Source organism: Piliocolobus tephrosceles, chromosome 1, assembly GCF_002776525.5.
Source record: "Piliocolobus tephrosceles isolate RC106 chromosome 1, ASM277652v3, whole genome shotgun sequence".
Lineage (NCBI taxonomy): Eukaryota > Metazoa > Chordata > Mammalia > Primates > Cercopithecidae > Piliocolobus > Piliocolobus tephrosceles.
Genome location: NC_045434.1, coordinates 103,580,494 through 103,822,344, shown reverse-complemented (window position 1 = coordinate 103,822,344; position 241,851 = coordinate 103,580,494). Strand labels below are relative to the sequence as shown.

Genomic DNA, 241,851 nt, shown 5'->3' with positions numbered 1-241,851 from the left:
GCCATACTGTTTTCCATAATGGTTGAACTAGTTTACAATCCCACCAACAGTGTAAAAGTGTTCCTATTTCTCCACATCCTCTCCAACACCTGTTGTTTCCTGATTTTTTAATGATTGCCATTCTAACTGGTGTGAGATGGTATCTCATTGTGGTTTACACAGTGCAGTTTTATAGTAAATCTTGAAACCAGGTAGTTTAAGTCCTTTAACTTTGTTCTCTTCAGCCTTTCTGTAGGCATCCTAGGTTCTTTGCATATAAATGTGAGAGTCGGTTGACAATTTCTACAAAAAACCCTAGTGAATCTATAGATCAATGTGGGGAGAAGTGACATCTTAACAATATTAAGTCTTCAAATCCATAAACATGGCATATCTATCTACTTATGTAGGTCTTTAAAATTTTCTCTTAGCAATATTTTATACTTTCTGGTGTAGAGATCTTGCACATCTTTTGTTAGATTTATTCCTAGGTATTATATATTTTTGTTGTTACTGAAAATATAATTATAGGTTTTATTTTATTTTTTTATTTTTCAATTTTACTAACAGCAAATGTGAATTTACCTTGGAGTTAATACAGCTTAAGCTCCAGAGTTCTCCTTTGCAAAGGCCCTTTGCAAAACCTTCTGAGGTAGCCAAGCAGTTTTATAATCAAAATTTTATATTATTTTTATTATGTAGGGCTCTCCAAAATTGTACACCATCCAGACCACACAATACTTAGATTCATCCCCCGCCTGATAGTAATGTTCTTGTCTCTCTCAGAGCCTCAGTCTTCTTATCACTAAAATTGGAATAATCTTTATCTATCTCCCAGGCTTATTTTTTCTAATGTGGTAACACACACACACTATAAAATTCACCGTTTTAACCATTGTAAAGAGTACAGTTCAGTGACATTAAGCACAAAATGTTGTGCAACCATTACCTCTATCTAGAATTCTAAGTGCAAGTGCATCAGTCTTCTCTACCAGGGGACCTCTGATAGCAGGGTTTGATTATTCCATCGACAGTGAAAAAGTACAATGATTATCATTCTCAGGAACTTCTAAAATCCCCTCCTGACTACAGGCAAAAGGGTCCCAGGCATCTTAAGAGGCCAAAAGTTTTTAACCTTTTTAAATGGTTAAAATGGCTGACCTTTTCAAATGGTTTTAACCATTTTAAAGAGTACAATTCAGTGATATTAAGCTCACAATGTTTTGCAACCATTACCTCCATCTAGTTCCAGGACTCTTTCATTACCCTGAAAGGAAATCCTATAACTATTAAGCAGATACTACCCATTATCCCTTTCCATCCAACCCCTGGCAACAACAAATCTGCTCTATTCATGGATTTGCCTTTTCTAGATATTTCATATGAATGGAATCATACAATATGTAGCTTTTTGTGTCTGGCTTCTTTTATTAGCACAATATTTTCAAGATTCGTCTATGTTGTAGTATGTATAATCATTTCATTTCTTTTTATGACTGAGTAATATTCTGTTGCAATATACCACATTTTGTTTAACCATTCATCTGTTGATGTACATCTTGGCTGTTTCCACCTTTTGGTTATTGTGAATACTGTTGCTATGAACAGGGTGTGCAAGTTTTTGTTTGGGCACCTGTTTCCAATTCTTTTGGGTGTATACCCAGGAATGGAATTGCTGGGTCATATGGTAATTCTATGTTTAACTTATTGAGGAAACACCAAACTGTTTTTCCTCCTAGAGTTATTTTGAGGATCAAATGAGTCAACACATTTGTTAAGCTTTTAGTATAGTTCCTGGCACATAGCAGGAACTCAATAAATCATTACCCAAAGATATAATTCAAATTATACACAAGTTATCAGCAATAGAGTACATCTGCTGTAAAATGTGTCATATGTTGGAGGGAACAAATAGTTCCTGCTCCTGATTTTTTGTGTGAAGTGACCTCCATTATAGTAATATTCCAAACCTCTTGCTCCATCCCCTTTCTCATTCCTTTCAGAAAAAGAGGAGTGATTTACCATCTGGAAGGCCAAAGTAGGCCTGTTCTTGTCAGTCCGTTTTACTGTTCCCTTGGGATCTACATGCCTGTAGGGAGCATGTATTCTAATCTCCTCCACAATTCTGTGCCATAAAGTTTTAAGGGGCACACCCCTATATTGGAAGTCTGAGGCTGTTTCACTCAAAGATTGGCATGGCAGATGTAGTGGGCAAATTTAATCTCAGGGCACAGTACTAGCAAGTATACTCACTAATGGAGCCAAACCACCTTTTCTAAACACCTTCATGAGTAATAAAGATTATATTTTTGATTTACGGTTACCTTGTGTATCTTACACAACTGCTTCCGTCAATGAGAAGAAAGGGATATTGTATATTGCTTCCCTCCAAAAAACAAAACAAAACAAAACAAAACCCCTGATATACCCAGGTAAGTTAACAAAGCTGCTTCAATCCCCAAGTTCTTCTACTTCGAATCTAACTAGGTTAAAAAACAAACTTTAAAATTGAGGTCAAATATAATGAGTGACTATTTGTCTTTTTCAGAGAGTTTTTTATTCTTTGATCTTGGAAAAGTTAAAATTAAAATAGAAAGGCATTGGGCTACTGTGTGGTATTATTACAGTAAACTTTGATATAGAAAATGCTTTGCAAGCAATTCTCCATTGTGGAGAGCCTTTATTTCAATGTCCCTATATTCTTAAATTACCAACCTTGAGATGGCATTTGTTTTCATTTTTGCACTTAATAGAGCATAATATCACATTCACTCTTTTTTCTCCTGGGGTGAGTGCAGAATTGATAAGTAGTGAATGTCTTCTTTTTAATTCCAGTCAATAAACATTTATTGGGCACCTGCTATGTGCTAGACACTGTGCCAGGCATTCTGGGGGAGACCAAAATGTGTATCCTTCAGTTTCATAGGCAAACGACTTTTAGTCTAGTGGCAAATGAAAAAAATGATACTTACATAAGTATAAGGCAAATTTTAGCTGATTTGGCTTTAAATGGGTTTCAGCCATTTGGTTTGGATGATTAAAATCTAATACATCTCTACAAAGGAAATTGGATTCAGAATTTTTATTTCATTACTATTCCCATGCTAGTTATCCTCCCTTCTGTCAGACTAAATTTCTCTCTTCCTTTGGAAAATGACATGTTTTCTACAGTTGCAAACGTATTCCAACCCATTCAACTAGTTTATTAGCTTATTTTATCTTTATGAACCAACCCTTTAAGCAACTTAATTGACTATTTTTTTGCTGCTATTATATTTTTTAGACAGGTAATAGGCAGCATCAGGCTAGTGAATGAACAAATTAATGGATAAATATAATTCCAGACTGAAACTCAGAAAACTTGAATTTTAGTTTTATCCCAAATATATCCTTTAGAAATTCCTTTCCCCAAAGTTACTTCTCAGGGTTTGGGATCACACTGTCTAAATTTATGTGTTTGTTAGGAAGATTGAAAGGAGTGGAAAACAACACGATCTAGAGTATTTATGTCCAGGAAAACCTAAGTATGAACATATTTCCATAGATGGATACATTGATCCATTGAAGGCCCAAATGAAACGTGGCTGCAGCAAAATGATTTAAATGGGGCTATGAAGCCAGGCTGCTCAGCCTTGAATCCTGACTCTTTCCCCTGCAAGCTGTGTGACCTTGGACAAGTAAGGTGACTCAGTTTCCTCATCTGTAAAATGAGGATAAATCATATTGTCTGCCTCGCAGATTTGTTTTGGGGAATAAAAGTTAGTTAATATTTGCAAAGTACTTAGACCAGTCCCTGGCACATGGTAAAAACTCTGGAACATCAGTTGAAATGCAGTCATGAGTTTGGGATACAGAAAGAGGGCTAAGAAACGGTGCCCCCAAAGGACATAAGAAGGTAGCATGAGGTGGAATGAAATGAAACAAAAGAATGGGCCAAATGAAGAGAAAGTTGTAGATGAACACAAGGCAAGTGTTTGGCTCAGGGAAAGTAATAACTCCATTGCAGAGTATAGACAGAAAGGACCAAAACCTTTTTGTTTCCTTTTCTATATGACCTTGTACAACTCACTTGACCTCCCTGTCCTCTAATTCCTCCCCTGCAAAAAAGATAAGAGGCAGTAGAGAGTAGTGGTTAAATACCAGCATCGCCATTGACTAGCTGTATAACCTTGGGCAAGTTACTTAACCTCTCTCGGCCTTAATTTCAACTGTTTCATGAGAATATTAATAGTTCCTAATGTTGGGGCTCAGAAAATGATACCCCAAGCATGGTGCTTTGGCATGCTGAGTACTTTGAAGTAAAGGAGATTGGAAGCCTCAGAAGCAGCCTCAGAACCAAGGTTTCTCCAATCTTCTCCTGCCCTCCAGTCTCTTGTCCCTCTTTCTTCCCCAAAGCATCATAGAAACCAGAATTCCTCTTCCCCAAATCAAGTCATAGACACTAAAACCCTCTCCCCCCAAAGAAAACCATAAAACCTAGATATTTCTCTAACTTTCCCCTGCCTTTCTGTGTAGGAGCTGGTCATAAAGAAATTCTCTGACTTATTGTGTCTGGTTGTAGATTATAAGACCCTCATTCCAGAGTGGTCCTGCCCCATGTCTTGGAAGAAGGAACACCACACGGAAAGACCAAGAAGAATCCTAACAGACAGGCCTTCCTGGGTTTTCCCCTCAGTCTCCTACCATTAGATCAGACCTAAATGTGGTTTGGTCCGACCACATTTCTACATGGCTGTCCATTCTTCATCGAATCTAAGAATAAAAATGAATAGTTTTCCCTGGGTCTTTGAATCTTCGTTTCTGAAGGCTTCTATTTAAAGCTTTGATTAAATAAATCTGTTGTTTTTCTCTTGTTAACCTGTGTTTTGTTATAGAAGTGTCAGGCGTCACCCTTACGATGGGTGAGGAAAGGTATCAAACAAATACTCAAGAGGTCTCAGGATATCAGTTCGAATGTGAAAGCATTTTATACACTTCAGAGGCCTCCACCCTATAAATATTAGAGATTATGATGGCTTTGAAATTTATTTACTGTTTTCCATTTAGATAATGACATGGGCTAAACATTTTCCTTCTGTCTTCATCCACCTGATTTTTAAAACAAATTGAGAATCTCGGTCAGTAGTGAGATTTCATAGCTTCTATCTCTCCTCTCTGTGGGCTGACTTCCTAGCTAATTCTCTCCCTCTGGATAGCTGTAAAAGCAAGAACTACTGCCAGGACAGCTCTTATCAAAATATTTTAGCACTTCTGCATCTGGTCCTGGCCATAAAATAGAAGTGAAGAAACACTTATGTAAAGCTTTCAGAGCTGTGAAGGAAAAAGAAAGCTCTTATATTATTGGCTCTGGTTCATATATCTCCAGGACAGCAAGGAAAAAAATAACTCAGATTTAAACCAAAAAGGCATCCAGTGAAAGAAACTTAAAGATATGACATGAGCACCAGCAACTAAGATAAACAAGAGAGCAAAAAAGAGTCAATGTTGTTGAGTGAATTATCTTTCCCCTGAGCTCCGTTCAGCTCTGTGTACCAAGTAAACTAATGAGCTGGGCCAGTGGGAGAACTCAGTGATCCATATGCTAACAAATCAGCTTCTGAGCAATTGTTCCCACCCTTGTCCGATTGCTGTGCTGGCAGCTCACATCCATACCAGTGGGTCCCCGGGTCCCGAAACCTTTTCCTCCTCTGCAGTCAAGTTCTTTCTGTCCCAGCACTTCTCATGATCAAATAGGAAATGGATAACAAATACAGCATTCATTTAATATTTACTGGGCATCTACCATTCTCCAGGCACTGAGCTAGGATCTGGGGTATGCAGATAAACTAGACAAAAGCCTTGCATTCAAAGAGTTTTCTTGAGTGATGGGAAAGACAACAGCAGTTAAGATGTGGCAAGAACTAAGGAGGTGGGATGCCCTGAGCACACAGATAAGGGAGTCACTGTTCTCTCCGAAGGAGGCGGGAAAGACAAAAGCCTTAACGTAGCATTTCTTATATATCGACTGTCTCTCATAATCCTCATGACATCTCTTATGAAAGGGATTTGATTTGTATCACTTTATAGATTAGGAAACTGAGGCTCAATGTAATTAAGTCACTTATTCCACGTAACAAGACGCTGAATCTAATTCTTAATCCAAAGCTTCTGCTCTTTCCAGTAACCTTGTTTTGTTGACATGACAGGATGATAATGCTGGTGGGATTCAAAGGAAAGCGGAAAGGGTAGGTAGGAAGCACTAGCTGAAATTGTGAGTAATTTCATGGCAGAGAGGGAGGGTAACTGAAAGAAACAGGGAGGAGTGAAGAGAGAGATTATATGAAGAAAGAGAGACGGCAGCACTGGCGTACTGAAGCCTGCCCTAATCTACTCTCACATTCAGCAATTTTGCTATCTGGTTGTTATACCCTTGGCAGCTTAATCCACAATGGTGGGAGTATTTATAGGACAGAAATTGGCAAATCTTACAAATTAGTGTGTTTCTGTCTCCCAGAGACCCAGTTAACCAGCACACTACTGGTGAGAAGGCTGGGAGAGCACGTGGATAACTGTGGAAGCATTTACAAATAGTAAATTTCTTCTGGGGGAAAACTGAAGTCTTAAGTCATACACATCCCATCTGTTCACATACCTCTATTTCTAGTGATGAAAAAAGTGCGCTGAATGGAGACACTGGTGTGTAAACGCTAATTGATTTTCCTCTTTCACATGCTATAATAGTCAGGATCCTTTGGATTGCAAGTGACAGAAACCAGTGTAATTGGCTTGAACGAAAAAAGGGGTTTATTTGCTCAGACACCCTAATGAGCAGGTCCAGGCAAGGAGTTGACTTTAGGGATTCCTAAGAGTTAACAAATGCTGTTGGTTGTCAGCTCTAGGTTCTTTTTCTCCCTCTCCACTTTTCGCCCTTATTTCTGGATGTTTGCCTTGTTCTTTCCAAATGCATAGATGCTTTCTATGCAGAAGTAGTGCAGAGAAGGGGGTCCTGAGTAGGAAGGGATGAAATGGCCCCAGGCATTGCCAAGCTTGCATCACACCAGCTTGGTGACCCCAGAGAGAAGAGACAGCTTTTTCCTTCTAGCATCCAACTCTATCCCAGGGCACCATTGTGATAGTCCTGGCTTAAGTCATATACCATGTCTGGGTCAATCACTGTGTTCAGAAGAATGGGATACTTTGATTGGCTAGACCCGGGTAATGTGCATACCCCTGACTCCAGGGAAAGTAGGATTCTGTTTGGTAGACCTGCCTGGATTGGGGTAGGTCAAGAGGGTACAGTTACTAGAAGAAGTGAGGGAAAGGTGGACGAAACCAAAAGATTTCCTTTATATCTGCTCATATTATTTTTAGAAGCACTAACATTCCGGATCTTTAGGATACCTTGAATGAGGCACTTAGATGACACGGGGAAGAATACAATCATTTGACCTTATGGTTATCTCCCTGCAAAGTTGATTTCTTTTGAATAAAGTCCAAAATCCTTGTGAAGTCCCGATGAGATCTGGCCCCTGCCCACAACTGTATTTCTAGCCTCCTTCTCTATCACTCCCTAGCCACCCCAATTCTCCCTTCATTTATGCCACTTCAATCACACCGGCTTTCTTCCTGTTTCTAGAAGAGGCTGTTCATTCTATCCTCCAGCTTTTCAATGACCATTTACTCTGCTGGAAATGCTCATCTCCTAGACATTCCCATGGCTGGCTCCTTCTCATAATTCATCTCAAATATTACCTTTCAGAAAAGACTTTTTCTTAACCACCATGTACACACTCACTGTTGCCCCAACCATAAACAACTTCTATCTCATCATTCTGTTTTATTCCACTTGCATCTAGCACCGTGTCATGTTTTTTTTAAATTAATATGTTTCCTTGTTAATTGACTGTCTCCCTCTGTTAGAAAGTAAGCTTAATCAGAGAAAGAACCATGTCTGTGTCTTATTCTCCAATATGTCCCTCTGTCCTAGCACAGTGCTTCATTCATAATAGTGCTTAACAAATAACTGTGTGATGAGCAAATAAACAGAATCACATGTATAGTTGACCCTTGAACAACACAGGTTTGAACTGCATGGGGTCACTTATACACAGATTTCCTTCCACCTCTGCCACCCCTAAGATAGCAAGACCAACCTCTCCTCGTGCTCCTTCTCTTCAGCCTACTTAACTGAAGATGGTGAGGGTGAAGACCTTTATTATGATTGAGTTCCACTTAATGAATAGTAAATATATTTCTCTTCCTTACGATCTTTTCTCTAGTTTACTTAATTGTAAGAACACAGAATATAATACCTATAACATACAAAATACATGTTAATCGACTATTATGCTATCAGTAAGGCTTCCAGTCAACAGTAGACTATTAGTAAAGTTTTGGAATCAAAAGCCATACACAAATTTTCTACTGCACGGGTGGTTGGTTCCCCTAACCCTTGCATTGTTCACAGGTCAACTGTATTATTCTGCTGTTATCAGCAGAATGAGTTTGAGGCAAGAGAAGAGGTTCAGGATTTATGGGTTATTAACTCAATGTTCTTGAGGCATTTCCCCTGTCTTCTATCCTGCATTTCCTTCCACTTAAACTGCTCAAAAGTAAATGATAATCACTTTATGGCCAAAGCTAATGACATCTCTTTGATTCATCTTATCTTGATCTTTCTGTTGCCTTTGACACTATTGCCCAATTATTCACTTGATTTTTCTTTTTCTCAGTTCAACTTCCACAATTCTACAATATCTTCTCCTTCCTGCCTTTTCTGCCTTTCCTTATCTCTCCTTTCCTGGCTTCAGGTCTTCCCATTAATCCTGGGCATCTATCAAGTCTTAGTCTGTTTTATTTGCATATTTATCATCATGAGAACACAGATCAGCCCAAAAAAAACTTCTAGAAGCAAAAAGATTTACAGGATCAAGAGCTCTGTAAACCAACCAAAAATAGGACCCATAATTCTTAGTGCTATTGACATAAACTTATAATGATTTTTCCAGGAACTTTACTGTCTAAGTCATTTATATAGTAATGAGAATGGATTTAGGAGTATTACCAAGGAAGTTATCAATTTATTCACAAAATCTGGTGTCAGAAGATATTACTTTAATGCAAAGGGAAAAATTAGAGATGAAGATGAATATTCATGCCTAAAGTTCTTCCTCACAGTCTTATTCACGATTTTAAAAATAGTACCAGAAGAACCAATGTTCAATAAAAGAGGAATAAATAAGATACCTTTAGACATCATGATTGTTTAAAATATTTAATGTGTGGAAAAATAATCTTGCTATATTGCTGAGTGAAAAATGGAGAACACAAAATATGTAGGAAGAGAGAAGAACAAAGGGCAGACTCTTTTATGAGTGATTTTCAGTATGTCATTAGATATTTTTATATTTTTAAAATATTTTATAAACTGTCTACAGTAAGCAAGTATGATTTTATGAAACTATTAATTTTCAAAAAGAACATATTACTTTACAACAAATATCTTCAATAGGCTGGGTGCGGTGGCTCACACCTGTAATCTCAGCACTTTGGGAAGCCGAGGTATGTGGATCACCTGAGGTCAGGAGTTCAAGACCAGCCCAGCCAACATGGCAAAACCTCATCTCTACTAAAAATACAAAAATTAGCTGGGTGTGGGTGTGTGCCTGTAATCCCACTTACTCAGGAGGCTGAGGCAGGAGAATCGCTTGAAACTGGGAGGCGGAGATTGCAGTGAGCCACTGCACTCTGGCCTGGGTGAGAGAGCAAGACTCTGTCTCAAAAAATAAAAATAAATAAATTAACACCATTGATACATTTATTTGCATGTATAGTGTATTTCACAACGTAATTTTTAAAAACATGACTTTGGATCATATTATTTAAAAAGACAAAATATACACAAAGTTCTGAGAAGCTGTGCTCAATGCGGAGGTCAGGGGTATGTTGGTCCTCATATAGACAGGGTGGAACAACTACAACTACACTGAGGAGTTGTCCATCAACCGTCCATGTGGAAGGAGCAAGTGGCAGGGTAAAATCTGGAGTCAGCTTTTAAATTTCTGTCAGTGAAGCTTGGCCTTGTTTAACTAGTGGAGGAGATTGTTTGTAGATAGTGGCTTCCTGTATTTTACAGGCAAGCTTCATGATGAGAAAAGAATTGAAATTACAGATGATGAGATAGATATTTAGTAGACAGGAACAGCTGATATGTAGAAAATGGGATGCTGATTCAAAAGTTGAAATGCATAATTTAATTATTAGTGATAATAAGTAAATCTTTACATCCATGAACAGAATAAAATATAAATTACATAGTCAGCACAATTCAGGGCTTACAAGCTATGAGACTAATGTAAAATAATAAAGGACAGCAGCTAAGTTAATTGACCATTTCCATGTTATTAATTGGAGAATGATATGGCAATCATTTAAATGGAAAAGAACCATATTTTGTGGAAAATACATATTAACCATTCCAGATACTTTCTTCAGCAAAATATTTTCTTCCTATTATCAGAGTATTTTTATTATTGGTGCTCTTAATATTTAAAAAGTATGCAATATATCTGGGCCTTAATTTTCTCATCTGTAAAATAAGGGTGTTGTGGCACTGGTTTAGTACTTCATTCTATAATAGTGGTACTGCAACATTTTCATAAATGTTTTATTCCATTTCATGGAAGCTGATGTTGACCAAGACTGTGATCATTATCCATATTCCTGGATTTTAGTTTCTGTTTATCAAACAGCCTTATTGATCTTATTGGTAAGCTTTATAATTAATAAATAGTATACATTCAAGCTTATAAAATAATTATATTCTGATGTTTCAAAATGGTTTTACTTATTGAGTTCTTTGTAAGATTTTGTTGGGGGAAACATGGTTTTATTGCTTACACAACAACAACAAAGTTGAAAAGGACAGAGCTTTAAGGTTTGCCTGGCACTCAGACTCTGAGGGGGTATCACAAGCAGCATTCCCAAACTTGTAGATCCAATAAGTAGTAGATGCAGGCTTTGCCCTAACCTCCCTCATCACCTCGAAATAACACCCTTGAAGGACCAGGACCCATTCCCCCACACCACTTTCTACTTTAAAAAGTCACTCAAAGCATCTAATCATCTCTTTGCACTTTTAGAACTGTCCCACGAGGGAAGAAGTTCATGCTATATATTTAAGTGAAAAAAGCAAACTACAAGGAAATATGAATACTTCCATGTATTTTATAAAAAATACGTAGCTGAATCTAGACAGATAAGTGCTGGAAAGATATAGATTGTGTTACCTTTATAGATGCACTAGGCGTTATGTGAAGCACTCTTCTTTTAACTCATGTTTTGTCCTCAGTCTCTCAAATGAGGCAGATATTATTATCATCTTCATTTTACAGATGAGGAAACTGATGCATACCAATTATTTATAAAAGTTACCTTACAAATGCATGGAAAAAAATTCTGAAAGCATTTACTCTAAAAGTTGTAAGACTATGGGTGATGTTTGCTCTTTTGCCTGTGTATAATTTCTAAAAAGAGCTTGTATCACTTATGTAACAAAATGAACAGGGAGACCTTCAGTTCCCACCTTCATTTTCCCATTTTCTCACTTGGCGTCTGAGCAGTGGAGGGCTCGGGATCACAGACTCGGCCCTGCTTGGGAATGGGACAATGATCCATTAAGACTTGCAGATGGTTCTCTGCTCTATGTTACATGGGATGGTAGCAATTTTTATTCAGTTGGAAGGAAGGGATGGGTGGGATGGCTCACACCTGTAATTTCAACACTTTGGGAAGCTGAGGCAGGAGGATTGCTTGAGCTCGAGAGTTCAAGACCAGCCTGAGCAACAAAGTGAGATCCCATCTTTCCAAAAAAGTAAAAATTAGCTGGGTATAGTTGTGCCTGCCTGTGGTCCCAGCTACTTGGGAGGCTGAGGTGGGAGGATCACTTGAGTCTAGGAGGTCAAGGAAGTCAAGGCTGCAGTGAGCCAGGATCGTGCCAGTGCACTCCAACCTGGGCAACAGAGCAAGACCATGTCTTAAAAAAAAGAAATCCATTGGCAAGAAGTGGTTACAATAACTTGGAAAGAATCCTTGCTCTAGGATGCTTGCATTTTACTAAGGGTGAGCCTTAACCTGCCCTACCAGGCTAGGATCATTCTGTCAGAGCCAAACCCCAGATAAGTCAGGCCTGCAGAAATTGTGTATTCATCTACCTGGGTCTATGAGAACCAGGGAACTAATGTTAGCTCGTGCCACTATTCTGTTGAACTGCTTATTTTTTGTGTGTGTTGTTAATCTGCATTAAGTATCTGTTTTTAATATCTTTAATGAGATTATAAATTCCTGGGTGGAAGTGATGTTCTGGGAAATATCTCTTCATTAAACATAAATGCATTAAACATAAAAAGTGTTTGATAAATGATACCTGAATGAAATGGAATCAAATATATATATAAAATGGTAGATTTTGGCAATTTGGATTATTTATTTTCTGTAACAAATAAATCAGTAAACAAAAAAATGGAAGGATCTTCCCTTTCCCTTCCCTTCCTTTTCCTTTCCCTTCTCTTCCTCTTTCTCTCCCCTTCTCCTTTCTGAACAATTCCATCCTACATCCATTGTATGGGGCAGAGAAAGGTAGACATCCATTCAGATGGGTGGCCTGGTGTGGGATGTCAGAACCCAAAGGGGATGGGGGCTCTACTCAGGGACAGGAGCAGCAATGGTGATAAGAGATTGGCTATATACAGGGGAATTGATCTAATAAAAAATACATTAAAAATAATGGGAACCAAGCTTCTCATTGTTGTAGAAGAGAGTCAGAAATCAGGAAAGGGAAAAAACTAGAATGAACACTGTGGTGTTGAATTGGTATTGGAGATACCAGTGTGAAACTCATGGATTTCAGTAAATATATATGTAGATATGGAAACAAATTTAGATGTAAATGTGTTTATGCATATCTTTGTCAATAGGTGTGTGTTTGTGTGTATATTCCTTACCTAAACACTTTTCTTTGTTGTGTTTTCAATTCCACATTTAATTCATCTGGGATTTATTTTTATGTGCAGTATGAGATGGGTGCCACATTTTTTTTGACCAAATAGCCAGCCAATTTTCCCAACACTGTTTATTACATGATTCACCTATCTCCATTGATCTGAGATACTTCCATTCTGATATGCACATATTAGGTTGACTGCAAACATCTTAGAAAAGCAACATTGATCTTGTTAATGATGGAGCAATGAGACACATCTCCATTTCTCCTGCTCTGACATCTTGGGCATCAATGGCCTATTTCCAACTGAGTGTTCAAAAAACATCCTGAAGGTCAACACTTCCCAAACTAAACTGATCCCATTTGTCTTCATGAATTCTTGACCTCAAAAAACAACATCAGCAGCAGCCTAACTGCCCAATGATCTTTCAAATACTCTGACCCTGTCCTCCCCTCTCACTGTTAAATCCCTTCCTTCTTTCCCTATTGTCTGCAGTTCCTGAGTTTGGACTTTTCCCTTGAGCTATTATGATTATATTATATTTATTTCCAACATAATATTGAAAATCTTTCAAAAATTGAAAGAATTCATGAGAAAATAAAGCATTTGGTCTGTTTGACAGTCAGGGCTGATTTCATGAATCTGAGTGACCAGATCCCATCTAATCTACCTTTCTTTCTTTTTTTTTTTTTTTATTATACTTTAAGTTCTAGGGTACATGTGCATAACGTGCAGGTTTGTTACATATGTATACTTCTGCCATGTTGGTGTGCTGCACCCATCAACTCGTCAGCACCCATCAATTCATCATTTATATTAGGTATAACTCCCAATGCAATCCCTCCCCCCTCCCCCCTCCCCATGATAGGCCCCGGTGTGTGATGTTCCCTTTCCCGAGTCCAAGTGATCTCATTGTTTAGTTCCCACCTATGAGTGAGAACATGCGGTGTTTGGTTTTCTGTTCTTGTGATAGTTTGCTAAGAATGATGGTTTTTGCAATCTACTCATCTGACAAAGGGCTAATATCCAGAATCTACAAAGAACTCAAACAAATATACAAGGAAAAAACAAACAACCCCATCAAAAAGTGGGCAAAGGATATGAACAGACATTTCTCAAAAGAAGACATTCATACAGCCAACAGACACATGAAAAAATGCTCATCGTCACTCGCCATCAGAGAAATGCAAATCAAAACCACAATGAGATACCACCTCACACCAGTTAGAAAGGCAATCATTAAAAAGTCAGGAAACAACAGGTGTTGGAGAGGATGTGGAGAAATAGGATCACTTTTACACTGTTGGTGGGATTGTAAACTAGTTCAACCATTATGGAAAACAGTATGGCAATTCCTCAAGGATCTAGAACTAGATGTACCATATGACCCAGCCATCCCACTACTGGGTATATACCCAAAGGATTATAAATCATGCTGCTATAAAGACACATGCACACTTATGTTTATTGTGGCACTATTCACAATAGCAAAGACTTGGAATCAACCCAAATGTCCATCTGTGACAGACTGGATTAAGGAAATGTGGCACATATACACCATGGAATATTATGCAGCCATAAAAAAGGATGAGTTTGCGTCATTTGTAGGGACATGGATGCAGCTGGAAACCATCTAATCTACCTTTCACACTGATTTCTGAATAATAAATAGAAATAACAAGTAAATAAATATAATATAGCCATATGGGCCTGTGGTTGTGATTCTGCAACTCAAAAACCTTCAAGTCTGTGAGTTTTCATAAACACCATAGCTGAACATCCAAGGTCACTGGGATTGACCTTCCAGGTGTTCTTTCTTCTACCTGACTTGCACTTTCATCACTGTGTTAAATTCCGGTTCTGGAACATGCCAAATATTTCCCCAATTTTCTACTTTTTTGCCTTGCATGGAAAGCTGCCCCTTTCCCCTCTATCAATAATTATATTATCTTTTAAGGTCAGCTTAAACACAGCCCTCTTCCATAAAGTGTTTCCCTAATCCTCCAGTTGGAATTATTACTTACCACCTGTTTTCAAAGCACTTTGTTTGTGCTGTATTGTACTATGTGTTTCATTATGCTTAGAATGGAAGTACTATAATCTTAGTTTTCAGATCCAGATTTTAGCCCCTGAAGCCAGGACTGCATCTTTGTTACCTCTGACCACTGCCTACAGCTAGCAGTTTTAGTACACTCACTTTGGCACCTAGCTAAGTGCTCTTACCCCTCTCCTCCTCTTCCCTTCCCTTCTCTTACTTTCCCTTCCCTTCCCTTCCCTTCCCTTCCCTTCCCTTCCCTTCCCTTCCACATTGATTTAATGAATTGCAATGTATACCAGGCGCTATTCTAGTACTTAGGATACTGTGATGAACCAGACAAAGTTCTTGTCCTTATGAAGCTTATATTTCACGAGGAGTCTTAATCAACCCTTTCAAGAACCCCGTGACATAGGGGCCATTGTAAATTATTCAGGAGTGTAGTAACATATTTGGTAAGTAGCATTACTGGAATTCAAACTAGATCTATGTGATATCACTTGTCCCTAGCACCACAGCTTGTTGAAATATTTGTGGAACTGGGAATAAGTTTGGTGCTTCAAGAGGATTAAATAGGATACTTCTTTAGATGCTGAACTGAGAAGAAAACAATTATGTGTCACTATTGAAAAAGCCATGACCCCCTTTGCTCTCTCCATATGCTCAGGAAATAAATATAGAAACCAAGTCTTATAGCCAAGTTTGATCTTCAGTTCTAACTGAGGGCCCATGTTGCTTTATTACAGAAAGTTGAAAAGAAAGACAAACTCACATTTGTTTAAGGTAGATGCATCTACATATTTTATTTTTAAAAAATCTTCATAGAAACAATGCAAGGTAGATATTGCTGTCTCCATTTCTACAGGTAGAGAAACAGATCCAGAGGGGTTAAATAACTGTTAAAAATCATGGCTATTTCCTGGTATTATGTTTTAAACAGGAATTTTATAAGCCATATATAGAACTTATATCAATTGAATCATTTTAAATGTACATGGAGACCATTCTATTTAAAGGACTCCTATAAAAGGTAGATTAATTCAATAAATGGTAATGGGATTTACTGACTTGCCATTTTGGGGTAAAAAAAAAAAAAAGACAAGTAAAACTGGATCCTTATATCACCTCTTATACCAAAATAAATTCCAGATGGATCAAAGATTTACATGTAAAACACGAAATCACAGACGTCCTAGAAGAACACATGGATGCATATTTTTATAATTATAGAATGGGCAAGACTTTAAAACCCCGGCTGGGCACAGTGGCTCACGCCTGTAATCCTAGCACTTTGGGAGGCCAAGGCAGGCAGATCACCTGAGGTCTGGAGTTCAAGACCAGCCTGGCCAACATGGTGAAACCCCACCTCTACTGAAATACAAAAATTAGCTGGGCATGATGGCAGATGCCTGTAATCCCAGATACTCGGAAGGCGGAGACGGGAGAATTGCTTGAACCCGGGAGACAGTGGTTACAGTGAGCTGAGATTGCGCTGCTACACTCCAGCCTGGGTGGCTGAGCGAGACACCGTCAAAAAAAAAAAAAAAAAAAAAAAAAAATATATATATATATATATATATATATATATATATACACACACACACGTATATAACCCAAGCCCAGAAGTTATGAAAGAAAAGATTAGTAAATTTGATTATATAAAAGTTTGAATTTTGTATAGCAAACTTTAGTCTCTTTAAAAACATGGGCAAAGGCAAAAAGAAAAAGAGGAGAAATATTTTCTTTCACTTTTTTTTCTTCTATCCTTTCTTACCTGCAAGGAAAGAATAAATATTTTCTTTGGTTTCCAGACCTTAGGTAGATCTCACCAAAGGACTACTTGGGTATTTGAAGCCAAATCCCTGCTACTAATGCAGGACTGTATGACCTGGCCATGTCTCATGTGACAAAGTGATAGTTGCCAGCCAATCAGAAACAGAATTGGGAATCAGTATCTATCCTGGACTGTACGTTTCCTGCAAGTCTCAAATTACAACAGAATTCACAAATTACTACCTAGGGACTTGATGGAGGAAAATAATGTGATTCACTGCTTGAGGCTTCAAAAATGGAAAGAATGAATGTGGAAGTAAAGCATTTGGCCTGTTTGACAGTCAGGGCTGATGTGATGAATCTGAGTGACCAGATCCCCAGGGCTCCCTGTCATTCCTTCTTGAAGTTGGGTTTCAGTCATAGAAGAGGGAAGAAAAGCAAGAATGAAAGGGCACGTGAAATCTATTTGATTCTTGGTGGAACACTAGATTTTCTGTGCAAAGTGGTGCTTTACTATTTTTAAAGGATACCTAACTGACAGGAAACTATAACTGAGTTTATGTGACTTTTCTCAGCAAAATTATGGAACATCTCAGTTTAGTAAACATTGGGGACTGGGTTAGAGACTATAGGGGACTTGCCATGTATTTGTGTTACATTTATATTTGCCAAGTGCATATCCTCTCTTAAGCTCTTTCTGAGGCAAAACAAATGTGAGCTTATTTGGAATGAGCAATAGATATTTTATTTTGTATAGCTGTGCTTCTATTCTCCATAGTTCCACTAGTATTTAAGTTATTTTCTAATGAGACTTTCTGCATTATGCTGAAGCTTTGCAATAGGAAGACGGGAGTTTAGGAAGTCCATTGAGCAACCCCAGCCTGGTCACCTTTGCTTTGTAATGGAACCTCAGTGTTTGTCATTGACCCAACCCAGTCTAGTCACCTTTGCTCTGTGATAGAACCTCAGTGTTCGTGGGGTGTGTGTCAGAGTGAGAAAGAGGGATAGTTGAAAAAGGGGAGCACAATCAAAGAGCTCTAACACTTTGAGGCCCAGGTAACTCTGGTGTGCGATATCCTTAAAGGAATATGACTCTGGTAATCTTCTCCTTTGCATTTCAAAAAAGATTAGGCCGGGTGCAGTGGCTCACACTTGTAATCCCAGCACTTTGGGAGGCCAAGGCGGGCGGATCAGTTGTGATCAAGAGTTCGATACCAGCCTGGCCAACATGGCGAAATCCTGTTTCTACTAAAAATATAAAAATTAGCCAGGCGTGGTGGTGGGTGCCTGTAATCCTAGCTACGCGGGAGGCTGAGGCATGAGAATTGCTTGAACCTAGGAGGCAGATGTTGCAGTGAGTCAAGATTGCACCACTGGGGCAATACAGCAAGACTCAGTTTCCAAAACAAACAAACAAAAGATTAATGAGCTGTCATAGAACCCTGAGAATGAGACATGAGACATGGAGGAGACAGTGGAAACCAGGTAGATCTTCACACCTAAAAATTTGAATAAGAAGACAAGGGTGAGAAATTCCCAAGCACACCTTATCAAGTTGGGCAGTTTCTCAGTGCCAGCCTCATTAGCAAGCTGGAGTGGATGTGTACAAACACTCACATTACTTCATGGAAACAATTAAACAGTGGAACCCAGAAAAGTTTGGACTTAGGGCAAATCAGTAAGGGGACAGGGTGAGGGCAGGAAGAGTGCATTCAGAGATGTTGCAATTTGGGTATAAATGCCCATGAGACCTCCCAAGCAAGAGAAGTCTGAATATTGTTACATTTTAGGGTTCATCCAGGATTTTCCTGAATCCTAATGCTGTACACCTTTGTTGCAAGGACAAATTATTCCCTCTAAGAATTATAGTCAACTGGTATTTGGAAATGGTGATACTGTAGGAGGCCTAATGCATGGAAATGGGTGTGGAATCTGAGCTTGTCTGTGACTGCAAGTGAACAGTGAAGAGCCTGAAATGAAAAATACCTGACAGGTTGCTTTAACCCTGGAAAGGGATAAAATGCTTGACAAGATTTTTAGGAAGGGGGAGGAAGCAAATGTAGCCTTACTAGAGCTTAATAACTTGCACCCCTGGAGGGATGTTGGGAAAGTATCTGGAAACTAATCTTTCAACCCTGTGTTTTTTTTCTCTCTCTCTTTTGAGATGGCGTCTCGCTCTGTCACCCAGGCTGGAGCGCAATGGCATTTTGCTCCAGCCTGGGCTCGCTGCAACCTCCGCCTCCCAGGTTCAAACGATTCTCCTGCCTCAGCCTCCCGAGCAGCTGGGACTACAGGAGCATGCCACCATGCCCGGCTAATTTTTTGTATTTTTAATAGAGATGGAGGTTTTGCCATGTTGGCCAGGCTGGTCTTGAACTCCTGACCTCAGGTGATCTGCCCACCTCAGCCTCCCAAAGTGCTGAGATTGCAGGCGTGAGCCACTGCGCCCAGCCTGAATATTGAATTTCTGTACAGACTGAAGCTATTCCTAGATCAAGATAGACAAGGAATGTCAGACTTGACGCAAGTCCTTAAGTAATAGTTCACCCAGTGGATTTAAACCTAAGCAGGTCATGTGTCATATGCATACGAGCTCAGGTTCTGGGACAGACATGGTGGAAACCATGGAGGCCAGAGGCAAAAGCTAGGTGTGTTTCTCAAGAGTATCACCACAGCAGCCCTGGGAGGAGAGACATTTAAACTCTGGCTAAGGAAAACCCGTGACACTTCAAAAACTGCATGTATCAGAAGTGAAGTAATAACAGCCCCAAACACAATCCTAACAATAGCTTACATTTACTGATTGCTTACGAGGCTGCAGGCGTTGTGTGGAGCACTTTACAAGCATTATCTCATTTAGGAAGTTGAAGGGGGTTGATGGAGAACTTTAGAGGCTTGACATTTGAGGTCATATATATCCTAAGGGATGTGGTACTTCAATAAGAGTGGTAAAATGTTCAAGAACTCTTGAGCTGGTATGTGGAAGTCCTATAAACTGTAGAGCTGTACAGGTAAAATTGCTAAATTAGCAGCGAACAAATTTTTTAAAAGCTTACTTTTTAAAACTGGAAATCCTGTGATGGAAGGTGGTCAAGAAGAAAGCATGGATTAGACTCTCTGTGAACAAGCAATTATTAAGGCTGCCTTGAACAGAACACTTCAATCAAAGCTCCAGCTGCCAGTCCAAGGACAGGCTCCTACTTCCCTCTAGCTGCCAAAACTTGAGACAAGCAACATGAAATGCCTGTCCAAATCAGGGCGGAGTCACCCAGACCAATTGGGACAGAAGCCTTTACTTCACCCTAGGGCTTCTGAGAAGGCTGGTAAGTGGCCTCTTGCCAGCTTCAAGGTTCAGTTGGCCAAGAAAAAAAAAATGTGAAAGAGGGTGCTCATAAATAACAGCTAAACAAAACTGTGCTTTCATGGACAGTGTAGAGAACAAGGCTATATGCAAACAGAAAATGATCAGGATGAATACCCATCTTTACTATTCCCAAGGTAAACTAGCATTATAGTGAGTCAGACATGCTAATGTGGGCCAGGATATGAACTGGTCCTATCACAATAGCAGTCCTTGAAAGGGAACTTGAAACAAGCAGTCCTTGAAAGGGAACAGTGTTGAAAGGGAACATGGAGAGATTTGGGGTTCAAGTAGTGCAGGAAAGTGAATCCCAAGCAATTATTTCTTCTCAGTCTCCCCATGACCTATGCCTGACCTACCTCTCTTCACAAGAATCTGATGGATTAGGGTTTGTGGTTTTAGCATAAAGGTTACCCCAACCTGTATTTTTTGTGGGAGGACAGAGTCTTGCTCTGTTGCCCAGCCTGAAGTGCACAGTGGCACAATCACAGCTCAGTGGCACAATCACAGCTCACTGCAGCCTCAACCTCCTGTGCTTAAGCAATCCTCCTGCCTCAGTCTCCCAATTAGCTGGGACTACAGATGTGTGCCACCATGCCCAGCAAATTTTTTTTTCTTTTAAAAGGAGTCTCGCTCTGTGGCCCAGGCTGGAGTGCAGTGGCGGGATCTCGGCTCACTGCAAGCTCCGCCTCCCGGGTTCACGCCATTCTCCTGCCTCAGCCTCCCAAGTCGTTGGGACTACAGGCATCTGCCACATCACCAGGCTATTTTTTTTTTTTTTGCATTTTTTTTTAGTAGAGATGGGGTTTCACAGTGTTAGCCAGAATGGTCTTGATCTCCTGATCTCATGATCCACCCACCTCACCCACCTCGGCCTCCCAAAAAGTGCTGGAATTACAGGCGTGAGTCACCGCGCCTGGCCACTAATTTTTTTTAACTCATTTTGTTGCTCAGGCTGGTCTCAAACTCCCAACCTTAACCAATCCTCCTGCCTCAGCCTCCCAAAGTGCTAGGATTATAGGCATAAGCCATCACAAGCAACATCCTTAAGCACTTTGGAGCTGTGGGTAGGGTTCCAAAGGGTTGAATTTCCAGAAGGAAGGGAAGAACTGGATGTGGATGGCAGTTGCTGTGTGCTTGAAATGGAAAGATAGGACCCAGAGGTGAAGCCAGCTGGACTTCCTGGGTGGAGTGGGGACTTGGAGAACTTGTCTGTCTAGCTAGAGGATTGTCAATGCACCAATCAGTGCTCTGTGTCTAGCTAAAGGATTGTAAATGGACCAATCAGCCCTTTGTAAAATGGACCAATCAGTGCTCTGTAAAATGGACCAATCAGCAGGATGTGGGCGGGGCCAAATGGAATAAAAGTGGCCACTGAGCCAGCAGCAGCAACCCACTGGGGTCCCCTTCCATGCTGCGAAAGCTTCGTTCTTTCACTCTCCACAATAAATCTTGCTACTGCTCACTTTTTGGATCTGCACTACCTTTAAGAGCTGTAACACTCACCCTGAGGGTCTGCCGCTTCATTCCTGAAGTCAGCGAGACGACAAACCCACTGGAAGGAAGAAACTCTGGAAACATCTGAACGTCTGAAGGAACAAACTCCGGAAGGAACAAACTCCATCTTTAAGAGCTGTGGCACTCACCGCGAGGGTCCGTGGCTTCATTCTTGAAGTCAGTGAGACTGAGAACCCACCGGAAGGAATAAATTCCGGACATACAAGGAGAAGCTGCATGAATAAGAACCTACTCCAGTTTATTACAAGTACTTCCTCCACACTGTGGGCAGCACGTTGGTATCACAGAGATCTCGACATTATCTTAACCCACCCCTGCAGCCCAAAGCCTACAAGAGATAGGCTTGGGAAGGAGCCAAAGGCATCTACTGGGTCCCCAAGAGTAAACTTAGAAATATTAGAGCATTCCACTGCTAGGTAAAAAAAGAGATTAAGGGGAATATAATTCCCTAAAAACAAATGTCCTCTTTCTGTCAATGAGACTAAGTGGCCTTCAGGGACACAGCATAAAACAGAGTTGCATGGTCCTTTTCGCTCTAGGGGAAAAGTTTGCGAAGGTTGCATAACTTGGGTAAATGAGATCACCTGAACTAATGCCTAATTGATAAATGACAAAGTTTTGAAGTCTCATGGCCTGTATGCCTTCTCTTCATGGCAGTGGGGGGAAAAATGGGTGAAAAAAATGGTGTACATTTTAGCACTCTAAATAGATGAATTAAACCAGATCAGTGTACGTGATACTTGCCCCAGAATATTAACCTGATGGATAATCACTGATTATCAGTGTCAATTTCAGGAGACTGTGAAACCTTACGATGACTGAAGGGAATAAAAAGAGACCATGAAATAATCTGTGTATAATTTCTTTTTTTTTTTTTTTTTTTTTTGAGATGGAGTCTCACTCTGTCACCCAGGCTGGAGTGCTGTGGCCGGTTCTCAGCTCACTGCAAGCTCCGCCTCCCGAGTTCACGCCATTCTCCTGCCTCAGCCTCCCAGGTAGCTGGGTAGCTGGGACTACAGGCGCCGCCACCTCGCCCGGCTGGTTTTTTTTTTTTTTTTTTTGTAGTTTTTAGTAGAGACGGGGTTTCACTGTGTTAGCCAGGATGGTCTTGATCTCCTGACCTTGTGATCCGCCCATCTCGGCCTCCCAAAGTGCTGGGATTACAGGCTTGAGCCACCGCGCACGGCCTGTGTATAATTTCAACTGCAAAAATTTGGAAGTGGAATGAGTTGTCTCTAGGCCTAGATGTTATTACAAATATGCTTTAAAATAACATATAATGCTATAAAGCAATAGGAATATAACAAAAGTTGTTGGAAGGGGTGGGGCATGGTGTCTCACGCCTGTAGTTCCAGCACTTTGGAGGGCTGCTGTGGGTGGATTGCTTGAGGTCAGGAGTTCAAGACAAGCCCAGCCAACATGGCAAAACCCCATCTCTACTAATGCAAAAATTAGCCAGGCGTGGTGGTGCACACTTGTAATCCCAGCTACTTGGGAGGCTGAGGCATGAGAATGGCTTGAACCGAGGAGGCGGAGGTTGCAGTGAGCTAACATTGCACCATTGTATTCCAGCCTGGGTGAGAGAATGAAACACTGTCTCAAAAACATACAAACCAAAAACAAAGTTGATGGAGTGATTCTAGGTCGGTACTTCCCAAACTTCTGACATTCTAGTACTACCACCTTCAAGATTTTTGCCACATCCTTGTATTTAATGTTTTTCTTTAAATTGGTGAGTATTTTAAACTTACATATACTTTTTTAAGGAAGAAACTTCATATTATGACTCTAAAAGAAAACCAATATCATTTGCCATATAGGAGGTACAATAAAAACAAGTACTTATGTAATAAAAACCAAAACAGAGTTGTAAAACCCCAGCTAGATACCATTACAAGCCAAAGGTTCTCAGGCTGAGGCCTTTTCTGTCTTTTAAAAAGGGAGATTACCAAGTGATAGACCATACAAGGACCAAATGGAAACTTTCTCCTTAGAATAATGAGCAGGAGTGTGAGAGAACTGGAAAGGGAATAGCTCTCTTACTATGTGATTCAATGCCATTTAATGTTGTTGTCTGGGTACCACTGATAATCGTCTCCAGTGTCAGTTAGGCTCAAATAATGATTTGTGTTCTGTATACTGTGGGAAACACAGTTCTTGACCCTCTTAGAGTGATGTAAACCTCATCCACCTGGAAAGGAGTAAAGGTAAGATGGGAAATCAGAGAAAAAAAGGTATTTAAAAACTCTAAAAAATTAAGAAGCAGCAACACGGCAGGAGCAAAAGATACACAAACATAAGGCAAAACATAAAAGAACGTGAGAGGATAAACTCAGTGTCTGAAAGTAAGCAAAGATAGCTCATAAAAGGAAGAAGCAAAGCTAATTAAAGACTGAAAGTGGATATGAAGTGACATCACATCCAATCAAGATAAGCATGAACAGAAATGCAGAAAGCTATCCAAATAAGCACATGGGCTAAGTCTGTAGGCCACATCAGCTGTTACTCCCTGCCCTCTGTTCTTGAGGGAAAATGGGGGAGGTGTGAGAGAAATGGCTGACACTTCTGTGTGTGCATCATGAGATCATCACACAACTGAACCTTCTGGTGGCAGGAACAGGACCAACTGGAGAGTCAGGCATTTCAGCTACTTTGAAACAAACATCTTCATTTTCCCATGATTAAAAAAATGCACGTTTGTCCAGCTGAGTTTTGCTTCTCAGATAGCTGTTTTGCATGTAGAATTCGAATTGCCCAGTCCTTAATTTGTTTTTCTAGAAGGCAATAAAAGGTAATTTATAACTGGCAGGTTCGGTGGCCAGAGAGAGTGATAAAATTCTAAACCCAAGGCATTGGTATTCAGTGCTTTTAGCGATTCCTCTATATAATCTAGTTTACAGCAAAGTAAAGATGGGTCACTTGGGGCTCCTATAGTTGCCATTTAAGCCTCAGAAAATAATTGTTAATGATTGGGGCAAGGTAAATAAATAGAAGACCAATAAAGCTCAAGGTGAAAGCTGTGTTCAGATCACACCAGAAGCTACACATATGCTAATTAACATAAAACTGTTTCATTGCTGTAAACATTCCAGCATCTGAATTGTAACGGTCACATGGGCATAAAAAGCATCAACATGTAATAACATAATTAATATATCTAATATAAACATTTATAAATGTATTTTTAAGCTTCAAGACAGTGTTTCCCAAGTACTGTTACAAATGTGGTTTTCTGAATTTTGAAAGTTCCTTTCAATTTTCATTTGTTCTCACATTGACAGAATGAAGTGGGAACCATATTTATGATAAGACTTCCTAGATTTTAATGTAAAATAATTTTAGAATAATATTTTACATTTATATAGTATGTTACAGCCTATGGAGTATTCTCACATTCCCACTGACCTTCACCATGACTCTGTGAGGCAAGTGGACTTTACAGAGGAGTTAACAGGCTCAGCAAGATTAAATGACTTGCTCAAGCCCACACAGCCAGTAAGTGAGGTTGACATTTAAAGTGAGCATGTGTTGAAGCTGGTGTGTGTTGCCAGGGGAGAAGAGGCTGATTGTGTCCTCAGAAACCTCACAGGTGACCTTGCCTCATGAAGTCCCCAGGTTGTATGGTCTGTCCCTAGCTTGTCAATGTCCTAGAATGTTGCAATCCAAGTCAATTGACGTACTCTGATCAAACCCATAGGAGACTGAATTCTAAACCAGTGAGCTGGTTTGTTTATTGTCAGAAACATTACTGCCATGTGAACCGGAAAGAATGCAGTTGCTGGTACCACCAGTATACTCTCTTCCTGTAGGCAGAATAACATGGGATGACACACTGCGATCATGAGATTAAATGATGGGCATGAAGGGAGACTAGGAGACAGATGTTGAGGAGTGGGCAAGCAAAAAAAGTGACATGTATTGATACTCACAAGATGCCTGTCATTATCATGATCAATTTCATTATTACCTGTACTTGTTATCTTCATCTGTCCCATTCTAGAAAGGAAGAAATTGAGACAAAAAAAGATTAATTAACTTGCCCAAGCATTTGTTGGATTTCATTTTTAGGTAGTGCTTGTTGAGATGGATTTCTCACACTTAAGTCAGAAGCTACTTGCTCTAATTACAGCAGAAAAAAAGATAGAACCCACATAGTGGGTTGGGGCATACAAGCTTGCAAGGAGTAGATACATCTATGGGTAAAAACTCACATTAAGGGCCAAGATGATTCACTTTCAGTCTTGGCTCCTCAACTGGCATCATCAGTGAATTTATATTATGTATTTATTTAAATGATACCCTCAGAAATGTAGCCCTCTCTATCGGTGATCTTATATAATGGAGCCAGATGACAGGTGGTTCAGGGCTTGAATTTAAAGTTTTCAAAATTTTTTTTGCAAATTTTTTATTAAAAAGTGACATAAATACCCTATTACTCATATTTAATCTGATGAGCAGCCACAGGAGACCCTTATGCCTTCTCCTTTTGCAATTTTATAGCTTCCACATTATTTTTTAGAGGTTTAAATATATCATCTCTTCATGACTCTGTAGGTTTTAATTATCAAAGCAGCTACATCAATTTTTACCAAAAGCAGAGTGACCTTATTTTATAAATGAAACAAAGCCCAAAGCTTGGTCCCAGCAGCAGGCAGTTAATAGGTCATTCCATAAAGATTTATGTATACTTTGTGGATACGGAAGAATTTTAAATAGGGGAAGTCAAACTTATGGACTCACTTGTCTTTCATCACTTTAGGCAAGATAGGATTTACTTCAATTAAAAGCTGTATCCTGGCTAAATGGGGCTTATTTTTATGAAGACTCAAAAAAAATAAAAATAAAATAAAAAAAACACTGCCATTAAGCAATTTAGAGACTACTAAACTCAGCAACTAATCTTAACATCCCTTTGTGGGGGAGACAAACACAACAATCAAGTTTTCTTTTGTTTCAGCGTGAAGGTAGCTTCGCTGTGGGATGAGAGAAACAGGCAGTGTTTCATAATTATATTTATACACCTGACATAAGAAAAATATTCCTCCAAAGCGAAAGCAAAAAGTAGGGCAGAAATAGCTGGGTGTTGGAGGGAGGTGGGTATGTGTGTAGGAGAGGGTGAGGGACATGTTTCTATTACCTCTTGGATCTAGCAATATCAATAGCAGCCTGTCTTCTAGCTCATTTTGCCACTGCAAAATTCTTTAGGAAAAAATCTGTGATTAAAATCCTCAACCTCTGCTCCCCCATTCCCATACCCACTGTCCTCTTCCCTGAAAAAATCTGTTGCCAGTGCCTCTTCCGTGATCTTTTCTTGTGTGGGTTTTCTCTCTAGAATAACAGCAAAATCAGGGAAAGGTTTTGGGCACAGCTCACTGCTTCAGTGACTACCTTGAGACCAGCTGGGGACTGACAGTCTTAGACTCCGACCAGTTGCCACAGATGCAATTGCTTTGAAAAGCAGATTCTCTTCTCTGCTAACCTCATGCAGAAAAATAAAAATGAGCAATGCAGTGATATTTTATTTCATTTTCTCCTGCTCATTCTAGGAAATGGAACCAAGGGAATGTATGATTGGAATGAAACAGGGTTTTTCTTAGTAAATAAACATTCCACCTGCAGAATCAGTATCAAATGCGGGTTTGAAAGCATTCTAAACAACACTATCTGGCCATTCTTCATCTTCTTATCTGTGAGGGACTGGGGCAGTGGTGGAGGGAGTGTGTGGAGAATAAATGGTCAACACTTAGAAAGTAGACCTCATTATGCTCATTTTTAAAAATAGCATTCAAACGGGTGTAAACTTTATAATTTTGTCATTCCAGAGAGAAGTATCCTTTTAAACATGGTTGGATGTGGTATGAGGAAATGAGATTGTTATGATGTTCTAAGATCTCTTAATTAGGACTACTGGTATTTTCTGCAGTACAAGATATCCATCATTTGCAATTTAAAGCCCAGAGCACCTTTCCTCACGGGTGGGGAGATGGAGAGAGGCTGCACTTCAAAGGGAGAAAGATACAAGTGCAAGTGGAATGGAAGTGGCAGCTTGCTACCTAACAGAATCCACATCATTTAGCCCTAATGCAGGGAACACATGCCCCTAATAACCTGCCTTATTCCTGGCTCTCTTTCCCCGTTAAGCTCATACTGCCAGTTAGTAGTCTCTTGCATCTCCTGAGTGGCTGTGCTTCCTTAGTGAGGGAGCTTGCTGGGGCCTGGGTGCCTAAATAAGCAGAGATGGGGACACCCCGTGTGATCCTGCCATGTAGTCACTGCAATTGTCTTCACTGTGAGAAGGGCAAGAGCCTGGTTCCCTACAGTCCATATGTCTTGTGAACCAGCAGTAAATATCACCCGGATTAATCCGACTGAGAGAGATGCTGCTTAGCTCAGGGACTAGAGGAGCTCAGCCTCAGGAAACCAGACTTCAGAATGAAAGTCAGAATGATGGGAAGCTGAGGGGCAGAGAGGGGTTAGACCTGCCATGCCAGTGGGAGAGAAGGCTAGCATCTTGGGAGGTGAGTTCAGTGCAGTGGTTATGAGTTCAGGTTGTCTGGCCAGATAGGCTGGTTTTCTACTGACCAATTGATTGTGGGCATATTTCTAGAACTCTACAGTTTCTGTGACAGCCCCAAGTTTCCTTCTCTCTAGAATGGAAATAACTATGTTCTGAAAATCCAAAGAGACAATGTATATAAATTGCCTGGCATAAAATGATGTTAAATATTATCATCACAAGCAAGTAGAGGCCAGGTGCAGTTGCTCACACCTGTAAATCCAGCACTCTGGGAGGCCAACACAGGAGGATTGCTAGAGCCCAGGAGTTTGAGACCTGGATAATATAGTGAGACTCCATGCCAACCAAAAAAAAAATTTTTTTTTGTTTTAATTAGCCAGATGTGGTAGCATGAGCCTGTAGTCCCAGCTACTTGGGGGTGTGAGGTGGGAGGATCTTGAGCCTTGGAGGTCAAGGCTGCAGTGAGCCGTGATCATGCTACTGCACTCCAGTATGGGCAGCAGAGCAAGATCTTGTCTTAAAAAAAAATAGCAAATAGATGTGGATTTTTTAAATGGCATCTGGGATGAGACTGACAGTTATTTTGTCCTCATGCCTAAGTTCTTGCTTGGGCAAATAGATAGGCACGTGCAGCTGGACTTTAAATTATATCTTTTACTTTGGTCCTGCAAATATTGATTTTTGTGTTGGGTTAATTTCTGTGTGGAGGAGCTGGCGTGAAGGCAGGCTGAGCTATCGGTTGGGGATTTTCCCTTTATGCTCTGCCTGGTCTCTATAAGTTGTCTAATGAATATAAATCAGTATTAATAAATGCCTACCTGAGAGAATTGCAGAGCAGTATCCACTGACCTTTCATCCTGTCTCCCCTGTTTTCTGAGGTTTTGATAGCTACAATTATAGTTGTAACATCCGTTTTTACTAAATAAAAAAGGGGACATAATTAGGAAATTGAAAGGTTTGGTTGCACTTGGCTATGCTGCTTTATAAAACATGTACTGACTGTTAACGCTAACTCTGCCAGCTGCTTTCCTCATACTCTTTTAGTCGTTGCAAGAACCTACAAGAAAGTTATTTTAGCTCTACTTTACTGAGGATGAGAGAAGTTAAGTAGCCTGTTTTAAGTTAACAGCTTCAAGTGGCAGAGTCCTAATCCATCAACAGTTAGCGCTATCTACCTATTTGCTCCTCAAATATTTTTGGATTGCCTCTTGTTCACTGTACTAGGTGCTGAGGGGATAAAGGTCAGTGAGACCGACCCCATCCTGGACCTCACAGAGCTGCTAGCCTGTGGGGTTAGCAAGGCTGAGTGGAAGGCTGACAAGTATATAGGCAAATGCAACTCCATCTCACAATGTAGAGGGTGTGGAGTGGCATAGTCATCCCAGGCAGAAAGAACAGCCTCTGCAAAGGCCCAGGGGCAGAAAAGAGCAAGGCACTTTGGGGGAAGCACAGGGAGTTTGCTATAGTGCTAAGTGCTATGTGATAAATAAGGGCACAGGCAGAATACTGTGGGTTCTCAGGGCAGAAAGCCACTACGTCTGCCTGGGGATTGTTAGGTTGAATTTGAATTTATTTGAGGAATTGTGCTGTCAGACTCTCGAATATTTTGCAAAGCAGTAATAATAGGCTCTGGGGATGATGATGTTCATTTCTCCGATTAGAGTTTTCCAAAAAGGAATGGGACTCAAGGCTCCTCCAGGTTTGTTTCATGTTCCTGTGCTCTAACGTGAGCTGAGGGGCAGCTCTGATCGGGTCCCAACACATCAAGTAAGACATAGCCGAGGCCAGATTGGCCAATATGGTCTCTACTAAAAATACAAAAAATAGCCAGGCGTAGTGGCAGCTGCCTGTAGTCCCAGCTACTCGGGAGACTGAGGCAGAAGAATTGCTTGAACCTAGGAGGCAGAGGCTGCAGTGAGCCGAGATTGCATCACTGCACTCCAGCCTGGGTGACAAAGCAAGACTCCTTCTAAAAAACAATAAAAAATAAAAAAACCAGACATAGCATGTGTGTGTGTGTGTATGTGTAGATGCATATGGAGATCCACTGTAGGATCCTGGTGTCCCAGAGGGGATGAAACATCTCTCCTAATAACATCATTTGGCTCTGTACACCTAACACTTTTGTGCCAGACTATTTTCTTGAGCTGGTGAGGTACAGACTCAATATGTCTTCATAATAATCCTATCAGGTAGGAGCAATTATTCCTAATGCTTCAGATAAGGAAATTGAAACACAAAGAAGATATCTATGCTCACGCAGCAAGTAGGTACTAGAGTCAGCACTTAATCTCAGAGCAGTGTGGGCCTAGAGTCTGTGCTCTTATTCATAGTCCTCTACCCCAGACTCCCGTGCCTCCTCCTCCCATCATTGCTGAAAATTTAGAACTTTCAAAAGTTCATGAAATCATTTATGTAAATTATGAAAGATAAGCCACAGTTCTGTTCTCTGGTAACATATGAATCAAGACCATTTATGGGCAATCTCAGAAATAAACCTACCACATCCGCCCCCAGAGCTTTTGACTCATTAACTCTATGCCTTTGCCAAACAACCAGATGTTGTAAAGCTGGTTACCTTCAATGGAGCAGTAAGCAAAGGCACCCCACTCAAACCTTGTGATCTATCACGGCAGTGGAGTCACTGCCTGTAGGTGGATTTTTTTTGTTTGTTTTTCACCCAAGCCTGAATCCTGGCTCCCCTGTAGAGAGAGCTCCATAAAGGCTCAGCCAAAGGTGAATGGCAGTGACACTGAGGGTCTTTTGTTCCTAATGAAGCACCTTAAGGTTCATTATGTGACCAGGTTCTACCCCAGGAGATCCTAATTTAGTAGCTTAGGGAAGAAGCTGAGGCATACAGATTTAAAAGCAAAACAAAACAAAACAAACTCCATGGGTGATTATGACATACAGATAGAATTGAGAACCCCTGGAATGGGTTAATTGGGTGGAGATCTTTTACCTGCCTGTGAAAGGTAAAGAATGTCTGACATCAATAATGATAATGGCAACAAATTAAAATAGTAGAATGAATGAATGCTTCCATGAAGTCTTGGGATTTAAATGCTTCCTATTTGGTAATTTAATTAACCCCGTCTCTACTAAAATACAAAAAATTAGCCGGGCGTGTTGGCGGGCGCCTGTAGTCCCAGCTACTCGGGAGGCTGAGGCAGGAGAATGGCGTGAACCCGGGAGGCGGAGCTTGCAGTGAGCTGAGATCCGGCCACTGCACTCCAGCCTGGGCGACAGAGCGAGACTCTGTCTCAAAAAAAAAAAAAAAAAAAAAGAAATAAACATATTTGAGGGTCTATAGTTCCTAGCTTCAGGATCATCAAAGAGACCCATCTTTTATAGGAGGTTATGACCTAGCTTAAGTTAGTTCTCTCTGTGTCCTTCACCCATAATTCACTCTCAGCTCTGTGGCCCTTGGTTCATCTTCCCTACAGGTTGCATTTGGATTGCTCCCCAATACTCCTTTTTCTATCTTTATGCCTTGCATAGTTTGATTGGTTACCTTGGGGTCTCCAGCTCTGCTCTTATATATATAGTAGAATTAATTTCTTCTTCTACTATTACATTACCCTAAGTGAACCTGATGCCCAGGAGCCACTATGACTGACCCATTTCCCTGTTGCCTACAGATATTAGTAGATGGAGAAGTTAAGGCAGAAGAGAGGTTCAGTTTAGAGGCCGAAAACAACTTTGTATGAGAGAGCAAGACAGACATTTGAGAAGTCTTTATTTTACCCAAATTGATAGAAAAAAGATAGTCATCATCTTGTGGGGACATTGTGAATATCTTGCTGAAAAATAAGAGAAAGCACTAAAAGAGCTTTCCAAGTTACTTGCTATTATGTTATATGTTATGTTATTATGACTAACATTGCTTCTGAGAAAATGCAATTAATATTTTTTTCCTGTTGGATGCTGATTCTATCTTTGAATCTTGATGAATTTTTCTGAGTATCATCTGTAAATCTTGTGTATTATTCACATCTACCGGTGCATCACTCTCTTCCTTCCTTCTTTTCTTGCATATACATTTCCAGGAAACATGAAGATCAGAAGGAAAAATTACCATCAAATATAAAAAGAAAAACAACCCAACTGTAATACATTTCTGGCTCAACTGGAAATGTAAAGAACTATAATTTTATTCTCATGGCCTAATTTTGTCTATGCTGTTTAAAACCATTAAGTGATTATAATTTTGAAAAATATCAGAGAAGCATAGTGCATCTGTTCTTTCAGCTTACATTATAGAGAAGAAGAAGCCTACAACATCTTGATAGCAGGACCTCTGTGTTTTTAGCATGTCTCCATTAAGGGAGTGATGTCTATGTAGCAGATGAGAATGAAATGATGCTTTGGGTTGGGTGACAAAATATAATGATTGTCACTAAAGGAGAAGAGCCCACCTTGCTATTTTGCTTGCACTACCCTTCAGTGGAAAGGGCTGCAATTGAAGGAGCAATATGGTCTGGAGCAAAATTACATGATAATGGCTCATAATAAATAGCGGACTCTGTGTGTGAAATTTAATGCAATAGCAGTCCTCAACTAAGTGTTAACATTAAAAGTTAGACACAAAAAAGATTTTGTCATTTCAAAATGCATCTTTATCATCATTCAAGAGGCAATACTAGAGTCAAACATCTCATTAGGGCTCTATTACTACCAGGAAACTTCCAGTCTGCAGACTTCCAAACAATTCCCTGTAATGGGAATTAAACCAAACCAAAAGGTTTTGTGACTATTTGAGCAGTCCTGTTCTGCATTACAGGCTAACTTTACTCAACTGTTTAGCCTAATAGGCTGCAGTTGCACAGCATATTTGGAACTTTAAAATGTATATCTCATTTGCATTTTGGAATTGCTATAAAATAAATACAAAACCTTAAAATTAATAAATAGAAATCTGTAAGCCCTTTAAACCTTCTTCGTGCTGGAAGATAATAAGTAAAGTACCTTTGGAATAATAACTCCTTAATTTCCAGCATTTATAAGTAACCTCAGTTTGGTTGTATAATATGTACCCATCTCCCTAACTCCAGTCAATGCAAAATCATTTCTGAAGGATAAACACACATTGTAAACTCAAACATTAGTTTAAGGTAATTAATAGCAACTAGGAAAAAGAAGGGAATGTATGTGCTATGAAATCTGTGACTGTAAGAATTCACAGGTCAACAGATTGGATTTACTTGATGCTAACAGCAGCTGTACACAAAGGAAAGCAAAGTCATGATTGGTTTATTACCTCAGGAGTTAGGCATACAGGAGTGCTTGAAAATCCATTATGTATAGGAAAGTAAGAAAAGCTGGCCAGGTGCAGTGGCTCACGCCTGTAATCACAGCACTTTGGGAGACTGATGTAGGTGGATCACCTGAGGTCAGGAGTTTGAGACCAGCCTGGCCAACATGGTGAAACCCCGTCTCTACCAAAAATACAAAAATTAGCTGGGCGTAGTGGTGGGCGCCTTTAATCACAGCTACTCGGGAGACTGAGACAGGAGAATCGCTTGAACCCAAGAGGCAGATTTGCAATGAACTGAGATTGCACCACTGTCTAGCCTAGGCGGCAAAGAGAGACTCCATTAAAAAAAAAAAAAAAAAAAAAAAAAGCTGCAATAAAAATATAATTGTAAAGAACTATCATTGCTATTTGAAAAATTATTTAGAATATACACACATGTTTCTGACATTCTTAAGGTGTGATTTCCTCTAGATGATTGAAAAATCCCCTAAGCCTCAATAGTTTAAAATAGAATGCTTTTAGATAGATAATTTTAAAAATTGATTTACATTCTCCTTGTGTACTGAATATAATTTAACTTTTTAATGAACAAGTTTGAATGTCAGAATTGAGGGACTAGCAGTTAAGTGCTATAATCAAAAACAAGGGGAAGCAATATCTTCTTCTTTCCCCTACCCACCAGATGTGCTGGTGGCATTTTCCTCCACAATGCCATGTATCAAGTTGTCTAGGAGAGAACTATGTATGTTATCTTTGATCCCCTCCCCTGCCATCCAATCGACTATGTTATCTGAATGCTTCTTTAAATGCCTGCTCTTTCTTTGCCAATAATACTGCTATTGTGTTCAGGCCATTAATATTTCCATGCTAGATGACAGGAAGTTTTCTAACGGGTTTCTCTGCCTTTATGTAGTCCGAGCACCCTGAAGTCCTTTTCCATTTTATAGACAGAGAGATTCTTCTAAAAATGCATATCTGATCTAATCACTCCTCTGCTTAAAACCCTTTCATGGCTTCCTACTGCTCTCAAAATAAAACCCAACTACTTAATGTGGTCTCTTTCAGGCCCTGTATGATTCAATCTCTATTACTTGCTTTTTGTCTGCTTGATCTAGCTGTTTCTGATTGTTAAACTCTCTCATTCATATGGTGGGCTTGTCAATTTATCTTGGTAATTCTAGAGGTTTTGCTTTCTATAATAGAAAGCTGTGTTGTTAGGTACCTTAAACTTCTTGGTAGTGACCCTCTATTTCTATTAATATATTTGATTCTAAAGACTGTTTTTTTGTCTGATATTTGTAAGGTTTCATCAGTTTTCTTTGTGTGTGTGTTTTGATAATTCATCTCTTTTTATTCTCTCATATCAAGACTTTTTGTTTAGTTTTGAGGTCTTTTTTTTTTTTTTTTAAACAGGGTCTTGCTCTGTCTCCCAGGCTCGAGTGCAGCGGCAGCCTCAACCTCCTGGACTGAAGTGATTCTCTCATTAAGCCTCCCAAGTAGCTGGAACTACAGGCGAGTGCCACCACACTGGGCTAACTTTTGTATTGTTTGTGGAGATGGGTTTTTGCCATGTTGCCCAGGCTGGTCTTGAACTCCTGGGCTCAAGTGATCTACCTGTCTCAGCCTCCCAAAGTGCTAGGATTCCAGGTGTGAGCCACCACACTTGGCCTAATTTTGTGTTGCTTTAAGCCAAGCTGATAATCTCTGTCTTTTAAACGTAATTTAGATCTGTTTAGTTATTGTGCTTATTAATACAGATTTGAAATTAATTCTACTTTGTTTGTATATTTGTTTTCTTTGCTATAACTGGGAGTGATCTCGCTCTGTCGCCCAGGCTGGAGTGCAGTGGAGCGATCTCGGCTCACTGCAAGCTCTGCCTCCCAGGTTCACACCATTCTCCTGCCTCAGCCTCCTGAGTAGCTGGGACTACAGGTGCCTGCCACCATGCCTGGCTAATTTTTTTTGTGTGTGTTTTCAGTAGCGATGGGGTTTCACCGTGTTAGCCAGGATGGTCTCAATCTCCCGACCTCGTGATTCGCCCGCCTCAGCCTCCCAAAGTGCTGGGATTACAGGCATGAGCCACCTCGCCTGGCCTATAACTTTATTTTTTTAAACTTTTTCTATTTTCTGTTAAGTTACCAGTTTTCTATATTGCATCTCCCCAACACTTGGCCACTCTTTCCTCTCTGCTTATTTAGAAGCTCTAGGTGATATTTTTATTAATATAAACTATTTTAAGTACAAAGTATTCAGAGAAGCCAGGCACAGTGTAGCTTGTTCCTGTAATCCCAGCTACTTTGGAGGCTGAGGCAGAGGATCCTTGAGGCCAGGGGTTCAGAGCCAGCCTGGGCAACCTAGTGAGATCCTGTCTCTAAAAAAACAAAACAAAACAAAACAAAAGCCAAAGTATTCAGACAAAGTCATTATTTCTAGCCCTCTTCCAAACAGATATGACAAAGTCCTTAGCTTGCTTTACCCATTTTACACTTCCTTCCCTCTTTTTTTTTTTTTTAAACAAAAAGTGGTTATTTTTAATTCTACCACATATTTTAATTTCTTCCCTCACAAGTATCTCTTATATCATATGTTTTCCCTCTGGGCTTATTTTTCTTTAGTAGTTCTTTGGTGTCGGTCTGTTGGCAGTAAGCTCCCTTAGTCTTTTATGATTGAAAATGTCTGTTTTGTCCTTTCCCTTAAATGGTAGTTTATCTGGAAATCAATTTCTTGTTTGATAGTGTTTCATTCAGCACTTCTATCATTTAGTTGTCTTCTTGTTTCTATTGTTGTTTTGAGAAATCTAGTTAAGGTTCCTTCGTAGATAATCAGTATTTTTTCCCTTTGGTAACTTGTGATTTTATCTTTATCTTTATTGTTCTATGCTTTCACTATAATGTGACAAAAGTGTTAGCTTATCTTTATGTGCTCAGTACACATGATGCTCTGATGTTTTCATTAGAAAATCTCAGCCATTTCTCTCTTTCTTTTTTTTTTTTTTTAAGATGGAAATTCACTTTTGTCGCCCAGGCTGGAGTGCAATGGCATGATCTCGGCTCACTGCAACCTCCATCTCCTGGGTTCAAGCGACCATGCCGAGCTAATTTTGTGTATTTTTAGTAGAGCTGGGTTTTCACCATGTTGGTCAGGCTGGTCTCAAACTGGTGATCCACCCGCCTCAGCCTCCCAAAGTGCTGGGATTATAAGCCTGAGCCACTGAACCCTTCCGGCCATTTCTTTTTCTTCTCTACTCTTCCTTTCAGTATTTCCGTCCAGAACTTTATTACACATATGTTGGAGACACTCGATCTAACCCCAGGAATCTGAAATTTTCTCTCACATTTAAAAATCTCTTTATTTTTATTTATTTAATTTAATTAATTAATTAATTTTTTTTTTTTTGAGACCGAGTCTTGCTCTGTCGCCCAGGCTGGAGTGCTGTGGCACCATATCGGCCCATTGCAAGCTCCGCCTCCCAGGTTCACGCCATTCTCCTGCCTCAGCCTCCCAAGTAGATGGGACTACAGGCTCCCGCCACCACATTCGGCTAATTTTTTGTATTTTTAGTAGAGATGGGGTTTCACTGTGTTAGCCAGGATGGTCTCGATCTCCTGACCTCATGATCTGCCTGCCTCAGCCTCCCAAATTGATGGGATTACAGGTGTGAGCCACTGCGCCCAACCAAAAAAAAAAAAAAAAAAAAAAAACCCTTTATTTTTCTAAACTCTGTTCTGGGTGAATTCTTTAGTACATCCCTTTAATTCACTACTTTCATGTACTAAAGATTAGTACATCTTTAGTACATCCCTTTAATTCACTACTTTTTCTCTTTAACTTTGGTTAACTTTTGATTTCAATGACCATATGTTTATTTTTCAAATTTTTATTAGTTCTTTTTCATATTTACCTGAATTTTTAAATTCAGCCTGTATATGTTAATTTCTTATCCTTTCAAAATGGGTGCTATGCATCCACTTATAAAATATCAAATTCAAAAATATTTAATTTAAAAATATTTGCCAGATAGTTTCATAGAATTATTTTTATTTGGAGGGAATACATGTTCTGAGTGTTCATTTTGTTGGCTGTCTTTCATAGTATTAGACATTTTTATGTGTTGAAACTTGGTGGTCAGGCTCATTTTGAGGGGAAGTTTTTATTTGCTTTTTCCTGTTTTGTTTTAGCTTATTTATTTTTTTCTCACTCCCTCTGGGCTCACCTCTCCATGCTTAGTGATTTTGCCTCCACGTGTTTCCCCAGACCTCCATTCTAGAATTAGATCTAAAGCTGACATCTTGATGCTGCTATTCCTAGTGATGCCACAGGCCAAATCACATGGCCAGCTGCTTGACTTCATTCCTGATTCCAAGGCTGTGTCTTTGTTCTTCCATTTTCCCAGGTAGTGGATTGGCAGTGGTTTATTTTCAGCCACCTTTCACGAGTTCCTGGCTTCAAGCACTAAGCCTGGCTCCTGCCCTCAACTGAAGCATCTGTCATTCTTTTCAGCTTGCAGGAGACAATAATCTTGGCTTTTGAACCCGAGACCCTAGTGAGTTTGTAGCTTCAGCCTTGCTGAATGCTTTCTGTTTGGTTCCACTTTAGATCCATGAAAATGATCATTTTGTTCTTGAGCCTGGTTATGTCTTTTTGGTTTTCTCTATTTTTTAGCCATATTTCTCTTTGTGTGGAGGAAAAGGAGTAGATGAAACCACGGTGTTACTGCACCAAGTTGAGTAGATATATTTCTGTGTGTACTTCTCTATTTTTACCTCTCACCATCGCTACCTTACCGTTTATGTTCTAGCCGTAATGAACTACTTTCAGTTTCCAGAGGGTCAATAAATCGCATGCCTGTCTCCCAACCCCCAACTTTGGATGAAATAAGACAACAGACGAAAGTCAAATAGAGACTTAAAAAAATTGGTATCTATATTATATCTATCTCTATCTAACCTTATGCTTCATTAAAGATGAGCTAATAAAACTAGGTTCTAGATCTGTAACCCAAAAGGGCTTGCCAACATTCTCTGCTGACTCTCAATCCCCACAGAATCTAGCCTTGGAACAGCCCACTAAAGGGGAAGTTTGGGTCTGCAGCCTAACGTGTTTAACCAAGATCATTGCACTGATCTAGGGCAGAAAGCGAAAAAAAAAGAATGAATTTATTAGATTAGTTCCACCCAGTCAAGAACTATGAGCTAATTAATGTAACAGTACTCAACAATCAAGTAACTCACTCCTGAATGTGAAGAATAGCGGTATAAGAAGCCAGAACTAGTATTCCAGTAGAAATTCCCCTCTCCTCCCATGGAAACATGGTGCCAAGGGAGAGGAGGTTCCCCTAACACCTTAACACACAGGCCAGGCTCTTTCTCCTTCCTCTAAGTCTTGTCTTTTTTTTTTCTTTCTTCCCTCCCTCCCTCCCTCCTTTCTTCTTTACCTCTCCTTTGTTTTTTTCTTTTCTTTTCTTTTCTTTTTGAGACCGAGTTTTGCTTTTGTTGCCCAGGCTGGAGGGCAATGGTACACCATGGTACAATCTTGGCTCACTGTAATCTCCAGTTCCCGGGTTCAAGAGATTCTCCTGCCTCAGTCTCCTGAGTAGCTGGGATTACAGGAATGTGCCACCATGCCCGGCTAATTTTGTATTTTTAGTAGAGACAAGGTTTCTCCACCTTGGTCAGGCTGGTCTTGAACTCCCGTCTTCAGGTGATCCTCCCACCTCGGCCTCTCAAAGGGCTGGAATCACAGGCGCGAGCCACCGCGCCTGGCCCTTTTGTCTCTTTCTTTTGAGACAAGGTCTTGCCAGGTTGGAGTCCAGTGGTACGATCTTAGCTCACTGCAGCCTTGAATCCCTGGGCTCCAGCTATGGGAGAGGAGGTTCCCTTAACACATGCCATGCCCTTTCTCTTTCCTCTATTCCTTGTCTCCCCTCCCTTCTTCTTTCCCTTCCGTCCTTCTCTTCCTTTCTCTCCTTTCCTTCCCTTCCCTCCTCCCCTACCTTTCCTTTCTCTTCCCTCTCTTTTCTCTTTCTTTTGAGACAAAGACTTGCTCTATTACACCTTGAACTCCTGGGCTTGAGCTATCCTCCACCTCAGCTTCCTGAGTAGCTAGGACTGCAGGTGCACACAACCGTGCCTGACTAATTTTTAATTTATTTTTGTAGAGACACAGTCTCACCATGTTGCCCAGGCTTCCAAAGCTGGGATTATAGGTGCAAGTCACCTCACCTGGCCCCTCTAAGTATTTTCAAAGGCTCTTCCCTCCTCTCTTTATCTGCCAACTCTTACTTTTTCTAATGCCTATAATAAAAACAATAGTTAATACTTATTGAATCCCAACTATGGGGGGGCACTATCACATACATACATTATTGAGTTTAATCCTCATAACAACCCTATGAGGTATGTATTTTTAACCTGATTTTATGGATGAATAAATTAAGAACAAGTAAGATTTCCTTTGTTTCCAAGATTGTGCAAGTAAATGTTAGAGGCAAGATTAGGCCCAGGTTTCTTCAGCTCCAGAGTCCATGTTCTTTTCATCATATACAGTTGCCTCTCATGTTTTATTCATCTCTGGATGCCTAAAACACAGCCTAACACCAACAAAGAGTGAGTGCTCAATAACAATGAATGAACATATAAGTCAATGAAACATATTTTCAAACTAGCTGCCTAGAGTGGATTTAAAACTATTTTAATATAAGGATTTATAAAGAATTCCTAACCTCTTTTGGAGTCAAATTCCTTTTCATAAAGGTGGATATGAGGATCCAGCTTTGACGGTTACTGTAGGGTTTGCTAGGTTTGATGTATCTCTGCAGTCACATCTGTCCAGCCCTTCCAATTTTAGGTTTTCTTCCCCTGGCTAACCAAAGAGACATCTTCTCTGCTGGTTTCGTTCTGCTTTTGTCCCTGGCCCAAGCTTGTTGCCTACCTGAAAGAGTGGGTTCTTTCTAGTCCCTGATCACTTATACTTGTAAAATGACTGAAACTTCACATACTACTACCAGCCACAGTACCTCCACGTAAAGACACGCTGTGTATTAGCCAAGACTTGATTGTAAGCCACAGAAACTAATTCTGACTGACAAAGAAATGGATAGGCTTATACAACTGAGAAGTTCAAAAGATGAACTAGCCTTAGATATACTTGGATTCAGAGAAGCAGATTTACAATGAGCTCCCTGAAGTTTAAATTTCTGGGTTACTAATTGCTCGGTCCTGTCTTAGGCTCTGGGAGAGGTCCTAGCAACATGTTTACATAATCATGTTTTTCTAAATCTTGTAAAAATAAAATATTTCAATCATGATTGGTTAAGATTGTGGTTTCTCTTCTACTCTGATTTCCTGTCACACTGCTCCATTGGTTGCATGGGTTGGGTGGTGTTGGTGTGGTCTCAGCATTAAGACATACTCACTTGTAATGGAATTCAGTTTAGCAAAATCCACTTTCTTTTTTTTTTCTCCGTCGCCAGGCTGCAGTGCAGTGGTGCAATCTTGGCTTACTGTAATCTCTGCCTCCCGAGTTCAAACGATTCTTCTGCCTCAGCCTCCTGAGTAGCTGGGATTACAAGCGCATGCCACCATACCCAGCTACTTTTTGTATTTTTAGTAGAGACAGGTTTTCACCGTGGTGGCCAGGATGGTCTCAATCTCCTGACCTCATGATCCACCCGCCTTGGCCTCCCAAAGTGTTGCGATTACAGCATAAGCCACCACACCAGCCCTAAAATCCATTTTTATAATTCATTTTGTATTTGTAATTTTGTATTATTTTTCTTAAAGAGGACTCCTCAAATTATGTATGCTTCAGGCCCCACAAGACCCAGATCCACCCTTGCCAGGGGCTCGAGTGATACCATATGGATACTTTCTCTCTCAGTGTTTCAGCTCTTTTCTTCTCTGTTTGCTTCATTAGTAGCAAACGTCCTCACATGGTGGCAAGAAGGCCATCGGCAGCTCTAAGGTTACAGCATGCTCGGGGCTGGTAATTCTAAGGAAGAGATACCACTTTTGCTGATGACATTAGGAAATGACCTACGGAGGGTTTGCATTAGCTTGGTTTGAGTCACTTGCCCTTCTCCAAACCAATCATTATGGCCAGGGAAATGCGGAACACAGGTTAGCCAAATCTGGGTAGCATCCCTGGATCTAGCTGATGATGGGATCAAGTGCTATGGTGGGAGGTTGAGAGATCTTGCCAATATAGACCCATAGACTAAGACTGGGGAAAAGATAGTTTTCTAAAGGGATGCTAGACAAACTGGAATTTCATGTTTCCAAGTCACACAAACACTACAACTATCAGCAACCTATCATTTTGAATAGAACAAACAAGTCTTTAGAGCATTTTAGAAACAATAGCTCTTGGATCCTTAAACAGTCCTATAAAATAGGTAAGGACTATTATGTTTTATAAATAAGGAAACTCAGTAAGGAGTTGAGCTAGGTTTGAAATCCACGTCTTTTGACTCCTAGTGCAGTACCTCATATACATTTAAAGAGCTTCATTTTATTAACGGATTTAAAAAGGTAAAACATTGCCTGAAATAAGAGGGTACTGCCTGTGAAAGCACAAATACCATCTATCTCTTTTGATTACAGAAACATGTTGGCAATACCCATTCTGAACCCATTTTACTTGCAATGTAATAGCACTGCCCCACCATTTTCACTTTCCCAGCTCAAGAGTGTTGCGAGATTAGGGCCAAGCAAGCTATTTACTGGAAGAGTAGAGCAGGAATTTTCTGCGTAAATGGCAGGAAAAACCAGCCATGTGTGCCTGCGCATGCTCTGTTCCCTAGGCTGAAGCATGATCCTTCTCTTATGGTTCAAGGCTCAGCTCAGGTGACACTGGATTGGGTAACTTTCCCTGACACTTTCCCAATCCACCTCCTCTCACTCTGGTGGCCCCTTCAGTGTTCCCATAAAGCCCGTGACACTTTGCTCCAACAGCATTCTTCCCACGGTCCTGTAATCATCAGTGTTCATCTATTCCTCCACACCAGACTGCAAACTCACTGAGCATAAGGATTCTGACTTATTTCTCCAAATCTCTAGCACCTAGTACAGGATTTGTCAAATAGTAGTCCTCCAACAAATGAGTCTTTTATAAGCAAATGAACCTCAAGTACTTGGGCTCAGAGAGGCATCCAAGCTTTTTTGTCTTTGCTGACTTTCATGGATCTAACTTGAGGGCTTCATAGCACTGAATCTCAGTTTATCCCTGACCTCTGAGGAAAATGCTTCGTAGAGGAAAGCAAGAGTGGAAGGAGCATGGCTGAAGCCTGTTGTTTCCCTACACATTCAGTGGTCACGTCCAGTAATTTCTCCTCTACTATCTTCCTTGTACATTTTGGGCACCAGTTGGAACAGGTTACATAAGTAAATCAAAAGCCTCTTTTTGCATACCAGCTTTTTTTCCTGTGGCACTTCAGTTTCACTTAAAACAGAGCTACGTGTGTGTGTGTGCGTGCATGTGTGTGTTTGTGTGTATAACAGGTGTGAAAATGGTTGCAATAGAAAACTCAACATATCGTTGAACAAATACAAGTAACTTCCATATTGCAATACACGAGTGGATCTTAGGAGTGGTCCTCTAAATCTGTAGGAGTAAATTTTGTTAGTAATTTACTAATTCTGATTTCTAAAATATTAATTTATATGGATTTGTAAAAGGGAAATCATCACTTTGGAACCTCTGATTAAAGGTTAACTACTCTTTGAAAATGAAATACTCGTTTTAGACTCTCTGGAATGAAACCCTTCTCTATTGTACATGTACACACACATACACACATACATAGAACAGGCTGCATACTGTTTCTGCTGACTGCCTTCAGATGGGCCGGTCTGTGTGTTCATCTTGACACGACTCAGTCCACCTATTTGAAATCTGACCTTAACTTTTTCAGGCACCAGTTCCTTTGTAATTTTTATTCAATGATAAATATAATACAACAGAACACAAAGCAGAAAATCATATGTAATACCAGTATCTTAACAGAACAGGTGCAATCTTTTTCAAATATTCTCTGTCTTTTTATGCGTTTTTAAGTGCATATAATCATAATGAATACATTTGCAACCTGCTTTTTTTTTTTTTTTAAACAACACATTTCTTTAAAAACTCAGACTTGCCTTTAGAAGAGTGGATATGTGTAATACTACATATGCAATATTTTCATTGGTAGTGTAGGAGTATGATAACTGACGGTATCATCAATGACTTTAAAATTGCTGGCTGCATCATCAATGACTTTAAAATTGTTGGCTGCATTTGGACATCTGCAATAACCCCTAATTTAAATTGTTTTTACTCTCATGAAGGAAAAATGAATTTTGCAAAACAGACAAGCAAAGAAAAAGGGGTCTTCTCCATCAGCCGTGAGGTCTTACTTGCTCAAGCTACACTTGTCAACTACGTTATGTCAGGTTTCATGATTCAAATCTCTTGTGGTTAAGTCTGGTGTTAACCTAGGTAATATTTACTTTTCAAGACTTATATAACTTGCTATTTCATTCAGAGTTCAGTATTTACTTTCCCTGTGAACTTTTCATGGAAAATAATGATCTCAACAGCAGGAAAACAGTGTGTTCTTTTTTCCCCTCCTTTGGCTTATAGAGTCTCAACATTAGAGACTTATTCTTAAATTTGGCACATTTTATAGAGACACATTGGGAAGGCTGAAAGTTTTTTACATATACTCTTCACAACTGTCTACCATAAATCTCACTAGGGACTGGGCACTCCTTGCCTACCAGTCTCCCTGGGTGAACTGGTGAGAGGTGACCCTCAACATTTTTACTTTTTATTTGGTGAAGCAGGATCAATGACAATGACTTCTTTTGTCATGTGGTAGGCAGTTAGATATGCAGAGCTTCTAGAAATAGTGCAGACTGGGAGACTGGAATGTAGTTACCAAGTGTGCCAATGAACATGAGATTTTTTTGCTTGATTTTTAAGCTAAGGCTGACTTACTCTCCTGACATTTAAGGGCCTCCTCTCCAATTCCCAGTCATCAGTAAAGGATGTGTACACAGAATGACAATATTAGAGCAAAAACAACCTGCAAGTAAATCGGATGCAAGAGTCTATGCATCTTGCAAGGAAATCTTTTGCACTTAATCACAACATGGCTCTTCTCAATACTATGGAGAACAGAATTGATTCAGAATGTTTTCAAGCCTGAACGTAAACAATATTGTTGCCTTTTTGGGTTTCAGCACCTCCTTATTCATCCCTATTTTTTTCTTTTATGGGAAGAGTGGTGGTGAGGTGTGTGAAGATGATAGAACATGCCCCAGAAACTGAACCAAGAAGAGGCGCCTGTCATATCGCGGGTACCTAGATTCCTCTGAAAGGAAGCCCAGCTGAAGGAGCAGGGGCACCACTTTATTTTAAACACATAACATGGCACATGTTGGTGCTCTCTCTCTCTCCATTAATGGAGCCTCGTGAGCATGGGCTGCACGGAAGTTTGAGACCCTGTTGCTGAATCCTCGGGCCTGATGGTCTATTACTGAAGACAAGACTTCCACAGAACCACACTAAACATTAACCTAAGCCGTCAGAAGCCTTAAACTCCGGTGACACTAAATTTCAGCGAAACGTTAGCGACCCACCCCCTCACTCCCTCTCGCCTAAACGCTGGGTCAACCCCACGAACTGGCGGTGGCAAGGCCCTGGGCACCGGTGAAGTTCTCCGGGCAGCGCCGATCGGCGATCTTCTCTTCTTTCGCGCTCAGACGGCGGAGGCAGCATGACGCTTTCGGGCTGCTGGAGCCGGCAGCGGCGAGAGGCCGGAGCCCGGGCAGCCGGGCGGGGTGGGGGAGGGGCGGCGGCAGCGGGGCCGGGAGCGTGCGCGCGCACCTTACACTCCGCCGCCCGGGGACGCCCACTCGCGAGTCGGGGCCGGTAGGCCGGCCCGGGCCCCGTCGCCCCCGCCCTCCGGTTCCTCTCCGGCGTGAGCCCAACGGGTGTCGGCCCAGCAGCTGCTGCGGTCACCAGGCCTGGGGAAGGAGGGTACCGGGACCGGGCCGCAGCCCCGCGCGGCGTGGGTGCGCTGCCTCTTCGGCAGCCGCCGCCAGAGCGAGCAGCTGCGAGCCACCGGAGGCGGCGCGAAAGAGGCCCCCGCGGCCGGGCAGGAAGGAGACGCGGCCGACCTCTGCCTGCCACAGGCGCGGCTCCTCCCGCGCGCCCCGGGCCTCCCGCCGCTCCAGGGCTGAGTGAGGAATGAGCCAGCGCCTGCCCTGGGCTCTCGGAGCGTGGGCCGCGGCTCGGCTTCTTAGGCGCGGGGGCTCGGCCACTGCGGCCGGCGGCCTAGCTCGGGTAGCACGCGCCGAGGTTCACTGAACCGGCCGCGGAGAGGAGGAGGAGGAGGAGGAGGAGGAGGCGGTGGAGGAGGAGGAGCTCCGCGGGGGCGGCCGCCGCGCCCCCTCCCCCCGTATACGCAGGGGCTTCTCAGTGGCCGCCGGAGCAGGAAGTTCCGCTCCTTGACAGACCCGTGCGGTAGCAACAGCGGCGGCGGCCGGGGCGGCTGGCCGGGCTCAGGTATTTCGGACGCGATTGCCCTTCGCGCCACCCGTCGAGTGGGCAGCCTCAGAACTCAGCCGGGCGCCGGGAAGCGCGGGCAGCCGAGAACTCCTTCCTGCTACTTCGCCCAGCGCCCCTGCTTCGGCTTCCCAGCGAGGTGGGAGACCTTCCTCCCTGTTTGCAGACGTCCGTGGGAGACCCTTATTTTTTTCACCGCTAAGGTTAAGAGATTCTGGAATAGAAGCGTCAAAGGAGATCAAGTGAACCTTCTACAACTCCTCGGATGTCGCCAGGTTCCCTTTCGGGGCGGAAGACTACGTTTGAGCATCTCACCGAGGTGCAGAAATGGAAGAACCCACCTTGCAGCTTTTCTGCAGTGTGGCTTGCCTGATCTACCCCTGGGAATGAAGAGGAGGCTTGTAATAACCCAGTGCAGTACAGATGTTAAAGAGGATATCGCAGAACCTAAACTTGTGATCGTTTGGGGGAGGTCACACACGTTTCTGAGTGGAAATGGACGGGCGTGAACGACGTACCTTCTTAAAAAGCACAATCCTTTAAGAGGAGCGAAATTGAGTTTTCCCATTTCGGCCAAGATTTTGAAGACAGTTCAATGTATTGTACATTTGACATAAGATGAGAACTTTCTGAAGTATTCTCTCCGAGAGCGTTAAACGATGACTACCCCAGCCCTGCTGCCCCTCTCTGGACGTAGGATACCACCTCTGAACCTGGGGCCGCCCTCCTTCCCACATCACAGGGCTACCTTGAGACTTTCTGAGAAGTTTATTCTTCTCCTTATTCTTAGTGCCTTCATCACCCTGTGTTTTGGGGCATTCTTTTTCCTTCCAGACTCTTCAAAACACAAACGCTTTGATTTGGGTTTAGAAGATGTGTTAATTCCACATGTAGATGCCGGTAAAGGGGCTAAAAACCCTGGAGTCTTCCTGATCCATGGACCCGATGAACATAGACACAGGTTTGTTTATTTCAGAAGTTCTGGTACTAACATTTGGCAGAGCAAGGTACGGTGATTGGATCGAATCTGTCTTTTTTTTTTTTTTACCTTGCAGTAAAATGTAATTTTCTGAGTCGTAAGAATTTTATTACTTCAACATAGGCTGAATAAAACCATAGGACTCATAGAGTCCTAAGTCTTTCTTCTCTTTGGTTTTATATAAGAAAAACATTTGCGTTCAGAGTTGTTGTGTCTAATGTGGAGATCTGGGAAGGGAGGTACGAAAACTTAAAGAAATGGTGACATAAGCTGTGCCTGCATTTATTAAGAACGTGTTGCAGTCAGTCATTTGTGCCACCATGTGAAATCAAAGCATTGAACCTTGACAGCTTTTTTGTTTGCTCTCCCAGAGGGCTCTCATTTTCTGGCTTGTAGTTGAAGCTTAGTAGTGAATCTTAGCCTTTTAGGATGACAAACGTGGGCAGAATATACCTGTCATTTACGTGAAAATATCCTGGTTTTTCTTTTTTTTGGGGATGTGTGTTGGTGCTCTATATGAAATCAGTTAAAAGGTATTGAATCCTAAGTTATTGCACTTTGTGAGGCTTGTAGACAAGACTTACTTTTGTAAAATTTAATTTTGCTCTCTTTTAATGTAATAAATGGACTGTGTCAAGCAGCTGTTAGAATTTGGTTGATTAAGGGGTTCACATTCTTTCAGATCACTAAATCTAAAGTGAGCTCTGGAGAGAGCATAGCCAAACTAGGATAAAATGGGAGCTCTAGTTACAATTTTTATAATTTTTATATTTGTACTCAAAAGAAGAGTTTGGGAAAGTAGTAGACTTTTCTTAGACCTGCCATCTTTTCCCTGTTTCTTAAAATAATTCTTGAGTATGTGGGAAAAATCATATCCTTGAATTCAGTTCTCATCTGATGATAGTTTTAACTTTTTGTCAAGCACCGAAAAAGCTTAGGTTCACATGTGAGCCTACATTAAATATTTGGGAAAATGCACTGTTTTATGAGAACTGGTTTTTCTTTTTTTCTCAACCTAGTTAATTCATTACTTGTGTGATGGTTCTTTGACTTTTGGGTGAACTTTATGGAGTAGTTGTTGATTTGGAATTTTTGCCATTTTCAACTACTGTACTGGATTTGTTTCTTTAATTTTACCCTGTGTTTGTTGTGACTTTAAGAATAAACACTAACATGATCTGTGAAATATGTTACTGAAAAATTAACAGTGAAAATAGTTTTCCTTGAAAATCTTATTTCCCATGGTGTTTGTATGACCTATGAAATATATTGAGAAAATGTGTTAAGGCTGTTTTTAGAGCTGTTTCACAGCATTCACACATTAACATTACTTAGCTCTATTATTAATAGTGTCTGTCATGTACTAAGCAGTTTAGGAAACACATTTTGCATGGTCTAAAAGTTTAAAATAATATGACCACATTTTAGTTGAAAAACATTTACACAAAAATTCTCAGTAAATGGAGTTAAAATATGAAATTTGAATGAAAATACAGATATGTGCCTTTTATTCACATTTTTAACAGTCTGTATAAATAGTGTAAACAAGAATTCTTAAATTTATAAAGCCCTTGAATATACATGCATATGTATTTAGCTATCTAAAACTACTGGGTTCCTGAGTTTGGAATGAGAGATTGGTGGTTTTTCTGATAGCAAGGAGTGGTTTGTGAGCCATGCCCTGAGTTTTGGCTAGTAAGAGTCTGGATAGCAAGAGATACATGTGAGTCTGGATAGATTCTAATGCAGTTTTTGGAATCCGGTCGGTTCCTGAGTTTTGGAAAATGAGAATTCAAATAGAGTTCAGGTAGCAAAGGATCCTTGTATTACCTCTTTATATTTCTGTGGTTATATCAGTTTACATTTGCTTTAGCATATTATTTGCTGTTGTTTACTGTATCAGAAAAGAGTCTGTAGTAATAAACTTTCTTTTACTTTGAGCAAGGAAATACATTTTAAATTAAGTGTATGTTTCAAATGTGGAAACAGAAAATATCAAATGTATAAACATTAACTTATTTAAAAATAACTCAGAAAAATAACATTTTTACAGTTGGTACTAAGGTCATACGTATTTTGGGTATGGGTCAGAACTTACCTAATTTAGAAAAAACAAATTGTCAGTTTATCTTAATTTAGTGTGTGTGCGTTTAAGGGTACGGGATAGAGAGCTGAGGAATGTTACTTTAGCTGATAAATAATGGAAAATAAGTCATGGCCACCATTTCTTATTTGCAGTACTTAAGAAATACTTGTATAGTTAGTATTTCTTTATTAATAGATTAGTATAGTAATTTGGTGTTTAAGTTCTGGAGTCAGACAGTATAGATTCATACCCTAGCTTGCCACTGATTAGATTTATGATACTGAGAAATTTTGAAACTCTATGTTGTTTCCTTTGTATGCTAGTGGCATGTATCTACTGTACAGATTGTTTTATTGAAAGAGATAGTACATGCAAAGCACTTAACATAATTCCTGACATTTAGTAAATGATCAATAAATGTTTATTATTATCATCAGTGATTATAATTTTAATGGATTATTTTTATTTGGAATCTGCTTTCCTTTAAATACTGTATATTTTCTGAAAAGTTGGGTACAGTTTGATTAATATTTAAAAGTATATACTAGAATCTTACTGTCTAAAGGAACATTTTATAACCGATTGGCAACAAATGTATGCCTACTGTTTTTTGGAACTTTCCATCTAGGGAGAGATGATGGGCATTAAATAAATAATTTTGATTTTGAGGTGTGATGAATGTTATGAAGTTGTACTCAGTGCTATCAGAGCATGTAATGAGTGACCTGGTCTGTGGAGTTTGGGGTGGAGGGGCAGTGGGAATAAGGAAGACTTCATTGAGGAAGTGTGCCTCAGAAACATAGAATGAGTAGGAGATCACTTAGTGAAGTAGAATTGGAGGTTGAGGGGAGTTATGGTCAAAGCAGAAGACACAGCATGTGTGAGAGCCCTAAGGCAGAAAAGCTTGGCATCACTGAGGATCTGAGAAATGTTAAGTATGGCTGTTGCAGAGTGTGTGGGTCTAGGTGATGAGAGACTAGATGAGAGGTCAGGTTTGGCCTGCTTACAAGTTTTTTGTCCTCCTTCTTCTTTTTACAAAAGTTCGAACTAGTTGTCAGCATTCACAGTTCAGGAGATTTCATGTAGAAGTCTGGATTTCTGATTTCTCTTGAAAAATTAGAGGTTATGGTAACATCCAATGTATTTTCAGATGGTAATATTCAAGCCACAATCTAGTAGCAGCTGCTCCCTCTAGAGGGGGCATGTGCCACTCAGAGTGCGAAATAAGTAAATATAAATGAATCGATATTTAACCTGGTTGTTGTTGAGTTTGCAAATTCTAGTCAGGATTCTAGACAGTTTGTAGTTAAGTATTTTGGTCTTTATCATAAGTACTAAGAGAAGTTATTGAAGGATTGTAATAAAAGCAAGAGAATGACATGATCACTTTAAACTAAAAAAAATTAATCACTTTGGTTGCAGCGATTACTTACTGGATGGTGAGAAGCAGGAGGATAACAAGTTAAGAGGGTCTGGGTCACAGAGGATATATTGGCTTAGACGACAGTGGTGATAGTGGAGAATGAGATAAATTAGTGGAGAAAAGTGGTTGATTCAAGAGGGATTAAACTATTAAGTTTCACAGAAAATGGTGGTTGGTTAAATATGGGGCTAAAGTAGAAAGAAAAGAGAGTCCAAGATAACTTCTAGGTTTCTAGGTGACATGGCCATGGATTAGTAAGAAATATATACTATATTTAATTAATGCTTTAATTTATATTAGTGGTATTACGTGAATTTAGTATATTTTCATGAGGAAACCAGTATGTTCCCTTCTATTAAGTAGTTCATAAATAATCCAGAATTTTCAAGCTATAGATACTATAGATACACTTTATAGATAAGGACATACTAAATGTGTAGTTTGGTTTTGATTATGGTTATTTATAGTATCTATGATTTTGCAGTACCCAAAACCAGAAGTGGTTATAATATACATGTTGTTATATGCTGATATACATAAAATAATGTACGTAAGGTATACTTTGTATACATAATAGATCTCAATAATTAAAAACTTACTTTTTTTAAAAAAAAACTGACATTTGTTTTATATGATGGCATTATATAAATGGGCTTTGTGAGTTAAAAAAAAAAAAAGAAAAACCCAGCTTATGAGCTGTTTATTTGAATAGCTAATAAGTTTCACCCTCCAGTCAGAATTTTGTTAGTCTGAATTGAATACTTGAGGGTCAGGTATATGTCTACCTTTGATAGTTTCCTCAAAGGGGAAGAATATAGGCATTGGAGGTATAAATAAGGCTGCATCTTAGTTGTACTAACTAGCTGTGCGACTGCTAGACGTAATCACTCAAACCTGTGTGCTGTCCAATACCACAGCCATTAGTTATATATGACTCTTGCACTTAAAATGTGGCTAATCCAGGCTGCAGTGTGCTTTAGTGAGTTTCTCAAGTTCTTTATGTCATGATTTGTGTTTTTTTGCTTGATTCAGTTTTATTACAAGGGTAGAGATTTCAAATCTCACTATTGCAATTTTAATTTTCTTGTCATCTTTCTTTGTCTTATCCCTCTTCTAGACCTTTTTTTTTTTTCTATCCTGTTTTTTATTTGGGGCTTTCTGCTCCAGCGTGGGCAACGTCACATTGTTTTATCCTCTCATAAGTCCGCTGGATGTTCCATTTCCCTTATAAATTGCTCATGGTTCTTTTTCCCACTTCCCTTTACTCAGACATGAATTATTGTGAGGTCTGTTTATATTTGACATTTGTCAACAACAGACTGGTGTAGATGCCTTTGCTGCGTTTCTTTTTGGTCCACTTGTATACTGAATGAATACCCTTTTCATCTTTGTAGTTGGAGAGAACAAATTGATCTATACAGCTCTCAGTCTAGTTTCCTCTGTTATAATGGTAGCCTCTTCAGTAGTCTCAACTGGTTTGGTACTAGAATAGGTTTTTGTGTAATTCCCAAACTCAGGGTACATTTGGAAGTGTGGACAGTCACTGAGATTCTTTTTGTCTTGCCTCTTATCACACAGAATGCAGTTGCTCATCAAACTTCACTCGCACAAATACTCCAAGAGTTGCTCTTCTGACAAAATGTAGCTAAAAAGGTAAGAATTAGGAAGGGACTGTGTGGAAAGGGAGATTGAACTGCATGGAGGTCTCTGTCCCATTTCCTCATTAAGACAGAACATTCGGTCCTTGAGATAGGGTACAATTGGGATAAGGTAATAGTTTGGACATTTTTTGTTTCATGAAGTAAGGCGTTGTTCTGGCAAATCTAGATTTTTTTTTTATAAGTTCTTTCAGATTCTGACAGTAGCTTCGTGATGGCTCTTATTTTTTTTGACAGTCTGAGTTTTCATCATTTTCTGTGCCTTTCACAGATACAGTAATTTAGAAGAGGCTGTATATTCTGGGGCGGCTTATCAGATAACATTTTGTATACGCTTGTTTAAAGTCTACTTTTGATTTGAAAGAAAATAACAGTGACTTTGCTTTTATTAGTTCAGCATTATAAAGTCACTGAATATCTTAGTATGTTTCATTCTTCTCAGAAATGAGGAGTATTATTATAGCATGGTTAAAATGCAGAGTGCCAAAGTGTGAGTCCTGATTTTCATGTAGGTCAGTGAGGGTTGGACATTTCAGGAGGTGACATAATGTATAATGTCCATAATAAGTGAAAAGTATTTATTGGATGTAGTTAAATGTTGCAGGGAATTCATAATGGTTCAAGTACTAGTTTATTTGCTCTAAAAGCTGTAATAACTTTTACACAGTTTCTCTTGGGTTTTATAAGAAGATTTTCAGGGCTGTGAAATATTTATTTTCTCTTGTTAATACTTCTTTTGGGCTTTCTTGATAAAATGTCAAATTCACAATCTCAGAATATTCCTCCAATATTATAATGGGTTTGTATAGATTATTTAATCTCTATAATATGTAGTTTGAGATTTCGTTTTCTAACATCGCTGTTTACTGTAAATGTTTGCTTGAATTACTTTGAGTTTTTTCACTTAATGTTATTTCTAATAGTGTTTCCTGATCTTCAGGTTCTTGTTAGTATTTTACTTGTTAACAGCTGAGGGTAGCCCACATCCACATGTCTTACTCAATTTTTTTTTGTTGTTAGAATACCACAGACTGGTTAATTTATAAACAATAGAAATGTATTTGGCTCATGGTTCAGGAGATTGAGAAGTCCAAGAGCATGACACTGGCATCTATCTGATGAAGACCTTCTTGCTGTGTCATCCCATGGGGAAAGGTGGAATGGCAAGAGAGTGAGTGAGAGAGAGCAAGAGGGAAGTGGGCAGAAATCATCCTTTTATCAGGAACCCACTCCTGTGACAGTGGCATTAATTCATGAGGGCTCTGCCCCCAGGATGTAATCACCTATTAAAGGTCTTACCCCTCAACACGGTTGCCACTGTTGCATGGGGATTAAGTGTCCAACACATGAACTTTGAGGAAGACACATTCAAACCGTAACATCACGTATAGACTTGCTCTCTTACCTCCCCTGTCATTAGGTAGTTTTTCTTTTTTTTCAATCTTTCTCATGTACTGTTCATGATTGCATAAAGTGTTTTACAATCATTTGCTTACGTATCTGTCTCTTTCAATAGAAGATGTACTCCTTGAGAACAAATTACTATATTTTATTTATGTTTGTGTCTCCAATGTTTGAAGTACATTTGATCCTTAATAAAATTATATGCCTGTTGAATGAATGTTGTCCATGGCAAGGTAACTAACAGATTCCATGAGAGAAAATATAAACAAAATACCAGGAAGTATTGAGAAATAAGATGCGAAAGCAGAGGGAATGATGTCTTAAAGTGAGAATACATTCTTTAATAAAGGCCCTTTATAAAAAATAATAAGATTAGGAATAATTTGTATTTTCCGTATTTAGAACATACTCTTTTAAATGTATCTAAAATATTTTGCATGCCCCCACGTGGAATTTTTTCTTATTTAGGAAAAAAGGAAGAAAATAATAGAGAATATGTGATGAGTGTTTTCATATATTTTCTTTAATCTTTATGTCAGATTTGTAAGTTAGGTATTAATAATTTTTTTTTTTTTTTTTTGAAACAGGGTCTCATTCTGTGGTCCAGGCTGGAGTGCAGTGGCACAATTATAGTTCACTATAGTCTCAAACTCCTATGCTGAAGTGATCCTCCTGTCCCAGCCTTCTGAGTAGCTGAAACTATGGGCATGAGTTGGGACTACAGGTGTGAGCAACTATGCTAGGCTAAATTTTAATTTTTGTAGAGATAGGGTCTTACTTGTTGCCCAGGCCGGTCTCAAACTCCTGCGTTCAAGCAATCCTTTTACCTTGGCCTCCCAAAGTATTGGGATTACAGGTGTTAGCCACTGCACCCAAACGAATCTTATTTTTACAGATACGGATACTTTCAAATGGAGCTCATGCTGAAGATTGGAAAGTTGGTAATGTAGAAGCTAAGTATCTTCTAGAAATCAGTAGTACATGGTAAACATTAATTGATTTTTTTTTAAGTGAAAGCAAGTTTATTAGAGGAGGAAAGAAACAAAGGATGGCTACTCCATAGACAGAGCAGCCAATTTAATTTATTTTTAACTGGGCAAATGTTTTGTTTACTATTGTTTGAAAATTATAGAAATATTTAACTTATATAGGAGGCAGAGGTGGGAGGATTGATTGCTTGAGGCCAGGAGACTAGCCTGTGCAGCATAGTGAGACCCTGTCACTGCACACACTCGCACACGCACACACATGCATACAGCTGGGCATGGTGGTTGGTGCCTACCTTTAGTCAGAGGCTGAGGTGGGAGGATCACTTGAGCCCAGGAGTTCGAGGCTGCAGTTAGCTATGATTGTGTCCCTGCATTCCAGCCTGAGAGACAGAGACTCTGCCTCTTTAAAAAAAATTGACTTCTGGTTTGGGCTGACTCCACATATTTCTTGGATAGGAAAATCACATTGCTACTTTTATTTTCCCTAGTTGTGCAAATTCTGTCAGAAAAGTTTATTTTCACTGCTGTTGAATTTTTGCTAGAACTTTATTCCTGTCGGAACATGATTGTAATGAAGTCTGCACTGGAGTTTTATTTTCAGATTGGGTATTAGGATTTGTCATTAAAAAAAATGTCCTTCAAAGAGGAGTCTTTCCAAATATCTGTTTTTGAATTTAGTATAGACCAGAAGGAAGGCATCATTATATATTAGAAAGAACATTGGACTCAGTGTTAAGAGACAGGGGCTTTAGTTTCACCATTGTCCTTGGTTGTTGAAGTATATTTAGATAAGCTATTCAACTTCTCTGTGCCTTGATGTTCTTATTTATGAAATGAGGGAATTGATTGAATCTTTAAAGATTTTTTTTCTAGCTCATGCATATGAAATACAAGTAATTTTATGAAGTAGGGAACTAAAGAGTGTGCAGTAATTTAGTTCATACATCTCAAATATTACAAAGATAAAATGGATTCTACTAAAGGAATTAGTCTTTTTTGTATATAAAAATTAGTTTAAAATCACTTTAGAAATGACTAAAATTTATTTACATAATATTATGATTATTTACATAATGAAATCTATACCAATTTAAAATGTGAAAATGAATGAAATGACTTTTATACATTATTGTTTCTCATTAGTTTAAAAGTATAGTTTATTGAGCATTTTATATACCAGCCTGAAGGTAGTGGGTATATTTACAAAATTGTTTTCAGGTGTCATTTCTTGAGCCCAGTTATCAATTACACATCCTCACCTGTTACCTAAGACTTTAGGATAGATTCTGTGGAAAGCAGTCCTTGACTGAGGCCTCAGACCCTTTGAAGGCTGTTACTACTCCTGTGGCACAATTTTCTTTGATTTAAGGCTATAATTTCCTTTTTTAAAAAATGTTATTTTATTTTTATTTGTTAACAAAACACACCTGTCATGGGAAGGACTATAATTTTCTAACCTTAATACTGAGAGATACCACTGAAAGTGTTCTCTCCTGTTCTCCATATCTTAAGAACAACTTTTGGTACAAGTTATACAAGTAGTTTTTTTTAAAAAAGAGGAAATTAAGTAATCTGGAGATTCCAAAGAACAATGCATGTGTTGTGTTTCCTTTTGACTTTTTAAAATGATCAACCTATTACGTATATCTCTTGGCCTCCCCTTAGTGATATTGCTGTTACCATTAAAAAATATTAGTGACAATCATTTATTCAGCAAGTGTTTTGAGTATTATGTACCAAGCATTTTACTAAGTACTGGAGATTATTAGTGAATGTTACAGAAGATTAATTTTGTCTGTTGAAAAATTAAGATCTTAGACTCACATCTTAATATTTTCCTTAAAGTGTATTATTACGTTTGGAGCCAGATTCCAGGAGTCTTAGAGATATCTTTCCATCTATGGGAGGTTCTGGTACAGGCATTTAGGTCATTGGCATTTTTTAAGAGTTCAGATAAGTTACTGGTTTATCTTTCCCCATTTTTGTTTTTTTTTTTCCTAAGATATATTTAATATCATTAATTTACGTTTTTTTTTTTTTTTTTTTTTTGAGATGGAGTCTCGCTCTGTTGCCCTGGCTGGAGTGCAGTGGTGTGATCTTAGCTCACCGCATCTCCGCCTCCTGGGTTCACACCATTCTCCTGCCTCAGCCTTCCGAGTAGCTGGGACTACAGGCGCCTGCCACCACGCCCGGCTAATTTTTTGTATTTTTAGCATAGACGGGGTTTCACCATGTTGACTAGGATGGTCTTGATCTGCTGACCTTGTGATCCGCCCGCCTCCGCCTCCCAAAGTGCTGGGATTACAGGCGGGAGCCACTGCACCCGGCCCTAATTTATGTATTTCTAACATACGGGCTGGGTTATCTGGTATAAAGAAAATGGATGCTGCGGTCAATAGTAGGTTGAGGCAGACGTCTGGTCCAGCATGACTCAGGAAGTTTGGAGTGCAGGCATACAACTCTGCTTATTATGTAACCATGCCATGTGAGGCACATTAGGTGATCACCCATGTGCGTTTGTGCTTGGCTTGGAGCCACTGTTGTCTGTGAAAGGTATAATTACACTGTTAACATGGTACAAAAGGCTCGTGCCAAGGCTCGCTCACCCCTAGAGAGAGAGAGAGAAAAGCCATGTTGATACTGTCTATGATTCCTCTAATATTTTTCCAGCTACCTGCCACTCACCCACCAACTCTCCTCAGACCTCAGTTAGAACGTGACATCTAGAAATAAGAGACAAATATTTTGAAGCTTTTTGATAAGGAATCAGGCTCTGGCATCTGAAAAGGATGCCTGACATTGTGTGAAGTTGAGATCTGGTACATTTGTATGTACAGTTGGCCCTCTGTATCCGTAGGTTCCACATGTGTGGATTCAACCAACTACAGGTTGAAAATATTCAGAAAAAAATTTAAAAAGATGATTGTGTTTGTACTGAACATGTACTGACTATTCTTCCTTCTCATTATTTCCTAAAGAATACAGTATAACCACTATTTACATAGCATTTATGTTATATTAGGTATTATAAGTAATCTAGACTTATTTTAAAGTATGGGAGAGGATGTACATGGGTTATATGCAAATACCACACTATTTTATATGAGACTTAAGTACTTGTGGATTTTGGTTTCCAAGGGAGGTCCTGGAACCAATTCCTCATGGATATCAAGGAACAACTGTGTTTATATTTAGCTGTATATACATATATATATTTACATATGGCTATATATGGTTATATCTGTATGTTTATAATGTTACACATGCATACATGACTTTTTTCCAGTTGGCTGTCAGGTGGCATCTGATACAAAGTTTGTTATGTGTTTGGTATGTATCTGTTAAATATAATAAATGAGAATTATTTTTCTATTTGTGATGTCATTAATAAATATGTTTTCGTGACTAGATTTTTTCCCTCTACATACAAAAGTTGATAACACCCTGGGTAAGGTGAACATTGAGCCTCTGGCTCCTTTTGAGTGCTGTTGGTGTAAATGTAAATTAATATAATTTTCATAAAGAGCAATTTATTTATGTCAACTAATTTATAGTGCATATTCTTTGATTCAGCAATTCTTCTAGGGATTTATCCTTGGGAAATTCTCACATCAGTGCACAAAGAAATGTTCAAGAATGTCCCCTGAAGCTATAACATGACGTATTGTAAATGACCTAGATGTCTGTCAGCAGGGGATTAGTTAAATAAATGATATATCCTATCCCAATATTTACAAAGGGTTTTTTTGTTTTTGTTCATTTTGTTTTTGATGCTGTGAATCTCTCTGGTTACTCCCAAAAGCACTACACTGTTTTAATTTAAAGGTTATTGGCTTACGCCTGTAATCCCAGCACTTTGGGAGGCCAAGGTGGGCGGATCACGAGGTCAGGAGATCAAGACCATCCTGGCTAACATTGTGAAACCCCGTCTCTACTAAAAATACAAAAAAAATTAGCCAGGCTTGGTGGCAGTCGCCTGTAGTCCCAGCTACTTGGGAGGCTGAGGCAGGAGAATGGCGTGAACCCGGGAGGCGGAGCTTGCAGTGAGCGGAGATCACGCCGCTGCACTTCAGGACCTGGGCGACAGAGGGGACTCCTGTCTAAAAAAAAAAAAAAAAAAAGAAAAAATTAAAAAAGTTATAAGCGTACATAAAAAGTCTTAATGGATAATATTACTGAATGTCAGTGTAACTAAATAGTTAGCTTTGTCAAATCTTAACGTTTTCTTATTTTAGCTGAAGATTATCCTTCTTGAGGTAAATTCCTAAACCGAGTTGGACATTGTCATTCTCAGTACATGGTTTTATATTTCCATAATGTGTATTTGTTGATAAAATTATATACAGTTTTTCATGTTTTTAAACATGTATCGTTCTGCAAGTTGTTTTCCCCTTCGTGTTATCTTTACAATTTGATGTTTGGGCTCTGGTTCAATTATGTAATTATCCACCTATTCAATGATTAAACCTCAAGTTATTTGTATATTCCCCTGTTGATAGATTTTTAGTTTTTTGTTGTGGTGGTGGTTGTTGCAAAAACATTCTGTACATATGTTCTTGGGCACATGTGTTTTTCTCCAAGGTAAAAATTTAGAACTATAATTACTGGGTTGTAGGGTGTGTGTATGATTGACTCTAAATTTTTTTGTTTACAGCCCCTGAAGTGGTTATTATACCAGTTTATACTTCCACCTGCGTCTTAACAAGCCATGATATTGTTAGACTTTAAAACTTTTCCAGCCTGATGTCAATTTGTTTGTACTTCCCTGATTACTAATGAGGTGAAATACGTATTTTTAACATATTTATTGGCTGTTTGAGTTTCTTAATCTTTGAGTTGCGTGTTCAATTTTTTGCCAGTTTTCTTTTGGTTCATTGCCTTTTCCTTATTTATTTGTAGAAGTTATTTGCACATTCTGGATGAATTCTGTGTTAGTTAATATGCATTACATGTTTCCTCCTGTGAGTACCTTATTTTTATATTTTGTTTATGATGTTTTTATTTTTACACAAGTTTGAAATTTTAATATATTTAAAATTGTTAATATTTTCGTCTGTGGTCTCTACTCTGAAGTAACAGTTTCCTGTATTTTCACTTCTGGTAGTTGTAAAGTTTTGTTTTTCACACCTAGGGATTTAATCTACTTGTTGATTTTTGTGTATGATGAGGTGGGGACTGAGTTTATATTTTTCCATATGGGTATCTAGTTGTCCCTGTGTGACTTATTGAAGAGTCTGTTTTTTTTTTCTCATGGATTTGTAATGTCATTTCTGCAATATAAATTTTTTCATATATTCATAGATTTGTTTTTGATTTCACTTGGCTCTTTTGTATATTTCTGTTGGAATAACGTGCCATTTTGTTAAGTATAGCCTTTAGATACATCTTGACATTAGATAGTGTGGGCTTTTCCACCTTGTTCTTCAAAATTTTTTGCCCTTAATTCTAAGCTCTTTCATAAGCATTTTTTTTTTAATTCAGGTAAAGTTCGTTTAACATAGAATTAATCATTTTAAAGTGAGCACCTAGTAGCATTTACAATATTCACATGTTTGTGTAACCACCACCTCTATCTAGTTCAAAAAAGGTTTTCATTACTCCAAAAGGAAACTCTGTACCCATTAAGTGGTTACTCTCCACTCCCTTTTCCCTGCTTCCCCCCAGCCTCTGACAACCATCAGTCTGCTTTTTCTATAGATTTACATGCTCTCATATTTCACATAAATAGGATCATGCAATCTAAGACCTTTTTTGTCTGGGTTCTTTCACCTAGCATAATGTTTTTGAGGTTGATCACACTGTAACAGGTAACAGGTATTAGCACTTCATTTCTTTTTTATGGCTGAGTAATATGCCATTGTTTGTGTATATGTGATTTGTTTATACATTCATCTGCTGTTGGGCATTTGGGTTGTTTCTACCTTTTGGCTATTGTGAATAGTGTTGCTGTGAACATGTGCGTGCCTGTATTTGTTTTGAGTACCTGTTTTCAGTTATCTTGGTTATATACCTAGGAATGGAATTACTGGGTTGTATGATAATTTATGCGTAGCTTTTTGAGGAACCACCAGACATTTCTGTAGCAGCTGAAATGTTTTGTGTTTCCACCAGCAATATAGAGGTTCTAATTTCTTTATATTCTCTCTAATATTTATTCATTAAAAAATTATATCCATCCTATTGTGTGTGAAGTGATATCTAATGATGAATGAATGAATAATGACGAATAGGAATGAATAATAATGTTGAACACATTTTCAGGTGCTTGCAGACCATTTGCATTTTTGAAGGAATATCTATCCAGGCTTTGTCCATCTTTTAAATTGGTGGTTATGTCCTTTGCACAGAAGTTTTTAATTTTGGTGAAGTCCAATTTATCTGTTTTCTTTTGTTACTTGTGCTGTGGGTGTCATATCCAAGAATCAATTGCCAAATCCAGAGTCATGAAGATTTACCCCAGGTTTTTTCTTAAAATTTTTAAAAAGTTTATGGTTTTAACTCTTATTTAGGTTGTTGATTCATGTTTAGTTAATTTTTGTGTATGGAATGAGATAGAGGTCCAAATTAACTATTTTGTTAGTGGATATCTGTTTGTCCCAGCACCATTTGTTGAAGAGACAGATTTTCCCCTATTGAATAATATTGGCACCCTTACTGAAAATCAATTGGCTATAGATGTATGGGTGTGTTTCTGGACATTAAGTTTTATTCCATTTATCTATGTGTGTCCTTATGCCAATAACACAGTCTTGCTTAATGTAGCTTTGTAGTAGGTTTTGAAATTGAGAAGTGTTCCAGCTTTGTTAATCTTTTTCAAAATCGCTTTGGCTATTTGGAGGCCACTGATGGTTCCTTATGAGTCTGAATATTGGCTTTTCAATTTCTGCAAAAATGACTGTTGGAATTTTGATAGAGATTACATTGAATCTGTAGATTGTTTTGGTACTATTATCATTTTAATAAGAGTAAGTCCTCCAACCATGACCACAGGATATCTTTCCATTTTTGAGGTCTTCTTTAATTTTCAGCAATGTTTATATCAGCATACAAGTGTTTTACCTTCTTCATTAAATTTATTCCTAGGTATTTTGTTCTTTTGTATGGTATCAAAAATGCACAATTTTTTTTTTTGGGTTTTTAAATTTCTGGTGTGTAGAAGCACAACTAATTTTTAGTGTTGATGTTATGCACTGCAATTTGCTAAATTCACTTATTAGCTCTAGTAGTCATTTTATGAATTCATTGGGATTTACTAGATAGAGGATCATGGCCATCTGTGAAATGAATTAAATTTACTTCTTCCTTTCCAATTTGGATGTCTTTTATTTCTTTTTCTTGCCTAATTGCTCTTGCTAGAACTTCCAGTACAGTTTCAAATAGTAGTGGTGAAAGTGGGCATCTTTGTCTTAACTCCTTATCTTAGGGGCAGAGCTTTCTGTCTTTTGCCATTGAGTGTGATATTAGCTGTGAGTTTTTCATAAATGCCCTTTATCATGTTTAGGAAATTCTCTTCTATTTTTAGTTTGATCATAGGTCCCTTCACTCTATTAATGTGATACAGTACATTCACTGTTTGATTTTCTTATAGTGAACCATCCCTGAATTTCTGGGGTAAAGAGTACTTGCCTGTGCCTGTAATTCTTTTAATATGCTGTTGGATTCAGTTTGCTAGTATTTTGAGGATTTTTGCATCACTATTTATAAGGGATATTAGTCTGTAGTTTTCTTGCGATGTCTTTGGCTAGCTTTGGTATCAAGGTAATTACTGGCCTCATAGAATGAATTAGAAATCCTTCCTCTTCTGTTTTTTTAGAAAAGCTTGAGAAGGATTGCTGTTAATCCTTCTTTAAAGGTTTGGCAGAATTCACCAGTGAAGCTATTTGGTTCTGGGCTTTTCTTTTTTGGGTGGTTTTGGATTCCTGATTCAGTCTCCTTACCTGTCACAAATCTATTCAGATTGTCTTCTTGAGTCAGTTTTTATAGTCTGTTTTCAGGAATTTGTACACTTCATGTAGATTATCTAATTTTTGGATGAATAATTGTTTATAATACTCTTTAAAAAATGTTTTTCTTTTTTTTTTTTTTAGCGTTGGGGGTCTGTGTTGCCCAGGCTGGGGTGCAGTGGTTATTCACAGGTGTGATCATGGTGCACTGTGTACTGCAGCTGTGAACTCCTGGCCTTAGGCTGTCTTCCTGCCTCAGCCTCTTGAGTAGCTGGGACTACAGGTGCACACACCAAATAAACCGGGCCAAAAAATTCTCTTTTAATCTTTTATATTTCTGTAAGGTCAGCCGCAGTGTCACCACTTTTATTTGTGATTTTAGTTATTTGCATCTTATCTGTTTTTTTCTTTGTCATCTAACCAGAGGTTTGTCAATTTTGCTGATCTTGTCAAAGAACCACCTTTTGGTTTCCTTAGATTCTCTCTCTTGTTTTTCTATTCTGTGTTTTATCACCACTCTAATTTTTCATGTTTTTGTCTGTTCTGCAGGTTATGGGCTTAGTTTGCACCTCTTTTTCTAATTCTTTAAGTTGTAAAGATTATTGATTTTAGATCTTTTAAACGTAGGTATTTACTACTATTAATTTTCCTCTGAGGATTGCTTTTGCTGCATCCCATAAGTTTTGGTATGTGTTTTTGTCTTCATTTGTCTTTATTTTCTAATTTCCCATGTGATTTCTTTAACATATTGGTTGTTTAAGAGTGTGTTGTTTAATATCCATATATTTAAGATTTTTCATTTTCCTTTTATTATTAATATCTAACTTCATTGGGGTCAGAGAAGATACTTTGTATGATTTGATCTCTTTAAATTTATTGAGACTTATTTTGTGGCTCAAAATGTGGTCTGTCCTGGAGAATGTTTCATGTGCACTTGAGAAGAATGTCTGTTCTGCTATTACTGGGTAGGTGCTCTGCGTATGTCAATTAGTCTTCTCTTTCCTTATTGATCTTTCTAGATGTTTTAGCCATTATTGAAAATGAGGGTATTGAAGTTTCTATTATTGTGACTTTGTCTGTTTCTCCCTTCATTTCTGACAATGATTTCTTCCTATATTTTGGGAGTTCTGTTGTTTAATGTATATGTTTATAGTTTTTATGTGTTCTTAAATTGACTTCCATAAGTATTTTAGAATCAAATTATCAAGATACCATCCTTGTGCCTTCAGGTTTCGCTTTAGTACTTCCTGTTGGTGGAACCTAGTAGGAAACCATCTGACAAAAGAAAGATGTAATTTGCAGAGTCTAAGCCCTAGCATCATGAGCTTAGATGACTGAATTTGGAATTATATAGAAGAGTGGATTTGGGGTTGAAAATTTTGGTTTACTTACTGATGCTCTCTGGCTGTCTGAATTTTAGTGTATGAACTTTGATTAGGTCTTGATAAGCAGTCAGTGGAACAGTCTATGAGGGACCTCTTCCTTGTAGAATTGGAATTGAATAGCCAGAAGCTCACCTCAGACAAAATGGATGCCTGTTGGAATGGGCCTTTTCTCAGTAGGGCCTTGCAGAATTTTGTGACTTGTGTAGTCTGAGGTTTTGCCCCAGGTGGATGAGCAGGAGGGCATCTTTCCCGTAGTAACAGAGACAAGCTTTCGTAATCTGTGCTGGAGGATATACCAGTTCTTAACTCAGTCATGTGATAGACTTGCCAGGAGAAGAACTTATATAGGTGAGTTCCTTGCTAGGTTCTAGGTCTCTTCCTAGATTCCTGACAGTGCCTTCTATCTGAATGTGTAATAGTAATTATGAGCTGATTGACTGCCTTCCTGCATTCCACCCTATTCTTATCTATAACATATTCAGAGTAACTTGGAGTTTTAATCATGTAGGTAGGATCCTTCTCTGTTTTTCAGGGACATTGTGATGGATCAGAGTTTTCTATTCTGTATTGTTTGACTTGCCTTAGCAAGAATTGAGGGGGCAGGGTGATGCGTTAAAGGCATGTACTTAAGTTTTATTCCCAGAATACTTTTCCATTTGTATTACAAATAATTACAGGAGAGGAATCCTGGATACAGAGAGTAGACATCAATTGTAACATGCAGAAAAGGTATTTATTGGAAGGATATTAGGTTGCTTCAGAATTGACATAAAAGTCTGAAGAACTAGGCTTTGTAAATAGGCATTAGGTGAAGCCAGATACATAGAACCACTGTCAGTGCTGCTGATTAATGAGCATTGGTTATGGCATTGCTACCTCCATACTGGATACTGGATGTCTCTGCTTCCGGAGTGATTTCTTAGATTGAGTCCTTGTTTCTTTACAGATATGTAGTACCAGCTGTAGCATCTCATTGCTTACACATAGGTGATAGACAATACCCTTGCTGCTAGATGTTAGGGAGATTAAGTATCTTAATTTTTTCTGGCTTCTGTAGGAAGAGGAGGGATTCTGCTACCATTATACTAATTAATTCCTGAATGTTTCGGCAGCTTAAGAAACATAAAGGAAACTGAAAGGAATCCTACATTTTATTACAGTGACTTGTAATAAAATAAGGGGATGAAGTTTTTATTTGTGCTGTGCTATTTAGAAATGTAGATATAAATAGACTTTCTAGACTCCATCCTTTCGGCACTTTCCGTTCAGGGGTTTAAAGTGGGGGTTGGTACTGTTCACCTGAGAGGGAGCTTGGAAACATGGGGACATTTTTTGGTTGTTAGAATGATGGGGATGAGGGCACTATTGCATTTAATGAATGTGGGCCGGGTATGCTAAACATCCCATGGTGCCTTGGTGTTTCTGCACAATAAATAATTGAATTATCCCCCTCATAATGCCAGTACATTTAAGAAACACCAGGTTATATGGATCATTTTGATGAAGGACTAAAAGTTACTACTAGCTTCCTTTGCTTTACTGTCTGCACCCTCTGGCTGGTGATTATTTCTCATTTCATTGCTTTGCTGTTTTCTTTCCTTAGTTCAAGGGACTTGATTCCTTTCAAGCTCCAAAAATTTTATTTTTAAAGTCTGGCTTTGTCTGGGCTCAGTGGCTCATCCCTATTATCTCAGCACTTTGGAGGGCCAAGGTAGGAGGATTGCTTGAGGCCAGAAGTTGGAGACCAGCTTAGGCCACATAGCAAGACCCTGTCTCTAGAAAAAAATAAAAAAATTAGTCAGATGTGATGGCACACACCTATATTTCCAGGTACTCGGGAGGCTGAAGTGGGAGGATCGTTGAAGCAGGAGGCTGTAGGGAGCTATGATTGTGCCACTGTACTCCCACCTGAGTTATAGAGTGAGACCCTATCTCTAAAAAGAAAACAAACAAACAACTGTGAAAAGGTGCCCTGTAGCATGGGAGAAGATATTTGCAAATCATATGTCTGATAAGGTATTAATATCTAGAATATATAAAGAACTCCTACAACTCAACAACAACAAAAAACCTGATTTAAAAATGGGCAAAGGACTTGAAAATACATTTTTCCAAAGAAGATGTACAAATGGCCAATAAACACATGAAAAGATGCTCAACACCACTAATCATTAGGGAAATATAAAGCAAAACCACAATAAGATACCCCTTCACATCTGTTAGGATGGCTGTTGTAAAAAAAAAAAACACAAAGTAACAGGTGTTGGAGTGGATATGGAAAAATTGGAAGCCTTGTGCGTTGCTGAGGGGAATGTAAAATGGTGTAGCTGCTGTAGAAAACAGTATGGTGTGTTCCTTTCAGCAGCAGTCTTTTGTAGCCAGTAGTTGTGATTCTAATAAAAGTAGTAGTTGATTTGGGACTGATAGTGATCTGATTTCAGTTGGGTAGTGCTGACAGTATGTGGTTCTTGGTATCTGTGAGGACAAACTGCATAAGCTATCTCATTTCTATCTTACATGAGTGATGTGGATCATTCCGTATCAGTAGGTTCAGTAACACAAATGAAATACATTTAAAACAATGTAAAAGGTAGTAGTAAATGCGAAAGTATGGAGGTAAAGGTGTACCATTAGTTTTTGGGTTTCAGTGCTTGGAACTCAGGGTTGATGGCTGTCTTAGTTTGCTTGAGCTGCCTTGACAAGGTACCATGGACTGGATGGTTTAAGCAACAGACATTATTTCCCACAGTTCTGGAGGCTGAGAAGTGATGAAGATGCTGGCTGATTCAGTTCCTGGAGAAAGCCCTCTTCCAGGCCTGTAGACTGCCACTTTCTCTGTGTGTCCTCTCATGGTCTTTTCTCCATGTGTGCTTGTGAAGAAAGAGACAACAGCTCTCTTTCTCTTCCTTTCCTTATAGGGCCCCACCCTCACTACTTAATCTAATCCTGATTATCTCCCAAGGTGGGGGGGCGTCATCTCCAAATACTATCATTTTGGGAATTAGGGATTCAACATATGAATTTTAGGGGGACACAAATATTTAGTCTATAATGGAGGCAGTCTGAGAGATAATATCTTAGTAAAAAACCAGATAAATCTAGGCTGACCACAGAAACAAGTTGTCAGTTTGGAGAAGCCAGACAGAAAGGAAAGATGTGAGCCGATAAGACAAATTAGAGACACATGAAGAGAGGGAAGGTTCAAAGCCTGAGAATGGGATGGCAGAGATTTGAGAAATTATCTGTAATAACAAGGAGTGATGGCTATAACAATTTTGTTTTGGGGTTCTTACTGCTTTAGATACATCTAGGTAGGGGAGACATGATAAGAATGCTGTATCAGGCTGTTCTTGCATTGCTATGAAGAAATACCCGAGATTGGGTAATTTATAAGAAAAGAGGTTTAATTGGCTCACAGTTCTGCAGGCTGTACAGGAAGTATGGTGCCAACATCTGCTTCGGGGGAGGCCCCAGGAAGCTCATAATTGTGGCAGAAAGTGATGGGCCAGGGGAGTAGGCATCTAACACAGTGGAAGCAGGAGCGAGAGAGTGAGTGGGGAGATGTCACAAACCAGGTCTCATGAGAACTATTTTGAGGACAACACCAAGCCATGAGGGATCCATCTCATGACCCAAACACCTCCCAACAAGCCCCACCTCCCTAACACTGGGAATTACAATTCAACATGAGATTTAGTGGGGTCATATATTCAAACTGTATCGGATACCCGTAGCCCTTTGGGCCAAGGGCTACACAAACACTGAATGGGTGATGTTTTACTCCACAAGAAAAGAATGAATAGTGTACCAAAATCTTTTTAAAAATAATGTTTACAATAAATTATTTTCATGTCTTCACAGATAACCCATAATGACTTTTTGCTTTGTACTGATGGTGATTTCTGATAACCAGCATCCTGGTGTGTCAGTGCTGTTTCTGACCTCTTTTTGATGGTAACTTTTGATGAAAATATACAAATTTTTGGTAAAGGATCTTTACGGTGATCAGAAATCCACTTTAACTATTATCCTTTATACTTCAAAATGTCACTGAGAATGACTACTTAAAACACCAAATCACCATCTGAAACACCCCCCCAAAATCTCATAAAATATTGAAGCTAAAAGAAAGAACGAGTTACTGTGTGCATGATAGTTTCTTCTTTTTTCTTTGGGTTTTATACCTTTTTCAGTTTCTGATTTGTTACAGCAGTGGTCCCCGGTCTTTTTGGGACCAGGGACTGGTTTCATAGAAGATAATTTTTCCATGGACAGTGGCTGGAGTGGGGGATGATGGCTTCAGGGTGAAACTGTGTCACCTCAGATCACCACAAGGAGTGTGCAGCCTAGATCCCTCACATGAGCAGTTCACAATAGGGTTTGCGCTCCTATGGGATTCTAATGCCATCACTGAGCTGACAGTGAGCGGAGCGCAGGTGGTAATGCTTGCTTGCACAGCTCACCTCCTGCTTGCCAGCCTAGTTCCTAACAGGCCCTGGGCTGCTACTGATCTCTGTGGCCTGGGAGTTGGGGATCCCTGCATTACAGGAAGGCCAGGCCTTATTTTGTTTAGAAACTGTATACTGGGGTAGTGATTTTTAGTATTTTTTCATGATATATTTTAAAACTACAACAAAGTAATTTAAAGGTCTTATAAAGTTTATGCCTTTTTTCTTTTTTCTTTTTTTTGTCTAATTGCACTGCTAGAACCTGTAATAGATTTTTGAGTAGAAGTGGTGAGAGTGGGCATCCTTCCATTGTTCTTGATCTTAATGGGGAAGCATTCAGTCTTTCACCTTTAAGTATGATTCTGCTATAGGTTTTTAATAGGTGCCCTGTATCAGATTAGGAAATACCCTTGCATTCCTAGTTCGCTGAGAATTTTCATCAGGAATGGATATTGAATTTGGTCAATACTATTTCTGCATCTCTTGATGATCATGAGGTCATTCTTTTTCAGTCTTTTAATGTAGCAAGTTGTTACATTGGTTGAGGTTTGAATGTTAGATACCCTTTGGTAATTATTCTGTAATCCTAAAAGTAATTTTCTGTGTTTATGAGGGATATTAATTTGTTTGTTTATTTATTGTATTTGTCTGATTCTGGTATCAGAGTAATGTTGGCCCCATCAAATGAGTTTGGTTTTCCTTTTTCAGTGTCCTGAAAGAGTTTCCATAGAACTGGTGTTGATTTCTACCTAAATGCTTGGTAGAATTCATCAGTGAAATGGTTTGAACTGGAGTTTTCTTTGTGGAGAGGTTTCAACTATACATTCAGTTTCTTTAATAGATACAGGCTGTTAAGGTAATCTTGTTCTTGAGTTAACTTGAGTAGATTTTTTTTTTTAACAAGGAATGTAAATTATTGAATTTTTGATATAAAGTTGCTAATAATAGTTTCTTACTGTCGTTTGAGTATTTGTAGGATTGTAATTATATCAGTTCTCTCATTGCTGATATTGGTAATTTGTGGTTTCTCTTTTTTCCCTTCTCTTATCACTGTTAGAAATTTATCCATTTTATTGATCTCAAAGAACTAGCTTTTGGATGTATTGGTTTTTCTCTGTTCTTCTGTTTTGAATTTTATTTCTTGTTTTGCTTTTATCTTTATTATTTTCTTTCTTCTTCTAACTTTGGGTTTAATTTTCTCTTTTTTCCATTTTCTTAAGTTAGAACCTGAGGTTCTTGATATAAGATCTTTTTTCCCCCTAATGTAGATTGGTTAATGCTATAATTCTCTCTTTAACTTTTCTTTTTTTCTTCATATTTACTATTAGTGCTATGAATTTCAGTCTAAGAAGTACTTTAGCTTTATCTACAGTTTGATGTTTCCATTTTCTTTCGGTTCAAGGCAATTTCAAATTTCACTTTTTAAAAAATGGCTTTATTGAGATATTATTCACATACCATACCACCCACCCATTTAAAGTATACAATTCAATGGTATATTCAGAATTTAGTATATTTAGTGTATTCACAGTTATCTGCAGTTATCACCAGTCATCTAGTTTTACTTTTGATTTCTTCTTGGACCTGTGATTATTGAGAAGTGTTTTATTGAGTTTTTAAATATTTGGAGACTATCCAGATACCTTTATGTTACCTGATTTCTACTCTAATCCCATTGTAGCAAAAAGCATACTTTCTATGGTTTCAGTACTTTTAATTTCATTGAAACTTGTTTTATGGCCTAGAAATTGGTCTGTATTGGTACATGTTCCATTTGCATTTAAACAGAATGTATATTTTGTTATTGTTGAGTAGAGTGTTCTGTAAATGTCAATTAGGTCAAGTTGGTTGGTAGTGTCGTTCAAGTCTTTTATGTCCTTATTGATTTTCCTTCTATTTTGATCAGTTATTGAGTGAAGGATGTTGAAATTACCTACAACATTGTGAATTTGTTTACTTCTTTCATTTCTATCAGTTTTTGCTTCAGTATTTTGAAATTTTGTTATTAGGTGTGTAATGTTTATCATTGTTATAGTCTCTGGACATATTGATCTCATTAATATAAAGTGACCCTTTTTATACCTGCTCTAAAAGCTACTGTCTGATTTAATATAGTTGTTCTCCCTTAAACTTTGTTGAGTTACTTTACACACTGTAAAATTTACCCATGTTAAGTGTACAGTTAGGTGGGAGCTATGCCTCCCATATATAGGCCGATGATTTCCAAATCTGTGTTTTCAGGCTTTGACATCTGAACCTATGAGCTTTGTTAACTTTTTAAACTTAACAGGTCTAAAATCATACAAATTCATCTCTTTCTCACTCCTTCCCTTTATCCCAAATCACCCTTTCTTTTCTTTATTTTTGGTTCACCCCTTTCTATCCAGTCAATATTGTGAAAAATCTATTATTGTTAGTTAATTCCTTTTCCTTCTCATGTTGAATCACTTGCCTAAATTTCTAGCTTTCTAAGCTCTCTTACATTGGTCCTTCTTCTCCGTATCTACTTTAAATGCATTTTATTAGGCTCTTGTCATTTTTTGCCTGGGAGGACTGCTGTGACCTCCTGACCCCTTTTCCTACTTGCAGCCTTATATCCTCTTCCTTTGTACTCCCACCTTGCCCCAAGTCAATCCTGAGGAGGCATTCTTTCCAAGATTTAAGTACAGTCATGCCATTTTCAAGTTGAAGTTCTTTAGTGCCTTGCATTTTTCCCCAGGCTGCATTGTTGGCTCAATTAATGATTGAGCTTTTGTCTTCTCTAGCTTCCTTGCTATGCTGTCTATTCTACTTTACTGCACTCTCCTCTACACTGCACACTATACATTAGTGGCCATACCAAGTTAATTGCTAACTAGTATATTGTGTTACTACTTCTGTGTCTTTGTATACTCTGCTTTCTTCATCTAGAATGCCCTTATTACTTGATCTGCATGGCAAACTCTTACTCTTTTAGTTTTTATTTGAAGATCATATATTTCTTTCACTATTTCCCTATGTAAATCTGCTTTCAAGTCATATACTTGTATGGTTAACAAGTGACTATTCTTTTCTATGTATATCTTACCTTTTCTGTAGCTGTCCGTGGTATTTACTTTCTCTTTCACCATTTTGTACTTACTTTGTTTACGTATTCATTAGATTGTGAACTCTTGTGGGCAAATCATGTGTCTTATTTTTCTTTGTATCCCTTGCCTTTCACATTTGGTAAATTTTATTATTGAGTTAAGTTGAAATTGTTTGAATGACAGATAACCTTTGATTTAATCGGAAGTTACCATAAACGCAAACTGCAATCCTTTGAAAACCCTAGTTAGAGTAATCTATAACTGCTTTCTACAGAAACAAAATCTTTTAATAGCCAAATAGGTGACCTATACCTAACTAAAGATAGAGACAGTAAGTTTGTGTTGATGGTCCATGACTGCATTATTAAAATGGGAGTGCTAAAGCACTTAGTATTTTGTAGGGGCCACATGACCAAAGTAATTGGATTTGGTATAAAAGCTTAAGGTTCTGTGGATTTCTCAGTGCTTAGCCTTAAATCTTTTTTAGCCTCTTTCATGTGGCCAACGAATTACTCACATTGAGAAACAGTTGGGCTTCTTCATTAACATGTTGTTTTAGGAATGGGATTACTGTTAAGGAGTAGTGATCCCAAATGTGATACAGTTTGTCCTGTTTGGCTTTTAACTACAGTCAGGACACTGTAAAGTATATGATTCTTAAGATGATAACCTTCAGAAACTTTTGATCATTTGTATGACAGTATTATTCTGTGCAAGTAGAATACGTTTATTTGTTGTTGAAAATCATCTTAGACCAGATTTGTAAACATCTCCCTTATAATAACACCATTTTAATTAACCTCTTGCTTATTTTCAAGTTTAAGGAGATCTTCTTTTTATTACCTCGAAAGCACGGCATTTCTTTTTGGAAGGTCTTAAATTCCTTCAGGCACTTGCCACTAACGCAGTGTAGAATGCTGTTGTTTCATTATTTTCTGTACCAGTTGCTGACTATCCTATAGTCATTTCCCAGAATCATTCTTGGCCTATATTGTGCACAAGTAACTATTTACATAACTGCTTCAATTATTTTTTTTGTGTGTGTGTCTTCCTGGATTATCTGAAATTTCTTTAGAATATTAAAATATAGGATGTTTGAGAAAGCTATTTAATATCTAACTTTGTCATAAAAAAGCTTTTAGTATTGGCCATTGTTACTTATCTTTTAAAAGGTAGCATTACATTGTTGATTCATTCAGCATATATATATTTTTTTTAGTCATTAAATGGAGCAATGGGGAGTTATTCTTGGAATTTGGCGATAAGAGTCAATGTAAAATTCGCTTATGATTGTTAACAATAGTTATCTGCCAAAGTCTTTAAAGGGCTGTCATATTCTTAGTCCTAAATCAGAAGAAGATGGTCTAGAAATCTTAGCAAAGTAGTAATGGATGTGAATGAAAGCTGATGTAAACAGTGGTGTTATCATAGAAGAAATAATATATCAATGGAAGTTTGAATGTGTGGAGTCTGGAGATGGGACTCGATAGATAGGGAGGGAAGGAAATTACGTTTACTGAGTACCTGTTGTCTTCTCACAGTTTCCTTCCCTTGCTGCTCTCTTATTTATTTGTTGATTCTTTTGAGTTTTCTATGTAGAGCTCATATTGCCTATGACAAAAGACAGTGGTTTTCTTTTTCTTTTTTTTTTTTTTTGAGATGGAGTCTTGCCCTGTTGCCCAGGCTGGAGTGCAGTGGCGTGGTCTCGGCTCACTGCGCGCTCTGCCTCCCGGGTTCACGCCATTCTCCTGCCTCAGCCTCTTGAGTAGCTGGGACTACAGGCACCTGCCACCACGCCCAGCTAATTTTGTATGGGCTTTCATTTTCTTTTTTTGTGTTGCTGGCTAGGACTTCTAGTACAATCACATAGAAACTGTGATAGTGAGCATCCTTACTTGTTTCCCTCACTTTGAGATAGAATTACTTCTGTAGTTTGATTATCAAGAATGTGATTTGGTGTAGTTTTTGGAAATACCTTTTATTAGGTTGAAGAAGTTCTTTTTTTCTCTGTTCACTTTCTTCCTCTGTTTCTACCAAATGAGTGTAAGAGCAGAAGTGACTAAAAGGATGGAACCCTGTACTTTTGAGGGTACATTGAAGATGATAAAGCCAATGATCAGAGGCCTGTTGGTAAAGCAGGTTTGAGGAAGAGGGAGCTTCAGAGGAAGGATCAATTTTTAATGGTGGTGGATAGAAGAGTCATGTAAAGTGTAGGAAGTGGAAACAGCAAGTGTAGTACTGTTTGAAAAAGTAAAGTGAAGGAAGGGGAACACCAGTGAAGGTTGAAGTGGAGGCAGTTTTGAGGGGAGTTTTATTTATTTTTAAAGGATAGGTGAGACTTCATATTTGTAAGTGAAGGTTAAAGCTCCAGTAGAGAGGGAAAGAGTGAATATAAAGGAAAATTTCTGCCAACCAAAACTCCAGTGTAATTTTATGTATCCCTATGTAAGTTAGAATCATCCAGAATGCTTCCAGACATGATTCAAGAGCCTCAGCGGCTTAAGCAAGATAGAAGTTAATTTCTGTTCACACATATGAATTCTGCAGGACAGTTTCAGTAAGAGAGGCTGAGAGATAAAGTTTTTATTTAGCAGGATCATGGGTCTAGCCAAAACTTGAGGGCTCTAGGATTAAGGAAGAAGAAAGAAGAGATTTGGGGAGACAGTTTTCAGTATCTGCACAGTAAGTGTGAGAAAACTCTTAAATAAAATTTATCTGTCTCAGTATTTGCATAGTGTTTCAGAAGCCAAAATGCATTTGTTTATATCTAGACTCTTTACTAGCTCCTTGACCCTGAGCAAATTATTTTTCTCTTTATGCCTTAATATTTTCATAATAAGGTGGAGAATAGTGGTGTTTGATAGAGAGTACCTCATACGTTGATATGAGAATTAAATAAGATAATATATGTAATTGATGAAACTATTGTGTTGTATATCTAAGCCACAATTACTAGTTTTGTTGTCATTTGCCCTTGCTCTTCAAGGCAAAAATACAAAATACAAAAAACAAAACAAGGTAACAGAAACAAAAAAAACCTTGTATTACTTATGGGATATCCAAAAGCTAATTAAATATTACACATTGAGACACAATTGAAAAGAATAATTTCAAATCTCCTGAGAACTTGCAGATATAAAACTAGATTTTATTGGAAACCTTGGAAGGTACTCAGCCAGACTGCAAAGTCCGAGGGCACAGTTCTTCACATGACCACTGCCACTTCTGGCACCACTTACAAATTCAGAGGGCTCCCCAGACCATCCTCTGGCTTGATAATTTGCTAGGACTCACAAAGGCATTACAAATTACAGGAATCCAGATTAAAATCAGCCAAGGGAAGAAACACTTAGGGTGAAGCCCAGGAAAGTTCCACATGTTGATCTGCCAGTATCCTCTTCCCATGGAGTCAGGACATGTTCTTCCAGCACCAGTGTGTGACAGTGCACATGATTGCCAACCTGGTAATCTCATTCAAGCTTCAGTGTATAGAGTTTTTATGGGGCTTCATTGTGTAGGCATCATTGATTGATTACTCAATTTCCTGTATGGTTGAACTCAGTCTCCCAATGGACTGATACTGTGTAACCCAGAGCCTTAACCTAAGCCATATTGTTGGTGTTTATGGCATGGCCAGCTTCTGCTTTAAAACTGTTAGTTGTGGCCAACCCTACCTGAAGATCTGGTATGGCCAGCACCCATCGTAAACAAGCACACTTCTATCAACTATGACACATTACCTCTCAGAAACTGAAGTCAATGGTGAGACTTCTGTTTGGGCAAAGCCAAATTCTTTGCTACACAGGAAGATACAAGACACTGATGAAAAGGAATGATCTTTACAAATGAAAGTCTAACATAATTATCTGTTGAAAATACCAAAGTTAAAAAAAATCTTAAAAATATATATATAAGAGAAAGATCATCCAAGTGAAAATAAAACCCCCAGCTGGAGTAATTTAAAAATCTAGAAATTTGGCTGCCAAAGCAAAATTTGAGGAACCATTTGCATGGAGATCAAAATTGAAAATAAAATTTTGAGTCATATAGAGAAGAAAACTAGCAAGAAAGTTCATAGTGCTACTAAATAATTATTGTGAAAACTCAAGGAAAAAAGGAAATAAAGTACATTATTTGCTTTGGCAGTTGTAAAGATTGCTGCATTGGCAGTTGTAAAGATTGCTGCATTCACTTGTAATTTGGAACAGAGAGGTGAGAAGGGTTGAAATTATTAATGACTTACATGTGTATGTAACATTACTTTTTACTTGATTCCAAGGTAAGTAGAAGGAAGTACTTAGCAAAAAGGGGTATAGTGCTTTTAAAGTGGTATAGTCATAATAGTGTGTGTTTCCCTCTCTGTTGATGAAGGAAGGTACTAATCATAGAGGTTTTTGTTGTTGTTGTTTTTTTTTTTAGTGATTGTTCCAGGTTGTAGGGTGAGGCATGGGCAGAGCTGGAACTAAAATCTTTGTCTCCTGACTTTTGGGTTAAGTATACTTTTTTTTCTAACTGCAAAATGATTCCTCTTGGAACCTGGTTAATAGGAGGTCTGATTGGATTTTCTGGAACTCTGGAGTTTCTCTTAGGATCAGTCTGGTTAGTCTTTTCTTGCCCTCTAGTTGATATTGGTTCTTCTGAAATACTTTACTCACTAAACTCTTAAGCAAATGTTGCTTTTTGAGGGACAAATAAAAATAAATCTGTAGATTATTTAGATTTTCAAAATGTGTTTGAATAAGGCTCTTCACAATATTGCAACAGTATAGGTTCTGATGAGCAAAGTTTAACTGCCTTAACAATAACAAGTGGGATAAGATGACTGGAGCTTTCCTTTAGAGCAAACATTTACAGGGCTCAATTTTTTACTTTTTTTTATTATTATACTTTAAGTTCTAGGGTACATGTGCATAACGTGCAGGTTTGTTACATATGTATACTTGTGCCATGTTGGTGTGCTGCACCCGTCTCAATTTTTTACTTTTAAAAATAATTATAAAAATTACGTCATTTGTAAATTATTTGCATATACATGTTACTATCAAATGTACTTTTCACCTGTGGAGGAACAACTGATGCTAACACAAAGTTAACAGCATAGTAAGTGAAAATGGAAAACTGTTACATGGCAGTGTTATTAAGGGGTCTCACCATAGCCCATGTCATTAATTTTAATATGGATTTTGATATTTAATATTCATTTGCATTGCCTACCCTGTAGTCAGAGCTGCTGTTTACAACTTTTTTTTTTTTTTTTTTGAGACGGAGTTTCGCTTTTGTTGGCTCAGGCTGGAGTGCCATGGCGCGATCTCAGCTTAGTGACACCTCTGCCTCCCAGGTTCAAGCAATTCTTCTGGCCCAGCCTCCTGAGTAGCTGGGATTACAGGCGCCTACCAGCATGCCCAGCTAATTTTTGTATTTTTAGTAGAGACGGGGTTTCACCATGTTGGCCAGGCTGGTCTCGAACTCCTGACCTCAGGTGATCCACCCACCTTGGCCTCCCAAATTACTGGGATTACAGGTGTGAGCCGCCACACTCAGCCTTACAACTCTTTTGACTGTTTGTAGCCTCATGATGGTCTGTAGACTTTCTGTATCATATTCATTTCAGATGGGGGTCTTAGAATCTGTATTTGCATTTTAGTATTTTTAAACACCTATTATATGCCAGGTATTGTGCTAGATAGGCATTGAGGGATACATTGGAACAAAAATCAGATAGGGTCTCTGAACTTAATGGAGTTAATAGTCATCAGGAGAGACAGGCGTTACTCAAAGAATCACATGTGGTTAAGTACTATGAAGGAAAGATACATGGTGCCATCAGAATGTATATTAGGGAGATTTGTCTAATATAGGAGATACCTGAAGAAGTTATGATTGATCAGTGACTTGAAGGTAAAGAAGGAATTGTAAGAGTGTTTTAAGCGAGGAAACTTCATGCATATGGAGCTATTGATGGGAAAGAAAATGGTGCGTAAAAGAACTGAAAAGAGGTGGCTGGGCGCGGTGGCTCATGCCTGTAATCCCAGCACTTTGGGAGCCTGAGGTGGGCAGATTGCCTGAGCTCAGGAGTTCGCGACCAGCCTGGGCAACATGGTGAAACCCCGTCTCTCCTAAAATATAAAAAATTAGCTGGGCGTGGCGGCATGTGCCTGTAGCCCCAGCTTCTTGGGAGGCTAAAGCAGGAGAATCTGTTGAACCTGGGAGGCGGGGGTTGCAGTGAGCTGAGATCGTGCCACTGCACTCCAGCCTGGGTGACAGAGGGAGACTCCATTTCCAAAAAAAAAAAAAAAAAAGAACGAAAGAAGATGTGTGGCTGTAGAACAGAGAGGTAGATGAGTGTGTATGAGATGAAGCTTAAGAGATAGATAGAAGGTACATTATACAGAATTCCTTAGTAGGCCATAATATAATAGAATTCCTTAGGATAAGGGAAGCCATGAAGTGTTTTAAATGAAAGAGAGTCATAGTCTGAATAATTTCAGAAAGCACATTGGGTCTATAGTATGGATGGTGAATAGCTTGTGAGTAGGTGGGGCTGTGGTTGGAGAGTGAATGTGTGAAGACTATTGGAAGCGTATTACAATAGTTTAGGTGAGGCATGACGATAGCCTTCTTATTGTGGTTCCATCACACGCTAAAAAGAGTAGGCAGAAAAGAAGGACTATGACTAAGTAAGTTCAAGAAGTGTTATGTTAGGCAACTCTATTGCAGAACTTCTCAGGGCTTTTAAAATGCCCACGTGCGTGGTGAAACTCTGCAAGGGGATATGGGATGTTTTGTGGCATGTATGTCTTGCCCCACACAGGCTGGGCTCTAGAAAGTGGTGTGTAATACCTGTTCGTGGATGTTCACTGGTAGGTGAAGATGCCTTCCGAGTGATAACATATGAGCTATTGCAAACATGGTTGGGGGCTTCCACATGCCATGTAGCAATAACTTGGGGATAACATGGTACTCGGAGATAGAAATGGAAAGCTTGTTTTCCTGGGGAAATCTCCCCATTTATCATCAGGACAGAAAATTACCCTTGAAAGAGCCAGTCTTCCCCATTTGATGTTGCTCTTCTTTGGGGCCCTTTTCCAGGTCCTCTGTTTTTCTGAATCTATGTGCATGCTTGCACCGTGAGTGGGTGAGTTGGGAAATTCTCAGCTGGGAATGTCAGAGTACCCACTGATAGTTACTCCGTAGAATCTGAAATCTGGGTACCATTGAGGGCCGTGGTGGTAACTCATGATAGCAGGCACTTTCCCTCTTTCTCTTCTGTCCTGAACCATGTTGGCCATTTGACCTCAGGCTTATTGTCTCTTGATTGCAAGATGGCTCTCTTAGCTTTAGGCTTCACAAATACATTTGAAGACAGGAATAGGAGGTTGGGTAGGTTTAGACTTAGCAGCTAAAGGCCCTTTTCTCAACTGGCTCTGTCCATTTGTTAATACGTAAAGGAAAATTCCTGATAGTTCCCTTTTTTCTCTTTGGTTGAAATAGAGTTTTATGGCTACCCTTAGCTGCAAGGGCAGCTGGGAAAGACTTGATTAACATAGAAGGATTATGATCTGTTCTCTAGGGGTAGTAGCACAGTGTTTTTCTGTTGGCAGAATGTGGGGCTGGGATTGGAAGGCCCTTGGGTGTTTCTGCCTTAGATATCTTATTTAAGACTTCATTCAGCACGATGATGCCCTTGTCTGTCTGAGTCGCCTGAACAGATCAGCCCTCATGTCATTTTCTCATGGATTCATTCAGGTGCCAGCCTTAGTTCCCTGCCCTATTCCTCCTACATCCATCCAGTCTGTCTATAGGCCCCATGGATTCTTTCTCATTGATGATTGATCTTTTCTGTTGCTGACTGTTTAGCCTGCTTCACCTCCCTCTCCTTTTTCTCTCTCGTTTCTTTTATCAACACCTTCTCAGTGCTAATAACCCATTTTTTTCTCTAGTGTTCAACATTTTATTGTTAATACTAGATAATATTAGATTGTGAATTTTTCTTTTGACATACAGGTTTATGATTTAACACATGTGCTATTCATGTAACTACCATCATAATTATATATGTAACAATTCTATCATAAAAAAAAAACCTCCCTTGTGTTATTTCTTTATAGTTAACCCATCCCTCATTCATAACTCCTGGCTATCACTAATCTATTCACCATTCCTCTTTTTTGAGAATGTCATATAAATGGAATTATATAGTATACAACCTTTTGAAATTGGCTTATTTCACTCAGATAAGAATGCCTTTGAGATCCATTCAAGGAGTGTGTATAAACAATTCACTCCTTTTTATTGCTGAGTAGTAGTCCATAGTGTGGACATACCACAGTTTTGTTTAACCATTTACGTGTTGGAGGATATCTGGATTGTTTTCAGTTTTTGCCTGTCATGGATTAAGCCGCTATAAACATTTGTGTATAGTCCTTTGTCCTCCATTTTTTTCATTATGACAAAATACAATTAACATAAAATTTACCATCTTAACCATTTTAACGTATACAATTCAGTAGCATTACTATACAACCATCACCATCATCCATTTCCAGAACTCTTTTCATCTTGCAAAGCTGAAACTGTACCCATTAAACAATAACTTCTCATTGTCCCATCTCTAGTCCCTGGCTACCACCATTCTACTTTTTGTCTCTAGGGTTTTGCCTTCTTTAAATACCTTCTACAAGTAGAATCATACAGTATTTGTCTTTTTGTCTTTTTGTGACCAGCTTGTGTAAAGCTTTTCTTTTTTTTTTTTTTTAATGATCACAAGTCTTTATTTCTTTGAAATAAATGCCAAGAAGTGCATTTGCAGGATTCTATGTTAGTTACATCTTTAGCTTTTAAAAAAACCACAAACTTTTCCAAAGTGGAAAATTTTACACCATTTTACATTCTTACTAGCAATGTTGTAAGTTCAGCCATCTGCAGAGTTTGAATTAAATTTCTAGAGAGATGACCCTATTGACTGTTAGGTTAGGTGTTTACCCTTAGAGTAGTCATCGTTGGTTGGTTGATTTGGAAAAGAATGGTTTACAGTAAGTACCACTCTTGTATTCATTCCTGTGGATTGGGGTAGATATAGAGGGAATATTGAACTTTCTTTCACAGAAGTGGGGCTGGGTAGGAAACCATGTAGGTGTCCATTGCAGTAGTGGTTTTCAAATCTGTGTGTACACCAGAATCATCTGAGGAGCTCTTCATTATATAGATTCATGGGTTTCATATAGACCTACTAAATTGGAATCTGGTTTTAACAAGGGTTCAAGAGAGTTTTAAGTAGTCATGCCCACATCTGTTGGGAATGTTACATTATAATATCTATGCACTTTTGAAAGTTTAAAGGTTTTAGAAGCATATGCTGTACTATATAAATGAAAAACTTCCTGTTCTCTTATCTTTTCCTCTTTTTCTTTGGCCTTATGTTTATATTTTTGTCTCTTCTCTGATACTCATTCTATTTTTATTTTCTCTCCTCCATTTAGTTTTCACTGGTGTCTATTTTTTGCAAGTGTCTATGGATAAGTTACTGTTATCTCTGTTCTTAGTATGGAAATTGTATAAAGAGATTATAAAGAGAGTTTGATCTTAGGCATTCAGGGTTCCTTTTCTTTCTCATACCACATCTGAATCTCTCTCACTGATAATTCTTTCCTTTTAATAGCAAAAGTAGAAAACAAGTTCCTGGGTTTAATGGAGAAACCTTTATGTTTTATATTTAAAGGCTGACATTCTTAAGTAGGCTCACTCTTATGTTTTATTTCCTCCTTTTCTCACAGGGAAGAAGAAGAACGTCTGAGAAATAAAATTCGAGCTGATCATGAGAAGGCCTTGGAAGAAGCAAAAGAAAAATTAAGAAAGTCAAGAGAGGAAATTCGAGCAGAAATTCAGACAGAGAAAAATAAGGTAGTCCAAGAAATGAAGATAAAAGAGAACAAGCCACTGCCACCAGTCCCTATTCCCAACCTTGTAGGAATAAGTGGTGGAGACCCAGAAGATAGTGACATAAGAGAGAAAAGGGAAAAAATTAAAGAGGTAATAAGCTGAGTTTTGTGATATGGAGTGTTTGTGGATTTGTATTTGGATATAAACAAATGTATATAAACTATGGTATCCTGTTTTTGATCTTTTTGTTCTTGGGTCATAGTTGTAGTATAGTTTCCAGGTTGGTAATAAGGACTAGAACTCTTTCTTGTTTTTTTTTTTTTTTTTTAATGTTGATTATAATGTAATTATTGGGCACTTAAAATATTTTTGATATGATGTTTAGATGGTTAGTGCCACTCATTCTTGTTCAGAGATCTTTTGAAATTCAGCATTTTATTAATAATATATCTATATATAACTTACCATTGTCTAAGCAGTTTCTTCAATGTTCAGTTACAAAGGGACTCTGCTAGATACTATGTAGACCCCCTCATAAGCATGCTTCTAAAGAGCTAGCATTGTATCTCCAGTTTTTTAAGGAACATGTCATGATACCCCTCAACTATACTGTAGATTAAAAACACATTCCTTCCAAAAAGTCTCCATGGATTGAAAAATGGGAAAGAATTGATTTCAAAATTCTTTAAATTTATTTAGCCTCAGAAGTCTTTCAATTTGTTATTCTGTAATTACTTAAAAGTAAAGAGAATACCAGATGGGAAGCATCTAGTGAATAATTGAGTTAAACTTTGTTAATTAGAACTCCTAAAAATTCTGATTGGAGTTTGTGATTATACTGCCTATGAAGAAAAATATTTTATCAGAGTGTAATTGTACCAACAATATTTGAGAAGGTTTAATTATTATAAAGTAAGATAAATTTAGTTCAAATAATCAAATATCTATTTGGATATATTCTAGTAATGGATATGGAAGGTACAGCAGATGTTTTAAGCTTAGCCTTATGAATTATTATAAAACCTTGACCTTGACGGAATAGAAATAGAGCTGTGCTCTTATTTTACCTCATGTCTAGAGTCTGTTTTATATGTAGACTACTTAAGGCACTTCCTTCAGACAGTGCTGGGAGAGACAGTGATAGATTTTGTTTTTTTAGATGCCTGACTTGCTTTTTTTCAGATGCCATTACAATGTACTGAAATACTTTTTTCAAATACGTAATAATTCAGGTGGATAACCATGTGTGTTCAGGGGACCCCCAGATGATCCTCAGGTTCAGTGATTCACCAGAAGTACTCATAGAACTCAGCATATAGAAATATATTTTAGTTTGCTGAACTTTTATCCTGTTATTTTACTGAAATTATTTATTAATTCTTATAGCTTTTTTATAGATTGCTTGTGATTTTTCTTATACATAGTCATGTCTTCTTTGAAGAGGTACTTTTCCTTTTTCCTTCTTGATTTTTATACCTTTTATTTATTTATTTTTTTCTTGTCGTACTGCAGTGGCTAGGAGTTCTAATACATTGTTGAAAATAAGTGGTGAGAATGGACATACTAGGTTTGTTCCCAACTTTAGGGATTAAGCATCTAGTCTTTTGCCATTGACTATGTCGTGTCAACTGTAGGTTTTTGAAAGATGCTATTTATTAGGTTGAGGATGTCTCCTTGTAGTTGTAGTTTACTGAGAGTTTTATCATGAATGAGTGTTGAATTTTGTTAGATGCATTGTCTTCATTTGTCTCTAGATGACTGTATAATTTTTTTTCCTTTATTCTGTTAACATGGTAAATTACATTGGTTTTTGGATGTTAAATTAGTCTTATATTCCTGGGTTAAACTCCACTTTGTTATGGTATAGTATCCTTCTTAGATGTCGCTAATTTTTGTTAAGGAATTTTGCATCTGTGTTCTTGAGATACATTGATCTTGAGTTTTCTTGTAATATCTTTGCTTGATTTTGGTGTCTGATTATGCTGGCTGCATAAAGCAAGTTGGGAAATGTTTAATGAATAGTATGCTGTTAAATGAATAGATTTTTGGTACACCACAGTCTACTATTATATAATTCATCTGATACATAATTAAATACTCTGCTGTTGTGTAGCTCAGAACTCCTTGGGTTGTAAAACACTCTGCTCAAACTAAGTGATACAAGTAGTATTTATTGGTTTAATGGCTCTAAATAAGGGCTTCGAGTTTGGCTGAATCCAAGCCTGTAGATATTATTGTGAGTATTAAGCATCTGTCTCTCTTTCCTTTTGTTAGTTTTTCCATGTTGGCAGAGAACCGTTATCAGCTCCAGGTTTATGTATTACACAGATCATGATATTACAGAATAAAAAAGTCCCTCTATCTCCTGGTGTCTGTAACAATGTGTAAAAAGAACTTGATTGTTCCTACTTGAATCACATGTATCCATTCACTTTGTCTAGGGCAGGGGTTGACAGCTACAACCTGTGGGCCAAATTCTGCTTGCTGTCTGTTTTAAAAATAAATTTTAGGCCGGGCGTGGTGGCTCAATCCCATAATCCCAGCACTTTAGGAGGCCAAGGCGGGCAGGTCACGAGGTCAGGAGATCGAGACCATTCTGGCTAACACGGTGAAACCCCATCTCTACTAAAAATAACAAAAAAATAAGCTGGGCGTGGTGGTGGGCACCTGTAGTCCCAGGAGGCTGAGGCAGGAGAATGGTGTGAACCCAGGAGGTGGAGCTTGCAGTGAGCTGAGCTTGGGTCACTGCATTCCAGCCTGGGCGACAGAGCGAGACTCCATCTCAAACAAAACAAAAATAAATAAAAATAAATTTTAATTTGAATACAACCATGTCCATTTCCTTCATATTATCTGGGACTGCTTTTGTGCTGTAACAGCAGAGTTAGTTTGTTGATCTCTGGTCTAAGGATAAGGGGTTTTCTAGCTAGACTGAGTTAATTGATGGTAGAAGCAGAGCCTCTTGATTGACAGCTCTGTCATATGTGAGGAAAGGGAGCTGTTCCCAAAAAGACTAACATTTCTCAAAAGGAAAGAATGCCAAACAGATATGTACTTCATGAAGAAAGAGGACTTGTCCCATTTTTTCCTGTCATATAGATGAAATTAAACATAGTTATGTATGTTTTCATACTGATACAAATGTTAATTGAATAATATACTAATGTAGATCTAGAAGAATGGGCAAGGATATAGTAATAGAACCCAAAATTACATGAAATAAAAAACCAGTTTGTGAAAAATTTTACTTGATGGATTATAATTTTTCTCTTTTCAGATGATGAAACATGCGTGGGATAACTATAGGACATATGGGTGGGGACATAATGAACTCAGACCTATTGCAAGGAAAGGACACTCCCCTAACATATTTGGTAAGTTTACTTTTTCTAATTACATTTCCATTTTCTACCTCCATCTTTTAAAACAAGATGTAACTTTTCAAAGTACTTTCTAAAGTCTGAGTATTTCTGTGGAACTATAATTTGAAGAAACATGTATGATTTTTGCAAGTGTCAGTCACAGTTAAGTTCCAGTTGCTTTCGAGTACACATATATGTGGTAGATTTTCTATTTACATATGGATGCTTTAGTCATTTATGTGAGTATTTAAAAGCTTTTTTTTGGCATTTTTTTCTTTAGTGTCAGGAAAGGTAGGCACCTACTTGTCATTTTTTTCTTCAACACAATACCTATTCTGATATTCATGTTACAGAGGAAGAGGGAAGGATAGGAAATTCTTGTAGTTCTGTGTACATTTTTTTAAAAAGTGACCTATCCAGGGTGATTGGGTTACTGAATTCAGTGGGTTATGTTGTACATTCACAGTTCCTAAGGAAAAATTAACAATGTGTTCTGTGAATGGAGGTTTGGGGAAGTGCTGTGTTCATCTTGAGTTTGTTCATCCTATTTTCCTTGAGCTCAGTTCACCTATAAAACTTCCCAGTTTAACTTACTCAACTAATTTAACAACTTTTACTAAACCCTAAGGTAAGTCTTGAGAATTGTTAAGCTACTCTTTGTAGTCTTCACTCCTTTCCACCATTTTAAATGCTTCTTGATGTGGCTTGATGATTGTCTTTTAAGTAATGATAGATGAAGGCAAGACAATTTTAATGGGCTAAAAAGACACAAACTAATTATATGCAGTCTGATTCTCTTTATTACCTGTAATAAACCATCACAGTAATTCAAATAACAGCAATTTTCTTTTTGACACTAGGGAAGGATTTTTCTAATGCTATGACTTTTCTTATAATTTGTTCATTGTTGCTTGTTTTTGGTCAAAAAAGAAAATGTCTTAAAAAATAATTTCTGTTGGGTTTGGAAGATGTTGTGGTAGAGGAGTAAAGGAAAAACGTTTCCTCTAGGTAATCAGTGACTACCAGAGACTTCATAAGATGATATTTAATTTATCAGCCATCATGTAATGAAATAAAGTGTATTTTCTTAGCAAAGTTTTGGACTGGAAAGTTCTTAGTGCTTTGCGGATGTTACAGTATGAGGCGTTAGTGCAATAAAGACATTAAATTTAATAGTCAAAGTTAGAACCTCCCTTCGAGTAACTATTCCGTTATGTTCAACTTAATGGTAAATTGTGAGCCTTTTAAAAAGATTGAAGTATAAAAATGTATTGAAAATAAAAATTGGATGTTAATTTTTTACTTTTTTCAAATGGTATTTCTCAGAACATCTAATGTATTAATATTTATCAAATAGATACTGGTCCTGTCTGTTTACCAAATAAATACTGCTGCTTTAGTAAACTTTAAAGATAGAAGAAAATTAATTTGACACTTGGGAAACATCTAACGTGAGAAGAAAATTATGGTGAAATGGTAGAAAAAGAAACTCTGCAGAATTTTCAATAGTCAAAATTAGGGGCTGCTTATTTTTTATTTAATTTTTGAGTGGTTACAGTTACTTTTCCAGCCAGATAAGCTACGTAGGAATAGATTATTATTATATTTTGTCTTGTGTTTGTAGCTATGCAGTTAGTTTGTTAAAGGATTATTTTTTATAGTTTAATACTTTGTTTCCTACTTACTCTGTTTCTTTTGTGTATCTCAACTTCTTGCCAGTAAGCACAATTCTGAGGTTTTTTTAAATATATTTTTTGATTTTTTCTTTTTTTAAAAAACAGTAAAAGTCTAAGAGAAGGGTGGTAAGTAGTTCACAGTGTCTCATTTGACATCCCAAATTTAGTATGCGTTTACAGAATAGGAATATATAGGTGGATACAGAACCTTTGCTTGCAATATTCTAGATTTTAGGGAAAACATTAACTTAAAACACGCCCCTTTTTGTTACCCTCAATTGTTAAACAGTTCTTTTATATGGTAACTGAGATAGGGGCTCCTCTGACTTCTGTCCAGTTCTTGGCATCAGAGTCATCTTTTCGTGCAGATAACAGAAAATCCATTGCAAAATGGCTTAAACTAAAAAGGAAACTTAATCAGGTGAATGAATTCCTGGTGTATATCTGATTCTACCTGAGCTTTTTTACTTTATCTTTTCTGTTTTCCTGTTTGTTGATATAATCAAGCTGATTTCTTAGCAGAATGGCTGCAGCAGTTTGAAGCTTCATATCTTCATACTACCACATCTGTAGGAAAGAGAACACTGTAGAGAAGAGAGCACTTGTATGTCTTAGAAATATAATTGAAATACTCACTGTTTCTTATTGTTTCTGATTAGGTCTTGTGCCCACCGTTGAACCAAATGCTGTACTTAGGAGCATGGGACATGTTCTTTTTGTTTTGCTTAGTTAGGGCCTGACTCTGGAGCCAGGAGAGAGGAGAGGGAAATGTTGCTGGATGTAAGTTAGCACTGATACTAATTATTCTAACAGTGATTAATAGTTAGAATGGCTGGGCGCAGTGGCAGTTAGTCCCAGCTCCACAGGAGGTTGAGATAGGAGGATCGCCTGGGGCCAGGAGACCGAGGCTACAGGGTGCCATGATCACGATGCCTGTGAATAGCCACTGTGCCCTAACCTTGGCAACATGGCAAAACCCTGTCTCTTAAAAAAAAAAAATGCAGAATGAATTCTTTCTATTTAGATGTTCTGGAAAATAGAAGTCTTGTTAAGGATAGGTCTTTTTGCATGAAGAAGAAATTATTTTAACTTGGAAAAAGATTATTCTTTGATTTTGCAATGCCTTTTGAAGGGTGCATTTTATTTTCCAGGTGTGTGTGTGTGTGTGTGTGTGTGTGTGTGTATTTATATGTAAATAAGTTCCTTTTGTTATTTCTGACTTAAGGTGTTTTGATTTGTACATGTTTTGTTGAAGATTGTTGCTTTATATTAATAAGAGATATTGTTCTGTACTTATATTATCTTTGTCTTGTTTTGGTATCAGAGTAATGCTGGACTCAGAAAATGATTTGGGAAGTGTTTTCTGCTTTTCATTTTTCGGAATGAGATTGTTTAGCATTGGTTTTATTTTTTTCTTAGATGTTTGGTATATGTGGCTGAAGAAACCACTTGCATCTGGAACTTTTTTTTTTTCTTGAAGGTTTTTAAACTACAAACTTAATGTCTCTAATAATAAGGACCATTCAGTTTATCTGTTTCATTTTGGGTGTATTTTGGTAATTTGTCATTTTTGAGTAATTGGTCTGGTTTTATCTAAGTTATTGATTTTTTATGCATAGAATTGTTTGGAGTATTGCCTTGTCATTTGAATGTCTGTGGCAGCTGTAGTAATAATAATCCCCTTTCATTTCTAATATTAGTGATTTATGTTTTGTCTCCTCTTTTTGTCCTGCTAGAAGTTTATTAATTTTATCAATCTTTTCAAGGAAACAACTTTTGGGTTCATTGATCTTTGTAATATTTTGTTTGTGTTTTCATTTCTTTGATTTCTACTCTTTATTGTTTTCTTCTTTTGCATGATTTGTGTTCGTTTTGCTCTTGTTTTTCTAGTGTCGTGAAGTAGAAGCCTAGATTATTGACCAGAGATCCTCTTCTCTAATGTATTTGTTACCATAAACTTTCTAACTGCTGCTTTTGCTGCATTCCTGAGGTTTTGATATATTTTCATTTTCGTTCAATTCAGTGTTTTAAAATTTTCCTTGAGTAAGTTTAAGTATTTAGAGTTTTAAAAAATCTTTCTGTTAACAGATTTCTCGTTTTAATTCTGTTAGGATCAGAGAATGTACTTCACATAATTTTAATTCTTTTAAATTATTTTTGGTTTGCTTTCCGACAGAGGTTTGTCTTGGTGAATTTTCCATTTGTGCTTAGAAATAATGGTATGTGTATATTCTGCTGTTCTTGTATGGAATGGTCTGTTGATGTCAGTTAGATCCCATTGGTTAATGGGGTTGTTCAGGCTGTCTCTATCTTAGTTGGTTTTCTACCTCGTTCTGTCAGTTACTGAGAGAGGGATGTTGGAGTCCTCAGCTCTTATTTTGGACTTCTTTCAGTTCTGCCAACTTTTGCTTCATGTAATTTGAGGTACTCTTGTCAGGTGTTTGTCCATTAAGGATGACGCATTCTTAGGAGCACCACTAAAGCCCTAGTATCAAAATCAGACAAAGATATTTATAAGAAAAGGAAACCATAGAGCAGTATCCCTTATGAACATAGACGTAAGAGTATTTAACTAAATTTTAGTAAATCTTATTGAGTAATAGAGTTGTCCTTTGGTATCCATGGAGGATTGGTTTCAGGACCCCAGAGAATACCAAATTCCACAGATACCCAAGTCCCTTGTATAAAATAGTATATAATATTTGCATATAACCTAAGCATATTCTCTCATATATTTAAAATTATCTCTAGATTACTTAGAATACCTAATACAATAGAAATAGTTGTTATACTGTATCTTAAAATTTTTGGTTTTTAAAAATTGCTGTATTGTTATTTTAAAAATTATTTTCCCCAAATATTTTCCATCTACTGTTGGTTGAACCTGTGGATATGGAACTGGTGAATACTGAAGGCTGAGTGTATGTTATGTTATGACTAAGTGGAGTTTATATAGAGATACATGGTAGGTTTTACATTTGGAAATTAGTTAGTGTAGTTTAAGATACCAGTATAATAAAAGAGAAAAATCATAGGATTATCCCAGGAGTTGGAGAAAAAGCATTTAATAACATTTAACAACCATCCATGATAAAAACTGTCAGCATACTAAATTAGAAAGGGGATTTCTTTAACTTGATAAAGAAAATTTCAAAACAACAACAATAAGCAAAAAATGCAAAATACACCCCACATACTTAATATTGAAAGACTAGGCTTTCTCCTAAGATTGCAAGCTAGGCAAAGGTGTCTACTCTCTCACTTTTATGTAACATTGTACTGGAGATCCTAGCCAGTACACTAAGGCAGAAAAAAGAGAAAGAAAAAAAAAAGAGTAAATATTGGAAATGAAGAAGTAAAACTGTCTTTACATTTTTAGTCAACATAATTGCCCATAGAGAGAATCCTAGGGAATGTACCAAAAAAAAAAAAAAAGGTACTAGAATAAACAAATTTAGTAATGTTATAGGATACAAGTTTAATATGCAAAACCAATTATATGTATTGGTATACTTGCAACAAACAGTTATAAATGCAGTTTAAAAAAATAAAGTCATTTGCAGTAGTATCAAAAAATATGAACTATATGTGTATAAATTTGATGAAATATGTACAGAACCTGTACACTGAAAACTTTATATTGTTTTTGAGAGAAATTTAAAAGGACTTAATGGAGAGAAATGCCATGTTCGTGAATTTGAATACTCAGTATTGTTGGGATGTTAATTCTTTCTAAATTTATGTTTAAATTTAGAGCAGTCCAGTCAAAATGACCCTAGACTTTTCTGTAGACATTGGCAAGTTGATTCTAAAATCTATGAAAATACAAAGCACTTAGAATAGTCAAGTAATTTTTTTTAAAAAACGAAGTTGAAGGATTTGCACTACCTGATTTTATAATTTACAGTAAAGCTACAATTGAGGACAGTATGGTTTTAGCATAAGGATGGGCATAGAGATCTGTGGAAAAGAATAGAAATAGAAGTGTACATACATGGTTAATTGATTTTCAACAAAGATGCTGAGGTAATTCAGTGATTAAAAGGATAGCCTTTCCAACACATGGTGCTGGGTCAACTGTATATTTGTATGGGGAAAGAATGAACTTTGCCTCTTCTTTCAACATTGTGTACAAAAATGGATCACAGAGCTAATATAAAAGCTAAAAGTAAAAAACTTTCAGTAGAAAACACTTGAGAACATCTTTGTGACTTTGAGGTTAGCAAGGATTTTTTAGAATACAAAAAGCATCAAGTATAAAAGAAAAATGTGGGTAAATTGGACTTAATGAAAACTGAAGATTTCTGCTCCCCAAAGACATCAGGAAATTGGAAAGACAAACTACAGACTTGGAGAAGATATTTGAAATACATACATAAGGATGTATCCAGAATATATAAATACTTCCCCACCCAATGAAGTATATGAATAGCCAATAAGCACATCAATAAGCAGGGAAAGTAAAATTAACACCACAATGGAATATTTCTACACACCCATTAACATGTCTAAAATTTGAAGATCAACAATATCAAGTATTGACAAGGATGCTAGAGCAACTATAACTGTTATACCTGGTATTGGGAGTGTAAAATGGTACACTGTGGAAAGCAGTTTGTCGGTTTCTTATAAACTTACTGTATAGCCTAGCAATTCCACTCCTAAATATTTCCTTGGTGTTCACAAATGAGATCAGGTGTAGCTGTATGTTTCTTAGTAAATTCGACTTTTTTCCCATCGATATACAGAATTTACAAATTGAAATTTAAGATCTTTTTCCCTATGTTGTATAAAAGTTTGTATAGAATGGGAGTTATCCTTAAAATTAAAGTAGTATTCATTCTGTGAAACTTCCAGAGTATGGTATTTTGATAGCGGGTAGCTCTTTAAAAACTTACTTCCTGTGTTTTTCAGTCTGTTTGTTTAGATTTTCTGTTTCTTCTTTCATAAGTCGAAAATAGTATTTCTTGAGAAAGATCAAATTTATTGTGAATATATGAATAAAATGGACCTTTTATAATTTTAAAAAATTTTCTCTGTGCTTGTCTGTTGTTGCATTTTTATTTATTATTTTGTGTTTTGTCTACCTTTTAAAAATGAGGTTAATGGTAGATTCGTTGTATGGTTCTTCATGGAACCATTTCTTGAATTTATTATTTCAATACTTTTCTTCATTTCTAATTCATCCATTTCTGCCTTTAGTTTTTCTCATTCTTCTGTTATTTTGCCCACATTTGTTTTTTCTTTCTTAGAATATTAAATTCAGTTGTTTTCATTTGTTCTTGTTAACTAGTATAAATATTTCAAGTTTATTTGTGAGAACTGCTTTAGTTGATTCCCATGCTCTCATACTAAATTTTTATGATGTTTTATATATTCTGCAATGTCATGTTTTGCTGCTGCTTTGACCCAAGAATAGTGTTAGGCTTTTTCATTTTTTCCTGTTCAAATCTTGACTTGTCCAGGTAAACAATCATGATGATAGCCAGTAATTTCAATTTTATACTTTTCTTCCTTGAGCCCTTTAGCACATGGCACCTTGTGGAACTAACCAAGACTGGTACAGAATAGGTGGGTCAGGCCTTTTTCCACTCCAGAATAGTCAATACCTCAGAGAAATATGTACTTAGAGAACTAAATAAATAACTAGATAACTGAAGGAGCAGAGCTATCTACAAAAATTAAAATAAGGACACAAACAGTAGTCTCCAGGATTTAAAATAAGTTTGGTAAATGTTTTGGATGAAATGCTAAAATTAAAAGAGATACATATTCAAGAAATTATGCAAGAGATAGAGATATATGAGTGATTAAATGGCTTGATACCATTTTTATCGCAATAAAAAGCCAAGGGACATAATAACACATAACTGACTTTCTAGATAATATCAACATGAAGGGAACTGAGCAGGGAGAAGACCAAGGAATTTGATTATCAGAGTGTGTGGGAGTACTTGTTAGCTAAGAGAAGACAGATGTATTGATAAGTTGAAGAAATTATTAGGAACACATAAACAAGAAAATGTCATGTAAATTAAGGACAACCATCTTAAGAACAAATTTGTGTAGCTTTAAATCATTGTAAGAAAACGATTTCTACCCAGTAGAAATGGAAAAAGAAGGAAAAGAAGAATAGTAAATGGAAAATGTGAACTAAGTAATATTGAATGCTGGCTCTGAAAAAGTCACCAAGAAAACCTGTTGATAAGACAAAGATGTTAATTATTACTTTGGTAAGGAGATCACTACCTCACTGGAGTTGTAGCCTTTCAGAGCTTGGGGTATAAATCATCATTTGGTACTTTCTGTTGAAGAGTTGATGGGTCTTTCAGGAAGTTCTTGGAATGAGCAATAAATTTTTTTTTGGCAACTTTTATCTTTCTGGGCAAGAGCTCCTGGAACAGTAAATTCACCTTGTTGAAGACAGTGTAATAGTAAAGCCATGTTAATGCAGCAGTAAGCTGTCTGGATCGTTTGAATTTTTATAGGACAGAAATAATAATTGCATTTATGGGATTGGGGAGAACCCATCTCCTCCCTGATATTTATTTATTTTTTTTGCTGTACTACTAGATTTTTTACTCTACTAGTAGCAAAACAAACCTAGCTTTGCTACTATTTTATTTAGGATTTGTACAATTATATTCATTAGTAAGATTGGTCTGTTTTCTTCCCTTATGTTTTCATTGTCAGTTAGGCTGGTTTTGAATTAATTTTTCCCTCTCTTCCTCCCTTTCTCTCTTGCTTTCTTCCCCTTGAAACTATTTTTTTTTTAATGATAAGGATTATCTCTTTCTTAAAAGTGGATACATTGTATTATTTTGATTTTCTCTACTCATGTTGTTTGATGGTTTCCTTTTTTCAGTATGATCTACCTGTTGTTGATTGTTAAGGATTGTTAAGTTTTTTCTTCCACTGTGGTTATCCAGCCCCGTTGTACATTTATTATTATTTTAAAATATAGTTTTTGTCCTTCCTATGAATTTGGACTAGAGCAGAAGGACACGGTTGTCTTATTACTTAGCTTTGTCATCGTGAACTACTCTCCCCTTTTCTTGAATTAATCCTCTTTTTTTTTTTTCCTTTCTCGGTTAAGTAGACAGATATCTCATATTCTGACCAGGCAGAAAATTAAGGAAAAGTATGCTTTTAGTTTTCTTTTATCTTCCTATTTTTACTAAAGTACTATTTTTAGTAAAATATATTAAACTATGTATATTTTCTAATATACATATAATTTCTAATGTAAGAGCGAACAATATTGGGTATTCTAAATTTTTAGTCCTTGTACTCTTAGTTTACTTTTATGTATAAAAAATTAAAATACACTGAATGTGAAGGGAATCTTTTTTTTTCCCCCAAAGAGAACAGGAGCCTAAAGTGATCTTTTTAATGATAATTTTTTTCTTCCCAAATATAGGAAGTTCACAAATGGGTGCTACCATAGTAGATGCTTTGGATACCCTTTATATCATGGGACTTCATGCTGAATTCCTAGATGGGCAAAGATGGATTGAAGACAACCTTGATTTCAGTGTGGTGAGTGTATGATTGATAACTAATCTCTTAGATTGACCATGAAAAGACAATGTCTAACTGCTATTGTCTGAACATTTGTGCCTTCCTATTCATATATTGAAACCTAATCACTGCTGTGATGGTACTAGAAGATGGGGACTTTGGGAGGTGATTAGGTCATGAGGGTTGAGCTCTTATGAATGGAAAATAAAATATATATATATATATTTTGAAGTTTAGTGATTAGCACAGCTCCGATGAGTTTTCATAGTTAGGCCTATACCCATTCTTCTGGTACTTTAGCTTGGTTAAGTGGTACTGCTTAGGTTTGGCATAGTTGTTAATCAGATGCCCAGGACAGTTGCATTCTAGTCGTGCGACTTGAGAAAGTTCCTTATCTTTCTAAACCTGTCAGAAAATTACTATTCCATTATAGTATTGTGAAGATTATTTGAGATAATCTGGTACATATTAAGTGCTCAGTAAATGGTGGCAATTATTTTCATTATCACCAGTCTTTACCTAAAAGATGTGTGGACTGTTTTGTTTTGTCATATTCACATCTTTTGTGATATTTGTGCTTGCTTTTCCTTTTGACTACTTCTTTATGTACTTCTCTCTGAAAGACTCTTCGTTATTTAAATTGTGATGTAAGTCCATAATTATTTCTTCTCTGATGCCTTTCTTGGTGCTAACTAGACAAAAATGGTTTACTTTCCTTTATGTTGCTGTGGCATTTGGACATATCTCAATGAGAACAAATTTTATTATCATTTAAGTTTAGGTTTGATGGTGAGTGGCAGAAAACCTAATATAAAATAGCTTAAACAAGATATATATATATTTTCATGTAAATCAAGTACAGAGAGAAGCATTTCGGGGCTGGTTTGGGTGGCTCCTTGATCATCAAGGATCTAGAATCATTTGTCTTGTTGTTCTGTTGCCTTCAGTGTAGATCTTAGACCTCATGGTATAAAATGGTTCCTAAAGATCCAGGCATTTTATCCAGTAGACAGAAAGATATGTGACTGTTCTTTAAGAAGACTTCTCAGGAGGTAGTCTCCCCAGTTTTGCTTGTAGAGTTTACTAATACGGCCTCAACTAACTCCAAAGGAAAGCTGAGAAATATAGTCTTTTTTTTTTTTTTTCTGTGTAGCTATGTAGCCTTTATACAACAGATTGTGCTTTTTGTATCTTGTTTAAGAAAGCCGTACTCCTAGATCATGAATATATTTTCTTATATTTTATTCTGAAGGTTTTAAAGTTTTGCTTTTGTATTTAGTCTTTAATCCAAATGGGATTGATTTTTTAAAAATGTAGGGTGAAATAGCCCACTATTAGTTGATCCTAGTACCATTTATTTCCCTGCTATTTGTATATGCCACATTAGTCATATATTAGTCATGTTATAGTTGATTCTTTAACATTGGCTTTTTTATTTATCCCATATATCAATACTAAATTGTCTTAACTACAATTTTTTTTTAAATAAGAAGTTTGATGTCTGTATCTGAATCTTGGTATCTGATCTCGTTCTCTGCGGAAATTATCTTAGTTCTCAGCTTTTTGTTCTTTCAAATTCTGGAAAACTATGTGGAAATTTTGATGAGGATTGCATTTAATTTACAGATTAATTTGGGGAGAATTAGCATCTGTGCAATACTCCCATTCATTGACAGGACAGTTTTATTATGGCTAATAATTTCCTTGTGTATAGTTGTTATTAGTCAGGGTTCGAATCAGAAACCGGAACTATACCATTTATTTTAACTAGAAGATTTAAGGTTTAGAATTGTTATCCAACTAATGGGGAACCAAAAAGGCAAAAAGAGAGCATTATGTTATCACCAGAGGTGTTTAACTCTAGGAAACAGGAAACAGCTGCCACCTGTAGGGGATATAAGAACAATGGGAAGAGGTTGGTTGGGATCATTAAAATGCAGTAGCTTGGGCTCTGTAGAACTAGTACCTGTGCTGCCCAGGTGTTACTGGTACCTTAGGAAGACTGTGTCAGAGTTGGGACTCAGAACTCTGAGGAGGAGACACCTAGCCAAGTGCTTGATATCTGTAAAGGAAACCATGAGGCTGATTTGGTGAACCCTGGCTGGTGTGACACTATCAGAAACTAGAAGTAAACAAGAGGGAATAAGACTCTTCTTCCTCCAGTCTTGTGTTGTCTTTTTAGAGCCTCCTATTGTTAGTGCCTAAAAGGGAGCCAGCTGCTAAATTAAATGCATTTGCGTAGTTCCAAATCCCATATACCAAAGTAGAGTATAGAAGAATGGATTTGAATCTGAGAGAAGTAGTTTAATCATCAGCACTGTCACTTTTTGTTCCTTTCTTTCAACCTTTTAATGTCATTATGTTTTAGGTGCTTATTTTGCATATAGTATGTATTTGGGTTTTGTTATTTTTATCCAATCTTAGTGTCTTTTAAACTATTAAGTTTGATATATTTACATTTACTATGATAACATATTTGGGGTTAGGTCTTTCATCTTTGTTTTGCTACCTATATTATGATTATACTTTTCATTTGCTTTTAGTTTGTTTTCCTTATTTTGGATTAAATTACATCATCTCTCTTTTTCCCTCTACTAGTTTAACATTATACCTTCCATTTCAATTGACTTTGGAGATATCCTTGAAGTTTAAATATATATATACACACACACACACACACACACACACACACACACACATATATGATATGTATATTTATAAAATATATTAAAACTTTAAGTTTTATCTCTTTGCTTGTGCTCTGGTGTTAGGAGCAAAACAATAAACAATATATATGTTCAAACTTTAAGGGTAACTCCAAAGTAGGCACGTGCACACACACACTCTCTTATCAAAGTATAGTATATATAAATATATATAAAATTTAAGGGTAACCCTAAGTAGGCAGATACATACATATACATATATATATATATATATGTATTTGAAATTAATCAATTTCAGATCAGGCATCGTGGCTCATGTTTGTAATCCCAGCACTTTGGGAGGCTGAGGCAGGAGGATTACTTGAGCCCATCCTGGGCAACATAGTGAGACCTAAACTCTACAGAAAATAAGTCCCAGCTACTTGGGAGGCTGAGGAGGGAGGATTGCTTGAGCCCAGGAGGTTGAGGCTACAGGGAGCCATGATCATGCTACTGTACTCTAACCTGGGCAACAGAGTAAGATCCTCCTTCTGAAGCATATAAGGATTTTAGAATGTTTTAACTTAACTCATCCCCCTTTTGTTTTATGTGTCATTGTTGTCTAGTTGATCCCAAGTTATATTTTAAACTTCCAAATTAAGTAATAGATAAATAAATGCACACATTTATCAAATGCAACAGGCACTGTTCTAGATTCTGTGGATATAGTAATCAACAAAGCAGAGTTTTATCTCTTTTTTGTGTTTGTGTTCTAGTTTTGGGAGCAAAACAGTAAACAAGTTTTATATAGTACATCAGATGGTGATGATAAGTGCTGTGGAGAGTAATAAAGAAGAGTAGGTAGGATTGGCGTAAGTGGTGGGGTACTGCTGTTAGTATTTTACATGGGGTGGTCATGGAAGAACTCTTTGTTAAAGTGACACTTGTGAGAAGAGACCCAAGGGGAGACATGTGGATATACAGCTCTATCATAATAGATATTAAAAGTGAGAATAGAAGTACAGTTCTCTTGTCTTTCCTGCTTCTGTTATACTATTGCAAAGTGTTTTCAGTCTAATTTTAAAAAGGCAATGTATTTTTTTCCTTGTTTTAATATTTTATTTTTCACTTTATTGTTCCATAATTCTATTACCATACATCTATGTGTGGATTATTCTTTAAAGGATTCATAATGTTTCATCAATCTGAAGACTTATGTTTTCATCAAGTTTAGTAGATTCTCAGTTATTACTTCTTTCAAAAATGTCTCTATCCATTTTTCCCTTCTGTCCCTCTAGAATTTCTCATACCTTTTGTTTCTGGAGTGAAGGAAGATCGTTTTACAAATGAAACTATTTTATTACCATGTGATTATATAGTTAGATGATGATGTGTTAATTAGGGAAATGATGCAAGGTAATTGGTATTAATATTTTATATTAGATGGTCAGAAAAAATTTCTGATAAGGTGACATTTATTCAGAGACCTTTAGGAAGTGAAAGTGATTTGTTCAGTTATGTGAAAGGAAAGCATCCAGATAAGAGGGTAACTAAAGACTGACATAGGAGTCTCAAGTTTAGCAATTCTGGTACAGCAAGTAGACTCATATAGTTAAATGAATCAAAGGGATATTAGTACAAGAGATGTCAGAGGTTGTAGGGGATCTGAGCGTATTGGATCTTATTGGTCATTTTACTCTAAGTATAATGTGAAGGCATTGTAAGGATTTGCACAGAGCAGTGACCTAAACTGATGTAAGCTTTAAAAGACTTGTTTTAACTATAGTATGCTGAATAGAGGGTAGGGGAGGAGGGTAAGTATTAAAACAAGGACTGGTTGGAATGTTATTGTTGCAGTTCTGGTGAGGGATGGAGGCCCTTCCAGCCTTTTTTCCTTCCTCATATTTAGTGAATGTCTACTATGTGCCCTGTAGTATGTTAGATGTTGGGAATATATGAAGTAATATTAAGCAGTTTGCCTTCAGGGTGAGATGGAATGACGATGTTGTTATCAAAAAATTACATTATATTGTAAAAATTCTATACTGGAGAAATATGTTAGCAGATGATGTGCCTGCCTGTGAATGTTGGAAAGACTTTAGAGTAATACAGTTTCCTTTTAATTTTTATTAAAATTAACTATGAATGTTTTTATGTTAGTTGTATATCTTCTGTAGATTCTTTGATCATGTTCTCTGCCACTTCTACTTTTCTTTCCATGTGTTAGAATATTTCTAGCAATATCTATATCAATATCTAAATACAAACATAGAGACTGTATTTAGTAAAGTTATTAATATTGCTATATTTGTGCTGTTTCCGTCTGTTTGCCATTTAATTTTGTTCATGATTCTTTTTCTTATAGGTAATTTGCATTTTAGAAAAATTTCATGTCTGTCATCAATTTATCGAAACTATTGGTTTTATACTTAAGTACCTGCTTTCTCAAGGAAATGTATATATTGTAACACTTCTACTTTTTAAATTTTTTTAACATTTATTTCTAAATAATTTAGATTTCATTTTGATATTTGTGAAATTAGTATTTATGTTAATTTCTTACCCAGGAGGCAATTTTCTCAACATTTTTATTGAATAATCCATCATTCTGCCAGTTTTTTGGTGCTTCCTTTAACATTCATTATATATTCTAGGAAAAATACTTAAAATCCAGGAGGAGAGATAGAAGTAAAAATTATGCTGTAGTGATTAGAACAGAAGAAAAAGGACCACCAGTAAAGAGTGCTATTCTAGAATCATGACCCAGAATTCTAGAAATGAAGGCTTTCATGAGAAAGGGCAATAGTTAACAGTATTAAATATCTTGATAATTTCACAGTACTGTGTAAGGTACATAAAAAATGGCTTGTTGGTTTTGGCAGTTAGGGAGCTGTGGTGACAGTAGTAGAGAAGTTTCAGTAACATTAACAAATGAGAGGAGAGATTGCAGTTGCATGAGAAATGAAGATGCAGAAAGTAGAAAAATATTTTCCATAGGGTGTTTGTGAAAAGCAAATGAAGTATTGATAATGTTTTGAAAACTATAAAGCATTACGTATTTGTGAATATTTTCAATATGTTTTTCACAGAATTCAGAGGTGTCTGTGTTTGAAGTCAACATTCGATTTATTGGAGGCCTACTTGCAGCATATTACCTATCAGGAGAGGAGGTGAGCAAAATCAAGCAACGTGTTGTTTGTTTTGGAGGGAAGGGTTGGAATTTAATAAAAGGAGCAATTTCCCTAGAAACGTATTATTTTTCTAAATTGGTAATATTGAACCAGTCTGGAACTGGATGCTTCAGACAGAACTATTCCTTGGGAATAATAATTTTTCCATTTTGAGAATCTCAATAAAACATGAATTCTTCACAGATCCGAGCTTTATATACACCATGTCTCCTTTGCAAAAGTGATCCTTCTCCAGGATTTTGCCATTGCAATTAATTCCATGGTCCAAGTAAAGGGGGGAAATTAATAATGACAAAATTAAATAACGAATCAGAAAGAATTAATATGGATCCTCCTAAGACTAAAAATTAATAATTAAAACTTACTGTTTGGAAATTGAATGCAGTTTTTGGCTGTAAATAATAACAACTCTGAATTCTCCTCTCTGGAAATCTTGGTACAGAACACATGGAGACACTTGAGACTTAAGGTGATGGAGAATTGGGTGTAGGAAATTCCCTTTTACTATTCAAATAGGTTAAAGAATGACATTGAAGAGAGGGAGAAAGAGAAACTAAAGGAAGAGGTTATAAGTAATTTCTTTGTTTTTTGAGAAACTGTTTCACCCATATTTTAGAATTGGTGTTTTGATCTAGACAATTTGTAAGAGCTGTTTGTAGATTTAAGAAAATTTATCTTTTGTTATAGGTATTATAAAGATATGTATCTATGTTATCCGTAATTTGTTTAATTTTTTTTTTTTGTTATCGTTAAAGTAATCATTTAAAGGATTTTTTCCCCCACTGTTATGGCTTCTAGATTTTGGTCCTTAGAAACCCTTTTCTATGTCTGTGTTATTACAAAACAAAAATTCTCATTTTCGTCTGGATTTTTATGACTTTATATACTTTTATCTTTATATTTCATATATTGTTGTTTTGTGTGTAAAGAGTGACCTATTTACTACTATTTTTTTTTAAGAAGGAATATGTTTAAAGATGCCGGTATTTAATATATGATATTCAATTACATTTATCTTAATGTGTAATTTTATTGTCAAATTATATTGTGTGATTTGTTTATACCTCTAACCTATATTTCTATAGTCAGAACATTTAAATTCACATTTAATAAAATAGAAAAAAATTGATTTATTCTCTGGCCAAGAGGTTATCAAACTTTAGTGTGTGTTAGAATCACATAAGGTGTTTTATAAAAATGAGGGTCCCAGCACTTTGGGAGGCCGAGACGGGCGGATCACAAGGTCAGGAGATCAAGACCATCCTGGCTAACCCGGTGAAACCCCGTCTCTACTAAAAAATACAAAAAACTAGCCAGGTGAGGTGGCGGGCGCCTGTGGTCCCAGCTACTCGGGAGGCTGAGGCAGGAGAATGGCGTAAACCCGGGAGGTGGAGCTTGCAGTGAGCTGAGATCCGGCCACTGCACTCCAGCCTGGGTGACAGAGCGAGACTCCAACTCAAAAAAAAAAAAAAAAAAAAAAAAAAAAAAAAATGAGGGTTCCAAGCCCTACCCAAAGGACTGATTCACTGGGTTTAGCGTGGAGAGCATTATCCTACGTTGTGTGTGCCAAATACTCCTTGTTAAAGGTGATTTTGGAAACATTGGTTCTATATTTTGAGAAACTCTAACCTGGCTTATAGGAATAAAATCATTGTGAATTAATTGATATTTTTAGTGAGGTTTATTGAGGTATTATTTATGTAGAGTAAAATTCAGCATATAGTTTTACGAGTTTTTACAGTGCATAGTCTTGTAATCACCAGCACGATCAAGATACAGAATTTTGGTATCCTAGAAAATTTCCATTTACCATTTTACAATTACCCTATCCTGTTGCCAGCCCCTGATAACTGCTGATCTCTTTTCTGTCTCTACAGTTACGAATGCTGGCTTCTTTTACTTAGCATAATGCATTTGAGATTTATCCATGTATTAGTAGTTATTCCTTTTTACTGTATTACAGTACTCCATTATGCGTTTTATATGTTTATCGGCAGAATTATTTACAGTTTTGGAGATTATGAATAAACCTGCTGTAAGCATTTACCTATAGATTTCTGTGGGAAAATAAATTTTTATTTATCTTGGATAAATACATAGGAATGGGATTTACTGAGTCAAAGGTTAAGTGTATATTTAACTTTGGAAGAAACTGTCAGATTATTTTCCAAAAATTGCCTGTCATTGTTGCGAGTACTTTGTATTGTAAGTCTCTTTATTATTGTTAGCCATTCTAATAGATGCGTAGTAGTATCTCACTGTTGTTCTATTTTGCATTCCCTGATGGCAAGTGATGTTGAGCATCTTTTCCTGTGTTTATTTGTCACGCGTGTTTTTTGAATTAGCTGTTCAAAGCCTTTGCCTATTTAAAAAATTTTTTTTGAATTAATAAATTGTGATAGTTCTTTACATTTAGACATAGGTCTTTTATAATCTGTACATTTGCAATTATTTTCTCTGTGGCTTGTCTTTTCAGTGATTTAACAGTGTCTTTTGAAGAATTGATGTTGTTAATCTGAAAGTACAGTTTACTAATTTTGTCTTTTATGGTTCATGCATTTGGTATTTTAAGAAATGTTTGCCTAATCCAACATCACGAAGATTTTCTCTTAAGTTTTCTTCCAAAAGTATTATAGTTTTACTTTATTTCTATTTTTAAGTCTATAATTGATTTTGAGTTAAATCCTATATACACTATGAGGTGTAAGTTGAAGTCTATTTTTTTCCATATGGATGTTGAAAAGACTACTTTTTCATTAATTGACATTGTACCTTTGTTGAAAATAAGTTGATTATGTATGTGTGGGTCTACTCTAGACATTCTGTTTTGTTCTCTTGATTTATGTGTCTCTCTTTGGTACTACCACGTTGTGTTCATTATTATGGCTTTATAGAAAGTCTTGAAATCAGGTTGTGTGAGTCCTTCAACCTTATTCCTTTTCAAAATTATTGTGGCTCTTTTAGTTACTTTTCCTTTTTGTATACATTTTACAATCAGCTTGTTGGTTTCTATAAAATAATCTGGGATTTCAATTGGGATTATAAATTTTGAGTGATTTGACATCTTTACAGTATTGAGTGTTTCAATCCATGAATATAGTGTATGTCTCCATCTATTTAATTATTTTTTTTCCATTGGTGTTTCTAGTTTTTAGCATGCAGATCTTGCATGTATTTTGATAAATTTATACATATTTCATGATTTTGGTAGTTTTGTATTTTAAATTTTAGTTTCCCATTGTTCATTGTCAGTATATATAAATACATTTGATGTTTTTAAAAAACTTTTAATAAAGACTTAAATTCTCAGCTGGCTCAGGACTTTTTGTTTCTTCTAGGTAACTTTGTGATACTTTCATTTAAAAACAAAGTGCTGAAAGGTACACAACATAAAATTTACCATTTTAACCATTTTAAATGTGCAGTTCAGTGGCATTAAAAATAACATTTGCATTGTTGTGCAATATGCAATTGATTTTTCTTTTTTTCTTTTCTTTTCTTTTCTTTTTTTTTTTTTTGAGACAGAGTTTTGCTCTTGTTGTCCAGGCTGGAGTACAATGGCATGGTCTTGGCTTACCGCAACCTCCGCCTGCCGGGTTCAAGTGATTCTCCTGCCTCAGCCTTCCACAATTGATTTTTATATTGACTTTTTACCCTGTGATTTTTCTAACTTCATTAATTAATTCTAGTAGCTTTAAAATATACTTTAATGAATTCTTTGGGATACACCTTGTAAACAGTCATGTCATTAGTAAATAGAGATGAGTTTTATTTTTCTGTATAGAGAATGGTTATTTATTTATTTTTGTTATTTTCCTGCCCCTTCTCCTAAGGCAGAGAATGGTTTTATTTGTGTGGTTCTCTTCTTTTTCTTGCCTTACTGCATTGCCTAGGACATCTACTGCAAAGTTGAATAGTAATGGGTGGAGTAGGCATCCTTGCCTGGTTCCTGATCCTAGGAATTGCAGTCATAGCTTTATTCTCTACCATGATCATGGCATATGGCTTCAAAAGTACTGTGATCCATAAATGTTTATTATTTCTCTTGGTCTGCTACTTTCACTCTCCAGAACCTTTCGTATCCATAAGATTTTTGCCTGGTTTGTCCTTTCTGTGCCCTGGAGTGAAGATAGTTCCTGGAAAAACTAGTCCCAGAGGGAGAGCTTTTGCTCATGACTTGAGAAGGAGTGGGATTTATGACTTGGACCCCTAGTCTCTTTTAGTCCCTTCAGCTCTACTGTATGTTTCACTCCTCTGCCTTGAGTCTGTAGTCTGTTGCTTACCCCATCCTCTGTCTACCTCAGCCTTACATACAAATAGTAAGTCTGGGCTCTTTCTCTCAAACGTCACTCAGAGAAGTGCCTTTCTTTATAAAACCTTTGGGATTTAGATTTCCCCAGGAGGGATGGAACATTCATTGTTGGGTCTCATCTTTTCCACTTGACCCAAAACTTCCTCCCCACAAAAACGTCTTTAAGAATTGTCCTGAGTTGCTTCATCTGCTAACTGCCAATTCTCTTAACACTGAAATGTGGCAGATAACTGGACATATTTGAAGGACATCTTTATGTAAGAGATACATGGAGATAGGAGATAGTCACCTTCATGCATTGCTCTGTGCCAAGAGAAATAAAACCGATTTCTTTTTCCAAAAGAAGGAGACAAAACAGGAGAGGGGGAAGGGAAGAAAAGGAGGGAGAAGGGAGGAGAAGGGAAAGGGGGAAGGAAAGGGAAAGGAAGGAAGAAAAGGAGGGTGAAGTGGGGAGGGAAGGGGGAAGGATCAGACCTGTATCTATAAAAAAAATGCATAGTTTTAAAACTTGGAAAGGAAAAAACAAAACTCCAAACCTAAGTTGCCTCACTGGCAAATTCTACCAAATATTTAATATCAATTATATGTAAATTTCTCCAGAAAAAAAAGAAGAGCAATTTTTCAGCTCGTTCTATGAGGCCAGCATTAATCCTATGTGACACACACACGGAAGTATTAAAATAAAACTATAGATCAGTATCTCATGTGAATATAGATGCAAAAAATTCTCAACAATACATCACAAAATCAAATCTAGCAATATATAAAAAGGATAATACAGTGTGACCAAGTGGGGTTTCTTCCTAAGAATGGAAGGCTGGTTTGATGTTCAAAAATCAACCAATATAATTCACTATGTCAACAGACTAAAGAAAAACATCATATAATCTTATTACATACCGCAAAAACATCCGACAACATGTAACATCTGTTCATGATAACAACTCGCAGCAAACTAGAAGTAGAAGGGACCTTTCTCAAGGTGATAAAGGGCATCTACAAAAAGCCTATAGCTAACAATATTCTTTGTCTCTTTTTGTATGTGTTGTTGTTATTATAGACTTAAGTTTTATGCTGCAAATCCATAATACATTGCTACCATTTTTACCTTAGGTGGTCGGTTATTTAGAACTATTAAAAATAAAAGAAATGCCTTTTTGTTTGTCTTCATTTCAGTCAGTTTTGTTCGTCTTTTTGCAGGTTCAGGTTTCTGATTTTTCAGGTTTTTCAGGTGTTTTATTCCTTCTGTGGGAAGAGCTTCCTTTAACATTTTTTATAGTATAGGTCTATTGGTAGTGATTTCTTTTAGTTTTTATTAGTCTGAAAGTCTATTTCCACTTTATTTTTGAAAATTTTTCTTTGGGTATAAAATTTAGGTAGACAGTTTTTCCTATCAACACTTTATAAATGTCACTGCATTATCTTATAGCTTGCATAGTTTGTGATCAGAAATCTCCTTTAATTCTTTATTCCTCTGTATGTAATAGGTCTTTTTAAAAATTTGACTGCCTTTAAAATTTTCTGTTCATATTTTGTTTTGTATGAAGAGTCTGAGTAGTTTTACTTTGTGTGTGTATATGTCTTGTGGCGGTGGCATGAGTAGGACTATTTATTTTGCTTGAAGTTCTTTGAGCTGCTGGGGTCTGTGGGTTGATAGCTTTAATTATTTTCTAAAATATTCTCAGTTATTGTTTTTAAAAATACAGATACTCATTGACTTATCATAGGATTATGTCTGATAAACCCATTGCAAATTGAAAACATCCTAAGTTGAAAATGCATTTAGTACATCTAACCTACCAAACTTCATAGCTTAGCCTACCTTAAACATGCTCAGAACACTTATATTAGCTTATAGTGGGCCAATTCATATAACACAAAGCCCATTTTATAGTAAAGTGTTGACTAGCTTGTGTAATTTATTGAATACTGAAAATGAATAACAGAATGGCCATATGAGCACTTGAAGTATAGTTACTACTGAATGCTTACTGCTTTCATACCATTGTCAAGTTGAAAAATCGTGAGTTGAACCATCCTAAGTCAAACTATTGTAAATCAGGGACCATCTGTATATTTTCTTATCAATACTTTAAAAATGTCACTGCATTATCTTATAGCTTGCATAGTTTGATGAGAAATCTGCTTTAAGTCTTTGTTCCTTTACATGTAATATTTTTTTATGTATTGCAAGAGCCCCATGCCCCACTTCTGGGATTCCAATTGTATACATATACTAGGCTGTCATAGCTCTTGGATTCATTGTGAGATTTTGAGTTCAGACAAATTTAAGTGCTTTTTAAAACAAAAAATGAGCACTTCTCAGAAGATATAACAGAATCAGCTTCCTCTAAAGCCTATCAATCACAGTGATCAGGATACAGTTTAAAAATTACTCAGTGTATTAAAAAAATAGGGAAAATGATCCATTTTTTTTCCCCAAAAGTCAATCAATGGTGACCTGTTCTAAGGTAACCCAGATACTGGCATTAGTTGACAAGGATGTTAAAGCAGCTGTTATAACTATGCCCAGAGACATAAAGGAAAATATTTCCGAAATGCCCAAATAGATGAAAATCTCGTCAGAAATGAAATAACATGGAAATTCTAGAATGGAAACTTCAGTGTTTAAAACAAAAAGTCATCATGTTGACTGTCGTCACTGGAAGGGTAAGAGTCAGTGAACTTGTAGATAGATCAATATAAATTATCCAGTGTGAAGAAAGAGAATTAAATATTTAAATGAATGGAGCTTCAGAAACTTGTAGGACAGTATTCCAACATACATATAATTGGAATCTTGTATGAAGACAGCAAATAACTGTAAAAAATAGTTGAAGAAATATTGACTATATTTTTTCTATATTTGGTGGTAGACCTGAATTTCAAGGAGCTAATTAGATCCTAAACAAACAGCTGAAAGCCAAATACAAAGAGAAAAGTTTCAGCAAGAAATGACATGTTATATGTGGAGGTAGTTTAATTTGGCTGATGGCCAAATACTCATCAGAAACCACAGAGATTACTTTTTCAAAAATTCTTTAAAATTACATGAATGCTTATGGCAAAATCCATAGTGTTTTATATTGGGTTTATAACATACATGGATGTAATACTTACAGCTATGGAATAAAAGAGGGAGGGAGGAAATGGGACTCTAAGATTGTAAGGGATTTTATATGAAGTTACACCTTAATAGTCTGTGAAAAGTTAAGGTGATAATTAATCCGTAGGACAAACATTAAATAAAAATATTGCAAACATGTGTAGCTTAACCACCAATAAACTGTAATTCTACAATTTTTTTTTTTTTTCTGGGGGGACAGAGTCTCACTCTTGTCACCCAGACTGGAGTGCAGTGGTGTCATCACAGACTGGAGTGCAGTGGTGTGATCACGGGTCACTGCAACCTCAACTTCCTGGGCTTAAGTGATCCTTGCATCTCAGCTTCCTGAGTACGTGGGACCACAGGTGCACACCACCATGCTTGGCTAATTATTTTATTTTTTGTAGAGATGGAATCTCTCCATGTTACCCAGGCTGGTCTTGAACTCCTGGGCTCGAGAGATCTTCCTACTTTGGCCTCCCAAAGTGCTGGGATTACAAGTGAAAGCCACTGCGCCCTGCCTAGAAAATATTTGAGTTAAAAAAACAGGAAGGAATAGAGGACAACAACAAAAAGCAATGGAAATGGCGAACAGAAAACAAAAAATAATATCATATACCTATATCCAGTAATATCAATAATGCCATTAAATTTTAATGAATGAAATACTCTAAGTCAAAGGCAAAAATAGTTAAAACGACATAAAAGCAAGACCAAACTATTCACAGTCTAAAAAAGACACAATAGGTTGAAAGTAAATGGGTGGGAAAAAAGATACATAATATATAAATAGCAAGTGTAGAAAGGTTTAAATGACTACATCAGTATCAAACTATACTTCAAGATGAAAAATATTGTCAGAGACAAGAGACCTTTCATAATGAAAAAAGGTTCTGTTCATTAGAAAGACATAATCACAACATTAAAACATAAGCAAATGTGTAGGCATCAAACAACAGAGCTTTGAAATGTATGAATCACAAATGGAAGAATTAAAAGGAGATTCCTTTTTAATTTTTTATTAAAAAGGTAATTCCACAAACATTGTTGGATCCTTCAACATTCTTCTCTTAAATTGATAGAATAAGCAGACAGAAAAAGATGATGTAGAAGTCCTGAGTGACACTATGAGCTATTTTAAATGAATTGATATTTATTTATAGAGCACTTTACTCAACAACTGCTGAATACACTTTCTTTTCAAGTGCACGTGGTATGTTGATCAAAATAAGTCATATGCTGGATCATAAAACACAGTCAATTTAAAAAGTTAGAAATAGTACACAGTATGGCTAGGTGCAGTGGCTTATGCCTGTAATCCCAGCACTTTGGGAGGCTGAGGTGGGTGGATTGCTTGAGCTCAGGAGTTTAAGACCAGCCTGGGCAAACAGGGCAAATCCTCGTCTCTACAACAAATACAAAAATTAGCCGAGTGTGGTAGCATGTACCTGTAGTCCCAGCTACTCAGGATGCTGAGGTGGAAGGATTGCTTGAGACTGGGAGGTTGAGTCTGCAGTTAGCTGTGATCACACTACTGCACTTCAGCTGGGGCAACAGAGCAAAATCCTGTCTCCCAAAAATGAACAACAACAACAAAAAAGCACGATCTTAGACTTGATGGAATTAAATTAGAAATCAATAATAGACATCAGGAAAAACTTCAAATATTTGAAAATTAAGCAATATGTTAGTAAATAGACATCAAGTAAGCGATTACAAAGGAAATTGAAAATATTACAAAGTTGATTCTTTCAAAGTATCAACAGAATTGATAAACCTTTTTAGCTAAATTGATCAAGAAATAACAGAAGACAGATTACCAATAGCAGGAGCAAATGGTGTTGCCAATAAGAGGCTATCATCATTGCAGATTCCACATACATTAAAGGCATAATAATGGAATATTATACGCAGTTTTTTTTGCAAAATTTAATAATGTAGATAAAATAAGGAAAATATTACAAAGTTGATTCTTTCAAAGTATTCACAGAATTGATACATCTTTTTAGCTAAATTGATTAAGAAATAACAGAAGACAGATTACCAATAGCAGGAGCAAATGGTATTGCCAATATTAGGCTATCATTGCAGATTCCACATACATTAAAGGCATAATAATGGAATATTATAAGCAGTTTTTTTTTTGCAAAATTTAATAACATAGACAAAACAGATTTTCTAAAACAATCTTATTGAAACTGAGTTAAGGTAAAGCAAGAAGTATGCCATTTGTAGTATTAATTGAATTCGTAATAAAAAGCTATTTCACAAAATTAACTCCAAGTTAAATGGCCTTATTGGTGAATTATATCAAATAAGAAAGAAATATCATTCTTCCACAGAGCAATAGGGAACATTTTGCAACTCTACTTCAGAGGCCAGCATAGCACTAACATCATAGCCTGAAAGGCAATATAGCAAGAGAAAATTACAGACCAGTATACTTTTTGAATACATTAGCAAGAATCCTGAGCAAACTATTAATATTTGTAAAGCATAGCTAGTAAGAATATAAAAGATATATATATATAATATATAAGAATTTAAAAAGATATATAAAAGATACCTTTTATATTCTTTTTATATAATATAAAAGATAATATATAAAGAAAAAGCTCTTTTATCTTAGGAAAGCAAAGTTAAACATTTGAAAAAGCAGTTAATGTAATTAATCATATTAATTAACAGAATAAAGGAGAAAAATCATGTAATTATTACAATAAATTTAGTAAAAGCATTTGACAAGATGCAACACCCATTCATGATTAAAATCTCTCAGTAAACTAGTACAGAGTGATTATTCCCAATCCAAAAACCTGAAATGCTCCAAAATCCTAAACTTTTTGAACACCAACATGGAGTGCAAGGGAAATGCTCGTTGTAGTGTTCAGGATTTCAGACTAGAGATGCTAAATTGGTGTAATGCAAATAATTCAAAATTTAAAAAAATCCAAAATTGGAAACACTTCTGGTTCTCAGCGTTACAGATAAGGGCTACTCAACCTGTACTAGAAGGTAATTATTATTTTTCATGCTGATAAGGGACACCTACGAAAACTCTACAGCAAACTGTATGTTAATTATAAAATATTAAAGTGTTTTTACCCAAGGATCTGGAATAAAGAAAGGTGTTCGATTTTCACTGTTTACATTTAGCATTGTACTGAAAATCTTAGCATTGCAAGAAAGCAAGAAAAATACCTTGTTCATATTTGCTTGTATAGTGTTTTTGCTAGATTCCTTTTGATTTGTGAGATACACAGTCATGTTGTCTGCAAATAATGACAGTTGTACGTCTCCTTTTTTCCTAAATTCTGTGTAGCCAGGGATGCCATCACAATACTGATTTGTTGTAGTCATTACTGCATACATGTTGCAGTTTGCACTGATGGCCCCACTAATACTGGATACTGTCCTTAAAAGTTTTTGGAAATGAGATGAACTTGCCACTACCTGTTAGCTGAATGGCTAAATGGATTCTCCACCATCTCCAGTCTGTAACTTCCCCTTACAACCTAATTTACATACCCCTGAGTAACAAAACAAAGGTCGTGTTGCTTACTACCTTAGTGGCAGAGGAGGCTTGGAAACGTGATTATATGGCATTTGCAGCAGCTTTAAGGTGATAGATGGAATGGAGTTTCTTGTTTGTCAGACAGACAGAGTGACAATTTCCATAGAAAGTAGAGGAAGTACTTTCTAAAGAGGTCAAAAGCTGTAAAAGAGATCGTCTGAGGGATCTATTTACTATTTCCTAAGATTTTCCGGACTTAACACTTATATTAAACCACAGTATTATGAAACTATTTATTTAGACCACATTGTTTTATCTCCCTGTGTTTATAGAGCTATATCATGATTTTCTCTCTGTAATAGTCTCTCACTCTTCCACATTCTTTGCCTGATAGAGACTTTCAAGACCTTATTGAAGTTAACTTACATGCAATAAAATGTACCTGTCTTGTATGTCTAATATGTAATTAAATGTATGCTTTGCATTTTACCAAATGTGTGATAAACTGTTAGAATATAAATTGATACTATCTTTTCAGAAAATAATTTGGCTGTGTGAAGTAAATATTTAACATTTAAAATACTCTGACCCAGCAACCCACTTCTAGGAATCTCTTATCTAGAAGTAACAGAGTACATACACAAGGGTATACTTGAAAGGATGTTTCCTTGCAGTACTGTTTGTAGTAGAAAATATTTGAAAAAGACTTGAATATTCATCCACAGGAGAATGACTGAATAAATTGATATATCTGTTACCGTAGGATAATGTTCAACTATAAACCTAAATTGATATATTTTAACTAGGAAAAATGTGCTTGATATATTCAGTGACTAAAGCAAGTTATAGACCAGTAGTTGGTTACAGCTGTGTGTGTGTGTGTGTGTGTATCCATTCAGTCAGCTAGTCATTATAGTATTTTGCCAAGAAATAATGGCAACTTGTACTAAGATGATGTTGTAGAGATGAGAGATATAAATGATTTCAGGGTATTTTGGATATAAATTTAAATGGATTGGGTGATATTTGGAGGGGAATATAAGACAGAAGGAATTGATTTTGTCTCTCAGGTTTCTGTTTTTGGTGCTAGATTGATGGTAGGATAGTTATTAAATAGCAAGCACTTAAAGAATACTAGATTAGAGGGGGGAGATCATGCGTTAATTGTAGGTATTTTGAGTTTGAGGAGATTTTGTTATATTTAAGCGAAAGAAAATAAGTAGTAGAGACATGTAATGGGTCTGGTGCTCAATGGAAAGCTATTGACTAGAGATGTAAATTTGGGAGTCAGTTGCTGGGTAGCTGGTAATTGAAATCAAGCACATTGTGACATTGTCTAGAGAGACAATTTTAGATAGGAAGAGAAAGGGGCCTAGAATCAAGCCCCAAGAAATACAACAACAAAGGCCAGATAGATGAGGATAAACCAAAGGAAGCAGGGAGATGATAGGATTATTGAACACAAAGGAAGAATGTATTTTAAGGAAGAACTCATCAATAATAACTGAAAATGCTTTTGCTCACATGTGTGGTCAATCCTTAGTAAGATCTGTTTCAGTGAAATGATGGCAGCAGAAGCCATGTTGGAATAGGCTGAGGAGTGAATAAAAAGGAGAGGATATGGATATAGTAAAATAGACAATTTTGTAAAACTGGAAAAGTTACTTGTGTTATTATGTCAGTAGCAGCCAAACATGGAATAAAAATCCAGCTACTTAATTGTATGTTATGTATAGAAAAAAGGCATGGAAATACACAAAAACGTTAATAGTATTTGGTTCAAGATAGAGGAAGTGTTTATGATTTAAACTTTATTTTTTAGTTTTTCTGCTTTTTAAACTAAGCAAATATTTTGTAATAGATAATAAAATATGGATTATTGCCCGGGCGCGTTGGCTCATGCCTGTAATCCCAGCACTTTGGGAGGCCGAGGCGGGCGGATTGCCTGAGGCTGGGAGTTTGAGACCAGCCTGGCACCAGCCTGGCCAGCATGGTGAAACCCTGTCTCTACTAAAAATAGAAAAATTAGCTGGGCATGGTGGCAGACGCCTGTAATCCCAGATTCTCGGGAAGCTGAGGCAGGAGAATCACTTGAACCCGGGAGGCGGAGGTTGCAGTGAGCCTAGATCGTGCCATTGCATTCCAGCCTGGGCAACAGAGTGAGACTCCATTTCAAAAAAAAAAAAAATATATATATATATATATATGTGTATATATATATATGGATTATTTATTTGTCAAAAGTCTAGTTAAGAGATAGAATGCATCTAGTTACTTGAACAGAGAAAATTTAATATGAAGTTTAATTAGGTATAAAGTTGTTAACTAGGTAAATGCTAGATTAAAAAGAATATAGGAATCACAGAGGTGGCTCCTACAGGGTTGTCATAAGATGGGGAAGAGGTTTTAATTAGTAAAACTTAGAAACTTTAAGAGGAAGGAGTATCCAAAGCTGAAACTCAGACCTCTGATGAGAGTGGGCTAGCAGGTTATTGCTGGTGCTCATGTCTTTGGGGTGGGTAATAGTTACTGATGTCTTTGAGGGTGATAAAGCTGGTTCTACGAGTATTGGAGAAACTTCCAAATGGATCCAGCTGCTGCTATAGAAAGAGACTCCCCTTGCTGATGTGATGTCTTAGAAAAGCAATCCAACACTGGGGCCTGAGCATATCTCTCCCTGCACATTTGTGCCAGATATACCAGGAATGCAAGTCCCTGACTGCTCTTTACCCGTATAATCACAATTGTGCTTGTAGGGATGAGGTAATGTCTTACCCTGGATAAACAGGCTTACTTTCACTTACTATAGAAGAGATACCGCAAGCTGAATGTTCTCCTATAATGTAACCCACTGTGTATCATCCCAGTGCAATAGGGATGGAGGTGGGGCATATACAGTGAATGCAAATGAACTTGAAGCTTTGGCTGCTACTTTACTATAAATAATAAAGTCTTTTAACTCTGACCCAGTAGTCTTGTGTCTTCTGCCAACATTTATGAAATTGTGGCAGGCTGACTTATTAGCTTGCAAGTATAATAAAATCTTAGATTTCATTGTGAGTTTTAAAATTATTATTTGCAGGTTCCTTTTAAGAGGGAAGTGTGTGTGAATATGTTTCTGTCTCTTTGTGTTAACCCTCAGTTTTGCAGTGACTTCCACTTGGTCCTGAGGAACAGCCATCTAGCCTTTAAGGGTGCACGTGCTCACGGTGATACTGAAAAATTTATCCAGAATGCAGTATAGAGAGTGAAAGAGGGAAAATAAGCAAAAGAGTTGAGAGATGAAAGTACATTGAGAGGTTTCAGAGAATATTTGGTAGAAGTCTCAGATGAGTTTAATGGAACAAATAATATGTGAAAAGATAATCAAGAACAAAGAAGAAATATTAAAAGTTACCAAAGAGAAAGGGCTGATTACTTAAAAAAGAATGACAGCTGACAGTGGAGTTCTCAGTAGCAATTTATGTCAGAAGATTTTAGAGTAGTATCTTTAAACTGCTGAGATAAAATAGCTACCAACCCAGAATTTTATATTAGACAAACTGTCATTCAAGAGGGAAGATACAAGATAAAAGACAAAAAGGTATACACATCAATTAATAGAATATTTTTGAGGAATTTATTAACTATAAAAATTAAGATTAGATAATGCAAGGTGTAGGAATGTGTGTATGCATGTGTGTGCACGTGTGTGTGTGTGTGTGTGTGTGCGCGCGTGGTCAAGAACATGGACTCTAGAGCTGGACTGCCTGGGTTTAAATTCAGACTAACTGCTTAACTACCTGTCTGACTTTGGGAAATATACTACTTATTCATTTTATGTCAGTTTTTCTACTCTGTGAAATGGGGGCAAAATTAATACTTATCTCACTAGCTTGTTGTGAGGATTATGAGTTAATATGTTTGTCATCATCATCATCATCATCATCATCATTATCCCAACATTTTTGTAGAACATATTAAAAAGTCCTTAAAGCCCTTACCTGTTAATATCACATATTAGGGGGATAGAGTTGGTATGGAAATGGGAGGAGATAATTTGTTTATTTTAAATCTCTGCGCCTTTTGTCTTAGTTTATTCAATACTTGTTGAGCATCTGCTATATGCTAGGCACTGTTTTAAGCATTGAGAACAAACAGATTTAAAACAAAACAATTCTTGTACCCCTATGTCTTATGTTTTACTGTGGGGAAAATAGGGAATAAATAAGATAGATATGTGAGAGAGTGTGTATGTATACACTTATACAGTCATGTACCACATAACTGTGTTTCAGTCAACAATGGATATGATGGTGGTTCCATGAAATTATAATGGAACTGCAAAATTCTTATTTCCTAGGGGCATTTTAATGATCGTGACCCTGTGTAGGCCTAGACTAATGTTTGTGTTTGTGTCTTAGTTTTTAACAAAAAAGTTTAAAAAGTAAAAAAATAATTTTTTAAATAGAAAGTGGCTTATAGAATCAGGATATAAAGAAAGAAAATATTTTTGTACAGCTGTAAAATATATTTGTGTTTTTGAGCTAAGTGTTATTATAAAAGAGTCAAAGAGTTAAAAAAAAAAAACCAAAAAAGTTTATATAGTAAGGTTATAGTAAGCCAAAGTTAATTTATTATTTTGAAGGATAATTGTAAAAAATAAATTAGTGTAGCCTAAGTGTACAGTGTTTAAATCTACAGTAGTGTTCAATAATGTCCTAGGTCTTCACATTCACTCACCACTCATCCTCTGACTCACCAGAGAATTTCCAGTCCTGCAGGTTTCGTTCATGGTCAGTGTCCTGTACAGATACACCATTTTTAATCTTGTATTCTGTATTTTTACTGTACTTTTTCTATGTTTAGGTAAACAAATACTTACCATTGTGTTAAAATTACCTACAACATTCGGTAAAGTAATGTGCTATATAGGTTTGTAGTATAGGAGTCATAGGCTGTACCATATAACCTAGGTGTGTGGTAGGCCTTACCATCTAGGTTTGTGTAAGTATACCCTATGATGTTTGCACAATGACAAAATTGCCTAATGATGCATTTCCCAGCACATATCTCTGTCATTATACATGATGGAACATACACTGTTAGCAATAAGCCCCCAAGGAGAAAAATAAAGCGGGATGGGGCATAAAGGATTTTACATTTCAAATAGGATGGTTAGGGAGTCCATGAAGAGGTAACATTTGTGTGAAGACCTGAAGGAGATTAGCAGGTGAGGATATTTTTTGTAAGAACCTTTCATAGGCCTAGCAAATGAAAAGACGGTGAAATGAAAACATACCTGGCATCCTTAGAGAACAACAAAAGAGGTGAGTGGAGCTGATGTAGAGTGTGTGAGGGACAGAGTGAATGAAGGAGAGTGCATGAAGGAGGGGGTGAAGCCATAGAAGGTTATGGGGATACATCTTTGATATAGGTATATACCCTTTTTAAGGACTGTGGCTTTTGCTCTGAGTGAGATAGGGAGCCATTTGAGGGTTCTAAACTGTTGACTTCTATTTAACACTCCCACATTGACTGCTTGATTGAGAATAGGCTGCAAAAATATTATCTTAGTAACTTAAGTACTCTAATAAATAAAACAAGCATAAGAAGCATATATAGATCCTAATGTCACTTCCTTCCTCAAGAATCTACAGTGGTTCTGTGTTACCTATTGTGTTGTCTTAGCTTTTTTCTTTTTTTTCTTTTTCTTTTTTTTTTTTTTTTTTTGGAGACAGTCTCGCTCTGTTACCCAGGCTGGAGTACAGTGGCGTGATCTCGGTTCACTGCAACCTCTGCCTCCCGGCTTCAAGTGATTCTCTGGCTTCAGCCTCCTGAGTAGCTGGGACTATAAGCGCGCACCACCACACCTGGCTAATTTTTTGTGTTTTTAGTAGAGATGGGGTTTCACCATACTTGCCAGGCTAGCCTCAAACCTCGGGCCTCAAGTGATCCACCCACCTTTGCCCCCCAAAATGCTGGGATGATAGGGGTGAGCCACTACTCCCAGCCTGACTTTCATTACTTATACTTTAAAGCTCTTCGTAATCTTGCTACATTGTGTCTGTTAAATTTTATTTCTTCCAGTTCTTCTGGACCTAGGGTCAATTCTTCTGATCCTAATTCTTCTAAACCTAGGACTGATTTTAGTGTAGTTCCATTACTTATAATTTATTCTGATAAAAATAACTGGAAGGTTTTACATTTTACATACAATCAATACATGAAAGTTTTTTTCTATGAATGAAATGTTTGGAAGTCTTCTTTTAAGTACTTTTGAGACTCTTGAACCTGTGAATAATTTATTTACTTTCATCATTTTATCAGTCAAGAGTCCTAGTTTCAGGAACCAGAATCCATTTTAGCTAGTGATTTATTAGAGGGTACTGATAGCTGACAATCTTTCGGAAAGTTAGGAAATCAGATACTTTTGTTACACACTTGGATCCCTGCAGCCAGGAGAAATGCTTAAGCATAGGATGTAGCTGATGAGTACCAGTTTTATTGTCTTCATTACCCCTATAGTATCTATGAAGCCAGAGACCAGTCACTAGAACTTCTATTAGAACTATCACAGAAGAATCAAATACTTCCACCACAGTGTTTCCAAGACAAGCAGCCTCCCATCATGTGACCACTGCTTCAGTGTGCTCACTTGTTCCTTCTAAATGTCACATACTTGTTTATACTTGGCAGTGCCTTGGTCATTCTAGCCCCTTAGCTGGAGTGGAGTCTGGCAAATGTTATGTATAACTTTCCATTCTCTGCAATACATGAAGGTATGCTTGAAAGAGGATTTGAATGGGTTTTGAGTATCTGTTACATTCATAATAAAAGAAATGAGAGTTAATATCCTTTTTCTACCATTGGATGGGTAGTAGTCAACAGTTTGATAACTTTTGTATTAACGAAGATATCATGAAAGAGCCACTCACAAATTGCTGGTAGAAATGTAAATTAGTAAAACGTATACGGAGGGCAAATTGGTAGTGACTTACCAAAATTTCAAATGCTTATACTGATTGAGACAACAAATTCACTTCTGGAATTTATCTTAGATAGCCGTATGCTGTAGAAACAAATGTCCATTAATAGAGGACTGAGTAAATAAATTACAGTATATCCATAAAAGAGGAAATTCTGCAGCCACCAAAGAGAATGAGATGGTAGCCATTTGTAGGCTGCTTTGGAAAGCTCTCCAAGATACAAAACAATAAGTTAAAAGAAGCAAGTTCAGAATGTGTGATGTTCTGTGTTAGAGAGAGACAGAGACTCTGAGTGTGTGTAAATTGCAACAGAATTTCTGTTTTTGTGAGGGTTTGGGAATGAGGATTTTATGTGACATGACCAGGAACCACGTATACCATGAAACTGATTTGGCACAAAATACAAAGAAGCTAATAGGTGGTTGCATTATAAAAGGAGTTGTGTGGCTGAGGGACAGAACTGAAAAAGAGACTTAATTTTTTACTTTTGATACTGTTTGGATTTTGTATTATTTGCCTGCATTGCATACTGAAAACTAATTTGCTATTGCTGTTGCCTACCAAAATATTTTTCTGAAAATAGGGAAGATAAGTCTAAAATATATTGTTAAAGAGTTTATATATTTTTGAATAAATTAAGATTTATATACTATGTAAGGGATTTTTTCTCAATGACATCAGGGTGGTGTTTTCTTTTAGACCTGTCTACTTTAACTGTTTATGTGTTAATTGCTATTAATGACACAATATTTTTAGCTGAAAATTAGACAATATATTGTTGGTTTATTCTGGGAGTGAATTGAGCATGCTTTCTATTGAGAAAAAGTTTATATTTGTAGGTCATTTTATCACTTTTAATTTTGTATGTAGAAAAGATGTGATACAAAAATGTGTGATTAACAAATATGTAGTATTAATATTAGTTCCTAGATAAGAAAGTTGATTCCTTTGACTTCATGGTAAACAGAAGCAATACCGTTTGCTATATAAGGTAACTTGTCTTTACTAGCATGTAAATGTTAATAAAGAGAGAACTGATTTTACATTTGCTTTTCCTAATTAATGAGATGGATATGAGAACATTATTACAACTTTGACTTTAAATTATAATGTTTTTCTTTGGAGTTTTGATGTTAAAGTAGATATTGAAGGAAATGGTAAATTGTAGATGTGTGAGTATATCTAATTAAAAGTTCTGCTGAGGCAGAACTTTGTCTTGTTGAGGGAACTTTGGAACATCTTAATGAGGGACAGAGTGAATGCAGGTGAGTGCATGAAGGAGCGAGTAATGGGGATACGTTACCTCTATGATATTTCCTTATCTACTTGTACGTATTTCTCTCTAATGTTTTCTGTCCCCAGTAATGTTGGTATGCTTTGTTATAATATAATCTCAACTCAAAATTTTGATTCATTCCAGATCTTCAACTACTTATTATATTATTAGTAGAATCTAATAATACTTTTATCAAAAGTATTTGGCTGCAGTAAAAAGATGGAATTTTAAGTAACCAATCAATTTGCAGCCCATTTGAGAGGGGATAGACTTGACGCATATAGGAGAGTGTGCTACTTTTCCTAACAGAACATTATGACCCAGTCACAGTTTGGAATCTGTAAGTGAGTGGTCTCTAAAATTAAGTACACACACTTATCTGTTGGGATATACTAAGAAAATAGTAGAAATTTTACTATATACATCTTGATAATACTACATGCTAAGAAAATAGTAGAAATTTTACTATCTATATGATTTTAAAAGTTTGGAAACCACCGATATTTAGGCAATTAATTTTGGATATCAAAAAATCAGCAATTGGGACTGACAAATGAAGCATTTATAACTCTCAAAATAAACTTAGCATGTGAACTCAAATGTTTTCTTTCCTTTTTTTAAATAATATGATTAAACCTTGATGGAAAATTTTGAGACATAACATGTTCAGAGTAACTTAAGGGCATTTATGCAAATTAAGTTACCTCTTTTGCTTATATTTTGAACTAAACCTGTTTTACCTTGGATGAAAAATCCATAGCCTAATGTTTCTTCTTAAATTTTTTGCCAGCTGAAAATAGGCTATCAACACCAAAACTATGTCCTTCCTTTTCAATTAATTGTAGTTTCAGGCCTTTGCATGGTTAGCTTTCCTTAGTATCCAGTTTGCAAACATAGTCTGTGATTGCCAGATGCTGCATGGTACCAATGAGATGCTTTTTCCCACCCTGTACTCCCGTGTACCCAGTACCTTGTGCTATGTATACTATGAGAGAGAGAGAGAGCGCAGTAAGTAAATGCCTCCTAATGGCTATCATTTATGAATATTCATGTTTTAAATCTCAGATATTCAAGATTAAAGCAGTGCAATTGGCTGAGAAACTCCTTCCTGCCTTTAACACACCTACTGGGATTCCTTGGGCAATGGTGAATTTGAAAAGGTAACTCTATATGGGTATTCTTATTCTGGAAGAATTGTTTTGACCTTTTTAGTCTTAGAAATTTCTAATGAGTCACCCCCACATTTTTTAAAGACTTATATTGTTTTTCTCTCTATATATAATCTTTATTTTCTTCTGTGTATATGCATAAATGTGTTTCTTTAAAACATTTTCTGATTTTTAAAATATGTCCTTTACTTTGAAACAGGTTAACTGTCTTAACTTCATTGCAGTTTTTACCACTTGTTTCTCTAAGTCTAGATTTCTCTTCCTCACCTGTATGGTATACAGTATTTGTTTCTTTTATTTGCTTGTTCGTTTCCATTTAGTGCTAGAATAGGGTCAAAGTACATTCCCCCTGTTTTTCTTTTTATATACCACTTGCTGATCTTCTAAGTGAAAATAGAAAATAATATACCTAGAAATGAGGGCTTCCTATTGCTGAATATCATATTAAAGATAATGACATAATTCATGATGTTGACTGTGGGGTTTTTATTATAGCATCTATGCTATTGAAGTTCAAAGTGAACTCTTAAGCGTCATTCTTTATAATCTGTTTTATTCTAATTGAAAACATTGGTTTTCTACATAGAAATAGATGAAATGTTTTCTTTGGACAACTTTATATTTATGTAAAGATATACAATTAACATTTGAATAATGTCAACATATTTGAACTTGCGTTTAAGTAATTTATGCTGACTGAAATTTGTTCTGTTCATTTTTTCTCCTAGTAAAATTTATTCATCATAATGTTGGAATTTGGAAATTACCTAAAAATTTGATTGTTGTTCTCCTTGCCTTCAGACCCTTTAGAATAAAAGTTAGGAACGTTTATTTTTCTAGAGATGTGAATCTTTGACATTATTTTTAAAAATGACTCGATTTTAGTAAAATGTTTCTAATTGAAGAAATTTATTGAGTTTAGATTTACATTGAGATGTCAGCAGCATTTAATACTGAACATTAAATCTAACTTTACTATCTCTGATTTCATGCACTATGTATAGTGCAGAGTACTTCCTTGGTGAGGAAAAAGCTGGTTGGAGTTCCAGAGCAAGCTCCATGGAAGGATATGGCCAAGTGATGTTGTGTATACACTTGTTCTCTTTCCTTAGTTTTGTGACAGATTTTGTGATATTTCCTTCAGGATCATTGTCAGAATCAGACATTATTATCTGCTTAGATAATAATTAAAACTTAATTCCGATAGGAAGACAGACTGGAGGCTCTTTTGTTTACATAGAGGAAAAGAACTTGAAAATCAAGATTAAATTGCAGAACTTCTAATTTAAGATTGAGATTAAAGTAAAAAGGTTTCCAAGGACCATGCTGTGAGCTTTTTATAAGATAAATTTTAATTTAATTCCTTTGGTATATAAACAAATACATAATTTTACTTGAGTTTTTATATCATGAATGTAATTATTTACCTATTTAAAATTTTTTAAATAATTTTTTTGCAGAGAAGGGATCTTATTTTGTTGCCTAGGCAGATCTCAAATTCCTGGCTCAAGCGATTCTCCTACCTCCCAAAGTGCTGTGATTATAGGTGTGAGCCACTGCACCTAGCATTATTTACCTGTTTTTTGAAGTTGTTGTTTTTTTTTGGCTGGGGTCTACGCATTTCCCACACATAGGCCTTCCGTCAGTCTTGATGACTGAAAGCCAACCCATCTTAATAGTCTATCGTATTTATCTTCTACAGTATGATACAGCAGACAGAAATAAAAGAAGAGCTTTTTTTGTAATCTTTGTTTTATCACTTTAGTGACTTGCTTTTCTGCTTATCTTTCTCACTCAGTAATACTCCATGGAAACATGATTCCAAGTTACTCAGTAAAGATCTAAATAAATCTTTGTGATGAATACCGAGTGAGAAATGGGATAGTTATACTATAATCTATTCATTAATTTTCATATCAGTGGTATTTGTTTCCATTATTTTCCTACCACAAACATTGCTACAATAGCATCCTGTTATACATGTCCTTATGTAGCAGGAATTTTATTTCTTGGACAGTGGTTCTCAGGAACACGATTGCTATATCAAAGAGCATGTGCCTTTTTTTTGTTTGTTTTTCCTTTATGTGTGGGACAGATTTCCAGATGTAGGATTCCTGGATAAAAGGGATATGTATTTTTAAATTTAATAGATATGGCCAAAATGTGTTCCAGAAAGGCTGTAGTACATTTCCACCAACAATATGTGAGAGTCTTTAAATGTCTGCAGGTATAAATTCTTTTTAATTTTTGACACAGTGGTTGCTATAAAATATTCATTGTTTGTATTTTCTGACTAGTGAATTTGAACATCCTTTTCATAAATCTATTGGACATGTAGATTTGCTTTTTTGTGAATTGTCTATTCCTGAGTCTTGCTTGAGTTCTTTCTTTGTCTTTTTCTAATTAATTTATAAGGCGTTTTGTAGATCATAGAATTCTTTTCTCTCTACTCGTCTGTTGGTCTATCTTTATAATAATTTATGATTAATAAGTTTTAAACTTTTATATATTCAAATATATCTTTTATAACTTTTAGTTTACAGTCTTGGTTAAAAAACTTGTCTCCATCTATATTTTTTACATTCTTCGAGATTTCCATAAAAGCTTTGAAATACTGCTTTTCTAAAAAAATTGAAGTATGGCATTAGTTGTGCTGTTTTCATCAGTTACATCAATTTCCTTTATTAGATTGAAGAAATTTCCTTTTATTCCTCTTTCACTGAGATGTTGTTGTTGTTGTTGTTTTGTCATGAATGGATGTTAAATGTTGCCAGATACTTTTTTTTCCATCTATGGAGATAATCATAAGGTTTTTCACCTTTATTCTTTTAATATGGTAAATTACTTGTAAGATTTTCAAATGTTAAATCAACCTTGAATTTCTTAGATATTCCTTGGCCAAAATGTATCCTTTTTATATTTTGCTGTATTTTATTTCCTAATACCTTTTGAAATTATATGATGGATATTGGTAGGAATTTTATTTTTGGAATGCCTTTGTCAAATTTTGGTGTGAGTTACCCTCTTTAAATGAGGTATTATTAAATTATTAAAATCGTTTTTTCCAGAAGTAATTCGTGGAGTGCTGTAGTTACTTCTTTCTTAACTGTTTGATAGATAGACCTAAGTGCAACTACCTGGGCCAGAAATTTTCTTTGTTGGAAAGTTTTTAATAACAAAATTTGTGTGTGTGTGTGTTTGGAGGGGGCTGGTTTGGAGACAAGGTCTTACTCTTTTGTACAGGCTGGAGTACAATGGCACAATCACAGCTCACTGCAACCTTGACCTGCTGGGCTTAAGTGATCCTCCCATCTCAGCCTCTCTAGTAGCTGAGACTACAGGTGTGTGCCACCACACACAGGTAGTTTTATTTATTTTTGTAGAGATGGGGTCTCACTGTCTTGTTCAGTCTGGACCCAAACTGCTGAGCTCAAGTGATCCTCCCTCCTTGGCCTCCCAAGGTGCTAGGATTATAGGTGTGAGCCACTGCATGCTGCCCAAATTTTCGTGTGTGTGTGTGTGTGTGTGTGTGTAAATTTATATGTATACGTATATATGAAAATTTATATATACTTTATATAATATATATAAGGTATATATAAACATATATATCTTATATTCAGATTTTGTTTTATTTTGTGTCAGTTTTAGTTAATTTTAAAGAAATTTCTTTATTTCACTTAAATTAGAAAATTTGGTGTAAAGTTGTTCCTGTGTTACTTTCTTTTTTACCTTTCATCTTTGTAGATTCTGTAGTGACAACTACTTTCATTCCTGATTCTAGTAATTTGTATTCTTTCTTTTCTCTTTACTAGTTTACTGAGGCATTTGTCAAATTTGTTAATCATTTCAAAAAAGTACTTCTGTTTTTGTTAATTTTTACTTGTTTTTGGTTGTATTGATTTCTGGTTTATTTTTATTACTTCCTTCTCTTTTCTTATTGGAGTTACTTCGCTCTTTTTCTGGCTTCTTACATTGGAACTGTAGGTTGTATCTTTCTACACCGATCTTATACCTTTCTCTTTTTTCCTGCCATAAACTACTGTTTTTCTATAGAGCTATAAATTTCCCTCCAAGGACTGCTTTAGTTACATTCCAGAAATTTTGATATTTTTTTTTGTTATTATTCAGTTCAAAATAGTTTCTCATTTTCCTGTAGAACTTTTTCTTTGATGAATTAGTTTTTTTATAATTGTGTGGTTCAATTGCCAAATTTTAGGTGGTTTCTTAGATATCTTATTGTTTTCATTTCTAATTTAATTTCATTGTGGTCATAAAAATTACTCTACAATTTGAATCCTTTCAAATTTATTACAACTTGTTTATAGCTCAGCACGTAGTCTTTCTTGGTAAATACACTTGATAAGAATGTGTATTCTGCAGTTGTTGGGTGTAACATTCCGTATATGTCAGTTAGGTTAAGGTGGGTTAGTGGTGTTTAGATCATGTATATCTTTCCTGATTTTTTGGTATAATTGTTTTATGCATTCCTGAAATGAAGTGTTAAAATATCCCAAGTATGATTGTGGAATTGTCTCTTCTCTATTTCTGTCAATTTTTTGCTTCATGCATTTTGATGAAGCTTTACTCTCAAGTACTTAGACATTTATTATATGTTTTCCGATGACTTGAGCCTTTTGTTACTCCAGTGTGTCTTCATCTCTGGTAATGCTTTTGTCTTGAAGTTTATCAGATATTAATGTAGCTGCTCTACCTTATGCTTACTGTTTTCATGGTTTATCTTTTTTCCATTTATTTTCAGCTTCACTGTGTTGTTTTAACTATAGTGCTGCTTTTGGAGACAGCATATAGTTTGGATCATAATCCAAATTTTGTTATTCAGTCTGACAATATTGACATTTTACATCATTTAGCAATAGGTCTAGAAAAATATTTTGTATCAACACTTTATGTATATTTATCTCATTGTTTTTAAGAGCTTCATAATATAATGCTTAGGAAAATATTGACTTAATTCTGTATTAGTGAACTAATAGATTATTTCTAGATTTTAATGCTATCAAAAAATATTGGATGAAGTATCCTGCATATGTTGGAAATGGTGTGTGTGTGTTTGTGTGTGTGTGTGTGTGTGTGTGTGTGTGTGTACATATACATGTGTTGGTATGACTTTGGCAGAAATAGTGGATCAAAGAATTATGTAAATTTCTTTTTCTGTTGATAGGTACTGTGTTCTAGAGAGGATATGCCAGTTGACATTTCCTTAATAAGTATGTGAGAATGACTCTTACCTAACCTTTTGAAAATACGGTTTACTTTTACTTATCAGATAGGCAAATATAAAATCATGTTTCAATGTTTGTTTTATTAATTTTTGAGTGAGATTGAGTTTATGTTATTCACTCAATGGATAGCCTTTTTATGTCCTTTGTTTTTTATTGGCTATTTTTAAAAAAATCAGTCCTTAAGATATTTTTGTATATTAGCTAGATTAGTACTTTGTCATGTAAATTGCAAAAATTTTTTTTTGCTATTAATAGCATAGTTTGAAGTGGAGTAATGTGATGCCTCCAGCTTTGTTCTTTTTGCCTAGGAATGTCCTGGCTATCTGAGCTCTTTTTTGGTTCCATATGAATTTTAAAATAGTTTTTCCTAATTCTGTGAAGAATGTGAGTGGTTTAATGGAAATAGCATTGAATCTATAAATTGTTTTGGACAGTATGGTCATTTTCATGATATTAATTCTTTCTGTCCATAAGCATGAAATGTTTTCCCATCTGCTTGTGTCCTCTCTGAGTTCCTGGAGCAGTAGCTTGTAGTTCTCCTTGAAGAGGCCCTTCACTTCCCTTGTTAGCTGTATTCCTGGATATTTTTTGCGGCAGTTCTGAATGGGAGCTCATTCATGATTTGGCTCTCTGCTTGTCTGAATATGTTTAAAAGAAAACTGAACATGTTTTAAAGAAAGAAAATTCAGATATCCAACAATAAACTTTTATAATATCCGTAATCCAATCCAAAATTACTTTACTTTATGGTATGCAAAGAAGCAGCAGAAAAATGTAGCCAATTATTCTGTAGCCCAGAGAAAAATCTGTTCATAGAAACAGACATGGAAGTAACAGAGGTGATGAAGATAGCAGTAAAGGACTTTAAATAGCTATTGTAAGTGTGCTTGAGGATTTAAAGGCAAATGTGAAGAATGAGAAGAGATTTTAAAAAGGACCAGAGTGGAACTTCTAAAGGTGAGAAATATATGAAATAAAAAATTTACTTGACAAGCTTAAAGGCAGATTTGACACTGCATCAGAAAAGATCAGTAAGCTTGAAGACAAAACAATAGAAACCACCTAAACTGAAGCACAGAAAGAGAAATAAAAAGCTGGAGTATGGAGAGAAGCATATCCAGTTACCTATGGGGCAGTGTCAGATGGTTTAACGTACCTGTAATGGAGTGATGGGAGTGGCGAATTTGGGAGTGGGAGGAGTGGCTGAAAAACTACAGGCATGAATTATTCTATTGTGCTTCACTTAATTGTTCTTTGCAGATATTGCTTTTTTCCTTTTTATTTTTATTTTTTAACAAATTTATGATTTGTGTCAACCGTGTGTTAAGCAAATCTGTCAGTGCCATTTTTCCAACAGCATATATCACATTTTGATAATTGTCACAATAGTTTAAAGCTTTTCATTATTATTACATCTGTTATAGTTATCTGTGATCAGTGATCTTTCTTGTTACTCTAGTAATTATATAGGGCAACATGAACAAGCAGTCATAGATGATGGCAAACTTAATCGCTAAATGTTGTCTCTGCTCTGACTGCTCCACAGATTGCATTCTTCCTTCTCTCTCCTTCTCCTTGGGCTTCCCTACTCCCTGAGATAGAACAATGCCAATAAATAACCTTTCAATGGCCTTGATGTATTCAAGAGACAAAAAGAATAGCATGTCTCTCACTTTAAATTAAAAGTTAGAAATAGGCTGGGTGCAGTGGCTCACACCTGTAATCCCAGCACTTTGGGAGGCTGAGGCATGCAGATTACTTGAGCCTAGGAGTTCGAGACCAGCCTGAGCAACATAGTGAGACCCTGCCTCTATAAAAAAATACAAAAATTAGCTGAGCATGGTGGTGTGTGCCTGTAGTCTCAGTTACTTGAGAAGCCAAGGTGGGAGGATTGCTTGAGCCCAGGAGGCAGAGCTTGCAGTAAGCTGAGATCCTGCCACTGCACTCCAGCCTGGGTGACAGAGCCAGCCCCTGTCTCAAAAGAAAAAAAAAAAAAGCTAGAAATAATTAAGCTTAGTGAGAAAGTCATGTCAATGTCAAAAGCTAGGCCTCTGGTGCCAAACAGTCAGCCAAGGTGTGAATGCAAAGGAAGAGTTCTTGAAGGAAATTAACAATGCTGACTTGTTTTCCTAAGACCACCAGAGCGAGCACAAAAGAACCAGCGAGTAGGCAAAGGCCAGGAGCAAAACTGCAAGTTTATTTTTGGTCACCTAGCTTCAGGGAAGGAGGTGGGTAGGGAGAAGTCTGTTGGCCTCCGGCAAAGGAGGCCAACAGAGTCACCCGTGGAGCTCTCGGACGGAGTTCCGGCAGTCCTGACAGGAGTGGGGAAGCTGGGAAGTCTACGTGTGGTGTCCATCCGGAGCGGCTTTTCTAGGAGTGGGAGGGCAATAGGAGGGGCATGGACGTGTCGGGGGGCGTTCCGCAGGTGTGACCAGGTAAATCTTGGTCTCTTCGGATTGACGTCACCTGGCGCATGCCCAGTTGGTCTGCACCTTCCCTGGGCACTGGCTGCATTTTCGCGCGCGCGCGGGAAAAGTTGGTGAAGAAGAACCCGGAAGTGCGCCATCCTGCCTCCGTTCGTCCAAACAGTCCAACCTTTTATTGATAATAGTGATAAAGGGGCGCCGTGGTCTGTCTGGCTACTTCCTGCTGTTAAGGGGCGTTGTTAAGGTCGGGGCCTATGGTTGGTATTTGGAGTATGGATGAAGAATAAAATAAGGCACAGTATTAGTATAGGAATGAGGGAATGGAAGCATTTGTTGGAATATGGGCAAAACCCAGAAGGATAGTCCTGGCAAGGCTGAGGAGTATGAGATAGTTAAGAAAATTTAGTAAGTTTGAGGCGAGTGGGGGAAAGCCAAACTGATTTCTCGGCCTAATAAGGGGGTAGGGCATGAGGGTATAATGAGGAACAAGTGCGCAAAGTAGTTGTTGGCCAGGCAGCAATTAAGGAGTGGAGTTTTTCGTGGAGTGGATGGCTTTCCGCTTACTCCTACTACAGAGATGGAAGGCTAGGTCCAGAGAAGGATGGCAAAACAGAATAGGTAGCCTCGCTGTTGATTAAAAAATTGTCTTACCCGCTACCAGAAGAGTTACCCGCGGCTCGGCGAGGGTGATGGGGGTCCCCGAGTCTTGGCACCTTCAGTTGTCGTCGTCCAGATGTAGGAGCTGGAAGGAGCTCCCAGGATCCTGGGAAAGGGGATCACGTGGAGACGCGGCACCTGTTCTCAGGGTGGGGCCTGAGGAGGGGTCTCCTTCCGGATCTTCGGCACCAACTGATTTGTTTTTTTCTAAGACCACCAGAGCGGGCACAAAAGAACCAGCGAGTAGGCAAGGGTAGGAGCAAAACTGCAAATTTATTTTTGGTCACCTAGCTTCAAGGAAGAAGGTGGATAGGGAGAGGTCTGTCGGCCTCCGGCAAAGGAGGCCAGCAGAGTCCCCCGGTGGGGCTCTCGGACGGAGTTCCTGCAGTCCCGACATCCCAACAGGAGTGGAGGACTGAGGAAGGCCGCGCATGGCGTCCGTCCGGAGCGGCTTTTCTAGGAGTGGGAGGGCAATAGGCAGGGCACGGGCATGTCGGGGGGTGTTCCGCAGGTGCGACCAGGTAAATCTTGGTCTCTTCGGATTGACGTCACCTGGCGCATGCCCGGTTGGTCTGCACCTTCCCTGGGCGCCGGCTGCATTTTCGCGCGCGCGGGAAAAGTTGGTGAAGAAGAACCCGGAAGTGCGCCATCCTGCCTCCGTTCGTCCAAACAAATGCTAGGCCAGTGAAACACACGAATGATGACAATGTGAAATAGCCATATTGCTGACATGAAGAAAGTTTGAATGGTCTGTGTAGAAGATGAACCCAGCTATAACATTCTTTTAAGCCAAAGCCTAATGCAGAGCAAGGCCCTAAGTCTTTTCACTTCTGTGAATGCTAAGAGAGGTGAGGAAGCTGCAGGAGAAAAGTTTGAGGCTTAGAGATTGATTCACTAGGTTTAAGGAAGGAATCTGCCTCCAAAATATAAAGGTGACAGGTGAAGCAACAGTACCGGTAGAGTGGGACATTGCTGAAAAGATGCCTAAAAATGTGGAACAACTTTGGAACTGGGTAACAGGCAGAGGTTGGAGAAGAAGAAGACAGGAAAATGTGAGAAAGTTTGGAAATTCCTTGAGACTTGTTGAATGGCTTTACTTAAAATGCTGATAGTGATATAGACAACAAAGTCCAGGCCGAGGTGGTCTCAGGTGGAAATGAGGAACTTCTTGGGAAACGGAGCAAAGGTGACTCTTGTTATGTTTTAGCAAAGAGACTGGTGGCATTTTGCTCCTGCCCTAGGGATGTGTGGAGCTTTGAACTTGAGAGAGATGATCTAGGGTATCTGGCCGAAGAAATTTCTAAGCAGCAAAGCATTCAAGAGGTGACTTGGGTACTGTTAAAGGCATTCAGTTTTATAAGGGAAGCAGAGCGTAGAAGTTCAGAAAAGTTGTAGCCTGACAATGTGATAGGAAAGAAAAGCCCATTTTCTGAGGAGAAATTCAAGTCTGCTGCAGAAATTTGCATAAGTAACAGGGAGCTGAATGTTAATCCCCAAGACAATGGGGAAAATGTCTCCAGGGCATGTCAGAAGTCTTCATGGTAGCCCCACCCATCACAGGCCCAGGGCCTAGAAGGAAAAAGTGGTTTCATGGGCTGGGCCCAGGGTCCCCTTGTGTGCAGCCTAGGGACTTGGTGCCCTGCATCCCAGCCTCTCTAGCTGTGGCTGAAAGGGGCCAACCTAAAGCTCGGCCTATGTCTTCAGAGGGTGCAAACCTCAAGCTTTGGCAGCTTCCATGTGGTGGTGAGCCTGCCAGTGCACAGAAGTTGAGAATTGGGTTTTGGGAACCTCCACCTAGATTTCAGAGGATGTATGGAAATGCCTGGATGTCCAGGTAGAAGTTTGCTGCAGGGACAGGGCTCTCTCTCTTGGAGAACCTCTGCTAGGGCAGTACTGAAGGGAAATGTGGGATTGGAGCCCCAACACAGAGTACTTGCTGGGGCACCACCTAGTGGAGCTGTGAGAAGAGGGCAACCATCCTCCAGACCCCAAAATGGTGGATCCACCAACAGCTTGCACCATGCATTTGGAAAAGCTGTACTCAGTGCCAGCTGGTTCAAGCACCCAGGAGGTTGGGCTATACCCTGCAGAGCCATAGGGGCAGAGCTGCCCAAGGCTGTGTGAATCCTCCTCTTGCATCAGTGTGACCTGAATGTGAAACATGGAGTCAAAGGAGATCATTTTGGAGGTTTAAGACTTGACTGACCTACTGGATTTCAGACTTGCATGGGGCCTGTAGTCCTTTATTTTGGCAGTTTCTCCTATTTGGAATGGCTGTATTTACCTAATACCTGTACACCCATTGTATCTATAAAGTAACTAACTTGATTTTGACTTTACAGGCATGTAGGCGGAGGGGACTTGGCTTGTCTCAGATGAGACTTTGGATGGTGGACTTTTGAGTTAATGCTGAAATAAGACTTTGGGGGACTGTTGGGAAGGCATGATTGGTTTTGAAATGTGAGGACATGAGATTTGGGAGGGGCCAGGGGCCGAATGATACAGTTTGGTTGGGTCCCTACCCAAATCTCATCTTGAATTCCCATGTGTTGTGGGAGGGACTCAGCAGGAGGTAATTGAATCATGCTGTTCTCGTGATAGTGAATAAGTCTCACGAGATCTGATGGTTTTAAAAAGGGGAGTTTCATTGCACAAGCTGTCTTTTCTTGTCTGCCACCATGTGAGGTGTGCCTTTCACATTCCACCATGATTGTGAGGCCTCCCCTGCCACGTGGAACTGTAAGGCCATTAAACCTCTTTCTTTTGTAAATTGCCCAGTCTCAGGTATGTCTTTATCAGCAGTGTGAAAATGGATTAATGCAGCGGGATGGCGTACACCTGTAGCCCCAGCTACTTGGGAAGCTAAGGTAGGAGGACTGCGTGAGTTCAGGAGGCAGAGCTTTCAGTAAGCTGAAATCGTGCCAGTGCACTCCAGCCTGGGGGACAGAACCAGATCCTGTTTCAAAAAACAAAACAAAACAAAAAACAAAACCCAGCCAGGCGCAGTGGCTCACACTTGTAATCCCAGCAGTTTGGGAGGCTGAGGAAGGCGGATCACCTGAGGTCAGGAGTTTGAGACCAGCCTGGCTAATGTGGTGAAACCCCATCTCTACTAAAAATACAGAAGTTAGCTGGGTGTGGCGATGCATGCCTGTAATCCCAGCTACTTGGGAGGCTGAGGCAGGAGAATTGCTTGAACCTGGGAGACGGAGGTTGCAGTGAGCCAAGATCACGCCACTGCTCTCCAGCCTGGGCGACAAGAGCAACTCTGTCTCAAAAAAAAAAGTTGGAAATAATTAAGCTTAGTGAGGAAGGCACGTGAAATTTAAGCTTAGTGAGGAAGGCATGCCAAAAACTAGGCCTCTCGTGCCAAACAGTCAGCCAAGTTGTGAATGCAAAGGTAGAGTTCTTGAAGGAAATTAACAGTACCGTGCCACTGAACACATGAATGATGAGAAAGTGAAATAGCTATATTGCCAACATGGAGAAAGTTTGAGTGGTCTGCATAGAAGATGAAACCAGCTACAACATTCTCTTAAGCCAAAGTCTAACGCAGAGCAAGGCCCTAACTCTCTTCACTTCTCTGAATGCTGAGAGGTGAGGAAGCTGCAGAAGAGTTTGAGGTTTACAGAGGTTGGTTCATAAAGTTTAATGAAGGAAGCTGTATCCATACCATAAAGGTGACATGTGAAGCAGTAAGTGCTGATGTAGAAATTGCAGCAGGTGATCCAGAAGATCTAGCTAAGGTAATTGATGAAGGTGACTACACTAAACAACAAATTTACTTTTTTTTTTTTTTTTTTTTTTTGAACTCTGAACTTTTTATTGGCCTCCTGCTCCCCACAGGGTACCCTGCTTCTGCTGGCTTAATGCCTCCGAACTTTGGTGTCGTTGGTCTCAGACACCACTTTGCCATCCACTATCCGGCGGGTGGTGGTCTTTTGGATGGTTTGCATGGAGTTGCTGCTATCCAAGGCATCACCAAGATTGAATTCCTCGCCATCTTCCAGCAGGCGGCGGTAGGTGGCAATCTCAGCTTCCAGCTTGACCTTGATGTTCAGCAGGGCCTCATACTCTTGGGCCTGTTGCTGTCCCTCTGCCCGGGTCTGTGCCAGCTCTGACTCCAGGTGCAACAGGATCCCATTGAGCTGCTCCATATGTAGGGCGTAGCGGGCCTCCACCTCCCTCAGGCTGTTCTCCAAGCTGGCCTTCAGATTTCTCATGGAGTCCAGGTCGATCTCCAAGGACTGGACTGTATGTCTCAGCTCTGTGAGCGTCGTCTCAGCAGCTCCAACCTCGGCGGACTGTGTGGTGACCACTGTGGTGCCCTCCTCAATCTGCTGAGACCAGTACTTGTCTAACTCCTCTCGGTTCTTCCGAGCCAGCTCGTCATATTGGGCCCGGATGTCTGCCATGATCTTGGCGAGGTCCTGAGATTTGGGGGCATCTACCTCCATGATCAACCCAGAGCTGGCAATCTGGGCTTGTAGGCCTTTTACTTCCTCTTTGTGGTTCTTCTTCATCAAGAGCAGCTCCTCCTTGAGAGCCTTGATCTCTGTCTCCAGCTGCAGTCGAGTGACATTGGTGTCATCATTGACCTTGCGGAGCCCATGGATGTCATTCTCCACAGACTGGCGCATGGCCAGCTCTGTCTCATACTTGACTCTAAAGTCATCAGCAGCAAGACGGGCATTGTCAATCTGCAGAATGATGCGGGCATTGTCCACAGTATTTGCGAAGATCTGAGCCCTCAGATCCTCGATGATCTTGAAGTAATGGCTCCAGTCTCTGACCTGGGGTCCCTTCTTCTCCAAGTGCTCCCGGATTTTGCTCTCCATCCTCCGGTTCTCGGTCTCCAGGCTCCTCACTCTGTCCAGGTAAGAGGCCAGGCGGTCGTTCAGGCTTTGCATGGTCTCCTTCTCGTTCTGGATGCCTCCCATTCCTGCCAGACCCCAAGCCATCCCTGAGGCCAGGCCCCCGGACCCCATGCCGCCCCGGAAGCTGGTGGAGCGGGACACAGAGATTCGGGAACCAGAGCCCCCGGCGCCTGCATAGACACTGGCCACGCTGCTGACCGGCCGGGCGCCGTAGCTGGGCGCCTGGACAGAGCCCAGGGACCGGTAGTTGGTAGAGAAGGTGGAGCGAGTGGTGAAGCTCATGCTGTATGGGAGGAAGGCCAGACGACAGGACTCAGGCTTTGCTGACCAACAAATTTTCAATGTAGATGAAACAAGTTTCTACTGGAAGACGATGCCATCTCATAGTTAAAGAGAAATCAATGCTTGGCTTTCAAGGACAGGCTGACTCTTGTTGGGGACTAATACAGCTGATGATTTTAAGTTGAAGCTAGTTCTTGTTTACCATTCTGAAAATCCTAGGGCCTTTAAGAATTTTGCTACATCTACTCCCTGTGGGGTCTGTAAGTAGAACAACAAAGTTCAGATGAGAGCACATCCGTTGATGGCAGAGTTTAAGCCCACTGTTGAGACCTACTGCTAAGCAAGAAAGATCTCTTTCAAAATATTACTGCTCATTGACAGTGTACCTGGTCACCCATTTTCTACAGTGAAGATGCCCAAGATTAATGTTGATTTCATGCTTTCCAACATCCATTCAGCAGCCGATGGGTCAAGGAGTGATTAAGAATCTCAAGTCTTATTATTTAAGGATTGCATTTTGTAAGGCTATAGCTGCCATAGATGGTGATTCCTGCGAGAGATCTCAGCAAAGGAAATGGAAAACCTTCTGGAAAGGAGTCACTATTCTACATGCCATTAAGAACATTTGTGATTCATGAGAGGAAGTCGAAGTATCAAACAGGAGTTTGGAAGAATTTGATTCCAGTCCTCATGGGTGATTTTGAGGGGTTCAAACTGAAGTGGAGGAAGTAACTGTAGATGTGGTGGAAATAGCAAGAGAACTAGAATTAGAAGTGGAGCCTGAAGATGGGACCGAATTATTGTAGTCTTATGATAAGACTTGAACGGATGAGGAGTTGCTTCTTACAGATGAGCAAAGAAAGTGGTCTTGAGATAGAATCTACTCTTGGTGAAGACGCTATGAACATTGTCAAAATGACAATAAGGATTTAGAATACTACGTAAACTTAGTTGATAAAGGAGTGTCAGGATATGAGAGTGGACTCCAAGTTTGAAAGAATTTTTGCTGTGGACAAAATGCTGTCAAACAGCATCACATGCTACAGAGAGATATTTTGTGTTACACAGAACTGAAACAGGAAGAATCAAATCAATACAGCAGACTTTATTGTTGTCTTCATTTTAAGAAATTGACCCAGCCACCCCAGCCTTCAGCAGCCACCACCCTGATGAGTCAGCAACCATCATTATCAAGGCAAGACCCTCCACCAGCAAAAAAGAGTATGACTTGCTGAAAGCCTCAGATGATCATTTGCATTTTTAGCAATAAAGTATTTTTCAAATTAAGATATGAACATTATTTTGACATAATGCTGTTGCACACTTAAAAGGCTACAGTATAATGTAAATATAATTTGTATATATACTGGGATATGAAAAAGTTTGTGTGACTCGTTTTGTTGCAATATTTGCTTTATGGAAGTAGTCTGTAACCAGGCCCATAATATCTCTGAGATATGCCTGTTTTTAAAGAAGTAATGTCTAGAAATTTATCAGATTTGTTAAACAGCTGTAAATTCACAGATTTCAACATTTGATGGAACCCAGCAGGATAAATATAAAGAAACATGATGCCTGAAAATCTGTGACTAGAAAAAGAAAAGTTTTAAACAGCCAGAGAAGAAAGACATTTACACTGTGGAACCAAAATAGAAATACTTCCCTCTTATCATAAGTAATACAATCCAGAAAACAATTGAATCATCTTGAAACTGTTGAAAGAAAAAAGTCGATCTTGAATTCTATAGCCACTGAAAGTATTCTTTAAAAACAAAGGTGAAATTAAGACATCTTCAGGCAAATAAAATTTATTTATTGCCAACAGCCCTGTATTGCTAGAATTTTTAAGGAACTTTCTAATGACACCAGATGGAAAAGCAGATTTACACAAAGAAGGGAAGGGCACTGTAAACAGTAAATATTTGAGTAAATGTAAAATTCTTATTTTTTTCTGTTTTAGTCTTTGTTTAAAGCAAAAATAATAACCTGCATAGTGGAGCCTATAATATACATAGAAGAAAAATTTGTTACCACAGTTACATAGAGGATAGTATAGAAATGTGAAGCCCTTACATTATATGTGAGGTGATATAATACATAAAGGTCTACTGTGGGAAGGTTAATGGTTTATGTTGTAATGCCTAGAGGAGTCATAAAAAAATAAGCCAGTAAAGAAAGTGGAATACTAAAAACTACTCAATCCAAATGAAGGCATGAATGGAGAACGAAACAACTACTGGGAAAAATAGACAATGAAAAGGCAAGATAGTAAACTTAGGTTGGTAGGAAGTAAAATGGTAGAGACACTTTGGAAAACAGTTTGACTGTTTTTCAAATATTTATCATATCAACAGGTATATAGATAAATAGTTACCATATTCATGCAATGGAATACCACTTAGCCATAAAAAGAATCTTAACTGCTGAGACACACAGCAGTATGGGTGAATCTCAAAGACATGTTGAGTGAAAGAGCCAAACACAGGCGCATATACTGTGTCATGTTTACATGAAATTTTAGAACATGCAAGACTAATCAGTAGTGAGAGGAAGCAGATTGAGAGTTGTTTGAGACTTGGTAGGGAAGTGTGTGCGTTGATTGCAAAAGGGATAAGGACATGTTTTGGAAGGATTGACTTGGTTTGTATAACAAGCTTTGTTTTCATTTGTCATAACCCCATTGAATGGTGCACCTGAAAGGATGCATTTTTGTATGTAAATTATATGTCAATATATAGTTAAAAAGAAAAATAAACCAGATCCTATACTTGGCTGGGGGGCTGTGTAGTAACAAAAAATAACATTATCTTATAATTGAAGGACAATCTTAACTTTGAAAACATATTTTAAAAAAAAGTTTGTAAAAATACAGAATTAAAATTAGAAGACACCAATGAGTATTAAAATGTAATAGACAACTCAATTATGCTTATGTAGGCATACAGTTTTCCAAAAGGATAGATGAGAATGTGTTAACAGATTGCTTTGGGACTGAGAGTGATTGGAAGAGGTAGAGGGCTTAGAGAGAGACATTTTTTTTTTTTTTACTTTATGCTTTTTCAGTGCCATTTAACATTTTAAATTATGAGTATATTACATATCCCCTCAAGTTAAATGAAAATGTAACAAAAATCAGACTTGATTTAAAAATAAAAATTAAAGTTGTTAATATTCTTCTGCTGTCAAGGAAGTTTTTTACTTAAAAAATTTTTAAAGCATCTGCTATAATAAAAAGGTGAGAAGAAAGCCATTCTTACATTTCAGCTTTACTTGTAGACTAGTGTATTATCTGTCAAAAGCCCTTAAAGCAATTCAACCTTTGTTAATGTACCCGAAGAAATTGGATGTATGGACTAAGGAAGACGTCTACAAAATGTTTATCACAGCATATTTCACAAAATCATAGATACAGGTCGAACGTTCAAGAGTAAGGTCATTTGTTAAGCAAATTTGGTAGTCCATGAGGTAAAATAATATGTTGCCACATAAATGATGTCATACATAAAATATTTACATTATATTAAAAATATAAGCCAGATTATGGCATCATATAATGAGAATGACCATACAGTGTATTATTCATAAGAGTACAATTTCAGAATGAATGGGGGAGCTGAAATAATTAAAACTATTTAATTTTCAGAGTATTTAATCACTGACAAATTGGTTTTATTTTATTGGGTATCCTGTAAAATAATTCTGCTATAAACCTGTATTCTAAAATGAAATTATTAAAAACATACATTCTTGTGTATTTATCTAAATTTGAAATTATTGGCACTTTCAATTGACTCTTGTATGCTTTTATTAGAGAAGGTATTCTCCCTACAGTTGCTCAGAGCAAATTCTGCTTAATTGCAGGATATTCTCAATTCTAAATTTTTGCATATTAAAACGTTTAAATATTTCAGACCAGATATTGTTACAAATGCCATTCTTTTGCTTTCATTTAGAATACCTTCCACAAATCTGAGATATTTTTACGTTGACTTTTATTTGTAATTATTTTAAATAATCTTCCAGTTTGATGACACAGAATCGTATAACTTCTCAATTTCATTCCATTGAAGTATACAATATAAATAAATCTACTTGAAAATAGGAGCTCCATCAAACCATTATTCCTACAAATGAAGATACTTCAACTTAAGCTTACACATTGAATGCTTTAATTTCTTTAGTTCATTCCTTGCTTTTGTTGGAATGCATTTCAGTATCAGCCTGTTTGCAAGCTTTGTTTCCAATAACTGCAGTTTCCTGAAAGCTTTACTCCATTCTTTAAATACATTGATTAAATATATTCAGCTGAGTTTGAACAAAATGCAAATCAAAATATAGAAGACTCATTATCAGAACAATTTAATATAATTGTAGAATGCTTAGGTTGATTTACTGTCAAGAGTTTACCAAACATTTTTAGAGTCTTTCCTTTTGCTGGTGGTCAGGTAAGAGAAACATCATATGTTTTGCTTGCTTGTTTTTGTTTTTTTGGTATTCCTTGCAAATTTTTTGTTACTCAGGTTCTCTGAGTATATATGTAAATTTCAGTATCCAGACCTTTTACTTTGATCAGTTGAAAAAAACAAAACATTTGCATGAAATTATGATCCGGTTATTTTTTGGCAGCTCATCATCATTTTATAGTTGGAATTTTTTTGTCCTCAGCAGCATTGTATCTTGTTCTTAGGAATTTTCTTATTTTTCTGAGTTGCTAGGATATATGTAAGTATCAAATTTAATATTTTAGATTCCTCCTGTGACACGATGTAAAAAATGTAAAAACCTCGTTTAGAATTTAGTATTTTGAAAAGTGTTCCTTTTTGACTTTTGGCTGGAAGTTCTTTTTATAGAGAATGGCAAACTGTTGGACTTCCTAAGTTTTGTTTTTATAGTTGACCACACTGTAATTCATCCACTATGCTGAAACCTAGTTAATCTTTCTAAATGGTATCCTTAAAGTTATTCGTGACTTTCCATCACACTTAACGACTAAAATTTTACCATGGCCTACAAAATTATTACATAGTCCAGATTATACCTTGCTTTTTAACCTCATCCTGTGTCATTCACTTCCCCTTACTTTCTGAACTCTAGCCAAATTAGCCTTCTTCCTTTCCCTCAAGGCCATTACATTTGCTGTTTCCCTTACTGGGAATTCTGTTTTTCCAGATCTTTTAATTACTGGCTCCTCATCATTCAGGTCTCAGTTCAAATCACATCACTTTAGAAACATTTTCTCTGAACATAATATGTAAAGAGCCTTTTTTCTAACTCACTCTCTATCCCTACTACTCAACATTCTATTTTTCCTTTTTAATTTTCTTCATAGCAACTATCGCTATTTAAAATGATCTTATTTATTGTAGGAGCAGAAATAGTATATGTCAGGTTCACCACTCTCTCACAGCATAGTAAACACTTGCATTTGTGAAATGAATGACTGTCTCATGTAGTTACTATATCCATATTTATTCTCTGATTCTCACTTCTAGCTATAAAATATCTTAGTGGTATTTGCCTTCCATGTTTTCAGGCAATTTAAAAATAGCACCAAACAAGGAACTTTAAGCAAGGTTGTGATATGTTCTTACATTTATTTTAATGTTTTCTAAACACAAATAAAATATAAGATGTGGAATTGACAGAATACAAGTGAAGATAAGATGAGAAAAAATATGTATAAATATATATATTTTTTGAGACGGAGTTTCGCTCTTCTTGCCCAAGCTAGAGTGCAATGGCGCAATCTCAGCTCATGGCAACCTCCGCCTTCTGGGTTCAAACGATTCTCCTGCTTCAGCCTCCCGAGTAGCTGTGATTATAGGTGCCTGCCACCATGCCCAGCTAATTTTTTTGTATTTTTGGTAGAAATGGGGTTTCACCCTGTTAGTCAGGCTGGTCTTGAAATCAGGTGATCTGCCTGCCTCGGCCTCCCAAAGTACTGGGATTACTGGCATGAGCCACCCCACCTGGCAAAAATGTTTATACTTCTCCCTTTAGATCCTAGAGAATGGTCTAGAGTTCTTGTGGGAATAATCTAGGAACTCTGCTGCTTGAACATTCTAGACTTCCAGTTCCAACCATGAAATACCTTTTATCAGACTAACCTCCTACCAAAAGCAGTCATGAAAGCTAGACAAAATATGTAAAACCAAATGATTTGAAGACACTGAAATGCAATTAACTCAGGTAGAACTTGAGGGGCTATGATCCTAAGGTCATCACCATGTAAACATTGGCTTTTTCCCTGAGGATATGTTCTAAATCATGTTCAGAGCAATAGAGGCCATATCTAAAGTGGCAGTCATTTCGGGCAGAGGAGACAATGGTCAGGCCCTGGAGCTGCTAAAATGACTGAAACATAGGGACAAAATCTCATATGGGAAGAAATTGCAGAGGAAAAGCCCAAAATTTATGGACAAATTTCCCTCAAGTCATTGGTGATTCTATAACCACATATATAGGGCAAACAAGACTCAAAAGAAACCCAGCAGAAAATAGCAGAAGGAAATTAAAGGGCTAAGGAGAAAATTTAACAGCCACATGATAGTGGGGAAACAGGTTAGGCTGTTTAGGTGCCCTTGGTAAATACCCCTGGCTTCCAACTGAAATTCCCAGGTCCATTTCTGGAAGTTGGGGTAAAAACAGAAATGGGCTGTCTTTAACAAAGCCTAAAACACAATATAGTCTGTGTTTACTCAGTCTGTGTTTAGAAGAAATTTAACCTTTTTAGAAGATAATGTAATTCAAAGCCTCTACAATTTTTCATTTATGTAGTCTGGCTTCAAATAAAAAATTACTGAACAGGTTAAAAAAAGAAAATGCAAGAGCATATTCTAGAGATTATATCTGCACAAATGAAATGTTTATGAGATTATTCACTGAAAATTGTTCATGATAACAAAATATTGGAAATAGCCCAAGGGACCATCATTAGGGAATTTATTAGACAAATTGTGTATGTTTATATAATATATTAATTTTCACACAGACACTATCATCATTTGATGCAAACCGGTTCTTTATTGTATGATACTGTCCCAATCATTTGCTACAGGGCAGTTTATAACTTTGGACCTGGCACAGTAAGTGGAGGATGCACATTCAAGTTTTGAGACAACTCAAAATGCTCCCACACATTTTCATGTGCCTCTAGGGTGGGGCATTTCACTTGAGAATCGTTAATATTATGGAATTCTGTACGACTGTAAAAAAAAAAAAAAAAAAACCGAGAAAACTGTTTGTGAACTGATACGGAAAGACCACCAACTTGCTATGTTTTGTTTAAGAAAGGAGGACAGGGAGAATATATATTTGGATTGCCTATATTTGCATAAAACATTCTGTAGTAATACATAAGAAAGGAATGAAAGTGATTTTCTTTGGGGCCTGGTGAGGTGAATGGAGATGAGAATGGGTGAAATATATTTACTGGATTTTAAAAATACTGTTTTAATTTTTAGAACATGGATTTATTACCTATTTAAATTTTTAATGCAATTTTAGATATAAATAAGCTACTGTGTCAGATATAATAATTTCTAAGAGATCTATTTAAAATTTACATATTCATTAAACAACTGTTTTGGTCTTTTCCCAATCCTGTCTCCTTTTACTTTTCATTCAGTGGAGTAGGGCGAAACTGGGGCTGGGCATCTGCAGGTAGCAGCATTCTGGCTGAATTTGGCACACTACATATGGAGTTCATGCACCTCAGCTACTTGACAGGGGACCTGATTTACTACAAAAAGGTTTGTTTTCTTGCCTTCTTTTCTTTGTTTGTTATATAGAGTCCTTCAGGATTGGCCCAAAGATTTGATTAATGCTTAAAATGTTTGCCTTTCTAGATATATGTTTATTAGGGCTTTAGCCTCTATTTTTTCTTTTGAAGTTACTCAAAGAAATGTCCTTTCTATTTAGGACATATTTAAAATATTTATTGTTATTTGAGAAGTTATAACCACTATTACATTTTTTTAAAAGTTTCATTGCTATTTTTATGCAGCATTGTGCTGCAGTACCTAGCCAGCCTGGTAAGACAAGAAAGACAAAATATGTTTTGTCTTTGTCCAGATGTTTAAGAACTGAAAAGGAAGAAAGAAAATAGTAGTTATTCACAGATTACGTGATTATTGACCTATTACTAGAAATAAGAGTTTAATATGTTTTTTAAATAGATGATCAATATGGATGTTAAAAATCAGTAGTATTTCTCTACACCAGCTACAAAAGGCAAGAAAATGTCATTTTGCAAAAAAATACCTTATGTAATAGGACAAGAGTATATATGTTTCCTACAAATAAATCTAACAAAAGATAAATCTAACAAATTTTTACTCAGCCATGAAAAGGAATGAAATCCTTTCCTTTGCAGGAATATGGATGGAACTGCTGGGGGACGTTATGCTAAGTGAAATAAGCCAAGCACAGAAAGACACATATTATATGTTTCATTCATATGTGGGAGCTAAAAGAAATTGATGTCATGGAGGTAGAGAATAGAATGGTGGTTATCAGAGGCTTGGAAGGGTAGTGAGGAGAGAAGGATAAAAATGGGTTTTTTAGTGGGTACAAAAGTGCAGTTACACAGAATGAATAAGATCTAATGTTTGATAGCACAATAGAGTGACTCTAACAATGATTTGTTTTATATTTCAAAATAGCTAGAAGAGAAGATGTAGAATGTTTCCAACAGAAGAAATGATAAATGTTTGAAGTAATGGGCATTTCAGTTACTCAGATTTTGTCATTACACATTATATGCTAGTATCAAAATATGTACAACTCTTTCATATCCATAAAAATTAAAAATTAAAATTTAAAAATACAAAACTTTATTAAATGACATTGAAGAGGATATAAATAAATGGAGGGATATCATTTATGTATAGGTAAACAGTATCATAAAAATTTCAGTCATCTCCAAATTTGTAGCATAAATTCAGTGCCAGTGAAATCTCTAATGGCCGTTTTCCTCCCAATGGAGCTTGAAAACACACTTCTAGAATTTATACAGTAAAGAAACATTCTAGACACTTGTGAGGAAAAACACACTGGCTGGATTTACATTGCCCAATTATCAACATTGACAATGTAGTATTTGTTAATAGGGACAAACAGACAGACGAACAGAATAGATAGCCCTTAAACAGACCTACATATATGTAGAAACTTGTTATAACAAGTGTTGCGCTGTGAATTATAATAATTAATTCCAGGAACATTAAAGGCTTAACTTTAAAAAATAAAACACTGATATTTTGAGAATGAAAAGTAGATGCCCTTGGGGTAAAAAGGATTTTTACAATGGGAAACAAAAAATATTACCTAGTAAAAATACCCTATAACCCAGCAATTCCATTATTTGGTATGTATATTTACATTATATACATAGAAGCATTGTTTGTATTGGCAATTTATATAGTAAAATACACAACAGTAATGAAAATATGAATTATGTTTGTATCCATTAGTTAAAAGAATATAATACAATTTTTATAAAGTTCAAAACAAAGCTGAACAGTATATTGTTTAGGGATTCAAAATAGTTTTGATAAATTGTTGAAGTAAAAATAACATACAGAGATGAATCTCTGAATTAAATGTTTTATTTGGAAGCACAGAATTCCAATTCAGGGCATACACACAGAGTAGGGTGGTTGGTCCTCAATCCATCCGGAAAACAAAGAGAAGGTTGGATGTTTTATTACAGGAGAAATGTTATGTATCATTTTGAAAGGAAGTGTGTTGACACGGGTAAAGCTTCTAGAAGCTGTCTGGCCCTGATTGGTGACAGCAGTAGGTGAAACTATAATGTTAGGGTTATAGCAGCTGAGCTTGTGGAAAACGTAATTTTTGGAGCTGGTATTATGTGCCCCAGGTGATTTTCCACTGGGCCCTTGGACTCTGAATTAGTTGGGTATGACAAGAATGACCCAATTCATATAATTTGCTTTCACAAAGTCAAGATAATGACAAATATGAAACTCAATACTACAGATACATCTGGGATATAGGCAGTAATATGTGAATGGGCAGTGGTAAACAGACCATGAAAGGTGTTTGTAGTGTTGTATTTCTTAAATTGAGATGTGAGTAGAGTTGAGATATATATGTATATTCCTTTCTGTTTATGAAATACTTCAACAGAGAAGAATTTTCAGGTAAATACAGCAAAATGGAACTAGATGACAGAATTTTCCCTGTCCTGACTAAATGAATAATAAAAAAAATTAAAGACAGTAAAAATTCATCAAAAGCAATAAAAGAAGGAAAAAATGTAACTTCATGTCATATTTGATGACCAAAATAAAAAAACAAAAACAAGAAGATTTCTGATTTCTGGCATGAGACGTAAGTCTGCTCCCTACCCTATCCTGAAACCTTTTTGGGAAAAGAGAGTCAACAAATTCCTAGTATTCCCTATCAGTCTTGCCAAGGTGACCAATGCCCAGAGCATCAAATATTTAATTGTCCACAGCTCCAGCGGAGTTCTCACCTCTCATCCTTCTTGAACACACAGGCTTCAAGTGATCAGATAGAAGTACTCTAGCACTCCAGATCTCAAATTGTATCGAGGAAGGGAGAAACACACACACACACACACCCACACACGAAGAACTCAAGGAGAAATCAACAAAGTTCAGGCCAGAACTGACCCTTTTAAATGTGAACAAGATAAAACAAAGCATGGCATTTGTGCAAACATACTGCTGGAAACAAAAGCGGAGTGGTATATAGCATGTAAAAGACTGATAAAGAATCCAGTTTCAAATTTTAAAAACAGTAAAAAAAAAAAGTCACCATGAGTAATTCATACTATAATAGAAATTAAATTTAACAGAACTCAAAACCAAAATAAAACAATAAAATGATACAAAAATATTGTGGAGCTAAAGAAACAAATGGAGACGTAAGATGATGTATCCCCTAGCTAATAAAATGGGAAATAACAAAGAACTCATTGCACATAGTGAAAAACTGAATTACTTACATGGAATAAAAGCAAGAGATAGTCATAGACAAAACAAAGGAAAAGCAGAGATTAAAAAGATAATAAATTTGTAAAATAAACATAATTTAACATATGGTCCTTCTTGAAGTAGAAAACCTAAATCATAGGAATTAACCTAAAAGCAGCAAGAAGAAACACTGCTGGGCACAGTGGTTCGCATCTGTAGTCCTAGCACTTTGGGTGGCCAAGGTGGGTGGATTGCTTGAGCTCAGGAGTTCGAGACAAGCCTGGGCAACGTGGTGAAACCACTTCTATACCAAAAATTAGCCCTGTGTGATGGTACATGCCCGTACTCCTCAGCTACTCGGGAGGCTGAGGTGGGAGGATCACTCAAGCCTGGGAAGCGGAGGTTGCAATGAACTGAGATTGAGCCATTGCACTCCAGCCTGGGCAACAGAGCAAGACTCTGTCAAAAAAAAAAAAAAAAAAAAAAAACCTGCAAATTCCATTTTTAACAAAATTAAGAGATACTTCATATCACCAAATAGGAAGAAAAGTAGGCATATAAGCAGTAAAGATCAGAGAGAGGTTTGGTATAAACAGAAGAGAGGATATTTGGGACTGCAGACTAAAAAATACAAAACCAGTAGAGCACAGTTCTCTGAATTAGGTTGTGTAACTTGACATACAGAACTCAAATTCTCATGAGCAGCAATAAGAACAGGATCACAGGCTGATGGGGAGTACTTCTTTGGACCTTACTAGACATAATGTGTTGAGAAGCTGGAAAAACAGAATTAAGTAAGGATTCTCACAGATAAGCTGTTTGCACCTGCAGACTTTGGTGACAGAAGGGAATGAATGACAGATTATTATGAGCAGTGCTGCATTTCCAATCTCAAGTGGCTGGGGAGAAGCAAAGTCTAAAAAAACGTATTTATATCTGGACTCTTACCTGGTGTTTTATGTCAAAACTTTCAGGAAAATAGTAATGAGTAATTTGTTAAAAAAGAACAGGTACAGAATTTATACAAAGATATTACCAGAAAAAAAGGTACAAAATATGTAAAAAGAGCAACTGAAAATTCTGACCAAATATCACCATGAGAGAAAACATAATAAAGATTTCATCTCTGTAGAACAAGTGTATAAACAGAGATACGAGTGCTCAGAGACAATAAGATCTGATGTCAGTAACAAAATATAAGAAAAAATAGTTATCAACAAAGTGAAGGCCAAAATGGAAGCAATACAAAGAAAGACAGTGTTCAAAATATAAGGAGCTTAGATGACAGAATTGAGAAAAACTAGTAAATGTGTGGAAATAGAAAGAGACAAGAGTTAGAAAGAAAATGATAGATAAGGAAGAAAGGCAGAAAGAATTGAATAGTATACAGTTTTTGGATGACAGAAGAGTTAATTTTCTCACCTTTTATAACATTCAGAACTATCTAAAAAGTAGTCTATGGAATTTTTCAGATTGAGATTGTTATACATAGTGTTGGTCTCAAACGTGAAAGAACACAGGGAATATAGACAGCATTCTTGAGTCCATTCCTGAAACTACTTAAAGACAAAATCCAGCCAAATGCATGACAATGGGAAACCCTGTGGCAGAAGAATTAATATTGTACTCAAGTCCAGAAAAGTGAAGTATATATCAGGTCCTCTGAAAAAGAAGGGTTTTCCCAAGTCATTTATACCAGCCAGGTTATTCATCAAATGTAATGACAATATTCTCAAACAAATAAGAATACAAGGAACATAACACCTCCTCCCACCCCCAGAGGCTCCCTTAAAAGCACTTACAAAGTTCACCCAGTCTAGAGTTGAATCAAAATAAATCCCTAGGAAAGACTCCAGCTTCTTAATATATTTCACGATTTTTCTTTCCCCATTACCCTCAGGAAGATATTTTAAAATTTGGAATTTCAGGAACTTACAGATATCTATTGTGGGAACAATTTTTAAAGTTCAACAGTTTGTTTTACTTCATTTACTTTTTGATCTGTTCAATTCAAATTAATACTTTTCAAAATACAATGGCATTTTATGATTCAATTCCTGTGAAGTTATTTCTGTTCTTATATTTGAATATATACGTGTTGACTGTGTTTGGAATGTTGTTTATAACTGATGTTTCAGACGGTATTTCTAGGTAGTGGCATGTTGAGATTTAAAATGGTTTCTATCTGTGCTATTACCTCTGTATTATTTTTATTGCTTGATTTTAAAATAACACATATCTTATAAAAATGACTCATTTAAGAAATAGAAGGCTTTGTTGACTCGCCCCTGCCCCTCCAGCACACACACAAAGACAGGGAATAGGTATAGATTCTGAGTAAGGAAAAACACAAAGCCTACGTTAATACCAAGCCTTGATGACACTTATTTTTATTAATTGCATTCTTAATTTTACTTTACTTAGGTTATGCACATTCGGAAACTACTTCAGAAAATGGATCGTCCAAATGGTCTTTATCCAAATTATTTGAATCCCAGAACAGGGCGCTGGGGTCAGTGTAAGTATTCTAGTATACCTGAGGCTTTCTTAAAGAATTATTTGTCTGAAAACTCTCTGCTTGATGTAATACAAAGTACACTATGTGGAGTTAGAAACCCTCAGTGTCTAGCCTTGTGGTCTACTGGTGCTGTTCTTAGGCATATTTCTTATCTCTTAGCTTCAGTTTTCCCACTTGTGAAATGGAAATGTTAATAACATGTCCCCTAAGAGTATTTTATTTCCTGTATTGTTAAAATATAGTGTGGCAGTTTGAAGGTTGTACTTAAAAACTCTTATTAATAAATTACCTCTTCATGTAAATAAAAGCACCGCTTAAGAGAGGGAGGTAGAGGAGGAGTATGGAAAGCAAACGAATATAGTAGATTACTAGAAGCGGGGCAGTTGTTCGAGTATGAAAAGCAAACGAATATAGTAGATTACTAGAAGCGGGGCAGTTGTTCTTGGATAAGTCATGTCTATTCATTCATTTTAGAAGAAGGCATCCTGGCCTTCATTATTTACCACTCTCTGTGCTAAGTTCTTAGAAGAGATTGAGATGGAGAAAGAACATAGAGTTTGGCCTGAATTCACAGGCTGGCAGGATAGGCCAACACATAAATGTTATTGTATAGGAAGGTACCAATTGTTACATGAAACTGTGGGAAAAATGATTCCCTCTGCCTGAGGGGAAAGTATTTTGTTTAGGGAGAGGGTAATTTTTCTCATTAGAGCTCATTTATTTTTGAAGAAATTGATTTTTAAAAGTAACAACTAATAAATATTTATGTGGAAATGTGGAACTTACAGAATTTTAGTAATTGTAGGTTTATCAATGCTATTCTTTTTTAAAGGTTAGGAAAACAAGAACAAATAATAGAGACTGCAACTTTGCCACTAATAAAACATGATTTAGTTATTTTTGAGACTAATAAAATCATAAGTGGTAAATAAGAGACAAAAGTAACGATCATTTAATTTTAGTATTGAAAGCACTGCTGATTCTGCCAGTAAGAAAATATGCTGGTGTGAGTACCCAGAATAGGAAAACATTTGCCCTGGAATTGTCTTTTTGTACCTTTCCAGGAAATTGTCTTTTATTTTATGAAAGGAAAGCAGATAGGTCAATATAATTATGTCTTTCATGAATCTGGAAATAGATCTCAATCTTTTTTGACTCTTTTTATACTTACTTTTCCTGTTTCCTGAAATTATTTACATATGACTCATTTTTCTCTATTTTGAAGAAGATAAAAGCTCTAATGCCTTGAATGAGTGGGAATGATATTTTTTGGAAAAACAAAACCCTGAGAGCTGCATTTCTAAAATGTAAAACCATAGTTTTCTTATTTCAGATAAGAGTGACTGAATTGGATGTCTACTTAGTAATTTCGATGAATTCTGTTATCAATCTTTACCCCTGTGAGTTGTATTGAGATTTGAGAATATTATGATAATACGATGATATACATGAAAAATTATGTTCAGTTCCTGTCTTAGACTTTATGCCAGTGTATATTCTATATGGTATTACTATTTAAATGTAAAAGATAAAATCATAAAAGTACTAAAAGCAGGGTTGAATATATAATCAGGAAAGCCTTTTCTAAGCATGTCACGTAAAACAGAAACTACAAAAAAAATGTCAATTTTCCCTCTATATTATTGTTAACCTCTGTATTAGTATGTTCTCATGCTTCTGTAAAGTACTGCCTGAGACTGGGTAATTTATAAAGGATAGAGGTTTAATTGACTCACAGTTCCACAGGGCTGGGGAAGCCTCAGGAAACTTACAATTATAGCAGAAGGGGAAGCAAACACATCCCTCTTCACATGGTGGCAGGAAGGAGAAGTGCCAAGCAAAGTAGGGAAAAGCCCCTTATCAAACTGTCAGATCTTGGGAGAACTCACTCACTATCAAGAGAATAGCATGGGGGTAACATCTTCCTGTACCCAGTCTCCACAGTGTGTACATTTATATGCTTTTTGAACCACCAACTCATTTCTAGCAGTTTATTCCAAATAAATTTTCAGAGCTATATATTAAAGTTTATTTACAACAGTCTTGGGGTTGTTTATAATAGGGATAATTTGGAAACAATCTGAAGCAGTCCTGTCTGACAGAACTTTCTGTAATGAGGAAAAGATTCTATTATCTGTGTTATCCAATACAGTAGTCACTAGCCACATGTGACTCTTGAGCACTTGAAATGTTGCTAGTATGATTGTGGAATTACATATTAAATTTTACTTTAATTAACTTACATTTAATTAGCTGCTTGTAGCTTGTGCTTCTACATTGGACAGGGCAGTTTTTAAATGTCTTGTAATAGGGATTTGGTTAAATACATTTTGGCCTGTCCAGATACAGTATACTATGCAGCCATTAGAATACCTGACATAGATAAATATGACATATCTAGAAAGATATTTAGAAAAGGAGAGGAAACACTATAACAATAGAAATCAAAGTGTTATATGTGGTTTTCTCTGAATTATTGTTTTATTTTCTCCTTTTCATTTACTGTTACTATCCAAATTCGATTATGAACATCTATTACTTTTGATGTTAGCTTAAAAACATTTTTAAATAAAAAGAGAATCCCATTTTCCATGCCAGTATAAGGATACTTTAAAAAGTAAATCACAGTTTGAGAATTGCCAGCCTTGAAATGATCAAAAGTAGAGCATTGATGACATGGAGGCAGGAGAACTGCTTGAACCCGGGAGGCGGAGGCTGCAGTGACCTGAGATTGTGCCACTGCACTCCAGCCTGGGTGACAGAGCAAGACCCTCTCTCAAAAAACAAAACCAAAACCAAAAAACAGAACTCTTTCTCTTCAGCATTGTGTTGAGAAAACTGGATAGCCCCGTGAAAAATAATGAAGTTGAACCCTTAGTGTATGTTATCTACAAAAATTAACTCAAAACAGATCAAAGACTCTAAATTTGAGAACCAAAACTATAAAACTCTTAGAAGAAAACATAGGGGCAAATCTTCATGACCTTTGATTTGACACTGGATTCTTCAGTATCACACCAAAGGCACAGGTAACAATATAAAAATAAAAGATAAATTGGATTGGATTAAAATTGAAAATTTTTTGTGCATCAAAGGATACTATCTTTGAGAAAGAAAGACAGCCCACAGAATGAGAGAAAATATTTGCAAATCACATGTCTTACAAGGGTATATACACAGAATATGTAAAGAACTCCTACAACTCAGCAACAGAAAGCAAACTACCTACAACTCAACAACAGAAGGTGAACTACCAAATTAAATAATGGGTGAGGACTTGAATAGTCATTTCTGCAAGGAAGATAAGCAAATGGAAAATAAGTACACAGAAAAGATGATTAACATTAAAATGCAAATCAAAACTCAATGAGATACCACTTCACAGCTACTAGAAAGACTGTATAATCAAAAGGATGAAAAATAAGCATTGGCAAGGATGTGGAGAAATTGGAACCCTTGTACACTGCTAGTAGGAATGTAAAATGGTGTAGCTACTGTAAAAACCTATCAGTTCCTTAAAAAGTTAAACATATAATTACCATATGACCCAGCACTTCATCTCCTCTGTATATACCCAGAAGATTTGAAAACAGAGACTCAAACAGATACTTGTATCCCAGTGTTCATTACAACATTATTTATGATATCCAAAAGGAGGATGTAACTCACATGTCCAACAGACGAATGGGTAAACAATATTTGAGTATAAACATACCATGGACTATCCATAAAAAAGAATAAAGTTCTGATACATGCTATAATATAAATGAACCTTGAAAACATTATGCTAATCAAAAAAAGTCAGTCGCGAAAGAACAAATATTGTATGATTTCACTTATATCAAATATCTAGAGTTGTCAAATTCATAGAGACGTAAAGTAGATTAGAGTTCACTGGAAGCTTTAGAGGAGAAGAAAGTGGAGAGGAGAATGGAGAGTTATTGCTAGAGTTTCTCTTTGCAGTGATGAAAAGTTTTGGAAATAGGTGGTGGTGATGGTTTTACAACACTGTGAATATAATTAATGCTACTGAATGGTACACTTTCAAAATAGTTAAAATGGCAACTTTTGTGTTATATACATTTCATCACAATAAAATTTACAACAAAAAAAGATAACTTTTATTCCTCTGTGTTTTCCTCACAAAATAAATTCAAATTACTTTATAATATATTCACTCTCAGCAGTTTTTAATTTCAATGTTATAGAAAGAGCCATTCACTGGTTATTTTGGCAGAAGATCTTTAAAATCCTAGTGAGCTGCCGTGATATCCTTTTAACAGCTGTAGTCCTTACAAAATTGTCCAATTTGTTCCTTTTAATGTTCTTGTATATTTTATATCAGCTTCTGAAAAGTATATCAAATTTTATTATCTTTGAGCAGTATACATCTGTCATATTTATAAATAGTCTACAAAAACATTTAATTGAACTGAAATTTAACAATTCAGCTTTGGCTAACTGTATTATAATTAGAGTAATGATAATGTCTGTGACTTGCACATAGCAATCACAGAGAATAATTACTGGTAATTATGTTCAGGAAAAGTACTTGGCAACAGATATAAAAGAATATAGTAAGAAACCTAGATTTAAAGGCAAATTACTAGTTTTTTTTTCTTTTCTAAAACTTTATATTTTTACTATTCTAAGCACAATACTTAACCTATGTCATTTAATGATTAAAGTGAAGAAAATATAGGAAATCAGTCATTACTGATTCATTGTTTTATATTACTAAATTTATAATTGTGGAAAAAACAAGAATGAACATGTTATTTTGAGTTAGAAAATGAATTCTGATTGTCTTGCTTAATAATTTAGATAATTTATTTAGCTTCTCTATGCATCTTTATCTGTTCTAATTGTACTTGTTTAATAGAAAATTCATGTGGGTCGTATTTATGAGAAAATATATTTGAAAATGCTTCAAATTAGTTTTTACTCTAGAATTTCCCATAAGAAGACTTCAAGAAATAGCTTCTGTTAGAAACCTGCCATTAACTGTATAACATGTTGAAATAAATCATGTGAATCATTGCTATTTAGGAGTGTTTTATAATATATTATCAATTTCTGAATATCAAAAGGACCTTAGAGTGACATGGTTTATCAAATTTGACGTGTAGGCATATACTCTACAGGAAAAAGAAGTAGCTTCAAGTTCCTTAGTGGTATCCTTTTGCTTTAATGTAATTTCAGATGGCCTGTAAAGCAAGATGGACAGAATTCTCACTTGAGAAGGGTTTTTTTTTGTTTGTATATTTTGTTTTTACTGAAGATAATTGACGAGAAAATGTAATATTCTCTGTACTGTTCAATAATAAGGTTAATTTTGTTTTAATATGATTTGTTATAACATTTCCAATTCACATTCTTCCTTTCGCACTCAGTGAATATATACTCTCTTAAAAGTTAAACAAGGCGTAAACCATAAGGTGTCATATTCAGACACTGACAAGAAACCGGACCAGGTTTTGAGAAAACTAATGAGAGAACAAGATTACTTTTATTCTATTAAAACTGTCTATAAAACACATTGTAATAAATAGGCTAAATTAAGAAAAGGAAAGGCTTAAAGCAGAAGGACATACTAGAAAGCCAATATAATACGGATCTGGATCGAGGATAGCTGTCTGTGGGAGTGGTAGTCATTGTAGATTTTATCTTTTCCTTTGTATCCTACATTCATTCTTCACTAAGTCTTGTCAGTTCTATTTCTAAAATATTCTTTTCACCGTTTTAATTGTACCTTTTGTCCATTTCGAATACCTTCCGCCTTCTCTATGTCCTCTTATCAATAAATTCCTACCTATTCAATTAAAACAGAAAAGGAAACTTCTAAGTTAAATAAGCTCTTTAAATATAGTATTCTCTCTTGCAACCACCTGTTAGGGAAAAGGAAAAATATTGGGGTATATATATAAATACCCATTAAAAGATTAATATCAATTTTATGTGTGATAGTATTATAGGAATATATTTTCTCTACAGGATGTTTGCATTCATTAATTTCACTGATACTAAATATCAACCACTGTTCCAGATGCTGGGTATATAGATGAGAACAAGTAGACAGTGTCCCTAATATCCTTGGAGAACTTACATTCTACTGAAGAGATACGAAATAAACAAATAGATGATGTGATGTAATATAATAATAAGAATTTCTTTTTTCTTAAAGCACTTTTAGGACAGTACATTCTTTTGCTTTTCTCGTAGCCTTACTTAGCTTCATGCTTCACTCAGTCTTTTTACTATTACTAGTCTTCTCCTTTACTCCTAGCCTCTTAGTGTTAGAATGCCCTAGAGCAAGCTTGCCCAGCCTGGGTCCCTGGATGACTTTGAATGCAGCCCAACACGAATTGATAAACTTTCTTAAAACATGAGTTGTTTTTTTTTTTTTTTTTGCAATTTTTATAAAGCTCATCAGCTGTCGTTAGTGTTAGTGTATACTATGTGTGGCCTAAGACAGTGCTTCCAGTGTAACCCAGGAAGGTCAAAAGATTGGTGGACAACCCTGCTGTAGAGGTCAGTCCTCCATTCTCTCTTCTCTCCAGTGTCATAGTTTTAAATACTATTTACATGCTGGCATCTCTCAAATCTAGAACTCCAGTCCTTGCCTTGTCCTTGACCTCTGTATTCATATATCCAATTACCTACTTGACATTTTTACTTAAATATCTTATAGATACCTGAAACTTAATATATCTGTAAGTGAGCTCTTCATAATAATTCTATCCACCTCAAAACCTGTTTCTCCTCCAGTCTTTCCCATTTCAGTTAACGGCAGGTCTGTTCTTGCTTATGTCATAAATCTTGTTGTCACCCTTTACTTCTTTATCTCACACCCCACTCCAGTTTCTCAGCAAATTCTGTTCTGTCCGCCTTTGAAATATGACTAGATTCAACTGCCACTACCCTGAGCCAAGGCACCATCTCTTGCCTGGATTGTTATAATAGCATCCTAATTGGCCTTTCCGTTTCTGCCTCTGCTCCTTTCAGTCTATTCTTAATACAGGAGCCAGTATTTTTTTTACAAAGTAAGTCACATTATGGCATTTTGTGCAACTCGTCATTACTTTTCATGTCAGAGTAAAAGCCAAAGTCCTTTTGGGGCCCCGTGATCTGGCTCTTATTATCTCTTTTCCTTGATTTATTCTTCTCAAACTACATTGGCCTTCTGTCACTTGAATCCACTAGGCACTTCTCCACCACAAAGCTGTTGCAGCCACTACTCCCTTTGCTTGGAATGATTTTCCCAGAGATATTCACATAGCTCAATCCCTCACTTTCTTCAGGTTTTTTTTACTCAGAGGTTACCTTTTCAATGAAGTCTTTCCTGGTCACCTTACCTGATTAGCAGAAGTACAGAAAATTGAAAGTTATATTTTATAGATTCCTTCCACTGAGTGGTCCATATTTTCTCTGTGAATTAGAAGGCATTTAACTGCTGATAGCAGGGAAGAAAGTAGAGCAGTAGGGGACTTATGACAAAGAACAAATATCTTCTTCAGGAAGTAGGAAAGAACACTAATTAAGGAGTTATAGAAAAGTTGACAGGCAGTGTTGAGGCTCGTGTTGATGGTGAAAATGATAAATTTGGAGATAATAGTAGAACAGACTGACAGCTGGGCTAATCCACAGTTGATGTTTACCTGATTGGGTACAATAGGAGAACAATGGAGTAAAGGTTCTTGAATGGTTAGACAAGACGAATTAGCTGTTGCTTCCTTTCCTATTCAACCTGACTGCATAAGATCCAAACTTATTTGAGAATATATGTATGTATACTTTTCTCTTTCTCTTTTATCTAACAAATCCCAAAACTTGTATCAACCCAGCCACCTACTTTTCCCACTTACATACAGAGTCAACTAAACATTGCTGGTGAAAATAACAGTACAGGTTAAAGTTATTGTAAACTTACAATTTCCAGTTTTATGTAGATCACTAGTATTCCATGAGTTTTTTTTTTTTTTTTTTACTTTGATCAATTTACTTTCCTATTCTTTACTCTCCTTAAGTCTTCTATGTAACCCTTCTATCCATCTCCAACTCTTCTTTTGACCATTTCTTTATTCTCAATTTCCTAGGCAATTTTAGTTTAGATATATCTTTAGTAAAAATAGTATTTATATAGGCTTTATACATTTCAGTTTGAGAGTCTCAGTGTTTGAAAAACAGAGGCAAAACAACTAAATTTGTGGAGGTTACTGATAGCTTTGGACTAATTCCAAGTATCCTTTGGTTTTGTTTGTTTACTTTTGAAAAACTACTTTATTAAGGTATAATTTACATATAAACTGTACATATTTCAAATGTACAACTTGGTGTTTTATAATATGTGTACACCTGTGGAAATCATGATCACAGTCAAAATAGTGAACATATCTATCACCCTTTTCCTCATACCCTTTCGTATTCCTTCTCTCAACCTTCTCCCTTCCCCCTCCCCCAAAACAACCACTGATCTGCTTTCTGTCATTAAAGATTGGGTTACCTTTTCTAGAATCTTATATAAATGGCATCCTTTGTATTTACTCTTTATGTGACTTCTTTCAGCATAATTATTTTGAGATTGGTCCATGTTGTGTATATCAGTAGTTCTGAGTGGAATTCCACTGTATGGAATACCACAGTTTGTTTATCCATTCTCCTGTTGATGGACATTTAGGTTATTTCCGGTTTGGGGCTATTACAAATAAAGCTGCTATGAATACTGACTTACACATCTTCATATATTCTCATTTCTCTTGGGTGAATACTTAGGAATAGGCTGCTTTTATCAAATAGCAGATATGTATGTTTAACTTTTTTAAGGAACTACCAAGTTGTTTTCCAGAGTACATATACCATGTTACATTGCTATCAGTAGTGTTTCTCCATATACCTGCCAACACTTGATATGGTCAGTCTTTTAATTTTAGCCATTTTATTTCATTTTATTTTCTTTTTTTAAAATTATACTTCAAGTTCTGGGGTGCATGCACGGAACGTGCAGGTTTGTTACACAGGTATACATGTGCCATGGTGGTTTGCTGCACCCATCAACTCATCATCTACATTAGGTATTTTTCCTAATGCTATTCCTCCCCTAGCTCCCCACCCCCAACAGGCCCCACCCAGTGTGTGATGTTCCCCTCCCTGTGTCCATGTGTTGTCATTGTTCAACTCCCACTTAGGAGTTGATGTTCTGTGTTTTGTTTTCTGTTCCTGTGATAGTTTGCTGAGAATGATGGTTTTCAGCTTCATCCATATTCCTGCAAAGGACATGAACTCATCCTTTTTTTTGTTTGGCTGCATAGTATTCCATGGTGTGTATGTGCCACATTTTCCTTATCCAGTCTATCATTGATGGGCATTTGTATTGGTTCCAAGTCTTTGCCATTGTGAACAGTGCTGCAATAAACATATGTGTACATGTGTCTTTATAGTACAATGATTTATAATCCTTTGGTTATATACCTAGTAATGGTATTGCTGGGTCAAATGGTATTTCTGGTTCTAGATCCTTGAGGAATTGCCACACTCTCTTCCCCAGTGGTTGAACTAATTTATACTTCCACCAACAATGTAAAAGCATTCCTATGTTTCCACAACTTCTCCAGCATTTGTTGTTTCCTGACTTTTTAATGATCATCATTCTAACTGGTGTGAGATGGTATGTCCTCGTGGTTTTGATTTGCATTTCTCTAATGACCAGTAATGATGAGTTTTTTCATATGTCTGTTGGCTGCATAAATGTCTTCTTTTGAGAAGTGTCTGTTCATATTCTTTGCCCACTCTTCGATGAGTTTTTTTTTTTTTTTTTCTTGTAAATTTAAGTTCCTTGTAGATTCTGGATATTAGCCCTTTGTCAGATGGATAGATTGCAAAAATTTTCTCCCATTCTGTAGGTTGTCTGTTCACTCTGTTCATAGTTTCTTTTGCTGTGCAGAAGCTCTTCAGTTTAATTAGATCCCATTTGTCAGTTCTGGCTCTTGTTGTCATTGTTTTTGGTGTTTTAGTCATGAAGTCTTTGTCCATGCCTATGTCCTGAATGGTATTGCCTAGGTTTTCTTCTAGGATTTTTATGGTTTTAGGTCTTATGTTTAAGTCTTTAATCCATCTTGAGTTAATTTTTGCGTAAGGTGTAAGGAAGGGGTCCAGTTTCAGTTTTTTGCATGTGGCTATCCAGTTTTCCCAACACCATTTATTAAATGGCGAATCCTTTCCCCATTGCTTGTTTTTGTCAGGTTTGTCAAAGATCAGATGGTTGTAGATGTGTGGCATTATTTCTGAGGCCTCTGTTGTGTTTCATTGGTCTATATTTCTGTTGTGGTACCAGTACCATGCTGTTTTGGTTACTGTAGCCTCGTAGTATAGTTTGAAGTCAGGTAACATGATGCCTCCAGCTTTGTTCTTTTTGCTTAGGATTGTCTTGGCTGTACAGACTCTTTTTTGGTTCCATGTGAAATTTAAAGTAGTTTTTTCTATTTCTGTGAAGAAAATCAGTGGTAGCTTGATGGGGATAGCACCGAATCTATAAATTACCATGGGCAGTATGGCCATTTTCATGACATTGATTCTTCCTATTCATGAGCATGGAATGTTTTTCCATTTGTTTGTGTCCTTTCTTATTTCCTTGTGCAGTGGTTTGAATTCCTGGACGCATACACCCTCCTAAGACTAAACAAGGAAGAAGCTGAATCCCTGAATAGACCAATAACAAGTTCAGAAATTGAGGCAGCAATAGCTTATCAACCAAAAGAAGCCCAGGACCAAACAGATTCACAAATGAATTCTACCAGAGGTACAAAGAGGAGCTGGTACCATTCCTTCTGAAACTATTCCAAACAATAGAAAAAGAGAGACTCCTCCCTAACTAATTTAATGAGGCCAGGATCATCCTGTTACCAAAACCTGGCAGAGACACAACAAAAAAAGAAAATTCCAGGCCTATATCCCTGATGAACATCAATGCAAAAATCCTCAATAAAATACTGGCAAACCGAATCCAGCAGCACATCAAAAAGTTTATCCACCGTGATCTAATTGGCTTCATCCCTGGGATGCAAGGCTGGTTCAGCATACACAAATCAATAAATGTAATCCATCACATAAACAGAACCAATGACAAAAACCACATGATTATCTCGATAGATGCAGAAAAGGCCTTCGACAAAATTCGACACCACTTCATGCTAAAAACTCTCAATAAACTAGATATTGATGGACCGTATCTCAAAATAATAAGAGCTATTTATGACGAACCCACAGCCAATATCATACTGAGTGGGCAAAAACTGGAAGCATTCCCTTTGAAAACCAGCACAGAGATAAGGATGCCCTCTCTCACTACTCCCATACAACATAGTACTGGAAGTTTTGTCCAAGGCAGTTCTGTCAGGCAAGAGAAAGAAATAAAGGGCATTCAAATAGGAAGAGAGGAAGTCAAATTCTCTGTTTGCAGATGATATGATTGTATGTTTAGAAAACCCAATCGTCTCAGGCCAAAATCTCCTTAAGCTGATAATTTACTTCAGCAAAGTCTCAGGGTACAAAATCAATGTGCAAAAGTCACAAGCATTTCTGTACACCAACAAACAGAGAGCCAAATCATGAGTGAACTCCCATTCACAGTTGCTACAAAGAGAACAAAATACCTAGGAATCCAACTTACAACTGATGTGAAGGACCTCTTCAAGGAGAACTACAATTTTAGCCATTTTAATAGATGTGTAGTGGTAACTCATTTTGGTTTTAATTAGCACTTCCCAAATGACTAATGATGTTGAACATCTTTTTATATACTCTTTGCTGTCCATTTATCTTCTTTGATGAATTATCTGATCAAACCTCTTGTCTACTGCCTATTAAAAAACAGATTCTTTTCTTAATTTTTGAGTTTTGAGATTTCAGTATATATTCTGGATACAATTCGTATATCAGATATATTCTTGGAAAATATTTTCTCCCTGTCTATGGCTTGTCTTTTAATTCTCTTAATAGTGTTGAAAAGCAGAAGATTCCAATTAGGAAGTCCATTTTTCCAATTTGCTCTTTATGAATTGTTCTTTTATGTCATATCTAAGAAATCTTTGCCTAACCCAAGCATGCTTAACCCAAGCACACAAAGGTTTCTTCCTATGTTTTCTTCTAAAAGTTTATAGATGCAGGTTTTGTATTTACATCTGTGAGACCTTTTGAGTTGACTTTTCTATAGGGATCAAAGTTTTTTTTTTTTTTTACATATAAATATTCTGTGATTTCAGCATCATTTGTTGAAAAGGCTATCCTTTTTTCACTGCATTGCCTTTGCACCTTTGTTAAGGATCAGTTGTATGTTTAAGTGTATGTTTATTTTTAGACTCTATTCTGTTTATCATTAAATCTACACAATCAACACTGTGTATACCATCCTATTTTGATTAGTGTAGATTTATTGTAAGTGAAGTCAAATAGTGTTAGTATTCCAAATTTGTTCTTTTTTTTTTTTTTTTTTTTTATTTATTTATTTATTTATTTTTTTTATTATACTTTAAGTTCTAGGGTACATGTGCATAACGTGCAGGTTACATATGTATACATGTGCCATGTTGGTGTGCTGCACCCATCAACTCGTCAGCACCCATCAATTCATCATTTATATCAGGTATAACTCCCCAATGCAATCCCTCCCCCCTCCCCCCTCCCCATGATAGGCCCCAGTGTGTGATGTTCCCCTTCCCGAGTCCAAGTGAGCTCATTGTTCAGTTCCCACCTATGAGTGAGAACATGCGGTGTTTGGTTTTCTCTTCTTGTGATAATTTGCTAAGAATGATGGTTTCCAGCTGCATCCATGTCTCTACAAAGGACGCAAACTCATCCTTTTTTATGGCTGCATAGTATTCCATGGTGTATATGTGCCACATTTTCTTAATCCAGTCTGTCACTGATGGACATTTGGGTTGATTCCAAGTCTTTGCTATTGTGAATAGTGCCGCAATAAACATACGTGTGCATGTGTCTTTGTAGTAGCATAATTTATAATCCTTTGGGTATATACCCAGTAGTGGGATGGCTGGGTCATATGGTACATCTAGTTCTAGGTCCTTGAGGAATCGCCATACTGTTTTCCATAATGGTTGAACTAGTTTACAATCCCACCAACAGTGTAAAAGTGTTCCTATTTCTCCACATCCCCTCCAACACCTGTTGTTTCCTGATTTTTTAATGATTGCCATTCTAACTGGTGTGAGATGGTATCTCATTGTGGTTTTGATTTGCATTTCTCTGATGGCCAGTGATGATGAGCATTTTTTCATGTGTCTGTTGGCTGTATGAATGTCTTCTTTTGAGAAATGTCTGTTCATATCCTTTCCCCACTTTTGGATGGGGTTGTTTGTTTTTTTCTTGTATATTTGTTTGAGTTCTTTGTAGATTCTGGAAATGAGCCCTTTGTCAGATGAGTAGATTGCAAAAATTTTCTCCCATTCTGTAGGTTGCCTGTTCACTCTGATGGTAGTTTCTTTTGCTGTGCAGAAGCTCTTTAGTTTAATGAGATCCCATTTGTCAATTTTGGCTTTTGCTGCCGTTGCTTTTGGTGTTTTAGACATGAAGTCCTTGCCCGTGCCTATGTCCTGAATGGTACTACCTAGATTTTCTTCTAGGGTTTTGATGGTATTAGGTCTAACATTTAAGTCTCTAATCCATCTTGAATTAATCTTCGTATAAGGAGTAAGGAAAGGATCCAGTTTCAGCTTTCTACTTATGGCTAGCCAATTTTCCCAGCACCATTTATTAAATAGGGAATCCTTTCCCCATTTCTTGTTTTTCTCAGGTTTGTCAAATATCAGATGGTTGTAGATGTGTGGCATTATTTCTGAAGGCTCCGTTCTGTTCCATTGGTCTATATCTCTGTTTTGGTACCAGTACCATGCTGTTTTGGTTACTGTAGCCTTGTAGTATAGTTTGAAGTCAGGTAGCGTGACGCCTCCGGCTTTGTCCTTTTGACTTAGGATTGTCTTGGCAATACGGGCTCTTTTTTGGTTCCATATGAACTTTAAAGCAGTTTTTTCCAATTCGGTGAAGAAACTCATTGGTAGCTTGATGGGGATGGCATTGAATCTATAAATTACCTTGGGCAGTATGGCCATTTTCACAATATTGATTCTGCCTATCCATGAGCATGGTATGTTCTTCCATTTGTTTGTGTCCTCTTTGATTTCACTGAGCAGTGGTTTGTAGTTCTCCTTGAAGAGGTCCTTTACATCCCTTGTAAGTTGGATTCCTAGGTATTTGATTCTCTTTGAAGCAATTGTGAATGGAAGTTCATTCCTGATTTGGCTCTCTGCTTGTCTGTTACTGGTGTATAAGAATGCTTGTGATTTTTGCACATTAATTTTGTATCCTGAGACTTTGCTGAAGTTGCTTATCAGCTTAAGAAGATTTTGGGCTGAGACGATGGGGTTTTCTAAATACACAATCATGTCATCTGCAAACAGGGACAATTTGACTTCCTCTTTTCCTAACTGAATACCCTTGATTTCTTTCTCTTGCCTGATTGCCCTAGCCAGAACTTCCAACACTATGTTGAATAGGAGTGGTGAGAGAGGGCATCCCTGTCTTGTGCCAGTTTTCAAAGGGAACTTTTCCAGTTTTTGCCCATTCAGTATGATATTAGCTGTGGGTTTGTCATAAATAGCTCTTATTATTTTGAGGTACGTTCCATCAATACCGAATTTGTTGAGCGTTTTTAGCATGAAGGGCTGTTGAATTTTGTCAAAAGCCTTTTCTGCATCTATTGAGATAATCATGTGGTTCTTGTCTTTGGTTCTGTTGATATGCTGGATTACGTTGATTGATTTGCGAATGTTGAACCAGCCTTGCATCCCAGGGATGAAGCCCACTTGATCATGGTGGATAAGCTTTTTGATGTGCTGCTGAATCCGGTTTGCCAGGATTTTATTGAGGATTTTTGCATCGATGTTCATCAGGGATATTGGTCTAAAATTGTCTTTTTTTGTTGTGTCTCTGCCAGGCTTTGGTATCAGGATGATGCTGGCCTCATAAAATGAGTTAGGGAGGATTCCCTCTTTTTCTATTGATTGGAATAGTTTCAGAAGGAATGGTACCAGCTCCTCCTTGTACCTCTGGTAGAATTCAGCTGTGAATCCATCTGGTCCTGGGCTTTTTTTGGTGGGCAGGCCATTAATTGTTGCCTCAATTTCAGAGGCTGCTATTGGTCTATTCAGGGATTCAACTTCTTCCTGGTTTAGTCTTGGAAGAGTGTACGCGTCCAGGAAATTATCCATTTCTTCTAGATTTTCTAGTTGATTTGCGTAGAGGTGTTTATAGTATTCTCTGATGGTAGTTTGTATTTCTGTGGGGTCGGTGGTGATATCCCCTTTATCATTTTTTATTGCGTCTATTTGATTCCTCTCTCTTTTCTTCTTTATTAATCTTGCTAGCGGTCTGTCAATTTTGTTGATCTTTTCAAAAAACCAACTCCTGGATTCATTGATTTTTTGGAGGGTTTTTTGTGTCTCTATCTCCTTCAGTTCTGCTCTGATCTTAGTTATTTCTTGCCTTCTGCTAGCTTTTGAATGTGTTTGCTCTTGCCTCTCTAGTTCTTTTAATTGTGATGTTAGAGTGTCAATTTTAGATCTTTCCTGCTTTCTCTTGTGGGCACTTAGTGCTATAAATTTCCCTCTACATACTGCTTTAAATGTGTCCCAGAGATTCTGGTATGTTGTATCTTTGTTCTCATTGGATTCAAAGAACATCTTTATTTCTGCTTTCATTTCGTTATGTACCCAGTAGTCATTCAGGAGCAGGTTGTTCAGTTTCCATGTAGTTGAGCGGTTTTGATTGAGTTTCTTAGTCCTGAGTTCTAGTTTGATTGCACTGTGGTCAGAGAGACAGTTTGTTATAATTTCTGTTCTTTTACATTTGCTGAGGAGTGCTTTACTTCCAATTATGTGGTCAATTTTGGAATAAGTGTGATGTGGTGCTGAGAAGAATGTATATTCTGTTGACTTGGGGTGGAGAGTTCTATAGATGTCTATTAGGTCCGCTTGGTGCAGAGATGAGTTCAATTCCTGGATATCCTTGTTAACTTTCTGTCTCGTTGATCTGTCTAATGTTGACAGTGGAGTGTTGAAGTCTCCCATTATTATTGTATGGGAGTCTAAGTCTCTTTGTAAGTCTCTAAGGACTTGCTTTATGAATCTGGGTGCTCCTGTATTAGGTGCATATATATTTAGGATAGTTAGCTCTTCCTGTTGGATTGATCCCTTTACCATTATGTAATGGCCTTCTTTGTCTCTTTTGATCTTTGATGGTTTAAAGTCTGTTTTATCAGAGGCTAGGATTGCAACCCCTGCTTTTTTTTGTTCTCCATTTGCTTGGTAGATCTTCCTCCATCCTTTTATTTTGAGCCTATGTATGTCTCTGCATGTGAGATGGGTCTCCTGAAGACAGCAGACTGATGGGTCTTGACTCTTTATCCAGTTTGCCAGTCTGTGTCTTTTAATTGGAGCATTTAGTCCATTGACATTTAAGGTTAATATTGTTATGTGTGATCTTGATCCTGCCATTATGATATTAACTGGTTATTTTGCTCATTAGTTGATGCAGTTTCTTCCTAGGCTCGATGGTCTTTACATTTTGGCATGTTTTTGCAGTGGCTGGTACCGGTTGTTCCTTTCCATGTTTAGGGCTTCCTTCAGGGTCTCTTGTAAGGCAGGCCTGGTGGTGACAAAATCTCTAAGCATTTGCTTATCTGTAAAGAATTTTATTTCTCCTTCACTTATGAAACTTAGTTTGGCTGGATATGAAATTCTGGGTTTAAAATTCTTTTCTTTAAGAACGTTGAATATTGGCCCCCACTCTCTTCTGGCTTGTAGGGTTTCTGCCGAGAGATCTGCTGTCAGTCTGATGGGCTTCCCTTTGTGGGTAACCCGACCTTTCTCTCTGGCTGCCCTTAAGATTTTTTCCTTCATTTCAACTTTGGTGAATCTGGCAATTATGTGTCTTGGAGTTGCTCTTCTGGAGGAGTATCTTTGTGGCGTTCTCTGTATTTCCTGAATTTGAATGTTGGCCTGCCCTGCTAGGTTGGGGAAGTTCTCCTGGATGATATCCTGTAGAGTGTTTTCCAATTTGGTTCCATTTTCCCCCTCACTTTCAGGCACCCCAATCAGACGTAGATTTGGTCTTTTGACATAATCCCATACTTCTTGCAGGCTTTGTTCATTTCTTTTTCTTCTTTTTTCTTTTGGTTTCTCTTCTCGCTTCATTTCATTCATTTGATCCTCAATCGCTGATACTCTTTCTTCCAGTTGATCGAGTCGGTTACTGAAGCTTGTGCATTTGTCACGTATTTCTCGTGTCATGGTTTTCATCTCTGTCATTTCGTTTATGACCTTCTCTGCATTAATTAGTCTAGCTGTCAATTCTTCCACTTTTTTTTCAAGATTTTTAGTTTCTTTGCGCTGGGTACGTAATTCCTCCTTTAGCTCTGAGAGGTTTGATGGACTGAAGCCTTCTTCTCTCATCTCATCAAAATCATTCTCTGACCAGCTTTGATCCGTTGCTGGCGATGGGCTGTGCTCCTTTGCAGGAGGAGATGCGCTCTTATTTTTTGAATTTCCAGCTTTTCTGCCCTGCTTTTTCCCCATCTTTGTGGTTTTATCTGTCACTGGTCTTTGATGATGGTGACGTACTGATGGGGTTTTGATTTAGGTGTCCTTCCTGTTTGATAGGTTTCCTTCTGACTGTCAGGACCCTCAGCTATAGGTCTGTTGGAGATTGCTTGAGGTCCACTCCAGACCCTGTTTGCCTGGGTATCAGCAGCAGAGGTTGCAGAAGATAGAATATTGCTGAACAGCGAGTGCACCTGTCTGATTCTTGCTTTGGAAGCTTCCTCTCAGGGGTGTACTCCACCCTGTGAGGTGTGGGGTGTCAGACTGCCCCTAGTGGGGGATGTCTCCCAGTTAGGCTACTCAGGGGTCAGTGACTCACTTGAGCAGGCAGACTGCCCCTTCTCAGATCTCAACCTCCGTGTTGGGAGATCCCCTGCTCTCTTCAAAGCTGTCAGACAGAGTCGTTCGCGTTTCACAGGCTTCTACTCCTTTAGCTGAGCCCTGTCCCCAGAGGCGCAGTCTACAGAGACAGGCAGGTTTCCTTGAGCTGCTGTGAGCTCCACCCAGTTCCAGCTTCCCAGCGGCTTTAGTTACCTACTTAAGCCTCAGCGATGGCGGGCGCCCCTCCCCCAGCCTCGCTGCTGCCTTGCGGTTAGATTGCCGCAGACTGCTGTGTTAGCAAGGAGAGAGGCTCCGTGGGCGTGGGACCCTCCCGGCCAGGTGTGGGATACAATCTCCGGTGTGCCGGTGTTACAGCGCAGTATTGGGGTGGGAGTTACCCGATTTTCCAGGTGTTGTGTGTCTCAGTTCCCCTGGCTAGGAAAAGGGACTCCCTTCCCCCTCGCGCTTCCCAGGTGAGGCGATGCCTCGCCCTGCTTCAGCTCTCGCTGGTCGGGCTGCAGCAGCTGACCAGCACCGATTGTCCGGCACTCCCGAGTGAGATGACCCCAGTACCTCAGTTGAAAATGCAGAAATCGCAGGTCTTCTGTGTCGCTCGCGCTGGGAGTTGGAGACTGAAGCTGCTCCTATTCGGCCATCTTGCTCCGCCCTCCCCCAAATTTGTTCTTTCTCAATAGTTGTTTTTGCTCTCTAGGTCCTTTGCATTTTCTTTCTTTTTTTTCTTCTTCAACTTTTGTTTTAAATTCTGGGCTACATGCGCAGGATGTGCTTGTTACATAGGTAAACGTGTGCCATGGTAGGTTGCTGCACAGATCAACCCATCACCTAGGTATTAAGCCCAGCATCCATGAGGTATTCTTCCTGATGCTCTTCCTCCTCCTATACCTCCCAGCAGGCCCCAGTGTGTGTTGTTCCCCCATGTAGCCATGTGTTCTCATCATTCTGCTCCCACTTACAAGTGAGAACATGTGGTGTTTGGTTTTCTGTTCCTGTATTAGTCTGCTGAGGATAATGGCTTCTAGCTCCATCCATGTCCCTGCAAAGGACATGATCTTGTTCCTTTTTGTGGCCATATAGTATTCCATGATGTGTAGCTGAATAGTGTTCCGTGATGTGTATGTACCACATTTTCTTTATGCAGTGTATTATTAATGGGCATTTAGGTTGATTCCATGTCGTTGCTATTGTGAATAGTGCTGCAGTGAACATAAGCTTGCACATATCTTCATAATAGAATGATTTATATTCCTTTGGGTATATATCTAGTAATGGGATTACTGGGTTAAATGGTATTTCTGCCTCTAGATCTTCAAGGAATCACCACATTGTCTTCCACAATGGTTGAAATAATTTACACTCCCACCACCAGTATAAAAGCATCCTTTTTTCTCCATAACTTCACCAGCATTTTTTATTTTTTGACTTTTTAATAATCATTCTGACTGATGTAAGATGGTATTTCATTGTGGTTTTGATTTGCATTTCTCTAATGATCAATGATGTTGAGCTTTGGATCAGTTTGATCAGTTGATCAGTTTGGGATTGATTTTGAGTGAAAGCTTATTCTTATTATGCATTATTTTTTCTGCCTCTGCATGCCTGGTAATTTTTGACTAGATTCTAGGTGCTGGGTACTTTTTTTATTCCTAGAAATCTTGTTGAACTTTGTTTATGGATACAGTTAAGTTACTTGGAAATAATTTGACCTGTTTCCTATTTTGCTTTTAGGATTTTTTAGGTGAATCTGGTGCATTGCTCAGTGAGGCAAGATCTTCCTGAGTACTCTGCTAAATGTCCTGTGAATTACGAATTTTTCTTGTCTGGCTGGTGTGAACATCCACTGTTACCAGTAGGCTCTTTGTAAGCACCAGGCAGTGTTCCTGCCAGTCCTTTCATGTGGTTCTTTCCGTTGTCTTAGGTAGTTTCTTCACATGCATGTGCTGCTCAGTACTCTCCTGAATACTCAAGGGAGATCCTTTGCAGATCTCTGGGGTTCTCTTTCTGTGCATGTCTGTTCTTTCTGGTATACTGTTCTATAAACTGTAGCTCCCTTAGTCTTTCCAGACTCAGTCATATTTCTTAAACTTAGAGAGTCCATAGGTCTATGCCTTAATTTTTTCTCTCTGTGCCTTTGCCAGAAAATTTTCTTAATGCAGTAATTTACGGGCAATAATGGGACTCACCTTGCTTGTTTTCCATCACTTAGCGATTACTATCCTCTGTTGTCTGATGTTCATTGGGTTGAAAACCAGTGTTTCATGTATTTTGTCCAAAGTTTTGGTTGTTTTAGGTTTCAGGTTAAGCTCAAGTACCCATTACTCTATTTTAGCCAGAAGCACTTTTTTAAAAAAAAGTCAATTCCTATTATGTTATTTTTCCTCCTATTTACTGGCCATTCTTAAAATATCCTACCCCATGCTGCCTCATTTTTTTACTCATTTGAATATTTGTATATATGTATATTTCCATCTTTTTCTAACAGTTGCCTTTGAATTTTAACTTAGTCTTGTTTATATTTTTTCTAACAACATCTAGACTTAATCATTACTGTATCTTCCCTCTGAACAACATGAAAACTTACGTACTTTCACTGCCCCATTGCCCAGCCTTATCATGAACTTGAGGTTCAAAGAGTTAATCTCTCTTTTCATTATTGCTTTTTGCACACTCCATTCTATTCTCCTATATTTTTTGCTTTAATTTTTAGAACACTTCCTCTAGGAGTTTCTAATGGTTTGTCACCATACACCTTTCCCTCAATCCCACCCCAGTGACCTTGCTTCCTAAGTCAAAGTGAAAGAAAAAATCCTTCTGCAAATAATGTCTTTACCTATAAACTCATTTATTTACCCACTTGATCTTCTGTTTCTCCAGTCTCAGAGATTCCAGCATTCATTGTTCTGTCCAGTATTTATCCATTGACCTGTGCTCTGGATCCTATCTTCTCTCAACTCTTGAACATTTTCTTTTTTGGTGTTTCCATTCACTTATGCTATATATTAAACTTCTTGGTTCCTTTCTCATAGCCAGTAGGTCCCTCTCTCTACTTCAACTGTTTTTCAATGCTATAGATTCCTTCTGGCAAATACTCTGTACTTCTTCTTCATGTCTTGGTAAAGCCTATTAAAAAAAAAAAAAAAAAGGAATAGTCTGTTTTTCTTGTTTGCCTTCTGTTCACTTCTCAATACATTGCATTCTGGGCTCTGCTCCCCCTCATTTCACTAAAAGTAATTTTACCCTCTGACTGTCTTATAGACTAGTCCAAGAAAGGACAGTGTATTAAGTATTGCTGTACTAAAAACCCCTCTAAAATTTAGTAGCTTAAAACAATTTTTTATTTATTAAGGGAACCTGCCCCCAATATTTCAAAGTAGGTTCTTTCTATTTTCCATAAGTGTCAGCCAGCTGAGAAATAAAGAGAAAGAATACAAAAAGAGGAATTTTACACCTGGGCTGCTGGGGGTGATATCACATATTGGTAGGACCATGATGCCCACCTGAGTCTCAGAGCAGCAAGTTTTTATTCAGGGTTTAAAAGGGGGAGGAGGTGTAAAACAGGGAGTAAGTACAAAGATCACATACTTCAAAGGGCAAGAAGCAGAACAAAGATCACATGCTTCTGGTAGAACAGGACAACAGGCAAAACAGAACCACTGATAAGGGTCTATGTTCAGCTGTGCACGTATTGTCTTGATAAACATCTTAAACAAAAGAAAACAGGGTTCAAGAGCAGAGAACCGGTCTGACCACAAATTTACCCGGGTGGAGTTTTTCCTTACCCTAATAAGCCTGAGGGTAGTGCAGGAGACCAGGGCGTATCTCAGTCCTTATCTCAACCACATAAGATAGGCACTTCCGGAGCAACCATTTATAGACATCTCCCCCAGGAATGCATTCCTTTCCCAGGGTATTAATATTAATATTGCTTGCTAGGAAAAGAATTTAGCAGTATCTCTCCTACTTGCAAATCCGTTTATAGGCTCTCTGTAAGAAGAAAAATATGGCTCTTTTTGCCTGACCCCACAGGCAGTCAGACCTTATGGTTATCTTCCCTTGTTCCCTAGAAATCACTGTTATTCTGTTCTTTTTCAAGGTGCACTGATTTCATATTGTTCAAACACACGTTTTACAATCAATTTGTACAGTTAACACAGTTATCGCAGTGGTCCTGAGGTGACATACATCCTCAGCTTATGAAGATAACAGGATTAAGAGATTAAAGTAAAGACAGGCATAAGAAATTATAAAAGTATTATTTGGAAGCTTATAAATGTCTGTGAAATCTTCACAATTCATGTTCCTCTGCCGTGGCTCCAGCCGGTCCCTCTGTTCAGGGTCCCTGACTTCCTGCAATATTTATTTCTCTGGAATCAACAGGTTGCCTGAGTGATTGTGCTGATCTGGCTTGGGCTTTGCTTATCTTATCTGGATTTGTTCATGTGTCTGCAGGTAGATGACAAGTTGGCTAGAGGCTAGCTTGGCTCCACTGGGGAGGACTCAGATCTGCTTCATGTGGTCTCATCATCTATCAGGAGATACCATGCTTTTTACATGGTAGTAACAGTTTCACAAAAAGGAATGGAGCATGCAAGGCCTCTTGAGGCTTAGGATTGAAACTGGCACACTGTTACTTTTTACCAGATTCAGTTAATGCAAAATGCAAGGCCAGTCCACTTTCAAAGGATGGAAATGTGTTTCATGTTCTTTATGCAGCTTCTTAAATGTTGATATTCCTAGGAATTTCTTCTTCTAACTCTTTCCATTGTGCCTCACCAGCCTCATCTCTTTTTACAGGATGACGAACTTTGCCCTGTATATTGGTGACACCCAAATCAGCAATTAGCAAGCTATGGGAGACCAGTCTGTGGCCTATTTTTATATGGCCCACTAGCTTAGAATGGTGTGTGTATGTGTGTGTGTATATATATATATTTTATTATACTTTAAGTTCTAGGGTACATGTGCACAACGTGCAGGTTTGATACATAGGTATACATGTGACATGTTGGTTTGCTGTACCCATCAACTCATCGCTTACAAATCATCATGTGTCTTTACAGTAGCATGATTTATAATCCTTTGGTATTATATTCAGTAATGGGATTGCTGGGTCAACTGGTAATTCTAGTTCTAGATCCTTGAGGAATCATCACACTGTCTTCCACAATGGTTGAACTAATTTACACTCCCACCAACAGTGTAAAGTGTTCCTATTTCTCCACATCCTCTCCAGCATCTGTTGTTTCCTGACTTTTTAATGATTGCCATTCTAACTGGCATGATATGGGATCTCATTGTGGTTTTGATTTGCATTTCTCTGATGACCAGTGATGATGAGCATTTTTTCATGTGTCTATTGGCTGCATAGATGTCTTCTTTTGAGAAGTGTCTGTTCATATCCTTTGCCCACTTTTTGATGGGGTTGTTTTTTTTCTTGTAAATTTGTTTAAGTTCTTTGTAGATTCTGGATATTAGCCCCTTGTCAGATGGGTAGATTGCAAAACGTTTCTCCCATTCTGTAGGTTGCCTGTTCACTTTGATGGTAGTTTCTTTTGCCATGCAGAAGTTCTTTAGTTTAATTAGATCCCATTTGTCTATTTTGGCTTTTGTTGCCATTGCTTTTGCTGTTTTAGTCATGAAGTCCTTCCCATGCCTATATCCTGGATGATATTGCCTAGGTTTCCTTCTGAGGTTTTTATGGTTTTAGGTCTTATGTTTAAGTCTTTAATCCATCTGGAATTAATGTTTATATAAAGTGTAAGGAAGGGATCTGGTTTCAGCTTTCTACATATGGCTAGCCAGTTTTCCCAGCACCATTTATTAAATAGGGAATCCTTTCCCCGTTTCTTATTTTTGTCAGGTTTGTCAAATATCAGACGGTTGTAGATGTGTGGTGTTATTTCTGAGGCCTCTGTTGTGTTTCATTGGTCTATATATCTGTTCTGGAACCAGTACCGTGCTGTTTTTATTACTGTAGCCTTATTGTATAGTTTGACATCAGGTAGCATGATGCCTCCAGCTTTGTTCTTTTTGCTTAGGATTATCTTGGCAGTGTGGGCTCTTTTTTTGGTTCCATATGAACTTTAAAGTAGTTTTTTCCAATTCTGTGAAGAAAGTCGTCAGTAGCTTGACGGGGATGGCATTGAATCTATAAATTACTTTGGGCAGTAGGGCCGTTTTCATGATATTTATTCTTCCTATCCATGAGCATGGAATATTCTTTCATTTGCTTGTGTCCTCTTTTATTTCGTTGAGCAGTGGTTTGTAGTTCTCCTTGAAGAGGTCCTTCACATCCCTTGTAAGTTGGATTCCTAGGTATTTTATTCTCTTTGTAGCAATTGTGAATGGGAGTTCACTCATGATTTGGGTCTCTATTTGTCTCTTAATGGTATACAGAAATGCTTGTGATTTTTGCATATTGATTTTGTATCCTGAGACTTTGCTGAAGTTGCTTACCAGCTTAAGGAGGTTTTGGGCTGAGATGATGGGGTTTTCTAAATATATAATCATGTCATCTGCAAACACTGACAATTTGACTTCCTTTTTTCCTAATCGAATACCCTTTATTTCTTTCTCTTGCCTGATTGCCCTGGTCAGAACTTCCAACACTGTGTTGAATAGGAGTGGTAAGAGAGGGCATCCTTGTCTTGTGCCGGTTGTCAAAGGGAATTTTTCCAGTTTTTGAGATATGTTCCATCAATACCTAGTTTATTGAGAGTTTTTAGCATGAAGGGCTGTTGAATTTTGTTGAAGGCCTTTTCTTTTTCTGCATCTATTGAGATAATCATGTGGTTTTTGTCGTTGGTTCTGTTTATGTGATGGGTTACGTTTATTGGTTTGCGTATGTTGAACCAGCCTTGCATCCCAGGGATGAAGCCAACTTGATTGTGGTGGATAAACTTTTTGATGTGCTGCTGGATTCGGTTTGCCAGTATTTTATTGAGGGTTTTTGCATCAATGTTCATCAGGGATATTGATCTAAAATTCTCTTTTTTTGTTGTGTCTCTGCCAGGTTTTGGTATCAGGATGATGGTGGCCTCATAAAATGAGTTAGGGAGGATTCCCTCTTTTTCTCTTGATTGGAATAGTTTCAGAAGGAATGGTACCATCTCCTCTGTGTACCTCTGGTAGAATTCACCTGTGAATCTGTCTGGTCCTGGACTTTTTTTGGTCTATTAATTATTGCCTGAATTTCAGAGCCTGTTATTGGTCTATTCAGAGATTCAACTTCTTCCTGGTTTTGTCTTAGGAGGGTGTACGTGTCCAGGAATTTGTCCATTTCTTCTAGATTTTCTAGTTTATTTGCGTAGATGTGTTTATAGTATTCTCTGATGATAATTTCTATCTCTGTGGGATCAGTGGTGATATCCCCTTTATCTTTTTTATTGCATCTATTTGATTTTTCTCTCATTTCTTTATTAGTCTTGCTAGCAGTCTATCAATTTGGTTGATCTTTTCAAAAAACCAGCTCCTGGATTCATTGATTTTTTTGAAAGGTTTTTTGTGTCTCTATGTCTTTCAGTTTTGCTCTGATCTTAGTTATTTCTTGCCTTCTGCTAGCTTTTGAATGTGTTTTGCTCTTGCTTCTCTAGTTCTTTTAATTGTGATGTGAGGGTGTCAATTTTAGATCTTTCTGCTTTCTCTTGTGGGCGGTTAGTGCTATAAATTTCCCTCTACACACTGCTTTAAATGTGTCCCAGAGATTCTGGTACACTTTATCTTTGTTCTCATTGGTTTCAAAGAACATCTTTATTTCTTCCTTCATTTTGTTATTTACCCGATAGTCATTCAGGAGCAGGTTATTCAGTTTCCATATAGTTGTGCGGTTTTGAGTGAGTTTCTTAATCTTAAATTCTAATTGGATTGCACTGTGGTCTGAGAGACAGTTTGTTGTGATTTCTCTTCTTTCGCATTTGCTGAGGAGTGCTTTACTTCCAACTATGTGATCAATTTTGGAATAAGTGTGATGTAGTGCTGAGAAGAAGGTATATTCTGTGGATTTGGGGTGAAGAGTTCTGTGGATTTCTATTAGGTTTGCTTGGTGCAGAGCTGAGTTCAAGTCCTGGATATCCTTGTTAACCTTCTGTCTCGTTGATCTAATATTGACAGTGGGATGTTAAAATCTCCCAATATTATTGTGTGTGAGTCTAAGTCTCTTTGTAGGTCTCTAAGGACTTGCTTTATGAATCTGGGTGCATATATGTTTAGGAGAGGTAGCTCTTCTTGTTGAATTGATCCCTTTACCATTATGTAATGGCCTTCTTTGTCTCTTCTAATCTTTGTTGGTTTAAAGTCTGTTTTATCAGAGACTAGGATTGCAACCCCTGCATTTCTTTTTTTTGGTTTTCTATTTGCTTGGTAGATCTTCCTCCATCCCTTTAATTTGTGCCTATGTGTGTCTCTGCACATGAGATGGGTCTTGTGAATCTAGCACACTGATGGATCTTGACTCTTTATCCAATTTGCCAGTCTGTGTCTTTTAATTGGGGCATTTAGTCCATTTACATTTAAGGTTAATATTGTTATCTGTGAACTTGATCCTGTCATTATGATGTTCACTGGTTATTTTGCCCACGAATTGGTGTAGTTTCTTCCTAGTGTCAGTGGTCTTTACAATTTGGCATGTTTTTGCAGTGGCTGGTGCTGGTTATTTCTTTCCATGTTTAGTGCTTCCTTCAGTAGCTCTTGTAAGGCAGGCCTGGTGGTGACAGAATCTCTGAGCATTTGCTTGTCTGTAAAGGATTTTTTCCTTCACTTAGGAAGCTTAGTTTGGCTGGATATGAAAATCTCGGCTGAAAATTCTTTTCTTTAAGAATGTTGAATATTGGCCCCCACTCCCTTCTGGCTTGTAGGGTTTCTGCTGAGAGATCTGCTGTTAGTCTGATGGACTTCCCTTTGCAGGTAACTGGACCTTTCTCTCTGGCTGCCCTTAACCCTTTTTCGTTCATTTCAACTTTGGTGAATCTGACAATAATGTGTCTTGGGGTTGCTCTTCTTGAGGAGTATATTTGTGGTGGTCTCTGTATTTCCTGAATTTGAATGTTGGCCTGCCTTGCTAGGTTGGGGAAGTTCTCCTGGATAATATCCTGAAGAGTGTTTTCAAACTTGGTTCCATTCTCCCCATCACTTTCAGGTATACCAGTCAAATGTAGATTTGGTCTTTTCACATAGTCCCATATTTCTTGGAGGCTTTGTTCATTTTTTTTTACTTTTCTTCTCTAACCTTGTCTTCTTGCTTTATTTCATTAATTTCATCTTCAATCACTGATACCCTTTCTTCCACTTGATTGAATCGGTTATTGAAGCTTGTGCTTGCATCACAAAGTTCTCGTGCCATGGTTTTCAGCTCCATCCAGTTATTTAAGGTCTTCTCTACACTGTTTTTTCTATTCAGCCATTTGTCTAATCTTTTTTCAAGGTTTTTAACTTTCTTGCAATAGGTTTATACATCCTCCTTTAGCTCGGAGAAGTTTGTTACTACCAACCTTCTGAAGCCTCCTTCTGTCAACTTGTCAAAGTCATTCTCCGTCCAGCTTTTTTCCGTTGCTGGTGAGGAGCTGTGATCTTTTGGAGGAGAAGTGCTCTGATTTTTAGAAGTTTCAGCTTTTCTGCTCTGGTTTCTTCCCACCTTTGTGGTTCTGTCTACCTTTGGTCTTTGATGTTGGTGACCTACAGATGGGGTTTTGGTGTAGATGACGTTTTTGTTGAGGTTGATGCTATTCCATTCTGTTTGTTAGTTTTCCTTCTAACAGGTCCCTCAGCTGCACTTCTGTTGGAGTTTGCTGGAGATCCACTCGACACCCTGTTTGCCTGGGTATTACCAGCGAAACCTGCAGAACAGCAAATATTGCAGAACAGCAAATATTGCTGCCTGATCCTTCCTCTAGAAGCTTCATCCCAGAGGGGCACCTGTCTATTTGAGGTGTCTGTCGGCCCCTACTGGGAGGTGTCTCCCAGTTAGGCCCCATGGGGGTTAGGGATCCATTTGAGGAGGCTGTCTGTTCTCAGAGTTCAAACGCCATGCTGGGAGAACCGCTGTTCTTTTCAGAGCTGTCAGACAGGGACGTTTAAGTCTGCAAAAGTTGTTTGCTGTCTGTTGTTTAGCTATGCCCTGCCCACAGAGGTGGAGTCTAGAGGGAGTAGGCCTTGTTAAGCTGCAGTGGACTCCTCCCAATTCGAGCTTCCTGGCTGCTTTGTTTAACTACTCAAGCCTCAGCAAGGGCGGACACCACTCCCCCAGCCAGGCTGCTGCCTCTCAGTTTGATCTCAGACTGCTGCACTGGCAGTGATCAAGGCTCTGAGGGCGTGGGACCCACCAAACCAGGCACAGGAGAGAATCTCCTTGTCTGCTGCTTGCTAAGACCTTGGGAAAAGTGCAGTATTTGGGTGGGAATGTCTGGTTTTTCCAGGGAGTCTGTCGTGGCTTCCCTTGGCTAGGAAAGGGAAATCCCCTGAACCCTTGTGCTTCCCAGGTGAGGCAATGCCCCACCCCACTTCAGCTTGCCCTTCCAATAAGATAAACCAGGTACCTCAGTTGGAAATGCAGAAATCACCCATCTTCTGCATTGATCACGCTGGGAGCTGCAGACCAAAGCTGTTCCTATTCGGCCATCTTCAAAACTACCAGCGGTTTTTATATTTTTAAAGGGTTGTTTAAAAAAACAACATAGTTATCAGCAACTCTAACAGTAAAGCAGAGGGATATGCAACAGAGAGTGTGTGCTATTTTGCTCTTTTGAAAATAAATTCTGGCTGGGCGCGGTGTCTCACACCTGTAATCCCAGCACTTTGGGAGGCCAAAGCAGGTGAATCATGAGGTTAGGAGATCGAGACCATCCTGGCTAACATGGTGAAACCCCGTCCCTATTAAAAATACAAAAAATTAGCCAGGCGTGGTGGCGGGCATTTGTAGTCCCAGCTACTCGGGAGGCTGAGGCAGGAGAACGGTGTGAACCCGGGAGGCAGAGCTTGCGGTGAGCTGAGATTGTGCCACTGCACTCCAGCCTGGGCAACAGAGTAAGACTCCTTCTCAAAAAAAAAAAAAAAAAAAAATTCTCCCCCATGTTAATCAGTATTTCATTACTGATCATTCTTGAGTTATAAACTTCTATCTGTACATGTACAGGATATTTGTGTCTGAGTATTTTGTGGTACTTTAAACTCCATATATACAAAGTTGAGTTCAGTATCTTTGCTTTAACACTTTCTCCTCTTAATTTCTTATTTCACCCACATTCTACATAGTCTTCCTGGCCTGTGCCAAAAACCTGACAGTCTGACCAGATACCAGTCCACTATTTCTATGTTGTTAGTAACACATAAATCTATTTCTTTGTTTCTTATTATCCTTAGTTAATTTAGACCTTCTGTTCAATATTACCCCTTATCAGTTCAACCTTGTTGCTTCTTGTATAATCTAATAATTTTCTTCCCATGCTTAAAATGCATTTGATATATTAGGACTTGGGTGTAGGCTGAAGCCAGAATGTGGGGGATTAAGGAGCAAGTAGATTATGAAAAAGAAGCAACGTTTAAGTTCAGACTCTTGAGAGAGGAGCAGAATGGAATTGTGCATTCAAGTATTTCTATAAGATACATTCTTATTACAGTCAACTGAGTGGTATGAAATATTTTATGTGGAAAATTTAAAAGCTCTAGGCACAAAGATAACATTTATAGAATATTTATAAACTTCAAAAGGGAATCTTTAAATCAAGGCTTTTATGCATTTTTCTGATAATCTACATTAATGAGATCTTATTAGTTTTTAAAAATTATCTTCATAATGGATATTTAATGCAAATAATTGTAGTACAGTTTTAGTAATGGGGAATTAGGAAAGTGTTTAAAAATGTGTACATGGAAATTTTATTAAAACTTGAAAGAATTAGTACTTGAGATATTATTTAATACATTCATTCAGCATGTATGATTGTATAAAGAATCACTGTATAACTACAGTTGACCCTTGAACAACACAGGGGGTTTAGAGTCACCAACCCCTTGTTTTTGTTGAACTTGTATTTGGTATAATGCTAGGTATTAGTATTTATTCCATAATCTATTATTTGTTTTCATAAACTCAAAAAGAGTGAGAGTATAAAAATGCATTTGTTTTTTAAAGAAATACAGTCCAGTTGATTTTTTTTTTTTTTTTTTTTTTTTTTTGAGATGAAGTCTCACTCTATCAGCAGGCTGGAGTGCAGTGGTGCGATCTCAGCTCACTGCAACCTCCGCCTCCTTAGTTCAAGTGATTTCCCTGCCTCAGCCTCCCCAGTAGCTGGGACTACATGTGTGCGCCACCACGCCCGGCTTATTTTTTTGCATTTTAGTAGAGACGGGGTTTCACCATGTTGGCCAGGATGGTCTCGATCTGCTGACCTTGTGATCCACCTTCCTTGGCCTCCCAAGGTGCTGGGATTACAGGTGTGAGCCATTGTGCCCAGCCCTGATCCAGTTGATTTAGAAAAAACAAAAAGTACCTGCAAAGTTATTATAATTGAAATGTTACTTATACTGGAAAATAGAAATTTAGCTGTTTAGTATAATTATGTATAAGCATACATTACTATCAGAATTGTGCTAGGTACTGTAGGGCATTTAAAGAAGCTTAAGCCAGTGAAATTAGTGTCTGCTGGGAAGTTGCAAATAGTTTACCAGAGAGTTAATTTTCTTTAATTCATGTTTCTTAGAATATTAAGTAAGACTTTTCAGATTCATTATCTGATTTTTTTTTTCTGATCTATCTGTTTTAAAGTAGATGTATTAAAATCTTTTATATTGGCCAATTTCTCAATGTAATTTTATCATTTTGCTTTATAGATTTTCTTTGTTTCCTTAGGACACCAAAATATACTAATTTTAAACTTCTTTTGAAAAGATTGCTCCATTATTTGCTTTTTAAAAAAGCTATTTATTTTTAAAAAAATACAGTGAATTCTCTGTTTGTATAGTTGAATTTCTTAGCAGTTCTTTCCTTATTTTAGTTTTTCTCATGGGCACTGGAATTTTCATTTGCAAGCTTATCTTGAGTCAGAGCTTCATAAGATGTATATTTCTCTCACGACTCCCCTCACTAACTCTTCCCTACTTTTAGTTTTATTATTACTTTCACAGGTTCATCAGTTCAGAACTTAGTAGTTTTTACACTGGAATCACAGTTCTCTCTTCTCTTGAAGACATTACACATTCCCAAAATATATAACAATGTATCCTAGGTCTTGTGCAGCTGTTTCTGCTGCTTCCTTGTAGTTTAGGAAAATAACTTTTTATAACCAGAATCTCCACCACGACTGAGTGCTTTGAATGCTTTTCCTACCTTGGAGGAAATAAACTCCTAGATGTCTTTGTTTACTTCATTTTCAAGAAATAGAAACTTCTGCCTTTGACACTATGAATTTCTTTGTATTTCTTCTTGACTGCAGATGTTACTTTGTTTTCGAATATGGCTACATATTTTTAATATTTAGTCTTTTATCATTGGTATGTGTTTCAGGTATGGGGTGGGATTTTGCATGAACTTTTAAGAGCGTCTTGACAAAGAATCATTATATAACTACAGTTGACCCTTGAACAACGCAGGGGTGTTAGAGTCACCAACCCATTGTGTAATTAAAACTTCACATATGACTTTTGACTCCTCCAAAAGTTAACTACTAATAGCCTACTGTTGACCCAGAAGTCTTATCAATAACATAGTCAACTAGTACATATTTTGTATATTTATTATATACTGTATTCTTAAAGTAAGCCAGAGAAAATAAAATGTCATGAGGAAAATCATAAGGAAGAGAAAATGCATGCACAGTACTCTACTCTATTTATTGATGCTGTAAATTTATGTTGTCTGTTTCCAAGATGACTAGTCTGTCTGAAATGGTGGCAACCACAGTGGCAAACCTCAATCTATGGTACAAATCAAGCAGTTCAACTTTTTCTTGTAATATCATGACTTTTCTTTGCTTCTTTGGAGCACTTTCAGATTGCTAGTGGCACTTCATATGGGTCCCATGGTGTTATTCAAGGTTTAGACTACTGTGCCGAACACAATGAAAAATACACAAGAACCACGAGAAATCACTTTTTACTGCAATACACAATTTACTGAAGACATGGAGATGATTAGTGTCACAGGTTGTTTTAAGTGGATGTTTATAACCCTTGAGCTCACTGCATGGCAACGAGAGGTGTCTGTGAAATTATTACAGTAGTAAAGTATGTACTACAATTAATCTTACACATTTATGATTTAATACTGCATCTTTACATTTGTTTACATTTCTCTTGACTATCAATGGCACCATGTTTGTCTGTGTATATGTAAGTTCTGATACATTTTAACTTTTTATAATAGATTTCATGATACTAAATGGTAAAATAGACTAGTATCTACACATCTGTTATTCATTCGTGACACATTTAACTCTTTCTTAATATTTTATCTATTTCTAGGCCTTGTGACTTTTCTGAGTTTTTCCACATTGTTGCAAATCTTAAAGATCATTTCAATATATTTATTTTTAAAACTTCACATATAGTGGACCCAGGCAGTTCAAATCTGTGTTCAAGGATAAATGTTTTTTGATTTTTAAAAGGTTTTTCTCTGCAACACATTTTAAAAAGGTTTTCTATGTAAAATCATCTTGAATAACAAAGTGGTTATAAACTTACAAGTTCCATACAGAAATTAAACCAGGATTCCTTTAGCTTCCATGTGCTTTGGTTTTTATTCGTGATAGGACAAACAATGGGAGCAGATTATGAGACAGAGGAATAAGAAGTTAAACATGTATAGTATTAACTAATTGCAGTTATCAAAGAAGTAGTGAACTTGATAAAGTTATAGTAGTACTTCTGCTTCATGGAAGAAGATTGCACTATAACGTCACCTCTGTGGCCAGTCATCTTTCTTGAGACCATAATGAAATGAAAGTAGAGAAATATTTATAGATAGGCATAAAGTCATACTAATAAAAAGATTTGAAGGCAAGGGGGAGGTAATAATGGACAATATATTTCAACAAATTTGCAGAACATAGATGGCTGGGAATGGCTACAGAGGGACTACAGGAAAGGTAACTGATGGAATCCCAGAGAGATTTTGGGTTCATAAACAATCAATACAAGTAAACAAATATATGAAAAGTACAACAAAAACCAGATATTTATTCAAGGTCATTATATGGAACATGGACTCTACCTGAAATCCTTATGTGCCACCTCCATCCCTGGTATTTACCACTAGGAATAACTATACAGCTCTCTCTTTTTAAAAATCTCATGATTTCATCGAGGGAAGTTAAAGCTTTCAACATGGATGTTTGTTTCCCAAAATAAAGTCTCCCTTCATTCTGAAATTTAAGCAGGTCCACAGTCCCACAGTATCCATTCCTGATTCTGAAACAAAGCCTACCAGTTAGCCCATCCTTCCTCAAAGCATTCTACATAGAAAGCATCCAGTCAGTATCCCCACTCAGGATAGAATTAGTGACAATTAGGTCTACTCAGTGGAGGAATAGCTGCTATTCAATAGAGGAAACCCACATTAGCTACCCAGAACTTTATTCTGAAGCATAGATAATTAAATAATGGTTGACTACTACAGTGGGATACCATACAGAAATGCAAATAAATGATACACAGTTACATATAACAACATGGTTGAATCTTGAACTATAGAAGCTGGACGTGAGAATACAGTTACATTTAATTAATGTATTACATATACCAGTAGGCAAAATAAGCTCATAGTAATTGGGAGAGGGTATCAGATGGTAAATGTATTAAAAATTCCAAGAAGTAGTTACCCCAAAAGTTAAGATATTGGTTACTTTTTTGGTGGGTGGGAATTATGATTTTGTGGGATACATGGAAGGTATTGTTCTGACTGTGGGTTATACAAATGTTCTCTATAATAAGGAGAACATTTCTGTTTTATATGCTTTTCTGTATACATGTTAAATTTCACAGTAAAAAATATTTATAGTCAAAAAAGGAATCCCACAGGAGACAGACAATTCTATAAACATTTTAAATTCTCCGTTTGAGTCAAATAACTTGGAGGAGGTATATTCATAGAATAAAAATAGGATACTGTGAAAAGGAAGCAATTAGAGAATGAAAAAAGAGTTCAGATTAAAAGTATGATTGCTGACATTAAAGCTTCAGTGACAAGACTAAAGATAAAATTGATTTAATAAAGTTCCTGGAATATACAGGAAGACTAAAAGACTAAAATTTGAGAGAAGAGAATAATAGAAACTCAGTCCAGGAGATTCAATTTCCAATTAATGAGCATTTCAGAGGAAATAACTGAAAAAGTGGAATACAGAAAATATCAAAGAAATATAAAAGTTTTTTCCCAGAGCTGAAATATACTGATCTTTAGTTTGAAAAGTGCCTAGCACAATGACTGTCGGAACAAACAAATAAAAAAAGACTGTACCTAAATTTAATCAATGTTTAAGTGAAGATTATCAACCTCGGAGAAGAGACCTGAGTGTGAGGAAGTAAGATTGGGAACATATTAAGCCTATTAAAAAATAACATCAGATTTCTTATCAATTATACTGGATGTTAGAAGGTATTGGAATGGTACTTTCAAGAAGCTCTGGGGGAAAATTATTTCCAACCTTGAATTTGATACCCATATGAAATAAAATTAAATGAGAGAGCATAACAATGACATTTTCAGATGAAAAGGTTTACATCCCACACACTCTTTTGTGGGAAGTTATTTCAGAATGTGATTCAGTAAAACAGGTATAGACAAAGACATAGGACTGAAGAAGCAATAGGCATAACTCTGGAAAGCAAGAAAAGAGAAGTGACAAGATGACAGCTGTGGAGTATGCCTAGTAAATGACCAGATTGGGAGGAAGGTCTCTAGGGTAGTAAGGAGCGAGGGGTGACTCAGTATAAGTAACATGGTTGATAGGCTAGGATACAATAAATGATTAGGGAAAGTGATGGGACACGATAGGAAACCAGTTAGAAAATCTGGAGAAAATGAAAAGCTATACAAGAAAGTCATAGTTAAAACATAAGGACAACCAAAATGCAGCATGATTTTACACAGTTGATGTCTAAGAAAAGACTGGGCAGCTGAATAGATGGTGATGTCACTGAATGAGTCAGTACATTTTGACTTAACGGCAAAATTGAGGTTGTAATATTGATGGAAATATTTTGTCATAGTTGTTTTGATACATAAATGTTTTAAAATAGTTCCTCTTCAAATGTAAAATCACTGCTCTCTTGTACATTACCAAAAAATGTGCCCAAAAGGTACCACTAACCTTTACCCCATCCCAAATGCCCATTAAGTATAAGGAACTCTCCCTATCTCTTCATTTCGGTATTGTTTTAATATTTTACAAGTTATATGTTAACTTTTATGATTTTTTGTGATTATAAAATGTGTCAATTTGTTAGAATTAATTTGGCTTCTAACTATATTATATAAATCCATCATTGTAAACTTATTAAATGTAAGTATGATGAGTATGGAAAACTATTCAAAATTTAATTGTGAATTTCTTGTGCTATCTGAAATGTAGAGTAAGACATCTTATTATTGCCCTGTCTTCTACTCCTCCAAGTGACTTCTATAATACCCGGCCACTTAATCTTTGAGATTCAGGAAGCTTTCATAAAGCAGAGGTGTCCTTTTAGATATTTAGATGGAAAATAAAGAATATCATTAAACTAATCTTAGTTGAAAGCAAATGGCTTTTTTTTTTTTTTTTTCTTGAGACAGAGTCTCACTTTATTGCCCATACTAGAGTGCAGTGTTGCAGTCTCGGCTCACTGCAACCTCTGCCTCCCGGATTCAAGGTATTCTCATGCCTCAGCCTCCTGAGTGGCTGGGATTACAGGCGTGCACCACCATGCCTGGCTAATTTTTGTATTTTTAGTAGAGATGGGGTTTCACCATGTTGGCCAGGCTGGCCTGGAACCCCTGACCTCAAGTGATCCTATCACCTCAGCCTCCCAAAGTGCTGGGATTATAGGTGTGAGCCACCACACCTGGCTGCAAATGGCCATTTTATATAAATTTCAAAACCTGGCAAAACAAATTTATGGTGATAATAGAAATTAGAAAAAAATGGTATCATTTGGTATTGACTGTGAAGGCCACATTAGGAAAACTTTTATGATGCCAGAAATGTTCTATAGTTTTATCTTAGTAGTGACTTTGTTGGTATATACATGTGTAGACATCAAAATTATATACTTAGCATTAAATTAAAAAAAGAAGTGAGAAGTAATAGCATTTGAGATGAGGTGAAAGTGAATTACGGGAGTATTAGCAGACGTATTGCTTAAGGTGAATGATAGCTCTTTTCCCCCATTTGTTACTTTCTACAACAAAAGATGGTTTTTAATTATATAAGTTACAGGTATTTAGATAATTATAAGTGTCTAAAGTTAAAATTGAAGGTCTCCTTCCTTAGAGCATTGCTTAAGTCCAGGAGTTTGAGATAAAATCTTTTCTATGTATACACCAACATTCTTTAAACACACATTTTGAGAAGTATCAGACTATATATATAATTCTGAAATTTGCTCCACCTCCGCAACTCAACAGCATATAATATCTTTTAGTGTCAAATTATGGACTCACCCTGATTCTCTTTAATGATTGTGCAATCCTCCATAATATGTTTATATCGTAACTTAGCCTCCTCCCTAAACATTTCAGGTTATCTTTAGTTTTTTACTAATGAAAATAATTCTGATTAACTTTTTTTACATCTATATTTGTATATTTCTGCAAATATTGTTATAGGATAATTCCAGAACTACAATTCCTAGGTTAAATTTTGTTAGCTACTGCAAAATTGTCCTTCAATTTCAGCAACTGGGAACGATAATCTTGCCAACATTGGACATTACAAATCTTTTAAAATGTTTGCTGATCTAATAGACAAAGATGGAATCTCACTGTTTTAATTTGCCTTTCTCTGATCACTAGTGAAATTGGGCATCCTTTCTTATGTTAATTATCAATTGATGTTTCTTTTTTTGTTAATTGTGTGTACCCTATTTTAATTTTCCTTGTTTGTCAGGAGTCGTCGTTTATGAGAGTAATCCTTTTCTTATTATGTATGTTGCAAATTTCTTCTCCAATTTCTTGTCTTTTAGATTTATTTGTCTTTTAGCTTTACCTTATGAAGCTATCCATTTTTCCTTTATGACTCCTTCATTTTGTATTTTTCTTAAGATCATTTACTTAGGAAGACCAGCTATATTCTTATATTTTATTCTGGAAACTTACTCTTTTGCATTTTACTTTTAAATCATTAATCATCCACAAATGTATTTCGTGAGCTAAATATATGAATATTAGTAAGCTTTTTTTTTTCCCCGAAATGGATAGCCAGTTTTTGCTATAAACCACTGAATAATCTATCTTTTCCTCACCAATTTAAAAACCAGGGATAGTACTATATGGATGAATGAGGGTTATAAGAAATGTACTTTTTTTTTTTTTTAAATGCAGAGAGGACGATGTCAGTTTTGAAGCAGTGGTCGACGCTATAGGACAGGGTTTGTAGAAAGTCAAGGATAAAAGAGTGTGGTTGCCTTGGTTGCTGCTGTAGTGTCAAACTGGATAGGTTTAAAAGTATAGGTGGGATGAAGTAAGAGTATATCTAGGACAGACAAATATAGGCACACCCATATGTTTATATGCTTAGCTCTATGCTTTGCTTTACTGCTCTTCATAGATATTGCAGGGTTGGTGTGTGTGTTTGCAGATTACATATCTTGTGATAACCCTGTGCTGAGCAAATCCGTCAGCATCGTTTTTTGGACAGCATGTGTTTGCTTTGTGTCTCTGGGTCACATTTTGGTAATTCTTGCAATATTTCAAATTTTTTCCTTAGTATTATGTCTGTTATAGTGATCTGTAATCAGTGATCTTTGATATTACTATTGTAATTGTTTTGGGCAGCATGAACAGCACCCATAGAAAATGACAAACTTAATAAATTATGTTGTGTGTGTTCTGACTGCTCGACCAACTGGCCATTTCCCTGTCTCTCTCCTTTGGCCTCCCTGTTCTTTGAAACAACAATATTAACATAAGGCCAATTAATAACCCTACAATGTACACCTAGTATGCATCAATATTAATCCTTCAATGGCCTCTAACTATTCCAAGTAAAAGAGTCATATGTCTCTCACTTTACATCAAAAGCTAGATATGATTAAGCTTAGTGAGGAAGGCATATCAAAAGCCGAGAGAGTCCAAAGGCTAAGCCTCTTGCACCATTTAGGCAGATTGTGAAAGGAAAGGAAAAGTTCTTGAAGGAAATTAAAAGTGCTATGCCAGTGAACACATGAATAATGAGGAAACAAAATGGCCATATTGCAGACATGGGAAAAGTCTGAATGGTCTGGGTAGAAGATCAAACCATCTACAACATTCCCTGAATCCAAAACCTCATCTAGAGCAAGGCCCTAACTCTCTTCAATTCTATGAATGCTAAGAGAGGTGAGGAAGCATCAGGAGAAGAGTTTGAAGCTTACAGAGGTTGGTTTATGAAGTTTAAAGAAGGAAGCTGCCTCCAAAACATAAGGTGACAGGTGAGGCAGCAAGTGCTTATGTAAAAACTGCAGCACGTGATCCTGAAGATCTAACTAAATTAATTGATAAGGCGGCTACAATAAACAACAGATTTTCAATGTAAATGAAACAGGTTTCTACTGGAAGAAGATGCCATCTCATAGCTAAAGAGAAGTCAGTGCTTGGCTTTCAAGGACAGGCTAATGTTGGGGGCTAATGCAGCTGTTGATTTTAAGTTGAAGCCAGTGCTCATTTACCATTCTGAAAATCCTAGGGCCTTTAAGAATTTTGCATCTACTCCCTGTGTGGTCTGTAATGGAACAACAAAGTTCAGATGAGAACACATCTGTTGATGGCAGAGTTTACTGAATATTTTAAGTCCACTGTTGGGAACTGCTAAGCAAAAAAGATCTCTTTCAAAATATTGCTGCTCATTGACAATGCACCTGGTCACCCATTTTCTGTGGTGAAGGTGCCCAAGGATATTAATGTTGGTTTTATGCCTGCTAACAACCTCCATTTTGCAGCCCATGGGTCAAAGAATGAGTAAGACTCTCAAGTCTTGTTATTTAAGGATTGCATTTTGTAAGGCTATAGCTGCCATGGATAGTGATTCTTCTGACAGATCTCAGCAAAGTAAATGAAAAACCTTCTGGAAAGGAGTCACTATTCTAGATGCCATTAAGAACATTTGTGGTTCATGGGAGGAGGTCAGAGTATCAACATTAACAGGAGTTTGGAAGAATTTGTTCCAGTCCTCATGGGTGATTTTGAGGGGTTCAAGCTTAAGTGGAGGAAGTAACTGTAGATGTGGTGGAAATAGCAAGAGAACCAGAATTAGAAGTGGGGCCTGAAGATAGGACTGAATAAGACTTGAATGGATGAGGAGTTGCTTCTTACAAACGAGCAAAGAAAGTGGTTTCTTGAGATGGAATCTACTCCTGGTGAAGAAGCTATGAACATTGTCGAAATGACAACAAAGATTTAGAATACTATGTAAACTTAGTTGATAAAGCAGTGTCAGGATATGAGAGAGTGGACTCCAAGTTTGAAAGAATTTTTACTGTGGACAGAATGCTGTCAAACAGCATCACATGCTACAGAGAGATCTTTCGTCTTACAGAGAAATCAAACAGGAAGAATCATTCAATATAGCAGATTTCATTGTTGTCTCATTTTAAGAAATTGACCCAGCCCCCCCCAGCCTTCAGCAGCCACCACCCTGATGAGTCAGCAGCCATCATCAAGGCAAGACCCTCCACCAGCAAAAAGAATGTGACTTGCTGAAAGCATCAGATGATCATTTGCATTTTTAGCAATAAAGTATTTTTAAAATTAAGAGATAAACATTGTTTATTTAAACACAATGCTGTCAACACAACTTTTATACCTACTGGGAAACCAAAAAGTTTCTGTGACTCACTTTGTTGCAATATTTGCTACATTGCAGTAGTCTGTAAACAAACTTTCTGTATCTCTGAGGTATGCCTGTGTGTACTAAAATTTGTATAAATAGTAATCAAGGGTAGGAAGTCAACAGCTATTTATGTTATGCAAGGTGATATTATAAAGGAATTCTTGGATGTTTTTTCTTTTTGTAGATGTATTTTAATTTATTATCTTTGGCTTAGGAATTACCATGAACCGTTGTATAGGAACATGTCTTAAGAGTAAGCTCTTTTTGCTTAACATCAGATTTAAGTCGAGCTTTCATATTTAGTCATAACTTATTTATTTAAAGCTATTAATATATAAAAGGTAATTATCAATTCTGGAAAAGTTTGGCTCTATGACAGTGTACAAACTAATTCAAGAAAAAGACTACTAAGTACGTGAATCACCACATCTAGAGAAAAAAGATTTTCTAGAAAATTCGATACACATAGAGAGGAAAGTGATTATGTGTACACTTATGGGACTAAATTTGAAGTGTGTTGGAAATGGGCTTGTCAGTGTGATTTTAAAATTATTGACCTGTAACAGAGTCATTATAATTGAAAATATTGCTTTATTTGTCTTGTCTTCCCTTGCCTTTACCTCTGTCCTTCTGTTTTCTCCTTTGTTACAGACCATACATCTGTCGGCGGTCTGGGAGACAGTTTTTATGAATACTTACTGAAAGCATGGTTGATGTCAGATAAAACAGACCATGAGGCAAGAAAGATGTATGATGATGCTATTGAGGTGATTATTTCCAGAACATTTTTCTACTTAACAGATTGAACGTACAATGTATTTGGTAGTGACTAGATGACTATCTTATAACCATTTTGTTATAAACATTCAGTAAATATGTATAAGCATTTTATTTACACATTCACTATAGAGTTTGCTACTATTTTAATAGAAAAGCCTCATATTAAGTCTTCTTTTATTTGTGGCATTTTAAAGAAATTTTTGAAGAAACAATTTATTGTAGGCCGGGTGCAGTGGCTCACACCTGTAATCTCAGCACTTTGGGAGGCCGGGGTAGGCAGATCATTTGAGGTTGGGAGTTCAAGACCAGCCCGGCCAACATGGTGAAAACCCATCTCTATTTAAAATACAAAAATCAGCTGGGCATGGTGGTGCATGCCTGTAGTCCCAGCTACTTGGGAGGCTGTGGCGGTAGAATCACTTGAACCTGGGAGGCAGAGGTTGCAGTGAGCTGAGGTCTCATCATTGCACTCCAGTCTGGGTGACAGAGTGAGACTCTGTGTCAACAATAAATAAAATAAAATAAGAATTTATTTTAGTGTATTCATGAAAATTGATTTTATTTACTTTTAGTTAATGTTTGCAGAGACTTGAAAACTTCTGACTTTGTATACATTTTCATAAACATTTTTTCTTTCAAATAACCCCTTTGAATTTATACATTGAGAGCCTTATGGGTAAATACTTAACTAATGACAACACACGTATATAGTATTTTCTACATGCCAGGCACTGTTCTAACCCTTCTTTTTTTTTTTTTTTTTTTTTGAGACGGAGTCTCGCTCTGTCACCCGGGCTGGAGTGCAGTGGCCGGATCTCAGCTCACTACAAGCTCCGCCTCCCGGGTTTACGCCATTCTCCTGCCTCAGCCTCCCGAGTAGCTGGGACTACAGGCGCCCGCCACCTCGCCCGGCTAGTTTTTTTTGTATTTTTTAGTAGAGACGGGGTTTCACCGTGTTAGCCAGGATGGTCTTGATCTCCTGACCTCGTGATCCGCCCGTCTCGGCCTCCCAAAGTGCTGGGATTACAGGCTTGAGCCACCGCGCCCGGCCTTCTAACCCTTCTTACATGTATGAGATCATTTAATCATTATCACCGTTTTACACATGAGGACCTTAAGGAACAATGAAGTTAAAGTAACTTGCTGAAAGTTGCGTTGCTGGTAATTGATGAGGCCTGGAACTGAACAATCTGGCTGCCGAGCCAGTGCTTTTAACCACTGTCTTATATTGTTTCATATTTAAATGACTTCATACCATGATATTGTGACAGTTTATAATTGGAACAAGATTCATTCTAGGAAGAATTTATATGGAGTATTTCTAAGAAAAAACTGAAATAGAAAAGTAAGTTAAAAGTATGTTAAGTAAGAGTGTTTAGCAGTGTTTAGCAGGTTATTCACTGATTTTAATTACTTTTTAAAAGTTGTGTATTTTGTATATAACAACACTGTGCTGATGTAGTCAGCAATTAGTTGTCAGAGTTATAATTTTTGTTTGGTTTGTCTTTTTCATTAAACCAAGAATCTTATCCATTTTATATCCCTACTCTTTAGGCACCTAATTTGCTATAATTGTTTTTAAAAAATGTGCAGGAGTTGAACTTAGTATGTGGCTCACGGTGTTTTGCCCATTATAGGTACTCAACAAGTGTTTGTTGAGATACTGTGTTAAATAATAAATTGAACTAAAGGTACAACCAAGAATATACATTTTAGTAGGAGAACTTTATTCTCTTTTATTAAAATTTAAACCTAGAAAGTTTTATGATCCAGATAGGTTATTATCTGGGAAGAATTTAATATTCTTAGAACCATATTGTTAAAAATAGCTCTTTGTAATTCCCACTAGACTGTGGCCTCCTTTGAGGGCAGAGACTAATTTGCTTATCATTATCTCAGCATCTAGCACGTTACTTGAAACATAGTTTAAGTATTCAATAGTATTTGATAAATGCATGAATATATTTAATATTATATTTGAGAAAATGTGTATCATATACCATAATAAATTAATTTTTGCTGTTTTCTTGTAATTTTCTTTAAAACTATTTTGACTTTTGCTGAAGTTTTTCCAAAGGAAAAAAATTATATTTGTCATTGCTTTTTAAATTGTACATGCTTTGAAAGGCATGATAACTGTTTTGAAAGTTAACCTTATAAATTCACACTATTTTTCATGAATCATCTGCTATATGTTGTGTATTCTGTAAATATTTCTGTACTTGCTTTCTTTTCCCTGTTTTTATTAGTTTTATTAGTTATTAAGTCAAGAATAGGTACCTAATAAATGTTTTTTAATAGTTGGTCAGCTGTCACTTTGAGACATGATCTCAAGTATGCAGTCTTTGCAGTGTTAATTATTTTCAAAAATTATTGTTAGAGTATTGTAAAATAAATGACATATGGAATGTATGAAAGAGATAGGAATGACCACTTAAGATTCATTCTAATTTGAAATATGTTATTTTTAAACTTTGTCTTTCTGAGCTATTTTACTTAAATTATTCCATACCCATCCTACCTTACCGTGTTCTCGCAGATGTCCATATCCCTGGTTTCTACTTTCTTTTAAAATTATTGGTAAAAAAAACTCTAATGAACTGCCTTTTACTTTAGTTCTAGTAAGTCCATGTGGATATACTTGGATATCTTTTAATTGTAATATGGTAAGATTTATGTTATAATGAACAGAAATGACAAAATGACAAACATGAATACCATCCTTTAGGCATTTTTGGAATACCTTTTATGTGGAAAACATGCTAGTATCATGAGGTTCAGAAACATGAAAAATACCACCCCATACTCAAAAAACTTTACTTGTGCTTCAGAGTACTATGGTTAAAATAATGACAAAAACTTATTACTTAATAATTAAACATGTATTGAGTGCACACTACATTATATGCCTTCTGGAATATAGGTGATCAATAAGACATAGTCACTCCAGTTCTGTAAAACTGACATTTTTAAAAATTTTTTTTATTATTATTTTTTTTGAGACGGAGTCTCACTCTGTCTCCCAGGCTGGAGTGCAGTGGCGGGATCTCAGCTCACTGCAAGCTCCGCCTCCCGGGTTTACGCCGTTCTCCTGCCTCAGCCTCTCGAGTAGCTGGGACTACAGGCGCCCGCCACCTCGCCCGGCTAGTTTTTTGTATTTTTTTTAGAAGAGATGGGGTTTCACCGTGTTAGCCAGGATGGTCTCGATCTCCTGACCTCGTGATTCGCCCGTCTGGGCCTCCCAAAGTGCTGGGATTACAGGCTTGAGCCACTGCGCCCAGCCTAAACTCACATTATTATTACAGAGAATATAGAGTAAAATTTTCCAAGCCTGATTGTTATTAAACTTGTCAGCGAACAACTGACAATAAAAATATTCCTTTTTGTCAGAAAGAAAAGTTAACCACTAATCATACATAATAGTTTCTACTAAAGAAAACTGAGTTAATGGCCATTGCTTATACTTTTCCATAGAAATACCTCTAAAGGTAGAAAACAGCTTATCTCAGCAAAGTCTAAGAACATGTTCCAAAGGAGCAAAGCTCTTGAAAATCTCATTTTAAAAATGAAATGTGATTGTTATACTCTGATATACTCAAGTTTAGTATAGACTGTTTCTCTCACCATTCCCACATCTTTTGAGTAAAATTTATATTCCAGGAAGATAGACAATGTTTATAATATGGCTTCTCTTATCCATGACAACGCATCCAAAACAAATGCCTAAGTCTGAGAAGTAAGGGACTAAAGATAATACTATGTAAAAGGTAATCTTTAGGCCAAGTCTCTCCTCTTCCACGCTGTCTTATTATGGTAGTGATTCAGGTATTTGTTCCAGATTATATGCAGTTTGATCCCCCACTCCAACACTTACTATTAATTAAGTCTCTTAGTTTGGGAAAGTTACTACCTTATAGACTATCATATTACCCAGGTTTTATAATGGCCAGAAGGATATAGTAAGTTTGAACACTTAATAGTTTGCATCTAAAATTCTGAATATCTTTTCTTTCCTATAGGCTATAGAAAAACATCTTATTAAGAAATCTCGTGGAGGTCTTGTCTTTATTGGAGAATGGAAGAATGGGCACTTGGAAAAAAAGATGGGGCATTTGGCCTGCTTTGCTGGGGGAATGTTTGCACTGGGAGCAGATGGTTCCAGAACAGATAAAGCTGGTCATTATTTAGAACTGGGGGCAGAAATTGCACGTACTTGTCATGAGTCATATGACAGAACTGGTAAGAATATTAATAAGGCTAATTATATAGTCTAAAATAATCTCCAAGTTAAAAATGTATTTAGCAATAAGAAGAATATATAGGCACTTGTTACTTCCAAATAGTTTACACCAACATGGCAAATCATTTTCTTAAAAACTTGAATTTTAATTCTAGAAATGTGTCTCTGCATTATTTTTTAAATTCTGAATTCTGCTGCTGTTTCTGTTAAAGATTTTGAAGTAATTGTTTTAAAGACAAGAATCGTGGGGTATTTGGGAATAAATGGAATAACATTTATTTTAATATAAGAATCTATTTTTGCCATTTCAGCTTCTATAAAAACAGTTACTTAAAAGAACATAAAATTGATTTCAGTTACATTGCCTTGCCTATCCTCTTGTGATAAAAAGAATAACCAAAAGATAATAGTATTTATCTTTATTGGTATCTGGCTAACTAGTAGTTTTTCAATTAGTTCACCAATAGTTTTTGGAATTGTTTATGGCTTTAAAAAGATCCTCTGACATTGCATTGGGCAAATATTTTCTGAACTTCAGTGTCCTTACTTAGAAAAGGAGATGATTCTTAAATGGTGACAAAAATTGGCTTGGTTGGGGCTGAAAAAATTTTTACTCTTTGTGTATAAAGCACAGATATACATATAGTCATACACAGTATATATTTGGTATTAAAATTTTATGGAGGGAGAAGTCAATTAGACTTTTTTTAAAAAGGCAAAACGCTTCTTAGGGGTGCAGTAATGAAAAGGGGGCTGAAAAACACTGGACTAGACCTCCCAAGATTTTCTCTGGCTTTAAAAACATGAGTTTCTATATGAGGTAATGGATAATGAGCTCCCTGAAAGCCAAAAAACTAGAAATTTCTATTTGATTTCAGAAGTCAAATCATTAATTTTATCAAACAACAATTTCTGTTTTAGGGTTACTTTATCATCAGATACCATGAAACAAATATGATTTACCTAAAATTTATACTAGTTCATAAATCTGTCAAGTTATTTTTATATAGTAAGGAATTATTAACTTATGACAAAATTGATTCTTCAGTTTTCTCATTAACTAAATCAAGGGTTCCGTTTCTTGAAAGACTATAAGTCAAGAGGACAGTGAGGTAGTGTTAATTCAGGGTAGGTTAAGTGTTGGTGTGTAATACATATAATGGCAGTGGTCTGAGTTTGAAATAGAGGCTAAATTAAGTTATCGTGTTGATATAGAATGTCAATTTTGCACTTAAAATATAGCTAAAACATTAGTAAAACATTGAGGACCAGGATGGATATTCATAGAGGTTAAATTAAATTATTGTGTTGATATAAAATGTCAATTATGTACTTAAAATATAGCTAAAATTAGTAAAACATTGAGGACCAGGATGGATATTCAATTTTATATTAGTATCCACGAGAATAAGGATTGTTATTTGACAGATTTTGACCAAAAATCAAATAATAGACCTAAAATAATTGAATTTCATATAGCATACATACTAAAATATGGTATATCATCGTTATTATAATTAAATATTTACTCCATGAAATAGGGAACAGCCATTATATGCCAAGTATTATGCTAGATGCTTATAGGTTAAAGTATGAACAAGATCTATTCCCTGCCTTTCAGAAATTCATAGTGTATCAGAGTTATGAAAGGATTTCCTTATATTTGTGATTTTCACATTTCATAATGACATTGCTGATGCTGATTCCTTTTTTTTTTTTTTTAAATATGGAACGCTTCACGAATTTGCGTGTCATCCTTCTTTTTCTGATTGTCATTTTCACATTGCAAGTTGATAAACCTGTGACCCTCTTTGTTATGGTAAACCAAAAAATGATTATTTGATTTGTGTCCTGTATTTTTCAAGTCTTCTGTTGCTTTTACTTGTGTTTAATCTCAATTTAGATCCTTTAATTAAAAAGTACAATCCTAGTTTTGCTAACTTTCCAGCAGGTTATTAATCCTCTGCTGTGTTTTCTTATAGCTGTGCTATAATTTTTGGCCATCGTATTTTAAAATATCCATTCATTTCTCCTTAATAGTTATTCCAGCTAAATTTATACTATAATTATCTACAACTAAATCAATTCATGATCTAAGCTCTAAAATGTTTTCTTATACGTGTGTATTATGGCAAAATGTCTTTAAAAATTACCTTGCCTTAAAAAAAATCCACACAGTATAATTATCTATGTACTTTTATTTCGGACCACAGTGGACTATATGATGTGGAAATGTCTAGGTTTGCATTTGTTTCCAAAAGATTACTAGACTCTTATCGGTAGAATTGGATTTAGCAATATGTTGATAAACATTATTCTGAGAAACATTTTATGTGAGAATAATAGGAATATTTATAAGTCTATTTTAAGAAAACCAAATGTGGCTCTTTTAAAATGACTCATTTTGCACTGAGTGCAAACAGCAACAATAAAAATAAACAATAAAAATTACTTCATATTCTATTCTTTCAGGGAAGAAAGAAGTCCTTGCTACAAACTTAAATGGTTTATTTTGCTCAGTTATTTCTTTTGTCATGTTACAGCATTAAAGCTAGGTCCTGAATCATTCAAGTTTGATGGTGCAGTGGAGGCTGTGGCTGTCCGGCAGGCTGAAAAGTATTATATCCTCCGTCCAGAAGTAATTGAAACCTATTGGTACCTATGGCGATTCACTCATGATCCAAGATACAGGCAATGGGGCTGGGAAGCAGCACTGGTAAATAAGCCAATATTCCATTTTATCTGCAAGAGTGTTACGTCATGCCCTCCTATGATGCCGTGTATCCTCACCCATGTTACCTCATTTTTAGTATCTGTAGGGCAGTTTTTGTTTATCTAATGAAGAAACTCTTAGTCAATTTAAGTTTCTTGGCAGTAGAAATAAATCTTATGATACATATTAAATATATATTAAAATATTAAAATATTTTTAAAACATATAAATATATATTTCAAAGGAGGAATTTTTAATGGTTAGTAGGTAAAGGAAGCAAGGGGTTTACTCTTAAAATGCTAGTCTTTCAGGGAATCCATGGCTATCAGTACCTAGGGAGGAAAAAAACTATTAGTCTTTTATAAAAGTATAGCTTATTCCCAGGGGTAAGGGGTTGTTTTATTCTTTGAGATTTACTAATTGTGATAAATAGCACTAATTATGGTGACTGTTCATATTCAAATTGTTTAACTTAAGCTTACAATCTAGATAGAATGACTAAGGAATCCCACATGAGGTCAGTAGTGCTGGTAAATTGCCCAGACAGGAATGTATGAGATATGTTTTAGGGCAAGATGTATACCAATTTATGTAAAGAGAACGTTTCACAGTGGCAAAGCGGGAGAGAAGATTGGAGACATTATGTAGACAGCCTTACACACCAAATCAAAGGTTCTTAGTTGTTCAGGAAATAAGATGTGTGTGCACAACTCCCTCCCTGCAATACACACTATCTTAGTTACTTCTGTCAGCCACTGTGTAAGTGCTGTCGATGGGAAGTGGTAATAGAAAGTTCTTTGCTTATCCAAAAAGCCCTTCAAATCTTGTTTTTCTTTTTTCCTTAGCATCTTCTACCTGCAAAAGCTGCTTGACTTTTGAGAATTCCTTACAGAACTACTAAATGTTTTATAAGGGGGAAGGAACTCCTGAAGGCTTTTTTCAATGGGGAGTAACAAAGCAAAAGGATCTGATTGTAATCCACAAGTTGGTGGGTTTGGGAGACCACAGCCATAACCTAGGAATAATGTGAGATCTTGAACTAAGGGGAGTACACTTATTTTTCACCTGTCGTTCAGACCTAGGTAGTCCTCCTGGACTTTAACAATAAGAGCGTATTAATGGAAGCAAGTGGTTACACAGGACAGGAACAGATGCAGCATTTATTGATGCTGCTTTTCCTTGGCTCCTTGGGTCCAGAATTGGGAGCACAGCTACTAGTGAAATTCTCTGTGTAGGAGGGTGCTGCCACAGTTGAGAAGACAGCCAAACTATTGCCACAGTGGTTTGGGAATAGAATGCACACACACACTTCTATTGTTAGCAGTGGCTTACTAATGCTTCCATAAATTAAGCACTATTTTATGTAAGGGAAATAGATAGGTAAAATAATCGTATAATGAACCTGTTTCATTTGAACATCCCCTGTTATTTAATGCTTCCTCTTTAGAGGAGTGAGGGGGATATGTCTGAATCACGTGAGGAGTGGAAAGTGGTGGCAGAAGCACTTTTTGTCATTGAGGAATACTTTAGGATAATTCATCCTTTTCCTAAGGTCCTTTTTTCCTGTGTGCTTTCTTCGAGTATGACCCTACTTTTGTCTGTTAAGGAGAGGTGTGACAGAGTCAGACTTTAGCCCATGTCTGTCTAAATTTGAATTATGGGAGGTAGAATTTTGCTTTTATAGCCTATGTGGACAAACACAAACTCAGTGTGTAATTGGTCAAGAACAAGAACTGGAGTACTTATATTCTAAATTCAAGTTTCAGAAGTGTGCAGTGGAAGTGATGAGAAGAGGGAGGAATGGAGGCAAAAGAGATAGTGTCACATCTTAAATAGTATTTGCTCATGCATCACCATTGGCCTCTCCTCTTGGGTGTGAAGAAAGCAAAGGGAAGGCTGGGTGAAGCAGAATAGCAGTATAGCGTGTCTTCTGTAGCCTTAGCTATTCTGTTTACATATTGAAACTTCCAAACTTGCCCTCATGACTCTAGATGTCTTAAAGATTAGTCATGCCTCCCCACTACTTTCTTATTATTCTTCAGCCATTTTGATAGTTCATATGGTGGTGAAGACACATGATTATTGTGAAGAAAAGTACTTAAAACGTCTTGTATCCAAAATTTCTTTATAATGTATTAGAGAAAAGCACCAAACCCCTTAAACTTAGCTATAATCAAAATGGAGCTATAAAATGAACAGATTGATTAAACAAACACCTTTTTAATGTTAATTAGCTTTTCATAGGCAGGAGAAGCCCAGAAGAGTAAGAAAAGTAGCAAGACTAGAAACAATAAGCCATGACAGACAGCGATGATTAGTTAAGTACCCATGACTTCATTGGATGACCTCCCAGTGTTAGGTAGAATAGAAAAACAGAACCACATGTGCTTTCCGCTTTTCATGAATGGCTGAATTCTGGACTGTGCTGTACCTGCGTAAGCAGACTGGTTGCTTTGAATTAAAAAATAAGGTTGTGAATAGATTCCATTTGATTCAGTATATTTTATTTAGACATGCCCAAAGATGCAAAAAGAGGAAGAATTTTAACTCTCAGTCAAGCAGTAAAGCACAGTAGTTAATAATGTGGAGCAAATTACTCTATGTCTCAGTTTTCTCTGAAAAGTGAGGCTGTTAACCTCATAGAGTTGTGAAATTCAAATGTGACTATATTTAAAGCTCTTAGAACAGCTTGTAGTGCATAGTAAATAGCTTATAATTGTTAACTCTTTATACTGTAATTATTATTGTGGTAGGTGGGCTCTTTTTGCCAGTTGGTACCACCTGTAATGGCTAACTCTTAGGATTATGATAATGCAATGTCTGGCACATAGTATGTATTTAGTAAATATGATCTCTCACTGCTATTACTATAGAGTGCTCCTAAGTAATACTTTTTTAGCATGTTGTGGATTATTGTTTGTCCTTGGAAGTGGTAAAATTGCAATAAAAATTGTTAATCGAAACTGACCTCCATCTTGATTTGTCAGAACTAATGGACCTTTATTTTGCCAGACAGACCCCTCATTTCGAAAAAATAGCCTAAATTTGATTTCTAAGTTAGGAAAATATAAAATGTCTTAAAAAGATAAAAGGGTTTTGGAGAGAGAGAAGTTCTATGGGAAACATCCTATTTCTTGTATGAGTTAATTTTTCCAGTATGAGAATATTTCCTTTTGATAATATATTATTTTTAAGCCATCAAATTTTCATGCAAATCTTTATGAACTTTTGACTATTGTCCTTCAGAGTTTTGTTGTCCTTCAAAACTTGAAATTCTGTGGAATTGCTTATTTTGTCTGATCTCTTTCATAGGCCATTGAAAAGTATTGCCGAGTTAGTGGTGGATTTTCTGGAGTTAAAGATGTATATTCCTCTACTCCTACACATGATGATGTACAGCAGAGCTTTTTTCTTGCTGAAACATTAAAGTAAGTATATCGCTTTAAAAAAATGTTTAGACTAGACTGGTTTTGCTGTGTGATCACTAGATGATGAATTATGACTATGTGACAGGTTACACTAAATTTTATTGTAAATATCTTTTTATGTAATTGGATGTGTAAACTTTTTAGCTACATCTCAAGAATTACTTAGACTGTAAGGTAGGTATTTTATCCAAAAAGTACTTAGTACCTGTTAAAATTTTTTGTTCCTTGTTCTTTAATGTGCATTAAAATCACCTGGAAGTCTTCTTAATACACAGGTAACTAGGTCCACACCCACAAAGTTTCAGTAGATCTGGAGTTTAGGCTAAAATTTTGCATGTCTAACAAGCTTCCACGTGTTACTGATAATGCTGGTCCTGGGATCACAGCTGAGCTCCCTACTGTAGCTAATGAAATCTGTTAGGAATAATCATGCAGTTTTGATGGTACTAAATGATCATAGCCACTCATCCTCCTGATGAGGTTTACTGTAAAGATACACATAAAAGGAACAGTGGAAAAAAGTAGACAACTTTATTTTGGTCTTATACTCAAAACCCCAGGTAGAGCTCTCTGTAAGCAGACCAGGAAAAGATGGAGGCTGTAAATATGTCCACTTCTCTGAAGACTGACCAAATAAATATCTCTTTGTACTCTCTCTTAAATTTCTTATTTGTATTTCTTGCATATCTGTACATGAAAGCCTTGTAAACATTTTATTTTTTCAACAAATGTGTATTACCAGGCACTGTTCAAGACACTTGAGGATGTTTCAATAGGCAAGCAGGACAAAAATTCCTGCCTTCTGGATTTTACATTCTAGTATACTTACAGTTTACATTCTCATATATTACAATTAAAATGTACCTGTATCGAACTAAATTTTTAAATGTCTATCCTAAATGCTATCTTATTCTAATTTTTCTTTCATTACCCCTAGTACTGTTGTTTTCCTGTCTTTCTAGCTTATACATTATAGAATCATTTCTGCTTCCTCCTTTTAATATATTACCAGTTCTTTATGCTTCTTTCTGTTACTTTTTTTTTTTATTTTGCTTCCTCCTTTCCATTTCTACGATTGACCCTAATCCAGCCCCTTATTACTTCTGGGATGGTTTAGAACATCTGCCTGGTACTCAGTTTCCTACATCTAGATGTTTCTTATTCTGACTTATCCTGTGTGATTAGGCTTGAGACTGTATAAGTTGAAAGAGCACTGGACTAGAAAATAAAGCGACAGGAACTTTAGTTGTACACTAGCTACATCTAGCTGAATGAACATGTCAAAATAAAATTTCTTTGCTTTTGGTTTACATGTCTGTAAACTATGGAATTTGACCCAGATTATGTAGTATCTCCTGTTTTATTTTTTTCTTTTTTAACTTTAGAAAAACTGTAAGGATAATGATTATTTGTGTCTTTTCACCTAGTTTTGCCACATTTCCTTCTCTTTCTTTCAGCATACACTCACATATACACATAGTTTTATTTTTATTTTTTTTTTAGCTTTTCATTTTGCTGGACAAGTTGATAGTGACCAGCATTATGATATTTCAGCAGTAACTTTCAAGAAAAGGTGATTATCTTACATAATCACCATTCAGTTCTCACACTTATGAACCTTAATATTCACATAATATTGTTGTCTAATGTGTAGTCCCATTTTCAAATTTCTCCAATTGTTCCAGTAATGTACTTTTTTTTTTTGTTTAATACCAATTCAGGATCAGGTACGGGATCATTTGTTACTTTTGGTTGTCATGTCTCTAGTCTCCTTCAGCGCAGTTTTCCTGTTTTTCTTTTATCTTTTATGAAATTGACATTTTTAAAGTGTTCAGGCTAGTTGCTTTGAGGAATGTTCCCCATTTTAGATTTTTTTTCTAATTATTTCTCATGATCAGATTTAGGTTAAACATTTTCAGCATGAATATTATATTGATCTGTGTTCTTATCATTGCATCCCTTAAAGAGACACATAGCAGTTTAGCCCATTATTGGTGATTTTAGGTTTGAGCATAGGTTATATTTGATTATTGTCATGTAAACAATCTTTTTTCTTTTTGTAATTAATAACCTATCTGTGGAGTGATAATTTTGAGACTGTGTGCATATTCTTTTAATCCTATATTCTATTCTTAAACCAACCTAATGTATATTCAAATATTTACATATATATAAAGTTTGTTCTGTTGGATTTGTCTATTTTATATTTAATTGCTTCTGGCGGGAATGCCTTTATCCTTTCTATCAATTAATGCCTCTCATTTGTAATTTCAGTTCATATTTCACCTCTTGCAGACTGGCTTTCATAATTAATTCTCAAATCTCTCATCACTACAAACTTTAGCACTTTAGTACACGGCATAGGGCTGGAAATAGATGGTATGCTGCCTCATCCCCTTCGAGTACCTATATGGAATATCACCAGTTAATCTTGGTACTTTTCCTTGCCAAGTTCAGGCAGAATTCTTCTCAACACAGCAGTACGCTAGGTAACCAGTCAGGTAGGTAGGTAGGTAGGTAGATAGATAGATGGATGTTTGCTACAATTTTTGCCTTAAAAAAACATACATTTAGAGCAATAAAAGTGAAAAAGGTCAAACAAAAAGAAACATACAAATAATTATAACATCACCTAGGCTAAGAAAATTGTCACTGTTGAGCAGTACATTCAGCATTGCACTTCCTGGCAGCGAAAGCAAAAAGGAATCATTCTGCAGTGTCATTATCATTTTTGGGAGTTGAGGGAGCATATTACTTTGACAAATGAGACAGAATTTTTTATGTTGCTAAATTATAAAATGACTTAAATTGGATAACTCTATGAAAATATTGAGCTATTAAGTGAACCGTATGAAATTACCCTTTTAAAAAGGGTAATTTGAATATTGGCAATTTAATACAGTTCGACCTAATACATAATGGTAATGGTAAATATTTTGAAAATATTTATTTTGTTTGAAACAGTGATCTTAGAGAAGATACAAAAACACTCAAATCTGATTTACTCTTTATAAAAACTGTTGTAAAAATACAATTGAATAAAGTCATTTCTGTGAAGATATAAATTAATGGAGCTGTAGTCTTATTATAAAAATAGAGCTTAAAACTTTATAGAGGAATGAAGATAAGTATGATCCCTTAAATATTTCTCAAAGATCAGTTAACTTAAATAGGCTTTGTCAGAAGCTGTCAATTTAAGATTGTATATTCTACCAAATGCTGGGAATTTATTGGGAATTTATTGGGAATTCATTAAAAGGCAACAATCAATGTGTTTTAGCTACCAGAGATGGAAACTGATTGTCACAGCAGTGGCAAAGTTAAATGAAAAAGCCTGTATTCTTGACCTAAGTTGAGGGTCATTTTACCTTTTACATGTTGTCATAGGTGCTATACTATGGATTAGTTATTGCTATAGATATGCCTTTTTCCCCAGAAGAGGCCATGTCTCCTACTTTTTTTTATTTCCCTTAATAGTCCTTACTTCATTTATTAATATTTATCTAGCATATATACTGATGGCATAACAAAACCTATGTAATGAGGAAGGTCAGAGATAGATTCCTTCAAAGGTTCAAAAACTCTTATACTCTAGTACAGGAAATAAAACACATGCAATATGTACAACAAATTTTAAATACATTAAGTGCATAAGAGAAATATTAACAAAATGCAGAAGTCTTTTTAGAGAAGAGAGTTTGCTTAACCTGGAAAACCAGGGAAGATTTCCTGGAAGTAGTAGCATTTGAACCAGACTTGAAGGCAGAACTGGTATGCAGGGGAATAGCTGTAAGGTAGACCATGGCATATTAAGAATGAGATGAGAGCTCTAAAGGTAGATTGACAAACCTGAATATCTGATTAGATATAAGGAGTTTCAGTAAGAAGGAAGAATCAGAGTTAATATTAAAGTTTCCAGTGCCAACCTGCCTGCAGTTTCTAATCAGCCTTTTAAATATTAACAGTATTGACTTAGAAATGTTTATTGAACTATATAACATGTAAGATTTGGCATGTTTGTATATGTATGTTATACTTTGACTTTTAAAGTTTAACATATGAATATAACAAGGTAATTTAAGAAAATATCCAAAAATAGAAGGGTATGTTTCCAGCTTGAAGGAAACCATCAAGATCCCAGCATAGAAGATGAAAACAGACCCACACCAAGGCATAGCTCGTTGAATTTCAAAACCCCTGGGGTAAAGGAAAGATCTCAGCTTCCACAGGGAGAGAGAGTAGAATAAAGTCTCATTGATATGGATTCAGGGTGGCTTCATACTTCTCAAGAATAATCATGAAAGCTAGAAGCATTGGAGCAGTTGATTCATGAGAGAAAATTAATTCCAACTTAGAATTCTGGGTGTTTAGCCACATAAGGTATTGAAAATCCACTTCCAATCCTCTTTCTCAGTAAATTTTTGGAGGATATGCTCTATGAAAACTGGATATAAACCAAAAAAGAAGACTTGAATACAGGGAAGAAGTGAAAGGAAGATTAAGGAAATGATATATTGAGTTTGAGGAAGACAGAGGCTCTAGAGAAATTTCTTCAAGATTAAATTTATAGACTGTTTATATCTGAATATTTTGAGATGAGATTTAGACAGTTGGTGAAGATTTTAGGTGCATTATCACTAATAAATACAAGTCAGCTTGCTTTTTAAATAACGGGAGGAGTCGTGCAAGAAAGGAAAAGCCATGAATAGCTTTTAGTTAACATATGAACTTGTTTAAAGACACTTGGTTGGAGTCTTGATTGTTTTGTAAGAAGAGCTAAATGGTATTACTGCCCCCTCTCTTCAGCTGCAAGAAAGAGAAATATGTTCTTTGATAATGGCTTTTGTCCCTCCAAGGATTGTCTTATTCATTGGTTTCCGTGAAATAGCAGTTGGTCAAAAGTCTCTTAAGCTGAAAGAATTGCGAGAAAAGTAGCAGATAGAACACCAAGACTCCTAGGAGCAGTTCTCTAGCAGCAGCACTTGAGTTGTTTAATGAATGTCTCCCACATGGATTCTCTATAGTTCTATCACTTTATACCATTTACTGTCATAAGCCTCTTATCAAAAACTTTGAAGGAATGTATTATTTTATGTATGTACCTTAGTGTCTACACCCATTCACCTAGATCTTTGATTGAATTAGATTTTCATTACATCTTACCTCAATTCTGTTTCACATTTATTTGAAGATCTGATAAACTGAGAGAAGTACACATTTTGAGGATACATTTCAACCATTTTTTTCTGAGTTCATATATAATAGGCATTAGGCACCTCAGAAATCACAGGTTAGTTGGAAACATAGTCTTCTTAACAAATTTGTTATTAAAGGAAAGGGAAATAGCATAAAATTAAGATCAAATTTATCACCACAGTATGTCTACTTTCACTGGTATCAAAGTCTCTGGGGCAGAAATTATGTCTGTGTCTCTTGCTTGTGTGCTTTTTCCCTCCCTATCTCTTGAAATTCAGACTTTGAATATAGTAATAAAATTCTGGAAAGCTATATAAGAGTATGTCAATAATCTTAAATAATCAGAGTTATGAACAAAGACTTAGGTACAAAGATGTTTATTGCTGTTATAAAAATAAGAGTCATTATTTGTTCAATAATAGCTGAATGGTTAAATAAATTATGGCACATCCACAATAGTATCACGAAGCCAAAACAATTGCATTTTTATAGACTTTTCACAGTATAATATTAAGTGGGCTATTAAGTCCACATGTGCATATGTAACACATAGATGAACATGGTAATAGTATTTCAACAATATCAAAATGTGAACTGTAATTTAGCTTAATTGTAGTTATTTTAGCTTTTAAAATACTTTTTGTCTTTGCCTCTGTAAATATTTAAAGACATCTTTAAACATACTCTATTTTGAAAAAAATAGGAAGGCTGGATCCCTGCTAAGTACCAAAACTAATTTTCTGTAGAACAAAACCTTAAATATTAAAAAGAGAAATAAAACCATGAAACAATTGGAAATTTTTTCCAACCCTGGGGATGAAGATGGCATGATTCAAAACCCAGAAATCATTAAAGAAAAGAATGAAAATTTAATTACATAAAAATAAAAACGTCTGTACGAAAAAAGGAGCACTAAATAAAGTAAAAGACAGATGGCACACTGGGAAAACTTCTTAAAATTAGAAATTAAGAAAAAATACTAAGCCTACTAAAAAAAGTAGTAGCAGTTCTTAGAAAAGAAATGGCTATAAACACGTGAAGAATGCTTGATCCACTTGTAAGAAATGAATGAAATAATAGATCAGATACTATGTTTTATTTACTGTCACGCTGCTTAAGATTTAAAAGTTTGTGTTCTGTGTTGGCAAGGATGTAACAATCTAGTCACTTTCAAACACTCTAAGTGAGGGTACACTGGAAGTATATTCTTTTTTCGTTGTTGTTAAGGAAGCAGGGTCTACCCGTGGCCCGCGCCCCCACTTGGAAATATATTCTGAAAATATCCTTAAGTGCGTATTATCAGTACTTCATTTGTCCTGATAGTCTATATGAAATATTAATATCCTCAGTGCTTTAGTTTAGGGTTTTGAGTTAGAACAAGCATGCATGCAATCAACATGTTTGTTGATCTGTATATACATAACAGCATAGCACTTGTCATATTAAAATGAGTTGTGTAAACACTATAATGTGTGGCTCTATTACAGTGTGTAGCTCCTAAAAAATCAGGTTGTTTTTAATACAGCTTTTTTTGAATTATAAAAATAGTATGTGGATATTGCAAAATGAGTTAAATAGTATAGAACTGAAGAAATGACCAAATAAATAAATAAATAAGTTTCTTTGTGCCTCACATCCAGCCTCACTTCCCAAAGAGAATACTTATTAAATAGTTCTTGATACAGCCTTCTGGAAATTTTCTGGGTATATGCAAACATATAAAAATATATATAATATATATCCTTTACCATTTTTTCTCCATATGTAAGATTATATATAACTATTATTCTGAAACTTACATTTTCATCTTTTTATCTAGGAAAGGTTTCCATATTGGTATATATAAATCCACTGAGGAATGTTTTAATTTGTTCAATCAGTACCCTATTGTTAAATATAGAGGTTGGTTCTGTTTTTTTGCTCTTATAAACAGTGCTGCAGTGAACGTCCTTTTACATATATCTGTGCTCCCTTTGTGAAGATAAATGTTAGTTAGATTCCTAGAAGTAAAATGGATGGCTAGGGCAATGGCATGTGCATTTGATATAATTAAGCAAAATACGCTGAGAGAGCTAACTCTTCAGAAAACTCAGAGCGTTTTAGAAAATTAACTAATTAGAAATGGTTAAAATCAGATGGGTATTCTGAGAAGTATGGAAACATTTAGGCAGTACCTGATAGTGTGTAGTAAGATTTAAATGAACAAACCTTTTGTTTTAAGTAAATCTTAGACAACAGAGTAAATCACTTAAAACTTGTTTTCTGTAGGTTAAGAAAATAGATGAAAAGTCAAACAATCAGATTCTCAGGAAGTAAATGGAATGAAAGTTTCAGTGTTTGCTCACCCTTTTAAACTAGTGCTTTCTGGAATCCTTAATTCCACCTCTTTGTTCTTTATCAAGATGTGAGCTCTTTTTCTACTAAGTAAATAGTGATTAAAATATATAGACAATACAGTGTAATAATATATGAGACAATCTATCCAACAAATGTTTTTGTTGTTAAACGCCAGATGTGTGCCAGCTGTTTTGTATGCTAGGGCTATATCAGTGAATATAATAGAATAATCCTGACATAAAATAACTTATATCCTAAAAATTTCATTCATTCTCTCCCTAACTTGTAATTATGCTGTTTTGAGTGCCTGCCTATAAAAATATGCCCTATGTATTATCCGAACACTTCATTATTCTCTGTCCTCGTCCTCCTTTATTTTTCTTTGTAACACTATCATCATCTGTATTGGTCCATTCTCACACTGCTATAAAGAACTGCCCAAGACTGGGTAATTTATAAAGAAAAGAGGTTTAATTGACTCACTGCATAAGTAGGGAAGCCTCAGGAAACAAATCGTGGCAGAAGGGGAGGCAGACGTATCTTACATGGTGGCAGGAAAGAGAGAGCATGTGAAGGAGGAACTGTCAAACACTTATAAAACCATCAGATCTCATGAGAACTCACTCGTTATCACGAGAACAATATGGGGGAAACCAACCCCATGATCCAGTCACCTCCCACCATGTCCCTCCCTCTACATATGGGGATTATGGGGATTACAATTCCAGATGAGATTTGGGTGGGACACGGAACCAAACCATATCCCCATCTGACATAGGTGTGTGTTGTTCTTGTGTGGTAGAAATGCGGGTCTTGCTATGTTGCCCAGGTTGGTCTTGAACTGCTCGGCTCAAGCAGTCCTACTGCCTTAGCCTCCAAAGTGCTGGGATTACAGATGTGAGTCATCACGCTCAGCTTGGATGTTTTTTTTAAAAAAATCTATCTTCTTCCAGTAGAATGTAAGTTTCATAGCTGTAGGGAATTCTCCTTTTAACTATTATGATCTCCCTAGCACCTAGCACATGAAGCACTGAGTAAATATGTATTGAGTTTGTTGATAAAGTTTCAGTCTGTTAGGCAAGAAAAGAAGTTGGCCGTTTGCATCTTTACTCTGATCACTCTTTAGTTTTTAATTATATCATTTTATCAGTTCTGTTTAAGGCGTTACTTGATCATCCTGTATACAATTTCAAATTGTTCCCTTACTCCCTCTTATTTTTCCCTGCTTTGCTTTTCATCATAGCACCTATCTTCCAACACTGCACGTAATTTTCTTAAGCATTCCCCAATTAGAATACAAAGTACGTGAAGAGTTTACAGTATTTTTATATATTTGGGTTATTGTTTTATCCCCAGTATCTACAGTAGGGCCACACATATAATATGTATTTCAGTATTAAATGTTTGCTGAATAAAGGATTGAATCATTTGATTTCAAAGGAGACAGCTAAAAAACCCCAGCAATGTTATAAGATCTTGTATATAATAAGAGTAGGAGGGGGAAAGAGAAGAGAATAATAGACCTACTTTATTTTCTGGTTGGGGCTTAGAGCTTGATCTCAGAATTCACTTAGTGTTAGGAGGTAGCTGATAATGAGTAAAAGAATTGATAAAGCAAGAAGAAGGGACCCAAGGAAAAATGTGAAAGCTGAGGATGTCAAGGCTGTGGATTTGTTTTCAGTAGAAAGTCAAAGGTCCAGGTGCCCACATAAAGGAGAAAAGCAGAAACAGTACAAAGTAACTGTTGTTAGAAGTTACACGAAGTTGGTAACCTAGAAAAGTGGTTCTCAAACTTGAGAATCGTCATGAATCAGAATCACCTGGAAGCCTCTTAAAACGGGGTATGCTGGGCTCTGGACAGAGTTTCTGTTTAATAGGTCTAGAGTGAGGCCTAAGAATTTTCATTTTTAACAAGTTCCCAGGTGATGCTGATCCTGCTGGTCTGGGGGAATGACACTTTGAGAACCACTGATATCTGTGACCCAGTAAAACATTTATGGAGGCAATTAGGGATTAAGCAATTAACTATACTGGCAGAGAACCTAGCATAAAGTCAGGTGGGCAAGTCTTTGCTTAACTGCTATATTTTTGTAGTTCAGTCTCTTCAAATAGATATACTGGAAGACGAGGACCGTGGTCTTCACATTTTTAAGTGCCTCCTATGTCCTGTCACAGTGCAATGTAAACATTAGGCACTGGGACACACACACGTACGTGCGTGCACGCGTAAGAACACACAGAGTGAATTTCACTCGTACTATTTAAGCATCTTTCCAGTTTCAAAAGTTTAATCTTTGAAATATGTTTGCCAGTTTCTTTGCCAATTTATTTTGCTACAGTAGAGGGAGCTACAACCCAAATTTTACTTATGTAGCAGTAACACATGATAAGGCTATCCTTTTCCATCCTTGTTCATTAGTCTTTTTTAAAAAACTTTTAAAATCAGCTTTATTGAAATATGTTAAGTGTACAGTTTACTGCATTTTGGCAAATGTTTAAGCCTTGGTAAACATCAGCCTTAGTTGATACATGGAACACTTCCATTCTAATTTGGCAGTCAGTTCTACCCACCCCCAAATTCTTACCTGTTTTCTGTCACTATAGGTTGCTGCTTGTAGAATTTAATATAATTTGATTCATGCAGTATTAGGGAAGAGGTAAAGGATAATCATTGTTTAAGGGGTATAGAGTTTGAGTTTTATAAGGTGAACAATGTAAATATACTCAACACTACTGAACTGTACACTTTAAAATGGTTGGTAAATTTTTTGTTACGTGGCTTTTACCGCAATAACATTTATGTCTGGCTTTTATTGCATATTGCTTTTTAGGTTAATCCATGTTGCATTTATCAATAGTTCATTCCTTTCTATTAATGAGTATTATGCTCTTGTTTGGATATACTACATTTTATTTGTCCATTCACTTTTTGATGGTCCATTAATCATATGTTTTTGAAAGAAATCAGAAAAAAAGAATTGTTTACCATTTGACTACACTTAATCTTGCTCTTAATTTTTTCTTTCCAGTAATTTTCAAATTCATCTGTTAAAAGTAATTTCATCTAATTTACTGTTATTAAATAAATAAATATTATAAAATAATTTGCTATTTATTAAAATTCTAAATGTTTTTAATCTAGTGCTTCGAAAATCAGAAATGTAGGAGCTAAAATTTGTGGCAACAATTTTTCTCTCAAAACTCAGGTAAATATTGTTGCCTGCAGTTTATTGCCCTAAGTTTGTCCTGGTTTTTAAAAAATGTCATTGCCTTCTAGTTCTTCCTTTGCAGACAATTTTACTAAGCAAGTTATTCTTGATTCTTAGTTTAGTTTGCTAACTTAGCTACTTTTTCTAAAGGAATGTATTGTCGTATTGTAAAGAAAGCTAGTAGTAAATGAATAGAGTAATAGATTTGTGATACCAACTTGATACCAATTCGTGATACCAATTTACTTCTAGGAGGTTAAGTATATGTGTACTTCACTGTAAAATTCTTCCAACATTTCTATGTTTGAAAGTTTTACAGGCTGGGCGTGGTGGCTCATGCCTGTAATCCCAGCACTTTGGGAGGCTGAGGCGGGTAGATCACCTGAGTTCAGGAGTTTGAGACGAGCCTGGCCAACATGGTGAAAACCCATCTCTACTAAAAATACAAAATTAGCCAGGCATGGTGGTACACAGCTGTAATCTCAGCTACTTAGGAGACTGAGACAGGAGAATCGCTTGAACCTGGGAGGCAGAGGTTGTAGTGAGCCGAGATCGTGCCACTGCACTCCAGCCTGGGCAACAGAGCAAGACTCCATCTCAAAAAAAAGTAAGAAAGTTTTATAAAATATTGGGGCCAAAGGGAGGGGAAAACTAGTAAATTATCCAGAATAGGTATTGGTACTAATGTTATTGTCGTAACCTCTCATAGTTTTAATTCTCTTTTTTACTACTACTGTTATCTTCCTTTGCTTATGAAGTTATTCTCAGTATAAGCAAATGAATGCATAGTTAGCTAGCTATCAGACTATTAAAGCAAATTCCCTGCGCAAGGTTTTGAAGTAAGTTCAAAGACAACTCTGATAGTGGCTTTGTCCATAAAACATCAGTAGTAGTATAATTTTTTAATTTCTAAGCAAAAGTGCTAAGTAATATATTTTGGAGAGGGAGAGAATCAGTGGGATCATTGAGGGTGAGGATTCTCAGATAAGGGGAAAAAAAAGTTAGAGAAGACTGAAAAACAAAGCCACTGTTTCCTTTCGTTTATCTTTTGTCTTGTCTGTAACTGGATCTTGAAGTTAGCCTCCTACCGTGAGAGAACTATTTTTCCAGCTGGATGAAAAAAGTAACACCAGGCCCCCTATTCTGCTGTTTTCTGCTCACTTACTCCTGGAGAAAAACTAAGTCAAATCAATATGTACTTATTAAATACCTGCTTTCTCAGAGTTGTGTTATTTGAGAATTAAAGTATATGAAACATATACTCCACCCGTAAAGAGCTTGGAGTCTAGTTTAGAAATCTCTTAACCTTTAGGCATGGACAAATTTAATGAAAGTATGAAGTATATGCAGTTGGCCCTCCATATCCATGGGTTCATGGATTCAAGCAACCATGGATTGAAGATACAGTTTTTTAAAAATTGCATCTGCATTGAGCATGTGTAGACCTTTTTCTTGTCATTATTCCCTAGGCAATATAATATAGCAACTATTTACATAGATTTAAAGTGTATGGCAGCACGTGCATTGGTTATATGAATATATGATACCATTTGATATCAAGGATTTGAGCATTCAACGATTTTTATATCTGCGAGAGGTTCTGGAACCAATCCCCCATAGATACTGAGGGACAACTGTATTTGGTGCTAAATAGAAAATAAATGTTTTAGAAATTCAGAGAAGGAAATTTTGGTTCAGGCTAGAGTAGTCATGAAGAAAGACTAAAATGATGCTGAATTAGTAAGATGTTAATAGGTGAGGTAAAACAGAAAGTAGCTTTGTGGAAAGAATGATTCAGCCTGAAAAAATACCTTTAGAAAAATGCTGAAGAAACTAGACCAACTAAAGTACATTCACTAGGAGAAGTAGTAGGAAATAGAGTTCTTGAATCAAAATCAGGGAAGCAGCAGGGATGACCCTTGAGGACATTATGCTAAGTGAAATAAGTCAGACATAAAAAGACAAATATGGGGTGATTCCACTTCTTTGAGGTCCCTAAAGTAGTCACATTTATGGAAGCACAGTAGAATGGTGGTTACCAGGGACTTGGGGAGGGGGATGGAAATTAGTTTTAGTTTTGCAAAGAACAGCGTGAATATACTTAACACTACTGAACTATATGCTGAAAAATGGTTAAGATTGTAAATTTATGTCACGTGTTTATTATCACAATAAAAAAATAAGGAAAGCAATGGCATGCTAGAAAGGGAATTATAAGATAAAATACAAATCACTCGTACTTTAACTCCAACCTCCTTTCCTCTAACCCCTTTAGTCCAACTTTTCCCTTCTTTAAAATTATCTTTCTCCTATCCCACTGTTTCCCTCCATTATTCCTAAAATATTAATATTGATTGCAAAATCGCATTTGAAATAGTACCTTGCTATATAATTTATTTGGATTCTTGCAGTAATTTAAAATAACAAATTATATTCCAGGTAAACAGTTATGGCTAAGATAAAACTAGAACCCCAAAGGAAGAAAAGTAACTTGTGAAATTACTACTACAAATGCAGTTGTACTGAAGAAAATATAGATGTATTTAATGTCCATTTTCACAAAATTCTAGGAAGTCATGGTATGAAGACAGAAAGGAACTAGTCATCATGAAGAATCGGAAAGGATTTCTAAAAGCAAGTTCTTGCTGGACCATCTAATGTTCTTTTTGGGTTGGACTAATAATACACATGAGGGTTGGGGATTCCATGAACATAATTACATGGCATTCAGCAAATTGTTTGACACAGTCTCTCAAAATGGATGAGTGGAACTTCTGCTTTCTCTAAAGATGGAACCAGATTTACCCTTCTGCCTGAAATAAATGACAAAATATATATGAAACAATGGTTTTGAAATACCAGACAGGAGGCAAGGAAGGACAGTAATCTTTGAGAGATAGGAAACAAATGAAGTGAGCCCTGTGATTGCCCCAGCTGACGGTCTTGATAGAGTTTCCAGGACATAGTACAGGGAGGGGACTTGAGACAAAGCCCAGCACACTCCCTAAGGAGATGAAGCTGTGAGTGTGGTGAAACTAAGATAGCTAGAATTCACAGGACAGTACCAGAGAGGAGAGAGCTGCAGAGAGAAATAACCAGGGGAACCCACTGGAGCATTCAGCAGAGTGCTGATCATCACATGCATGTGAAGAACCTACCTGAGATGAGGGAAATAATCATCCTAGAGGATTAAAGGCAGCAGTTTCTGGCACTCACATAGGGCCATGTAGGGTTGCAGGAACAGTGCCTGTTACCAGCAACCAGACTGGAAAAATTTGTCATTCAAGTGGCACTGAGTAGAGTGAGTACTCAGGAAGGTTCTGCCTGAATAGTGGGGAATAACCGGCTGCTTTGGACCTATGTAGCAAATAATGAAAGCAAGACCTGAAAGGATCAAACTGTTTCTAAGTGATGTAACTACATCCCTGAACAAACCTGAAGATTTATATAAAGGAATATAAAAATAACTACCATGTAACAATGTAAAATCCGTAATGTCTAGCATCTAGTCAAAGTTTACCATGTATGCCAAGAGGCAGTACAATGTGATCAATAATTATGAAAATAAAACAAACTTAGAACTGATAAAGATGTTAGAATTAGTAGACAATGACAATTAAAATATTTATAACTATGTTCCCTCTATTCAAAAAGTTAAGTAGAGACCTAGAAGATACAAAAACCCAAATCAAACTTCTCTAAATGAAAACTGTAATGTTTGAGTTGAAAAATATACCAGATGAGATTATTAGCATGTTAGACATCGCAGAAGTAAAAATCAGTGAACTTGAAGACTTAGCAATGAAACTATCCAAAATAAAACAAGAGCAAAAAATAAGAATCTTATAAAAATAGAGATCAGTGAGCTATGAGACAACTTACAGTGGCGTAAAATACATGAAATTAGAATCTCCAAAGAAGAGGACACAAGAAGGTGGACCCAAAAAAAACCCTTTTTTTAAAAGAAATAATGGCAAAAATCTTTCCAAACTTGATGTAAACTATACACCCACAGATCCAAGAAGCTAAACAAACTCCAAGCACAAGAAACATGAATGAAGAAAACTTCACCAAGACACATTATAATCAAATTGATCAAAACCAGGGTAAAGAAAAAAATCTTTAAAGCAACCAGAGGAGAAAGACAAATTAGGTAAAAAGGAGCAAATATAAAAATGGCAACAAGAATAAACCACGAAAGTTTAAACCTTCAATATAGGAAATTGAAAGACTTAAAGTAATTTTACAGAGGATCTTTATATCATGACAGCTCATGAATTTCATAAAAATAAAAAGATTTGCTGCTGAAGATTGACTTCAAATTCTGAAAAAGCAAGAGTTTACTATAAAACAATGACAAAAACCTATTATAAAGAAGCCCATCTGATTACCCAGTGAAAATGCATAATTTAAAAAAACCCAAAAAGTGCCAATATGAACTATCTAAGAATAAAAGAAAACTTGTTATTTAGCAGCACATATACTTTGGCAATGAATACTGGAGAAAAGATAAAACTATTTTTACTTTTCACATTATTCTTGGAAAATCACTGTTTAAATCCCTTTTATAAGTACATATTCACTAATAAAAACATGGTAGCAGAAAGGGATGCAGTATATTTTGAATGGTATATGTTTTCTTTTATGATGAAATGTTATGGATGACCCACATCTTTTATGAGGTGAAACCATTCTGTAAAAATATTAGCAGAAGAAAGTAAAATTGATTAAAAAGTAAAGAAAAAATTTTTAAAAGAATGACAGTTACTTTAAACTTTAAAACAACAGCAGTCAAAAGAGACAGAGGGACATTATATAATGATAAAAGGTCTTGTCCAACAGGAAAATATCACAGTCCTAAACATATATGTACCTAACACTGGAGCTCCCAAACTTATAAAACAATTACTGATAGACCTAATAAATCAGATGGACAGCAACACAACAATAACAGGGGACTTCAGTACTCCACTGACAGCACTAGACAGGTCAACAAGACAGAAAGTCAACAAAGAAACAATGGATTTAAGCTATACCCTGGAACAAATAGACTTAGCAGATATATACAGAACATTCCATCCAACAACTGCGGAATACAGATTCTATTCAACAGCACATGGAACTTTCTCCAAGATGGACCATATGATAAGCCATAAACCGAGCCTTAATAGGTTTAAGAAATTTGAAATTACATCAAGGAATAAAACTGGAAAGCAACTCCAAAAGGAACCTTCAAAACCATGCAAATACATAGAAATTAAATAACCTGCTCCTGAATGAGCATTGAGTCAAAAACGAAATCAAGATGGAAATTAAAAAATTCTTCAAATTGAACGACAGTAATGACACAACCTATCAAAACCTCTGGGATACAGCAAAGGCAGTGCTGAGAGGAAAGTTCACAGCCCTAAATGCCTACATCAGAAAGACCGAAAGAGCTCTAACTGACATTCTAAGACCACACCTCAAAGAACTAGAGAAACAAGAACCAACCAAACCCGAACCTAACAGAAGAAAGGAAATAACCAAGATCAGAGCAGAACTAAATGAAATTGAAACAAACAAACAAACAAACAAACAAAAAATGCAAAAGATGAATGAAACAAAAAGCTGGTTCTTTGAGAAGATAAAATTGATAGACTGTTAGCAAGATTAACCAAGAAAAGAAAGAAAATTCAATTAATCTCATTAAGAAACAAAACAGGAGATATTACAACTGACACCACTGAAATACAAAACATCATTCAAGGCTGCTATGAACACCTTTACACATAAACTAGAAAACCTAGAAGAGGTGGATAAATTCATGGAAAAATACAACCCTCCTAGCTTAAATCAGGAAGAATTAGATACCCTGAACAGATCAATAGAGAAGCAGCGAGATTACAATGGTAATTTTAAAATTACCAACAAAAAAAAAGTCCAGGAACAGATGGATTCACAGCAGAATTATATCAGACATTCAAAGAATTGGTACCAATCCTTTGACACTATTATAGAGGAAGAAGTAACCCTCCGTAATTCATTCTATGAAGCCAGCATCACCCTAATACCAAAACCAGGAAAGGACATATCCAAAAAAGAAAACTACAGACTGATATTCTTGATGAACCTAGATGCCAAAATCCTTTACAAAATACTAGCTAACCAAATCCAACAACATATCAGAAAGATAATCCATCATAATCAAGTGAGTTTCATACAAGGGATGCAGGGATGGTTTAACATATGCAAGTCAATAAATGTGATGCCCTACGTAAACAGAACTAAAAATCACATGATCATCTCAGTAGATTCAGCATTTGGCAAAATCCAGCATCCCTTTATAATTAAAACTCTCAGCAAAATTGGCATACAAGGGACATACCTCAATGTAATAAAAGCCATCTGTGACAAACCCACAGCAAACATAATACTGAATGGGGAAAAGTTGAAAAGCATTCCCTCTGAGAACTGGAACAAAACAAGGATGCCCACTCTCACCACTCCTCTTCAACATAGTTCTGGAAGTCTTAGCCAGAGCAATCAGACAAGAGAAAGAAAGGGCATATAAATCGATAAAGAGGAAGTCAAACTGTCACTGTTTGCTGATGATATGATCATTTACCTTGAAAACCCTAAAGACTCCTCCAGAAAAAGCTCCTAGAACTGATAAAATAATTCAGGAAAGTTTCCAGATACAAAATTAATGTACACAAATCAGTAGCTCTTTTATACAACAACAGTGACCAAGTGGAGAATCAAATCAAGAACTCAACCCCCTTTACAATAGCTGCAAAAAATGAAATAAAATAAAACACTTAGGAATATACCTAACCAAGGAGGCAAAAGACCTTTACAAGGAAAACTACAAAACATGCTGAGAGAAGTCATAGACAACCCAAACAGATGGAAACATATCCCATGCTCATGGATGAGTATAATGAATGTTGTGAAAATGACCATACTGCCAAAAGCAATCTACAAATTCAATGCAATTCCCATCAAAATACCACCATCATTCTTCACAGAACTAGAAAAAACATGCTAAAATTCATATGGAACCAAAAAAAGAGCCCACAGAGCCAGAGTAAGACTAAGCAAAAATAACACATCTGGAGGCATCACACTACCTGCTTTCAGACTATACCTCAGGCCATAGTCACCAAAACAGCATGGTACTGGTATAAAAATAGGCACATAGACCAATGGAACAGAACAGACCAGAAATAAAGCCAAATAATTACAGCCAACTGATCTTTGATAAAGCAAACAAAAACATAAAGTGGGGAAAAGACATCTTTTCAACAAATGGTGCTGTAATAATTGACTCGCCACATGTAGAAGAATGAAACTGGATCCTCATCTCTCACTTTATACAAAAATCAACCCAAGATGGATTAAGGACTTTCACACCTGAAACGATAAAAATTCTAGAAGATAACATTGGAAAAACTCTTGTAGACATTGACTTAGGCAAGGATTTCATGACCAAGAACCCAAAAGCGAATGCAACAAAAACAAATATAAATAGCTGGGACTTAATTAAACTAAAGAGCTTTTGCACGGCAAAAGGAACAGTCAGCAGAGTAAACAGACAACCCACAGAGCGGGACAAAATCTTAACAATCTATACATCTGACAGAGGACTAATATCCAGAATCTGCACCAAACTCAAATCAGTAAGAAACAATTTCATCAGAAAGTGGGCTAAGGACATGAATATACAGTTCTCAGAATAAGATGTACAAGTGGCCCACAAACATGAAAAAATGCTCAACATCACTAATGATCAGGGAAATACAAATCAAAACCACATTGCGATACCACCTTACACCTGCAAGAATGGCCATAATCAAAAAATCAAAAATACCATATGTGGGCGTGGATGCAGTGATCAGGGAACACTTCTGCACTACTGGTGGGAATGTAAACTAGCACAACCACTATGGAAAACAGTGTGGAGATTCCTTAAAGAACTATCTTTTAACTTCTAAAAGTAGAACTACTATTTGATCCAGCAATCCCACTAGTGGGTATCTACCCAGAGGAAAAGAAGTCTTTATACAAAAAAGATACTTGTACATGCATGTTTATAGCAGCACAGTTCACAATTGCAAAATCATGGAACCAACCCAAATGCCCATTAATCAATGAGTGGATAAAGAAACTGTGGTATATTTATGTGATGGAATACTACTCAGCTATAAAAAGGAACCAGTTAATAGCATTTGCAGTGACCTGGATGAGATTGGAAACTATTATTCTAGGTGAAGTAAATTCAGGAATGGAAAAACCAAAGATCGTGTGTTCTCACTGATATGTGGGAGCTAAGCTATGAGGACACAAAGGCATGAGAATGATACAGTGGACTTTGGGGGCTTTGGGGGAAGAGTGGGAGGGTTGCGAGGGATAAAAGACTACAAATATGAGGCAGTATGTACTGCTCAGGTTATGAGTGCACCAAAATCTCTCAAATCACCAGTAAAGAACTTACTCATGTAACCAAATGCCACCTGTACCCCAATAACTTAGAGAAAAAAAATGAATGACAGCAGAGTCCTCATCAGAACAAATATTCCTCCTGCACATAGATAGAACTAAACAAGATTTTGACAAACCAAACAACAAATTAAATAGATAATATGTTATGACTAAATGGGTATATCCCAGGTGTGGAGGGTTGATTTAACGTTTGAAAATCAATCAATTAACTAAAAAAGACCACCTCAGTAGACACAGAAAAATTCTTTGGCAAAATCCAACACCCATTTCTGATAAAAACTCTCAGCAAACTAGGAATAGAAGGAAACTTCTTAACCTGATAAGGGCATATATGAAAAACCTACAGCTAACATCATATTGGAAAATTGAATGTGTTACTCTTAAGATTAGGAACAAGACAAAGGTGTCTGCTCTCTTCACCATGCCTGGCCGGAATTTTTTTTTAAACTGTTTTATTTCAGCAGGTCTAGTTGTTCATCTTACTGGATTTCTTATACACTGTTCTGAAACCTCTTGTCTTTGTGTTTAGATCATTTGGGTGACTGAGGTTTATTTCTGTGATGTTTTTCATCAAAGCTGCTCAAAATAGTTTGCTGGTTTTCTCTGCCATTATGGGTGAGCTCACTTCATGTTCTTGTTGAATTCTAACTGAAGCTCATTTCTCCCCTTTTTATTTTCAGATATTTGTATCTGCTGTTCTCCGGTGATGACCTTTTACCTTTAGACCACTGGGTGTTTAATACAGAGGCTCACCCTCTGCCTGTGTTACATTTAGCCAACACCACACTTTCAGGTAATCCTGCTGTTCGATGAAAGCAGTTCCAGAAGGACCATTCTCACCTGTGTTTTGTTTACATGGACCACTACAGAAATTAGTTTGGAGAGGCGGCTTTTGAAAACCTGGACCTCTATGTCAACATGACAGGGTGAAACTATTCCCCCTAAGACTTTTCAACTTGTAGATACGTCAACTTTGAAATTATTCCATTTTATACCTGACCAAAACATGTTCTGGTATATGTAGGACAGAGACCTGGATGTGCTTTGATCGTTAATGAGGTGATCACATGAGAAATGTTGCCTGTTACTACTGTATTGTTTTTAGAGTCCTGAAGTCTGGAGGCTAGACTTCCTGAAAGCAAGCCAAGAATATAGAGCACCTTGCAGGAGTTCAAGATGGCCTTTGGAACCAATTATATATTTGTTTCCTCCTACAGTGGAGCAACATTCAAATCAAATCTTTACATATTGCTTATCACTTTTTCTCCATTTTAATAATGGAATGAACTGAAATAAACAAGAATGAAAGAATAGTATAATTGTATCAGTAACAAGAAGACTCAAAAAAGAAATAGGAGTACCTAACCCTATCTGAATTTTCAAGTTCCCCATTGGATGACCAGACTGGCAACCATTTCAAATCCCAATCTATTTCATTGAAATTTCTTGGTTAAGTTTAATTTTCTCTGGGGGCATGATCTCACAAAGAATACTCAAATCTTTTTCTTCATATGGAATCACCGAAACTGCTGTTTATCATAATCACCACTTATGAGCCTGGGTTTGGGATTTTTTGCATGTAGTTCAGTCCACGGTTAGTAGCGTGACAGAAAGTGGGAAGATGCCGCACTTTGTTGCCTTGAAACCTATTCTAAGAGCAATCCTTGGTTTTGTTGGTACTTTATTTTTCCAGACCAACACATCTACCAAGTAAATTTTATTCACTTTAATTTCATAATAAAGTTAGTAGATCACTCAACTTACAACTTTATTTATGTGGCTTGGCAAAATTCACTATACTATTAGACAGCTCTAAATTTGCCTTGATAAGCTAAATAAGTTACTTTTATAACTTATTAAAGCAAAACAAACCCAGTGAAACTTTCTTAAATATTCTTTCTGGAATAGGGATAGGGGATCTTTTATTTATAATCTCATCAGATGAGTGAGTTGTTCACAGATATTTTATGTATTTTAATTTTCTCCAAGAATATTACAGAATTCCAAAGAATCAGAATAGTTTCAGAACAATTTTCAGTGTTAAAAAAGAATGGTGTTATTACACTAAAATTGGAACACCTCTAAGGGACTTTATCTTATTATCAGTAGGTTTTGCATTGATATTTCTTTTTAAGTAAACTACAAGTTCTTTATATTTCAGCAAAAACAACTTAAATTTTATCAGGAACTATAAGATAAATATCTAGTGCTTAATAAATTTTCTGGCCTTAAATTTATGTGACAGTGCAAGATACTTTTTTGCTCTTTTCATTTAATATAGACATCTTCCATTGACATTAATAAAAGTTAGAAACAGTATAATGAGTATAATATTTACTCTGAATTTGAAGATTTCATGAAACAAAGTTCGTACAAGAAGCCCACCTTGGAATTCTGAAGGCTTATTTCCTTGTTTGATAGCTTTTCTTTTTAACTTAGCTTTTAAGTTGGGAAAAGATTTAATTAATTAATATAATATTTTCTAAGGTTGATAACCTTACACCACAAATCATTAATTTTGACAGTTCTGCTGATGATCCGTAAATGATAACCACTGCAGAAGTTTTCAGTATACATAGAAAATAAAGATGCAGGGCCAGTTACAATAGTCCTTAAGAGAGTTAAATTATAGCACATGTTTTGACATTGTAATATCTTTTACTACTTGAACATTTAAATTTCTAAATGAGAAAGGTATATATATATATTACTATAACTGTAGAAGGGAAAAGGGAAAGTATTTGGTTCTAAAAAATGTTAGCCTTCCTCATAAAAGTAGCACAAGCCCACTTAGGAATCCCTGAGAAAAAGTGAAAAACTTGAGTTGGCCAAGACCCAGAGTGGCCGCGCAGATGGCAATGAACTCTCTGAATTCTCTTTCACCTTGTTTAGAAGAATGCAGAGTAAAGGGACCTTCTTGGTTCCGCAGGAACTTCTCAAGGGATAAGGAGACAGAACCCCTACTCCCAAGTGCTCTATTTGTATTACCCACATGACTGAAGCTTAAGAGAAGGCAGGGAAGTATGCCAGCAGAGCCAGTTCGGGTACAAAGAAAGAATTTGACAGGGACAATGGAAGGGTCTTCTTCACCACTCCCTACCTTCTGTGTGATGGAAAGACTAGAGCTTATAAAATTACTTCCATTTTTTTTTAAACCTCCTGAATACCAAAGGCAATTAAAGTCAGCTACAAATGACTTGCCAGTGTCATGTTTTATTTTTGTTACAGATTTTTAAATTATTTCCTTCAAGATCAATTCTTATCCATATAATGCTTAGCTTCCAAGAATGTTCTTTCCTTTCTTCTGTCTTTTACAGCTCTTTGCATTTTTTAGACCTTAATACTCAGGTTAAATATTCATTGCATTTGTAAGACCTTCTGCAAAAAGCCCAGAAATGGTCCTTTCCAGGTGCCTCTTCAAAGAGCTGACACCTTACCTTGTGCCTTTGGCACACATGTGCAGAATAGATAGATCAGTTGGTGCATAATAGAAAAAACAGGAATTTTGAACACTCTTCTTCCTTCTACATTTATTTCTCTTCATTTTAGAATCACACTTTTTATGTTAACCCAGATTTATTATTATTATTATTATTATTATTATTCAACCAGTATTAAGTTGTTAAAACCAAGAGAATGGGGCCCTAACCAAAAAGAAGTCTCAAGTCGAAAAATAAGTCCCCAGTCAGGTGGTTCTTACTTTTTTGTGGGTTGCACATTTTATGTCTCTCTAACATCAACGTATTCCTGACTTTCAAGCAGATGTTTATATGTAAAATAAAACCTGGGTATTGAAAGGAAATGTGTTCTTTTTATGGAGTATTGACCCTGATTCTCTATGATGTCATATAGGGCAACTCAGGGCTATACTTGCTAGATTTTAACCAAGCAGTTTGGAATCTTAATCATCATCCTCTCATCTTCTCCGCTCTCCATTGCCAAAGTCTTTGTCAAAACTCCAAATTTGTTGATAAAAGATTGTGTTTGCCTTTCTCATTATAATGCAGTTTCTCCTTAAGCCTGGAGTTTTTTTAATGAGTGCATGAGTAAATGAGAGAATGCGTGAACGAACATTTATGAGGTATCTAATATGTGCCAAGCATTGTGCCTGGCACTTTCAATCATTAGAATGTTTTATGTGATTCCACAGCATTTTCTGTATGAGAGTAGCTCACATTTTAAACGTTTCCAATATGAATCGTGTTACAAAATTCTTAATTTTGTATTTCATATAAAGAGGAAAAAGAAAAGGTTTATAATATATTTTAAAACAATGTGTTATTATATAATACTAACAACTATAATTGTAGTTAATAAGTAAAATCTCTTGAAAATGTCAAAGAAATACTTGATTTCTGATGCAACTTTGACTAAAATATTTACTTTAGAAATAAAAACATTCTTATTTTGCTATATCACTTTAATTGCATAATTAAAAAGCAGTGTTTTATAGAAATGCTGGTTATTTTATATTCAAAAAGATTTTGTCACATAATTCATGGGTAAAATTTGCAATTGTAAATTGTCTTTCCTCTGGTATGGGCCCTATTAATAGTCCCATGCTGTTAAATATAAAGAAAAATATACTAAAATATTCAGGGTTCCAAATAACAGTTCCTAGTAGTAATCTTTTGAGTTATTTTTCTTTAGGTTTCCTTATACTCAAATTGGCTAGCTCCTATGTTTTCCTCTCTCTCTCTCTATTACATATATATGATCAAGATCTATATATGTATATAAATACAATTATACACAGATAAATTTTTAATACTTTTTGTTAATTAACAGTTGGAAACTGGTTTTGGCTGCACTAATAAGCAGAATTTAGAGTAACTATATACGATACGGAGATATTTTAATCCATTTATTCTGGCTCAAGAACACGAATAAAGATGATTTTCTGTTACTTTAGCTCATTCAGAGCATGATGGACATCCTCTTTTTGATCTAGAACTGGTCAGCAAGCTTCCAGATAATATTTTAGGCTATGGGAGCTATACAGTCTCTCTTATTACTCATTTCTGCTGTTGAATTGTCAAAAACAGGTATAGATACCATGTAAAGAATGGGCATAGCTATGTTCCAGGAAAACTTTATTTACAAAAGCAGATGGAGGGCTGGATTTGGTCAGTGGGTCATAGTTAGTGACCCCGATCCCAAGTTTATTTTGTGTTAGACCCTCTAACCTTTGATCTGCATCTTTTCTCTCTGTTTTGATTTATGTAATTCATTTTTAAATCAAAATGATGTGCGTATGTATGATTGTGTGTACCTGTATAACCTAAAGCTATTTATTTTGTTATCTTGAAAGTAGATACACTCTTCCTGGAGTCTGTTCAGGTTTCAGGACGATTGACTATAATGAAAGAGGCAGAATGGGGGTAAGGGAAGATGGGTATGCTATCAGCCATTATCTTCGCCTTGACATTTAATGCCATAATTTCAGATTCTCTATGTAAAATGAAGGTCTGTGTATTGTCAAAATACTATATTCTCCAAGTTCTCATGCTCATTGACCCTCATTGACCAGGATTCTGGATTGCTGGAGCTGCAGAAATTCATCCACTTGGGTACTCTTAGAGCTCTACAACAAGAATATGATAGAATGTCTGATCTTTGTGCTGCAGAAAGCAAACTTTTGAAGAATTCTAAGCAACAGAAAATGGGTTATGTGACTCATTTGCTATTTGGCAGCCACTATTCCTTTTTTAGACTGCAGAATGGTACTGCCCCTGTTACCTCTAGAATAGCCTGAGTCTGAGGAGTGCAGAGAAAAGGTGTATCCAAAAGGAGAATCCGTTTCTCTTGTGTAACTCTCCTCAATTCCTTTACAAGTCAGTAGCATTATTTCAGAATGTCTATATGCATCATTTTCAACTAAAGCATACCTCATCCTTAAACTTCCACTATTTAACAGCTAATCCATTTCAAACTTGGTTTGAGCCTAACAATTGCAGAAATCATAAAATGCTTGTGAAATTACACACCATATTACTAGCAGATACATTGCAGTGCACCAATCATGCTAACGGATAATAGATTTTTCTTTAAGAAGTTTGTCAAATATTTCACTATCTTGGGAAATGTTAGAGGAGGGGAAGCCTGTATTCAGAATGATAGAGGGAGCAGAGACTTACTGTCTGTCTTCCACATTATAAATGAACTGCCTTTCCAGGTCCAACATGCTACCAGGCTGCTTCAGCTCGGTGTGAATGTAAGTGTGGGGACTCGCACACACCCACCCATACACATACATATTAATATGCAGAGGATTTTAAACAATTGCAAATATCTTGTGGCTATTTGATTTCTACAAAATTCTACTGTAAGATGTATACCAGAAAACATAATAAAGATAAGCTCAGTTCTTCATTGGGAAAAAAATATTTTTAAAGAAAATTTAGAAGTTTTTGCTGAATTAAATAAAGTATCTTCAATTTTAATTACTGCATTTGGAAGTTGAAATGCCATCCTTCAATATCACTGGTCTCAAATTCATTGATAGAATTTTTTTCTTAAACTAATAAGTGGGGTAAGTATAATCTCCTAAATTGGTACCCACTGGCTGCTCCTGAACTGATTTCCAGGAATGTTCTCTAGTATGTGATTTTTATAAATTAAAGGTAATATTGTATATTAAAGTTCAAATAAAGATGTTCTTTAAGTGAAAATTCTTTGTTTAGCCTTCATTTTTACCCACTGATGGCAGTTTAGTTTCTTCCTATGTACAGAAGAGCAACTTTGGCCTTTACAGTAACTGGTGCTTCAGTCTCTCGTTCAGAGAGTATTTCTTTTGGATCAGCTAGTCTTTACATTCTTGATGTTACAGAAAGATGAAGAGCTCGCTTAGAGAGTTGTATTTTATTCCAACTATTTTGAGAAAACAAACCATAGACTTATGTGACAACCTTACAGTATTACTGTGATGTTATCTCTAAGAGCTAGTCCAGTCCAGCCTCTGAGATCATTAAGCTTAAAGACTGCCTCAGTCACTGGACCTCATTCTGTCACATTAAAATCTGACCTGACCCTTCTTAAGTGATTCTTGGGCAAATATAGGCCCAAAAGACTTGAGCAATAGTATCAGCTGGACTATAGATAGTGGTTTAGTCTGTCATTACTGTAAAAGCACAGGATATTTAAAACCGCTTACCCAGGGAACATCAAATAAGGTAGTGGTAATAAACCTTCTGAAATAACAGCCAGTTTACATCCTTGATTTCTTAATTCTTCCTGGCACAGTGGATTTCAATTTGATAAAAATTTTAAACTTAAGAAATTACATTGTGGATGTATCAAAATTAATTGCAGACTTACATTTTCTGGAACAACTAAAACTAAAACAGGACCAGAAAAAAAATAAATAAATAAGGAGCTCTAAGTGACTATAATTTGATAAAATCTGGACTTCTCTTTGTTTGCCAGATAACTGAAATACCCATCTTTATTTCATTGGATTGCAAAGGAACTGTCATTATGCAAATAGTGCTCAGAATGGTTCAGATAGTGAGTGAGCCTGCACCCTTCTTGGTTGACCTAACAAGTTTATTTTATTATATTTTTATTGTGGTAAAATATATCTAACATAAAATTTGCTGTTTTAACTATATAAGTGTACAATTTGATGTCATTAATAATTACATCAGCAATGTTGTGCAACATATTGCCACTACCTATTTCTAGATTTTTCGCCATTCCTAACAGAAACTCTGTAACCATTAAACAATAACTCCCCAGTGCTCCCTTTCCTCCCCCAACTCCTAGTCGGTTCTCACACTGCTAATAAAGACATACTCGACAATGGGTAATTTATAAAGAAAAAAGTTTAATGGATTCACAGTTCCACTTGGGTGGGGAGGCCTCACATGGCAGAAGGCAAAGGAGGAGCAAAGGCATGTCTTACGTGGCAGCAGGCAAGAGAGCTTGTACAGTGGAACTGCCCTTTATAAAACCATCAGATCTCATGAGACTTATTCACTATCACAAGAACAGCACGGGAAAAAGCCCACCCCCATTATTCAATTAACCATATCACCTGGTAACCTTGAATCTACTTTCTTTTTTTTTTTTTTGAGACGGAGTCTCGCTCTGTCGCCCAGGCTGGAGTGCAGTGGCCGGATCTCAGCTCACTGCAAGCTCCGCCTCCCGGGTTCATGCCATTCTCCTGCCTCAGCCTCCCGAGTAGCTGGGACTACAGGCGTCCGCCACCTCGCCCGGCCAATTTTTTATATTTTTAGTAGAGACAGGGTTCACCGTGTTAGCCAGGAAGGTCTCGATCGCCTGACCTTGTGATCCGCCCGCCTCGGCCTTCCAAAGTGCTGGGATTACAGGCGTGAGCCCCGCGCCCAGTCGAATCTACTTTCTAAGACAAATCTCTTAACCCTACTAAATCTCAATTTTCTTGCCTCTAAAAGAGGGATAATACAGGATTTCTAGGATAATTAAATGAGAAAAATCCAGACAGCCCAAATTTAGCTTAAAGCTTTAGTTGTTTTTACGTATTTTTGTTAGCAGTTTGGAGTAATCATTTCTAAAGGAATATAAAAAAATAATAAAGGCAATTAAAACAGGGCAGTGAAGAGCCAAGAAAACATCTAATTATACCTTCCCATTTTAGGCACAAGGAAACTGAAACCCAAAAGGGAGGATGAAATGAAGGCATTAGATGATCTTTAAGATAGCCTTTCAGTGTTACCGTTCATGGTTCTATGAAATAAGACGTGTATTTTTGTTGTGGTTATTAAAAAATTTAATATGCAAATACATTGATAATGCATGTGAACCAAGCAGTTTAAAAACTATGGCAGAAGTCACTTTTTGTTGGATACACAGCAAAAATATATACAAAAAGTTAATAGCAGTTATCTTTATATGGTAAGGATATAACAATTTCTTTCAATTTTCTTGTTTAACTTTTTAAAAAATTTTTTATTGAGATGTGATTTACATAAAATATTCCCACTCTAAGTGTATGATTTAATGATTTTTTTTAGTAAGTTTATAAAACTACAACTATCCCACAATCCACAAAGATCCCATTTATTGATTTGCAGTCAATCTCCATTTCCATCCCAGCCACTGGTAACCATTGGTCTGCTTTCTGTCTCTGTAGATCTGCCTTTTAACTAGACATTTCATAGTAATGAAATCATACAGTATGTAGTCTTTTGCATCTGGCTTCTTTAACCTAGCATAATGTTTTGCAATTAAGGTTTATCGATGCTATAGCAACTATCAAGAGTTACTCCTTTTTACTGCTGAACAAATTTCATTGTATGGATATACCATATTTAACCATTCACTAATTGATAGACATTTGGGTTGTTTCCAGTTTTTGGTTATTATGAATGATGCTGTTAAGAATAATTGCATACAAGTCTTTGGGTGGATATATGTCTTCATTTCTCAAGTATATACGTAGGAGTGGAATTTCTGAGTCATATGGTAAAGTTATATATAACTTCTCAATAAATTACCACACTGTCTTCCATAGTACTGTTTTTACATTCTCACTAGCAATGTATGACAGCAAGGGTACCAGTTTCTCCACATCTCCACTAATACTTGTTATTGTCTTTTTATTATCTGCCTTTTTTATTATAGCTATTTTAATGGGTGTGAAGTTGTATCTCATTGTAGTTTTAATTTGCGTTGCTCAAATGACTAATGATGTTGACCATCTGTGATAGTAGCTGTTCATGTCTTTGGCAAAATGTCTATTCCAATATTTTTGCCCATTTTAAAAATTGAATTGTCTTACTGAGTTGTAAGAGTTCTTTATGTATTCTATATTTATTTTCTCTGAGATTGTGGTTTGTCTTTTCAATTTTTTAGTCATGTCTTTGACATGCAAAAAATTTTAATTTTACTGAAGTGTTATCAGTGTTGTCTTCTATGGATTGTGCTTTCTTTCCTAATCCAAAGTCACTGAGAGTTGACCTAAATTTTTTTCTAAAAGTTTTATAGTTTTAGCTCTTACATTTAGGTCTGTGATTCATTTTCAGTTAATTCCTTATGTATATGAAGGGTCTAACAATGTTTTATGCATGAATATCCAGTTATCTCAGTATTTATTGAAAAGAGTATCCCTTTCCTAAAAATTGCTTTGGCACCTTTGTGAAATGTCAACTGATACTAATTTCTGGACTCTTAATTTTATTCCATTGATATATGTCTTATCCCAGTATCACACTATGTGATAACTAGCGTTAGAGCAGTAGTTCTCAGCCAGAGGGTGACTTTGCCCTTCCTCCCTTCAGGGACATTTGGCAATGTCTGGAAACATTTTTGGTCGTCATGACTGGGGGTAGGGGGTGATTCTGGCATCTAGTGGGGTAGAGTTAAGGTACTTCTTTTTCCTGAAAATGGGCCACTATTTCCTGCTTCTTTGCATATCTTGTAATTTTTTGTTGAAAACTGGACATTTTAGATAACATTATTGTAGACCTCTGGGGTCTGATCTGATCTCTCTGACCCAGCGAGGTGGTAGTTGTTGCAGCTGATGTTCTGTTTGTTTAGTGATTGGTGTAAACTAATTCTTTGGAGGCTCGTTTCCCCATGTTGCACAGTCAATGATGTCTTTGCTTAGTTTTGTATTTCTAAAATCTTGTTTATATTTTTTAAGCCTGGCTTCCTAGGATCAACCCTGTGTCAGTATAGTTTAGTGGTCAGCCAATGATTTGTCAGAGGTTGTACCCAAATATATTTGATTAGGAAGGGCTTCTACGTGTTGCCAGTGGATCCATTGGCAACACATTTGAATGTGAGAACACATTCAAAGTTTATGCAGTTTACAAGCCTTCCCAGCTTTTACTTCACCCAAGATCTTATGTCTAAGGCCTCACGTTTAGTCAGAAATGTTCAGAGGTAGCTAGGGCTTTCTCTGGTTTCTCTTAAATTATGCTCAACCTTGCTCTTGCATGCATCCTTCCATGCCACCAGTGATGTGTTGCAAGTACACTATGGCTGTTTCATTCCACGAATCTCCCTGTTAAGTTTCTGGCTTGTCTGTCAATCTCTTGCTTACCCCAACCAGAACAAAAACCTCAGGCTAACTGCATTGGCCTTTCCCATTCATTTGCTACTGAGATTCCTTTTGTTTCTAACAATGCCTAGGAGCACGGGAGTTTTTCTGCATTCCACTCCAAATCAGGTAACCCTCCAACCTGTCCTGCCCTGATAGAGCTGCCATGCTGATGGAGCTGGAAGGGGATGAGAGCAGCTCTGGGCTAAAACATCACAGACACACTTTTGTTTCCTGGTCCGGGAGTTTTTCTTGGATAAATACTTCTCACTTTTTTGTATGCCTTTGGTCAATTTCCAGAATCATAAATGGTTCAAGTATTTTAATTGTCCATTTTATTCCTTTTGAGGGAAATGATTTGCTGAGCTTCTCACTCTGCCATTTGCCATTCCAGAAATGGATAGATAGATGTGTATATAGATACCTTTGTTCATATTCTTTATAAGTTCCTCTACAATTTTCACTCTTTATTTTTATTTTTGAGACAGAGTTTTGTTTTTGTTGCCCAGGCTGGAGTGCAGTGGTGCGATCTTGGCTTACCGCAACCTCCGCCTCCCAGGTTCAAGCGATTCTCCTGCCTCAGCCTCCTGAGTAGCTGGGATTACAGGCATACACCACCACACCCGGCTAATTTTGTGTTTTTAGTAGAGACGGGGTTTCTCCATGTTGGTCAGGCTGGTCTCAAACTCCTGACCTCAGGTGATCCGCCCGCTTTGGCCTCCCAAACTGCTGGGATTACAGCAATGAACCACCGTGACCAGCCGATTTTCAGCCTTCTTAAAGCTTTACTCTTCCCATCTGAGAGGCCTTTATCCAATTCCAGCAAAGCCCTATTCATCTTTCCTGTTCTTACAAGACTAAAAACTTTAACAGAACCTTTCCTGATTTCCCAAACTTTGAGTGATTCTTCCCTATTTGTACATCCATAGTTTGTTCGTAACTTCTACAACTCTTCACATTCTGCCTTATAATAATCATTTGTGGACATGTCTACCTCTTCTAGGTTATCAGCTGCTTAAGGATGTAGACAGTATCCTAGTCATCTTTTTATTCCTCTTAACAACAAATTAGTTGAATAAACACCCAGGTCTCAGAGGCCGATACTCTTTCCACCAGGCCAGGCTGCCTCATTTAAGGGTGATTGTAGTCCATTACTCTTGATTCTGAGTTTTCTAACAATAAAAGCTTTATCAAAACCACACACACTAAGAAAAGTCCACACCTTATAAAAATATATGGCATGTATTGCTTTCTTTTTCTACAAATGTAGAAAATACACAGCAAACAATGATTCACAGTGTCAGGAGGACCTAGTGTCGGGGATCCTTAATTAGTCAGGAATCCAAAATTGTAGTCCTTGATCTTCCCTGACTGATTGGTTGTAAGGCCTTTGGCAAGTTATTCAACTTCTCTGGACCTCAGTTTATTTTCTATAAAACGGAACTGGACTAGAACATTGGAATGTAATTCATGAGATCATTAATATAGTTATTCCACGCATTTTTTGAGCTTTCACCTACTGTTTGCCAGAAGCTCTCATAGGCTTCAGGTATATAGAAATCAAAATAAAATCTGTACCCTCAAACAGGACTGGGTTGCTTAATAGTGTGGCTTTCAGTATTATGTGGGTAGAGTATGATCCTCATCAAGCTTAGCATAGATTTGGGAGGGAGGAGGATAATCAGGAAAGTAACTGACACTGGAACTGAATTTTAAGAGGTAATTGAATTTGAAAACAAGGGGAAAGGGAGCTATTTGATAAGGCAAAGATATCTGAAGTAGGGACCAGGACTATGAGGTCCAAAGCACAGGTAGGGAGACTGGCCTTGAACTTGAAGAACAAGGACATCCATTTTACTGAGAACCGTTAAGAGTGCCCTTTCCTGTAGCTCTTAAAGGCCTTGAGTGGGGGTCCAACAGGGGCACCTACCAAGATCCCTAAGAGTGATTCTCCCTTTTAAAAGTCAGGGTGCAATCCTCCCCCAGTACCAAAGAGCCCATAAGATGCAAAAGTGAATGTTACTTAAGAAGAGGTTAAGGGACTCCCCTGGGAATGGCTTTCAAAAATACTTACCACTCATCAAAACTTAGAATGACTCAAAACTAATTTGGTGTGGGCTCAATATTTTGAAGCAGTTCATCAGTAAGAGTCTAGAAATTTATGCCACCAGAGGGCAGTAATATCTTTCTCTCTCCCCTCCCTCTCCTCCTCTCTCCTCTCCTCCCCTCTCCTCTCTCTCCCCTCTCCCCTCGCCCCTCTCCCTTCTCCCCCTCCCCTCTGCCTTCTCCCCTCTCCCCTCTCCCCTCCCCCCTCCCCCCTCCCCCTTCTCCTCCCTCTCCTCTCTCCCTCACCTCTCCCTCCCTCCCATCATCAGCTGATTGAAGCCTGGGAGGCTGGAGATACAGTGAAACACCTTGCTTAAGTTTGTCAATACACCCTTCTGCTGGCTGACAGTAGGATGCCAAGGTTCTTGGTTGTTCAGGCAAGACGACTATACCAGGAGCCTGCTGGGGCCTCCACAGCCTCCACTGGAACCAAATCAGTGATGAAACATTCTACAAACAGAAGACAAAAGATTTTTCCCATTCCTTTAAAATGTGATTGCCTTCTTTTAAAGACATTGAGCTAATAGGTAAGAGTTATTAGAAGATGAAAAATGTAATCTCATGACAGAAGAGAAGCCTAGAAGAAATCTGATTTGAACCCTACAAATGATTTTAGCTCATGTAGAACAGTAGATGTATTGTGGAATAGTATATTTCCTGACATAAATTGTAGTTGCCCATAGTTGTTAGGACATCACTCTAAGTCCTTTTGAAATGATTTTTCTTTAAACATTTGTTGAATATGTATGTACCAAAAACTGTGTGAGACAGTGGAGATCCAGAGCCAACTGTGACATCTAACCTCTGGAGCCTCCAAGCCGGAAGAGGACGATGGGCAAGCTGAAGGTTATGTTTTGCTAGTAAAGGTGTGTACCAAATGCTACTAGAGTGTAGCAGGAAGATGAGTCAGGGAACAGGGGAAGTGAGTTTACCTAATTAAGGGTGAGGTGAGGGGGCTGGAATTGAACCTTTTGAAGTAGGGAGGAGCTACGTGGTGGTGGAGAGAGTGGTGAGAAATTTATAACTCGAGCTTTCAGAGAGGAATTACCCATTTGACTGAAATTTGAGCAATGAGAGGTTTGTAGGATGTGATAGGAGTCCAGCTGCAACAAGTGAGGGAAAGATATTTTAGGAGAAGGAGATATTGACGGCTAGGAGGCAAGGAGAGCACTGCAGTTTCCAGCACCCAGTCCTTCCGGGCAGGGCTGCCGAAGGGTTCCCACAGCGCACCACCCATTCAAAGAAGAGCAAGAGGCTGGATGGAGCAGAATGAACTAGGGGAAGGCAGAAGGGGAGACCAGCAAAGTAACAGGGCCCCGTCTTGGAAGGCCCTGTAGTCCCTTGTCAAGAGTTTGACTTTTGGCCAGGTGCGGTGGCTCACGCCTGTAATCCCAGCACTTTGGAGGCTGAGTGGGAGGATCACTTGTGCCCAGGAGTTTGAGACAGCCTGGGCAACACAGCGAAACCCTGTCACTACTAAAAATACAAAAAAAATTAGCCAGGTGTGATGCACACCTGGAGTCTCAGCTACTGGGGAGGCTGAGGCAGGAGAAGCCTGGGAGGTTGAGGCTGTAGTGAGCCTTGATCGTGCCACTGCACTCCAGCCTGGGTGACAGAGTGAGACCCTGTCTCAAAAAAAAAATTTTTTTTTTGACTTTTACACCAAGTAAAATAGAAGCCCCAGGAGACTGAGCACAGTTGTGACATGATCTGCTCTGTTTTCAAAGGGTCGCTCTGGCTTCTGTGTGGAAAACAGATGGTAGGGGAGCCATGATGGGAGAAGGGACACCAGTTTGGAGGCTGCTGCAATAATTCAGGTGAGGAATACTGGTGACTCAGACCAGCGGTGAGGGAGAACAACTATGGTCTATATTTTGAAGGTAAAGCTGACGAGATTGATTATGGGTATGAAAAAGAAAAGGTTTGACTCCAGTGTGTTTGATCTGAGCTATTGGAAGAATGCAGTGACCATTTTTGAATGGAGAAGATTAAAATCTAGGAGGGGTGCAATGAGGAATTTGTTCTTGAATATGTTAAATTTTCATTTCTTATTAAACATCTACATTTTTAAGTAGTTAACCGTGTGAACCTGGAGTTCAGGAGAGGCCTGGGCCTGCGATACAAATTTGGACAACTGTCAGGGTATAGCCTTGTAGACTTGAGATCCCTTAGGGTAAAGCCACTTAGAGGTTGAGAAAAGAAATCACCCAAGGGCTGAGCCCTGAGACCATCCAGTGTTTAGAGGTCTGTGGGATAAGAAGGGAGCAGAGAAGACCAGAGAGAGCCAAGGGACTCGGGGGAAAACCCAGAAACCAAGGAGGAGGGAGTGAGCCACTGATGGATTAAGTAAAATGAGTCCAGAGAATTGGATTGGGTTTGGCAACGTGGTGGTGACTGGTGATCTTGACAAAAACTGTTCTGTGGAATAAGGGGGCAGAAGCCAGCTCAGAGGAGGTTCAAGAGAAAATGGAGGAAGAGGTAGAGACATTGAGTGTAAACAACCCTTTACAGGAGTTTCACTTGGATGAGGAGCATAAAAACAGGTGGTAGCCAGGCATTAGAGATAGAGGATCCAGAAGAGATTTTCTTTTGGAGGGTGATATTACAATCTGTTTCATTCTGATGGGAATACTCCCATCAGAAAAGTAAGGTGTTGTAGGAGAGAGGATAACTGTGGGACCCACGTCCTTAGGTCGGTGGTAGGCGTGGCCTCGCCAGTGCCTTTGGACAATTCCCTCATTGTAACAGGAGGGAAGCTGAGCACTGGGAAGAGAAACAGGTAGTACGAGGGGCAGCGCAGGGGAGTTCTCTTCTGATTGCTTCTATTTTCTCAACAAAATAGGAAGTAAGATTATTACGAGTGGGAATGGGGCAGAAGATGTCGGCATTTAAGGGGAAAAAACTTGAGAAAAAGGATAAGAAATAGTTTTATAGGAAAGTGGCAGTCCGAAGGACTAGGGAAACTGCCTGTTTTATTTTCTGTCAGACTGGATTAATAATGTTACCCGTGGACTCTCTACCAACACCCCCCCCCCCCCAACTGAGGACAACTTGAAAAGCCAAATAAATCTTAAAATGGGGCCAAGTGCAGTGGCTCATGCCTGTAATTCCAGCACTTTGGGAGACCAAGGTAAGCGGATCACCTGAGGTCAGGAGTTCGAGACCAGCCTGGCCAACATGACAAAACCCTATTTCTACTAAAAATACAAAAATTAGCAGGGCGTGGTGACACGTGCCTGTAATCCCAGCTATTCCAGAGGCTGAGGCAGGAGAATTGCTTGAACCCAGGAGGCAGAGGTTGCAGTGAGCCAAGATTGCACCACTGCAGTCTGGCCTGGGCAACAAGAGCGAAACTCCATCTCAAAAAAACAAAAGAAAGAAAAGAAACCTTTTTTAAAAAGCATTGAAGAACTAAAAGCCTAGTGAAGGATGACCAGACCAAAATCTAGGAGGAATGAACCCAAAGAAGTAAACTGCCCAGCATTCCAGGCTACCTTGACCTGGAGGCATCTGTTAATAAGGAAGAAACATCCAGGACACTGAGTTCCTCAGCTCTGCCCGGAGGGGAGCATCAAAATCAGCCACCCGTCTGCACTCCCAGTCCTTTTAGGTTCGCCTTCAATTCATAAGTCTATGGGATGCTCTAGGAAGAGGAACAAGGCAGAGCCTCTGCCTTATAATCTGCTGGGTTGGAGGAAGGGGGAAGCCAGGCAGTTGTCCCTGGAGATTGGATTGTTTGTTTTATCTTATCTGCCTTAGGAAGCAGAAAGCAGTATGGCAAAAGGAGAGGACCCCAGATGAAGAGGGTATGGTAGCTCACACCTGGAATGCAGCACTTCAGGAGGCTGTGGTGGGAGAACTGCTTGAGGCCAGGAGTTTGAGACCAGCCTGGACAACATAGTGAGACCCTAACTCTACAAAAAATAATAAATTAGCCAAGCATGATGGCTCACACCTGTAGTCCTAGCTACTCCAAAGGCTGAGGCAGGAGAATTGCTTGAGCTATAATTGCAGCTGCAGTGAGCTAGGATCATACCTCTGCACTCCAGCCTAGGCAACAGACTGAGACCTTGTCTCTAAAAATGAAGAAGATAGACTCAGAATGGGAGCAGCAGTAGGGTCATCCAGGGATTCTTCACGCAGGCCTCCAACCACAGCACGGTTCTGCTAACCTCTTGGAGCAGGGAGCTACAGACAACAGCGGCCCCCAGCTGGCACCCCAAGATCTTGTATCTGATACTGCACTTCAGAGGTTCCCTGTCCTCACGGGGAGGTATCAGTGCAGCCCCTCCATAATTGTTCTAGCCTCATCACCCACCACTTCCTGCTTCCCAGCTCACACTGTTCCAGCACCAAAATGGGTGGGTGGCTCAATTGGCTGATGGGGAAGAGAAATAGACTGGGCCACGGGAGCCAGAGGGACAAAGAATGTACACGTGTGGGGTGTACATGCAGATGGAGAGGGGGAAGATGTGAAGCTGGCATTGTTTGTAAGAGTGCAGGGGTCTATGGGTACATGTGTCACTGTGTGACCAGTGAGAAGGGTTATATATCATAGGGGTTACTGCTGTGGGTGGCCCCCAACCCTGTCTGCTGGAGTCCCACCCCACTTGACTATGCAGCTAGGCTCACATAATGGAGACCAGCAGAAAGCCCTATACTCCTGGGCTTAGCAAAGGCACTTCAAGCGAGAAAGAGCAAGGCCAAAGGTAGCCAACTGAGCCCTGTAGGGCCAAAGCAACACCCACCTCCTATTCCCAGTCAAGGCAGGCAGCATCACTGAGGAGACAGCCTGCTGAGGCTTTGGACTGTCTGTCAGTATTCGTCAATGCAAGGAGCAAAAGCCAACTCTGGCTACTTACATAAAAGGTGTTTATGGAAGGATATATAGAGGCTCAGATAGTCTGCAGAGAGTCAGAGGCCTAGGCTTGGAGAATAGGCAGACAGCAGGGGTTTTAGAGACTAGGCCACAGTAACCCCCGCACAGGGGCCACTGCCGGACAGCCCCATTGCTGGACCACCCCAGACCTATTCTTAGCGTCCCCTTGCTTTACAACCTCATGCAAGCTTTGAGTTTAGGTGAACAGTGTCTGTTGCATATTCTGTTGCATATTCACTGTATGATCTTGGGCCACAACTATAACATCTCTTTCTGAGCCTCCATTTTTTCATCTGAAAAATAGGATAGTGATACACCTATTACAGAGTGGTTGTGAAGATTAAATAGATTGTCCCACGTGGCATCACTAGGCCTGACTAGCTGGCGCTCAGACCATCCTTCCTTCTGGAACAGCTTGTCCTGTTGGACCGGAGTCTGGGGCAGAGGAGTCCGGGACTTCACTCACAATCACCCCTTGGCTCCAGCCTTACCCAACACCTTCCAGTCTACCATGACGTTTGTAAGTGGAGGGTAGTTGCCGCAAGTCCTGTGAATACTATAAATCTCTCTACACCTCAGGCGCTTTTCATTTAGCTTAGCAATAACACCCTTATATGTCAAGCCCTTCTAAAATGCCAGGCACTCTACTAATCGCACTGCAAACATCATCTCGTGTATTCCTTATAACAACCTGAGGGAGGTAGTAGCATCACTCACATTTTCAGGTGAGGAAACTGAGCCTCACAGAGGCTAAGGGGCTTCCCCATGGTTTTTTGAAACAAAAGCTTGCACTCCTAACCACTAGGTAGTACCACCTCTAACAATGGCTGATTGAGTCCGCCTGTGGGCCCAGCCCTCACCACTTCAGCTTAGAATACAAAACCAACCATCCCTGAGAGCCAGTGCCCACTGGAAATGTTACAGGGATCCTTCACTCCCCTTCAGAGCTGGGCCGGGGGGCAACCTCTTCTTCCACAGCTTGGTCCAAGGTTGTTGCCTGGGCTGGGTAAGTTTCGCTGGAGCTCTGGGATGCCCCACAAGGGTCTGCAGCTGACCAGGAGCTCGGAAGCCTGGCCAGGCCACCCTCCTGGCTCACAGAAAGCAGCACCAGAGGAGGAGGAAGCCATGACCTTGAGGTTACCCTCTGCCTGGTGTAGGGGCCAGGGTGGGCTGCAGCTTCCAGGAGCCGTACAGGACCAGCTCTTGTCGGCACTGTCCACAGTGCAGTCCCTGAAGACGTCAGGAGTGAGAAGAAAACTGGAGACTGCTGGATGCCTCCCAAAGGCATGTCAGGGATATTCTCCTGAAAGGGCACCCTTGTGACGCAATCCGCAGTTCCCTCTGGGCATACAGGGCCTCAGCCCTCTTCAGACCAATACTGGGAAACGGCAACCTGTTTGTGGAGAAAAGAAGGAAGCAGCTCACACTTGGCTCCAGTAGAAATGGCACATTTCATTTTGCCCCTTTGATGAAATGTTTCCAAGAAACACAAAGTGAAACATGCTGAGGGTTTGGTATTTTTCCACTTGACAAACATCTGTGATTTCAAGGGCACATAGTGCTGCTCCTCACATACTTTATTCCTTTCCTTCTTTCTTCACCCACATTCACTGTCAGCCTAGCTCAGGAAGAAAGCATTAAAGATCACCTGTGCATACTCAGCTCGAAGTATGTTTCCGGTGTTGTGGGGAGGCCCAAGGGAGACGGCTTGGAGAGGTGCAGCAGCCTCATTCACCCAGAGCCCATGGCTTGTTGTTCACCGGCCAGCAAAGTTTCTTGAAAAGAACAGGGAGCAGAATACTCCTTGGCCTCTCCAGGAGCCAGTGGAAGCCAGAAGAGACCTTGGTTAATATGGTTCCTGATTTCCTGGCAACACTAGGAGAGCAAAGGCTGCAGAGGGCACAACCACAGCCACTCAGCACACCTCAGCCACGCGGTGATGCTTCCCAGAGCTTTCACTTTCTTGGACTTAAGAACCACAAAACTCCTCCTAAAGGAAACTAGAAGTTTTTAATCATCTAGCTTGAGGGGGACCTAGAGATCATTTCTGGGGGTACTTTGCAAATTCAAAAACTGCAAAGGGGGGAGGGGCTTTTTAAAAAGTCATGCAACATTTGTTTATTTACGAATCACATTGGTAATCATTAGTGCTGAGTTACTGTAGGATTTACAATGATTCATTATATTTAGTCCCTACCATACAGGAGCTATCAATATATTGCCATTTCTACTTTGCTCTCAGGCTGCCTTGAAGCAGGAAAATCATCTGCAAAGAGCTTCATTCCATTTAGTCTTTTTGTCAATAATTTTAAAATCTGGTTTTTGTTGGTGAAAGTGACTCATTTAACAATTAAGCTAAAGACATTTTTGGCTGGAGTGAGTGTAGCCATTATGGGTTTAATTCAATTTGACAAGCATTGATTGAGCATCTATGCTATGGCAAGGACTAGGTTAGGCACCAGAGGTGCAGAGGTGACTGAAAGATGGCACCTCTTCTCGAGAATATCACAGCAGTCTAAACATACCCAAGCTGCAAGGTGGACTCTGTGCTGTAGAACAGGCCTAATGTGCTGTGGGAAGAGAGAGTTGGGAATTAAGAAAGCTTCATGAAGAAGGTGGCATCAGAGAGTTAAATCACTGCCTGCAACCCCTTCTGTCTATGAGTCCTATCCTTCTTTTTCTCTTCCAAATCTAGTCTGTTTATTAATTCATGTAATCATGTAATTCAGACATTCGCCAAACAGTCATTAAGCCCATGATGTCCCAGGCACAGTTCTAGACTGTGAGTCTAGAACTCACTGTGAGTTCTAGACTCACAGTGGTGAGTCTAGTGTGAGGGAAACACACTGGTGAGTAAGACAATTTGCGTACTTTTAGTAGGGCAAGGATGGATGACGATACTTACAAATGAATAAACAAATAGAATGTCAATTGTAATGGGTATTGTAAATAAAAGTAAAATAATGGGAGGGGTACAAAGAGTGAGTGCAGATGGGGAAGGCATGTGTGTCCTGTATTAAATATAGTGTTAAGGAAAGCCTGTCTAAAATGGAGATATTTGTGCAGACACCTGAATGGAGGGACAGAGGGAGCCACGGGAGCTCTGGGCTGACAGTATTCTTGGCAGAGGGAAGGAGTGGCAAGCACAAAGGCCCTGAGGCAAAAACACATGTGATGGCCCAGGATGGCAGGAGGATGGCAATGAGCAGAAGGATGGGGAGAGCTAGGCTGGAAAGACAAGCAGGGGCCAGATCATGAAGGCCAAGGTAAGGAGTATGGATTTTTTTTTTCCAAGGATGGTAGGAAGCTACTGGAAGCTTTGAAGGGAGTCATATGATCTGATTTATATTTTTGAAGATTATGATGGCTTTGGGGTTTAGAATAAACTTTAAGAGATCAAGAAGGGAAGCAAAGAGAATTTGAGAAATATTTCCCATTTGAGAAATGAAAAACACAGTTGACATTTCTGATATAGGGAAAATAAAGGAGTAAATTTGGGGAAGGAGGACTTCATGGACTCAATTTTGGTCATAAGTGTAAAATGCTGATGAGCTATCTGAGTGGGGATTTTGAACAGGCAGTGAGATATTTGAGTCTGAAGTTCAGGAAGTAGTCAGGAATACCCATTGCCACCCAAAAGGCAAATTAGATAAGGACTAACAATAATAGTTCTTTAAGATTCAATGCCCAGGAAGTTATTAGAACCTTTTTTTTTTCTTTTTTTTTTTTTTTGCCATAGTAACATTCATAGAATGACAGAAGAGGTAAAAGCCAAATTGTGGGGGTGAAGATAGTGAGTATAGATTATTCTTTCAAAAGAATCAGATTTCAGCTTTGTTAATTCTATTTTTCTTTGCTTTCTACTTCATTAATTTCTACTGTTTATTATTTACCTCCTTCTATTGTCTTTAAGGTTTCTGTTCATTTTCTTAAGGTAGAGACTTACCCGATTAATTTATTCTTTCCTAACACAAGTATTTAAGGCTTGTTAAAATTTGTTTGAAAGGTTTCTTTCAGGTATTTGCTTCTAATGTTGACCTTATTTCAAATATTTGGAAAAAAGTCAAATATTACATATGCTACTTTCAATAAGCTTTGACATGTAGTGATTTCACTATTACTTACATCTAAGTATTTTTAAATTTTCATGATGAATTCATCTTTGACCCTGCCTCCTGTCTTTATTTCAAAAAAGGACGCAATTGCAAAGATGAGTTTACTGCGGAAAACCAACAAAAATGACAGATTTGAATAACAAACAAATGGAAATTCTAGGAATGAAAAATATAACCACCGAAATGAAAAACACAGTCAATAGATTAAACAAACGATTAGACACATTGAAAGAGAATGTATCCAGAGTACAGGAAATAAATATAAGAATAAAGAGAAATGAAGGAAAAGTTAAGAGCAAAGTTACTAAAAAATCAGATTTAAAATATTCTAAACAATACTCTTAGTTCAGGGGAGGAGCACTGGAGCTCAATCTTAGGAGAGGAATGAAGTTCTAGATTGACTGCAAGACTTTATGATAAACACGTACAGTCGACTTTGCAGTAACCACTCAAAGAATAGAAACAGCATGGAAACATTCCAAATCTGTAAAGAGAGAACACAATGAAGTGAAGGAAATAGCTTGGTAATTTTTATAAAAGGCAAGAATGAGGAAAGACAGGAATGATCAAGCTATGGTGAAACAGTGATGTACTATTTATGTGAGGCATAACTAAATGATAAGAACATGGAAAAGTTAAGTGTCCCATCCCACACACTTCGAGGGGTTCAACATAAAAGAGACATGATCAGACTTGTGCTTTAGGAAGGTGAGACTGACTGCAACCATCTGTAACGTGAGATGTGTGCTGTAGGAGGACAAGATGGAGGCCTGGGCTTCGGAAGCTTTGAGCTAGCTTGGTCCTGTGCTAAGGCTGTTGCAGTGACAGTGGGGTTAGGCTGGGTGGGCTGGGGAGATGAAAAGGCCACTTCAGTTATGCTGAGATAAAGTTAAAATGACAGCCACAGACCTCTGGTCTCAAACAGGGAAATCAAAACCTGGCCTGCATTGTGAGCCCAAAATCAAGGGTTTGGGAATTGGGTAAGTCTGACCTTTGTTCACTTCCAAGTGATGTCATCAGTTCACGGGGCCTCTGAGCCTCCTAATCCTGCCATTGAAACAGGTGGCTGTCAAGCCGTCACGTTGAAAACCTGCCTCTGGAGTTGTTGTTTGGGGCTCTGCTCCTTCAGAAAGTAGAGAGAAACTCACACGATATCTGAAAACTACCAACCCTCATGTTATTCCAATAAAAATAATCTCTTCCACTTAAATAAAGCTTGCTTGGTTCAGATGTCTGCTCTCACGAGTTCTTCACACCTTGCCATGTGAGGCGATGCTACTATTTTATTATGCTGTGCGGATATTATTGTTCACATTTCTTTTTACTGAGAGGAGACAGAGATCCAGAGAGTTGATATGGCTTGCCGAAGCTCACCCAGTGTCAGTGGCAGAGCTGAGAGTGGAAACCAGGTTGTCTGGTGTGGGCCCAGGCTCTCTGTGCTGTCAGGTTTGAACTCGTTTTGGTAATAGGAGGGAGTCAGGAGAATAGAAACTGGCCAACTCCAGCCTGTATTTTCATCCACTGCCACCCACTAGTCTTCCTCCTCCTTTATGTAGAGAGTGTTTCTTCCCCCAACAAATAAGAAAATTTGGGGGTAAATATAAAACCCTGAATTTAGATTTTAACAGTAGGTTTCTCAAGTTTAAACTGGAGGAGGCAGTTCCTGAGAAAATGAACAATATCCAAATAATAGTAGTTCCTAAAAGAGAAAATAGAGGCCAAAAAGAAATTAAAAAAAAAAAAAAAAACCCAGAACTAAGAAAAACATGACTTTACAAATTGAAAGGACTCTTCAGTACCTATCACAGAAAAAAAAAAAAAAAAAAAATAGGCTACATATCTGAAACTGTGGCATTTCTGAACACTATGAACAAAGAAATTTGGAATGCTTCTAGGGAGAGTAGGGGGATAAAAAGGTCATATAAAAATGATCAAGAATCAGAATGGATTTGGATTTCTCAAAAGTAACCCTGGAAGCAGGAACATGTGGACCATTGCTTTCAATATTCCATGAGAAAATGATGTTCAACCTAGAATTTGTATTCAGCCAAATTATCAAGCGTGTAAGGAACATAAAGACATTTTCAAGGCCAGCACGGTGGCTCATGCCTATAATCCCAGTACTTTGGGAGGCTGAGGAGTCTGGATCACCTGAGGTCAGGAATTCGAGACCAGCCTGACCAATATGGTAAAACCCCCTCTCTACTAAAAATACAAAAATTAGACAGGAGTGGTGGTGCATGCCTATAGTCCCAGCAACTGGAGAGGCTGAGGCGAGAGGATCACCTGAGCTGGGACGGTCACGGCTGCAGTGAGCTGTAATCAGGCCACTATACTCCAGCCTGGGAGCCAGAGCAAGATCCTATCTATCTATCTATCTATCTATCTATCTATCTATCTATCTATCTA

General features: G+C 37.2%; 1 protein-coding gene and 1 pseudogene across 7 annotated transcripts; one reads left to right on the top strand and one right to left on the bottom strand.

Moving 5' to 3' along the window:
* Window positions 1-45,916: 45,916 nt before the first annotated feature.
* On the top strand, window positions 45,917-221,737 carry MAN1A2 (mannosidase alpha class 1A member 2). Of its 6 annotated transcripts, XM_023222827.1 has the most exons (14): window positions 54,486-54,503; window positions 57,795-57,838; window positions 81,126-81,381; window positions 84,509-84,605; window positions 93,690-93,808; window positions 99,525-99,605; window positions 119,868-119,962; window positions 141,087-141,210; window positions 146,845-146,938; window positions 187,584-187,699; window positions 191,732-191,951; window positions 194,496-194,668; window positions 197,978-198,093; window positions 218,000-221,737. In XM_023222827.1, the coding sequence occupies exons 1-14, from the start codon at window positions 54,501-54,503 to the stop codon at window positions 218,130-218,132; spliced, it is 1,671 nt and encodes a 556-aa protein (XP_023078595.1). In that variant the 5' UTR covers window positions 54,486-54,500; the 3' UTR covers window positions 218,133-221,737. The 6 variants fall into 6 exon arrangements, with proteins under 6 accessions (XP_023078594.1, XP_023078597.1, XP_023078599.1 ...); XM_023222826.2 differs by lacking the exons at window positions 54,486-54,503; window positions 57,795-57,838 and adding an exon at window positions 45,917-46,930; XM_023222829.1 differs by lacking the exons at window positions 54,486-54,503; window positions 57,795-57,838 and adding an exon at window positions 48,718-48,755.
* LOC113225230 lies at window positions 132,167-133,490 on the bottom strand (annotated as a pseudogene). The gene has a single exon (XR_003309904.2). The product of XR_003309904.2 is annotated as a keratin, type I cytoskeletal 18 pseudogene (transcript).
* Window positions 221,738-241,851: the final 20,114 nt, after the last annotated feature.

Coding starts and splice junctions, on each gene's coding strand:
- MAN1A2 (XM_023222826.2), top strand. CDS start 46,629: ATGACTACCCCAGCCCTGCTGCCCCTCTCTGGACGTAGGATACCACCT. Junction 93,809..99,524: donor ACAACCTTGATTTCAGTGTG/GTGAGTGTATGA, acceptor TGTTTTTCACAG/AATTCAGAGGTGTCTGTGTT. Junction 119,963..141,086: donor GCAATGGTGAATTTGAAAAG/GTAACTCTATAT, acceptor CTTTTCATTCAG/TGGAGTAGGGCGAAACTGGG.